This window comes from Canis aureus, chromosome X, assembly GCF_053574225.1.
Source record: "Canis aureus isolate CA01 chromosome X, VMU_Caureus_v.1.0, whole genome shotgun sequence".
Classification (NCBI taxonomy): Eukaryota; Metazoa; Chordata; class Mammalia; order Carnivora; family Canidae; genus Canis; species Canis aureus.
The window spans coordinates 35400832-35689189 of NC_135649.1; the positions used below are offsets into that span (position 1 = coordinate 35400832).

The window sequence follows — 288358 nt, forward strand, 5'->3', positions numbered from 1 at the left end:
CTCCATGTAGGGAGCCTGATGTGGGACTTGATCCCGGGACTCCAGGATCGTGCCCTGGGCTGAAGGCAGGAGCTAAAATGCTGAGCCACCCAGGGATCCCCCTCTCATAATCATTATAATAACCATTTTTATTACTACCACGATCATTTTCAAAGTTCTCATGACCATTAGCTTTACCATTGTCATTACCATCATCGCCATTATGAACATCATCATCATTTCTACCATCTTTATCTTCTTCATCATAGTCATCATTTTCATTATATTATCTTTACCATTGAAACCACTATCATCATCATCTTTATCATGAACATGTCATCATCATTCACATTCTTCATCAGTACCTTTATTTCTAGTATCTTCTTCATCACCATCATTATCTACATTATTATCATCACCATTATCACCACAATCATCATCACCATCTCATGACCATTATAATTGTTATTACAGTTATCATCCACTATCTACATCACTACTGTTATCACATCATCTTCTTCACAGTATCATCTTCATTCTCATCACTGTTCTCATTTTCATCACTACCATTGACTTCAGGCAGCTTTGTATTCATCATCATCATCATCATCATCATTCTTAATATTCTCTACATCATCACCATCATGATTGTCACCATCATCTTAATTATTTCTATCATCATGATCATCATTTTTTTAAAGATTTTATTTATTTATTCATGAGAGATAGAGAGAGAGGGAGAGAGAGAGAGAGAGAGAGGCAGAGACACAGGCAGAGGGAGAAGCAGGCTCCACGCAGGGAGCCCGATGTGGGATTCGATCTCAGGTCTCCAGGATCAAGCCCTGGGCTGAAGTCAGCGTTAAATCACTGAGCCACCAAGCTGCCCTCATCATCATTATCATTATGTTATTATTCTCACCATCATTATTTTCATTATCATTGCAATTAACATTACCATCATCCTCATCTTCACCATCATCCTTCTTTTACCCTTTTCTTTACCATTATCATATCCATCATCCTCCTATATATTATCATCATCATCATCATCTTCAGTATCATATTGCCACCAGCACCACCTTTACCACAATTAGCATTATCATTGTCAACACTATCATTGTGATTATTTCCATCATTATCATATCCATTATTATCATCACCTTCATCATCACCATTATCACTCTCATCATCCTTAACAGCCTTGTCAGCATATTCATTAATATTCATTGCAGTCACCATTATTACACCAGCAGCAGCATCTTCTTCACCATTTTCATCCCATCATAATCACCATCATAATCCTCACTATAATCTTTATCATTACCAGATACGCAGAAGATAAATCAAATACAGAGGAAAACTTGGCAGACGAAGGTACCAAAGTCAGAGTAGTTGCATAGGTTAATGGAACAAATTTTTCTTAGATCTTTAAGACCTTGTACAAATCTATGTAGTTGGCAACCATCTTTATTAAATTTAATTTCCTTCTTTATTGGAAACATAGGAGTATTGCATGGTAAGTGCCTTTTGAAAGTTATCTCTTCTTTTATTCTCATTCTTTTTTTAAAAGATTTTATTTATTTATTCATGAGAGACACACAGAAAGAGGCAGAGACACAGGCAGAGGGAGAAGCAGGCTCCATGCAGGGAGCCGGATGTGGGACTTGATCCCAGGACCCTGGGATCACGCTCTGAGCCAAAGGCAGACACTCAACCACTGAGCCACCAGGTGTCCCTTATTCCAATTCTTTTATAATTATTTTATTCCTTCCAATTGAGCTCTTGACAAGGGATATTATTTTACACATGGCTATGGCTTATCCTTTTAGTAAAATATTTTTATTGGCTCTGTAGTTTGGTTATAACAAATATCATTACTCCCTAAGGACCAAAACAATGCATTGATTTGTTTCAACTTACAATGCTTTTCTACCATGTTGTAAGACTGCCACTCTACCACATATCTCCTTTCTTTTTTTTTTTTTTTTTTTTTTTATCTCCTTTCTTCTGGTGGACACATAGTAACCAATTCTGATACTGCCTTCAGAGGAGCTCCACAGACACTCCATTTGGAGTACAGATATGGCAGCCTTTAAGTTGCACAGCTGGATTCTTACCAATAGGTGTACAGAAGAATCAGGAGAAAGTAGGAAAACATTCCTCAGCCAGAGGACCTGTCAATATGGGAACATGGATGAAATGGAACAAGTAAGAAAAGGTAAAAGTGAAAAGGCTGATCCAACCTACCAACATCCTATATCTATCACCAAATGGAATATGAGAAATTCCTGAGAAAATTGCAGAATAAGTAGCACCAGTATCTCCAGTTCCCAACTCAGATTCCATAGATCTGTTCATTTTAAGTCATTTATCAATTATTCCCTAGCTTTCTGGGCTTTTCTATTTACGTAATACCTGCATCCTCTAGAATCTCTTTCTATAATCCCCCTACTAATATCCTGACTTCTGGCAATATTGACATACAGTTTCCCTTCCTCTTCTGTTCCTTTCATAGGTTGTTCAGAGTAAGGGTTATTCCCTTTAGTAAATAGTTCTAACTGAGCAAATAACACAGTAGTTTTTTTATTTTCTTCATTTTTTTCCTTTGTCTTCTCTGGAATTTACCAAAACTGAGTAGCTGCAGCTAAGATTTGAGTAAGTCTGCCCTTGCCTAACTATAGCATTTTCCCCAATATGAATTTAGAGAATAGCAAAGAGCCAAGACAAAGGTGATTAGGACCAGAGGGTGAATTTGATCTGCCCTCAGATCCAGGCCTATAAACATAGAGAAAATGTCTGCAAATCCCTTTAAATCCATGGGGGACTCACCCATCTTCTTTTGCCACTACTGCAACCTCTGCTGGCTTACCTTTAATGGAAAGGCTTCATGTGCGATCATTATCAACCCTTCCCGATGGGTCTCCAAAGTCCTTAATTCTTTCATACTTGTGGGGTGACAATAAACATCTTCCCTTGTCACCATTAACACTGGATGCGATCTTCCAGACTCCAAAGTGTTTACTAGAGCACATGAACAGCCTTCAGATAGCAAGATTCCATGCAACTACCAATTGCAGAATTCAAGGAAGTAGACAGTGCACAACACCATGCACATAGTTGTAAACTGAAAACACTCTAATTCTGGGTTCCGGGGAAAAGATGACATGAGCAAGAAAGGAATGTGCATTACCTGGGTGGGTAGCTTCTCAATGACATTACCTTTGCTACTGATCCAACTAGGAAGGCATGGGTTTTTTTTTTTAATTTTAGGTTTATTCATTTATTTGAGAGACTCTGTGTGAGCAGGAGGAGAGGCAGAGAAGGAGGGAGAGGGACAAGTAAACTCCACGCTGAGCACAGAGCCCAACACAGGGCTCAATCCCACAATATTGGGATCACAATTTCAGCTGAAATCAAGTCAGACACTTAACTGACTAAGCCATCCAGGTGCCCCAAGCCTGGGTTTTTTTTTTTTCACATTGACAAGAAAAATGTAAACTATATAGAACTCTGGTCTGCTTTCCTGTGTTGACATTCATCAGCTTAACACCTTCTTTGTTTGCCTTTTTCCAAGTAACCAGTAAAACTACTGTTCATATTTATCCAAGTTCTCAATTACTCTTAGATCATGTCCCTTTTATCATATCTGCTTTTCTAACTGCATGGATGATAAGGGACTTTCTGAGGTGTAATCTGGGACAAGACATAATGTGGACATAGGGCCAAGCCTTGAGGCACACAAACATTTATCTTCAAATATCCACTGCTGTACAGAAAACTACAGTACAAAGTCAGCAGATTTCATCACTGATGAAGCCAACAGCTGGCACAGACACCACAGATATCCTGAAGATATTTTGCCACCTTTTTTTCCCAGATGCCTGTCATCCAAGACCCTCCCCCAAAACGCTCCAGGCTATGCACCTGTGTATGTCCAGCCCCGAGTACTAGCCTCCCCTGTTCTATGCATGCCCAGGGAAAGTGTGTAGCAATAGGAGCGCATGCCAAAAGCCAGGGTCTCCACAGCTGCCAGTGAGCTCATAGTTGGCCATGGCTACCGCTGCCTGCCCTCAGCCCCATTACCACATGGGTGTCTGCAACTGGACCCTGCCACTACACAGGCATTTGCAGCTGGCCCCTGCAGCTGAATGTGCACATGCCATTGGCTCCAGCCACCACTGCTGCCTGTTCTGGTCCCTGGCCACCAGAAATGGAGGTGCTGCTGAAGACAACAGCCCTTGCGGCCACTGCAGGCCCCGTGGTGCTTGCAAAGGACCATTCAGTTGTTGATGCTATATTCCACAGCATCCTGAGCTAAAGAGACATCATACTTGATTAGACCTGGTGCTGCCACATGCCCCTGCACTAGGTGCCCCACACCACTAGACCAGGGGTCACAGTATATTCCAGCATATCCCATCCAAAGGCAAAAGGCTTCACTTATAGAAGTCAGTCCATAAAGTCTGGAAGAGGTAACTGCTTACTCAAATGCACAGACACCTATACAAAGCCACAGGGATGACAAAGGATCAGGGAAACATGTCTCCACCAAAGGAACACAGTAAACCTCCAGTAACTAAACCCACCCCCCAACAACTGGAGATCCAGTAATTGCCCTGTAAAAAATTCAAAATAATTGTTCTAAAGATGCTCAAAGATGTATAAGAGAACACAAACAAACAACTTAGTGATATCAGGAAAACAGTACAGGAATAAAATAAGAAGTTCAACAAAGAGAAAACATAAAAAGGAAACACATTTATGAACTGAAGAATACAATAGCTAGACTGAAGAATTCAAAAGAGAGCGTCAACAACAGACTAGAATGAGCAGAAGAATCATTGAACTAGAAGACAAATTAATTGAATTCATCCAATTAGAGGAGCAAAAATAAGAAAGAATGAAAACACGAGAAGGAAGGCTATGGAACTTATAGAATACCATATACAGAAATATTTTTTTCATATACATAAATATTATACACATCACTGGAGGCCCCAGAAGGAGAAGAGAGGGGGAAAGGGATAGAAAGCTTATTTAAAGAAATAATGGCTGGGGCATCTGGGTGACTCAGTTGGTTAAGCATCTGCCTTCAGCTCAGGTCATGATCTCAGGGTCCTGGGATCAAGCCCCGTCTCAGGCTCCCTGCTCAGCAGGGGTCTGATTCTCTCCCTCTCCCTCTCGCTCTCCCTCTCCCTCTGCCGCTCCCCCCATTAGTGCGTTTTCTCTCTTTCTCTCTCTCTCTCTCAAATAAATAAATAAAATATTCAAGAAAAGAAAGAATGGCTGATATACCCAACATAAGAGCACTTAAATATTTAAAACAAATATTAAAAAAAAACAAATATTAACAGACCTAAAGGGAGAAATAGAGAGCAATATAACCATAGTAGGGGACTTTAATACTCTTTCATCAATGGATAGATCATCCAGACAGAAAATCAATGAGGAAGCAGTGGCTTTGAATGACACATTAGGTCAGATGGACTTGACATATATAGACAATCCATCCTAAAGCAACAGAATACACAATATGCATTCTTCTCAAGCAGACATGGAACATGCCCCAGGATAGATTATATGTTAGGCCACAAAACAAGTCTTAATAAATATAAGAAGATTGAAATTATATCAAGCATGTTTTGTGGGATGCCTGGGTGGCTCAGCGGTTGAGTGTCTGCCTTTTGCTTGGGGCGTGATCCCGGGGTCCTGTGATGGAGTCCTGCATCAGACTCCTTGTGGGGGGTCTGCTTCTCCCTCTGCCTATGTCTCTGCCTCTCTCTGTGTGTCTCTCATGAATAAATAAGTAAAATCTATTTTTTAAAAAAAGCATGTTCTGTGACTACAACAGTATGGAACTAGAAATCAATTAAAAGAAGAAAACTGGAAAATACACAAATACATGGAGATTAAACCACATGCTATTGAACAACTAATAGGTCAAAGAAGAAATCAAGAGAAATCAAAAATATCTTGAGACAAATGAAAATGGAAATAAAACATACCAAAACTTATTGGATGAGGCAAAAGTGGTTCTAAGAGAACGAACTAGGGGTGGTAGAAGGGGAGGAGGGCGGGGGGTGGGAGTGAATGGGTGACGGGCACTGGGTGTTATTCTGTATGTTAGTAAATTGAACACCAATAAAAAATAAATTAAAAAAAAAAAAAAGAAAAGTTCATAGGAATAAATGCCTACATCAAAAACAAGAAATATCTAAAGTAAACAATCTAACTTTATACCTCAAGACCTAGAAAAAGAAAAGTGAATGAAGCCCAAAGTTAGTAAATAGAAGGAAATAAGATCAGAGTGGAAATAAATGATATAGAGACTAAAAGTACAACAGAATAGATCAATGAAACAAAGAGCTGCTGTTTTTGTTTTGTTTTTACATAATGTGAATATCATCTTCTATCACATTCTATCATCTATTATATGTATCATCTTAACTCCTCTCCTGGAATGTAAGCTTCATGAATATTGATATCTTTGTTTTACTTACTTGTGTATCCCAAGCCCCCAAATTGGTGCCTGGCACAGAGGAGACATGCAATACATATTTGTAGAACAAATGAATGGAAGTTCCAAAGAAGGGACACTCCCCCTGCCCATCAACCTAACTTGGAGTTCTGCATATTTCTTTGTTTAACTGGGAAAAGCTGTAACTGTACTGGATAAAGAGCTCAAGAATTTCATTTTTTCCAGTTAGTCTGCTTGGCTCGTGGCATGCGTGCTAGGGATCCTGAATGTCATTCCACCAACAGCTCTGGGGGCTGGTAATACAGGAGCCCTGAGCAGTTAAAAATTCACAGCTTGTCTGGGACAATCTGCAGTGTGGGCAGCAGCTGGTTTGTCCCACAGGCAAATCCTTCAGGACAGGACAGTTGCAGCCCACATCATTTTCAGAGGACTTCTGATTTGGTGAGAAAACCTGACAAGAGGTTGCCCTTTGCAGCCTGTTTGTATTCCCTTTCAAGAGAGGAAAAGCAGGCACTTTTGCGGCTAAACTTGTGCTGTAACAAAAATCTACGTGCCATTCTGAGCTAAAATGAATGATAAAGTAGCAAAAGGGAGCATTTCTATCTCCTGGGCAGGTAAGAGGAGATAGGGCACTATGCACAAGACAAGGGATGTCTTTTGTGGGTATCACAGTGTGTCCCTATGTGATCATTGGAAGGAGGGAGGTATGAAAGTGATACAGCCACAGGAAGGAGGTAGGTGTGTCAGTGGGAAGATAAGGCGAAAAGATATGAGTCATTGTCTTGGAAAGTAGAAAAGTGAGTTCACAGTGAAGCCCAGGAGGTGTGCCCTACTGGGTTCAAGGTCGATGCTGGTGTGAAGTCCTCTGTGTAAAGTGTCTATTACAGCAACTTTGTTTAAAAACAAAGAAATACAGTAATGCCTAGAAAAGAAAATAAAGATGCTAATGGCTTAAAACATAGTCTTAATAAAAATAGTCTGCCCACCAATATTTAAAAGAAAGAAACAAAGAGCTGGTTTTTTAAAAGATAAACAAAATTGACAAACCTTTAGCCAAACTCACCAAGTACAAAAGAAAAGACTCAAATAAAATCAGAAATGAAAGAGATGTTACAACTGATACCGCAGAAGTACAAAAGACCATAGAAGAGGGATCCCTGGGTGGCGCAGCGGTTTGGCGCCTGCCTTTGGCCCGGGGCCTGATTCTGGAGACCTGGGATCGAGTCCCACATCGGGCTCCCGGTGCATGGAGCCTGCTTCTCCCTCTGCCTATGTCTCTGCCTCTCTCTCTCTCTGTGTGTGACTATCATAAATAAATAAAAATTAAAAAAAAAAAAGACCATAGAAGATGACAATGGAAAATTAAATACCAACAAATTGGATAACCTAGAAAAAATGGATGAATTCATAGAAACATACAATCTACCAAGAGTAAATCACGACGAAATAAAAAATCTGAACATACTGATGACTAATGAGGAAATTGAATCAGTAATCAAAAACCTTCCAAAAAACAAAAGTCCGGGATCAGATGGCTCCACAGGTGAAATCTACTAAACATTTAAAGAGTTAATACCAATTCTTCTCAAACTCTTCCAAATAACGATAGAGGAGGGAACATTTTTAAACTCGTTTTACACGCCGGGACACCTGCACCCCGATGTTTATAGCAGCAATGTCCACAATAGCCAAACTGTGGAAGGAGCCACAGTGTCCATCGACAGATAAATGAATAAGGAAGATGTGGTCTATGTATACAATGGAATATTACTCAGCCATTAGAAACGACAAATACCCACCATTGGCTTTGACGTGGATGGACCTGGAGAGTATTATGCTGAGTGAAGTCAGTCAGTCAGAAAAGGACAAACATTATATGGTCTCATTCATTTGGGGAATATAAAAAATAGTGAAAGGGATCAAGGGGGAAAGGAGAGAAAATGAGTGAAAAGAAAATATTAGTGAGGGGGACAAAACATGAGAGACACCTAACTCTGGGAAATGAACAAGGGGTAGTGGAAAGGGAGGTGGGCAGGGGCTTGGGGTGACTGGGTGATAGGCACTGAGGGGGGCCCTTGGCGGGATGAGCACTGGGTGTTATGCTAAATGTTGGCAAATTGAACTCCAATAAAAAAAAAAAAAACTAATAAAATAAATAAATAAATAAATAAATAAATAAATAAATAAACTCGTTTTACAAAGCCAACATTATCCCGATAACAAAACCAGACAAGGACACCACAAGCAAAGAAAATTACAGGCCAATATCCCTGATGTAAAAATCCTCAACATGTAAAAATCCTCAACAAAATATTAGCAAACCAAATTCAACAATATGCTGAAAGGATCATATACCATGAACAAGTGAAAGGAGGACAATGAGGACTCTGAGGTGCTTGGTCTTGGCCAGGCAGCTGCCTTTTGGCATTTCAGGTCAACACAGGATATCTTACAAAAGCCAAGCCTTCAACTGGGGGAGAGATTAATGCTGGGCCATAACTTCAATTAAACCTCCTTAATCCCTAGATCTAAGTATTATGACTATAGACCAGAGTGTAGTTAATTGGGACCAGTGATTCCACCTATCATAGGCATTGCCACAATTGTTTTCATTTCTGACTTACTCAAGCCTGCTTCCCTATGGCATGACATCATATCAGATGTTTTGATCACCTGTAATTTATTATTTGCCTCACATTTGCTTTCCCATCCCCTTTCATACATACCTTCCATTGCTGCCTCTTTTACCAAGGAAGGCTTTCTTCATATGCAGGTCAACACCTTGTTTATTTACCATGTCTGTCAGTTTATTCCTAAACATAGTGTTCATTACCCTGTGTTTTCCCATGTGCACTCACCACTGTGTACAGGTGAACAGAGGAATACTTTATCTTCTGCTTTTATATGGTTCATATCTTTGACCATTATCCCATGACCCAAGGACTGACTTCAGCAGTCTTTCAAAACAAAGGTAATTACTGATAAAAGACTTTCTCTCCTTGACCAAACAGGCTGCCCTGAGCCCTCTCTCTACTAGGCCTTGACCTTGGCCCCAGTCCTACCTTTGGCCTGCCTAGTCCAATTTTAAAAGAATCCTGCTAAAACAGCTGAGATAAAATCCCCCACCCTGATCAACTTCATCATCCTCTACCTTTGATATATAAGTCCTTGGCCTGCCTTTAACAGTTCTACTCTGGGGGCACCTGGCTGCTTCAATGGGTAGAGTATGTGATTCCTGATCTTGGGGTTGTAAGTTCAAGCCCCACATTGGGTATAGAGACTACTTAAAAACAAAATCTTAAAAAAATAAAAAGAGTTCTCCTACCCTTGATACCTCTTCTTTGAATTTTCCCCCTACTGATCCCTACTGATCCCCTTCCACTTGCAATATTGCAATAAGGAAGGCTTCTTTGGGATGACATTTGAATAGAAGATGCTTGATCAGACAGAGCAATTCACTTGTGCTATGTTAATAGTATTTTTTCACTTGAGATTTTTCTGGTTCTTTGTACGACAAGTCATTTATGATTGTATCCTGGACATGTGGGTATTATGTTCTAAGTATCTGGATCATACTTACATCTTCTACTTTAGCAAGCAGTTTAGATTTACCCCTCAGGTAGGTGATGGTGTACCTTTGTGGTCTGTTTTGAATAACAATTTGGTTTTCAGAGGCCTTGAGAAGCTATTCTGCGCTGCTTTATTTATGTGCTACTCACAGGCCAACCCAAAAATCTAGGCAGGATTTCAATTTCTTATACAGGTTATTTGGGGGGTTTTGCCCAGGATGTGATATGTATTTAAAAATTCCTTTCTCCAACTCCTTCCTTGACTTTCTAGTTTGGAGGAGGAGAAACATCACCTCATCAAGCTTGCCCAGCTCTCTCTCCTAAATATCACCTCATTAATGGAAGGGGAATGATGCCTCCCAACTACCAACCGGGGCAAGGTATACTAGTAATTTTTAAATGCCAAGGAATTTAATGTTGAAAAACTTTCACTCTCTGTGATTCTCTAGTAGGAAAAAGACACAGATATTCATTCAGCATCTTAGCAAAAAAACACGAAAAAATCCAGATAAGATAGATTTATTGAGTGGAATCTGAGCAGGAAGGCAGAAATGTGTAAGTAAGGAGAATATCCTGAGATCTATGCTTTATTAGAACAGAGACCAGAAAGGCTATGTACAGAACCAAAACCAATGAAGAATGATGGCAAGGAAAAGGAATCTGTTCCTACTTCTGATTATACAATAAAGTTAAATAAACTGAGCCATCAGAATATGTGACATTCATTCACAAGATCTACTTTTTGCTGAGTAAATATTCAATAAATAAACTAAATTAAAAAAATAATGACATGATTTTTTTATACACATAGATGAGTTATTTTCCCATATAGTGCTCTGGGTAAGTGCATTTTCATTAGAAACTTCATTCTTGGGGCACCTGGGTGGCTCAGTTGATAAGCATCTGCCTTCAGCTTAGGACATGATCTCAGGGTCCTGAGATCAAGCCCCGTCTCAGGCTCCACACTCAGTGGGAAGTCTGCTTGTCCCTCTGCCTCTGCCCTTTCCCCTGCTCATTCTCTCTCTCTCTCAAATAAATAAATGCTTTTAAAAAATGAAAATTTGTTCCTAATTCATGGGTGTTGTGTAATTTTTGTTTTTTTTAAAGATTTTATTTATTTATTCATGAGAGACACAGAGAGAGAGAGGCACAGACACAGGCAGAGGGAGAAGCAGGGGCCATGCAGGGAGTCCAACGCGGGACTCAATCTGGGGTCTCCAGGACCACACCCTGGGCTGAAGGCGGTGCTAAACCGCTGAGCCACCTGGGCTGCCCTAATTTTTGTGATACACTTTTTATTTATTTTTATTTATTTTTTTGGATTTTACTTATTTATTTGAGAGACGGAGAGAGCATGAGCAGGGGGATGGGCAGAAGGAGAAGTAGGCTCTCCGCCAAGCCCTGGGATCATGACCTGAGCCAAAGGCAGACACTTAACTGAGCCACCCAGGTACACCATGTGATGTTTTTTAAAAAATACATTGTTTGGGGGCACCTGGGTGGCTCAGTCAGTTTAGCACCTGCCTTCAGCTCAGGTAACAATCCCAGGGTCCTAGGATGGAGCCCCCACATCTGGCTCCCTGCTCAGCCTGCTTCTCCCTCTCCCTCTGCTTGCTACTCCCCCTGCTTGTGCTCTCTATCAAATAAATAAAATCTTTAAGATAAATACATTGTTTGATGATGATTAAACAAAACAATAGTCAGGAAAAAGGCACTTTCCTATAACACACACACACACACACACACACACAAATGAGGTTATTATCACCACTGAATGTTGCTACCTATAACACATGATAAAAAAAATTTAAATCTCAATAGAAAACATTGTCTTAACAAAAATAACTAAGATAACCTGGGTCAATATTTTTTTAAAATATTTTATTTATTTATTCATGAGAGACACACAGACAGAGAGAGAGGCAGAGACACAGGCAGAGGGAGAAGCAGGCTCCATGCAGGGAGCCCGATGTGGGACTCGATCCCGATCCCGGGTCTCCAGGATAATGCCCTGGGCTGAAGACGGCGCTAAACCGCTGAGCCACCCAGGCTGCCCAGGTCAATAATATTTTAAAAGCACTTATGTTTATATTTAGGAGAGTTATCATACTTAAAGATGATAAAAGATTCAAAATTGCTTTTCATTTAAGGATGTGTTTCCTAGGGACGCCTGGGTGGCTCAGTGGTTGAGCATATGCCTTTGGCTCAGAGTGTGATCCTGGGATCGAGTCCTGCATCTGGCTCCCTGCATGGAGCCTGCTTCTCCCTCTGCCTATGTCTCTGCTTCTCTCTCTGTGTGTCTCTCATGAATAAATAAGTAAAATCTTTAAAAAAAGATTGTTTTATTATATTACTGTAGTGAGACAAAAACATGTGCCCATGTCATAATCCCCAGAATCTGTGACTACTTTATATAGCAAAAAATGGGATTAAGTTAAAGATCTTTTTTTATAAAGATTTTATTTATTTATTCATGAGAGACACAGAGGGAGAGAGGCAGAGACATAGGCAGATATAGAAGCAGGGTCCATGCAGGGAGCCCAATGTGGGACTCAATCCCGGGACCGGAACCCCCGGTCCCCAGGATCACGCCCTGGGCCGAAGGCAGCCGCTAAAACTGCTGAGCCACTCAGGGATCCCCTAAGTTAAAGTTCTTAAGAGGAGGTACTTATTCTGGATTATCTAGGTGAGCTCTGAATGCAATTACTTTGCGAAAGAGACACAGAAGGAGTTTACAGACACAAAGAGGGGAAGACAACATAAAAATGTAACTGAGGGAGATGCTGCTTAAGAATGCCAAATAGCCAATATTAGAAGTTGGAAGAGTCAAAGAAGAGATTGTCTCCTAGAGCCTTCAGAGGGATTGTGGCTCTGCCAACGCTTTGATTTTAGACTTTTGTACTCCAGAACTCTGAGGGAGAAGTTTTTGTTGCTTTAAGACACCTAGTTTATGGTAATTTCTTATGGTAGCCCTAGGAAACTAATACAATTATCCTTACACAACTTTGTTTTCTCCTTGCCTTCTACATGAATTTCATATTCTCTATGGAGTTTCCAATTATGGAGATACTGTCTGAAGAAGGAGCATATAATGGTGAGCTCACAAAGGAAAGCATAAGAGCCAGCAGTCTGGTTCACTAACATTGTACCTTACTCAGCTACAGCTAAGCAGTATTTGCATGTTAATGATCGCCAGTGGCTAGAAGATGCCATAAACATTAGTCAAAGTTTTGCCCTTGACCATTTGATTCTCTTCATGAAGAATTGAGTCATAGGGTTAAGAATTGATCCATGAGGGACACCTGGGTGGCTCAGCAGTTGAGCATCTGCCTTTGGCTCAGGGTATGATCCCTGAGTCCCGGGATCAAGTCCCACATCGGGCTTCCTGCATGGAGCCTGTTTCTCCCTCTGCCTATGTCTCTGCCTCTCTCTCTCTGTCTCTCATGAATAAATAAATAAAATCTATCAAAAAAAAAGAATTAATCCATGAGGTTTAGTTTTATACGTTTATTTCTGCTTCATTTTTTAAGTTAGAGCAAGTGATGATCCTAGAGCGAAAGGTCCCCCAACAAAGGTAGTGATAGAGGAGGAGGGCCTTGAACAAAAATGATTGTGGTGGTGATGATGGTTTACCATTTATTCCAGGTAAAGGAAGTGGAAGAGGAGGAACAACTCCTTTGGGTAGAGGTGGCACTGGTAGAGATGATGGTGGGCATGGCCCTCTATCTGCCAGTAGATGCAGTGGAAGAGGTCCTGAAATTTATGAGTAACTTGACGACCAGTGTTCCTGTAATATAAATAACCTAATGCTCAAATGCTTGCAGTAGACACTTGTGGGTTTTTTAGAGATTATATTGTATTTATTAATTTATCAATCTTCAAAGACTTAGTACATGCAAGAGACTTGTACAGATATTTAATAAGCACTTTTTTAACTCTACACAATGAGTGTACTTTTGCTAACACTCTAATGCTAGAAGAGTTGGCATCCTCATCAAAAACTTTGTGAAACATGGGATCCCTGGGTGGCGCAGCGGTTTGGGGCCTGCCTTTGGCCCAGGGCGCGATCCTGGAGACCCAGGATCGAATCCCACGTCAGGCTCCCGGTGCATGGAGCCTGCTTCTCCCTCTGCCTGTGTCTCTGCTTCTCTCTCTCTCTCTCTGTGACTATCATAAATAAATTAAAAAAAAAAAACTTTGTGAAACAGTACTCCAAAATATTGAAAAATTAGATTTCATGATGAACATATGCAAAGAAGTATTCTATCTGGCTTGGGCCTACTAGACTAGTTTGTTCAAATATGGATAATACAAGGTTATGGTTTGATCCCCTTGGGAGCTAATTAGCTTTACACAAAGAGTCTTAGAGTGCCAACGATCTTGCTATCTTATAATAACATAAGCAACATCTATTTGTATAGTAATATATGCTTATCAAAGTTTTTACATCTATTATCTCTTTTGAGCCTTGTTATAACCCTGTAATATAGGTAGGGCAAGTAGTTTTATCTCACTGTTTATAGATGAGACACTGAGACTCCAAAAGCTTAAGTGATTGGTCAAAGATCACAAATTTAGTGTGAAACATGATTAGGACTTAAACGTAGTTCTTCACACACCTAATTAAGTTCCTTTTCTATTATAACAGATTACCTCCTCATGCCTGCAAGTCATTTGTCATGAGCTGAAGACAGAACCTAGGCAAATGCCCTAATTTGGGGAGTGAAAAAAGGAAGAGTAACCAACCCCAAAAAAGCGAAGTAGGATAGAAAATAAAAAGTCAAATATTACAGGTACAGTAAAGCAAAGTGAGACAAAGAAAAGGCCACCAGATTGGGTCACTTGGAGTTCACTGTTGAGTTTTTTGGTAAATTTTCAGTAGAATGGTAGAAAGAGACCAATTCAAACAACAAACATCTATTGAGGATTGGCTATGTTAAGATACAATCTTTACATTCTGAATATTCCCTCCAAATAGGAGTTGTCTTGAGGAGAGTACTCAATCAGTTGTAAAGTGTAGATCACCTAATAAAGATTTTAAGTATCATGAGAATTTTCCCCAAAGATAATATAGGTGGGAATATAAAGTTGACAGATTTTGAAATGATGGTAGTCAAGATTATAGAGGTCTCCAAAAGCTTTGGAGATCGTTAAAATAATTGAAGATTTTCTTCATGAAAGGAAATGTGGTCCTGATGGTTAATGTTGTGTTATGTGTCAACATGACTGGGCAACCGGGTGCCCAGATATCTGGTTAAACATTATTCTGGATGTTTCTGTGAGGGTGTTATTAGATGAAATTGACATTTGAACTGGTAAATTGAATAACACAGATTGCCTTCCCTAATGTGAGCAGGCCTAATCTAATCAAATGAAGGCCTAAATATAACAAAAATGCTGATCTTCCAACTAGTAGGAAAGAATTCTTACTGCCTAATTGCCTTTCAACTGGGACACTGGCATTTTTCCTATATTAGAATTCAAACTCAAACATTGGCTCTTCCTAGGTTTCAATCATGCTGGCCTTCCAACCAGAACTACACCATTGGTTTTCATGATTCTAAGGCTTCTCTACTCAGACTAGATCTAAACCAATGGTTCTCCTATGCCTGCAGCTTGCCAATTCACCCTGAAGATCTTGGAAATTGCTGCTACCATGATCATATGAGCTATTTCTTTATATTATGTATATTATATTAAGTTATATATTATATATGTTAAATATAAAATATACACATACATATGAAATATATGCATATTTACATATGAATGTTACACACATATATAAAATACATACAAATGTGTATACGTGTATGTATACACACACACATAATATAAATATAAAATCCCTGTTCTGTTGGTTTTATTTCTCCAGAACCCAGAGTCATATAAAAGTGGACCCAATTCTTCAAATAAGAATGAAAATTTTCTATCAAAAATAGTTTTTGCTTGTATAATATATGCTATCACAAAATATGTAGAGAAGCATAAGAAACTAATGTTTGAATCTTTTCCACACATGGAAATGATTTGTCTTGGGAAATCAAATTTGTAGAGTTATTTAAACTAAAATTTTAATTTATGAGAAAGTCTGTTTCTGTTCATATTTTCCTTCTGTTAAACTAGATATTTTCCAAATTGGAACTCATCTTGACATGATACAATATATATGTAGTTTCATTACCTGTGTTCAATTTTGCTGGAATTCTGTTCTAAGCTCTTTGATCTTTTCTTCCGGCATCTTGTTTTGAGCTTGGGTTCAGGCTCTGAATCCTTCATTTATCTACAATGATTATCACCATAAATGCACACTTAATAATATAACTTCCAGAAAGCTTTAAACAATATTATGTATTAAAGAAGTGGAATACCCTTTACTTCTTTAATTCCAGGGTCTTCACTCATGACTATTTTCATGACAATTAAATACCCCTATGTGGGGGGTTGGGCTGGTGTTGGTGGTGGTAGTGGTGGTAATGAAGAACTATGCTCTCAAACTAAGCAAACAAAAGCATTTTTACTCCAGAAATAAAATACTATAAAAAATTCTTTAAACGTGTGAGCCACATTTTTCTTCATACATCATTTATAGCATTTTTTGTTTTGCTATTCAAAATTAGATCTTCATAATTTCATCCTAAATGGGGAAAAACTGAAAGCTTTTTTCCTCTACAGTTAGGAACAAGACAGGGGTGTTCACTCTCCCCACTTTTATTCTACATAGCACTGGAAGTCCTAGCCACGACAATCAGACAACAAAAATAATTAAAAGGCATCCAAATTGGCCAGGAAGAAGTAAAACTTTCACTATTTGTGGATGACATGATACTCTATATAGAAAACCCAAAAGATTGCCAAAAAACTGCTAGAATTGATAAGCAAATTCAGTAAAGTGACAGGATACAAAATCAACGTACAGAAATCTGTTGCACTTCTATACATCAATAACAAAGCAGCAGAAAGAGAAATTAAGAAAACAATCTCATTTACAATTGTACCAAAAACCAGGAGATTCCTAGGAATAAACCTAACCAAAGAAGTGAAAGATCTGTACTCTGGAAACTATAAAACACTGATGAAAGAAATTAAAGATGACCCAAAGAAATGGAAAGACATCCATGCTCATGGATTCAAAGAAAAAATGTTGTTAAAATGTCTATACTGCAAAGCAATTTATACATTTAATGCAATCCCCATCAAAACACCACCAGCGAAACGAACTAGGGGTGGTAGAAGGGGAGGAGGGCGGGGGGTGGGGGTGAATGGGTGACACAGGCACTGAGGGGGGCACTTGAGGGGATGAGCACTGGGTGTTATTCTGTATGGTGGCAAATTGAACACCAATAAAAAATAAATTTATTATAAAAAAATACCACCAGCGTTTTTCACAAAGATAGAACAAACAATCCTAAAATTTGTACAGAACTATAAAAGACCTCAAGTAGCCAAAGCAATCATGATAAAGAAAAGCAAAGCTGGAGGCATCACAATTGCAGACTTTAAGTTATATTATAAAGCTGTAGTAATCAAAACAGCATGGTACTAGCACAAAAACAGACACACAGATCAATAGAACAGAATAGAAAACACAGAAATGAACCCACAATTATATGGTCAAATAACCTTCAACAAAGGAGGCAAGAATATGCCATGGGAAAAGGACAGTCTCTTCAACAAATGGTGTTGGGAAAACTGGACAGCTGTGTGCAAAAGAATGAAACTGGACCAATTTCTGACACCACACACAAATATAAATTCAAATTCAAAATGGATGAAAGACCTAAATGTGAGACAGGAATCCATTGAAATCCTGGAAGAGAACACATGTAGAAAACTCTTGGATATTGGCCATAGCAACTTCTTTCTGGGTATGAGTCCTGAAGCAAGGGAAAGAAAAGCAAAAATAATTTATACTGTTTTTAAGCTGAGTTTTTAATTTATTGAAGTTTAATAAATTAGAAAATGAAGTATAAAAACAAGCTGTCAGAAGGACACCTGGGTGGCTCAGCGGTTTAGTGCCTGCCTTCAGCCCAGGGTTTGATCCTGGCATCCCGGGATCCAGTCCCACATCGGGTTCCGGCATGGAGCCTGCTTCACACTCTTGTCTGTGTCTCTGCCTCTCTCTCTCTCTCTGTGTGTGTGTGTCTGTCTCTCATGAATAACTAAATAAAATCTTTAAAAAAAACAAGCTGTCAGATAGTTCTACTTCTTAAATATATTTCATCTTGAAATGAGATCACACTTCTAGAACATTCAAGTTGATTCACATTAATACAAATAAGAATCTTTCTATTGCATCTTTAATTGCTTAGCATTCTAAGAGATGTGCTCCACTAAATCAGACAGTAGAATGATACACGTTATAAAGGCATTCTCCTTGAGACAGTAAATCAAAACACTTGTATAAAATGTTACGAGGGAATGTGAGAGGTTAAAATACAATGCTAAGCCAGACAGACCATCTAAATGGTGGACATTCTGCTGTGTCCTTGCCACAGCTCTTACCTCAGTCATGCCTCTAAACAAGACCAAACAAACCTATTTAGTGTGGATGTTGCTTGGTCCAGCTAAAGAGAGACCATATTTACATCTTATTTCACCTTTGTTGCAATGTCACTTCAAGTCATTTTAGAAGGCTATAAACAATGCTACTCTTATTTCTCAAAGTGATATATCTTCTTGTCTGGAATTGTCTTTAGCTTAAATGGAACAATAAACACTTTTACTGTTAATCAATATGCATTCTCAGAGTATATTTGACCTTTAAAAATTATAAAAGGCATTCAGATCCAAGTCTGAAGGAAGAGTGGGCGAGCATTATGGATAATAATAATGGTTAGGGTAAAACCTAAAATACTACTTAATAGTTGTTCTCTCCATTGATATCTGAGTCCTAGAAAATGTCCCACAGTAGCTAATCTAAATCTCTAGTATCTTTAAATTTCAATCCCTCCCCAAAGACATTGATCAATCAGTCATCTGATAACTCTATTTTTTAAAAGTAATCTCTATATCCAGCATGGGGCTTAAACTCTCAACCTTGAGATCAAGAGTTACATGCTCTACCAACTGAGCCAGCCAGGCCCCTGGATCTGATATCCTGTTTTGTTGAAAGATATGAGCTTGTTTGACTTCACTACTATCCATGTTAAGGTTTCTCTGAATCCAGGTATACCTGGCTGTCTCAGTCTGAAGAGCATGGGAGTTCAAGCCCTATGTTGGAGAATAGAGATTACTAAAAAAAATAAATAAATAAATAAACTTTAAGACTTTTCTGAATCCACACTCCCATACGCTCTCCTAAAATCAGCTTCTCCTTGTGTGCTTCTGAGCATGTGCCCACACAAGACAACATGCATAATTTCCTTCTGCAAATGGTTCATTACTACATTTGCAGAGAGGTATGTGATCTCTCTACTTGTAATTTAAAATTAACCACATGGGGATCCCTGGGTGGCGCAGCGGTTTGGCGCCTGCCTTTGGCCCAGGGCGCGATCCTGGAGACCCGGGATCGAATCCCACATCGGGCTCCCGGTGCATGGAGCCTGCTTCTCCCTCTGCCTATGTCTCTGCCTCTCTCTCTGTGTGTGTGACTATCATAAATAAATAAATAAAAATTTAAAAAAATTAAAAAAAATTTAACCACATGTAGAATTCAAATCACACAAGTTTAAAGTGTGTGAGCAGATAAGTGCCTTCTTAGAAGCCCACCAAAGAAGACATAGACATGGCCAACAAGCGCATGAGAAAATGCTCTGCATCACTGGCCATCAGGGAAATACAAATGAAAACCACAATGAGATACCACTTCACACCAGTGAGAATGGTGAAAATTAACAAGACAAGAAACAAATGTTGGAGAGGATGTGGAGAAGGGGAACCCTCTTGCACTGTTGGTGGGAATGTGAACTGGTACAGCCACTCTGGAAAACTGTGTGGAGGTTCCTCAAAGAGTTAAAAATAGATCTGCCCTATGACCCAGCAATTGCCCTGCTGGGGATTTACCCCAAAGATACGGATGCAGTGAAAAGCGGAGACACTTGGACCCCAATGTTTATAGCAGCACTGTCCACAATAGCCAAACTGTGGTTGTCCATCGAAAGATATGAATGGATAAAGATGTGGTCTATATATACAATGGACTATAACTCAGCCGTTAGAAACGACGAATACCCACCATTTGCTTCAACTTGGATAGAACTGGAGGGTATTATGCTGAGTGAAGTAAGTCAATTGGAGAGGGACAAACATATGGTTTCATTCATTTGGGGAATATAAAAAAATAGTGAAAGGGAATAAAGGGGAAAGGAGAGACAATGAGTGGGAAATATCAGAGATGGTGATGGAACATGAGAGACTCCTAACTCTGGGAAATGAACAAGGGGTAGTGGAAGGGGAGGTAGGCGGGGCGATGGGGTGACTGGGTGATGGGCATTGAGGGGGGCACCTGATGGGATGAACACTGGGTGTTATTCTGTATGTTGACAAATTGAACACCAAGAAAAATAAATTTATTAAAGAAAAGAAACTAAACAAAAATAACAACAAAACAATAGAATAAATTGATGAAACTAGGAGCTGGTTGTCTGAAAAAAATAGCAAAATTGATAAATCCCTAGCCAGATATATCAAAAAGAGAAAGGATCCAAGCAAATCAAATAACAAATGTTGGCAAATCGAACTCCAATAAAAAAATACAAAAAAAAAGAAAATGATAAAAAGAAAGAAAAGAAGTCCACTAATCTTATCCTCCGCTTCTAAAAATGAAGAAGCCAAGACCCAAGGAGTATGACTTACTTAAAGCTATAGCCAATTAGAAGCAAAGCTGAGATCTCATCTTATTGCTTATCATTCTACAGATGAGTTCATGGGTGTTAAAACTTACCAGATAGGGGGATCCCTGAGTGGCGCAGCGGTTTGGCGCCTGCCTTTGGCCCAGGGCGCGATCCTGGAGACCCGGGATCGAATCCCACGTCGGGCTCCCGGTGCATGGAGCCTGCTTCTCCCTCTGCCTTTGTCTCTGCCTCTCTCTCTCTCTCTGTGTGACTATCATAAATAAATAAAAAAAATTAAAAAAAAAAAAAACTTACCAGATAGGTTAAGAGTTCTAGTTTGCCAGGTGAAACTCTCATGATCATCATGATGAACCATTAGGGAGACCGAGCATACACGGCCACAGTGCTAACCAGATATATACAGAGGAAGTTCAGGGAGAGGCCTACTTTGAAAAAGGAGCCTATGGACAGAAGAGGGTAGCACAGAATCCAAGTACAACTGAGCTAACTTACCTATCAGAAGTATGAAATCAATGCCTGCTCTTTGTCTGTGCTTGAACTCTGCGTCCACACCACTGGCAAGCGCAGCATGCACCGCAGATCACATTCTTTGGTTTTCTTCTAAAACTGTGACTTGAGGGGCAGCCCCCGTGGCTCAGCAGTTTAGCACCGCCTTCAGCCCAGGGCCTGATCCTGGAGACCCAGGATTGAGTCCCACGTCGGGCTCCCTGCATGGAGTCTGCTTCTCCCTCTGCCTGTGTCTCTGCACCTGCTTCTCCCTCTGCCTGTGTCTCTGCACCTCTCTCTCTGTGTGTGTCTCTCATGAATGGATGAATAAAATCTTTAAAATAAAATTAAATTTAAAAAATAAAACTGTGACTTGAGAAGGAAAGAAAGTATTTTTTATTATCCTTGCCTTGGATACAAATCAATTTCTCTAAGATTCTGCATGAAAAAGAGAAAACTACATGTGTTTTACTAGCTCTGTAACAGAAATCCTTCCTGCCACTACATTCCCTTAGGAGAAATAAGCCTAGGCCTAAAGATGGTCTGGGCTTAATATGCTGCAAACCCATTGTGATGTAATCAACTGTGACCATTTAGTGACTTCACACTGTGATTTGCTGGGATTCAGTGGCCAAGGATACTGATCAGCCTTTCTGCTTACTTAAGCTACTGTCCCTGAGGTTAATGAAAGAAATATCCTGTTAGCTCTACATCCACGGATATAGAAATGTTCCCCACTCACTACTTAATGATTCCAATGAGGGATGAGTATCCTGGAGCTAGGTGGCAAGGGACAGTTTGGATTTTGTACAGCACTGTCACTCAAGCAGCTGTGAACAGCCTGTATAAAAGTGGACTGAGTCCCTTAAGATGCTAAGCAAGGAACAATTTATACATGTATTCAAGATCCAATTTATGGAAGCATACATGCTTAGTACACGTGGCTAGAGCCTCCATTTATTCAAAGTGGCAAAGGTCTTGAACCATACCTTGATTATGTAAACCATCAAGGTAATCCTGGCCCTAAACCTGACTGCTTGCATCCTGCCAAAGTACAACATGGCACCTGTTGCCTCAAAACTGGTGGGAAAATGACTGTCGGTCAGTGGCTGAAAAGATTTAACAGAGTAACAGTAGAAAGAGGTACAGGATATTCCCTCTTGTTGCAACTTGCACCCCCAGATCTCAATGGGGCTCTCCCCCTACTTCCTTCAGGTATTATGTCGCCTTCTCAGTCAGGCCTTCACTGTACAACCTACCGAAAGTGTAGGCCCCCCAGCCACCCCGTGACTAACTCCCATCCCCTGCCTTTGTGTGCTGCATAGGACGGATCATATATATATAATCAATCTTATTTTTTCATTCTCTCCCATTAGAATGTGAGCCCCATGTGAGCTGGAACTTTTTTCTTTGTCTCTTTCATGGCTGTGTTTCAAGCATTAAGAACAGTGTCTGGCACACAGTAGGTGATCAGCAAAAAATGAAAGTCACCTTTGGCCTAATGTTCATGCCATTCCTAGAGGTGACCCCGTATTGTATAGTGTGTATTTTTCAGGATTTTCTTCCACATATTTATATTCTCATATAAAAGCCTATTAAAAATAGATACTATTCACCTCAATTTAGCTTTGAATATTTCTACAATATATTAAACAAAAATCACTTGTTTCCACTCCTAGTCGGATACAATTACAGCTTTGTAAACATAACCAAAATTAACTTAAAATTAGCTTAAACAATATTCAACATTTTGCTAGTTACGTTTTTTTCTTTTGCTTTTGCTTCAGCATTTTATTTTTTAAATTTTGTAAAAAGATTTTTTTACTTATTCATGAGAGACACCGAGAGAGAGAGGCAGAGACACAGGCTGAGGGAGAAGCAGGCTCCCTGCAAGGAGCCCGATGTGGCACTCGATCCCGGATCCTAGGATTACGCCCTGGGCCAAAAGCAGTCCCAGGTGTCCCAGCTTCAGCATTTCAAAATAGATATATGATCTCACACATAAATCTTAAGCTGTACAATCCACACACTCTACTATAACAAACACTCTAACAGATAAGGGCTTTAAAAGACCCAAATATTATCATTGCATCTAAGAAATTATAATTATAGTCAACCCTTGAACAAAATAGGTTTGAACTGCATGGATCCACTTATACACAGATTTTTTGGGAAACAGCACAGTACGTAAATGTAGTTTTTCTTCCTTATGACTTTCTTAATATGATTTTCTTTTCCCTAACTTATTATAAGATTATAGCATATAATACATATACAAAATATGTATTTATGTTACTGGTAAGGCTTCTAGGCAACATTAGGCTATTAGTAATTAAGTTTTGGGAGAGCCAGAAGTTATACTTGGATTTTTGACTGCATGAAGGGGTCAGTACCCCTAACTCCTCTCATTGTGCAGGGTCAACTGTATTCCCTAATACCACATGATAATATCCATGTCCAATATCCCTGTTTGACCTAAATATTCTCTCAAATTTGATTTGTCCTTGTTAGGATCCAAACAAGGATCATCCACAGAATTGGCCGAATTATGATATAATACTCTTTTCATCTATACGTCCCCGTAAACCCTTTTTCTTTGCCATTTGTTTAATGAAAATACTGTATTATTTGTCCTGTAGAATTACTCATATTCTGCATTTCTCTGGACGCATCCTAACCCTGAACATACTCCATTATAATCAGAATATCTTATAGTGAGATCTATAGACTTGGTTAGATTCAGGCTAAATTACCTTAGCAAGAATGTTTTATACTCGATGCTTTGTATTCCTATTACATCATATAAGAACACACACTGCTGATACAAAGATTGATCAGTGGATCATAGTATTCTTACCTTGATTCACCCACATAACATTTCCCATCATTCTTTTACTTAACTTTTATTAAATTTATGTGTGGGCTTACCCTTTTATTATTGATATGAAATTCATACTCTATATAATTCATCATTGTAAAGTGTACAAGTAGGTGTGCTTGGGTGGCTCAGTCGGTTAAGTGCCTTCAGGTCAGGTAATGATCCCAGGGTCCTGGGATCAAGCCCCACCTTGCAGAGAGCCCCACATCAGGCTCTCCTCTCCCTCTGCCTGCAGCTCACCCTGCTTGTGCTCTATTTCTGTCAAATAAAATCTTAAAACAATAAAGTGTCATTGTTTTTTAAGTATGTCCACAAAATTGTGCACCTATCATCACAATCATTTTTAGAATATTTTTATCATACCAAAAAGAAAGTCCATACCCATTAACAGTCATTCCCTATCCCCTAGCCCCCAGCCCTTGACAACTTCTAATTCATTTTTTCCTCTATGGATTTGCCTATTCTGGACATTTATTGTAAATAGGGTCATGCAGGGGATCCCTGGGTGGCGCAGCGGTTTGGCGCCTGCCTTTGGCCCAGGGCGCGATCCTGGAGACCTGGGATCGAATCCCACATCGGGCTCCCGGTGCATGGAGCCTGCTTCTCCCTCTGCCTGTGTCTCTGCCTCTCTCTCTTTCTCTCTCTGTGAATATCATAAATAAATAAAAAAAAAAAAATAGGGTCATGCAATATGTATTCTTTTGTTTGCTTTCTTAAAAGTCCATGGTATGGATATAGCACATTTTGTTTAAATGTTCATCAGTTGAGAGACATTTGGCTGTTTCCCCTTTTTATCTTCATGAATAATGCTGTGATGAACACTCATGTACAAGTTTTTGTTTGAATATCTCTTTTCAGTTCTCTGTTATATATACCCAGGAGTGGAATTGCCAATCACGTGGTCACTCTATGTGTAACTATTGGTGGAACTGCCAAATGGCTTTCCCAGGTGTCCATACCATTTTACATTCCCACTAGCAGTGTATGTGAGATTCAATTCTTGACATCCTCATCGCAAATTGCTATTTTCCATTTTTTTAATTTATTTTTATTTTTTAAAATATTTTATTTATTCATTCATGAGAGATACAGAGAGAGAGAAGCAGAGACCCAGGCAGAGGGAGGAGCAGGCTTCATGCAGGGAGCCCGATGTGGGACTCGATCCGGGGACTCGATCCGGGGACTACAGATCACTCCCTGGGCTAAAGGCAGTCGCTAAACCGCTGAGCCACCCGGGGATCCCCTCCATTTTGTTTTTAATATAGCCGTCTTGGTAAGTAGGAAGTGGTATCTCCGAGTGGTTTTCAGTCTTATTTCCCTAATGACTAAATGATATTGGACACCTTTTCTTGTGCTTATTTGGCCATTAGCATGGAGGGACCAATAGATATGCAGCATGAGAGCCCCGTGTGTGAATACATCCTCCGCAACACTGGTTCACAATGGCAAAGCCATTTAGACCTCAGTTCCCTGGTACAATGAGTAGGTAATAGTTACTGAATCTGTGTCTGTCCAGGGAATGGGGACAGAAGAAAATGCTTTGACTTGTGCATTTGCGTGAGGAAATGGCCACCGCTCCCTAAAGTGAAGGACAAGAAACACAGGGAGGAATCCGGGGCGGCAGCTGAGATCCAGAGCCCAGGGGTAGGTCAGGTAATTCCACCAGGGGAGGAAGTGGAAGGTCTTTCACCTTCCACTCTACCTGGTGGGAAGGAGTGGCAGGGAATTAACCCCTCCCTGCACCCCCTGGGAGTGGAAAGCAGCTGAGTTTTATGAGATTTCCTGTTGACCTGAAATGCAAAAAGGCAGCTGCCCCACCAGGACAAAGACCCTCAGGGTCTTCATTGTCTTCCTTCCTTCCGCCTTAGAAATTCCCACCACTTCTGCCCCAACAACTGGGAATGGGTGAGAAAAAGGGTTTGGGAGTCAGAGCCTGAGCCAGGCTGGGAGTAGCAGGATAGCAGGTGATCTTTGAAGGGACAATACAGGTGTGGGCAGGGGTGACTTCAGTTCTCCCTTAAAGTAGGTCTGTATTCCTGTATTTGTGAAGATTTAAAAAAATAATAATAATCAAGAAAAGGCTGCATTTGTCAATTGAAATAAGAAGAGTTAACAAAAATATCTTCAGTCAACTGTTGAGTAACCAAATAGCTGGTGGTTACCCATAGGCCTAGGGAGCTCCTAAGACAATTGTTGGGTTTTTCTTATTTTAAGATTTTATTTATTTGAGAGAGAGAGAGAGAGCACGTGTGCTCAAGCGGGGGGGGGGGGTGCAAAAAAGTAGAGGAGAAGCAGGCTCCCAACTGAGCAGGGAGCCCTAGGGGGTCTTGATCTCAGAACTCTGGGATCATGAGTGAGCCCAAGGCAGATGCTTAACCCATCGTGCCATGCAGATGCCACTGTCTAGTGCATTTCTAGATGCACTAGATGCATCTAGAGAAATGCATTTCTCTCTCTCTCTCCTTAGATTAGAACTTGCTGGGAGGATACAGGACCAATTAATACCCCTCATCTCGAGTGGCAGCGTCACCTGTTAGGTTCCTTTTCCTCTCATAATCTACACGCGTCTCCATTATGGGAGCATTATTTTGCCAGACCAACATGTTCCTCTTTCAACAGTTAGGAAGAAATCGATAAATAAACTGGCCAGGCAGGAGAAACCTGCCAGTCGCTGTGATTACTTCGGACCCAGGACATCCCTATCCACCTAGGCGGTGTGCAGTAGTCATGCAAGAGCGCCGACTCCCTAGCAGGTCCTCAGCAAAGAGCGGGAGGGAGGCGATGGGGAGGAAGGAGTGCCTGCATTTTTTCGGATCCCAACACTCACCTGGGGAGGAAGCAATTAAAGTTTTGATAACTTCATGCATATGAATGATGCAAACTTGTAACAACGTTTGGAAGTGTATTTGTTTAAACTTCTTTTCCCTCTAAATAGTTTTGGGACCGTTGAACGGTAAATTTTGTTTCAGCACATTCATCATTTTGCCGGCACGGACCCTACAAGAAGGACAAATTGATTTTCCAGAGCAAATGCAAAAACGGCTTTCGGCTCTTACCTTCCCACGCCCACCTCTCTCCGCCCCTTCCAAGAGCCCGGGAACCTTCCTAAGGCTGCCCCTCCCCTCCCTCGGGCGGGGCCAACGCCGAGGAACCCGGATTCTCATCCCTCCCTCCCCCCACCCCGGACCTCCATCCCCCGCCCGCTCCGGGGAGTGGGAGCCGCCGACGCTGGGGGAGGGCTGTGGCCTGCCCCGGGGACTAGGGCGCTGCTTTACAGCAGAGGTGGCCCGGGGCCCAGTCAGACCGTGCAACCCCGCGCGAGCGTCCCAACTCCCGTGCTCTGTCCCTCCGGCGCGCGGCCTCCGCCAGGTGGGTCCTTCGGCCTCTGTCCCGCTGCTTTCCTTCCCTTCCTCGGCCGCGAGGGGCCCCGGGGCTGGGGGCCAGGCTTGGGCGGCCCTTGCGAGCCCGGGGGCCTTCCCGATCCCCCAGCGTGCTGGCAGCCTGTGCCCGGCGCGCGACCTCGGCCGGTGGCGGCGGCCGCGGGGACTGGCATTTCGGCGAGGCGGGTCGGGCGTGGGCGCCGGGAACGCACCGCCGCCTAAGTTCTAAGTTGTGCGCCCTGGCGCGGCCCGGGGAGAGCCCGGCAGCGGCTCTCCCGGACCGACGCCCCCCTCCCCCGCCCCGCCCGGCCCAGGGCCCGGGAGCGTTTCCCTGTGGCTGCTGGGGGCGGGGGGGTCCCCCGGATCCCTTCTCTCTCCCCTGTCCTTCCTCCCCATTTGCGTGGCCGCGGGAGGCTCGGCTTGGTCGGTTTGGATGGAGGGCTCCTCGGGACGTATCCTGAGAGAAGTAACTTATCGTGTTATACTCTATGTTGGCAAGTCGAACTCAGATTAAAAAAAAAACAACAACATAAAAATCGTATTAAGAAACATGCTTGGGATCCCTGGGTGGCGCAGCGGTTTGGCGCCTGCCTTTGGCCCAGGGCGCGATCCTGGAGACCCAGGATCGAATCCCACATCGGGCTCCTGGTGCATGGAGCCTGCTTCTCCCTCTGCCTGTGTCTCTGCCTCTCTCTCTCTCTGTGACTATCATAAATAAATAAAAATTAAAAAAAAAAAAGAAACATGCTGCTTCTAGGGAATGAGAGAGGAATAGATGTCCTTGTTGGCCGTATTGGGCTCAATCCTCTCTACTCATTTCTGACAAACTTTCCTGAAAATCTTGCGAGAAACCTGGTGCCAGTGACTGGCCTGGGAAACTATTGCGTCCTGTAAGTTGTTTAAATCAGGAAGGGAGACAAACTATAAGAGACTCTTATTTTTTTGAATTTTTTCATTGGAGTTCGATTTGCCAACATATAGTATAGTCATAGGAAACAAACAGGGTTGCTGGAGCGAAGGGGGATGGGATAATTGGGTGAGGTAACAAGCACTGTGTATTATGTGGTACTGATGAATCACTGACCTCTACTTCTGAAACTAAAAATATACGTTAATTAATTGAATTTAAATTAAAAAAACAAAAGTAAATAGTTTAAGTAAAACCATTAGATTCACATAATAGGTCGCAAGAGAATATGAGGAGATGTCATCCATGATGGGACTTGGTGAGACCAGAGTTAATTTTCACAAGTAGTTTGTGCTCCTCCTGATGTATAACTTAGCAGGGGGGGCTAAATTTGAAGAGGTAAAATGACCTAAGTGAAAGAATCTAGTCTCTTTTAATTTAAATTCAATTTCACTGACATAGTATATTATTAGTTTCAGAGGTGATTTTAGTGATTCTATATAACACCCAGTACTCATTCAATCACATGCCCTCCTAATGCCCATCACTCAGTTACCCTGGATCCCCACTCACCTCACCTCCAAGCAACCCTTAGTTTACTATAGTTAAGATCCTCTTATGGTTTGTCTCCCTATTTTTGTCTTCTTTTATTTTTCCTTCCCTTCCCCTATGTTTATATGTTTTTCTTAAATTCCACATATGAGTGAAATTATATGGTATTTGTCCTCCTCTGATTTATTTTGCTTAGTATACCCTCTAGTCCCATCCATGTTGCAAATGGCAAGATTTCATCCCTTTTGATGGCTGAGTAATATTCCATTTTCTTTATTCATCTGTCAAAAGACATCTGAGCTCTTTCCACAGTTTGCCTGTTGTGGGCTTTGCTGCTATAAACATTAAGGTGAGGGGCCCCTTGGAATCACTGTTTGTATCCTTTGGGTAAATACCTGGTAGTGCAATTGTTGGGTTGTAGGGTAGCACTATTTTTAACTTCTTGGGGAACCTCCATACTGTTTTCCAGAGTGGCTGCACCAGTTTGCATTCCTACCAACAGTTCAAGAAGGTTCCCCTTTCTCTGCATCCTCGCCAACATATATTGTTCCCTGTCTTGTTAATTTTAGCCATTCTGACAAATGGGAGGTGGTATCATTGTAGTTTTGTTTTGTATTTTCCTTTTTTATAAAAAAAAAATTATTTATTTATTTGACAGAGATCCAGAGAACACAAGCAAGGGGAGCCCCAGGGGGCGAAGCAGGCTCCACGCTGAGGAGGCAGCCCTGTGCAGTGCTCTATCCCAGGACCCTGGGATCATGACTTGAGCCAAAGGCAGACGTTTAATCTACTGAGCCACCCAGGCACCCGATTTGTAATTTTTGGATGATGAATGATGTTGAACATCTTCTCATGTGTCTGTTAACAATCTGGATGTTTTCTTTGGAAAAATGTCTATTCGTGTTTTCTGCCCATTTCTTAACTAGATTATTTGTTTTGGAGTGTTGTGTTTGATAACTTCTTTATAGATTTTGGATACTAACCCTTTATCTAATAAGACATTTGCAAATATCTTCTCCCATTCTGTAGTTTGCTTTTTAGTTTTGTTGATTTCTTCACTGAGCGGAAGCTTTTATTTTGGTGAAGTCCCCGTAGTTCATTTTTGCTTTGGTTTCCCTTGCCTTTGAAGATGAGTCTAGCGAGAAGTTGCTGAGGCCAAGGTCAAAGAGATTGCTGCCTGTTTTCTCTTCCAGGATTTCGATGGATTCCTGTCTCACATTTGGGTCTTTCATTTTGAGTTTATTTTTGTGTATGGTGTAAGAAATTGGTCCAGTTTCATTCTTCTGAATGTGACTGTCCAATTTTTCCAACACCAGTTGTTGAAGGGATTGTCCTTTTTCCATTGGATAGTCTTTCCTGCTTTGTCAAAGATTAGTTGACCAGAGAGTTGAGGGTCCATTTCTGGATTCTCTATTCTGTTCCATTGATCAATGTGTCTGTTCTTGGGCCAGTACCATACTGTCTTGATGATTACACCTTTGTAATATAGCTTGATGGTTTTCTTTCTTAAGATTCCTTTGGCTATTCGGGGTCTTTTGTGGTTCCATATAGATTATAGGATTGTTCCAGCTCTGTGAAAAACATTGATGGTATTTTGATAAGGATTGCATTGAATGTGTAGGTTGCTTTGGGTAGCATAGACATTTTAACAATATTTGTTCTTTGAATCCATGAGCATGGAATATTTTTCCATTTCTTTGTGTCTTCTCCGATTTCTTTCATAAGTATTCTATAGTTTTCAGAGTACAGATCCTTTACGTCTTTGGTTAGGTTTATTCCTAGGTATCTTCTGGTTTTTGGTGCAGTTGTAAATGGGATAGATTCCTTGATTTCTCTTTCTTCTGCCTCATTGTTAGTGTATAGAAATGCAACTGACTTCTGTGCATTGATTTTTATATCCTGCGACTTTGCTGAATTCCTGTATCAGTTCTAGTAATTTTTGAGTGGAATCCAGCCTCTTATATTCCTGTATATTTAAAACTTTTAATAGCTTTCTGTTCTATGACCTTACTGTATTTCATTCATTAAATGATTCCTACTCTGTAGTATCAGAACTCCCACAAATCCATTCTGTCCATGTTTATTTATGACAGATGTCACACCTTATTCAGACCTTGGTGAAATCTGAAAAACAAAAAGGTTACATAATTATATTTATAGAAATGAACGAAGGACAAAGTTTGCTTTTATACACATGTGTTTATGTGTCACATACCTATCCAGATACACATATCTTGTTAGCCATTCATGAACAAAAATAAAGCAGGTGGAAGGGCCATGCTGTTGATTGTGTTTTCTCCAAGGGAGTAGAATTTTGAGGAGGCTATTTCAGACCATTTTCTAACCATATCTCTATTCTTTTTAAGGACAAAATAGAAATTTAAGTTATGTCTTTTTTTAAGGATTTTATTTATTCATGAGACACAGAGGCAGGCAGAGACCTAGGCAGAGGGAGAAGCAGGCTCCCTGCAGTGAACCTGATGTGGGACTCGATCCCAGGACCCCGGGATCAATGACTTGAGCCAAAGGCAGATGCTCAACCACTGAGCCACCCAGGCATCCCTAAGTTATGATTTTTAAACACTATTTTTTGGAAAAGTTGATGATTATCAAACAGCACAGATGTTAATAATGAATTTTTTACCTAAAATAATAGCTATTTCCACAAATGCATTTAACCAGGCCCCCAAATTTTCAGGGGCTTTCCTCAAGCAATACGATTACTGGTGGTTTACATTTTCATCTTTTTACAGTTTTCTGTGCAATAGGAGGATCTGAAAGAAACAAGCTTCTTTTTTTAAAAAAAAGATTTTATTTATTTATTCATGAGAGGCTATATAGACTTTAAACAGGTTTATTTTTTTTTTATTTTATTTATTTATGACAGTCACACAGAGAGAGAGAGAGAGAGGGGCAGAGACACAGGCAGAGGGAGAAGCAGGCTCCATGCACCGGGAGCCCGATGTGGGACTCGATCCCGGGTCCCCAGGATCGCGCCCTGGGCCAAAGGCAGGCGCCAAACCGCTGCGCCACCCAGGGATCCCAAGAAACAAGCTTCTTAAGCAATTTCAGGTTATCAAAGATAATGAAGACTAATGGCAATACAGGTTTTTCCTATCAGAAATTAAATTCCTATGAAACTTATCTTTTTTTTTTTAAGATTTATTTATTTATTCATTCAGAGAGAGCGAAGAGAGAGGCAGAGACACAGGCAGAGGGAGAAGCAGGTTCCATGCAGGAAGCCCGATGTGGGACTCGATCCTGGGTCTCCAGGATCACACCCCAGGCTCCAGGTGGCGGTAAACCACTGCGCCACTGGGGCTGCCCCCTATGAAACTTATCTTAAGCTGAAATGGCATAAAGCTAAGAGGGTCCCACACTTTGAAAAGTTTGACAGTTACTGTTAGGCCACATCCCTTTTAAGAACAATAATAGTACCTGGTTTTGCTAATTGAAGAAAATCCAAGGTTTGTTACTTTTGCAAAGAAAGCTGTTACCGTATTGATGTTGGTCTTTCATAAAAGTGAAGTGGTGTAACTCAAACTTTTGGGAAGCAGGGGACACTCAAGAAAAAAATACGTATGAAGTGAACCAATTAGATATAGACAGAAAAGTCTAGAAGGAAAGAAAACACATTTATGTTGGATATTTCTGGATGATAGTGTGTGCTTGTGTTTCTTGTTACTGATATTGAGGCAAATGTTTGGTCTTATTTCCAAAATTTAACACCTCACATAAGTTCTGCAAAGAAGATTTGATGGCATGAAATAGCAATTGAAATTTAAGAGTTAGGGACTTTCACATAAGGGACGGCACCCATTTTAGGTATTCAAAGAGATTGACTCCACACTTTGTGTAAAAACATCATCCTGTGAAAAGGCATTTGACTCTCTGCACGTGTAGGACAAATCCTTGCAAGAAAATAACAAGTGATGACTTGAGACCATGTAAGATGAGCCAGATTTGGGTCCCCTGAGTCGCACAATCAGTTAAGCATCCAACCCTTGGTTTCAGCTGAGGTCATGATCTCGTGGTCCTGAGATTGAACCCCATGTTAGGCTCCATGCTCAGTGCAGAGTCTACTTGAGCTCTTTCCCTCTCCCCCTCCTGCTTGTGTTCTCAAATAAGTCTTTTAAAATTTATTTCAATTACTTTATTTTTAAATATTTATATACTTAAGAGAGAGAGCAAGCAAGCACAAGCCAGGGGGAGCAGCAGAGGGAGAGGGAGAAGTAGGGTCTCCGCTGAGCAGGGAGCCCAATGTAGCGGGCTTGATTCCAGGACCTTGAGATCATGACCTGAGCCAAAGGCAGATGCTTAACCAACTGAGCCACCCAGGCACCCCTAAATAAATCTTTAAAAAAAAAAAGATGAGCCAGATTCAACACAGGGACAAGAATATAGTTAATACATAAAAAGTTAATACAATAAACTGGTAATACAAGCCCCTCAGAGGGGCAGGTCACGAGTAGAAACTCTTGATGTGTAAGAAATTGTCTAACAGTGCAATTTTTGTTTGGATTTTCCTTGAGTTGGTAAGGAACCTTTTTGTATATTTAGGGTAGTTTTGTGTTTCTCTGTGGACTGTTAATATTTTACTATGGGTGGTACTGAAATTATTTCTAAAGCTTCCTCTGTTTTAGTAAGACTACCATGAGTTGGAAGTATTTTTTTCTATTTATCATTGCTTTTCTGACTTTATGAGGTTTTGTTTTAATACGGTGAATTTTATCTGTTTATATGTATCCTGTTTGATGGGTTTTGAGTGAAAGGTAGAAAGGTTTTTCCTACTGTACAGTTACAACGGAATCAGCCCATGCTTTCTTTTAATAGTTATATGATTCTCTTCATTGCACATTTAATTCTTGGATCCATGTAGAGTTTATCCTGGCTTATTGTGTGTAGAACCAAGAACTTTTTTTTTTTAAGATTTTGTTTATTTATTTATGAGAGACACAGAGAGAAGCAAAGACACATAGGCAGAGGGAGAAGAAGCAGGCTCCATGCAGGGAGCCCGACGTGGGATTCGATCCTGGGACCCCAGGATCACACCCTGAGCCAAAGGCAGACGCTGAAACGGCTGAGCCACCCAGGCGTCCCCCAAGAACCTTTTCTAGGTAGGTACTCTTTGGTCCCAAATCTGTCTTTACTTCCACTGATCTAGGAGGCTTTTGTATGCTAAATCCTCTTTTTTCCCAAGATTTTGTTTGTTTATTTATTTGAGAGAGAGAGGGCACAAGTGTGGGGGCGGGGGGGGGGGTGGAGAGGGACAAGCAGCAGCCTCCCAGCCTAGTGTGGAGTCCAATGCAGGCTTGATCCTAGGCCCTGAGATCATGACCTTAAGCTGAAGTCAGATGTTTAACCAGCTGAGCCACCCAGGTGCCCCCGTATGCTAAATTCTTTTATGCCTTTGGGTCTATTCTTTTTTTTTTTTAATTGAAGTGTCTTTGACATACAGTATTAAGTTAGTTTCAGGTGGGAATACCTTGGCTGGCTCAGTCAGAAGAGCATGTGACTCTTGATCTTGGAGTTGTGAGTTTGAGCCCTACACTGGGTGTAGAGATTACTAAAAATAAATTCTCTTTAAAAAAATAGCTTCAGCTGTGTAATATAGTGGATTCAATTACATACATTATGACATGCTCACCACAATAAGTGTAGTTGCCATCTGTACTACAGTATTATTGACTATATACCCTATGCTGTACTTTTCATTCCCATAACTTATTTATTTTATAACTATAAATTTGTACTTGTTAATTCTCTTCACCTATTTTACCCATCACCTCACCCTCCTCCATTCTGGCAGCAATATGTTTGTTATCTGTATTTCTGAGAATATTTCTGCTTTTTGTCTTGTTTGCTTTGTTTTTTTTAGATTCCACATGTAAGTGAAATCATGGTATTCATCTTCCTCTGTCTGACTTCACTTAGTTAATACCGTCTAAGTCCATTCATGTTGCTGCAAACGGCAAGATTTCATTTTTTATGGCCAATACTCCATCATGTACATATGTACCACATTTTTATCCGCTGATCTATCAGTGGCACTTCCATATGGATGCTTCCATACCTTGGATATTGTAGGTAAAGCTGCAGTAAACATAGGGTGCATGTGTTTTTCTGAATTACTGTTTTTGTTTTCTTCAGGTACTCAATAGTAGAATTATTGGATTGTATGGTATTTCTACTTATAATTTTTGGAGGAATCTCCTTGTTTTCATAGTGGCTGCACCAGTTTACATTCCCATCAGTAGTGCACGAGTTCCCCTTTTTCCACATCCTCACGAACACTTGTTATTTCTTGTCTTTTTGATACTGGCCATTCCAACTGGTGTGAGGTGATATATCTCACTGTAGTTTTAATTTGCATTTCTCTGATGTTAGGTGATGTCAGTTATCTTTTCATACGTCTGTTGGCCGTCTGTATGTCTTTGGAAAAATAGTTGTTTGGGTCCTCTGGCCATTTTTTAATGGGATTATTTTTTGTTACTGAGTTGTAGGAGTTTTTTAATATATTTTGAGTATTAACCTGTTATTGAATATATGATTAGCAAATATCTTCTGTTCAGTAGGGTGCTTTCTCGTTGTTTGATGGTCTCCTTTGCTGTGCAAAAGTTTTTTTAGTTTGCCATTGTGCCAATTGTTTATTTTTGCTTTTGTTGCCCTTGCCTTGGGATACATATCCAGAAAAATATTGCCCGGGCTGATGTCTTAAGAGTTTACTGCCTCTGTGTATGTGTGTTTTAGGAGTTTTAAGGTTTCAGTTCTTACATTTAGGTCTTTAATCCATTTTGAATTTATTTTTGTGTATGGTGTAAGAAAGTAGCCCATTTTGGTGTCTATTCTTGGCCTTTTTGTTCTATATCTATATGGTAGAGCTAGTCATCCCACCACATGGCTATTCATTATCAGAACTCTCCTGATATTCCTGTCTGTTTATTTTGTTGTCCCTTATGAATAATGGAAAACAACAGGACCTTCTAAAGCCTTTTGGATTTTTCTTGGGATTAGAATAGATTAATTAACTGATGATGAACATACTTAAGGGGTTGAATCTTTTTATTCAAGAATATAATACATTTTTACTCTTGTTTAAGTGTGCTTTTCTGTCTTTCAGGACACTCATGTTTATCTCATGTAAGTTTTTCATGTTTTTGTTAGATTATTCCTAGGTATATGATCTTTAATTGTTGGTAATATAAATCTGTTTAGTAATGGAATATTTGTCCATGGAATCAGGCTGAAAAAAAAAAAGGTAGGGTCCTTGATTGTTAAGAATTTTGTTAACCTCAGTGAAGGTTATAAATATTTTCCATACTTGTTCTTACCATCTCTAGGAAAGGTGAAAAAAATTTAAAGCATAGCTTCTGAGTTTTGGATTTTCCAGCACTGGGGGGGTAAAAGTTGTGTGAAAAGTTACAAATCAATTCTCTGAAATATTTTGTTTTCTCTCTTAAGTGTAGTATTGCAAACAGAATTCAAATGTTACTGCTTTTTTAAAATATCTCATTGGAGGGTGCTAAAACCTTTGGATTTCTCCTTTAACACATTTGCTGAAAATCCAAAGATTTTGGAAGTTCATGTTATGTGGGGAAGATGCTGACTGAGACCTTATTTGCTGAGCACAGGCCAAGACCCAAACAAACAGCCTCATGTGGTCTCTACCCCAGTACTGTGAGCATGGTGATCTCAGTGTACCCTTTTGACAAGGGTTCATGCTGACTTGAAGATAGAGTGAACCTCTTACTTGAAGTCTCAGGTATATTTCCAAACAAGAGGATCTTGGTAATCTTACTGGAAGCCAAGGAGCACAGGCTGGCTAGACCATTGCAGATAAGAAGCATGGGCAACAGACATTAATCCAGTGATTCCAGAAGATGATATAGCTCTCAATTGATTAATTTGAAAAGGGTATTGACACCCTACTGTACCTAACAAGATAGGCTAAGTTTAGAGTACTGTGCAGCCTATAAATCAGGTTTTTAAAACGAATTTATTTACTTATTTGTTTGTTTGTTTATTTATAATAAGAGAATGAGAGAGAGAGAGAGAATGAGCAGGGGAAGGGGCAGAGGGAGAGAGAGAAGCAGACTCCCCACTGAACAGCCCAGATGCAGGGCTCCATCCTAGATCATGACCTGAGCCAAAGGCAGGTGCTTAACCCACTGAACCACCCAGGTACCCCCGTAAACCAGAATTTAAGAGGATCAGAATAAAACAGTTCTAAATATTGCATTGTTTTCTTTTCAAGGCCTAGTTAAATATGGCATACAGTGGTTCCCTTCAAACATATGGAATACACAATGCTTAGTCATGTTCTTCTTTAGGATCTTCCATTGTTCCTATTTGTGCTTTGAATGTACTTAGGTCCTTATTTGCTGATGAGAGCTAAAGGAAAATATCTGAAAATTGGAGAATCTAGTTCAAAGCATGGCATGAAAGGGGGCTTTCCAAAACTGGTTGATGCCCAAGCGTCCATGAAGCCTTAGACTGTAAGTTAGACTCCATCTCAGTGTAAACCTACTTTAGTCAAGGAGACATAAGGAAACACATGGAGTGGAGGCAGGTATTTGCATATTCATCAGGATATACCTTTTACCTTTTATATTGACCTCAGTGAAGACGACTAGTCAGTTCCATTAGAATTGGAACATCTAATACTGGGCAGGATATATTTAGGTACTCCTCTTGGAAAACCATTTGGCAACATTGATCGAAAAATGAAAGTATATGAGAATTTTGGTTCATTCTGTTGCTTCTCTGAAAATAGGGGAGAATTATATTTACATATAAATGAGCAGAGGAGTGCATCCAAGAGAGTGTCTTTCACCCAGGATTTGTAGAATTGAGAAGTAGAAAGGGACCAAAAGGAGGACCCTCTGGAGGTAGAGTGGGATGTCCTGTTATTCAGCCATGAGGGAATATACACTGCCTACCATAAAAAGAATGAGAATGTGGTCCTTGTGGGCCTGAATCCTTGGGAGAAGTGTGTTCTCTCTTGAGGGGAGAAAAGCAGAAAGGTTCCTGCAGGGTCAAAGTTTGGTGAGTCTCCTTTAATATAAAACCAGAAAAAAATACCTGGGTGGAGACGGGTAAACCTCTGTGTCAGTGCACGTGTAGACTGACATAAAAACAGACTTCTTACCTTCCACCTAAACCGTTGTTTGCTATCCTGCATGGGACAATCTTTTGAGGATGAAAAGGATACCCTAAGATTGTGACTTGCCTTTCTTTGGGGGTCTATGGCATGCAGCAGAGGCTCTTTAAAATTTTGCTTGATTTTCTCAATTGATTTAAAAGATTTCTAACAGCCTTCAGTCGCATCAGGCCTCTGGAGCAATACATTAATTTGTAGACCAAGAGAACTCCCCCCCCGCCAAAAAAAAGGAAACATGATTTGGCTGGATATACCTAGCCAAAATGAATATAGGCCAGATACAAGGACAGGTGTCTTTAGAATACCACATAGCTCTTGGGTTGAGAGACATCGCCCTCCACCCATATCCTCCACAGATCAAGCATGCCTCTCTAAGATAGGAACAAGGCACATACTGCTGGGCACACAGCAATTCATTTTAGACTTCAGCTGTTCTGATAGCCTGCTTCCAGAAGAACCTCTGGGGTAGCTCATGCTCTTTGCCTAGCTTTTACCTGCTTCTGGGAGCAAGTTTCCATGTTCAACTCTTCCCTCCACACACGCTCCTTGATTTCACCCCTCCTGGAAGAGTGTGGAAACCCACTCCCTGCCCCTTCATTTTATACTTCTGGCCTAATGTAAGCATAGCCTATTGGGGTTGAACAGTCTTTTGCTGAGTTCCCAGGGCTGGGTTCTGACTGACATGGTTTGACTGGTTCCTAGACCAGGATGGTCTCAGTGCACCCCTCTGGCCATGTATAGAACATGGACCCTTACAAGAAATCCCAGGAGAGTCCCCAAACAAGAGGACCCAGGTCACATGCCCATACACTAAAAGGGAGGTTGAGGAATAGGTTGCATTTGAGCTGTGACGTTTCCAACAAGTAGTGCAAAAAACAGACCTGGATCCCTTCATTCTGTAGGATGATGTTCCTTTCAGTACACTGATCCTGTTCTGTTTCATCCCATACCTACAACCTTTCTCATATGGGACAAGGAGGGCTTTCTGGGATACTTTGGGGCCTAAGACCCAGATTCTCTTTGTAGAGGGAGCCAAAGTAATCAAAACACAGCTCTAACTCAAACCTGCAGTGTACCTGCCTTACTCTTCCTTGTCTGGGTCTAGTACCAAATAATCAGGAAATTTTCCATCCTGTCTGCAAGATGCTACCCCCATTGAGGGATGGCAGTTGAGCCTGGAGCCTCTGGTCCTGGGTTCCCAGGGCCCTGAAACCCTAGGGGCCTCACTGGCTGAGCTTGTTATTGCACCAAGGGTAAGGATCCACAGGCCAGATTCCCTGGAATTGGAACTTCAGCTCTTTGTTTCTTAACAAGGCAGCACGCCCCTACTGCCTGGGGAGGCCCTGCATCCCCTACTTGATGGTTGAGTCTGTCTCTATCCACCCTGTGTCATTTTGCCACTGATCCTGGGAGTGTTTTGGGTCTGGCCCAGAGAATATTGTGGGTGCCCCACTCCCACCCTTCATCCCCTTACAAACCTTCCTCAGAAGACCCTAAGGTGCTGCAGGCTTTGCTTAAAAAGTATCTGCTTGATGGCACTGTTGCTCCAGAAATGCCATCCATGCTTGCTTGTGAGGTTTCTGCCTCTGCCCTTTAAGGATCAAAAAAGGTGCCTGAGGACACTGAAGCCCCTAAATGGGGTTGACTGTCCTGTGGTGTTGTGGGAAGTGGTATCTCATATATTTGGACTTCTTGATAGCAATGAGAATATACCTATAGTAACATCTGAAGGAATACATACATCTGTGGATTCATCCCACATCTCTCTTAAGAGTTTTAAATGTGGATATCCTGGCAACTGGGACCCTCTTTTCTTGGCACACTTTTGTATGGATACCCATATGGTTCTAGGGCAGAATCCTTGCTTTCTGAGGACATTGATTCCATAACAATAGCTGACACCAGGACCTGGATTTCACGTCTTCTCCTTGAGTTATTGGCTCTTTTTTGCATTCACCCAGCTACTTCATCCAGCTTAAGGGCTCAGGAGTAGGCCATTGTGGAGGAAGTGACAGGAGCCCTGTTATGTAAGAAGACAGGGAGGTAGATTGCCCATGCTCACCTCCGGGAGCCTCAGTCACTCTACCACAGAGTGCCCCAGGTGAGTTGTGGGAATTGGGGGTAAGAGGGGTGGAGTCCATAGGACAGACGGAGTGCCCAGTGGCTTCATCCACACAGTCAGATGACCTGAGTGAGGGCCATTGTACATCAGCCCCTCCTGGGAAGTTGTCTTTGAGAGTGTCTTTATAGTCTATCCTTAAAACACCCACTCAATCATTCAGCATTCATTTTTTCATTAATAATAGACACACAGATATGTTTATGTGTCACATATGTGTGTGTGTATATATATATATATACACATTTCCCCTCTTTTTTCCCCCATAACTGCTTTGGAGATGCCACATTGGATAGAAATTTTGCCCAATCAGAGAAAAGCCCTTAGCATTGCATGGTGACGGCTCCCAAGGGGTGTCTCTGCCTTTGAACTCCCTACCTGCGGTGGCAACCACATGAAATTTTTCCTCATGTATGCTGCAGGGATTGCATGCAAATGAAAACTAACAGACACAGAGGGCATGCTACATTCTGTTCTCTGACCCCATACATCCTGCATAGTACTCTATACACTCTTTCACATTTGGCTGCTCCCAGCATATATAAGTATCCTGGTCTTGGCACATCTGTGTAGAGTAAATGTCCTGACCTACTTGATCCTCTCCATTTCTTTTCTCATAGCTACCCAGTGTAGGGTACCTCCATCTCTGCCAAGGGGCTTAGAACATAGGTCATTTTACTTGTCCCTTCTCTTTAGACAGTGGGTTTCTCTTTTCTTCCTCTCTCCTTCCATCTTCAACCAGCATACTGAGTCATGGTTACTGAAGTATGGGTGTGTGTGACCAGGATACATACTTTTGTGTCCGTATCCATGCAGAGGAAAGAGGCTGGTAAATCATAACTTGCCACATCTTTAAAAGAAAATGTCCACATCCCAGGAAAGTTAATGTGGTGAATATCTCAGTGCAGCCAGGGAGGAGATACCTGGTACCTCTGAGTCAGATGAGCTGCTTCTCAGTAGAGGGTCTGTCGCTCAATTCCAGAGAAGGTTGCAGGCCTGACAAGATACCTATTGATATACTTCCATGGTCATTCAAGGCCAGAACTGAGGGGGAAAGCTATAAGTATAAATGCCAAGGTGATGGCTGTGGCTCAGAAAAGAGATCATGGGAGATATCTTCAGGTTTCACCTGGTACATGCTACATGAGCTGCTTTCTGAAACCCCTGAATGAAAATCCTTGGAATTTTTGAAGTATGAGTGAAGTTGATGTGCACATCATGCTGTATTTAGAAGTTTTGGTTGACCCCAGAGGTGTTAGGAATACTGACCTAAAACACTCAAGGTGGCCTAAGTGGGAAGCATACAAAACCCTGTTACGCAGCACTATGGTGGTCCCATACCAAGCTCTCTCTCTCTCACTGCAGGAGAGACAGAATGAAAGGAAAGGAAGCAGTGAAAATGAAGAGGCCAGTGCTGATGTTCTGGGTGAGTGAGTGATCTTTATTTTCTTCTTTTTCCTTTAACAAGAGAGTTTATTTTACTATACGAAGAACACAGATTGTGGTATTATTTCAGAAAAGTTCAAGAAGGAAAGAATCCCTAGGCAGATCCGTAACACCAGGACTCTTGTGTACTGTACCAGAATTTCAGCTGTGGTAGAAAAGGCTCTCAAGGCAGTTCATGATTGTGGAACAGGAAAAAGGAGATGCTTGCATGCGAATCTAGAGACAATCAAAGATTAAACTAAGCCAAGGATAAGGTGGAATGCCATCTCACAAGCAGCATACAGAGCGATCCATGCTAAAATATATGTGCCACCATTGACTCCTGAATCCTAGAGAAACACCTGGGACACAGACACATACACTTTGAAACCTTCCATCCGCTGGTAACATAAGTGCAACTTATGATTGACAACATAAACACGGCCCATGGATTTGCAGAAAGCAATCACTTTTCCACAAGTCACCATGTAACCACCCTGGTCACAGGGACCTGAATGAGGGAGCCCTAGTGGAATGTGCCAGGAAGGGAAATATTCAGCTTCGGGTAACTGTGGGTAAAACCTCAAGATCAAACAAGTATATTGCCTGATTTGTCCTATACCATCGGGCAGTATTAACCAAAGAGAGGAGGTTAATGAGCCTCCATTTTACTCCCCACCATGCAATACATTCCAATCAAAAAGCAGACTCAACGTTACTAGAGGAAAGGAGGCTGAAAGTTACCACAGGGAAGGAAGAATGGCTCAACTCAGCTAATAGTAACCAAGCGCGACCCGAAAGCGAAGGCGGCCCAGGCACGGGAGCCGCCATGTTGGAGCCCCGGCGGCCAGCGCTTGGCCTTTTTTCTTCGGCAAAGGGCGGAGGGAGAGGCCCTGGGGGAAGGGCCGGTGGGCATTGCCGGTGCAACACTGCCATCAAGCGGAACGCGTTGGCGATCCCCGGAGCCGCCGCCCGCTGGCTTCCAGGGCAGGACGGGCCCGGGGGTGAAGTCCCAGCGTCCCGGCGGGACCGGGACCGAAGGGGCCGTTGGCAGTCCCATCCCGAGGCGCCTGGCGCTTCTGGCACGCGCTCCACGCTGGTCCGTTGATGACCAGCTCGGGAGCAGGCGTTGGCTTTGGGATGCAGGGGCGGGAGTCACCCAGCCGTTCCTCGACTGTGCTTGCCCTGAGGGCTGTGGTGGGACGTTGGAGAAGGTGGCCCAGAAAGGGGAACGGGGCGAGCTGAGAGGCCTGGCTGGCCCGGGGCCCGGGGCCCGGGGCCCGGGGCGCGGGGCGGAGGGGGAGTGATGGCGGCGGCTTGGCCTCGACTTGGCTGAGGGAAGAGGGAAATCGGGGCACTGGGACCAGGCCTCCGCCAGAGAGGGGAAAGCCGCGGGACGTGGCAGTGCCGCTGCCCGGTGTCCCCGTCCCCCACCCCCACCCCACCCCCGTGTCAGGCAACAGCCTCTTGGTGGGCACGGGCCGGGTTTTGGGCGGGGGGCGCGGGGCGCGGGGCCCGGTTGAGGAGAAGGAGGAGGAGGAGGAGGAGGAGGAGGAGGAGGAGGAGGAGGAGGAGGAGGCGGCGGCGGCTGGCTGGTGCTGCTGCTGCTCCCACCGGGGGCCTGTCCGACCCGGACTCTCTGCTCCTCCTGGTGAGCTCCGCCACCGCCTCCTCCCCAGCCCCTACCCCTCCGCCTCCCAAGACCCCCTCACGCTCAAGGCCCCCCCTTTGACACCGGGTGGCCCGGCTCCACACCCGTTCCCCTTCCCGGGATCCGGGATCCGGACACGGGCACAGCAGGGTCCCCGCCCCCGTCCGCACCAGCAGTGGCGGCAGCCCTCCAGGTTCCCGTGCGGGTCGTTGGCGGGGCTGCAGGGGGCACGCGGCCAAAGGGCCAAAGGCCGCACGGATCCTGCTCTAGCTCCCGGGGGAAGGGGCACGCGGCCAAAGGCCCGGCGCCTCCTGGCCCGGCCCGCGTGGCTGTGTCACCCCGCTCCAGTCCCGCCCAGACGTGGCGGCCACCAGGGAGGGGCCCGAGCCGAGCCGTGGCTTGGGGCTTCCCGGGCCCGACCGGCCAGGCCCCCAGGCTCCCGGACCCCGGACCCCGGACCTCCGTGGCGCTCCATCCCGTCCGTCCCCGTCCGTCTCCCCCCGCACTCCCACGTCACCCCCGGGGCCCCTCCACGCGGGAGAGAGAGCACGGCGCTGGGCTCCCGGATCCGCCGAGGACTTTCCGCTTGATGGCAGTATTGCACCGCGAATGCCAGCCGGCCCTTCCCCCAGGGCCTCAGCCTCCGCCCTCTGCCAGAGGAAAAAAAGGCCAGGCCAGAAAACTCGGAAGCCCAGCCGGTGTCCGCCGTCCCTCGCCCCAACATGGCGGCTCTCATGTCAAGGGCCCGGCCACTGGGCCACTGGGGGCGAGGGTGGAGGGGTGGCGGGGGGCGAGCGAGCAAGCAAGCACGCACCCCTCGCTTCTGAGGCGAGGCTCCCGGGAGCGGAGCCCCGTCCCCTGGGCTGGGGGGCCCAGCTCCGTCTGCCCCCGTGGACCAATAGTCAGGCACGCGTCTGCCGGTCCAGTGCCCCGGAGGAGGCTCCCGCTCTGGATCACGCGGACCGACCTCCGTGGAGGCCCCGGCTGTCCCGGTAGCCCACACACACGGGTGGAAGAAGGTCCGGGATGGGTCGTGCCTTCCCGTCCGCACGCGTCCACGAGCAGTCCCCGAGCGTCCTCGGGTGTCGCCCCACCACCAGCACCCCCGCCCCGGCGCCGTCGCCCCTTCTCCTCACACACGTCAGGTTCCCGGAAGGCCCCTTAGTTGGGGGGGGGGGGGCGCGGGGGGGGGCACAAGGGCTGTGCACGCTGTCCCCTTCCTTGGTCAAACCTGGCCCCGGGGCACCGAGGAGGCGGCCTGCATCTCCTGTCCCCGGTCTCCCTCCGACCCCCCACCCCCCCCCACCTGAGATCCAGGCGGTGTCCACGCGTCCTTTGGGTCCCGGCACCCGCGGAGCTCGGGCACCTGCCCAGGGGCGAGGAACCGGGTCTCCCTGGCCCCGAGACCGAGACCGAGACCGAGGAGCAGGGAGGACTTGGCTCACTGGCCTGCTCTTGCTTGACAAGCCGGGTGGGCAAGGTGGGCGGAGACGCGCTGACTCTGCGGGATGAGAGGTCCCGCAGGGCTGAGCGGTCCCCCGGGCAGGGTACCCCCGCAGCAGCCTCTGTCACCGGTCCCGCCCTGGGGTGCCGTGGGGCCCGTGCCCGGACTCTGATGGGCGAGCCGGGCGCGAAGCCCGGCCCCGCGCCCGCCGCCGAGCTAGGGGACGCCCGCGTGGCCCTCCCTTGGCGCGGCCCCGTGCCCCGCCATCGACCGCCAGGGCGGTCGACTTGTGTGGGAGCCGGACCCTTCCTTGCCCGGGCGGCGCGTGGCCCCTTGGTGGTCCTGGGTGGCTCCCGCCTGCTGGTGGAGGGCGTTCGGACCTGGGCTTCATGGTCAGAAGGGAAGCCCCGGGGAGGCCGGTAGGCCTCGTGGAGCGGACACTCGGTGGGGGTGGGGGTGGGGGGTGGGGGGTGGCGTGCGGACTGGCAGCCGGCTCGGAGGCCCCGGGCAGTCGAGGGCGTCCGCGATGGCCCTTTGGAGCTGAGGCCGGCCGGGGCCTTCCTTGCAGGGGTCAGGAGAGGCTAGCGGCCGGCGGCGGGCGGGGGGGGGGGGGCGAAGGCGACCCGAGACGGGCGGTGGAGGCTCGTCACCGTCACCCTCAGGCCGACCGCCCGCCGCTTCTGGCTCCCTTCCCGTGGGCCCGGGAGGCGGGCGGGCCTTCGAGAGTCGCTTGGACCCGTGCTTCGGCCTTGAGTGGGATTTGTGTCCAACAGGGTGTCCGTCGTTCAGCCAGGCTTCCTAGAACTGAAACGGGGGAAGCCCGACCAGGAGGACCCTCTGGAGGTGTTGGGGGGTGGGGGTGGGGGTGGGGGTGGGGGTGGGAGGGGCGTTGTATGCCACAGATGGGACCGGGGCATCCCTCCCTGCCCTAGGAAGCAGGAGGTCCTGGGCCTCTCCCGTTTGCCAAAGGGCAGAAAGCAAAACTGTTCCCCGAGGGTTGTTGACGTTGGAGGAGCCTCGAGCCGTTCGGGAGCGTGGAGAGGGTTCAGAGTGCATGACGGGAGCACCGTTACACCCTTGGGCACGGGAATCGGGGTCGAAACGGACCCCCGTCACCCACGCATACGGGTGCTTGCTGTGGGGTGTGTGGGCCACCTCCTGAGGTTTTGAGAAGGGTGACGTCCAAGTGTGGTCTCCCAGTGTTTCGGTTTTGGCGGGGGGTGCGGGGAGAGGGAGTGTATCTGCCTGGAATATGTGTGTTCGCGTGAATGAGCGTGAGCGTGAGTGAGTGAGAGACCCTGTGACCGGCGCGGGGGGGGGGGGGGGTGGTGGTGGTGGTGGTGGTGGTGGTGGTGGTGGTGGTGGCGGCGGCGCGGGCGGCGGGGACAGGGCGTATGTGGTTCTTCTGGCTTCTACTGGGGCCCCGGCACAAGAGGCGGGTTGTCAGGGTGCACCTGTGATAGGGCCCGAAGGTGTTATTCGTAGGATCTGGGCCCATCGATGGGCAAGAAGGGCCAAGAGCAGCAGCGTCCGGCGTGTGCTGGCCTGAGCCCGCTAGGCCGTGTGGGGCACGGGTCCCCGGGAGCCCGGGCACACGTGGGTGTGTTCCCCCCTCGCCGGGCTTCCTTCCGTCCCTTGGGAGCTGTCCAGAGGGGGCGCCTGCACCGGGGGGCACGGGGCCGCTTTGGCGTCGGTGCCGCGGCTCCGGGCTGCCCTCCACACTGACCCGAGTGGGCCCGGATCCACGCCTTCATTCCCGTGGCGGTTGGGGCCGGGGAGGGGCCGTCACGGGCCAAGGGCCGAGGTCCTCGGGACCCCTCCGGCCCCTGGCCGCGGGACGTGGCCCTCGCTGTTGACCCCACGGCCGGCGCCGACCTTTGCGACCCGCCGCTGGAGGCCTGAGGGGTCAGGCTGGCCTGAGGGGAGTCCTGATCCCGGGATCGGGCGCCCGCTCGCTGGGCCGGGGCCGGGTCCGGGTCCACCACCAGACCGGTGTGTCTCCCGAGGGCTCCCGGCGGCCTGCGGGGGTCCTGAGGGCGCCTGGCGCCTCGCCTCGCAGGGGTCCGTGGCCGCCGCCGAGGGAGGCCCACGGCGGGCCCGGCCGGGCCCCGCCCGACCGTTGTGATCCCCGAAGCCGGCCGAGGGGAGGCCGAGGGCACCGAGGCTCCGCCGGGCTCCGCTCCAGCGGGCCTCAAGATGAAGCCTCCGAAGCCTCCGAAGCCTCCGAAGCCTCCGAAGCCGGAGCGCTCCCCGAAAGCGAAAGCGGCCCAGGCACGGGAGCCGCCATGTTGGAGCCCCGGCGGCCAGCGCTTGGCCTTTTTTCTTCGGCAAAGGGCGGAGGGAGAGGCCCTGGGGGAAGGGCCGGTGGGCATTGCCGGTGCAACACTGCCATCAAGCGGAACGCGTTGGCGATCCCCGGAGCCGCCGCCCGCTGGCTTCCAGGGCAGGACGGGCCCGGGGGTGAAGTCCCAGCGTCCCGGCGGGACCGGGACCGAAGGGGCCGTTGGCAGTCCCATCCCGAGGCGCCTGGCGCTTCTGGCACGCGCTCCACGCTGGTCCGTTGATGACCAGCTCGGGAGCAGGCGTTGGCTTTGGGATGCAGGGGCGGGAGTCACCCAGCCGTTCCTCGACTGTGCTTGCCCTGAGGGCTGTGGTGGGACGTTGGAGAAGGTGGCCCAGAAAGGGGAACGGGGCGAGCTGAGAGGCCTGGCTGGCCCGGGGCCCGGGGCCCGGGGCCCGGGGCGCGGGGCGGAGGGGGAGTGATGGCGGCGGCTTGGCCTCGACTTGGCTGAGGGAAGAGGGAAATGGGGGCACTGGGACCAGGCCTCCGCCAGAGAGGGGAAAGCCGCGGGACGTGGCAGTGCCGCTGCCCGGTGTCCCCGTCCCCCACCCCCACCCCACCCCCGTGTCAGGCAACAGCCTCTTGGTGGGCACGGGCCGGGTTTTGGGCGGGGGGCGCGGGGCGCGGGGCCCGGTTGAGGAGAAGGAGGAGGAGGAGGAGGAGGAGGAGGAGGAGGAGGAGGAGGAGGAGGCGGCGGCGGCTGGCTGGTGCTGCTGCTGCTCCCACCGGGGGCCTGTCCGACCCGGACTCTCTGCTCCTCCTGGTGAGCTCCGCCACCGCCTCCTCCCCAGCCCCTACCCCTCCGCCTCCCAAGACCCCCTCACGCTCAAGGCCCCCCCTTTGACACCGGGTGGCCCGGCTCCACACCCGTTCCCCTTCCCGGGATCCGGGATCCGGACACGGGCACAGCAGGGTCCCCGCCCCCGTCCGCACCAGCAGTGGCGGCAGCCCTCCAGGTTCCCGTGCGGGTCGTTGGCGGGGCTGCAGGGGGCACGCGGCCAAAGGGCCAAAGGCCGCACGGATCCTGCTCTAGCTCCCGGGGGAAGGGGCACGCGGCCAAAGGCCCGGCGCCTCCTGGCCCGGCCCGCGTGGCTGTGTCACCCCGCTCCAGTCCCGCCCAGACGTGGCGGCCACCAGGGAGGGGCCCGAGCCGAGCCGTGGCTTGGGGCTTCCCGGGCCCGACCGGCCAGGCCCCCAGGCTCCCGGACCCCGGACCCCGGACCTCCGTGGCGCTCCATCCCGTCCGTCCCCGTCCGTCTCCCCCCGCACTCCCACGTCACCCCCGGGGCCCCTCCACGCGGGAGAGAGAGCACGGCGCTGGGCTCCCGGATCCGCCGAGGACTTTCCGCTTGATGGCAGTATTGCACCGCGAATGCCAGCCGGCCCTTCCCCCAGGGCCTCAGCCTCCGCCCTCTGCCAGAGGAAAAAAAGGCCAGGCCAGAAAACTCGGAAGCCCAGCCGGTGTCCGCCGTCCCTCGCCCCAACATGGCGGCTCTCATGTCAAGGGCCCGGCCACTGGGCCACTGGGGGCGAGGGTGGAGGGGTGGCGGGGGGCGAGCGAGCAAGCAAGCACGCACCCCTCGCTTCTGAGGCGAGGCTCCCGGGAGCGGAGCCCCGTCCCCTGGGCTGGGGGGCCCAGCTCCGTCTGCCCCCGTGGACCAATAGTCAGGCACGCGTCTGCCGGTCCAGTGCCCCGGAGGAGGCTCCCGCTCTGGATCACGCGGACCGACCTCCGTGGAGGCCCCGGCTGTCCCGGTAGCCCACACACACGGGTGGAAGAAGGTCCGGGATGGGTCGTGCCTTCCCGTCCGCACGCGTCCACGAGCAGTCCCCGAGCGTCCTCGGGTGTCGCCCCACCACCAGCACCCCCGCCCCGGCGCCGTCGCCCCTTCTCCTCACACACGTCAGGTTCCCGGAAGGCCCCTTAGTTGGGGGGGGGGGGGCGCGGGGGGGGGCACAAGGGCTGTGCACGCTGTCCCCTTCCTTGGTCAAACCTGGCCCCGGGGCACCGAGGAGGCGGCCTGCATCTCCTGTCCCCGGTCTCCCTCCGACCCCCCACCCCCCCCCACCTGAGATCCAGGCGGTGTCCACGCGTCCTTTGGGTCCCGGCACCCGCGGAGCTCGGGCACCTGCCCAGGGGCGAGGAACCGGGTCTCCCTGGCCCCGAGACCGAGACCGAGACCGAGGAGCAGGGAGGACTTGGCTCACTGGCCTGCTCTTGCTTGACAAGCCGGGTGGGCAAGGTGGGCGGAGACGCGCTGACTCTGCGGGATGAGAGGTCCCGCAGGGCTGAGCGGTCCCCCGGGCAGGGTACCCCCGCAGCAGCCTCTGTCACCGGTCCCGCCCTGGGGTGCCGTGGGGCCCGTGCCCGGACTCTGATGGGCGAGCCGGGCGCGAAGCCCGGCCCCGCGCCCGCCGCCGAGCTAGGGGACGCCCGCGTGGCCCTCCCTTGGCGCGGCCCCGTGCCCCGCCATCGACCGCCAGGGCGGTCGACTTGTGTGGGAGCCGGACCCTTCCTTGCCCGGGCGGCGCGTGGCCCCTTGGTGGTCCTGGGTGGCTCCCGCCTGCTGGTGGAGGGCGTTCGGACCTGGGCTTCATGGTCAGAAGGGAAGCCCCGGGGAGGCCGGTAGGCCTCGTGGAGCGGACACTCGGTGGGGGTGGGGGTGGGGGGTGGGGGGTGGCGTGCGGACTGGCAGCCGGCTCGGAGGCCCCGGGCAGTCGAGGGCGTCCGCGATGGCCCTTTGGAGCTGAGGCCGGCCGGGGCCTTCCTTGCAGGGGTCAGGAGAGGCTAGCGGCCGGCGGCGGGCGGGGGGGGGGGGGCGAAGGCGACCCGAGACGGGCGGTGGAGGCTCGTCACCGTCACCCTCAGGCCGACCGCCCGCCGCTTCTGGCTCCCTTCCCGTGGGCCCGGGAGGCGGGCGGGCCTTCGAGAGTCGCTTGGACCCGTGCTTCGGCCTTGAGTGGGATTTGTGTCCAACAGGGTGTCCGTCGTTCAGCCAGGCTTCCTAGAACTGAAACGGGGGAAGCCCGACCAGGAGGACCCTCTGGAGGTGTTGGGGGGTGGGGGTGGGGGTGGGGGTGGGGGTGGGAGGGGCGTTGTATGCCACAGATGGGACCGGGGCATCCCTCCCTGCCCTAGGAAGCAGGAGGTCCTGGGCCTCTCCCGTTTGCCAAAGGGCAGAAAGCAAAACTGTTCCCCGAGGGTTGTTGACGTTGGAGGAGCCTCGAGCCGTTCGGGAGCGTGGAGAGGGTTCAGAGTGCATGACGGGAGCACCGTTACACCCTTGGGCACGGGAATCGGGGTCGAAACGGACCCCCGTCACCCACGCATACGGGTGCTTGCTGTGGGGTGTGTGGGCCACCTCCTGAGGTTTTGAGAAGGGTGACGTCCAAGTGTGGTCTCCCAGTGTTTCGGTTTTGGCGGGGGGTGCGGGGAGAGGGAGTGTATCTGCCTGGAATATGTGTGTTCGCGTGAATGAGCGTGAGCGTGAGTGAGTGAGAGACCCTGTGACCGGCGCGGGGGGGGGGGGGGGGTGGTGGTGGTGGTGGTGGTGGTGGTGGTGGTGGTGGCGGCGGCGCGGGCGGCGGGGACAGGGCGTATGTGGTTCTTCTGGCTTCTACTGGGGCCCCGGCACAAGAGGCGGGTTGTCAGGGTGCACCTGTGATAGGGCCCGAAGGTGTTATTCGTAGGATCTGGGCCCATCGATGGGCAAGAAGGGCCAAGAGCAGCAGCGTCCGGCGTGTGCTGGCCTGAGCCCGCTAGGCCGTGTGGGGCACGGGTCCCCGGGAGCCCGGGCACACGTGGGTGTGTTCCCCCCTCGCCGGGCTTCCTTCCGTCCCTTGGGAGCTGTCCAGAGGGGGCGCCTGCACCGGGGGGCACGGGGCCGCTTTGGCGTCGGTGCCGCGGCTCCGGGCTGCCCTCCACACTGACCCGAGTGGGCCCGGATCCACGCCTTCATTCCCGTGGCGGTTGGGGCCGGGGAGGGGCCGTCACGGGCCAAGGGCCGAGGTCCTCGGGACCCCTCCGGCCCCTGGCCGCGGGACGTGGCCCTCGCTGTTGACCCCACGGCCGGCGCCGACCTTTGCGACCCGCCGCTGGAGGCCTGAGGGGTCAGGCTGGCCTGAGGGGAGTCCTGATCCCGGGATCGGGCGCCCGCTCGCTGGGCCGGGGCCGGGTCCGGGTCCACCACCAGACCGGTGTGTCTCCCGAGGGCTCCCGGCGGCCTGCGGGGGTCCTGAGGGCGCCTGGCGCCTCGCCTCGCAGGGGTCCGTGGCCGCCGCCGAGGGAGGCCCACGGCGGGCCCGGCCGGGCCCCGCCCGACCGTTGTGATCCCCGAAGCCGGCCGAGGGGAGGCCGAGGGCACCGAGGCTCCGCCGGGCTCCGCTCCAGCGGGCCTCAAGATGAAGCCTCCGAAGCCTCCGAAGCCTCCGAAGCCTCCGAAGCCGGAGCGCTCCCCGAAAGCGAAAGCGGCCCAGGCACGGGAGCCGCCATGTTGGAGCCCCGGCGGCCAGCGCTTGGCCTTTTTTCTTCGGCAAAGGGCGGAGGGAGAGGCCCTGGGGGAAGGGCCGGTGGGCATTGCCGGTGCAACACTGCCATCAAGCGGAACGCGTTGGCGATCCCCGGAGCCGCCGCCCGCTGGCTTCCAGGGCAGGACGGGCCCGGGGGTGAAGTCCCAGCGTCCCGGCGGGACCGGGACCGAAGGGGCCGTTGGCAGTCCCATCCCGAGGCGCCTGGCGCTTCTGGCACGCGCTCCACGCTGGTCCGTTGATGACCAGCTCGGGAGCAGGCGTTGGCTTTGGGATGCAGGGGCGGGAGTCACCCAGCCGTTCCTCGACTGTGCTTGCCCTGAGGGCTGTGGTGGGACGTTGGAGAAGGTGGCCCAGAAAGGGGAACGGGGCGAGCTGAGAGGCCTGGCTGGCCCGGGGCCCGGGGCCCGGGGCCCGGGGCGCGGGGCGGAGGGGGAGTGATGGCGGCGGCTTGGCCTCGACTTGGCTGAGGGAAGAGGGAAATGGGGGCACTGGGACCAGGCCTCCGCCAGAGAGGGGAAAGCCGCGGGACGTGGCAGTGCCGCTGCCCGGTGTCCCCGTCCCCCACCCCCACCCCACCCCCGTGTCAGGCAACAGCCTCTTGGTGGGCACGGGCCGGGTTTTGGGCGGGGGGCGCGGGGCGCGGGGCCCGGTTGAGGAGAAGGAGGAGGAGGAGGAGGAGGAGGAGGAGGAGGAGGCGGCGGCGGCTGGCTGGTGCTGCTGCTGCTCCCACCGGGGGCCTGTCCGACCCGGACTCTCTGCTCCTCCTGGTGAGCTCCGCCACCGCCTCCTCCCCAGCCCCTACCCCTCCGCCTCCCAAGACCCCCTCACGCTCAAGGCCCCCCCTTTGACACCGGGTGGCCCGGCTCCACACCCGTTCCCCTTCCCGGGATCCGGGATCCGGACACGGGCACAGCAGGGTCCCCGCCCCCGTCCGCACCAGCAGTGGCGGCAGCCCTCCAGGTTCCCGTGCGGGTCGTTGGCGGGGCTGCAGGGGGCACGCGGCCAAAGGGCCAAAGGCCGCACGGATCCTGCTCTAGCTCCCGGGGGAAGGGGCACGCGGCCAAAGGCCCGGCGCCTCCTGGCCCGGCCCGCGTGGCTGTGTCACCCCGCTCCAGTCCCGCCCAGACGTGGCGGCCACCAGGGAGGGGCCCGAGCCGAGCCGTGGCTTGGGGCTTCCCGGGCCCGACCGGCCAGGCCCCCAGGCTCCCGGACCCCGGACCCCGGACCTCCGTGGCGCTCCATCCCGTCCGTCCCCGTCCGTCTCCCCCCGCACTCCCACGTCACCCCCGGGGCCCCTCCACGCGGGAGAGAGAGCACGGCGCTGGGCTCCCGGATCCGCCGAGGACTTTCCGCTTGATGGCAGTATTGCACCGCGAATGCCAGCCGGCCCTTCCCCCAGGGCCTCAGCCTCCGCCCTCTGCCAGAGGAAAAAATGCCAGAGGAAAAAAAGGCCAGGCCAGAAAACTCGGAAGCCCAGCCGGTGTCCGCCGTCCCTCGCCCCAACATGGCGGCTCTCATGTCAAGGGCCCGGCCACTGGGCCACTGGGGGCGAGGGTGGAGGGGTGGCGGGGGGCGAGCGAGCAAGCAAGCACGCACCCCTCGCTTCTGAGGCGAGGCTCCCGGGAGCGGAGCCCCGTCCCCTGGGCTGGGGGGCCCAGCTCCGTCTGCCCCCGTGGACCAATAGTCAGGCACGCGTCTGCCGGTCCAGTGCCCCGGAGGAGGCTCCCGCTCTGGATCACGCGGACCGACCTCCGTGGAGGCCCCGGCTGTCCCGGTAGCCCACACACACGGGTGGAAGAAGGTCCGGGATGGGTCGTGCCTTCCCGTCCGCACGCGTCCTCGGGTGTTGCCCCCCGCCCCGGCGCCGTCGCCATTGCCCCTTCTCCTCACCAGTCAGCTCCTTGTATCTCTGAGTCTACTGTCCCTGGCTTTCTTTCTCATTATCTGGCTTTTTTTTTTTTTTCCTTTTAATTAATGCATGATTTTTGTGTTTTTTGTTTTTTTTCTTTTTTGTTTTTTCCCAGTAGGCTTTATTGTCCTTAATTTTAGAATTGCTTGAATATTCGTGTTTTTCTGGTTTCGCGGTCTGGAATTGGTGTAATTTTCACTTCCTTCTGGCTCTGAATTTTATTTTTTGTTTTTGTAGTATGACCCTTTCTTAGGTGCACAGCATTTTGGCCTGTAGTTTTCAGGGCGCTTCTAACGTTATTTCTGTTCATTGTAGAATGTTTGTAGATATTGGCTGGGTTCTCCAACTAGTTTGTTGTAGTAAGAAAAACTTATTTCCTTAGAATCATATGTGTCCTTTATTCTTTCCTCATACTTCAATTTCTTTTCTCTGTGTCTAGAGTGTTCACTTTGCCCAGGCATGGCGTCAATTATTCAAGTTTATTAGTACTCCTTTTTGTATTCCAGACTACTCGTGTGTGCCGTTATCTATGTCTGAACCTTGGAGGCCTCATGAGACTCTTGGCATGTCTTTCTGGTCGTTCGTCTTCTTCACAGGGTTGTTGGACTTCTTGTTTGTCCTCCTCTTTCCATTAGTCCCCAAAGTACTTGTGCCTGCTTTTTTGAGGCTTTGTGATCAGAGTCGCCTTTCAGTGACCTCTTATAATTTCCCTTGTTCATAGTCCTCTACTAGGTTTGGTGGTAACTACAATACTGTGCTTACAGCCACTTGAGGTCTTAGGAAACCTAGAATGTAAAGATTTTTCTGTAGTTCGGTTCTTCTAGATTTCCACGGTGTCTCAATGGGGAGTAATTGCATTTTTTTCATGAAGGGAGGCTAGGTTTTTTTTTTTTTTTTCTTAGTTATAGGTAGAGTGAGAGGTCTTTGAGTGGAGAGATAATTTGGCATTTCTGTTGCAATACTGCTCCCAATAGAAAGAATTGGATATCATAATAACCTTTCTCCTGGGGAGCAGTGATAAGAATAAAGTGTGGGCCAACGGAGAGAATCCCCAGGATGCTAATATCTCTACTAGGCACTGGGGAAAGTGAAATCAAGGCAATGGGAACTCCTGAGACCAGCACAATCAAGATCACAGAGCGTGAGTTCTTGGCTACCATTACATGGGAGGCTTCAGGACCCTTGGTGCAGCCATGTTTATGCCAGTCTAGAGGAATTCTCTCAGACGGAGCCCTGGCCAGCATCTTTGGTCACATTCACCTTTCCGTCAGTGCAAAAGCAACTTTGGCCTGTGTGGGCACAGTGTGTTGGATGTCTCTCTTGGCACTTGAAAGCCAAGCCAAAATGTACAGAGTGCTGTAGAGTGGGACTTCCGTTGCCAGTGTAGAGACAGGCCAATTGACAAACATTTTTTGAACTCAGGATTAGATATGGAGCCTAACTACCCAGTGCCAAAGGGACCTGATACAGAATGAGAGCCCTCAGAGGCCAGAAGAAAACTTCCTTCAGGAGTAAGGATTCAGGGTTGAAGGCGTCCTTCTGCTGAGCCTAAAATGGAATCAACACTGATATACCATCACCTGGGGTTTCCAAACATTCTAGTATAGGCCTGGCTCCAGGGTCCTGGAACGACCTCCCTAGGAGCAGAGAACAGGAAAGGAGCAGAGTAATGAGGACACCCTGGCTGGTCATTTGCATTCTTTGCTTTTCTTAGCCACCTTCCCCAAGAAGTCCTTAGTCTCACTTGTGGAATGAGAAAAAATGGCCCTGGCTTCCATTCATCCTGGCTCTCCAGGTCTAAACCCTATGCTTGCCCTCACAGCTGGAGAATCAACAAGAGGTCCTAAGACACTGCCTAAAACTCAGAGCTATTGGATTGAGAGAACCCAATCCTCCTCTCCCCGCAGTGGGCCACAGATCAAGCATGTCTGCCCAGGACACAATCGAGGCTCATACTCCCAGGCACACAGCCTTTTCTTCTAAACCCTGATTGTCCTTACAGCCACTTCGGGAAGAAACTCTGAGGTGGTTCATGCCCTTTACTTTTAGCTCTTACCTGTTGGATGTCAGTAGGGGAGCAAGTCTCCAGGTACTACTTCTCCTTCCACACACACCCCTTGTTTTCACCCCTGCTGGAAGTGTGCTGAAACCTCCTTGCCTCTTCATTTTATGCTTGCAAGTCAGTTGAATGTTTGTCTAGTTGCCCTTATGTGGGCTTGTGCTTTTGGAATCAACCTTCTTTGCCATGCCTTGCGTCTACGCCTCAGCTTTTGATCTGATTGGTCCCCAATTTAAAGTGGTCTTGGGGAGCCTGGCTAGGTCAGTCAGTAGATTATGCAACCCTTGATTTCAGGGTTGTGATTTTGAGCCCCACCTTGGGTGTAGAGCTTAGGGCCAGGGGCGGGGGTAGGAAAATGGCCTTAGTGAGCTCCACTGGACAGGGCCAATGGCTGCACCCACAAAACGTGGACCATGTGTGGGAAGTCTCAGGAGTCTTTTCAAGGAAGAGGACCTGAGTCATATACCCATACTCTGGGAGGGAGGCCAAGGAATAGGGTGTTTCTGGGCTATAGCATTTCTGACAACTAGTGCAGAAAAGAAATCTGGATCCACCCAGTCAAGGAAATGATATACTAAAACTTGTCCCATCTACTCCTCAACCATTCCATCATATCCTGAGTGAGTATCTACACCCTGTGTCACATATGACAAGTTAGGCATTCTCAGATACTATGGAGCATGGCACCCAGGCTATTTTAAATCAGGAGACAAAAGACAAAAAATATAACTCTAGCTCTAACCTGCAATCTGAATTGCTCTTCCTTGTCTGGTTCTAATACCAAATAATAAACTTTTCCATCTGGCCTGCAAAATGCTGCCCCTGAAAGGGTGGCCACCTGCTACCCTTTCCCCAGTTAATGTGTTTTTTGAGCCTGAAGCTTCCAGTCCTAGGTTTCCCATGGCCCTGAGACCCCACACTGACGGTGCTCACCTCTGCATCAAAGGCAAGGCTCCACAGGCTACATGTCCTGAAGTAGGAGCCTCAACTCTTTGTTCTCTTAACATGGCAGCTCTTGAGGCCACGCCCCCACTGCCTGGGGAAGACTAGAGGCCTGAGGTAGACAGCCTGGAGCACTGGGGCTCCTAGTTAGGTGAGCCCAGCTCCATCTACCCTGTGTTGCTTCACCACCAATTCTGGAGGTGTGCCCATTCCTATGTCCAGCCCAGAATCTTGTGGGTGCCCCAGACCTATCCTTCCTCCCTTCACAGGCCTTTCTGAGCAGAAACATAGACCGATGCTGCAAGCTTTGCTCAAAAAGATTCCACTTGATGGCACTGTTGCTCCAGAAATTCCATCTCTGGTTGCTTTGGGGCCTTCCCTCCCCTCTTTAAATTCACAAAAAGGGTTCACGGAAACCCAAAAGCCATCTAACCCTAAATATGGTTGCTATACCGGGATGTTGGAAGGTGGTATCTTTTCCTTTGGGGCTTTTTGGTAGTAGGAATGTACCTATAATGATGTCCAGAGGAATTCGCGTTGTGTGTAGATCCAGTTCCACATCTCTCTAGTTTTATATGCACGTTTCCTGGGAGCAGGGGCTTGGGGCTTGTTTTTCTCAGTACGCTTGCAGATGGACATGTAAATGGATGAATGTAGACAGAATCCCCACTTTCCAAGGACATTGATTTAGAGCAGTAGGGACCTGGATGGTCCCTTGTTCTCCTTGAGGTATTGCCTCTTTTCTGGTGCTTATCCAGGTACTGCATCCAGCTTAAGGGCTCAGGAGCAGGCCCTAGAGGGAGGAGGCCATTGTCGCAACAAGAGGAACTGACAGAGTCCAGGTCTGGTTGGAAGAAGGGAGGTGGATTGCACAGACTTACCTCCAGGAGCCTTGGGCAGTCACCCTGGCATTGTGTACGCCAGGATGGTTGTGGGCAGGTGCCGGGTATTGGGGTCCATGAAACAGGTGGAAAGCCCAGTGACTCCATCCACATAGTCAGATAACCTGGATGAGAGGGGCATTTTTCAGTAGACCCTGCTGGGAAACCATCCTTGGTAGTGGGTGTTTCACTCTCAGTATTCATACTCACCATTCATTCATTAATATATACATATATATGTATACATTTGACCCTTGAAGAACCTGAGTTTGAACTGCATTGAAACTGAATTGTAGGGCCCCACTTAAATATACAGATTGTTTTAAATAAATACAGTCCAGTACTGTATATGTGTTTTCCCTATGATTTTTTTAAACATTAATTCCAGGGATCCCTGGGTGGCGCAGCGGTTTAGTGCCTGCCTTTGGCCCAGAGCGCGATCCTGGAGACCTGGGATCGAATCCCACATCGGGCTCCCGGTGCATAGAGCCTGCTTCTCTCTCTGCCTCCTTTTCTCTCTCTCTCTCTCTCTCTCTGTGACTATCATAAATAAAAAAAACTTTAAAAAAAAAAAGAAAAAAAAACATTAATTCCAGTTTAATTAACATAGAGCATATATTAGTCTTAGGTGTGCAGCAGGGTGATTGGACAATTCTATATATTACTCAGTAATATAAATGATAAGTGTGCTTTTAATCCCCTCCACTTATTTTACCCATCCCTCCATCTACTTCCCTTCTGGTAACCATCAGTTGTCTATAGTTAAGTGTCTAGGGTTTTTTTTCTTTGTTTTGTTTCCTAAATTTCACAGATGAGTAAGATCATATTATCTTTCACTAATATATTTTACTTAGCACTGTACCTTCTAGATCCATCCATGATGTTGCATATGGCAAGATTTCATTCTTTTTTATGGCTGAGTAATATTTCAGGGTGTGTGTGTGTGTGCGCACGTGCGCGCACAGGCACCACCTCTTCTTTATCTATTCATTTTATCAGTGGACACTTGGGCTGCTTCTGTAATTTGTCTATTGTAAATAATGCTGCAGTAAACATAGGGGTGCACATATCTGTTCGAATTCGTGGTTTTCTCTATTTTGGGCAAATACCTAGCAGTAGAATTACCAGATCATATGGTAAATTCTATTTGTAAATTATTAGGAGCCTCCACATTGTCTTCCACAGTGGCTGCACCTCTTTGCATTCCCACCAGCCGCACTTGAGGGTTCCTTTTCCTCCACATCCTCACTTTTCTCCCCCCTGTATTTTTGTTTTTAGCCATTCTTACGTGTGCAAGGTGATACCTCATTGTGGTTTTGATTTGCATTTCCCTGATGATGAGTGATGTTGAGCATCTTTTCATCTACCTGTTGGACATCTGTATGTCTTTTTTTGAGAAATGTCTGATCATGTCTTCTGGCCATTTTTAAGTTGGATTATTTAGGGGTTTTATGTTGTATAAGTTTTTTATATTTTTAAAACACTAACGCTTTATCAGGTGTGTCATTTGCAAGTATCTTCTCACATTCAGTAGGTTGTCTTTTAGTTTTATTGACTGCTTTGCTGTGCAGAAGCTTTTTATTTTGATGTGGTCTCATTAATTTTGCTTTTGTTTCCCTTGCCTCTGGAGACATATAAAAAAAAATGTTGCTACAGTGGATATTGGAGAGATTACTGCCTGTGCTATCTTCTAAGATTTTTATGGTTTCAGGTCTCACATTTAGGTTGTTAATCTACTTTGAGTTTATTTTTGTGTATGGTGTAAGATGGTGGTCCAATTTTCCCAACACCATTTGTTGAAGAGACTTACTGTCTTTTTCCCACTGCATATTCTTGCTTCTATTGTCAAAGATAAATTGACCATATAATCATTTATTTCTGTGCTCTCTATTCTGTTCTAGGGATCTATGTGTATATTTTTGTGCTAGTACCATACTTTTATTGTTGTTGTTTTTGTTTGCTTTAGAGAGGAGGAAGGGGAAGAGAGAATCTTAAGCAGGCTCCTGGCCCCAGTGTGGAGCCTGATGCAGGGCTCAATCTCCCAATCCTTTTTATGACCTCAGCCATTTAACCAACTGAGCCACCCAGGCACCTCAGTACCACACTGGATTACTGCAGCTTTTTGTAGTATATCTTAAAACCTGGGATTTTGATATCTCCAGTTTTGTTCAATTTTTTTCAAGATTACTTTGGCTATTTGAGGTCTTTTGTGGTTCACAAATTTTAGGATTATTTGTTAGCTCTGTGTAAAATGCTGTTGGGGGATACCTGGGTGGCTCAGTGGTATAGCACCTGCCTTTTGCCCAGGGCGTGGTCTTGGAGTCCCGGGATCAAGTCCCACGTCAGGCTCCCTGCATGGAGCCTGCTTCTCCCTCTGCCTGGGTCTCTGCCTCTCTCTCTCTCTCTCTCTCTCTCTCTCGTGTCTCTCATGAATAAATAAATAAAATCTTTAAAATAATTTTTTAATGCTGTTGATATTTTGATAGGGATTATATTAAATTTGTAGAATGTTTTGGGTAGTATGGACATTTTAATAATATTTCCCATTCTGTGAGATGGAATATCTTTCCATTTGTTTCAATACCTTATGATTTTCTTAAAACATTTTTTCCAAAAAAAATAATTTTTCTAGTCTATTGTAAGTAACACATGTACAGAATATGTGTTAACTTATTGTTTATGTAATTGGAGAGATTTCTAGTCAACAATTGTTGTTAGTAAGGTTTTTAAGGAAGTAAAAAGTCATATCTGGAGTTTCAACTCCAGCGATGCGGAGATGGGTCTGTGCCCCTAACCCTGAAGTTATTCAACGTCAAGTATATATAAAATTTTCGTTCTGTCTTATACACTCTAATCGCTTTGGAAATACCACTGTGGAAGGAAATTTCTCCCAGTCAAACCAGAAGCCCTTACCATTGAATGATGACCACTTTCAACTTGTCTCTCTGCCTTCCAAATTCCTCTGCACAGTGGGAACCACATGTAATATTTGTCGTGTGGTTTTGGGGTTGAATACAAATGAAATCTAACAAATGTACATGGCATTCTCCATTTCCCCTGCTCTGATCCCATAAGGCTCCTGTTGTAGTAACACTCTTCTGCATTTGGTTGCTCTCACAGCCCCGTAAATTCCCTGGCTTTAACACATTTGTACAGAGTAAATATTCTGTTTCATCTTCTCCTTTTTTCTCTTGACAAGTACCCAGTGTGGGCACCCTGGTTTCCTCCTGGGGGCACAGGCCTCCATTATTTCACTTGTCCCTTCTCTTTGGAGACTAGGTTCTCTTCTACTCAACTTGGAATTTTGACATCTGTGATAGAAGGCTTGGGTACCCTCCCATCTCCCATGTATACCACTGTCTACACCTGAACTGGGGTCTACCACTTGAGAAGAGCTAGATCCTCAGGTTCTATATATCATCTGTCTCAGGGTAGGTGACTCACCTCCTCTTGACTCCATTGCCAATGCCACTGGTCTGCCACAGACCTTTGTGTCTGCCTGCTTGAGGTTTCCGCATTCAGAGTTACCTCTCCAGTGACGGGGAAGAGTGTCCAGGAAACATAGACCCTGCTGGGCGCAGGTGGGAAATGGATCTGCCTCTGCACACATGCTCAGTGTTTCCCAAAGTCTAAGGCAATCATGGAGTGCTAAGGATGTAGCTATGGATACTTTCAGGTCCTCTGCTAGGGTGCTTAGATGCGCAGTCACTGCTTTTTGGTCACAAAGACAGGCTAAGAAGATGGTAGACACCAGGCTCTGCTGGATGGAGCACCTGACTTTGAAGTGTGACTCCAATCCCATGTGGTCAAGATGCTAAACTACCTCTGTGAGCCAGGTTAGACAAAGATTGGTGGTTTTTCTTTAGGAGAGTGTGGAGGGATGGAGGAGTAGGTTGACATTTCTGGTGCAATACTGCCATCAAGATGGAATACTTTACAGATTCCACGAACTGTGTATCATCACTTCCTGGGGAAGAGTGAGTAGACAGAGTATTCCAGGGAGGTCAGGAGATTGACTAGTCACAGAGGTAAGCATGGCATAAGGCTGAGTAGGGCCTTGTGGAAGTTCCAGAGACAGGCACTAATTCAAGGATCATGGTCTAAGAGCCTAGTGGGTCTATCACAGGAAGCCAGGGTTTGGAACTCTGGTGGCCACCATGTTTGAGCAGGGCTAGAGGAATTTACTATAAAAGATCCTAGGCCAAAAAAAAAAAAAATCCTAGGCCAGGAGGCTATGGGCATTTGGCCACATGTCCCAATGACTCCTAGAAAAATCAGGTTTGATCTGCTTGAGCCCAGGGTCCTGGAAGCCTTATTGGGCATGGTGACACACAACCACAGCCCACCACTGGAGTCCTGCTGCCATTGGCAGCCATAGAGACTGGTTGAATGACAGTCTTCTGACCAGCTTAGAAATAGGATGTGGAATCTGGCTGCCCAGTGACAGCACACAGATTCCAGAAGGGAACTGCCCTCACTGGGACAATGGTGTGAGGGTTGAAAAAGGCCTTCTCCAGAGCCTAAGATGAAACCAGCTATGGGGCTATCTCCTGGGGTCCCAAAGGACTCAGGCACAGGCCTGTCTCCAGGGCTTCTGAACCTACCTCACCAGCAGCAGAGAGGAACATTGCTGAGCAGAACAATGCAGACACCCTGGCCATTCATTTGCATACTTCAACTTTCTTGGCCACTTTCCCCAAGAGTCCCTGAAACGGACTTCTGTAATGGGAAGGAATGGCCCTGGCTTCCATTCAAGCCTAGTGCTACAGATTGCAACCCCATGCCTGCCTCCACAGCCAGAAAATCAACAAGAGGTCTAAAGACACTGCCTAAAACACAGAGCTGTTGGTTTGAAGGAACCTAACCCTTCTCTCCCCCAAAATGGTCAAAAATCAAGCATGTCTGCCAAGGACAGATTGGGGTGCATTCTTCCAGGCACACATTCTTCCTTTTCTTCTAGACTCTGAATGTCCCTTTTAGCCCACTTCTGGAAGATCCTCTGGGGTGGCTTGTGCCCGTTGCCTAGTTCTTACCTGTTGGCCATCAACGGGGTAACAAGTCTCTAGGCTCAGCTTCTCTCTCCACATACACCCTTTGCTTTCACCCCTCTTGGAAGCTTGCTGAAACCTGTTCCCTGCCCCTTAATTACAGACTTGTGAGTTGCCCGAAAGTTTATCAAGTAGGCTCACCCGTTGTGGTCAGCTGTCCTTTCCAGGCCCAGTGTTCAGGTCCCAGGTCCCAACTTTCATAATCTCGTTAGTCTCCATTTTTAAGGTGGTCAAGGTTTGTGCTTGTGGCCAGAGCCAAAGGCTGCACCCATAGACCATGGATCCTGTGGGGGAAATCGAAAAGGATCCAAGTCCTACACCTCTATACTGGGAGGGTGGCCAAGGAATAGCATTTCTGGGCTGCTGCAACATACCTGACAAGTAGTGAGGAAAGCTGACCTGTATCTCCTCCATCTGGAAGATGATATCCATTTCAACATACTGATCCTTGTTCCATCTTCTGTCCTATCCTGAGTGGGTAACCATACCCTCTGTCATATAGGACTTGTAGAGTTTTTGTTTTGTTTTGTTTTGTTTTGTTTTGTTTAGGGCACTCTGGGACCTGGCATCCAGGCTCTTTTAAGTGGGAGCCAAAGTGCAAAAAAACATAACTCGCTCTAACCTGCATTGCACCTGAATTGCTCTTCCATGTCTGGGTCTAGTACCACATAATCAGGAAACTCTCCATCTTGCCTGAAAAATGGCTCTGAGAGGGTGGCCACCACCTCCCCTTTCCCATTTCTTTGGTGGCTCGGCTCCTTGGAGCCTGTGGTTCTGGGTTCCTAGTGGCCCTAAGACCCCAGCAACCCCACTGACCAAACTTGCCTCTGCACCAAGGGCAAGGATCCACAGTTATGAAGGCCCCTGAAGTTGGGGCCTCAGCAACCTCTGCAGCCTAGAAAGGCCTGCATCCTGGCAGCCTACTGTTACTGGTTGGTGGAAACCATTTCCATCCACCCTGTGTCACTTTACTGCCAATTCTGGAGGTTTGCCTATTCCCTATGTTCAGCCCAGAATCTTGTGGGTGCCTCAGATAGGCACTGCAGGCTTTCCTAATAGAAGTTTCTTTTGATGGCACTGTTTTGGGCTCCAGAAATGCCAGCCATGCTTGCTTTGGGGGCCTTCCCTCAGCTCCTGTGGATCAAAAAAGGCTTATGAAGGCCCAAGAGCCATCTAAGCCCCCAAGTGCAGTTGGCTCTTCTGGGGTATTGGGGGAGGTGGTATTTCTTCCTTTTGAGCTACTTGTTGGCAGTAGCTCATGCTACTTCATCCAGCTTAAGGGCTCAAAGTAGGCTCTAGAGGTTACAGGCCATTGTGGCAGCAGGAAGAAATGACAGGGTCCAGGTCTGGTTAGAAGGGAGGTGGGTTGCCCAGGCTCACCTTAGGCAGTCACTCTCCTGTTGTGTGCCCCAGGATGGTTGTGGGCCAGTGCAGGGTGTTGGGGTCCACAGGACAGGTGGAAGAGCCCAGTGACTCCATCCACACAGATGACCTGGGTGAAGGCCAGGAGGCCCTGCTGAGAAGCCATCCTTTGGAGTGTGTCTGTATTCCACTCACAAAACCCACATTCATTTACCCTTCATTTGTTCATTCATAAATACATACATCCACACAGAAGTGTGTGTGTGTTACAACTGTATATAGTTGATCATTGAAGAACATGGCTTTGAACTACATTGATCTGAATTGTGTAAGACACTTAAGTATGCAGATATGTTTCAACAAATGCAATACAGCACTGTAAATGTGCTTTCCGTGGGCTTTTCTTAAAATGTTTCTTTCCAGCTTACTTTATTCTAACAATCCATAAGTGACACAGATTGCTACAAAATAAGGCTTAATTGTTTATGTAATTGGAAAGACTTCTGGTCAACCATTGTTATGAAAAGTTGTACATGGATTTTCAACTAAGCAGGGGGCTTGTTGGCTTCCAACCCCCGTGTTATTCAGCGGTCAACTGCATTTAAAATTTCCCTTCTGTACTTTTCCTTCTGTCTTGGAGATGCTAGTGTGGAAAGAAATTTCTCCAATCAAAGCAAAAATCCTTATCTATGTGTGAGGACCACCCCCAAGTTGTCTCTCTTTCATCCTCCTTCCCACAGTGGGGACCACATGTAATTCTTTTCATGAATTTTTTTGGGTTCAATGACAATAAAACCCAGCGGACTCAGAGGGCATTCTCCATTTCCTCTGCTCTGACACCATAAGGCTCCTGTAGTAATAACACTCTTTTACATCTGACTGCTCTCACAGCCCATAAGTCCCCTGGCCTTGGCATATCCATACACAGTAAATGTCCTGTTATGCTTGATCCTTTATATTTCTTATATAATAATACCCAGTCTCAGGTGCCTTGGATTCTTCCTAGGGGCAGAGGCAGAGGCTATTTCGGTTGTCCTTTCTCTTTGGATGCTAGATTCTCTTTTCTTTCTTCTCTCTTCAGCCTGGAGCTTTGGCCTCTGTGGTACAGGGTCAAGCTGCCCTCCCATCTGATCTGCATTTGTCACCGTCCACTCCAGAACCTGGAGGGCATCACTGGAGAAGAGCTAGGTCCTTAGGCCTTGCCCATCGTCTCTCTTGACTCCACTGATAGTGGGTTTTGTGTCTGGCTGCTAGGTGTCCCCCATTTAGACTGCCTTCTCAGTGACTGGAGAGAATGTCCTGAAAGTATATGCTCTGTTAGGCAGTGGCTGTGCCTCTCTTCCTACCCTCATTGTGTTTCCAGATGTCGGAGACAAACACGGAGTGCTAAGGAAATAGCCATGGATACCTTTCAGATCTACTGCTAGGGTGCCTAGGTGGGGAGTCACTACTTTTATGTCATGAAGACAGTCTGGGAGGATGCTTGAGGGAGCAAGCCTTGCAGGATGGAGTGCTGGACTTTGAAGCTTGTGCCCCTTTACCCCAAAATGGGCAAGATGGTGAGCCACCTTGTGTTAGGCTGAACACATGTTGCCAGTTTTTCTGTTAGCAAAGGGCAGAGGGAGGGGACTGGGATTGGAGGGGTAGGTCCACATTTCTGGTGCAATACCGCCATCAAGAAGAAATGCTTTTGTAAATCTTGCAAACCTTGTACCATCACTTCCTGGAGAGGAGTGACAAAGGAGTGAAGTGTGGGAGAACAGTGTCCCAGGGAAGTTAAGACGCCCACTAGGCACAGGGGTAAGCATGACACAAAGCTGAGTCGGGCCACGGAAGCATCGGAGACAGGCACAAATACAGGATCTTGGTCTCCAAGCCTGGAGGTCTGACACTGAGAGTGAAGGTTTTTAGGACCCTGGTGGCTGCCATGTCTGGACAGGGCTAGAAAAATTGGCTCTAAAAAAGCCCAGGCCAGGGGGCTGGGGGTATTTGGTCACTTGGCCACATGTCCCTTCTATTAGATGAGAGGGCACATTTGGCCTAGGTAGGCCTGGGGGATTGAACTTTTTGTACTCAACCTTTTCTCCTCACCTTGGGGCCAGAGCCTAACTAATCTATTAGTTAGTTAGTCTGATTTCTCCCTAGCTTAAAGTGGTCTCCATCTGGGGCACCTGGGTGGCTCAGTCAGTTAAGCATCCAACTCTTGATTTCGGCTCAGGTCACAATCTTGGGGTTGTGCATCAAGCCCCGCATTGGGCTCTGTGCTGGGTGTGGAGCCAGCTTAAGATTCTCTCCCTCTGCCCCCTCTCCCACCCCATTCCTGTTCTTTCTCTCATGCTCTCTCTAAAAAAAATTTGTTTTTAGATTTATTTATTCATGAAAGACACACAGAGAGAGGCAGAGACACAGGCAGAGGGAGAAGCAGGCTCCTCACAGGGAGCCTGATATGGGACTCGATCCTGGACCCTGGGATCATGCCCAAAGGCAGACACTCAACCGCTGAGCCACCCAGGTGTCCCTCTAAAAAATAAATTTTTTAAAGATTCTCTGCTCCTGTGGCAGGCCAATGGCTACACCACAGAACATATACCTCATATGGAAAATCCCAGGAGTCTTCACAAAGAAAAGAATCCAGTTCATACACCCATATATTGGGAGGTTGCCATGGAATACCATGTTCCTGGGCTGCAAAGTTTCTGAGGTATGTGAGGAAAATAGCTTGGATTCTTTCACTCTGGGGGACAGTGTCCACCTTAAGGTACTAATCCTGGTCATGTCTGCTCCCATTCCCTCCCATCCTCAGTATGTATTCACACCCCTTGTCATGAGACAGGTAGAGATGTCTGGGATATTGTGGGCCCTGGGACTTAGATTCTTTTTAGCATGAACCAAAGTAAACAAAACAACCCCTACTCTAACTTGTGGTGCACCAGCAGTACTTTTCCTCATTTGGATCTAGTACCAAATAATCAGGAAATTCTTTACCCCGTCTGCAAAATGCTGCTCTGACAAGGTGGCCGTCGCCTCCCTTTTCTCCTACTCCTGTGGTGGCTTGGCCTGGACACTCCAGTCCTGGGTTCCTTGTTGCCCAGAGACCCTAGGAACTCCACTGGCTGAACCTACTTGGACTGAAGGTAGGACCCTTGGCTCCCAACACAGATGCTACTGGGACCATGCCCCACAGCCTGGGGAAGTTAGCATTCTTGCAGTCACAGCTGGGCTCCATCCATCCTGTGTTGTTTCTTCACTGATACTGGAGGTTGCCAGGCTGCTGGATCTGGTCCAGAATATTCTGGTTGCCCTAGTCCCTCCTCCTTCTCATCAGGGGATCCACAGACAGCTTCTGCAGACTTTGCTTTAAAAACTATCCACTTGATGGCATTGTTGCTCCAGAAATGCCAACACAGGCTTCCAAGTGTGGTCTCAGTCTTGGGAGGTCTCAGAGGTTTGAGTCATCCATGCTCTTCGAGTGGGGTTGATTCTATTGGGCTGTTGGGGCATGGTTTTTTCTTTTGGGTTTCTTGCTGGCAGTAGGAATGTACATATAGACACCCAAGGAATACATCCATCACCACATCTCAGTTTTAAGTCTGCATTTCCTGGCAACAGGGACCCTGTTGTCTCTGCATTCTTGTGGAATTACATATGGGTCTTCTAGGGCAGAATCCTAGTTTTCCAAAGATTGATTTATAGCATTGGGTGTCACAATGAACTGGATGGTACCCTGTTCTTCTTGAGGTATTGCCTTTGTTATGTGCTCGGCCAGGTACGACGTCTACCTTAATTGAGGGCTCAGAAGCCGGCCCTAGAGGGAGTAGGCAATTATGACAGCAAGAGGAACTGATAGAATCCAGGTCTGGTTAGAAGGGAAGTGGATTGCCCAGGCTCACCTCTGGGAGTTTCAGGCAGTCTCTGCTATTGTGTGCCCCAGGATGGTTGTGGGTGGGTGGGGAGTGCTGAAGTCCATGAGACAGTGGCCCCATGGCTCCATCTACACAGTTGACCTTGATGAGGAGCATTTGTTCAGCAGCCTTTTCTAAGAAGCTGTTCTTCAGAGAACGTCTGTATTCTACCCTCAGATAGACCCCCAGTCATTCATTCATTTGTACATATGTACGTTCAAGTACTAATACTTGTGTCCTGTGTATATGGAAATAGATATTTCCGAATTCCTATACTTCTCTGTAACTGCCTTGGAGATGCTACTGTGGGTAGAAATTTCTCCCAATGAAAGCAAAAGCTCTCACCATTGCTCAGTGATTGCTCCAGTTTGTCCATCTATCTTCTAATCCCTTTATTGCATTGGGAACCTGTTTTGGTTTTTCATTGTGCATTGGTTAGTGTTGAATGCAAACAACGATTGAAAGCAGTGCGACCCAGAGGGCCATCTACATTTTACCTACCTTTGTCCCCACAGTGCTCACAGAATAATAAACATTCTTTTGTCTTTGGCTGCTTTCCCAGCCTAATAGGTGGCCTTGGCACATCTGTACCAGCCAGAGTAAATGTCCTGTCCTGCTTAAAATTGTCTGTTTCTTTTCTTCCTACTACCCTGGGTAGGGTGCCTGTGTCTCTGCCTGACAGAGGGAAGGAACATAGATTATTTCATGTGTCTCTTCTCTTTGGACATTAGATTTCTCTTTTCCGCTTCTGTGACAGGAGTGGCTCTGAGGCGGTGTATACATTTCTATTTACCAGAGTTCGAGGGTGTATAACGGGAATACATTTTCCAGTGTCAGTGTCCATGTAGAGGAAATCAGTTGGTCAAACTGTAACTCAGCCACATCAGAGTAAACGCCTTTATCACCAGAAAGTCAGTGTGGTGGTTCTGTTTGGAGCCAAAGTTGGTGCCCACTTACCCACGTGTCACATGAGCTGCTGGTGGGTTGAGGATATGTCACTCCATTTGTAGAGGAGGATCCCTAAGGATACACCATTGATAGGGGGGTAGGGGGGTAGGTCTTGTTTTGTTTCTCTGCCTAGCTTACTTAAGCTTGTAGACTGGTACCTAAAAAAGATAAGCCTTCAGCTGAGATGGAGCTTGCAAGCTGGTTCCAAAGGAAATGGCCCTCATCATTACGAGCCAGTGTTTGGTGCTTGAAATGTCCATGTCGTTTGTGATAAAATTGGGTTGGTAGGAAACCGGAAAAACTTGGTAATGAGTTTTGGAGAGGGGCGAGGCATTTCTTTCTGTCATGATGAAAATGTTCTAAAATTGATTTTGCTGATGTCTACACAACTCTGAATATGCTAGAAACCATTGAATTTTTCACTTTAAAGAAGTGAATTATATGGTATATACTTAGTGAAAACAGCACTCAGAGGGAATTGTAATTGCATTAACATGTATTTTTAAAAAGAGGAGACCTTAAATCAACCTAATTGTTGATTTCTAACCTTAGAAATCAGAAGATCAGCAAACTAACACAAAACAAAAGCAGAAAGGAAATAATTAAGGCAGGGATAAAGGAAATACAAAATAGAAGAAAACTAATAAGAGTTCTTTAAAAAGATCAATTAGACTGAATAGAGAAAATAGAAATAACTGAAGTTAAAAATATAAGGCAAGGCAAAAAAAATATAAGGCAGGAAGACATTATGAACTATTTGAGAAATGAGATGGGTGATTGAATTGTTATGAACAACTATACCCAACAATTAAACAATAAAGTAAAATTATTAGAAACACACAAGTTACCAAAGATGACTCAAGAAGATATAGATGATCTTTTTTTAAGATTTTATTTATTTATTCATGAGAGACACACAGAGAAAGAAGCAGGCTCCATGCAGGAAGCCCAATATGGGACTCGATCCTGGGACTCCAGGATTACACCTTGGGCCGAAGGCAGGTGCTCAACCACTGAGCCACCCAGGCGTCCCCAGATAGAGATGACCTTAACAGACCTGTAGTAATTACAAGTTTTGATTAAGTAATTAAAATCTAGCACATACAATTCCAGGACGAGATATCATCATTGGTAAATTTTACCACTTAAAGAAGAATTGGCACTAATCCTCAAATCTTTACTAATAAATTGGGAACACATCTGTATTAGGGTTCCCCAGAGAAAGGAACTATATACAGAGGAGGAAATACTTGTTTTATGAAATTAGCTCATGTGATAGTTGAGGCTGAGAAGTACAAACTCTACATGGTAGGCTGGCATGCTTGAGATCCATGAGATGGAGTGTTACAGCAGTGTGGAGATAGAAGTCCCTCTTCCTTGTGGGACTTCTATCATTTTTCTCATATGGCCTTGAACAGATTGGATTAAGCCTACCTGTCTTGTAGATAGTAATCTGATTTAATTGTTGAAATGTTAATTTCATCTAAAAATGCCTTCACTTAAACATTTAGACTGGTGTTTGACCAAACGTCTAGGTGCCATGGCTTAGCCATGTTGACACACATAAGATTAACTGTCATAACATCCTATGTCATTCCTTGAGACCAGCATTATTCTGATACCAAATTGGCCAGGCAAAAGTAACACAAAATTACAGACCAATATCTTATACGACTATACACATTAAAACCCCCAGCAAGATACTAGCAAACATAATCCAAGCATATATTTTAAAATTATACACCAGGAACAAATGAATTTTACTCCAGGGATGCAACGGGGGATAAACCTAAGGAAACTGACCAATGTAATATTCACATAAATAGAATGAAGGTGAAAAACTACATGATCATCTCAATTGGTGCAGAAAAACCACTTGACAAACCCTTTTATGATAACAATAAGATATGAATTTCCTCAGCATGATAAAGGACATATGTAGGGCAGCCCCGGTGGCTCAGCAGTTTAGCACCGCCTTCAGCCCAGGGCGTGATCCTGGAGACCCAAGATCGAGTCCCACGTCAGGCTCCCTCCATGGAGCCTGCTTCTCCCTGTCTGTGTCTCTGCCTCTCTCTCTCTCTGTCTCTAATAAATAAATAAGATCTTTTTTTTTAAAAAAAGGACATATATGAAAACCCCACAGCCAATGTCATACTTAATGGTGAAGACTGAAATCTTTCCCATGAGGAACAGAAAGATGCCCATTATTAGCACTTCAAAATTTTACTGGAAATTTTAGCCATAGCAAAATTAGGTGAGAAAAAAAAAAAAAGCCATCCAAATTGGAAAGTCTTTTTGCAGATGACATGATTCTAAGAACATAGAGTATCCCAAGAATACACACACATAAACTAGAGCTAAAAAATGAATTTGAAAAAATAAATAAATAAATAAATAAATAAATAAATAAATAAATAAATAAATAAATAAAAAATGAATTTGGCAAAGGTGCAAAGCGTAAGATCAATATGCAAACATCAGTTGTGCCGGCCATAAATGCAACCACTTATATCTACTTGTGGCAGAGGGAAGTTTACACGCAGACACTAGGAAAAGAAGGCAATGCAAAGACAGAACAGAGATATGTGGCAATGAACCAAGAGATGCCAAAAGTTCTGGAAGGTGCAGAAGAAATTGTCTCCTATAGCCTCTAGGGAGTGTGGCCCTAACAACTCCTTGATTGTGGACTTCTGCCCTCTGGAACTGTGAGAAATTTTTATTATTACAAACCACTCAGTTTGTGGTAATTTGTTATGGCAGCCTTAAAGAACTAATACAATTATCCTTACATCACTTTAATTCCCTTTTACCTTCTCTGTCAATTTCATAATCTTTGTGGAGTTTCCAATTATTTAGATACTGTACTGAAATAGAAACATAAAATGGTGAGTTCACAAAGGAAAGGGAAAGAGTCAGCAATCGTATTCTCTAATATAATACCGTACTTGTACAGAGTTATGCAGTTATTTGCACATTAATGACTACCAGTGGCTAGAAGATGCCAGAAACCCATAGTTAGGGTTTCTGCCTTGGATTATTTGACTTTCTGTGGAGAATGTAGTACTGCTATTCAGGAACCAATATGTAGGCTCAGGTTTATACATTTATTTCTGCTTCATTTCATAATTTAGAGCAGATAATATGATTATGGAGCAGGAGATCCTCAAACAAAGTTAATGGTGGATATAGGATACCATTTAGTAGAGGTCAAGTAGTTGGAGGAAGAGGAGCAATTCCTATGGGTAGAGCTGGTGCTGGGGATGGCCCTCTATCTGCCTATGGATGTGGTGGAGCAGTCCTGGAATTTATGAGCAACCTGCAAGTCCAAGTCCATGTTCCCATAATATAAATACAGAATATGCAGCTCAGAATGCATAGCAATAGACACTTGTGACTTTTTATAGATTATATACTGCTTATTTATCAGTGTTCAGTGATGGAACAGTATGTGCAAAGGACTTGATTAGATATTTGATGAGCACTTTAAACAGTATACAATGACTATTTCTGCTAACACTCAGATACTAGGAGACTGGGCATCCTTATTAGAGACCTTGTGAAATAGTAGTCCAAAATAATGAAAACCTAGATTTCATGATAAACCTATGCAAAGGAGATTCCTCTATCTAGATTGGACCCTTAGACTAGTTGGTTCCATATGGATAATACAAGGTCATGGGTTGATCCCTAAGGGAGACGAGCACCAAGATTCTGGGTCCACCAAGCAGCAGAGTCTGAACTGTTTTCCAATACCAATAACTAATAATAAGTGATATCCATTTACATAAGAACAGTGCTTATCGAAAATTTTTCCTCACTTTTGATTCTCATTAGAAACCCACAATATGGTCAGGGTAAGGTACTTTCGTCTCACTACTTACACAAGAGTTACCAGACTCCAGAAATTTAAGTGACTGATAAAATGTCTTGGACTTAATCAGTTCTAAAGCTTAGAGCTTCTAATAAAGATTTTAAGTGTAATGGGATCTTTTGGCATAGATAACTTCACAGATCCACCTATCTTTTCTTTTTTGAAATGATGGTAGTCAAGATTTAAAGAGGTGTAAAAAGCTTCTGGAATTATTAAAATTATTGAAGAATTCCTTTTTGTAAGGAAATACCATGGACCCAATTTTTCAAATCATCAAAATTTCCTCTCAGCAGTTTTGCTTCTGTAACATATTCTGTTACAACATCTAGAGCAATTTAATGAGCTTTTTCCCCACCTGAAAAAGATATGTTGTTTTGAAAAATCTTATTTGTAGATTTATTGTCCGTAAAATGTGTAATTGCTACTAAGTCTGTTTGTGGTCACATTTTCCTTCCATCTGACAAGATCTTTTTCTTTAAAGATTTATTTTTAATTTTTTTTAAATTTATTTATGATAGTCACAGAGAGAGAGAGAGGCAGAGACACAGGCAGAGGGAGAAGCAGGCTCCATGCACCGGGAGCCCGACGTGGGACTCAATCCCGGGTCTCCAGGATCGCGCCCTGGGCCAAAGGCAGGCGCCAAACCGCTGTGCCACCCAGGGATCCCTAAAGATTTATTTTTAGAGTGAGAGAGAGCACATGGGTGCACAAGAATCTCAGACTCCATGCTGAGTACATAGCCCCTACTAGGGATTCCATCTCAATGACCCTGAGATCATGACCAAAGCCGAAACCAAGTCAGATGCTTAACCTACTGAGCCACCCAGGTGCCCATAGATTATTTTCTACCCTTGAACTCAATGTGACAGGACAAAAAAATCTATGTAGCTTCATTACCTTGGTCTGGTGATGCTGGAATTCTGTTCTAACGTCTTTGAATTTTTATTCCTTGAAGCTCATCTTGAACTTGTGACCAGGTTCTGAATTCTTCATTTCTCTGCAAAAATCACTACTATGAATGTACACATAGTTTCAGGAAAGCGTCAGATAATATTATATATTAAATAAGTGTAGGATTTTTTTTGCTTGCTGAATTCTCAACACTCAGAAGTTCAGAATTCTTGATTATTTTTGTAACAGTTAAGTTCTCTGTGGAGACAGTGGTAACATGACGAAATATGCCCCTGACCTAAGGTAAAAAAAAAATACTTCTCACTTCTGGAAAATAAAAACAAAAAAATGAAAGGACAGTAGTTTTTCTTAATATATCACAAACACATTTTTTGTTTTGCTGTTGAAAGTTAAGTCTTAGAAGTACAATCAATTAGAAACTGAATCCTCCTAATAACCCATTAACGCCAAATCACAGCAGGAACTCTCATTCATTCTCAGGGGCAATGCAAAATGTCACTTTAGGAGATAGTTTAGCACTTTCATACAAAAGTAAACATACTGTTAACATAAGATTCAGCAGTTGCCCTTGTTGGTATTTACCAAAGTGAGTTGAAAACATGTTCGTACACATGAATGTTTACAGCAGCTTCATTTGTGATTGCCAAAACATGGTAGCAACCAAAATGTCTCAGTAGATGAATGGATAAATGAATGGTGGTACCTCCAGACAATGGAATGTTTGGAATAAAAGAAATGAATCGTCAAGCTACAAAAAGACATGGAAAACCCTTACATGCATGTTGTTAAGTGAAAGAAGCCGGTGTTAAAAAAAAAATGCATATTGTAGGATTCCAACTATATGCCATTGGCAAGTAGGCAAAAACTGTGTGGATAGTAAAAAAAAAAAAAAAAAAATCAGTAGTTTCCAGGGATTCCACAGAAGGGATGAGATGAATAGGTGGAACACAGGTGATTTTTTTTTTTTTTTTTAGGGCAGTAATACTGTATGGTAATGTAATGGTGGATACATATCTTTATGTATTTGTGATGTGAAACCCACAGAAATACAATACAATGTTGAACTTAAATGTAAGCTATAGACCTCATTACCAATTGTAACAAGTGTACCACAGTAATGCAAAGTGTTAGTAATAGAAAAAAGGAGGGAGTAGGCAAGAGATTATATATGAACTTGGTACTTTCTAGTCATTTCTTTGTAAACCTAAAATTACTCAGAAAATAGTCCATTATTTTTTTAAAAAGCTATCAAGCAGTTCAATTTCTTAACTGTATAGCTTTGAAAAGAGATTGTACTGATAAAATGCTTAAATGAATGGGCATTAATCCAAAAACAGGTGCTTCTTAGTGTAAAATAATGTCTTCTCAGATGGCTAAGGCAAACCACTTGAATAAAATGTTATAAGAATAAAGGTAGAAGGTTAAAGTATAATACTATAATACTAAGCCAGAGAGACCATGTGATGGGAGTGACTGATTCCAGAATATACCACGCCAAAGTATGCCTCTTTGGAAGAGGGACTATTTTAAGCTAAAGGCCATTGTGAACCAGCCAACATAAGAAAGTTTTCAAAACAGCACGAGCTTGAGCTTTCCTTCTTAAAGGAAATTTCCATTGGTTAAAAAGTGTCTCTCAAGGGGGCAGCCCAGGTGGCCCAGCGGTTTAGCACTGCCTTCAGCCCAGGGCCTGATCCTGGAGACCGGACCGGGGATCGAGTCCCACATCAAGCTCCCTGCATGGAGCCTGCTTTTTCCTCTGCCTGTGTCTCTGCCTCTCTCTCTCTCTCCTCTCTCTCTCTCTCTCTCTGTCATAAATAAATAAATAAATAAATAAATAAATAAATAAATAAATAAATAACCAGTCAATCAATCTCTCTTTCCCTTTCCAGGAAGAGGAGGGCTATTACTATATTTTTCCCCAGCTTTATTGAGATACAATTGACATTTAACATGGTGTAACTTTAAGGTGTACCACGTGATTTAATATACATATATCAAAGATAAATGTAACATCTCATGAAATGATTACCACAGGTTAGTTAACACATCAGTCACCACCATGTAGTTAGCTTTTTTGTGTGTGGTGAGAACTTTTTTTTTTTTAAGATTTTATCTATTTATTCATAGAGACACACAGAGAGAGAGGCAGAGACACAGGCAGAGGGAGAAGCAGGCTCCACGCAGAGAGCCTGACGGACTCGATCCAGGGTCTCCAGGATCACACCCTGGGCTGCAGGCGGCGCTAAACCGCTGTGCCACGGGGGCTGCCCTGAATTAGTTTTTTAGAATTCACATATAAGAAAGGTCATATGGTATTTGTCTTTCTCGGACTTATTTCATTTAGCAAAATGCCTTCAAACTTCATCCGTGTTTTAAGTGGTCACATTTTGTTCTTTTCTAGGATTGAATAATATTCTATTGTGGGTATAGTATACATATATATCACATTTTACGCTAAGAAGCACCTCTTTGGATATTAGAAAATGAAGGCTATAGAAGATTCTAATTTTCATTAATGTCCATTCATTTGAGTATTCTATCAGTACCATCCAGTTGTGATATCCAGATCACATTTTCTTTATCGATTCCTCTACATTGGACACCTAAGTTGTTCCCATGCTTTGGCTATTGCGAATAATCTCTTCAAGATAGTGATTTTATTTTCTTCAGATAAATACCCAGTAGGAGCACTGAATCAGATGGTAGCTTTATTATTTAATTTTTTGAGGAACTTCCGTACTGTTTTCCCTAGTGCTGTACCAATTTACGTTCCCACCAACAACATGTAAGGGGTCTCTTTTCTCTACATCCTTGCCAACACTTAATAGACATCTTTTATCAGCTTTTATCAATGCAGACAGCATGACTTCAATCTATATTAACAAACTTTACTAAACAACCCTTGTTTACCATACTTTTCCTGGTTACCTACCCATACCTTGCCTCCACTCCTTTGCCCCTCACCAGAAACTCAAAATTCCTTTTCCTTGTTTAGCCTAGGGTGGTTTATAAGCCCAAATTTGAACCACCCCTTTGGGTTACTCATTGCTGGGTATTCCCAATATGCACTTATGTTATTACATGTTACACATGCAATGAACATGTTAACAAAGTTCTATTTGTTTTTGTCTTAAGATTTTCCTCCACGAGGGACATTGATCTGTTGCATCCTATCCCGACCCTTCCTCATCAGGCTTCTGAATCGGTTCAAAGAAGCCTGAAAACTTAGAGTGAACACACCCTAAGCCTGGCTATATAAATAGAATTCTTCCATCTTTTTCCCCTTTGTGTTAGACGTCACCCTGGGTCATTTTGGAAGGCTATACACACATGCCAGTGATGTGATTTCTGTTTCTAAAAGTGATACATCTTTGTAGGTTGAATTGTCTGTAGAGTCTGTAATTATAAAAAGTCATTGAGATCCAACTCTAAAGAAAGATTGGGTGAGCAATATGGATAATAATAATGGTTGGGAGTCAAACCTAAAATATAATTGTTTCATCCATTCATATTTGAGTCCCTGGAAAATATCCCACTTTGGTTTATCCAAATCTTCTCTAGTATATTTAAATTTCAAGCACTCTGAGGTCTTCATGGTCAGTGAAGAAGATGTGAGCTTGTTCAGCAGCTTCAGTTATCTGTATTAAGATTTCTCTAAATCCATATCATATTCCCATCTCCCCTCCTAAAATTAGCTTCTCCTGTGCTTTTTGAGCGTAGTGCCCACACAAGAATACTGTCCACAATTTCCTTCTGTAAATGGTTTATTTGCAGGGAGGTGTATAATCTACTTGCAATTTAAAATTAATCACACAGTCAGATTCGAGGTATGTGAGAAGAGGTCTTCTTTTAAAAGTCCACCAGTCTTATCCCCTCTTCTTAATGAAGCTAAGATCCAAGAAATATAAGTGACTTTTAAAACCACAACCAAATTGGTGGCTCAGATCTTACAATGAATTCCCATCATTTTATGACTTCTTTTTTACTAGTTTAGATTGCCTCTTAAAAGGACTCAGAATAAGAGAAGGAATACAGATGGTCACTAGAAGAACCAGAAGTTCTTCCATTTGATAAGAGAAAATAAAATACAGTAAACATTGCTAAGAAGATTATTTAAAATGGAGCCAGGAGGACAATGAAAAAGTGGGACTTAATGTTTCCTGTCTCAAATTCCCAGAATTATTGCTGACCTCAGCTAAAAGCCAAGGCATCTGCTGCATGTTAGAATTGAACATAAATGGGGGTGTCTGGATGCCTCAATCGTTAAGTGTCTCTTGATTTCAGCTCAGGTCATGATCTCAGGGTTCTAAGATTGAGCCCTGCCCTCAACAGGGAGTCTACTTAAGAATCTCTCTTCCTTGGGCAGCCCTGGTGGCTCAGTGGTTTAGCTCTGCCTTCAAGCCCAGGGCATGATCCTGGAGACCCAGGATCGAGTCCCACGTCAGGCTGCATGGAGCCTGCTTCTCCCTCTGCCTGTGTCTCTGCCTCTCTCTCTGTCTCTCTCATAAATAAATAAATAAAATCTTTGGGAAAAAAAAGATGTTCTGTTCATGGATACCCCAGTGTGAGTAACCATGGAAGTTGCCATTTATATAGAGTTTACTAGATGCCAGGAACGGGACTAGATGCTCTTCATCCTCAGCCTTGCCCTTTCAGATAGGTACTATTATGCCATTCTCTCTCTCTTTCTCTCTCTCTCTCTCTCTCTGAATAAATAAATAAAATCTTTAAAAAAAAATCTCTCTTCCTCTAACTCCACCCCCATCCCTACACACAGGTGTACACACACTCTATAAAATAAATGAATAAATAAAATCTTTTTAAGAAGAATTTAACATAAATGGACTTTCCACCTGGCACTACTAGCAACCAATCACATTTCATTCAAAACAACTTATGTAAATGCCCTTTGTCTCTCCAGAGCACACCTGATATTAGTGACTCTATGTCTCCCAGATTGCAAACCCTAAGACCCCCAATAAATGTACAAATTTTATTTTACAGATTGCAGTTCTGCCTTTCAATATTACATGGTATCAGGAGTGGGATCCAAAGTGACCAGCAGTCATCTCCAGCACTTGCTGCCATCTCCAGCACTGCCATGGATTTGAGTAAGGTATTGCAAGACTGGCTTTGGGTCATGGCAGTTAAGTCCTCTCGGCCTATAGTTGGGTGTTCTGTCTTGCTGGCTTCTGTCCTCACATTCAAGGAGAGGATTCTGTCTTCATGTTTCCTAGTGGAAGATTCTAGTTTTAGTAGCCTTCTGAGTACTAATTCTTGGGAAACTCTGCTTCTAAGAAGGGTTCTTATGTGCCAACATCTTCTGGGACTCCTACAGTTTTCTGTTTAAAGAATATGGTCCTTCCTGCTGTAAATTTTTGCCCTGTTGGACTCCTATTACCTGGGATGAATGAAAACTCCACTGGCTATGATGGGGCAAAAATCAGTTCACTTCTGTGCACAATTGGAAAAAAGGCTGTAAAACCAAACAAAGCCAGTGGAAAGCTTCTTTTAATCGGTATCTTAGAGGCCTCAAAAAAAAAAAAAAAAAAACTGAGAAGTTTGCTTACCTTTAGCCAGTTAGCTTCCAAAAGTTTTGAGTTAGGGACGCCTGGGTGGCTCAGTGGTTGAGTGCCTGCCTTTGGCTCAGGGCAGGATCCTAGGGTCCAGGATTGAGTCCCACATCGGGCTCCCTGTGGGGAGCCTGCTTCTCCCTCTGCCTGTGTCTCTGCTCTCTCTCTCTCATGAATAAAAAAATCTTTAAAAAAGAAAAAAACAAAAGTTTAGAGTTAATTCAGATCTTTCCAAGAGGCTTTCAGAATTAGAAAACTAGGCCAAACAAAAGCAGACACATAGATCAATGGAACAAAATAGAGAATCCAGAAGTGGACCCTCAACTTTATGGTCAACTAATATTTGACAAAGGAGGAAAGACTATCCACTGGAAAAAAGACAGTCTCTTCAATAAATGGTGCTGGGAAAATTGGACATCCACATGCAGAATAATGAAACTAGACCACTCTCTTGCACCATACACAAAGATAAACTCAAAATGTGAGACAAGATTCCATCAAAATCCTAGAGGAGAACACAGGCAACACCCTTTTTGAACTCGGCCACAGTAACTTCTTGCAAGATACATCCATGAAGGCAAGAGAAACAAAAGCAAAAATGAACTATTGGGACTTCATCAAGATATGAAGCTTCTGCACAGCAAAAGATACAGTCAACAAAACTAAAAGACAACCTACAGAATGGGAGAAGATATTTGCAAATGACGTATCAGATAAAGGGCTAGTTTCCAAGATCTATAAAGAACCTATTAAACTCAACAGCAAAGAAACAAACAATCCAATCATGAAATGGGCAAAAGACATGAAGAGAAATCTCACAGTGGAAGACATAGACACGGCCAACATGCCCATGAGAAAATGCTCCGCATCACTTGCCATCAGGGAAATACAAATCAAAACCACGATGAGATACCACCTCACACCAGTGAGAATGGGGAAAATTAACAAGGCAGGAAACCACAAATGTTGGAGAGGATGCGGAGAAAGGGGAACCCTCTTACACTGTTGGTGGGAATGTGAACTGGTGCAGCCACTCTGGAAAACTGTGTGGAGGTTCCTCAAAGAGTTAAAAATAGATCTGCCCTATGACCCAGCAATTGCACTGGGGATTTACCCCAAAGATACAGATGCAATGAAACACCGGGACACCTGCACCCCAGTGTTTATAGCAGCAATGTCCACAATAGCCAAACTGTGGAAGGAGCCTCAGTGTCCATCAAAAGATGAATGGATAAAGAAGATGTGGTCTATGAATACAATGGAATATTACTCAGCCATTAGAAATGACAAATACCCCCCATTTGCTTCGACCGGAATGGAACTGGAGGGTATTATGCTGAGTGAAATAAGTCAATCGGAGAAGGACAAACATTATATGGTCTCATTCATTTGGGGAATATAAAAAATAGTGAAAGGGAATAAAGGGGAAAGGAGAAAAAATGAGTGGGAAATATCAGAAAGGGAGACAGAACACGAGAGACTCCTAACTCTGGGAAACAAACTAGGGGTGGTGGAAGGGAAGGTGGGCGGGGGGTGGGGGTGAGTGGGTGATGGGCACTGAGGGGAGGCACTTGATGGGATAAGCACTGAGTGTTCTTCTATATGTTGGCAAATTGAACACCAATAAAAAATAAATTTATATAAAATAAAATAAAACTTATGATAGACTATCAAAGAAAAAAAACTAGGCCAAATCTTCATAACCCCTTCCTTCACACTCACCCCACTACTCCATCTCCTTTTCCTCTATATCCATCCTTAGCTCAGCTCTCCTCCTATGCTGCAGACCCTCAACCCTCTTCAGATCCTACAGGACCTAAAGCTCCCTTAACCTTCAGTGGGACAAGAAGGTGGGGAGGGTTAAGCCTGGGGAAGCAAGAGTTGCCTAGACTTCCTTCACTCCCTGGTCAAAGGCTGAATTACACCCCATAGCTAAAGAATTCCCTAAAGCCACTGAAGACCTTCATAAATTATATGCTGAGGAATTTGCCATTGTGATCCAAACATATGAGCCTGTTTTTTTTTTTTCTGGTTTATATCAACCAATTATAATGGTAGTTGATAGAGGACAAGCTAGGAACTACATGCATCTAGCCCATTGGGATAATACTAGATGAATTCTCCAAATGGAGAGCTACTGCAGAACTAATGTCCTTAAACTGAGAAAGAGACTCAAACTATTCCTAAGACTTTCCCAAAATCCATAGATGGACTACATTGTTGATTTCCCAAAATCCATAGATGGACTACATTGTTGAATTTTTTTCCCAAAAAACCCTCAAGAATCTGTTCTCAATTATTGTAACTAGTACAACTAGAGACAATCTTTGCCAAAAACTCTGCCCTTTCTGCTATTGCCATTTTTAATTCCATCTTTATCGATGGCTTAGTTGAAGAACTATCATTACTCATAAAGAGAACTCATTTAAAATTGGCAGGCTATGCTGATCTCTTTAATCTGCTAGTCCACTAGCTTGAACTTAATCAAAGTCTAATAAAAAGAAAGCCACCTAGATTATGAACCTTCAAAAGTTAAGAGCTAACCAATCCCCATTTCAGGTTTATGGCACTATTCCAAGAGGTACCTGTCATTACTATAAAAAACTGGGACATTTAAAAAAGATTGCCTAAAACTGAGAAGATTGACCCAAGACAAGGGTTAAGTCAACCTTCCCAGTCTCCATTTCAAGTACCCCAGTGAAAGGATTCTTTCACCCATCTCAACAGTAGAGCTGCTCTGAAGGCTTATAGAGGCAACTTCATTTCCACCCTCTATGATTTGATCAGTTTCCCCCAAAGTATTGGTTCGGAGGAAAGAAAAAATCTCATGTGTCTCTGTTCAGGCTTTGCTTATCAATTTTAGACCCAACCAGTGTCTTCTGTCCCCTTTTCCTCAAAATACTTGAAATGTATAATAACAATCACCCTATTACTCTTGTATTTTTTTGTATATATTTTTTATTGGAGTTCAATTTGCCAACATATAGCATAACACCCAGTGCTCATCCGTTAAGTACCCCCCTCAGTGACCATCACCCAGTCACCCCAACCCCCTGCTCACCTCCGTTTCCACCACCCCTTGTTCGTTTCCCAGAGTTAGGAGTCTCTCCTGTTCTGTCACCCTCACTGATATTTCCCACTCATTTTTTCTCCTTTCCCCTTTATTCCCTTTCACTATTTTTTATATTCCCCAAATGAATGAGACCATATGTTTGTCCTTCTCAGACTGATTTATTTCACTCAGCATAATACCCTCTAGTTCCATCCATGTCGAAGCAAATGGTGGGTATTTGTCGTTCCTTTTTATATATATACAGATTTTTTAATTTATTTATTCATGAGAGACACGGGGGGGGGGCAGAGACACAGGCAGAGGGAGAAGCAGACTCCATGCAGGGAGCCTGACGTGAGACTCAATCCCGGGTCTCCAGGTTCACGCTCTGGGCCGAAGGCGGCCCCAAACTGCTGAGCCACCCAGGCTGCCCATATTTGTCGTTTCTTTTTTTTTTTTTACTTTTTTTTTTACTTTTCTTTTTACTTTTCTTTTTTATATAAATTTATTTTTTATTGGTGTTCAATTTGCCAACATATAGAATAACACCCAGTGCTCATCCCATCAAGTGCCTCCCCTCAGTGCCCATCACCCAGTCACCCCCACCCCCCGCCCTCGTCCCCTTCCACCACCCCTAGTTCGTTTCCCAGAGTTAGGAGTCTCATGTTCTATCTCCCTTTCTGATATTATATTTGTCATTTCTAATGGCTGAGTAATATTCCATTATATATATAGACCACATCTTCTTTATCCATGCATCTTTCGATTGACACTGAGGCTCCTTCCACAGTTTGGCTATTGTGGACATGACTGCTATAAACATTGGGGTGCAGGTATTTAAGTTTTCTTTTTTTTTTTTAAAGATTTTTATTTTATTTATTCATAGAGACAGAGAGAGAGAGAGAGAGAGAGAGAGAGGCAGAGACACAGGCAGAGGGAGAAGCAGGCACCACACAGAGAGCCTGACGTGGGACTCGATCCTGGGTCTCCAGGATCACGCCCTGGGCTGCAGGCGGCGCTAAACCGCTGCGCCACCGGGGCTGCCCGGTATTTAAGTTTTCACTGCAACTGTATCTTTGGGGTAAATCCCCAGTAGTGCAATTGCTGGGTTGTAGGGTAGTTATATTTTTAACTCTGAGGGACCTCCACACAGTTTTCCAGAGTGGCTGTACTACTAGATCTTAGATTCACTCCCAATGGGAGATACTCTCGCCCTTTGATATAATAACTGGAAGACCAATGAGATTAGATCAAGGTGCATACGAACCCAGCTTTTAAAGGTAAGGTGATGACTTGTTGTAAGGGATTGATATAGATCCTTCAGAGAAATGAGAAATTGGTAGAACAGTCTTTTCACACTGTGCTCCTAGGAGATAAAGACCTCAAACATCATGGCCTTCAACCTGGAGACATGGTTGATTGGAAAAGACCTCCAGAAAGATTCCTTCCAGCCTTGCTAGAGGGGAGCATGCCAGATATTATTGACCAGTCATGGTGCTGCTAAATTAGAAGGCATGTACTCATTGATTCATATTTCTCAGTTTAAAAAGGCTTCAGCATCTAACTGGACCACCAAACCGACCAGAGACCTCAAACTAACCCTTTCTTGGAAAAGGAAGCAGATGACATCTGTGTACACTACCTCACAAGATTCAGGGTCAGGTCACTATTATGTTCATAAGATACTTCACATCAATTCTTATGAGGCTTATTTCTCTTCCCTTTCATTTTCACTTTTGATTGGGAAAACAATGCTGTAATTTAATTATCAGAGTCCCTTGCTACTTTTGGAAACCTTTCTATTGGATTTGTCATCATACTCCTACTGGGTTATTGATAATAATGACCCCATAATGTTACCTATATACAATTTCTCCATGGTCCCAAATATTTCCATTAGTTATAGCAAAACACCTTCCTCCATCACTATTCATGTCAAGATATTCTTGCCTTAAGAAAACCTTCGATGTTTTATGCTCACTCCCCCTAAATTAAAGACCACCTCCTGGGTCAACGGAACTTTGATTAGCAAAAAATGGAAATCCACTCCTTCCCTTCCTATGATTTCCTCTATACAAGTTGTGTATCTCCCACCTGTTCTAACATAGAAATCTTTTCACCTGTCCATCTCCATTATGCCAAGTCTTTTGGATATCACTACTTGAATGTAACAACGCATCATCCATCAAACCTGATACTATCTTTCAAAAACTCAGTGGTGCTCTTTTAACCAAACAACTGGACATTCAAAGCTCTCTGATCCCTGCTTAGATGCTATCCCCCTTCTCCTTTATAAAACTGAGAGCTTGGCATTCCATGCACCCCCACAGTATATATCTTTGTGCATATACCAGTACTCTTTGGACACTTGTTTAGATAGCTGGAGAATTAGTAGCCAAGGCCTTTTGGGCCACCTTATTTCCCCCCTTAAAATTCTCAGATCCCATCTGATCTCCCATCACATGAAGAAAAGGGACTTATCCATAATAGATTATCTGATGAAGATCCTTCTGATTATGAAGATAATAGCTGCCCTGCAGGGTTTTCTGTCAATTATCAGTGACTACTGTCTCTCCTTTGAAGTTTCTTTTTCTGGCTGGGGCTTGGTATTTTCCAACATAAGATCACATTGTAGAATTTAACTAGAATAAGTCTATAAATTGTATTATTGTTATTTTAATTTGTACCCTACTTATTATTTTCAAATTATGTCATACATTTCCCAGTGTTGTTCTACTCAAAATGTCAACATAATAGTTGCTAAAAGATTTGAAAATATTCATCAGGCCTACTCACTGACAGTGACAAGTGAAACTTCAGTTGACATAGCCTAAGATCCACTTCCTTAAACCTCCTTGTTGCTCAGATGTAGCCTTAAGACTCTCACACAAAGATCTACCAACCAGGAGACTCTCTCCACTCTCACTGCCCTGCCCCCCCCCCCACCCCGGGACTTGATGCACCTGGAGGAGGCTGTTGGCCACTCAGGCATCACATTGGGACTACAAAGCTAAGGTTGATTATAGAGAAAGATCTTGATTAGAAAGGGGGAATGATAATGAAGAGAATAAATTAGGAGCAAGCATTGATAAGAGGGTTATTTAATAATGGAACCAGGAAGACATTGAGGAAGTAGGATTTACGTCTCCGGTCTCAAATTCTCAGAATTGTTGCTGTCCTCAGCTAAAAGCCAAGGTATCCACAACATGGTAGAATGGTCATAAGGGGACTTTCTGCCTAGCACTAGTTCTAACAACCAATCAGAATACATTCTAACTGTAGCTATACCAGCACCAGTCACATTTTGTTTGTTTAAAACAACTTTAAAACTTTCTTGCTTTAAGAACCTTGACCTCCTGGGTCTCTCCAGAGCACACTCTTGATTTCAGTTGACTCTGTCTCTCCCAAATTGGGATCCCCAAGACCCCCAAATAGAACAGACACATCTTCTTTTGTAGACTGTGGTTTTGCCCTTCACTGATCAACACATTCTAAATGTTGGTGAGGAGGGTACTGAAATGTCTTTATTATTTTTAAAAGTGTTGCTTTTGCCAAAATATGTTTATAGAAAGCTTTGGTGGATAGATACATACAAGTGGATCAAATTGTGATTATCTGGTGAAAATGCCAGCCCAAAATTAAGTGGATTCTGGGATCCCTGGGTGGCACAATGGTTTGGCGCCTACCTTTGGCCCAGGGCGCGATCCTGGAGACCCGGGATCGAATCCCACGTCGGGCTCCCGGTGCATGGAGCCTGCTTCTCTGCCTCTCTCTCTCTCTGTGTGTGTGACTATCATAAATAAAAAAAAAAAGCTTAAGTGGATTCTGAATTCTCAAAGGAAATTTTGAATGTGCTACTGCTTACAACAAGAACATTAGATACACATTTTTTCCACCAATGAAAGTGACAGCTTCCCACAAACATTTTATGTTCAAGGTCTTAAAATCTATTCCAGTAACAGGAAGAGCTAAGACATTTCTATAGAAGCCCTGAAGTAATTTCTGTGATGCTCTGTAATGTAAGAAGTGACATAGGAAAGGTGATTATCTCATCTCCATGAAAAATCCATTTTGGGGATCCCTGGGTGGTGCAGCGGTTTGGCGCCTGCCTTTGGCCCAGGGCGCGATCCTGGAGATCCGGGATCGAATCCCACGTCAGGCTCCCGGTGCATGGAGCCTGCTTCTCCCTCTGCCTGTGTCTCTGCCTCTCTCTCTCACTGTGTGTCTATCATGAATAAATAAAAATTAAAAAAAAAAAAAAAGAACAAACTCAAGTGGAGTTTGGTTTAAAAAAAAAAAAAAGAAGAAAAATCCATTTTGAAGAGATAGTACTTGAACTTCCTGTATGTAAGTATGTAAGTACTTTATCTTCCTTCCTGTCATAAGACTAAAAAAAACTAGAGTTTTGATTTCTGCTTCAATCCTTCATCCCTCCCACCAACAGAAAAGAAATAACTATACCAAAGTGTTATAGAATATACAATGCAAAAGAATGAAACTTACCTAATTGCAGCTTATGTGAAACAAGCAAGCGACAATATAAATGTAAGTAACATTAAGATACTCATAAAGCTGGCATTTCCTCAAAGCCGTTTACCTAAGACATTAACACAGTATGCAAAGTCAATCTCATGTTTCACCAAGCCTCTATGAAGGAGGAGTATCATTTTTTAAAAGTGAGGTAGAAAATTCAAAGAAACTAATTAAAGCTCACTCTAGGCAGAGAACGTGTGTGATTGCTACTTGGTTTTTGTTGCTATCAAGAAGACTGACTTTAGAGACCATAAAGCATAGAACTAAACCAGCCATCCCATGCCCTGTTACCAGGAAGTGAAGGCTGAAGAAAGGCAGTGGGGATTTACTGAAGTTCATTGCTTCTAGCCAGATCCCTCCTGCAACCTAATTTCATTAGTGGGCCAGTGTTTTTCTTCCATATGTATTAGAGGTGATGAGGAAGGAATGGTAGATTATTATAGTAAGCTTATTATAATAGAAACAATATTTTAAAAATTTTGCAAAAGAGAAAGAGGATATGTGATTAAAGCTATTTTATCTGACATTTAATAAGCCTTGTCACTCTTGAAATTCCAACTGCTAAAAAAAAAAAAAAGAAATTCCAACTGCTACTATTGCTTGCTTACTTTACCTTTTGCCTAGTCCACACAAGAATTGATCTAAATTAAACAAAAGTGATTACAATCACATCAGATTCCATGCATTAGGTAGCCTCCATCCCTGTGATTCTGCTATGCAGGATATTACTTTATTGTAATACAGTATACTGATGGAGTTTAAAACAAAACATGTTACCCCAAAATATGGAATCCTGGCATGTTGAATATTTGAGGCTGAAAGAGTTTGAGAAAATGGCAGAAACAGGTTGGTCTCTGACCTCCCCTACATCCCTTGCCTTACTTCCCTGAAACATGTTGTAAAACTGCCATGTGATTGATAGGTGCCCTCCCACTAGCTGGAAGAGAAAAGCATCCTTAACTCTAAATAAGAAGGGATGCCGAAAAGAATCTGAACAAACAGGCCTTGCTAAAATTACCCCTGTTTATTACAAATAACTCATGCTCTTTGACCTGTAATATCATATTTTTGATAAACCCAGCATAAAAATACACAGCTCTAAAAAATATATACACAGCTCTAACCATTTATTCACGTCTTTATTTCCTTACAGAAGGCTCCTGTGTCCTGGATGTACTCCTTATTTTGATTGTAGTGATCATTTCTTGAGTGTAATGTCAGTATTTCTCAATTGTACATGTAAATGGAGCAGTTTCAGGCAGCCTGGGTAGCTCAGCAGTTTAGCACCACCTTCAGCCCAGGGCGTGATCCTGGAGACCCGGGATTGAGTCCCACATCGGGCTCCCCACATGGAGCCTGCTTCTCCCTCTGCCTGTGTCTCTGCCTCTCTCTGTTTCTCATGAATAAATAAATAAAATATTTTTTAAAAATTAAATAAATGGAGCAGTTTATGTTTTGTAAATGATATGCCTTTTGATAATATTTAAAATAAAATCCCAAAACCTATGTGTCTGGGGCAGAGCAACCAACTAGCAAGTGATCAGGGCAAAGACAAATTAAAAAAAAACAATTATGGCTTACTTTCTGTGCCCCAGCACTACAAGGGCTGGTGTGGATTTGTGGACTGTGGGCTCACTGAGGTCACAAGTTCCCCATCAGCCAGATCCTGTTCATTGCTGTCTATGCTTAGGTGTTACTGTTACTCTAATTTCAGTGGGAAATTGTTGCAGAGTTTCAGACAGGGACCTATATGATTTGAGTGATGGAAGACATGAGAGTCACATGTATGTAAAATTGGAAGAGCAATCAAGCACACTAAGTACAAGTGCTCTAGAAATGTCCAAGATGCAAAGGATGAGCTCACTTCATCCCATGACAAATTGGGATAACAGAAGATATGTGAGAACAACCTGAAGACTGGCACAACAGATCTTCCACAGTCAATCATAGGAGCCCACATCAAAACAGGGTAGGAGGGCAGAGACATAGGAACCAGAGCACTGGTAAGACTGACCACAAATGAGAGGGACACCATGAGCACAGAAGAGTGAGGATGGGACCCCACACAAGTGCCCCAGGCATGACAGACCCATGCTGGGAAAACAAGTCCTTATAACATTGGGCTTTGAAAATCAGGGGGCCTTAACCTATTTTAATCCATGTGTTTTAATTATCGGGCTTAGCTCCTAGAGAGCCAGAGGGCGAAAGGAAACAGTCCCTTCCTTCAAAGAGCCACCTTTAACAACACGACCAAGACATACATTGAAGCAGGAGTTCGAAAAGCACTTGGAGAGGTGGCTCAGTTGGTTAAGCATCTGCCTTCAGCTCAGATCATGATCTCAGAGTCCTGGAATCGAGCACCGTGTCAGGCTTCCTGCTCAGCAGGGAGTCCGTTTCTCCCTCTCCCTCTGCCTTTCCCCCTACTCATGCTTGCTCACTTGCTTTCAAATAAATACATAAAATCTTTTAAAATACACTTGGAGTATACCTGTTGAATATTTATTTACTAAAATGTGCTAGAAAAAGAAAATAAAATGTGCTAGAGGGACAGGAATCTTCAGGAGACTTCTCCAAGAACAAAACTTCTGGCAGGCACTATTTCTCTTCCCTTACCCCATCCTAGATAGCTGGATTCTTTCAAACCAGCACAAACACTCTACCTATCTTAGGACTACACACCCTGTCCCCATGTTCCCTTGCGGACCAGCCCCATTAAAATCCACCCAAATTCTCAAGCATCTTTCCAAATAGGCTTCTGCTCGGGGACACCCTGCATGCAGCTTCTGCAGGAACTAATGCCACTCCAAAAGTGACTCCTGTCCTGGGTAAGGGGGAAAGATAACCACACAAACCAGCAGGCCTTGAGTTCCAACAGCCAAGTCTTAGCTGACAGCACAAGGAGAGTGTCCTGCTTTTAGGTGCAACTACAGCCCTAGCAAAAGGACTGGGGTAAGTTACCTGGTCTGTTGGCCACGCCCACCAACGGAAGCTGCTTAGGGGGAGTACACTGCATTTCAGTGTGCATTCAACTGTAGCACAAGGATTTAAGTGCAGAGAGCTAACATGAATGCTGACACTGCCAAATCACAAGCCTGTGGTGGCCTCAGGCCCCTCAACAGCACGGGACAACCCTGCCAGGTGCACCCATAGTGTGCAAAGCAGGCCATTGCAGCCAGCTCCACAAACCGCAAACATGGCTCAGCCACAACAATAGGGCACACTCAACCCATATAAGAGACCCCAATGGAGCACCTGGCTCTGGTGACCATGGGCAATGTGCTACAGGGCACCACAGGACCACTTCTTCATAAGGTTGCTACTCTCAAGATCAGGAGACAGCAGATATTCCTAATATATAGAAACAAAAACATACAAAATAAGGAGACAGAAGAATATGTCCCAAATGAAAGAGGGAGACAGAATCACAGCACAACTAAATTCTGAAATGGAGATAAGCAGTGTGCCTAATAAAGAATTCCAAGTGTAAGGGTCATAAACATACTGGACTTGAGCGTGGAGGATCTCAGTGAGACCTTAAACAAAGAGACATAAAACATACTCTACCCCTCCGCCTTAAAAGCCCAGACAGGAACAGGGTCCAGATGCCGTAACAGGAAGATCTAGTACAGTGATTTTGTGAGCTTGGCAAGTCTTGGTTCATAAGCCAAACACCAGTCCCAGTGACACTGGGACACACATGCAAAAAAGCTACAATTTTTAAAAGGCCTGAAAAAGGGGTGCCTGGGTGGCTCACTTGGTTAAGGGTCTACCTTCAGCTCAGGTCGTGATCCCAGGACCTGGGATTAAGCCTATTCTCCTCTCTCTCCTTGCTCCTCCCTCTGCTTGTGATCTCTCTTGGACAAATAAATAAAAACTTAAAAATAAATAAAAGGCCTGAAGAGCTGCAGGAACACTTTCTTCCCCTCTACCTTAAAACCGGAGACCAGAACAGGACCTGGCTGGCAAGGAGCTTGCGACCTCAGTGAGTCCACAGTCCACAAGCCCACACTAGCCCCCATAGTGCTGGGGTACTGAAAGTAAGCCACAGTTTTTTTTAATTTCTCATTTTCATTTCTCTTCTTATTTTTTGTCTTTACTCTTTTTTCATTTTTTTCTCAAATTGTATTTTTATTATAATTACTTTCAGTAAGAAGCTGTGGTTTAGAACAACTAGCATATATAGCCACAATTCCAGTCAGCCAGCAAAATTCACCAGGCAGTGTCCATTCGAGACTATTCCTTCAGGGACACTTGGGTGGCTCAGTGGTTGGTTGAGTGTCTGCCTTGGGCTCAGGTCATGATCCCGGTGTCCTGGGATCGAGTCCCGCATCGAGCTCCCAATGGGGAGCCTGCTTCTCCCTCTGTGTATGTCTTCCTCTCTCTCTCTCTCATAAATAAATAAAATCTTAAAAAAAAAAGACCATTCCTTCAATTTTAGGAGAAGTAGCTGTTCCATGTAATCTGTACAAATACATAAAGTCAAGCAAAATGGGGAGACAGAGGAATATGCTCTAAAAAAAGAAAAATCTCAGAAAAGAACTAAATGAAGCAGAGATAAGTAATATACCTGATAAAAAGAATTTAAAGTAGGGACACCTGGGTGGCTCAGTGGTTGAGCATCTGCCTTTGGCTCAGGGCGCTATCCCGGAGTCCCAAGATCTAGTCCTGCATCAGGCTCCATGCATGGAGCCTGTTCTCCCTCTGCCTCTGTCTCTATGTCTCTCACGAATAAATAAAAAAAAATCTTTAAAAAAAGTAATGATTGTAAAGATACTGGACTGGAGAAAAGAGTGGAGGAACTAAGTGAGACCCTCAAAATAGGTAGAAAATACAAAAATGCACCAGTCAGGGTTTAAGCATAGAAAAACAAAAAAAAACACTGGAAAGAATCAATAACAGATTAGCTACTGCAGAAGAATGTATCAGCCATTTGGAAGGTAGGCAATGGAAAGCACACTAGTTCAACAGCAAAGAGGAAAACAAATTTTTAAATGAGGATAGGTTAAGAGATCTCTTGGACACCATAAAACAAACTGCATTATAGGTGTCCCACAAGAAGAGAGGAAGGTGTAAAAAATGTATTTCAAGAAATAACTGAAAACCTCCGTAACCCAGGGGAAGTCAGTAGACATCCAAATCCAAGAAGCACAGATAGTTCCAAACAAAATGAGTCTAAAGAGGTCCACATCATGGCACATAAAATGACAAAAAGTAATGATAGAGAATTTTAAAAGCAGCAAAAGAAAACAAATTACATACAAAAGAAATCCCAGAATCCTGCCAGCTGATTTTTCACCAGAAACTTTGCAGACCAGAAGGCAGTAGCAAGATATATTCAAAGTACTAAAAGGAAAAGAACTACAACCAGAAATACTCTACAAGCAAGGTAATCATTTAGATTTAAAAGAGAGATAATGTTTCCCAGACTAAAGATAAACACCACTAAACCAGCTTTAGGGATGTTAAAGGGACTTCTTTTTTGGTATTTTTAAATTTAAATTCAATTAAATCAACATACAGTGTATTATTAGTCTCAGAGGTAGGATTTAGTGATTCATCAGTTGCATATAACACCCAGTGCTCATTCTATCAAATACCCTCCTTAATGCCCATTACACAATTATCCCTTCCCCAAACCCACTTCCCCTCCAGCAACCCTCAATTTGTTTCCTGTAGTTAAGAGTATCTTATGGTTTCTCTCCCCCTCTGATTTCATCTAAATTTATTTTTCTAAAGGGACTTCTTTAAGTGGAAAATAAATAGCCATAATTAGACACAAGAAAATGATGAATAAAAATATAAAATATTATAACATGTACATAAAATGTGAAGGAAGGAGTAAAAACAAGAGGAAGGGGAAAAATAAAAGATTCTTTGGTTTTAAGAATTTTTTTAAAGACCTATTTATTCATGAGAGACACAAAGAGAGAGAGAGAGAGAGAGAGAAGCAGAGACACAGGCAGAGGGAGAAGCAGGCTCCATGCAGGGAGCCCGACATGGGACTCGATCCCGGGTTTCCAGGATCACGCCCTGGGTTGAAGGCAGCGCTAAACCGCTGAGCCACCCGGGCTGCCCCAAGAATGTTTTTATTTTTTTTTTATTTTTTTAAAGATTTTATTTATTTATTAATGAGAGATACAGAGAGTGAGAGTGCAGCAGAGACACAGGCAGAGGAAGAAGCAAGCTCCATGCAGGGAGACCTACGTGGGACTCGATCCCGGGTTTCCAGGATCAGGCCCTGGGCTGAAGGCTGCGCTAAACCACTGAGCCACCCGAGCTGCTCCAACTAAGAATGTTTTTAAATGACCTTCAAATTAATATGGACTCCAGTGTGCTTATGATGTTATATAGGAGCCTCATGGTAACCACAAACCAAATTCTGTAATAGAAACACACACAAAAAAAGCCAAACAACACTATAGAACCCATCAATCACGAAGAGAACAAAGAAGAACTACAGCCAGAAAACAAGTAACAAAATGGCAATAAGTACATAACTAACTTTAAGTGAAATTACCTAAATACTCCAATCAAAAGACAAAGGATGGTATGAATGGAAGAAAAAACATGACCCATCTATATACAGCCTACAGGAGGCTCACCTCAGACCTAAAGATGCATACAGACTGAAATTCAAGAGATGGAAAAATATTCATCATGCAAATGGAAACAAAAAGCTGGGTAGCAATGCTTGTATCAGACAAAATGTACTTTAAAACAAATTCCGTAACAGGAGACAAAGAAGGGCATTACATAATGATAAAAGGATCAACCCAACATGAGGATATAACAGTTATCTATACACTCAACAGAACATTTAAATACCTAATCACCTAATAGACATAAAGAAATTGATGGTAATACAATGTAACACTACACTTACATCACTAGATAAATCATTCGGCAGAAAATCAATAATCAATGTCTATTAAGGACACCTTGGTCAACAGACATACGGAACATTCCATCCAAAAACAACAGAATACACTTTCTTTCCAAGTGCACATGATCCAGAATAGATAAAGTATGAGGCCACAAAACAATCCTCAGTAAAGTTAAAAAGATTGAAATCATACCATGCATTTTTTTCTGATCACAGCAGTATTAAAACAAGAAATTACAAGGAAAAAATTGTAAGAAATAAACATATGGAGACTAAATAACATGAAAGTAAATAACCAAAAGACCAGTGATGCAATCAAAGAAATTTTAAAAAACACAGGGGCAGCCCAGGTGGCTCAGCGGTTTAGCGCACCCTTCAGCCCAAGGCGTGATCCTGGAGACCCAGGATCGAGTCCCATGTTGGTCTCCCTGCATGGAGCCTGCCTCTCCCTCTGCCTGTGTCTCTGCCTCTCTGTCTGTCTGTCTCTCTGTCTCTCATGAATAAATAAATAAAATCTTCAGAACCACTCAGGGATCCCCCAATAAAATCTTTAAAAAAAAAGCCTTAACAAAAAATAAAAGCCCAGGATCACATTGATTCACAAATGAATTCTTCCATACATTTATTTTTTTTTTAAATTTTTATTTATTTATGATAGTCACAGAGAGAGAGAGAGGCAGAGACACAGGCAGAGGGAGAAGCAGGCTCCATGCACCGGGAGCCCGACGTGGGATTCAATCCTGGGTCTCCAGGATCGCGCCCTGGGCCAAAGGCAGGCGCCAAACCGCTGCGCCACCCAGGGATCCCTCTTCCATACATTTATTTATTTATTTATTTATTTATTTATTTATTATTTTGTTTTGTTTTGTTTTTGTTTTTTTTTCTTTTTTTTTGTTTTTTTTTCTTTCTTCTTCCATACATTTAAAGAAGAGTTAACACCTCTTCTTTGTAAACAATTTCATAAGTGAAAATAGGAAAGAAAGCTTCCAAATTCATTTTACAAGGCCAGCATTGCTGTGATACTAAAAGCATAGACAGACACTACAAAAAAGAAAACTATAGGCCAATATCTCTGATGAACATAGATGGAAAAATGGTCTATTAGCAAATTGCCTATACTACATTAAAAGGATCATTCACCACAATCAATTAGGATTTATTTCAGGAATGCACAGATGGTTCAATATTCACAAGTCAATCAACACGATACATCAATAAAATGAAGACTAAAAATCATCAATAGATGCAGAAAAGCACTTGACAAAGTTCATCATCCATTCATAATAAAACTCAACAAAGTGGGGCTAGAGGGAACATAACATGATAAAGGCTATATATGAAAAACTCACAGCTAACATCATACTCAACAGAGAAAAACAGATTTTCCACTAATATCAGGAATAAGACAAGGATGTCCACCTAGCTACTTTTATTCAACATAGTACTAGCTGAAGAAATCAGACAAAAAGAAGTAGGCATCCATACTGGTAAAACAAACCAAAAAAAGTGCCACTATTTGCAAACAACATGATAATATACACAGAAAATCCTAAAGACTCACCCAAAAAACTACTAGAAGTAATAATCCAGTAAATTTGCTGGATTAAAAAAAATGAATACCCAGAAAATGGTAGGATTTCTATATGCTAAAAATGAAGCAGCAGAAAGAAAAACAAAATATGCTGATCCCTCTCCCTCTGTCCCTCCCCTTGCTGGTGCTCTATCTCAAATAAATTCTTCAGAATTCAGCAGAAAGAAAAATTGAGAAAATAATCCCACTTATAGTTGTACTACAAAGAATGAAATACCTAGGAGCAAACTTAAGAGGAGAAAATCCTGTACTTCGAAAACTATATCAAAGAAAGGAATTGAAGACGACTGAAACAAACATAAAGGTATACCATGCTTGTGGATTTTAAGAACCAATATTGTCGAAATGTCCATCCTACCCAAAGGAATCTACAGATTTAATGCAATTGCTATCAAATTACCAACAGCATTTTCCACAGAACTATTACAAATAATACGAAAGTTTGTACGGAACAACAAAAGACCTTGAATAGCCAACACAATCTTAATGAGGCATAAAGCTAAGGATATCAACATCCCAGATTTCAAGATTTATTACAAAGCTTTGCTAGCCAAAACACTATGGTACTGGCACAAAAACAGACACATAGACCAATGGAACATAATAGAGAGCTCAGAAATAAACCCATGCATATGTGGCCAAATAACCTAATAAAGGAGGCAAAATGTACAATGGTTGCCACAGAGCCAGGATAGTTGGAGGCCACGATATGAAGAAAGACTGGAATCTCACTGAATTTTAATATAGGGGACAGGGGGGCAGGGCTGGGACTTGGTCTCAGTCTCATTGGCTGTCTCACTCAGCTTTTATTAAGAGAGCTAGCAGATTGGCTATAGGAATAATTAACTTTGGGAGGCAGAGAAAAACATGTTTACTTCAAAGGTAAAAGAATAGGCTATTAACTCAAGGAAGGGAAGCAGAGGAGCTGTATCTGGAGAACAATGTGGTCAAGAGTCCATCTGCCGACTCAGGACCTCACATATCCCCAGTGTGCCAAGGAATCAGATTCAGTTCTCAGATAAGCTCCACAGCTGGTTCCCCACAAATGGTGAAAAGATAGTCTCTTCAAACTAATGCTGTTGAGAAAACTGGACAGCTATGTGCTAAAGAATGAAACTTTACCACTTTCTTAACAGCATAAAAATAAACTCAAACTGGATTAAAGACCTAAATTTTAAACCTGAAACCATAAAACTCCTAGAAGAAAATATAGTCAGTAATTTCTTTAACATCAGAGGTAGAAACATTTTTCCAGGTATATCTCCTAAGACAAGGAAAATAAGCAAAAATAAACTCTTGGGACTAGACTTAAGACAAACAAAAAAACTTTTGCATGACCAAGGAGACCATCAACAAAATGAAAAGACGACCTACAGACTGGGAGGAGATATTTGCAAATGACTTTTCTGATAAAGGGTTAATATCTAAAATATATAAAGAACTAACAGCACCAAAAAACCCCCCACAAGGGATCCCTGGGTGGCGCAGCGGTTTGGCGCCTGCCTTTGGCCCAGGGCGCGATCCTGGAGACCCGGGATCGAATCCCACATCGGGCTCCCGGTGCATGGAGCCTGCTTCTCCCTCTGCCTGTGTCTCTGCGCCTCTCTCTCTCTGTGACTATCATAAATAAATAAAAATTAAAAAAAAAACCCACAAGTAATCCAATTAAAAAATGGGCAGAAGCTCTGAAAAGACATTTTTCCAAAGAAGACATACAAATAGCCAACAGACACATAAAAAGATGCTCACCATCACTTATCAGGGAAAGGCAAATCAAAATCACAATGAAATAACACCCTACACTTGTCAGAATGCCTACGATCAAAAACACAACAAATGACAAAGTACTGTCGAGGCTATAGAGAAAAAGAATCCTTTTGCACTATCGATGAGAATGCAAATTGGTGTACCTACGGTGGAAAACAGTATGGAGTTTTCTCAAAAAATTAAAAATACAAATACCATAGGATCCAATAATACCACTACTGGGTATTTACCCAGAGAAAACAAAAACAGTAATTTGAAAAGATATATACACTGCTATGTTTATTGCAGCATTATTTGTAGTAGCCACAATATGGAAACAAACCAAGTGTCCATATATAGATGAAAGGATAAAGATGTGGTGTATGTATATATACATACATGAATTATTATACAGCCATTATAAAATGGGATCAATCCATTTGTAGCAACATTGATGGACCTAGAGGGTATTATGCTGAGATAAGACAAAGACAAATACCATATGACTTTTAATCATATGTATAATTTAAGAAACAACAAATGAAAAAAGAAAAAACAGACTCTTAAGAGAAAAAAAACTGGTGATTGCAATAAGGGAGTTGAGTGGGGGTGGGAGAAACAGATAAGGGGGATTGAGAGGGATAAACTTCTAAATAACTAAGTCACAGCAATGAAAGTACAGCATAGAGGATGTAATCACTAAGAGTTAAATAATAATTGGTGAAGATGGTGACTTCATTATGCTGAGCACTGAGTAATGTATAAAATTGTTGAATCACTATATTGTGTACCTGAGGTTAATACAACACTGTATTTTAATTATACAATAAAAATTTCTTAAAAAGATTTAGAGTTTTCTGTATACTTCCTGTGGTATCTACTAAATTCTGCACTGTTCATTTTTAAAAACTAATTTCCGGGCAGCCCAGGTGGCTCAGCGGTTTAGTGTCGCCTTCAGCCCAGGGCCTGATCCTGGAGACCCGGGATCCAGTCCCACGTCGGGCTCCTGCATGGAGCCTGCTTCTCCCTCTGCCTGTGTCTCTGCCTCTCTCTCTCCCTCTCTGTGTCTCGAATGAATAAATAAATAAATAAAAATCTTTTAAAAATAAATAAATAAATACAAATAAAAATTAATTTCCACACTATACATCACCTTCTTGAAAATGTCCTTGACCAGGCATTTTAAAGAAATTTTCACTTAACTGACCCACGTATTAGTTGAAGATCAAAACCTAAAGAAGAAAAGAGATCTGTTCAAAATCAGATAGCAGGTTGATGAGATCACAGGGGTGTTTTGGTACTGCCTACCCTCTCTACCTGCTCTCCTCTTTCCCTGCTCTAACCACTGATTCACAGAACTTAGGAGCTGGCATGCAGTGCACAAAGCCAGTATCTCCTGAACCTTGGCGCACTAACCATATCAACAGGAGGGAGTGTGCCAAGGATATGGTCCATAAGAGGCAATAAGCCAGTATAACCATTAGAAAAGAGTCTCTTAGGACTCCTTCATCAAACCTGTATAACAAGGGGTACCTTGGTGACTCAGTTAGTTAAGCATTTGCCTTTGCCAGAGGTCACAATCCCAGGGTCCCAGGATGGAGTGGGTTCTCTACTCAGCAGGGAGCCTGCTGATCCCTCTCCCTCTGTCCCTCCCCTTGCTGGTGCTCTATCTCAAATAAATTCTTCAAAACAAAAAGTTGTAAAACACTTATGTGTGTTACTGTTAAAATCATAAAAGAATACATCATCAAAATAAGCTATTCGTCTTTCACTATTATTCTAAGCCTGCCCTGTGCCACAGACCAAAAGAATAACGTAGAACTGGCATTTGACAAGTGTAGTTTTCGTCTTAGAAAGAAATGACAAGCAACTTCATGCTTGATCCTCCCCAACAGAGATTCTGATTATGTATAAACAAAACGGCTAAGTAGAAGGCCCTCTAGCAGACTACATTTCACAAGGGAAGTTTCAGCATTATCCTTTAGATCCAACATACAGTAACAAGTTCTGTTCCTCAGCAGTCTAGGGAGACCAACAGGATCACCTCAAATCTTTCCTAGTTCTCAGGTTAATCAAACGAGCAGGCTACTCTGACGGCTTTAAAAGGTCTCAAGTTACTGAAATAATACTGCCTTTCTTTGCTCAGTCTTGAGCACTGAAAATCTAGCTATACTATTACTGGAAGTCTAATGTACACGTGATTTCTAGGAAACCTCCACGGCACCAGTATAAACTGGATTAAAACATTGCAGAAAGTCATGCATGTAAATATCACGGGATAAAACACAAGGTGCAACTTACATTGCACACCTATCAGACGCATGAAATCAACTCTAGTCAAATCATGGCCTTTTCTGGGCTTTGAGTTTGAAATTACCAGAAGGGATCATACTATTTCCAATCCCCGAGGCGGAGCTCTCATGATCATCATGATGAACCATTAGGGAGACCGAGCATACACGGCCACAGTGCTAACCAGATATATACAGAGGAAGCTCAGGGAGAGGCCTACTTTGTTTTTTTTTTTTTTTTTTAAAGATTTTATTTATTTATTCATGATAGTCACACAGGGAGAGACAGAGAGGCAGAGACACAGGCAGAGGGAGAAGCAGGCTCCATGCTGGGAGCCCGACGTGGGATTCGATCCTGGGTCTCCAGGATCGCGCCCCGGGCCAAAGGCAGGCGCCAAACCGCTGCGCCACCCAGGGATCCCGAGAGGCCTACTTTGAAAAAGGAGCCTATGGACAGAAGAGGGTAGCACAGAATCCGAGTACAACTGAGCTAACTTACCTATCAGAAGTATGAAATCACTGCCTGCCCTTTGTCTGTGCTTGAACTCTGCGTCCACACCCCTGGCAAGCGCAGCATGCTCCGTAGACCACACTCTTCGGCTTTCTTCTAAAACTGTGGGCTGAGAAGGAAAGAGCATTTTTTATTACCCTTGCTGCGGATACAAATCAATTTCTCTAAGCAAGGATTCTGCATGAAAAAGAGAAAACTGGCCAGTCTCCGCCGAGAGTCGGCGCGGTTTCCTGCTTCAATGGTGCTTCGACGCAACCGGCGCTCGCCCCCCCCCCCCCCCCCCCCCCCCCCCCCCCCCCCCGGCTGCCATCCCCACGCAGCGCTCTCGGACCGTTCCAGCCGCCCTGACGACCGCGTCCCCCTCGCAGGTGCGCCCCAACTACCACCAGGACTCAGAGGCCGCCATCCACCGCCAGATCAACCCGGAGCTCTATGCGTCCTACGTCTACTTGTCCATGTCTTATTACTTTGATCGCGATGATGTGGCTTTGAAGAACTTTGCCAAATATTTTCTTCACCAGTCTCATGAGGAGAGGGAACATGCTGAGAAACTGATGAAGCTGCAGAACCGACGAGGTGGTGGAATCTTCCTTCAGGATATTAAGAAACCAGGCCATGACGATTGGGAGAACGGGCTGAATGCAATGGAGTGTGCGTTATATTTGGAAAAGAGCGTGAATCAGTCACTACTGGAACTGCACAAACTGGCCACTGATAAAAAGGATCCCCACTTGTGTGACTTCATTGAGACTCATTCATTACCTGAACGAGCAGGTGAAATCCATCAAAGCGTTGGGTGACCATGTAACCAACCTGCGCAAGATGGGGGCTCCCGAATCTGGCATGGCAGAGATCTCTTTGAAGCACACCTTGGGAAACAGTGATAGTGAGAGCTAAGCCTTAGGCTGTCTTCCCATAGCCACAAGGGGGACTTCCCTGGTCACCGAGGCAGTGCCTACATGTTGGGGTTACCTTTACCTTTTCTATAAGTTGTACCAAAACATCTACTTCTTTCATTTGTATCATTCCTTCAAATAAAGTAATTTGGTACTCAAAAAGAAAGAGAGAGAGAGAGAAAACTACATGTTTTACTAGCTCCGTAACAGAAATCCTTCCTGCCACCACACACCGTTAGGAGAAATAAGCCTAGGCCTACAGATGGTCTGGGCTTTATATGCTGCAAACCCATTGTGATGTAATCAACTGTGACCATTTAGTGACTTCACACTAATTTGGTAGGATTCAGGCTTATGGACAAACATACTGATCAACCATTTTTGCTTACTTAAACTACTGTCCCTGCATTGAATTGAATCACTTACTAGCCCTATATCCATGAATGTAGAAATGTTTTTCCACTTGTAGCTTAATAATTCTGATGAGAGATGAGTATCCTAGCACTAGGTGGCAAGGGACACTTTGGATTTTGTACAAGCACTGTGACTCAGGTAACACCTTACAAAAGTGGACTGAGCCTCTTTTTTTTTTTTTTTTTTTTGAGCCTCTTAAGATGGTAAGCAAGGTTGGGGGGCACCTGGCTGGCTCAGTCAGTAGAGCATGTGACTCAATATCAGGGTCGTGAGTTCAAGGCCTGCATTGCTCCTAGAACTTACTTTAAAAAAAAAAAAGCCACAGATGTTAAAAAAAGGAACAATTTTTACATGTATTCCAAAGTGATCCATTTTATAGAAGCATACACACTTAGTGTCTGTCACTAAAGCCTCAAATTATTAAAAGTGGAAAAGGGGGGATCCCTGGGTGGCTCAGCGGTTTAGCGCCTGCCTTTGGCCCAGGGTGCGGTCCTGGAGTCCCGGGATCGAGTCCTGCGTCGGGCTCCCGGCATGGAGCCTGCTTCTCCCTCCTGCGTCTCTGCCTCTCTCTCTCTCCCTCTCTATCATAAATAAATAAATAAATCTTTAAAAAAATAAAATAAAATAAAATAAAAGTGGAAAAGGTCTTCAACCATATCCTAATGATGTAGTCAATCCTGGCCCTAAACCTGACCACTTGCATCTTACCAAAGTATAACATAGGACCTGTTGCATCAGAAATGGAGGGAAAATGACTGTCGGTCAGTGGCTAAAAGATTTGACAGAGTAACAACAGGAAGAGGCACAGGATATTCCCTCTTGATGCAACTTTCATCCCCAGATCTCCATGGGGCTCTCCCCCTACTTCCTTCAGGTATTATGTCACCTTCTCAGTGAGGCCTTCACTGTACAACCTACCGAAAGTGCAGGTCCCCAAGCCTCCCTGTGGCTGACTCCAGTCCCCTGCCTTTATGTGCTGCATAGGACGGATCATTATCCATTATGGTATATACCTGTCTCATCAATCTTATTTTTTCAATTTCCCCCACCAGAAAGTGAGCCCCATGTGAGCAGAGATAATTTTTGTATCTTTAAAGGCTGTGTTTCCATTATTAAGAACAGTGTCGGGCAGCCCCAGTGGCTTAGCGGTTTAGCGCCTTCAGCCCGGGGTGTGATCCTGGAGATCCTGGATCGAGTCCCACATCAGGCTCCCTGCATGGAGCCTGCTTCTCCCTCTGCCTGTCTCTCTCTCTCTCTCTCTCTCTCTCTCTAATAAATAAATAAATCTTTTAAAAAAAAAGTGTCTGGCACACATTAGATTAGCAAATGAGGATTCACTTATGACCCTGAGTCCTAAACTTCCTGCCATTCCCAGAGTTGACCCTGTTAATTGTGTAGTCTACACCTTTCAGGATATCCTACCCTATATTTGCAATCTCCTACAAAAAGTCCATTAAATATAGATACATTCACTTTAATTAAGATTTTGAATATTTCTTGGTTGCCTGGGTGGCTCAATCAGTTAAGCATCTGCCTTAGGCTCAGGTCATATCCCACAGTTCTGAGATCCTCAGCAGGGAGTCTGCTTCTCCCTCTGTCCCTCTCCCTGTTCATTCTCTCTCTCTCTCTCTCTCTCTCTCTCTCAAATAAAGTCTTAAAAAAGATTCTGAATGTCTTCAACATGTTATACAAATAATTACCTGCTTCCAGTTCTAACTAAAGATAGAAGCAACTACAGCTTTATAAATCTAACTATAATCAACTCTTGGTTTTTGTATTTTCTCCCGTATTTCTCAGATAAATACTCAATCATGATTTCTTTGGTCAATTTTGGTTGGGAATCTCAATCAAGATGGTAGAGTAGGAAGATCCTGCACTTACTTCTTCCTGTGGATACACCACCAAGGCTACAAGTATATATAGGGTATCTCTCTGAGAACAACCTGAATACTAGCAGAACTATTCAGACCTAAATATATATAGAAGAAGCCACATCAAGAAGGGTGGGAGAGGTGAAATGCAGTCTTTTCAGGAACTACGCTCCTTATCACTGAGTGGGAAATAACTGATGCACATGATCTTCCCTGAGGAACAAGGGTATTAAGGTCCACATCAGACATGCCCCCAACCCTGGGGACCTGCACCAAAAAGATGAAGCCCCATAATGTCTGTCTTTGAAATCAGCTGTGCTTCAGTCCAGGCATGGGACTTCACTCTGGGAGAGCCAGGGGGCGATAGGAAACCGAGAGTCTGCATGCATGCATTTATTTATTTATTTATTTATTTATTTATTTATTTATTTATTCATCGAGACACAGAGAGAGAGGCAGAGACACAGGCAGAGGAGAAGCAGGCTCCATGCAGTGAGCCTGATGTGGGACTCGATCCTGGGTCTCCAAGATCGCGCCCTGGTCTGCAGGCGGCGCTAAACCGCTTCGCCACCGGGGCTGCCCCGAGAGTGCTTTTAAAAGGCAGATGCACAAACTCACTTGCTCTGAGACCCCAGCAGTTTGTTTTTTGTTGTTGTTGTTGTTTTTGTTTTTGTTTTTATGACAGTCAGAGAGAGAGAGAGAGAGAGGCAGAGACACAGGCAGAGGGAGAAGCAGGCTCCATGCAGGGAGCCGGATGTGGGACTCAATGGCAGGTCTCCAAGATCATGCCCTGGGTCAAAGGCAGGCACTAAACCGCTGAGCCACCCAGGGAACCCCCAGCTCATTTGTTTTCTTAAATTACATGAGTAAAATCATGTGGTATTTGTCTTCTCTGTTGATTTATTTCATTTAGCATAACACTCTCTAGCTCCATCCATGTCATTGCAAATGGAAAGATTTCATTAGTTTTTATGGCTGAGTAATATTCCATGATGTATATATACCACATATTCTTTATTCACTCATCAGTCAGTGGACACTTGGGCTGTTTCCGTAATTTGGCTCTTGTAGGTAATGCTGCTATAAATATTAAAATGTGTGTATACCTTTGAATTAGTATTTTTTTATTCGTTGGGTAAATACCTAGTAGTGCAACTGCTGGATCATAGGGTATTTCTATTTTTAACTTTTTGAGGAACCTCCATACTGTTTTCCAGAGTGGCTGCACCAGTTTGCAATCCTACCAACAGTGCAAGAGGGATCTCCTTTCTCCATATCCTTGCCAACACCTGTTGTTTCTTTTTTTTTTTTTTTAAAGATTTTATTTATTCATGAGAGACATAGAGAGGCAGACACAGGCAGAGAGAGAAGCAGGCTCCATGCAGGGAGCCTGATGCGGGACTCGATCCTGGGTCTCCAGGATCACGCCCTGGGCTCAAGGCGGCACTAAACTGCTGAGCCACCTGGGCTGTCCCTGTTGTTTCTTATGCTGTTGATTTTAGCCATTCTGACAGGTGTGAGGTGATACCTTATTGTTGTATTGATTTGTATTTCCCAGATGAGTGATGTTTACCATCTTTCTAGGTGTCTTTTGGCCATCGGTCTTTGGAAAATGTCTATTCATGTCTTCTGCCCATTTTTGAATTGGATTATTCATTTTCTGTGTGTTGAGTTTTTAAGTTCTTTTTTTTTAATTTTTATTTATTTATGATAGTCACAGAGGGAGAGAGAGAGGCAGAGACATAGGCAGAGGGAGAAGCAGGCTCCATGCACCGGGAGCCCGACGTGGGATTCGATCCCGAGTCTCCAGGATCGCGCCCTGGGCCAAAGGCAGGCACTAAACCGCTGCACCACCCAGGGATACCTTAAGTTCTTTATATATTTTGGAACCTAACCTAATCAGATAGGTCATTTACAAATATCAACTCCCCTTGCTTTTGGTGCAATTGTAAATGACATTCATTACTTAATTGCTTTTGCTGCTGCTTCATTGTTGGTGTATAGAAATGCAACAGATTCTGTACATTGATTTGTATCCTGCAAATTTACTGAATTCGTTTATAAGTTCTAGCAGTTTCTTGGTGAGAGGTTGGATTTTTCTGTATATAATATCATGACATATGCAAATAGCTAAAGGTTTATTTTGTCCTTGTCCGTTTGGATGCCTTTTTTCTTTTTGTTGTGTGACTGCCATTGCTAGGACTTCCTTTACTATGTTGAATAAAAGTGGTGAGGGTGGATACCCATTACCTTACTCCTGACCATAAAAGAAATGCTGTTTTTCCCCATTTAGGATGATGTTACCAGTGGGTTTTTCATATATGGCCTTTATTACGTTGAAGTATGTTTCCTCCAAACCTACTTTCTTGAGGGTTTTTATCACAAATGAATGTTGTACTTTGGAAATACTATTTCTACATCTATTGAAATGATCATATGGTTCTTGTCCTTTCTCTTATTTGTGTATCTGTTACATTGATTGATTTGCAAATATTTTTTAAAAGATTTTACTTATTTGAGAGAGAGAGAGCATGTGCACGTGTGTGCATGCGTGTGCATAGGGAGGGCTGGGACAGAGAGTAGCAGACTCTGCTTAGCAGGGAGCCCAACATGGCCCTTGATCCCAGGACCATAGAATCAGGACCTAAGCCAGACACTTAATGACTGAGACACCCAGGCATCCCTGATTTGCAAATATTGAGGCACTCGTGCAATCAAGGAGTAAATCCCATTTGATAATGAATTTTTTTAAATGTGTTGTTACATTTGGTTTCCTAGTATTTTATTGAGAACATTTGCATCTATGTTCACCAGAGCTGTTGGCCTGTAGTTCTCTTTTTTGTGGTGTCTATCTTTGGGATCAGGGTTAACAGATAAAATGAATTTGGAAGTTTTCCTTCCTTTTTTATTTTTTGGAATAGTTTGAGAAAAATAGGTACTAACTCTTCTTTGTTTTTTTAAAGACTTTATTTATTCATGAGAGACAGAGAGAGAGAGAGAGAGAGGCAGAGACCCAGGCAGAGGGAGAAGCAGGCTCCTGCAGGGAGCCCGATGCAGGATTGGATCCCAGGTCTCCAGGATCATGCCCTGGGCTGAAGGCGATGCTAAACCACTGAGCCACCCAGGCTGCCCAGTATTAACTCTTCTTTAAATGTTTCGTAGAATTTGCCTGTGAAGCCATCTGGCTCAGATTTTGATTTGTGGGGAGATTTTGATTACTGATTCAATTTCTTTGCTGGTTCTCAGTCTGTTTACATTTTCTACTGCTTCCTGTTTCAGTTTTGGTGATTTTTGTATTTCTAGGAATTTATCCATTTCTTTTAGGTGGTCCAATTTGTTGTCATACAGCTTTTCATAATATTCTCTTAGAATTTTGTGTTTGTTTTTATTTTATTTTTCAAAATTGTATTTTTTCAAAGAACCAGCTCCTGGTTTCATTGATCTGTTCCTATTTTTTTAAATTTCTGTATCATTTATTTCTGCTCTAATCTTTATTGTACATCCTTCCTTCTACGGGCTTTAGGCTTCATTTGTTCTTTTTCTAGGTGTACAATCAGGTTGTTTGAGATTTTTCTTGCTTCTTGACGGAAGGCTTGTACTACCATATACTCTCCTCTTAGGACGGCTTTTCCTGCATCTCCATGGTTTTGGTCCATTATGCTTTCATTTTCACTTATTTCTATGTGTTTCATAATTTTTTTTTTCTTTGATTTCCTGGTTGACCAATTCATGGTTTAGTAGCATGTTGCTTAACCTGCATGTATTTTTGGTCTTTCCAGATTTTTTGTGGTTGATTTCTAGTTTCATAGTGTTGTGGTCAGAAAAGGTGCATGGAATGATTTCAGTCTTTTTGTATTTGTTGAGACCTGTTTTGTGACCTAATATGTGATCTATCCTAGTGAATGTTCCATGTACACTTAAAAAGAATGTGTATTCTGATGTTTTAGGATATAATGGTCTAAATATATCTGTTAAGTCCATCTGATCCAGTGTGTTACTCAAAGGCATCGTTTCCTTGTAGATTTTCTGCTTAGATGATCTGTACATTGATGTAAGTGGGGTAGTAAAGTCCTCTACTATTATGGTATTATCACTGAGTTCTAAGTTCTTTTATGTTTATTATTGTTTTATGTTTACAATTGCTGTATTTTCTAAGTGGACCGCCCCCTCTTATTATATAATGCCCTACCTTGTCTCTTGCTACGGTCTTTGTTTTATTTTATTTTATTTTATTTTTTTCAGTCTTTGTTTTAAAGTCTAGCTTGTCCCATGTAAGCATTGCTACTCTGGTTTTTTTTTTTTTTTTTTTTGACATTTATTTGCATGACTCATGTTTCTCCATCCATCCCCTTTCAATCTACAAGTGTCTTTAGTTCTAAAATGAGTCTCTTGTAGGCAGCATATAGATGGGTCTTGTTTATCTATTCTGACACTCGTTGTCTTTTCACCCATTGTCTTTGATTGGAGTGTTTAATCCATTTGCATTCAATATAATTATTGATATATATGTATTTATTGCCATTTTATTACTAGTTGTTTCTGAGTATTTTCTCTGATCCTTTTTTGTGTTTTCTCTCTTTTGCTGATCTTCTGTAGTAATCTATTTGGATTTTTTTCTCTATTCTTTGCATGTCTTTTGGTAGTTTTTGGTATATGGTTAACATTAGGTTTGTATATAATCTTTTCTGCATATGGTAATCTATTAAGTTGATGATGGTTTAAGTTTGAACCCATTCTTTTCTCCTCTTCCCCATGTTTTAGGTATAAGTTTTATTTTATATCCTTTTTTGTGAGTTCCTTGACTTTTTACAGAAATTTTCATTTTTTACTGAATTTGTATTTCTTACATTTATACGGTCATATTTGGTCTCCTTTCCACTCAAAGAGTACCCTTTAAAATTTCTTGCAGGGCTAGCTTAGGGATCACAAACTCCTTTAGTTTTTGTTTATCTGGGAAACTGTCCTTTTATTCTCAATGATAGCTTTGCTGACGTAGTATTCTTAGCTGCAGATTTTTCCCATTCAGCACTTTGAATATGTCATGGCACTGCTTTGTGGCTTGCAAAATTTGTTTTAAAAATCTCCTAATTGGGAACTGTCTTGCACTGTTGGTGGGAATGTGAACAGCCACTCTGGAAAACTGTGTGGAGGTTTCTCAAAGAGTTAAAAATAGAACTACCCTACGACCCAGCAATCGCACTACTGGGGATTTACCCCAAAGATACAGATGCAGTGAAAAACCAAAATACCTGCATCCCAATGTTTATAGCAGCAATGCCCACAATAGCCAAACTGTGGAAGGAGCCTTGGTGCCCATCGAAAGATGAATGGATAAAGAAGATATGGCCTATGTATACAATGGAATATTACTCAGCCTTTAGAAACAATGAATACCCACCACTGGCTTCAACGTGGATGGAACTGGAAGGGTATTAAGCTGAGTGAGGTAAGTCAATCAGAGAAGGCCAAACATTATATGGTTTGATCCACTCGGGGAATATAAAAAATTAGTGAAAGGGATTAAAGGGGAGAGGATAGAAAAGGAGTGGGAAAAATCAGAGTTTGACAGAACATGAGAGACTCCACTGGGAAATGAACAAGGGGTAGTAGAAGGAGAGGTGGGCAGGGGGACGGGGTGATGGGGTGACTGGGTGACGGGCACTGAGGAGGCCACTTGACAGGATGAGCACTGGGTGTTACACTATCTGTTGGCAAATTGAACTCCAATAAAAAAATGTACAAAAAACCAAAAACAAAATCTGCTAACCTTATGGGTTTTCCCTTGTAAGTTACGGACTTATTTCATCTTCCTACTTTAATTTTTTTTTATTTTTTTTCTTTATTAAAAAATATTTCTGTATCATTATATTTTGTGAATTTAATTACAATGTCTTGCTGTGGGCCTGCTCTTGTGGATTTTGATGGGAATTCTCTGTGCCTCCTGGATCTGAATGTCTGTTTCCTTCTCCAGGTTAGGGAAGTTTTCAGCTATTATTTCTTCAAATAAATTTTTTTAAAGATTTTATTTATTTATTCATGAGAGACACAGAGAGAGAGAGGCAGAAACACAGGCAGAGGGAGAAGCAGGCTTCATGCAGGGAGCCCGATGTGGGACTTGATCCCCGGTCTCCAGGATCACACCCCGGGCTGCAGGTGGCGGCTAAACCCACTGTGCCACCGGGGCTGCCCTCTTCAAATAAATTTTCTCCCTTCTTTTCTCTTTCTTCTGGGACTCCTACAATACAAATGTTTTTATGTTTGATGCAGTCACTGAGTTCCCTAAGTCTATTTTCATTTTGCATAATGCTTTTTTTTCCTCTTTTCTCCAGCTTCATTGCTTTCCCTTACATTGTCTTCTAGGTCATTGACCTGTTCATTGCATCAAGCCTGTTTCTTTCTTTTTTTTAAATAAATCAATTTTTTTTGGTGTTCAATTTGCCAACATATAGAATAACACCCAGTGCTCATCCCATCAAGTGCCCTCCTCAGTGCCCATCACCCAGTCACCCCCACCCCCTGCCCACCTCCCCTTCCACCACCCCTAGTTCGTTTCCCAGAGTTAGGAGTCTCTCATGTTGTCTCCCTTTCTGATATTTCCCACTCATCTTTTCTCCTTTCCCCTTTATTCCCTTTCACTATCCTTTATATTCCCCAAATGAATGAGACCATACAATGTTTATCCTTCTCTTATGGATTTATTTCACACAGCATAATACCCTCCAGTTCCATTCCCGTCGAAGCAAATGGTGGGTATTTGTCATTTTCAAGCCTGTTTCTTTTTTTTTTTTTTAAGATTATTTATTTATTTATGATAGAGATAGAGACACACAGAGAGAGGCAGAGACACAGGAGGCAGAAGCAGGCTCCATGCCGGGAGCCCGATGTGGGACTCGATCCCGGGACTCCAGGATCGCGCCCTGGGCCAATGGCTGGCGCTAAACCACTGAGCCACCCAGGGATCCCCTCAAGCCTGTTTCTAATCTTGTTTACTGCACTCTTCATCTGTGACTGATTCTTAACTCCTTTGTCTGTGGTAATGTCTTCCATTCTTTTCTCAAGTTCCTTATGATCATTATTTTAAATTCTCCATGAGGAATGTTACTTGTATGTTTTGCTCAGATCTCTGGCCATGGCCTTATCTTGTTCTTTCATTTGGGATAAATACTTCTCTCTCTCTCTCTCTCTAAGTCTCTGCTTCCTTTCTCTGTGTTAGAAAAGCCAGTCATGTTTTCTGCTTCTGAAAGTAATGGCCTTATAAAGAAGAGGTCATGTAGTGCCTGGGGCCTGGTGCTTCAGGTAGTGTTTCCAGTATGTTTTGCATGTGCTCTGCTTTTGTGATTGTTTTTTTTTTTTAAGATTTTATTTATTTATTCATGAGAGACACAGAGAGAGGCAGAGACACAGGCAGAGGGAGAAGTAGGCTCCCTGCAAGGGAGCCGGATATGGGACTCAATCCTGAGACTCCAGGATCATGTCCTGAGGCAAAGGCAGATTCTCAAATACTGAGCCACCCAGGCTTCCCTGCTTTTGTGTTCAGGCTGCTCTATTCTTCATGCCAGTCATCTGCTGGTGCTTTCCTTGCCTGGTGGGGGCAGTTTTTGGTCCCTGACCTAAATGTGTCAAGTTTTAGCTAGATGTGCTCTGGTCTGCTTGTGAAATGAGGCCTGTCACTACCCCCGCCAGAACTGAGGCCCTGCAAAACTCTGGTTGGGAGACATTGTGTGGGCAGTGGCCTGTTCTGGTTTTCTGAGAGAAGAACCTGCCATGCTGGGTAAGCATGTCTGAGAGGGACAGTCCTGCCAGACTGCAGGAAGGTAGAGCTTAGTGTAAGCCTGTTAGGCAGCCACTGTCCTGTTGCACTGCTTCCCACTTGAGGCTCTGTGTTTATGCTAAGAGAGAGAGGAAGGAAATGGCACTAGCCAGCTTCTTTGTTCCAGGAGAGGTGTCTTTGTGAACACTATCAGGGACAGGCTCAGAGAAGAGGAAATAATCTCCCCACTGTGTGCCCCAGACACTCCTCAGATCACTGTTTCCACACTGTGTGCCCCTGGGTTGTTTGCCTGCCTTCTCTCAAAGAGCAGCATACTGCATTCTGGGCTCTAACCTAGCCGACCCCCCTGACCTTTATAACAACAAGCTTTAAGTCATACTGGTTTCAAGAACTCACAAAGTTCAGTCTCCTTTATTTTCCAAGCCAAAGGCTTTGGGGTATCGTTCTCCTTGTGCATTCCGTGTGTTCCTCTCTCTTGCCCTTTTCCACAACCACAGCTCCCTCCTCTCCACAGCAGCCAGGATCTATTTCTTCCCCTAAAACCATGTCTTTGTACTTCCTACCTTCTTCAACGTGGCCTCTTCTCTCCCTTCAGTTGCAGTTTGTTCTGTCAGTCTTCAGGTTGTTTTCTGGTTTTTTTTTTATATTTTTTTATATTTTTATTTTTTTATTTATTTATGATAGTCACAGAGAGAGAGAGAGAGAGGCAGAGACACAGGCAGAGGGAGAAGCAGGCTCCATGCACCGGGAGCCCGATGTGGGACTCCATCCCGGGTCTCCAGGATCGCGCCCTGGGCCAAAGGCAGGCGCCAAACCGCTGCGCCACCCAGGGATCCCCGTTTTCTGGGTTATTTAGGATGATTTGGTAGTTATCTATGTGTTCATGGGATAAGGCAAGCCTAGGGTCCTCCTACTCTGTGTCCATCTATCTCTTTTAATCCCTTTTTTCTATTTCACCCATCCCCCCACTCAACCCCTTGGCAACCACCTGTTTGATGTCTATGTTTAAAGTCTGTTTTTTTGTTTTCACTTTTTTTTTCTTTTTTTTTTTTAAAGATTTTATTTTTATTTATTTACTCATGAGAGAGAGACTCAGAGAGGCAGAGACACAGGCTGAGAGAGAAGCAGGCTCCATGCAATGAGCCCGATGTGGGACTCGATCATAGGTCTCTAGGATCATGCCCTGGGCCAAAGGCAGATACTCAACCGCTGAGCCATCCAGGTGTCCCTCACTTTTTTTTTCATTTGTTTCTTAAATACCACATTACATACTACATGAATGAAATCATATGGTATTTCTCTTTCTCTAACTTATTTCACTTAATATTGTATCCTCTAGGCCTATCCATTTTGGTCCAAATTGCAAGATCTCATTTTTTATGACTAATATTACATTGTATATATATCCCACATTTTCTGTATTCATTTGTCTGTGGATGGACATGTGGGTTGCTTCCATATCATGGCTTTTATAAGTAATGCTGCAATAAATATAGCATTGTACATATATTTTCAAGTTAGTGTTTTTGTTTCCTCTAGATAAATACACAGTAGTGGTGTTATTGGATCATATAGAATTTCTAGATTTAATTTTTTAAGCACACTCCACAGTGGGTACACCAGTTTGCATTCCCACCAAGGGTGCAACAGGGTTCCTTTTTCTCCATATCCTCAACAGCACTTGTCATTTGTTGTGTTTTTAACTGTAGCCATTCTTACAGGTTTATGGTGATATTTCATTGTGATTTTGATTTGCATTTCCCTGATGATGAGTAATGTTCATCATCGTTTCATGGGTCTATAGGCCATTTATATGTCTTCTTTGGAAAAATATCTAGTCAGGTCTTAATTATTAATCAGATTATTTGTGTTTTTGGTGTTGTTGTGGAAGTTCTTTATACATTTTAGATATTAATGCTTTATCAGATATATCATTTGAAAATATCTTCTCCCATTCAGTATGTTGCCATGGCATTTTGTTGGTTTCTTTGATTTTTAAGTAAACTCTACCCCAACGTTGGGCTCAAATTCATGACCCTGAGATCAAGAGTTTTATGCTCTACCAGCCCAGTGCCCCAGAAGCTTTTTTTTTTTTCCAAGTACAGTCTCAAGATTTTATTTGTGCTTATTTCTCTTGCCTAAGGAAACATATCTAGGAAAATGTTTCTACCACAAATGTCAAAGAAATTACTGCCTATGTTTTCTTCTAGGAGTTTTATGGGGTCAGAGTTCACATTTAGATCCTTAATTCATTTACAGTTTATATTTGTTTTTCGTGTAAAATTGGTCTATCCCAACGTCATCTATTGAAGAGATGGTCTTTTCCCCACTGTATATTCTTGCCTCGGTGGTCATAGGCTAATGGACTATATAAGCATGGATTTATCTCTGGGCTCTCTATTCTGTTCCACTGATCTATCTATTTTTATGCCAGTACCATAAATAAAATAAGAGCTTTGTATCATAGCTTCAAATATGGGACTGTGATACCTCCAGCTTTGTTTTCAATAATTCTTTCCTTCTTAGCTATGGATTACTTTGGAAAGAATATCTTTATTTTTTAAAAAATTTATTTATTTATTTGAGAGAGAGAGAGAGAGGAGGGAGAGCACAGGCAGGGTGAGGGGCAGAGGGAGAAGCAGACCCCTCACTGAGCGGGGGAGCCCAATGTGGGGCTTGATCCTGGGACACCAGGATCATGACCCGAGCCAAAGGCAGATGCTTAACCCAGGCACCTGAAAGAGTATCTTTTAAAATTTCTCTATGGATTCCTTTTAAAGAGTTTATTTTAGGGACACCAGGGTGGCTCAGCAGTTAAGCATCTGCCTTCGGCTCACGGCGTGATCCTGGAGACCCGGGATTGAGTCCCACATCAGGCTCCCTGCATGGAGCCTGCTTCTTCCTCTGCCTGTGTCTCTGCCTCTCTCTGTGTGTGTCTCTCATAAATAAATAAATAAATAAAATCTGTAAAAAAAAAAAAAAAGTTTATTTTAAGGATAATTACACTGGGAGTGGATATGGCAGGGGTTACTTTAGTTTTCCCTTGAAACATTTCAGTATTTGTGAGGATTTTTTTTCTTAAAAATAATGAAGTAAGGATTACACTTATCAATAGAATTAAAACAAACCTATCTTCACAGTCAATTGTTTAGTTACAATAGCTGGAAGTTACCCATGAACCTAGGAAGCTCCTTAAGCTATTGTTTTCATTTTTTAATTTTTAAAAAGATTTATTTATTTGAGAGAGAAAGAAACAAAGAGTGAGGAGGAGGGGCAGAGAAAGAATCAAAGCAAACTCCTTATGTAGGGCTCTATCTCAGGACCGGGAGTTCACCAGGTAAACTGAAACCAAGGGTCAGGATGCTTACTGATCTGCACTATGCCACCCAGGTACCCTAAGACTGTTGTTTTTAAAGGATCTTATTTGCATCTCTTTTAGGGAACAAAATGCATGAAGAACACATAACCCAAATTAACACTCTTCATCTCTGAGTGATGGCATAAGTGGTTGTCTTCCTTTCCTCTCTATACTACATTGCCTGTTTATGCACACCTTACTTTATAAAAACATGTTCTTTTTCTTCCTAAATAAAGAAATATTTTAAATAAATTCACTGTGACTCAGCACATCCCCACTCACCTAGGCATTATGGATGCCACTTGCAGCAGCCCCAGGAAAGCCCTGGAAGAAGCACTGGTGCCGGAGCAGGTCCTTAGCAAAGTGCACAAGGTGATGTAGTTCAAGAAGTACCTGTTCTTGGAAACCTCTGTTCTCTCATCTGGGAAGGGAGCAACTAAGGCTATCATAACTTCACGCTTATGAATGATGCACACTTAATATTTTTGACACTATTTGTTTAAACAATTCGTTCAATTGTAAAAAGTTTTGTAAATTGCCAATATTAAATTTCCCACTTTATTGTTCCATGACAGACATTATTTGCCCACTATAAGGAAGGAAAATAATTTTCTTCTCACTGTTCTAAGTTCTTGCAAGGGCCACTGTACAAAAGACTGATTTTTTTAAAAGATTTTATTTATTTACTCATGACAGACACAGAGAGAGAGAGGCAGAGACACAGGCAGAGGGAAGAGCAGGCTCCCAAGGTGGAGCCCGATGCGGGACATGATCCCGGGTCTCCAGGATCACACCCTGGGCTGAAGGCGGTGCTAAACCACTGGGCCACTGGGACTGCCCACAAAAGACTGATTAACAGGACTAAACAGAAGTTAATTAACCTGTGTATCTTCGCTATGACACAGTAAGCAACACAAAAGTTTGGTTTCAACTTTAGTTTATGTAGTATTTTAGCAGCGGAACAGTAAACTTTTAGAATAACTACATGACAAAAGAAAAACACCTTGAGTCTCCAGGGCAATAAATTGTGAGGAGGCAAATATATGGGAAACTAATGGTAGATTCGGGTTAGCTAGTAAAATGTGTTATGTAGATCTCTCTAGTACCCTCTTCCAGGTTAGGGGACTAATGTTTTCTCCAGGGAATACCTTTTTCTCCTGATAAAGCTGGGAGCTTGCATGTTCTGCTGCCCTTGACTACAAATCCATTCTGTGTATATTTGGTTCTGTATGAGAAATTCCATGTTCACTTCAAACCCTGAACAAATCTGAAGAAAATACAGGTTACATCATTACATTTGTATGAATAAACAAAGGACCAAAGTCTACTATATATGCATATATTTGTTTCCTACATGTATACCTGATACCTGTGTTCTGTTGTTCATTTACACATGATTTAAAAAAGCTTAACTGAAGAGACTGCATTATGACTACTGCTGGACAATGGGATTTTGAGGAAGCTCTTGCAATCATCTCTGTACTGGAATACTTTTTTTGGTAGACAAATGGAGAATTTCAAACATGACTTTCAAATGTAGTATTGTTTTTTTTTTTTTTTTAATTTATTTTTTATTGGTGTTCAATTTACTAACATACAGAATAACCCCCAGTGCCCGTCACCCTCAAATGTAGTATTGTTTCAAAAAATTGATGGTTGCCTAATACCGTATAGCACAGAAATGAATATTTGATTAAAAATAATTATAGGGGCACCTGGGTGGCTCAGTGGTTGAGTGTCCACCTTTGGCTCAGGTCGTAATCCCGGGTCCTGGGATCCAGTTCAGCATCAGGCCACCTGCAGGGAACCTGCTTCCCCCTCTGCCTTGTCTCTGCATCTCTCATGAATAAATAAATAAAATATTTTTTTAAAAAAACAGAAAAAAATTATTATAGCGAGGTACCTGTGTGGCTCAGTGGATTAAGCATCAGACTTCGGCTCAGGTCATGATCCTGGGGTCCTGGAATCAAGCACCAAGTTGGGTTCCCTGCTCAGTGGAGACCCTGCTTCTCCCTCTGTTCCTCCCCTGCTTGTGCTGTCTCTCAAATAAATAAATAAAAATCTTTTAAAAATAAAATAATAATAATAGCTTCCTTCCCATGTGTAGCAATAACATATGAAAACCTTTGAATTCTCTGGGTCTTTCCACAAATAACGACAATAATAGTGGTTTATGTTTTCATATTTTACAGCTCTATGAAATAGGAGGATCTGAAATGAGGATGCCCTTTATAAATTAATGAAACAGTGAAGCTTGCTAAAGAAATTAAACGTTAAGCTAAAGAATCTATGAAGGAAATTATGAAGAGAAGTCTATGTACAATACAATGAAAATGAATAAAATACTGATGAATAAACCTAACCAAGGAAGTGAAAACGCATAAGCCAAAAACTAGAAAATATTGATGAAAACCAGCAAAGAATATACAGATGTATGGAAAGACATACCGTGGTAAGATGTCAGCAGTACCCAAAGCTATCTTCAGATTCAGTGCAAACCCTATTAAAATACCAATGATGTTTCTTGCAGAAGTAGAAAACATCATCCTAAAACTCAAAGGAATTTCAAAGTCCACCAAAAACTCAGAACAATCTGCAAAACAACAAAAGTGGAGAACTCACACCCTGATTTCAAAATTTGCTAGAAAATTGCTGCACACTCATCAGAACACATGGTATCACCATGAAGACAGATACATATGCCAGTGGAGAAGACTAGAGAGCCAGAAACAAATTATCATGTATATGATGATCAAGTTATTTTCAACAAGGATGCCAATACCTCCCAATGGTGAAACATACTCTCGTCAACAAAGTGTTTGGCCAACTGGATATCCACATACAAAAGGAAGAAGTTGGACAGTTATATTACACCATATACAAAAATTAACACAAATGATGTTTAAGACCTAGATGCAAAATGCAAAACTATAAAATAGCTAGAAGAAAACATAGTTAAAATATTTTTGACACTGGATTTCGCAGTGATTTCTTGGATATGACATGAAAACAAAAGGCAAAAAACAAAAATAAACAAGTGAGACTACAACCTAAAAACCGTTTTGGGGATCCCTGGGTGGCGCAGCGGTTTAGCGCCTGCCTTTGGCCCAGGGCGCGATCCTGGAGACCCGGGATCGAATCCCACGTCGGGCTCCTGGTGCATGGAGCCTGCTTCTCCCTCTGCCTGTGTCTCTGCCTCTCTTTCTCTCTCACTGTGTGCCTATCATAAATAAAATAAAATAAAATAAAATAAAGTAAATTAAAAAAATAAAATAAAAACCGTTTTGAGTCAAAGGATATAAACAAGAGTGAAGATACAATGTACAGAATGGCAGAAAATACTTGCAGAAAAAATACTTGATAAGGTGATAATACCTAAAATATGTAAAGAACTCCTACATCAAAACAACAAAAAACATGTGGTTTATGTATACAATGGAATATTACTCAGCTATTAGAAATGACAAATACCCACCATTTGCTTCAACGTGGATGGAACTGGAGGGTATTATGCTGAGTGAAGTAAGTCAGTCGGAGAAGGACAAACATTATATGTTCTTATTCATTTGGGGAATATAAATAATAGTGAAAGGGAATATAAGGGAAGGGAGAAGAAATGTGTGGGAAATATCAGAAAGGGAGACAGAACGTAAAGACTGCTAACTCTGGGAAACGAACTAGGGGTGGTAGAAGGGGAGGAGGGCGGGGGGTGGGAGTGAATGGGTGACGGGCACTGGGTGTTATTCTGTATGTTAGTAAATTGAACACCAATAAAAAATAAATTAAAAAACAACAACAAAAAACAACCTGATGAACAAAGGAGTAAAATTTTCAAAGTACATTTCTCTCAAGATGACATACAAATAAATGGCCAACCAAAATATAAAAAGATGGTTAACATCACTAAACTTTAGAGAATAAATCAAGGAATGGGATGCCCTGGTGGCTCAGAGGTTGAGCGTCTGCCTTTGGGTCACCGTGTGATCCTGGAGTCCCAGGATCGAGTCCCACATCAGGCTCCCTGCATGGGGCCTGCTTCTCCCTCTGCCTGTGTCTCTGCCTCTCTCTATCTGTGTCTCTCATGAATAAATAAATAACATCTTTAAAAAAAGAGAATAAATCAAAACCAAACTCAGATACTACCTTATACACATTAACATAGTTATTCTTAAAAATAAACAAAAACAAAATCATGCTGATTCCATATGTATATGGCAAATTAAAGTGGTTAAATTCACACACACACACAAAAAAAGCAGAATGGCAAATGGACATGGGAGAGGAGAGAAAACAGAGACATGTTGTAGGTAAACTAATTAGAATTCAGAAAAAGAGGGGCAGCCCCGGTGGCGCAGCGGCTTAGCGCCCCCTGCAGCCCAGGGCATGATCCTGGAGACTCTGGATCGAGTCCCACATCAGGCTCTCTGCATGAAGCCTGCTTCTCCCTCTGCCTCCCTCTGCCTGCCTCTGCCTCCCTCTCTCTCTCTCTCTCTCTCTCTCTGTGTGTGTCTGTCGTGAATAAATAAATAAAATCTTAAAAAAAAAGAATTTAGATAAAGAAACTCCAGAGAGAAAAAAAAAAAACAAACCCAATAATGATACTTAATGATAAGATTAAGGTTGTGTGGGTACAAGAATAATCCCTTTTTGTCTGAATTCACTGATGAAAAGTTTCATTTTTTCCCTAAAATTTAAAATTCAACTATCATTTTCTGTAGTGAAGATTTGATGGCATGTTCACCCAATGAAGTTATGAGTCTTATAAATTCTCAGGAAGCAAAACCAGCTATACTTACAGTATAATAGAAATCATTTTAGGGTGCCGAAGTGGCCCATACTTGGGGCAGGAAGCAAGAATAAATGATGAAGACTGAGTCTGGAGACCATCAAAGTAGGGAAGACATGTAGGCTACTAAACTGTAACAAATACAAGCATGTGTTAAGAATGCATGGGACCAGGAGAGAAGATGAGTGGGAAATATCAGAGAGGATGACAGAACATGAGAGACACCTAATTCTGGGAAACAAACAAGGGGTAGTGGAAGGGAAGGTGGGTGGGGGATGGGGTGACTGGGTGACGGGCACTGAGGGGGGCACTTGACGGACTGAGCACTGGGTGATACGCTATATGTTGGCAAATCGAATTCCAATTAAAAAAATTAAAAAATTAAAAAAAAGAATGGATGGGACCCTGGGGAAGAGTGATGGCACATGGTTCACCAGACTCTCCTGATGCTGACAGACTACCCTGAACCAAGCTGTGTGTGTTACTTCATAGCCACCACAGAAGACTGGCCTGAATGAGGTGCACCACCCCCAGACATGAACCCCAGAAACTTTTACTATTTTTGTGACCTCATGGTTCAGCTGTTACACAAACTGAGTGTTGAAGCAGCTACTGGCCTCAAGAACATTTGAAGGAAATTAAAAATCAAGTGTGAGATAACATCCCATTTCAATTAATAAAAATTAACCCTTCTTTTTCATTCCCAGTGATGTGTGAGAATTGGTGCCCAGAAATGACCCTATTGTTTTTGTGATACGACCACATGACAAAGACAACGCGGACAATTCACAAAAGATGGTGTCCATGATCCATGAATAACCAATATCTCCCATTATGTGTGAGAGCTGACAAGGCCATTTAAACTATAGATGGTAATTTAACACCAGAACCTTGTTCTGAAACACACACTATTCACAGGGCACAACTTCAATTGCTTGACAAATCACTGCTGGAAAATGACATTATTGCAATAAGACTATCAGGTATTCAGGAAGAAATGCAGGAAATATCCTATTTCCTAATCCTATAAATGATGTCACAACAACACAAAATTTTTGAACTTTAAAGACCAAAAATACAAAAACCTTAGTTTTTTGAAAACGGATTAGTATATGCGACCAAGCTACAGAAAACTGTTCAATAAAACTACCCGCACCCTGCACCCCTCCCATACACGCGACCCAGAGACGCGAGGAGGCCAGCGAAGCCCTTCTGTTCCTCGGCCTCGGGGCCAGGGTGACCCGGTTCCAACCCTCTGGGCAGGCACTGGAGACGGCAAGAGGGGCTGTCCACGGTACCGGGGGCCGGAAGGGCGCGAGGACACCGCCTGGCTCTCGGGAAACGGGTGAGCGGACAAAGATCCCGGCGGTCAACACTTCAGTGATCAGGGCGAGGCAGGGGTAGGGGGTGGGATGGGGTTGGCCAAGAAGGAAGTGAGGGAGCTCAGGCGTCTTGCTCCACGACCCACGGACCCACCAACCTGACACAACGCCCCGCCCGGGCTCCTCCCCAATGGGATCACAGGATTCCCACAGAGCTTTCTGGAGGCTGACTTCATGTGAGGACAAGGGGCAACTGGCTACCTTCAGCACTGGGATGGGGCCGTAGGTAGTGGTGTGTGTGGGGGTGGCAGAGGAGGGGAGGAGGGTGGAAATGAGGGGCGGGAGCCTGGACGCACATGCACGTGCGGGGAGGGGAAGGCTCGACCCAACGCGGACCTTCTTCCACCCGGGTGTGGGCTACTGGAACAGCCGGGGCCTCCACACTAAAGCGGGTCCCAGTGAGCCAGAACCTGAGCCTCCTTCGGGGCATCAGCACCCGGATGCATGACTTGGGTACATGGGGCCCAAGGGCGCTGGCCACGCTGCCCAGGGACCAGAACCCATCGGTTGCCTGACCCTTCTGGCAGACTCTCCACACTAGTCTGTTGATGACCAGCTCCAAAGCAGCCGAGACATTGGGACCCAGAGCCAAGGGCCATTCCTTGTCATTGCCCTGAACACACTGTTGGGATGTTAGAGAAGGTGCCGCAGAAAGTCAAGTGTGCAAACACACAGGCCGCAGTGGAGGGACGACTCTGCCTACTAGACTTGTGTGGGGGCGAACTGGGGCCACGTCTCCGCCAGAAAGGGGGAAGCCCCCGTGAGATTGCACCGTGATGCCATTGCCTGCCCTGTTTTGTGTCAGGCCACCGCTTCTTAGGCGGATCCCTGGTTGTGATGGTGGTAATAGGGTGGGGGGTGAGGGTGAGCAGCCTGGGGAGCACGGAAGCAACAGGAGGAGCAGGAGAAGGAGGCACAGGTGGCTGCTGCTACTGATGCTTCCACTTTGGCTCGTCCCAGGAGGGCACTGTCCCTTCTGTACTTGGCTCTGCACCCAGGAACGAGCCGCACCGGCCCACCCCGCCCCTCCCATCCTCCCAAGACAACCTAAGGGCCCCTTGACCGGGTGGCCAAGGTGCGCACCGGACAGAGGGACATCATCGGGGTACCCCGTCAGACCCCCCACAAAGGCAGCAGCCGTCCCTCCGTGTGCCGCAGTCCCCACCTGCGCCAGTCTTCGTCCAGCTTCCAGGGCCCTGATTGGGACCAGCCCAGGCCTCCCATGCTGCTCTAGCTCCTACAGGAAGGAGCCCCAGGCCAAATGCCCAAGGGCCAGATGCACGAGGCCTTCCAGAGCTCTACTCTCAACAAGACAAGGCACACGCCAGGGGGCGAGGCCTGGGCTTCCAGTCCCAAGCTGCAGGGCAACCGAGAAGAGTCGCAATCGGTCCCCGTAGCGGTTTCTGGAGTCTCCCAGCTTTCCTGGAAGAGCTCCAAGCCTAGGGGAACTTGAGGGGATCCAACTGCGGTCAGCCTTGGTCTCCCAAAGCCTATTACCAGTGACAGCACACCGCGAGGCTCTGGTGGCCGCCACGTCGGGGCGGGACTGGAGCGGGGTGACACAGCCACACGGGCCGGGCCAGGGGGCGCCGGGCCAGGGGGCGCCGGGCCTTTGGCCGCGTGCCCCTTCCCCCGGGAGCTAGAGCAGGATCCGTGCGGCCTTTGGCCCTTTGGCCGCGTGCCCCCCGCAGCCCCGCCAACGACCCGCACGGGAACCTGGAGGGACCCGCGCGGGAACCTGGAGGGCTGCCGCCACTGCTGGTGCGGACGGGGGCGGGGACCCTGCTGTGCCCGTGTCCGGATCCCGGATCCCGGATCCCGGGAACGGGTGTGGAGCCGGGCCACCCGGTGTCAAAGGGGGGGCCTTGAGCGTGAGGGGGTCTTGGGAGGCGGAGGGGTAGGGGCTGGGGAGGAGGCGGTGGCGGAGCTCACCAGGAGGAGCAGAGAGTCCGGGTCGGACAGGCCCCCGGTGGGAGCAGCAGCAGCACCAGCCAGCCGCCGCCGCCGCCTCCTCCTCCTCCTCCTCCTCCTCCTCCTCCTCCTCCTCCTCCTCCTCAGCCGGGCCCCGCGCCCCGCGCCCCGCGCCCCGCGCCCCGCGCCCCCCGCCCAAAACCCGGCCCGTGCCCACCAAGAGGCTGTTGCCTGACACGGGGGTGGGGTGGGGGTGGGGGACGGGGACACCGGGCAGCGGCACTGCCACGTCCCGCGGCTTTCCCCTCTCTGGCGGAGGCCTGGTCCCAGTGCCCCGATTTCCCTCTTCCCTCAGCCAAGTCGAGGCCAAGCCGCCGCCATCACTCCCCCTCCGCCCCGCGCCCCGGGCCCCGGGCCAGCCAGGCCTCTCAGCTCGCCCCGTTCCCCTTTCTGGGCCACCTTCTCCAACGTCCCACCACAGCCCTCAGGGCAAGCACAGTCGAGGAACGGCTGGGTGACTCCCGCCCCTGCATCCCAAAGCCAACGCCTGCTCCCGAGCTGGTCATCAACGGACCAGCGTGGAGCGCGTGCCAGAAGCGCCAGGCGCCTCGGGATGGGACTGCCAACGGCCCCTTCGGTCCCGGTCCCGCCGGGACGCTGGGACTTCACCCCCGGGCCCGTCCTGCCCTGGAAGCCAGCGGGCGGCGGCTCCGGGGATCGCCAACGCGTTCCGCTTGATGGCAGTGTTGCACCGGCAATGCCCACCGGCCCTTCCCCCAGGGCCTCTCCCTCCGCCCTTTGCCGAAGAAAAAAGGCCAAGCGCTGGCCGCCGGGGCTCCAACATGGCGGCTCCCGTGCCTGGGCCGCTTTCGCTTTCGGGGAGCGCTCCGGCTTCGGAGGCTTCGGAGGCTTCGGAGGCTTCGGAGGCTTCATCTTGAGGCCCGCTGGAGCGGAGCCCGGCGGAGCCTCGGTGCCCTCGGCCTCCCCTCGGCCGGCTTCGGGGATCACAACGGTCGGGCGGGGCCCGGCCGGGCCCGCCGTGGGCCTCCCTCGGCGGCGGCCACGGACCCCTGCGAGGCGAGGCGCCAGGCGCCCTCAGGACCCCCGCAGGCCGCCGGGAGCCCTCGGGAGACACACCGGTCTGGTGGTGGACCCGGCCCCGGCCCCGGCCCAGCGAGCGGGCGCCCGATCCCGGGATCAGGACTCCCCTCAGGCCAGCCTGACCCCTCAGGCCTCCAGCGGCGGGTCGCAAAGGTCGGCGCCGGCCGTGGGGTCAACAGCGAGGGCCACGTCCCGCGGCCAGGGGCCGGAGGGGTCCCGAGGACCTCGGCCCTTGGCCCGTGACGGCCCCTCCCCGGCCCCAACCGCCACGGGAATGAAGGCGTGGATCCGGGCCCACTCGGGTCAGTGTGGAGGGCAGCCCGGAGCCGCGGCACCGACGCCAAAGCGGCCCCGTGCCCCCCGGTGCAGGCGCCCCCTCTGGACAGCTCCCAAGGGACGGAAGGAAGCCCGGCGAGGGGGGAACACACCCACGTGTGCCCGGGCTCCCGGGGACCCGTGCCCCACACGGCCTAGCGGGCTCAGGCCAGCACACGCCGGACGCTGCTGCTCTTGGCCCTTCTTGCCCATCGATGGGCCCAGATCCTACGAATAACACCTTCGGGCCCTATCACAGGTGCACCCTGACAACCCGCCTCTTGTGCCGGGGCCCCAGTAGAAGCCAGAAGAACCACATACGCCCTGTCCCCGCCGCCCGCGCCGCCGCCACCACCACCACCACCACCACCACCACCACCACCACCCCCCCCCCCCCCCCGCGCCGGTCACAGGGTCTCTCACTCACTCACGCTCACGCTCATTCACGCGAACACACATATTCCAGGCAGATACACTCCCTCTCCCCGCACCCCCCGCCAAAACCGAAACACTGGGAGACCACACTTGGACGTCACCCTTCTCAAAACCTCAGGAGGTGGCCCACACACCCCACAGCAAGCACCCGTATGCGTGGGTGACGGGGGTCCGTTTCGACCCCGATTCCCGTGCCCAAGGGTGTAACGGTGCTCCCGTCATGCACTCTGAACCCTCTCCACGCTCCCGAACGGCTCGAGGCTCCTCCAACGTCAACAACCCTCGGGGAACAGTTTTGCTTTCTGCCCTTTGGCAAACGGGAGAGGCCCAGGACCTCCTGCTTCCTAGGGCAGGGAGGGATGCCCCGGTCCCATCTGTGGCATACAACGCCCCTCCCACCCCCACCCCCACCCCCACCCCCACCCCCCAACACCTCCAGAGGGTCCTCCTGGTCGGGCTTCCCCCGTTTCAGTTCTAGGAAGCCTGGCTGAACGACGGACACCCTGTTGGACACAAATCCCACTCAAGGCCGAAGCACGGGTCCAAGCGACTCTCGAAGGCCCGCCCGCCTCCCGGGCCCACGGGAAGGGAGCCAGAAGCGGCGGGCGGTCGGCCTGAGGGTGACGGTGACGAGCCTCCACCGCCCGTCTCGGGTCGCCTTCGCCCCCCCCCCCCCCCGCCCGCCGCCGGCCGCTAGCCTCTCCTGACCCCTGCAAGGAAGGCCCCGGCCGGCCTCAGCTCCAAAGGGCCATCGCGGACGCCCTCGACTGCCCGGGGCCTCCGAGCCGGCTGCCAGTCCGCACGCCACCCCCCACCCCCACCCCCACCGAGTGTCCGCTCCACGAGGCCTACCGGCCTCCCCGGGGCTTCCCTTCTGACCATGAAGCCCAGGTCCGAACGCCCTCCACCAGCAGGCGGGAGCCACCCAGGACCACCAAGGGGCCACGCGCCGCCCGGGCAAGGAAGGGTCCGGCTCCCACACAAGTCGACCGCCCTGGCGGTCGATGGCGGGGCACGGGGCCGCGCCAAGGGAGGGCCACGCGGGCGTCCCCTAGCTCGGCGGCGGGCGCGGGGCCGGGCTTCGCGCCCGGCTCGCCCATCAGAGTCCGGGCACGGGCCCCACGGCACCCCAGGGCGGGACCGGTGACAGAGGCTGCTGCGGGGGTACCCTGCCCGGGGGACCGCTCAGCCCTGCGGGACCTCTCATCCCGCAGAGTCAGCGCGTCTCCGCCCACCTTGCCCACCCGGCTTGTCAAGCAAGAGCAGGCCAGTGAGCCAAGTCCTCCCTGCTCCTCGGTCTCGGTCTCGGTCTCGGGGCCAGGGAGACCCGGTTCCTCGCCCCTGGGCAGGTGCCCGAGCTCCGCGGGTGCCGGGACCCAAAGGACGCGTGGACACCGCCTGGATCTCAGGTGGGGGGGGGTGGGGGGTCGGAGGGAGACCGGGGACAGGAGATGCAGGCCGCCTCCTCGGTGCCCCGGGGCCAGGTTTGACCAAGGAAGGGGACAGCGTGCACAGCCCTTGTGCCCCCCCCCGCGCCCCCCCCCCCAACTAAGGGGCCTTCCGGGAACCTGACGTGTGTGAGGAGAAGGGGCGACGGCGCCGGGGCGGGGGTGCTGGTGGTGGGGCGACACCCGAGGACGCTCGGGGACTGCTCGTGGACGCGTGCGGACGGGAAGGCACGACCCATCCCGGACCTTCTTCCACCCGTGTGTGTGGGCTACCGGGACAGCCGGGGCCTCCACGGAGGTCGGTCCGCGTGATCCAGAGCGGGAGCCTCCTCCGGGGCACTGGACCGGCAGACGCGTGCCTGACTATTGGTCCACGGGGGCAGACGGAGCTGGGCCCCCCAGCCCAGGGGACGGGGCTCCGCTCCCGGGAGCCTCGCCTCAGAAGCGAGGGGTGCGTGCTTGCTTGCTTGCTCGCCCCCCGCCACCCCTCCACCCTCGCCCCCAGTGGCCCAGTGGCCGGGCCCTTGACATGAGAGCCGCCATGTTGGGGCGAGGGACGGCGGACACCGGCTGGGCTTCCGAGTTTTCTGGCCTGGCCTTTTTTTCCTCTGGCAGAGGGCGGAGGCTGAGGCCCTGGGGGAAGGGCCGGCTGGCATTCGCGGTGCAATACTGCCATCAAGCGGAAAGTCCTCGGCGGATCCGGGAGCCCAGCGCCGTGCTCTCTCTCCCGCGTGGAGGGGCCCCGGGGGTGACGTGGGAGTGCGGGGGGAGACGGACGGGGACGGACGGGATGGAGCGCCACGGAGGTCCGGGGTCCGGGGTCCGGGAGCCTGGGGGCCTGGCCGGTCGGGCCCGGGAAGCCCCAAGCCACGGCTCGGCTCGGGCCCCTCCCTGGTGGCCGCCACGTCTGGGCGGGACTGGAGCGGGGTGACACAGCCACGCGGGCCGGGCCAGGAGGCGCCGGGCCTTTGGCCGCGTGCCCCTTCCCCCGGGAGCTAGAGCAGGATCCGTGCGGCCTTTGGCCCTTTGGCCGCGTGCCCCCTGCAGCCCCGCCAACGACCCGCACGGGAACCTGGAGGGCTGCCGCCACTGCTGGTGCGGACGGGGGCGGGGACCCTGCTGTGCCCGTGTCCGGATCCCGGATCCCGGGAAGGGGAACGGGTGTGGAGCCGGGCCACCCGGTGTCAAAGGGGGGGCCTTGAGCGTGAGGGGGTCTTGGGAGGCGGAGGGGTAGGGGCTGGGGAGGAGGCGGTGGCGGAGCTCACCAGGAGGAGCAGAGAGTCCGGGTCGGACAGGCCCCCGGTGGGAGCAGCAGCAGCACCAGCCAGCCGCCGCCGCCTCCTCCTCCTCCTCCTCCACCTCCTCCTCCTCCTCCTCCTCCTCCTTCTCCTCAACCGGGCCCCGCGCCCCGCGCCCCCCGCCCAAAACCCGGCCCGTGCCCACCAAGAGGCTGTTGCCTGACACGGGGGTGGGGTGGGGGTGGGGGACGGGGACACCGGGCAGCGGCACTGCCACGTCCCGCGGCTTTCCCCTCTCTGGCGGAGGCCTGGTCCCAGTGCCCCGATTTCCCTCTTCCCTCAGCCAAGTCGAGGCCAAGCCGCCGCCATCACTCCCCCTCCGCCCCGCGCCCCGGGCCCCGGGCCCCGGGCCCCGGGCCAGCCAGGCCTCTCAGCTCGCCCCGTTCCCCTTTCTGGGCCACCTTCTCCAACGTCCCACCACAGCCCTCAGGGCAAGCACAGTCGAGGAACGGCTGGGTGACTCCCGCCCCTGCATCCCAAAGCCAACGCCTGCTCCCGAGCTGGTCATCAACGGACCAGCGTGGAGCGCGTGCCAGAAGCGCCAGGCGCCTCGGGATGGGACTGCCAACGGCCCCTTCGGTCCCGGTCCCGCCGGGACGCTGGGACTTCACCCCCGGGCCCGTCCTGCCCTGGAAGCCAGCGGGCGGCGGCTCCGGGGATCGCCAACGCGTTCCGCTTGATGGCAGTGTTGCACCGGCAATGCCCACCGGCCCTTCCCCCAGGGCCTCTCCCTCCGCCCTTTGCCGAAGAAAAAAGGCCAAGCGCTGGCCGCCGGGGCTCCAACATGGCGGCTCCCGTGCCTGGGCCGCTTTCGCTTTCGGGGAGCGCTCCGGCTTCGGAGGCTTCGGAGGCTTCGGAGGCTTCATCTGAGGCCCGCTGGAGCGGAGCCCGGCGGAGCCTCGGTGCCCTCGGCCTCCCCTCGGCCGGCTTCGGGGATCACAACGGTCGGGCGGGGCCTCCGGCAGCCCTGGGGAGACACACCGGCGTGGTTTCTGGCACACTGCTGCAGCCGCTCCCAGTGGATCATTGCTTGGCCTAGGTTTTCACAACCAGGGAGAATTTTCTGTCCTTGTCCATGAAACTATTATGCGTCTATCTTCATATAGAAGTTCTGGCGGAGCCGTCAACTGTCACATTTGGTGAGGGTGATTGAGCTATTTCTGATTCTCTGTACTGTTGTTGAATCTTCTTAAAGGCTTTGCAAAGTTACCAATGGTCATTTTCAGTTTGTATGGATAGTTCTATCAGGAATCATTTATTTATCTGAGATATAATTGATTTTGCTGAGTTAACGTTCATTGTGCATTCTTCATTTTACCCAAGGTTAGGTTTAATATATGCACCTCATTTCAGTACTCAAGAGCCTATTTTTGGCCATATTAAAACTGCCGGTCTCCTTTAAAGATATAGATACATAGATTTATATACATATAAATAGAAATATATACGTTACAATATTCTTCAAGTATTTATTTTTAATACTAGTTAAATGTTTATCATCATACTGTCAATAATACCATTTGAAAACAATAGAATATTTAGTAGTAGTTTCCTTTTTTTTAGTAGTTTCCTTTTTATAATAGAGAATACTTGCCTTTAATTAGTCCATGAATTATAATCATAATTGCAGTGTAGTAAGTTTTTTTTTTTTTTAACATTTTATTTATTTATTCATGACAGACACACAGAGAGAGAGAGAGGCAGAGATGCAGACAGAGGGAGAAGCAGGCCCCATGCAGGGAGCCTAATGTGGGACTGGATCCCGGGTCTCCAGGATCAGGCCCTGGGCTGAAAGCTCACAAAACCGTTGAGCTACCCGGGCTGCCCGTAAGGCTCGTTTTTAATGATCACCTTTAGTAATGTGTAGATTATACATTCCATTTTTCAATGGGTCTTTTTATGTCAATAAGGGGAGCCACATCCTTTCATTTTTTTCTTTTTTTTTTTCATTCTTTCAATTTGAATTGATATATTTATCTTCTGCAGTCTTTGAATCGAAGTCTTTCACCATGTTTCTTTGTCAAGAATATTCTATTTAGCGCCTCTTTCCGTGGTTCCAATCTGTTTCAAATTCCTCCTGTTTAGAATTTACCTGGGAACTTGAGTATCTGGTCTACATTGTCTATCTTCATCATACTCTTAATTTTGGTGAAAGGCCATATTGACAATATCTTGCTCACTGAGTTAGGTAGATATTATGAGTTCATTTGCTTCAAGATTTATTTGAGAGAGGGATCCCTGGGTTTGCTCAGTGGTTTAGCGCCTGCCTTTTGCCCAGGGCGTGGTCCTGGAGACCACATGGAATCCCACATCTGGCTCCCTGCATGGAGCCTACTTTTCCCTCTGCCTGTGTCTCTGTCTGTCTCTCGGTCTTTCATGAATAAATAAGTAAAATCTCTTATAAAAAGATTTATTTGAGAGAGAGACACACTGAGTGCAAGTGCAGGAGGAGGGTGGAGGGAGAGCGAAGTGGAGTCTTCACTGAGCAGGGAGCCTGATGAAAGACTAGATCCCAGGACTCTGGGATCAAGAAATGAGCCAAAGGCCCTGATGAAAGGAACACAGATTCTTAACTGATTGAGTTACCCAGGTGCCCCTGGATCAGGAATTTATTGCTCACTTAATAAATAAGGTCGTAGCATCCTTCTCTACTTATCTTTCAAAATTTTTACTTTCACAGAAGGATGTAAAAACCAATATATTCAGAGTTTTCAGTACACATCCAATGAGGTATTAATAATGTAGTGATATTTCAACTACACAATAATGAATAGTATAAGACCAAACATTTAAGACCTTGATTTATGACTTCTTTTCGCCCACTTTACCCATTCAATGCTCAAAAATCTGATAATCAGAGAGGTATGCTTCAAAATGTTTTAACCTTTTCAAGAGTTGATTATATTATGGAGAATACACCATTCACTGATATTGAGAAATTTAACCATTATCTTGGTAAGCAATGGATTTACTAATTTTATTTTATTTTTATTTTTTTTATTCATGAGAGATACAGAGAGAGGCAGAGACACAGGCAGAGGGAGAAGCAGGCTCCATGCAGGGAGCCCGACGTGGGACTCGATCCTAGGTCTCCAGGATCACGCCCTGGGCTGAAGGCAGCGCTAAACCGCTGCGCCACCGTCTCTGCCCTTTTTTTTTTTTTTTTTTTTTTTTTACTAATTTCTAAAAGCCACTTCCATAAATAAATGTCGTTAAAAATAAAATGGACAGGATTTTAATGTACCAATAATCAAAGATTACATGCTTAGGCATAAACTAAAAGTTACATGAAAATCTACTCAAGGGCAACCTTAAAATTCCTGACTGAGAGAAAAGTAGACTTTAAGTAAATTTGTATTTTATTTTTGAATAAATAGCTTTTACCTGATGAACATTTCCATTCTTCATCAGGTAGTTATCAATCTATTCTAATCCTAAGGAAAATGCAAAAGAGTTTTGAATGCTTTGTTGTTATTTTCCATTGTTTGTAAGGGAAAATAAACAGGCAGGAATATTTGGGAGAGTTAGGACGACTAACAGTCATGTTGTGTGAGAACTGGTCTTACTACATGTGAATATATATAATAGAACACAAAATCCATGAATAGACATGAAGTCTCACGAGAATTTAGTATACAATGAGGGGGATCCCTGGGTGGCTCAGCAGTTTAGAGCCTGCCTTTGGCCCAAGGCGTGATCCTGGGGTCCCGGGATCCAGTCCGGTATCAGGCTTTTCTGCATGGAGCCTGCTTCTCCCTCTGCCTGTGTCTCTGCCTCTCTCTGTTTCTCATGAATAAATAAATAAAAATCTAAAAAAAAAAAAAAAAAAGAAAAGAAAAGCACTGATAGACAGGAAACATTTTCCATTCACATTAGTAGTCTATCTAATATTTAGTGTAAGCTTCTAGCTATCGTTTAAGAGAATGATTAGCAACTAAGCAAATTGAAAGACGTTAACAGTTCACTGAAAGACAGGGCTCCTAAATATACAAAACGATTCTTCAGGCACTCATATAAAGGAAATACAAGCAAAAACTACAATTCTGTATAATTTCTTACATATTATGAGTTCCCAGCCGAGACCTGCCCATCTGAGGGGGCTGTATTACCTGCCATTTCCTGACCTCCCATGGGTCTGCATGGTTTCAAGTGGTCCCAAAGTCCCTTTTACCCAAGAAATTGTTATAATCCCCATGTAAACAAAGCAGTGTCCTTTGTATGCTCTGACCTTCCCATCTCGATTGCCTTGTCTTGCCGTCACAATTTCTCTGCAGGAGGTATCTGAATTTTTCAGTTTTGGAAATAAAGACAATCCTCTGCCTCACTATCACCAACAAGAAACAAGTGTGTGCCCATGCACATACACACACATACCCCCCAACCGTATTAGGGCGGTCTAAATCTTTTTTTTTTTTAACTTTTATTTATTTATGATAGTCGCACACATAGAGAGAGAGAGAGGCAGAGACGCAGGCAGAGGGAGAAGCAGGCTCCATACACCGGGAGCCCGACGTGGGATTCGATCCCGTGTCTCCAAGATCGCGCCCTGGGCCAAAGGCAGGCGCTAAACCACTGCGCCACCCAGGGATCCCTATCAGGGCGTCTAAAAGTAGGTTGATTGTTTAGCTTTTGGACTTTTAAAATCCACATGTAGGGATCCCTGGGTGGCGCAGCGGCTTGGCGCCTGCCTTTGTTGGCCCAGGGCGCGATCCTGGAGACCCGGGATCGAATCCCACGTCGGGCTCCCGGTGCATGGAGCCTGCTTCTCCCTCTGCCTGTGTTTCTGCCTCATTCTCTCTCTCTCTCCCTGTGACTATCACAAATAAAAATAAAAATTTAAAAAAAAATAAAATAAAATCCACATGTAATTTCTTTGCCTTACTCAGAATTTATATATTACAATTACCCTTTATTATCTCTACTAACATGAAACTATTTCTTTATAAAGCTTCACTATTTCCTTAATAGAAGGCATCCTCCTTTCAGATAACCTCTACTTCTCGAAACTGTAACTGGATGAAGAAACTCCCGGATTTCTATCACTTGGGGAGAATTCCTGAAAACTTGAGCTTTTTTCTTCCAAGTGGTTAAATGCACACGTGGGAATAGAGCTGCATTTTCTTTTAGGTCAAAAACTCATTCAAGGAAATGTTACTTCTCTCAGGATACGTCCCGAGGAGCCCTCCATCCAAACCGACCAAGCCGAGCCTCCCGCGGCCACGCAAATGGGGAGGAAGGACAGGGGAGAGAGAAGGGGTCCGGGGGACCCCCCCGCCCCCAGCAGCCACAGGGAAACGCTCCCGGGCCCTGGGCCGGGCGGGGCGGGGGAGGGGGGCGTCGGTCCGGGAGAGCCGCTGCCGGGCTCTCCCCGGGCCGCGCCAGGGCGCACAACTTAGAACTTAGGCGGCGGTGCGTTCCCGGCGCCCACGCCCGACCCGCCTCGCCGAAATGCCAGTCCCCGCGGCCGCCGCCACCGGCCGAGGTCGCGCGCCGGGCACAGGCTGCCAGCACGCTGGGGGATCGGGAAGGCCCCCGGGCTCGCAAGGGCCGCCCAAGCCTGGCCCCCAGCCCCGGGGCCCCTCGCGGCCGAGGAAGGGAAGGAAAGGCAGCGGGACAGAGGCCGAAGGACCCACCTGGCGGAGGCCGCGCGCCGGAGGGACAGACCCAGTCACCCTCCATCGTGCAGTCTTGGGGCACCTCGGGGCCGCCGCGGCACCTCACATCCGGAATAGGCAGCCACCACTTGCCTTCAAGCCCGAGCTTCACCTCATTGTTCCTGGGGGGTGGGGGGGAGTTGAAACAATCTGGCTGCAGGAGTAAGACAAATCTAGTGTCCACACTGCCGGCCCCGCCCAAGGGAGAGGTGGGGCCTCCTGAGAAGGTCCCCGTAGGAGAAGGAGCGGGGAGAGGCAGGGGAGAAAGAGGGGAAACCTGCCTAAATGCCATTTGCAAAGGAGTACCGGTTTTGTCCCCCTTGTAGTATCCCTGCCAGCAGGACAGTAAGTGATGAATGCGCTGGTACCATAAAACCGAAAATTTAGGACAGCCCTGGTGGCTCAGCGGTTTAGCGCCGCCTTCGGCCAAGGGCGTGACCCTGGAGACCTGGGATCGAGTCCCATGTCGGGCTCCCTGCATGGAGCCTGGTTCTCCCTCTGCCTGTGTCTCTTTCTCTCTCTGTCTCTCATGAATAAATAAATAAAATCTTAAAAAAAAAAAAACCACCTGAAAATTTACCATCCAACAGTAACAAAACTATTGGTGGGGGGAGTTTAAATAAATACACTTAAAAATGAGGTTAGAAGTTTGCATCATTAATGTGCCTGAGGTTATAAAGACTTTAATTGCTCCCTCCCCAGGTGCGAGTCAGGATCCAAAAAGCAGGAACTCCTGGTGCCCCATCACCTCGCTCAGGCTCTTTGCCAAGGACCTGCCAGGGAACCAGCGCTCCTTGCATGGCCTTTACGGGGCTGCTGCAGGTGATGTCCACACCGCTTGGGTGGATGGGGATGTGCTGGGTCCAAAGGAATCTCACAGAGCCTGGCAGGTTGCTCCTGCCTGACCGATGTCTTGATTTATTTCTTGCTAACTATTGAAAGAGGAACACATCGCTCTTGCAAAACGAATGCTCCCACAATGGAGACACGGGTAGATCACCAGAAGAAAACGAACCTAACAGGTGATGCAGCCACTCAGAGATGACGGGTGTTAATTTGGTGTGTGTATCCTCCAAGAGTAATCTAAGGAGACAGAAAGATCCATGCAAATACAGATCTTTTAAGTCTTCTAAGTGGGGACGCCCAGATGGCTCAGGGCGTCATTTTGGGGTCCTGGGATGGAGTCCCACGTAGGGCTCAGTAGAGGGAGCCTGCTTCTCCCTCTGCCTATGTCTCTGCCTCTCTCTGTGTGTCTCTCAAAATAAATTAATAAAATCTTTAAAAAAAAAAAAAATAGGGCAGCCCCAGTGGCGCAGCGGTTTGGCGCCGCCTGCAGTCTGGGATGTGATCCTGGAGACCGGGGATCTAGTCCCACATGGGGCTCCCTGCATGGAGCCTGCTTCTCCCTCTGCCTGTGTCTCTGCTTCTGTGTGTGTGTGTGTCTATAAATAAATAAATAAATAAAATCTTTTTAAAAAATAAATAAATAAATAAATAAAAGTCTTCTAAGGAGCTCCCTAAGTTCATGGGTAACCTTAACTATTTGGTGACTAAACAATGAAATTTGTGGACTCTTGTTTCCATTGACAAATGCAATCTTTGCTTTTATTATATATTTTTTAAGTATCTTCATGAATACAATTTCAGCGGCGAACTGAAGTCACCCCTGCCCACACCTGTATTGTCCCCTCAAAGATCACCTGCTGTCCTGCTAATCCCAGCCTGGCTCAGGCTCTGACTCCCAGACCCTTTTTCTCACTCATTTCCTGGTTGTTGGGACAGAAGTGGTGGGAATTTCTAAGGCGGAAGGAAGACAATGAGGACCCTGAGGGTCTTTGTCCTGGTGGGGCAGCTGCCTTTTTGCATTTCAGGTCAACAGGAAATCTCACAAAACCCAGCTGCCTTCCACTCCCAGGGGGTGCAGGGAGGGGTAAATTCCCTGCCACTTCTTCCCCACCAGGTAGAGTGGAACGTGAAAGCTTCCACTTCCTCTGGTGGAATTACCTGACCTGGGCTCTGGATCTCAGCTGCCCCTCCGCATTCCTCCCGGTGTTTCTTGTTCTTCACTTTACGGAGCGGTGGCCATTTCCTCACGCAGATGCACAAGTCAAAGCATTTTCTTCTGTCCCCATTCCCTGGATAGACACAGATTCAGTAACTATTACCTACTCATTGTATCAGGGAACCAAGGTCTAAATGGCTTTGCCATCGTGAACAAGGGTTGCACAGGACGATTCACACACACACGGGGCTCTCATGTTGCAAAATCCATTGCTCTCTCCTTGCAAATGGCCAAAACACATATAAAAAAGATTCTCAGAAAAAAAAAAAAAAGATTCTCAGCATCATTAGGGAAATCAAAATCATAGGCGGTATCACTTCACACCTACCAGGACAACTATAATGAAAAACTGGAAGATAACAAGGGAAATAAAGATGTGGAGAAATCAGGACCCTCATACACTGCTGGTGAGAATATAAAACTGTACAGAGACTGAAAAGCACCTCCACCAAAAGTTACATGTGGAGTGACCACATGATCAGCAATTCCACTCCTAGTTATATGTAACAGGGAACTGAAAACAGATATTCAAACAAAAACTTGTACACGAACGTTTATGGCTACATTTTTCATAAAGCCAAGAGGGAAACAACCCAAATGTCCATCAACTGATGAATGTTTAAACAAAATGTGCTATATCCATATGGGTTTTTTTTTAAAGATTATTTATTTATTTATTTATTTGAGAGTAGGGAGGGGGAAAGCAGGAGCAGAGGGAGAGGGAGAAGCTGACTCCTCACTGAACAGGTGGCCCGATTTGGGGTTCATCCCAGGACCTCAGGATCATGACCTGAGCCAAAGGCAGATGCTTAACCCACTGATCCACCCGGGTATCCCCATACCATGCATTTTTGTTTAGCCATAATATGAAATGAAGTACTGATACATGCTAAAACATAGATGAACCTTGAAAACATTATGATACATGAAAAAAGATAGACATCAAAGAATATTATACATTGTAAGATCTCATTTCATTCACTAGAAATGTCTAGAACAGGCATATCTAGAGATAGAAAGTCATTATTGGTTGCCAAGGGCTAATGGGAGGGAGATGTTGGAAGAAAAACTTTTCTTCTACCATTTTAGCTCAGTAACGGGGGCCTGCAAATTAACAGTAAATGAACAAGAGAAACGTTGGGAGAAGAGAGATGGAAGAGTTCCAGTGAAATCACTCATGTTTCTCTTTGAAGGTCAGAGAATTGCTGATAACCACACTCCAAAGGAACTGGGAAGGGAGGAAGAAGACGTTATTGAAGTTTGTCAGGAACAAACAGGGGGCCATTCAACGATTTAGATATTCTTTTTATTTTTTTCTTTACCCTCAATCCTTTTTTATTTTTAAAAATAGTTGTTTTGTAATGTAGTGTTCAAAACAGAATTGAAAACTGGCACCCCATCTCTTTAAAACATCTGGTAGGGCAGCCCCGGTGGCTCAGCAGTTTAGCACCACCTTCGGTCCAGGGCCTGACCCTGGAGACCCGGGATCGAGTCCCACATCGGGCTCCCTGCATGGAGCCTGCTTCTCCCTCTGCCTGTGTGTGTCTCTGCCTCTGTGTGTGTGTGTGTCTCTATGAATAAATAAATAAAATCTTTAAAAAAATAAAAATAAATAAAACATCTGGTAATTTGAATTCTAGTGCCCATTATTCATTATCACTTGTTTTTATTGTGTTGATTTTTGGTGATCAAACCTCAGCCCCCTTCATATTGCCCTTTCCTTTTTAAAAATTGCATATGTGCACAGAGAGGCCACCTTTTCCAGGACTGTGCATTTTCAGGCTTGTGATAAATAAGATCGACCAATACAAGTGTTCATGATGACTTTCCAATTAGCCCTGAAGTATTAGCAGTGATTGCTTCACTCCTGGACTATGACTTTCTGTGGGAGATGGAAGTTTTTCAGAGAACAGAACTATGGAAAAATGACCTTTCCTTAACTTGAAGCTTCTTTTAAAATTTGAGCATCTGGACCAAAAGAAGAGAAATATCAGGCTGGAGTCGAGAAGACAGAGATGGTGAGAGTAAATGACTAACTCCAAAGATGGCTTCACTGAAGAGAAAGCATTTTAAGATAAAACTCTTGTCAGAAGCTCCCAGAAAAGTTCTAATTTTCATTAGCAGTTAATAAAGTTATTCATGCAGAAGTGAATTCAACAGAACACTGCTCTTTTTTTTTTTACTTTGTACTTTTTGGCCTGGGATATTTTTTTTTTTTTTTAATTTACTTATGATAGTCATACAGAGAGAGGGAGGCAGAGACATAGGCAGAGGGAGAAGCAGGCTCCATGCACCGAGAGGCCGACGTGGGATTTGATCCTGGGTCTCGAGGATCGCGCCCTGGGCCAAAGGCAGGCGCCAAACCGCGGCGCCACCCAGGGATCCCAGGGATGTGGGTTTTAAATGGATGTTGTCTGTACCAGCTTCATTTAAATAAACTGTGGGCGACCACGAACTAGCTGGAGTAACTGAACCAAACCAGACCCGGACTTGCATCCCTCATTCACTCAAAAGGCTCGGGAGCCTAAAGGGTGAATAGTTGGTAGACGCTTGAGAAAGGGCTTGAGCAATGGTTCTCAGGGCTCGCTTGTATGTGATCGCCCACATAACACAATAGATACAACTTATTCTGACGTGGTCATAAATGTAAATAAGGGTCTGTCTGTCCTTGCCGGTCTGTTTACCATACCTAATATTCCTTTGAAGTATGCACATCTGGAGCAACAAGCTTATCTATTTACCAAGGTCTTCTGGCACCCGTGAGTCTGTCTTGCATGCTGAGTAAGGGGAACTTTGGAAAGTTTCACAAACCTGCTAAAAATAAACACCTTCTTGGCTTTGTTTTGCTCATGCTATAAAATGTTGTAAAACCTTGAATAAAGCTGGCACTGCTTGGACATCATCCACTGTGTCCCTCCTGTCCCCATCTCTTTACTTTTCTTTTATTTTCCTCATCCCCTTATCCTCAGGACCCTGATCGTGTTGCCGCAGTGCATGCAACAATAAACAAAATATTTGTAAAAACTGTAAAAAAAAAAAAAAAAAAAAAAAAAAGAAACGTTTATTGGAGATCCCTGGGTGGCTCAGTGGTTTAGCGCCTGCCTTCGGCCCAGGGCGTGATCCTGGAGTCCAGGGATCGAGTCCCACGTAGGGCTCCCTGCATGGAGCCTGCTTCTCCCTCTTTTAAATATTTAAATAAAATATTAAAAAAAAGAAACGTTTATTTACTATGTGGGAGCTTTTAGATGAAGAGACTCCCTAAAGAATTTGAGATAAGGGTTTATATACCAACTTCACAAGGGAGGGGTGCACTTCAAAGGATGGAAATTTCTTATGAGGTTTGCTTATGCAATCTTTTGGAAGGTTTTAATGCTCAAGATCAGGCCTCCCTAATTAGAGAACCCCATGAATGGGGGAGGGGAGGTTGTGGCAGCTATCCCTTATAAAACTCTGCTTTAACCAGATAAGATGGATTTATTTTTTTTTCAGATAAGAGGAATTTTTTAAGATTATTTATGCATGAGAGACAGAGAGAGAGGGGCAGAGACACAGGCAGAGGGAGAAGCAGGCTCCATGCAGGGAGCCCAGTGTGGGACTTGATCCTGGGTCTCCAGGGTCAGGTCCTAGGCTGAAGGCGGCGCTAAACCGCTGAGCCACCCAGGCTGCCCAGGTAAGAGGAATTTAGATAAGGCTTCTGCAACTCTTGTATCTCAGATGTTTTCACTTTGAAGCTATCTTTATACCATTCAGGTGGGTTATCAGTCCCATCAAGAGAATGAGGAATGACTGCTACTAAGTATGGACTTTCCTTTTGGGGTGATGAAAATGTCCTAAAATTTATTATGATGATTGCTGCACAATTTTCTGTGTATTCTAAAAAACAGTGACTGGTACACTTTAATGTGGCAAATTACATGTTATGCAAATGGCATATCAATAAAAAAAATGTAAACCAGGGGATCCCTGGGTGGCTCAGTGGTTGAGCATCTGCCTTTGGACCAGGGTGTGATCCTGGAGTTTCAGGATCGAGTCCCACATCGGGCTCACTGCATGGAGCCTGCTTCTCCCTCTGCCTGAGTCTCTGCCTCTCTCTGTGTGTCTCTCATGAATAAATAAATAAAATATTTTTAAAAAAATGTAAACCAGCACATAAACTCAATAAGATATATGTGAAAGATTGGTGGAAAATTTTACAGTGTTGATGAATTAAGATAAGAATACTGCAATCCACTGATCAGTGTTCACATCACCAAAAATGTGAGCAACAGATATCATGTGTGTTGTGATATAATGTTGTAGTAGTACAAAGTGTTGACTATAATAAAATGTTCTTGCTAAAGTAATTGAGCCTAAATCTAACCAAGTTCATAGATGTCACTACAGGAAATTCTATTTCTCATGGAAAATGGCCAGCACAAAATGTATACAGAAAAATCTAGAATATGAGTAATTCTATAGGACAAATAATTCAGTCTTTTCATCAAGCGCATGGCAAGAAAACAAAGGGGTGGGGGTGGTTATCCATTTAAAAAGAGGATTAAACCATATTTCAGCTAATGCCATGTATGACCGTTGTTTGCATCCCAGTAAGAACAAATCAAATTTAAAAGACACATTCAGGTCCAACGGGTTCATTGCAGATGGATGTTTTCATGTAGTATCAGAGAGTAACTGTAATTTTTGTTAGATATAATGATGGTATTTTGGTTATGTTTTTTTAAAGCCCTATTTGTTAGAGTTTGTGGTCAGAGGAAATACCTTCCTTGAATTTATGCATGAAGACATATGAATCTGGAATATGCTTTAAAATATGTGAGCAAAAAATTAAATAAAACATAATTGGCAAAATATTGGTGTTTGTTGAAGCTGGTTGGTACATACAGTATTTGTTATATTGTTATATCTGCTTTGTTTGAAATGATCCTTTTTTTCTTAAAGATTTTATTTATTTGGGGGACGCCTGGATGGCTCAGTTATTGAGTGTCTGCCTTCAGCTCAGGGCCTGATCCCAGGGTCCCAGGATGGAGTCCCCGCAACGGGATCCCTGCATAGAGCCTGCTTCTCCCTCTGCCTGTGTCTCTTCCTCTCTCTCTGTGTCTCTCATGAATAAATAAATAAAATATTAAAAAATAAAGCTAAAAAGGTATACAAAAACAACTATACCAACCAAAACTGCTGAATCATCATATTTTGAGTATGTTATTGAGATATATGGATAAAATACTGAAATGAAAGTGTTGATTATGGTTATATTTACAGATCTGTAATTGGTTACATTTCTAGTTAGGACTGAAGACAGGTGATTTTTTTTTTTAATTTGTTTTTAAATTTTAAGTAAACTCCACTCTACACATGGGACTTGAACTCACAACCTCAAGATCAAGAGTCACATGGTGCACTGAGCCAGTCAGGCACCCCCAGATGATTTTAAGTACAGTAGTCCCTTATTATCAACAATTTCATTTTCCACAGTTTGTTATCCACAGACAATTGTAGTTCAGAAGCAGATGTTCCTTCTGACATAGTGTAAGAAGATCAATAGTAGCCTAACGCTATGTCACAATGCCTACTGTCATTCCTCACCATCTTATCAGGTAGGTATTTTATCATCTCACAACATCATAGGAAGAGGAAGAATGAGTATAGTACCATAAGGTATTTTGAGAGAGACCACATTCACATAACTTTTATTACAGTACATTTTTACAATGATTCTATTTCATTCTTTTTTGTTTTGTTTTGCTTTTTTTTGTTCTATTTAATTCTTATTGTTAATCATCTCCTACTGTAACTAGTTTATAAATTAAACTTTCTCATAGATATGTATGTCCGGGAAAAAAACATGGCATATACAGGATTTGGTACTATCCATGGTTTCAAGCATAGACTGGGGGTCGTGGATCATGTCTCCTGCAGATAAGGGTGGGGGGGACTACTCTATTATGGAAATATTCAAGGGCTTAATTGAGGTGAATGGTATCTAATGGGCCCTTGTATTAAAATGTAAATATATAGAAGGAAATTCTGAAGAACACACACTATATTGTTAACAGTTCACCACTAGGAATGGTATGAACATTAGGGCAGAAGGTCAAGATGACTCATTTTTGCTGAGCATATACTATGTGCCAGACACTGTTCTTAATGCTTGAAATACAGCCATGAAAGAGACAAAGAAAAAAAGTTCCAGCTCACATGGGGCTCACATTCTAGTGGGAGAGAATGAAAAAATAAGATTGATTATATATGATCCGTCCTATGCAGCACACAAAGGCAGGGGACGGAGTCAGCCACGGGGAGGCTTGGGGACCTGCACTTTCGGTAGGTTGTACAGTGAAGGCCTCACTGAGAAGGTGACATAATACCTGAAGGAAATAGGGGGAGAGCCCCATGGAGATCTGGGGATGAAAGTTGCAACAAGAGGGAATATCCTGTACCTCTTTCTACTGTTACTCTGTTAAATCTTTTCAGCCACTGACCGACAGTCATTTTCCCACCAGTTTTGAGGCAACAGGTGCCATGTTGTACTTTGGCAGGATGCAAGCAGTCAGGTTTAGGGCCAGGATTACCTTGATGGTTTACATAATCAAGGTATGGTTCAAGACCTTTGCCACTTTGAATAAATGGAGGCTCTAGCCACGTGTACTAGGCATGTATGCTTCCATAAATTGGATCTTTCTTGAATACATGTATAAATTGTTCCTTGCTTAGCATCTTAAGGGACTCAGTCCACTTTTATACAGGCTGTTCACAGCTGCTTGAGTGACAGTGCTGTACAAAATCCAAACTGTCCCTTGCCACCTAGCTCCAGGATACTCATCCCTCATTGGAATCATTAAGTAGTGAGTGGGGAACATTTCTATATCCGTGGATGTAGAGCTAACAGGATATTTCTTTCATTAACCTCAGGGACAGTAGCTTAAGTAAGCAGAAAGGCTGATCAGTATCCTTGGTCACTGAATCCCAGCAAATCACAGTGTGAAGTCACTAAATGGTCACAGTTGATTACATCACAATGGGTTTGCAGCATATAAAGCCCAGACCATCTTTAGGCCTAGGTTTATTTCTCCTAAGGGTATGTAGTGGCAGGAAGGATTTCTGTTACGGAGCAGCTAGTCAACACTGGTATAGTTTTCTCTCTCTCTCTCTCTTTTTTTTTTTTTTTATGATATACATAGAGAGAGAGAGAGAGGGAGAGGCAGAGACACAGGCAGAGGGACAAGCAGGCTCCATGCAGGGAACCCCATGCGGGACTCGATCCCAGGACTCCAGGATCACGCCCTGGGCCAAAGGCAGGCACCAAACCGCTGAGCCACCAAGGGATCCCAGTTTTCTCTTTTTCCTGCAGAATCTTTACTTAGAGAAATTGATTTGTATCCGCAGCAAGGGTAATAAAAAATGCTTTCTTTCCTTCTCAGCCCACAGTTTTAGAAGAAAGCCGAAGAGTGTGGTCTACGGAGCATGCTGCGCTTGCCAGGGGTGTGGACGCAGAGTTCAAGCACAGACAAAGGGCAGGCAGTGATTTCATACTTCTGATAGGTAAGTTAGCTCAGTTGTACTCGGATTCTGTGCTACCCTCTTCTGTCCATAGGCTCCTTTTTCAAAGTAGGCCTCTCCCTGAGCTTCCTCTGTATATATCTGGTTAGCACTGTGGCCGTGTATGCTCGGTCTCCCTAATGGTTCATCATGATGATCATGAGAGCTCCGCCTCGGGGATTGGAAATAGTATGATCCCTTCTGGTAATTTCAAACTCAAAGCCCAGAAAAGGCCATGATTTGACTAGAGTTGATTTCATGCGTCTGATAGGTGTGCAATGTAAGTTGCACCTTGTGTTTTATCCCGTGATATTTACATGCATGACTTTCTGCAATGTTTTAATCCAGTTTATACTGGTGCCGTGGAGGTTTTCTAGAAATCACGTGTACATTAGACTTCCAGTAATAGTATAGCTAAGTTTTCAGTGCTCAAGACTGAGCAAAGAAAGGCAGTATTATTTCAGTAACTTGAGACCTTTTAAAGCCGTCAGAGTAGCCTGCTCGTTTGATTAACCTGAGAACTAGGAAAGATTTGAGGTGATCCTGTTGGTCTCCCTAGACTGCTGAGGAACAGAACTTGTTGCTGTATGTTGGATCTAAAGGATAATGCTGAAACTTCCCTTGTGAAATGTAGTCTGCTAGAGGGCCTTCTACTTAGCCGTTTTGTTTATACATAATCAGAATCTCTGTTGGGGAGGATCAAGCATGAAGTTGCTTGTCATTTCTTTCTAAGACGAAAACTACACTTGTCAAATGCCAGTTCTACGTTATTCTTTTGGTCTGTGGCACAGGGCAGGCTTAGAATAATAGTGAAAGACGAATAGCTTATTTTGATGATGTATTCTTTTGTGATTTTAAAAAAATAAGATTTTATTAATTCGGGGCACCTGGGTGGCTCAGTGATTGAGCCCCTGCCTTTGGCTCAGGTCCCACATCAGGCTCCCCAGAGGGATCCTGCCTCTCCCTCTGCCTCTCTCTTTTATTTATTTATTTGAGAGAAAGGGAAAGCATGAGTAGGGGGAGAAGAATAGGGAGAAATAGACTCCCCACCGAGTGAGGAACCTGATCCAGGGGGATCAAGATTATTCATTTTTCTGTGTTGAGTTGTATAAGTTCTTTATATATTTTGGATATAAAGCCCTTATTGGCTATTTTATTTATAAATGTCTTCTCTCACTCAGTAGGTTGCTTTTTTGTTTTGTTGATGGGTTCTTTTACTGTGCAATAGCTTTTTATTTTGATGTAGCAGTGCTAATCATGAGAGAAATGCAAATCAAAACTGCAATGAGATATGGCCTCATGCCTATCAGAATGACTAAAGAGACAACAAATAACAAGTGTTGGCAAGGATGTAGAGAAAAGGGACCCCTTGTACTGTTGGTTGGATCATAAATTGATAGCAAAAACTATGGAAAACAGTATAGAGGTTCCTCAAAAACTTAAAAAATAGAAATACCATATGATCCAATCACTCCACTACTGAGTATTTACCCCCAAAAATGGAAACCCTAATTCAAAAAAGATATATGGGGATCCCTGGGTGGCTCAGTGGTTTAGTGCCTCCTTCGGCCCAGGGCCTGATCCTGGAGACCCGGGATCGAGTCCCACATCGGGCTCCCTGCATGGAGCCTGCTTCTCCCTCTGCCTGTGTCTCTGCTTCTCTCTCTCTCTCTCTCTCTCTCTGTGTGTGTGTGTGTCTCTCATGAATAAATAAATAAAATCTTAAAAAAAAAAGATACATGCACCCCTATGTTTATTTCAGACTTATTTACAACAGCCAGGATTTGGAAGCAACCCAATTATCCATCAATAGATGAATGGATAAAGAATATGTGGTGTCTGTGTGTGTACACACACAAACACTGGAATATTACTCTTAAAAAATAATGAGATCTTGTCATTTGCAACAACTTGGACGGACCTAGAAGGTATTGTGCTAAGTGAAATTAGTGGGGAAAGATAAATACCATATGATTTTACTTATATGTGGAATCCGGGGGAAAAAATGAATAAACAGAAAGATAGACTTACATACAGAGACAAACTGGTGGTTGCCAGAGGGGAGGTGGTTGATGGAATAGGCAAAATAGAAGGAGATGAAAAGCTGCAGACTTCCAGTTACTAAATAAATAAGGCACAGTGATAAAAAGTACAGCATAGAAAGTGTAGTCAATAATATCATATTAAGGGACGCCTGGGTGGCTCGGCGGTTGGGAGCCTGCCTTCGGCTCAGGTCATGATCCCCGGATCCGGGATTGAGTCCCACATTGGGTTCCCTGCGTGGGACCTGCTTCTCCCTCTGCTTGTGTCTCTGCCTCTCTCTCTGTGTGTCTCATGAATAAATAATCTTTTAAAAAATAATATTGTATTAATGTTGTATAGTGACAGTAACTAATCATCACGAGCACTGAGTAACGTATAGAATTGTCCAATCAATATATTGTACACCAGAAACTAATATATCATATGTCAATTATACTTTAATAAAAAATTAAAATACACATGTACATATACATACACAAATTAGTTGGGGCACCTAGGTGGCCCAGTCCATTAAGCATCTGCCTTCTGCTCAGGTCATGATCTCAGGGTCCTGGGATCCAGCCCCTGTCAGGCTCCCTGCTCAGTGGGAAATCTGCTTCTCACTCTCCCTCTGCCTGCTGCTCCCCCTGCTCATTTTCTCTCTCTGTGTGTCAAATAAATAAAATCTTTAAAAGAAAAAAAGCAAATTAGCAGATATTTCAGGAACTTTAAGGAAACCTTTGACATTTTTTTTTAAAGATTTTATTTATTTATTCACGAGAGACACACACAGAGAGAGGCAGAGACACAGGCAGAGGGAGAAGCAGGCTCCATGCAGGGAGCCCTACGTGGGACTCGATCCTGGGTCTACAGGATCAGGCCCTGGGCTGAAGGCAGCGCTAAACCATTGAGCCACCCGGGCTGCCCAAACTTTGACATTCTTTTTTTTTTTTTTAATTTTTTATTTATTTATTTATGATAGTCATACAGAGAGAGAGAGAGAGAGAGAGAGAGGCAGAGACACAGGCAGAGGGAGAAGCAGGCTCCATGCACCGGAGCCCAACGTGGGACTCGATCCCTGGTCTCCAGGATCGCGCCCTGGGCCAAAGGCAGGCGCCAAACCGCTGCGCCACCCAGGGATCCCAACCTTTGACATTCTTAAGAGCACCTGGACTTAGGGAGTTCCTGCATGGCTCAGTCCTTTAAGTGTCTGCCTTCAGCCCAGGTCATGATTCTGGAGTCCTGGGATCCAGTCTGGCTCCCTGCTCAGCTGGGAGTCTGCTTGTCCCTCCCCCTGCTTGTGCTCTCACTCCCAAATGAATAGATTAAATCTTTAAAAAACACCGACACATAACCACAGATACTGATTTTTTTTTTTTTTGGTAGCATGATAGTGAAGCACTGTAAATAAGTAAAATACCTGTCAACTGACAAGTGATTAAAGAAATATATGATTCAATCTTCTCAACCATGAAGTATGAAGTTATTTGTACATAGCTTTATAATTAGAAATTATAAATAATAAATCATGAAAATAACATATATACTTTAATGAATTTTGATGTATATGCATATCTGTGATAACATGACCAAAGCAACATAAGGAACATAGTCACTATCCTCCAAAATTACCTTTTCCCCTTTGTCATCTTTCCCTCACACACCTCTGTGCCTACCATCTCCTAAAAGTCATTGATCTGCTGTATATCACCATACAAAATTTTACACTTTCTGGAGTTTTATAGAAATGAAATCATGGAGTATATACTCTTTTTTTTCTTTTCTTGGCCTTTTAAACTCAGAATAGTTGTTGTGAGATTCATCCCTACTCTTTGTATCAATGGTTCATTCTTTTTGTTGCTGAATTGCAGGGGGTTCCATTGTATGGATATTCCATAGTATGTCCACTCATCTGTTGATGGTCATTTGGAGTGTTTCCAGCTTTTGACCATTATAAATAAAGTTAGGTACCTATGTATGTAGGTCTCTGTGTGAACTTTCATTTCATATGCCTTCGTTGAGGCATATGAAATGAGGCATAAATGAGGCATATTGAGGCATAATTTACTTATTGTAAAATTCACTTTCAAATTGTATAAAATTGTACAAGTTTTGACAGAGGTATATAACCATGTACCCACTATCACAGTCAAGATATGAAATACTTCTATGACTCCAGAAAGTTTTCTCAGGTTCCTTTGTAATCTGTGATATCATTTTACTTCCAGTCCTTGGCAACTACTGATCTAATTTCTGTCCATATAGTTCTGTCTTCTTTTAAAGTCATATACATGGAACCATAGAGCAATAATCCTTTTGTTTCTGGCTTCTTTCACATAGCACAACGCTTTCCAGATTCATCCATGGTGTATTCTCATCAATGAATTCATTCATTTTTATCATTGAGTATTTCATCATGTGGATATATTTTATTTATTCACCTGTTGCTGGACATTCAAATTGTTTCCAGAATTTAGAGTTTCTGAAAAGCCTTATGGGAGAACTTTTAGAACTTTTAGAACATGTGTGTTTGAGTTACAGTCTAGAATCTTTTTATTTCAGCCTAAAGGATTTCTTTTTGTATTTCTTGCAGGGCAGATTTAGTGGTAGTGAATTCCTATCAGCTTTTATTTATCTGAATTTCTCATTCCATTTAGCTCTTTTACTATGATTCTGTCCTTTTATTTGGGACATACTCATCTGTCTCCTCATTTTGTCTGTTTCTATGTATGAGGAAAATCAGCTACATCTCCTGATCTTGAAAGTAATGGCCTTGTGAAGTAGAGGTCCTGTAATACCTTATAGGGCAATGTCCTTGTTCACCAGAAGAAGGGCACTCCAGGGGTGTCGCCTATGTGTGTTATGTGTGCCTTGCTGTTGAGGCTAAGCTGCATTGCATTCCTGCAGGTTTCACTTCCTTTCAATAGGTGGTTCTTTATAGAACTATAAGATAGTATGGGACACCTGGGTGGCTCAGTGGTTGAGCATCTGCCTTTGGCCCAGGGTGTGATCCTGGGATCTGGGATGGAGTCCCACATCTAGCTCCTGGCATGGATCCTGCTTCTCCCTCGGCCTGTCTCTGCCTCTCTCTCTGTGTCTCTCATGAATAAATAAATAAAATCTTAAAAAGTATATTTAGGGACTCTGGGTGGCTCCATTGGTTAAGCAACTGACTCTTGATTTTGGCTCACATCATGATGTTGGGGTCCTGAGATCAAGCCCTGTGTCTGGCTCCACACTTGACATTCTCCCTCTCTCCTCCTCCTTCCCTTGCTCACATTCTCTCTCTTTACATAAATAACTAAATAAAATCTTTTTTAAAAAACTCCTTTTTAGGAGTGCCTGGGTGGCTCAGTCAGTTAAGCATCTGCCTTCGGCTTAGGTCATGACCCCAGAATCCTGGGATCGGAGCCCCACTTCAGGCTCTCTGCTCACCCAGGAGCCTGCTTCTCCCTTTCCCTCTGCCTGCCACTCCCCTTGCTTGTACTCTGTCTCTCAAATAAATAAAATAAAACATCTTGATTTTCAGTTGATTAAGAGTCTGCCTTTGGCTCAGGTCATGATCTTGGGGTCCTAGGATCCAGTCCTGTGTCCTCTCTGCTCAGCAGGGAGTCTGCTTCTGCCTTTCCCCCTGCTCGTGCTTTCTCTTAAATAAATAAATAAAATCTTCAGGCAAAAAAGATTTCATTTCTTTTTCTCCTAGATCCTATGAAACTTCAGTATAGTATTTCTCTCTTGCTGGTCTAAGAAAGGAGCAAGGTATAAAAGGTTTGTAGTTTTCAGCCTCTAATAGCAACATAAAGGGCTGCCCGGGATTCCAATTTTATGTGTGGTTCCAGATTGTTTGGCCAATTTATATTACCAGCAGAGGGGCACCTGAGTGGTTCAGTTGGTTAAAAGGCTGCCTTCCACTAGGGTCATGATCTGGGGGTCCTAGGATCCAGCCATTAGCCTCTCCACTCAGTGGGGACCCTGCTTCTCCCTCTCCTTCTGCCCCTCCCCCAGCTGTGCTCTCTCTTTCTCTCTCTCTCTCTCAAATAAATTAATTAATCTTAAAAAATAATAAATTGGGCAGCCCGGGTGGCTCAGCGGTTTAGCACCGCCTTCAGCCCAGGGCCTGCTCCTGGAGACCTGGGATGGAGTCCCATGTCGGGCTCCCTGCATGGAGCCTGCTTCTCCCTCTGCCTGTGTCTCTGCCTCTCTCTCTCTCTCATTAATAAATAAATAAGTCTTTAAAAAAAGACTAGTTTTAAAAAATAATAATTAAAAAATAATAAATAATAAATAACAGGACACCTGGTTGCTCAGCAGTTGAGCATCTGCTTTGGCTCAGGGCTGATCCTGGTCCGGTGATCAAGTTCCATATCAGATGCCCTGTGAGGAGCCTGCTTCTCCCTCTGCCTGTGTCTGTCTCTGCCTCTCTCTATGCATCTCTCATGAATAAATAAATAAAATCTTTAAAATAATAGTAATAATAAGTTATAAGCAGAAAGATTCAGTGCCTTTCTGAAAATGTACAAATGAATCATTTACATAAAAAAGGAAATTTTGTGGACAGTGTGTGTGTGTATAGGCACCAAGCTAGGGGGGGAAAGAAACACAGGGTGGGGAGAAGATAACTTCTGAGGGGGGGATGAGAGTGTGGATTCAGAGAAATCTTATTTTTCTTTGTAGATTTTTTTATTGGAGTTCGATTTGCCAACATGTAACACCCAGTGCTCATCCTGTCAAGTGCCCCCCTCAGTGCCTATCACCCAGTTACCCCATCCCCCCGCCCACCTCCCTTTCCACTACCCCTTGTTCGTTTCCCAGAGTTAGGAGTCTCTCATGTTTTGTCATCCTCTCTGATTTTCAGAGAAATCCTACTGGAAGTCCTCCACCTTCTGAGAAGTTCATTTCCTGTCCATGAAGGCCCTTGGGTGGGTTTGAAATTTAAATAGACTAGAAAAGTTTTGAATCAGCCAGTGTGGGACATTTTCCAGGACTCAGGTAGGGATGAATAATACAATTAAAACAGTAAAGATATCCATGATAAATCATGCAAAACTCCTTTTCTTTTCCAGAAGTGAAAATGAGTTTGTTTGCCTTTACTTGGAGATCTCTTTCTTTATCACTTCCACTACAGGCACCAGGAGCAGCAGCACTAGCCACATCCCCACATTGGTCCTTAATGTCGTGAAAATAATCCTGACTAATGATCTGAAATGTAATGCTGTATTTCACACATAATATTATTTGAAACTATATTATCAAGTGGACATTTATGCTGGGTATCATTGCAGGTAAATGAAGAATTCAGAGCCTAAACCCAAGTTTAAGACAAGATGCAAAAAAAAGGAAAAAAAAATCAAAGAGCTTGGAACAGAATTCTGGCAGCAGTGAACCTGGGTAATAAAAGTAGATAATATTGTGTCATGTCAGTGAGTTCTAAGGCAGGCGATTATTTTGTTAGGTGAAAGGAACATGTGACCAGAAGCAGACTTTCTGGTGAATTAACATTTTCATTTATATAACTATACAGGTTTGATTTTCTAAGAACCATGTTCATGCGTGGAAAAGACTCAGGTATCAGTTTCTTAAACCACACTAAATGTTTTGTGACAATATATTACACAAGCAAAACTGCTTTCGGGAGGAAATTTTCATGATGACTTGAATAACTGGGTCTACAAGAAACCCTGCAAAAGGAAAATCCACAATTTAATGATTACCCAAGCCCTCTTTAGACCTCTTGACCATCATTTATTAATAACCCATGGACTTATCTACCCACCTTGACAAAAGCTTCCATGTACTTAACATCTTCCTAAGAGTGTCTAAACTCCTAAGCTCACTAGGTGTTTGTTTTTTATTTTTATTTTATTTTTTTAAACATTTTTAAGACTTTATTTATTTATTCATGAGAGACACAGAGAGAGAGAGGCAGAGACACAGACAGAGGGAGAAGCAGGCTCCACTCAGGGAACCCGACGTGGGACTCGATCCCGGGTCCCCAGGATCACACCCTGGGCTGTAGGCAGCACCAAACCGCTACACCACCAGGGCTGCCCAGTGTTTGTTTTTTTTTAATTTGTCTCTTGTTACCATTCTACTAAAAAGTTATGTCAAAAGTTGCCAGTGAACTCCAAATGACCCAGTCTAGTGGCCTTTTCCCAGCTCTATCCTGTTTCATTGTAATATTTTATAATTCTCCACTACATTTATTTTTCCTATCCCTCTTCTTCCTTTTTCACATCTCTGAGAAGTCAGTTACTCTCTCTTTTTTCACCCCAAGGGGGCTGTTCCCCAGGGTTCTGTCCTCAGCTCCTGACAAATGACACGCATTCATAGGAGATAATCTGCTACTGTACTAGGAAGGGAGCTGACAGGCACCTAGGTTGCTCAGTCAGTTAAGCCTTCAAATCTTGCTTTGGGCTCAGCTAGTGATCTCATGGGTCATGAGATTGAGCCCAGGTCAGGCTCTGCACCTTAGCGGGGAGTCTGCTTGAGATCCTCTCCCTCTCTGCCCCTTCCCCTCCATTCTCTCTCTCAGATAAATAAATAAAGTCTTTATTATAAAGATTTTATTTAATAAGATTTTATTTATTTATTCATGAGAGACAGAGAGAGGCAGAGAGAGAAGCCAGCTCCCTATGGGGAGCCTAATGCAGGACTCCATCCCAGGATCATGACCTGAGCCTAAGGCAGACGCTCAACCACTGAGCTACCCAGGGCCCCGGTAAATAAATCTTTAAAAAAAAAAAAAAGAAAGAGAGCTAAATTAGGCATGTGAAAACCTGCACTCAAGTCCTAATCATGTGTCATAGTAACAGCATGAACATTGTTCAGTCACTTAAATCTTGGGAGTCTCAGTTACTGCATCCAGAAGAAGTGAGAGGAAACTTGCCCTACCTATGGTACAAAGTTATAATGAGGATCAAGAGGGATAATAGATGTAAAAAGTTTGATAAGCATAGTACTATGCAAATGGATATTACTTGCATTATTAGAAGACAGCTAGGGCAGCCCGGGTGGCTCAGCAGTTTAGTGCTGCCTTTAGCCCAGAGCATGATCCTGGATCAAGTCCCACATCAGGCTTCCTGCATGGAGCCTGCTTCTCCCTCTGCCTGTGTCTCTGCCTCTCTCTCTCTGTGTCTCTCATGAATAAATAAATAAAATCTTAAAAAAAAGAAGAAGAAGACAGCTAGGTCATTGGCACTGTGAGACAGACTCTGTTTGAAGCTAATTGGCTCCCAAGGGGATCAAACCATGACCTTATATGAATCACCTATATTTTGAGACCCTATATTAATTATCCATATATTTTTAAAAGATTTTATTTATTTATTCATAAGAGATACAGAGGGAGAGGCAGGCTCCCTGCAGGAAGCTTGATGCAAGACTCGATCCCAGGACCCCAGGATCACCACCTAAGCCAAAGGCAGACGCTTAACCACTGAGCCACCTAGGTGCCCCTAATAATCCATATTTGAACCAACTAGCCTAACAGGCCCAGGCTGTGTAAGTTAATTCTTCTGTATATTCATTCATCATGAAATCTAAGTTTGCATTATTTGGGAGTACTGCTTCATAGAGCATTAGTGTTAGCAGAAGCAGTCATTGTGCAGAGCTTAAAATGCTGATCAAATATCTGTAAAGTCTTGTGCATATTCTAAATCCTTGACTGGTGGTAAATACCAAAAAACATGATAAAATGCTTTAATCACCTTGAATGTATAAGAAAATATAAATGTCTACTGTTATGAATTATTTGCTACATTTTATATTGCCAGCATTTAAACACTGGATTCTTTATATTACAGGAACATGAGCCCACAGGTTGCCCTTAAATTTCAGGAGCTCTTTCAACGCATTCACAGGCAGATGGAGGGCCATGCCCACCACCATCTCTACCCACATCCTCTCTACTCAGAGGAGTTGCTCCTCCTTCTCCAACTTCTTTACCTAGAATAAGTGGCAAACCATCACCACCACTATCACCTTTGTGGGAGGACCTCCTTCTCCAAAATCACCACTTGCTTTCTCTTATGGAATAAAGCAGAAATAAATGTATCCAATAATTAATTCTTTTTTAAAAAGATTTTATTTATTCATTCATGAGAGACAGAGAGAGAGAGAGAGGCAGAGACACAGGCAGAGGGAGAAGCAGGCTCCACGCAGGGAGCCCGATGTGGGACTCGATCCTGGGACCACAGGATCATGACCTGAGCCAAAGGCACACACTCAACTGCTGAGACACCCAGGCATCCCCCATGTATTAATTCTTGAACTGCATGACTTGACTCTTCTTTGTAAGAATCAACTCATCAAAGGGAAAACTTTGACTACAGAATGTTCTTGAGCATCTTCTGGTCAACAATGTATGAAAACTGTGTACCTGTGGGTATTATATAAGATTAGAGAATAAGACTACTGACTCTTGCTATCCCTCCTGAGCTCATCATCTTATATTTCTCCATCAGACAGTATCTCAGTTGGAAACTCTAACTCCATAGAGATATAAAATTCATATAGAAAGGAAAGGAGAGGGCAGCCCGAGTGGCTCAGCAGTTTAACACTGCCTTCAGCCCAGGATGTGATCCTGGAGACCCGGGATCGAGTCCCACATCCGGCTCCCTGCATGGAGCCTGCTTCTCCCTCTGCCTGTGTCTCTGCCTCTCTCTCTCTCTGTGTCTCTCATGAATAAATAAATTTTAAAAAAAGAAAGAAAGGAAAGGAGAATTAATAAAGTGGTATAAGCATAAATGCATTAATTTCCTAAGGCAGCCATAATAAATACCTACAAACAGGATAGCTTCTTCTTTTTAATATGTGTCTCTCATGAATAAATAAATTTAAAAATCTATATATATAAAAAAAAGAAACGACAAATACCCACCATTTGCTTCGACGTGGATGGAACTGGAGGGTATTATGCTGAGTGAAATAAATCAGTCTGAGAAGGACAAACATTATATGGTCTCATTCATTTGGGGAATATAAAAAATAGTGAAAGGGAATAAAGGGAAAAGGAGAAAAAATGAGTGAGAAATATCAGAAAGGGAGACAGAACATGAGAGACTCCTAACTCTGGGAAATGAACTAGGGGGAGGTGGAAGGGGAGGTGGGCCGGGGGTGGGGGTGACTGGGTGACGGGCACTGAGGGGGGCACTTGATGGAATGAGCACTGGGTGTTATTCTATATGTTGACAAATTGAACACCAATAAAAAATAAATTAAAAAGAAAAAAGAAACCCAGCTGTAACCCACTTCGGGGTCCAAGCCCCTGCTCCACTGTGTCAGTATACTTGGACCCAAGATCAAGCTTGTAAATAAACCCTCGTGTGTTTGCATCAGTGTCGGCTCCTTGGTGGTTTCTCGGATTCACAATCTTGGGCACAACATCTAGGGGCTTGTCTGGGATCCAAGAAACCTCCAGGACCCCATCTGGAGGGTCCCACGTGTGGTGAGTGCACTCAACTTTTTCCATCTTTTGCACGCATATTCTTTGAGAGCTCTAAACTGTACTTTTACCTGTAGGAATTCCAATCTGGATTGGGTCGACATTGGCTTAGGTGGACGCGCTGGTGGGCCATCAATCAGGGTTCTCAAGGAGACATCCCTTGTCCCCGCCTGGAGGACAGGGTCCTCATCTGTAAGGAGGGCCCGCTGCCAGCCCTTCAGGTTACTTTCTGTTTTGTCTCTGTGGCTGCACTGGAATGTTTGTCTGTGTTACTGTGTTCACTGTTAACTGTTTTGTGTTTGACCGTGTTCTTTGTTAACTGTCATAACTGTCTGTGCCTTGGTGTGGACGGGGGACATAATGGGGCAAACACAAACCACCCCCCATCCATTATGCTCTCCCACTTCTCGAACATTAAGGAAAGAGCTCACAATCTGAGCACAGACATATGGAAAGGGAAATTTCAGACTTACTGCATGTCAGAATGGCCAACCTTTGGCGTGGGATGGCCCCGAGAAGGAACTTTCCACCTACCTATTATCTTACAGGTTAAGGCCGTGATCTTCAGGGACAAACCGGATGGCCACATGACCAGGTGCCCTACATCCTGGCCTGGCAGGACATGATCAAGAATCCCCCTCCTTGGCTAAAACCATTTTTACCCCCCAAAGCAGGACCTACAAAGATTCTAACCCTGTGGAAAGGCTGAGAAGGAGACTGACTGTAAGACAAAAGCGCCTCTTTATCCAGTTTTCAGGATTCCTCTCCAGAGGACCTGATACTCCCGCGGCCCTACTGGGCACCCACTTGCCCTTCCGCCCCTCCATTGGAGGCACCGGGGGCTGCAGAAGGGGCGCCACCCCTCCCTGACGAGGGAGTCCCTGTGCGTGGGCCAGCGGCGGGGATGTGCTGAGGGACCCACCAGGCGGCCTCACGCCCTACCGCGGGGCTGTGGACTCCACCGCCCCTCCCCTCCAGGCCATGGGACCCCCCCCCCCCACGAGACTGGCAGATAGCTAATGTTGTACTGGTCGTTCTCCACCAGTGATTTCTATAATTGGAAAACCCAAAATGCAAAGTTCTCTGATAACCCGAGAGATCTAATCGGGCTTTTAGATACTGTTCTCTTTACCCACCAGCCTACTTGGGATGACTGCCGACAGCTCTTGCAGGTTCTCTTCACCACCGAAGAGAGAGAACGAATGCACGTGGAAGCCCAGAAGTCTGTCCTGGGAGAGGACAGACAGCCGACTCAAAACCCAGACCTCATAAATGCTGCCTTCCCCTTATTCCACCCCACCTGGGACCACAACTCGGCTGAAGGTAAGGAGAGACTCCGGGTCCACCGCCAGACTCTAGGGGCAGGTCTCCAGGCTGCCGCAGGCAAGCCTCCCAATCTGGCCAAGGTCTATGGTGTAAGACAGGGTAAAGATGAGAGTCCAGCGGCCTTCTTAGAATCATGGGGGCTTCTAGGCAGTACACCCTATGAACCCAGAAGCCCCGGAAACAAAGGCTGCAATTATCATGGCTTTTGTTCATCAGGCTGCTCTGAACATTAAAAAGAAATTGCAAAAAAATAAAAATAAAAAAATAAAAGAAATTGCAAAGAGTAGAGAGACTAGGAGAGAAGAGCTTGCAGGACTTAGTAATAGTAGCAGAAAGAGTCTATAGTAATAGAGAAAGTCTGGAAGAGCAGGAAACCAAACAAAGTAACCAGCAGACCTAAAACCTGGCCAAGATCCTGCTGGCCACAACCATGGATGACCCACAGCTAAAAACGGAGGCACCTCAAGAAGCAGGGACAGGTAAGGAGGATGGCCCTGGTCCGGGTCGGGAGTGCCCTAAACTGAACAAAAACCAATGTGCCCATTGCAAGGAAGAGGGCCACTGGGTGAAAGACTGTCTTAACAAAAGACCTAAGGCCCCTGCCAAGATCTTGGAGATGGAAGACCTGGACTACTAGGGGAGTTGGGGTTTGGCACCCCTCCCCGAGCCCAGGGTATCTCTCAGAGTGGAGGGGCAACCTGTTGAATTCCTAGTGGACATTGGGGCACAACACTCGGTTCTATTACAGACCCAAGGGAAATTGGCAAGCAAGACTTCATGGGTGCAAGGAGCCACGGGTACCAGACAGTACTCATGGACTACCCGAAGAACTGTGGATCTCGGCATGGGCTGGGTATCCCATTCCTTCACGGTCATCCCTGAGTGCCCCTACCCGTTGTTAGGTCGGGACTTGCTCACCAAGATGGGGGCACAAATTCGCTTCCACCCCGAAGGGGCAAAAATCTTAAACAAGGAGGGGCACCCAATTCAGGTGCTTGTCCTGAGTTTAGAAGACGAATAGCAAGAAGACCACCAATTACTTAACACTGCCCCCTCCAGATTCCCCCACCAGTGTCTCAGATAAAAATTGACGATGGGGAGCAAATTGATTGACTTTAAATGGATCCAGATGGGACATAGCAAATAGGTCTTGAAAATTATCACTACTAAGCCTGAAACTTTTATTCTATTGAGGTTTCCTGAAGGTCATGTAAGTTCTGTTATCTTTTTGCAATTTGTTAGTAAAAAATTGGCTAAATTGATGGTTAATTGTCTGTTTCCAAGTTTTCGTAAGTAATTACTAAGATACCTTTCAAAGTCCTTGGTAACCTGAAATCTTAGTTACACTTTGATGATAAATGGAATTAAATTCATCGGACATCTAGGTATTTTCCAAACGGGAAAAAGTGCTGAAACGTTGATTTGAATCTGTTGGTGAACATGCTTTGTACTTAACTGTTTCGTAAATTTGCCGTCTAGAATCTTGGGGGAGGAGCAGATGGCGGAAGAGTAGGGTCCCCAAATCACCTGTCTCCACCAAACTACCTAGAAAACCTTCAAATTATCCTGAAAATCTATGAATTCGGCCTGAGATTTAAAGAGAGACCAGCTGGAATGCTACAGTGAGAAGAGTTCGCGCATCTATCAAGGTAGGAAGACGGGGAAAAGAAATAAACAAAAGGCATCCAGGGGGGAGGGGCCCGCGAGGAGCTGGGCTGAGGCCGGGGCGAGTGTCCCCAGGAGAGGAGAGCCCCGTCCCGGAGGAGCAGGAGCTGCACCAACCTTCCCGGGCAGAAAGGCGCCCGCAAGGAGTTAGAGGAGGACCCCAGGAGGGCGGGGATGCCCTCGGGCTCCCCGGGACAGTAACAGACACCTGCGCGCCCAGGAGAGTGCGCCGAGCTCCCTAAGGGCTGCAGCGCACACGGCGGACCCGGAGCAGCTCGGAGGGGCTCGGGCAGAGGAAGAGGCTCCGTGCAGAGGGACCTGCGCGGTTCCAGGAGCAGCTCGGAGGGGCTTGGGCGGCAGCTCCGCGGAGGGGGCTGCGCAGCCCGGGAGCGCGAATCCAACAGCGCAGGCTCCGGAGCACAGGGCGCCGGGACACAGCCCAGGATCCGGCCTCCCCCGGGACAGGCAGAGGCCGGGAGGGCCCAGGACAGCGAGGACGCTCCTGCCCCAGCTGAGCAGATCAGCGGCCCCGCCCCGGAGCCTCCAGGCCCTGCAGACGGAGTTCCTGCCGGAGCTGAATCCAGGTTTCCAGAGCTGCCCCGCCACTGGGGCTGTTCCTCCTGCGGCCTCACGGGGTAAACAACCCCCACTGAGCCCTGCACCAGGCAGGGGCACAGCAGCTCCCCCAACTGCTAACACCTGAAAATCAGCACAACAGGCCCCTCCCCCAGAAGACCAGCTAGACGGACAACTTCCAGGAGAAGCCAAGGGACTTAAAGAACACAGAATCAGAAGATACTCCCCTGTGGTTCTTTTTTGTTTGTTTGTTTGTTTGTTTGTTTTTGTTTTTGTTTTGTTTTGCTTTTTGATTTGTTTCCTTCCCCCACCCCCTTTTTTTCTCCTTTATCTTTCTCTTTTTCTTCTTTTTTTTCGTTTTTTTTCTTCCCTTTTTTTTCTCTTTCTCTTTTCTTTCCTTCTTTCTCTCCTCTCTTTTTCTCTTTTTCCCAATACAACTTGCTTTTGGCCACTCTGCACTGAGCAAAATGACTAGAAGGAAAACCTCACCTCAAAAAGAAAGAATCAGAAACAGTCCTCTCTCCCACAGAGTTACAAAATCTGGATTACAATTCAATGTCAGAAAGCCAATTCAGAAGCACTATTATACAGCTACTGGTGGCTCTAGAAAAAAGTATAAAGGACTCAAGAGACTTCATGACTGCAGAATTTAGAGCTAATCAGGCAGAAATTAAAAATCAATTGAATGAGATGCAATCCAAACTAGAAGTCCTAACGACGAGGGTTAATGAGGTGGAAGAACGAGTGAGTGACATAGAAGACAAGTTGATAGCAAAGAGGGAAACTGAGGAAAAAAGAGACAAACAATTAAAAGACCATGAAGATAGATTAAGGGAAATAAACGACAGCCTGAGGAAGAAAAACCTACGTTTAATTGGGGTTCCCGAGGGCGCCAAAAGGGACAGAGGGCCAGAATATGTATTTGAACAAATTCTAGCTGAAAACTTTCCTAATCTGGGAAGGGAAACAGGCATTCAGATCCAGGAAATAGAGAGATCCCCCCCTAAAATCAATAAAAACCGTTCAACACCTCGACATTTAATTGTGAAGCTTGCAAATTCCAAAGATAAGGAGAAGATCCTTAAAGCAGCAAGAGACAAGAAATCCCTGACTTTTATGGGGAGGAGTATTAGGGTAACAGCAGACCTCTCCACAGAGACCTGGCAGGCCAGAAAGGGCTGGCAGGATATATTCAGGGTCCTAAATGAGAAGAACATGCAACCAAGAATACTTTATCCAGCAAGGCTCTCATTCAAAATGGAAGGAGAGATAAAGAGCTTCCAAGACAGGCAGCAACTGAAAGAATATGTGACCTCCAAACCAGCTCTGCAAGAAATTTTGAGGGGGCCTCTTAAAATTCCCCTTTAAGAAGAAGTTCAGTGGAACAGTCCACAAAAACAAAGACTGAATAGATATCATGATGACACTAAACTCCTATCTCTCAATAGTAACTCTGAATGTGAACGGGCTTAATGACCCCATCAAAAGGCGCAGGGTTTCAGACTGGATAAAAAAGCAGGACCCATCTATTTGCTGTCTACAAGAGACTCATTTTAGACAGAAGGACACCTACAGCCTGAAAATAAAAGGTTGGAGAACCATTTACCATTCGAATGGTCCTCAAAAGAAAGCAGGGGTAGCCATCCTTATATCAGATAAACTAAAATTTACCCCAAAGACTGTAGTGAGAGATGAAGAGGGACACTATATCATACTTAAAGGATCTATTCAACAAGAGGACTTAACAATCCTCAATATATATGCTCCGAATGTGGGAGCTGCCAAATATATCAATCAATTAATAACCAAAGTGAAGAAATACTTAGATAATAATACACTTATACTTGGTGACTTCAATCTAGCTCTTTCTATACTCGATAGGTCTTCTAAGCACAACATCTCCAAAGAAACGAGAGCTTTAAATGATACACTGGACCAGATGGATTTCACAGATATCTACAGAACTTTACATCCAAACTCAACTGAATACACATTCTTCTCAAGCGCACATGGAACTTTCTCCAGAATAGACCACATATTGGGTCACAAATCGGGTCTGAACCGATACCAAAAGATTGGGATGGTCCCCTGCATATTCTCAGACCATAATGCCTTGAAATTAGAACTAAATCACAACAAGAAGTTTGGAAGGACCTCAAACACGTGGAGGTTAAGGACCATCCTGCTAAAAGATAAAAGGGTCAACCAGGAAATTAAGGAAGAATTCAAAAGATTCATGGAAACTAATGAGAATGAAGATACAACCGTTCAAAATCTTTGGGATGCAGCAAAAGCAGTCCTAAGGGGGAAATACATCGCAATACAAGCATCCATTCAAAAACTGGAAAGAACTCAAATACAAAAGCTAACCTTACACACAAAGGAGCTAGAGAAAAAACAGCAAATAGATCCTACACCCAAGAGAAGAAGGGAGTTAATAAAGATTCGAGCAGAACTCAACGAAATCGAGACCAGAAGAACTGTGGAACAGATCAACAGAACCAGGAGTTGGTTCTTTGAAAGAATTAATAAGATAGATAAACCATTAGCCAGCCTTATTAAAAAGAAGAGAGAGAAGACTCAAATTAATAAAATCATGAATGAGGGATCCCTGGGTGGCGCAGCGGTTTGGCGCCTGCCTTTGGCCCAGGGCGCAATCCTGGAGACCCGAGATCGAATCCCACGTCAGGCTCCCGGTGCATGGAGCCTGCTTCTCCCTCTGCCTATCTGCTTCTCTCTCTCTCTCTCTGTGCGACTATCATAAATAAAATAAAAATTAAAAAAAAAAGTTTTAAAATCATGAATGAGAAAGGAGAGATCACTACCAACACCAAGGAAATACAAACGATTTTAAAAACATATTATGAACAGCTATACGCCAATAAATTAGGCAATCTAGAAGAAATGGACGCATTCCTGGAAAGCCACAAACTACCAAAACTGGAACAGGAAGAAATAGAAAACCTGAACAGGCCAATAACCAGGGAGGAAATTGAAGCAGTCATCAAAAACCTCCCAAGACACAAGAGTCCAGGGCCAGATGGCTTCCCAGGGGAATTCTATCAAACGTTTAAAGAAGAAACCATACCTATTCTCCTAAAGCTGTTTGGAAAGATAGAAAGAGATGGAGTACTTCCAAATTCGTTCTATGAAGCCAGCATCACCTTAATTCCAAAGCCAGACAAAGACCCCACCAAAAAGGAGAATTACAGACCAATATCCCTGATGAACATGGATGCAAAAATTCTCAACAAGATACTGGCCAATAGGATCCAACAGTACATTAAAAAAATTATTCACCATGACCAAGTAGGATTTATCCCTGGGACACAAGGCTGGTTCAACACCCGTAAAACAATCAATGTGATTCATCATATCAGCAAGAGAAAAACCAAGAACCATATGATCCTCTCATTGGATGCAGAGAAAGCATTTGACAAAATACAGCATCCATTCCTGATCAAAACTCTTCAGAGTGTAGGGATAGAGGGAACATTCCTCAGCATCTTAAAAGCCATCTACGAAAAGCCCACAGCAAATATCATTCTCAATGGGGAAGCACTAGGAGCTTTTCCCCTAAGATCAGGAACAAGACAGGGATGTCCACTCTCACCACTGCTGTTCAACATAGTACTGGAAGTCCTAGCCTCAGCAATCAGACAACAAAAAGACATTAAAGGCATTCAACTTGGCAAAGAAGAAGTCAAACTCTCCCTCTTCGCCGATGACATGATACTCTACGTAGAAAACCCAAAAGTCTCCACCCCAAGATTGCTAGAACTCATACAGCAATTCGGTAGCGTGGCAGGATACAAAATCAATGCCCAGAAGTCAGTGGCATTTCTATACACTAACAATGAGACTGAAGAAAGAGAAATTAAGGAGTCAATCCCATTTACAATTGCACCCAAAAGCATAAGATACCTAGGAATAAACCTAACCAAAGATGTAAAGGATCTATACCCTCAAAACTATAGAACACTTCTGAAAGAAATTGAGGAAGACACAAAGAGATGGAAAAATATTCCATGCTCATGGATTGGCAGAATTAATATTGTGAAAATGTCAATGTTACCCAGGGCAATATACACGTTTAATGCAATCACTATCAAAATACCATGGACTTTCTTCAGAGAGTTAGAACAAATTATTTTAAGATTTGTGTGGAATCAGAAAAGACCCCGAAAAGCGAGGGGAATTTTAAAAAAGAAAACCATATCTGGGGGCATCACAATGCCAGATTTCAGGTTGTACTACAAAGCTGTGGTCATCAAGACAGTGTGGTACTGGCACAAAAACAGACACATAGATCAGTGGAACAGAATAGAGAATCCAGAAGTGGACCCTCAACTTTATGGGCAACTAATATTCGATAAAGGAGGAAAGACTATCCATTGGAAGAAAGACAGTCTCTTCAATAAATGGTGCTGGGAAAATTGGACATCCACATGCAGAAGAATGAAACTAGACCACTCTCTTTCACCATACACAAAGATAAACTCAAAATGGATGAAAGATCTAAATGTGAGACAAGATTCCATCCAAATCCTAGAGAAGAACACAGGCAACACCCTTTTTGAACTCGGCCATAGTAACTTCTTGCAAGATACATCCACGAAGGCAAAAGAAACAAAAGCAAAAATGAACTATTGGGACTTCATCAAGATAAGAAGCTTTTGCACAGCAAAGGATACAGTCAACAAAACTCAAAGACAACCTACAGAATGGGAAGATATTTGCAAATGACATATCAGATAAAGGGCTAGTTTCCAAGATCTATAAAGAACTTATTAAACTCAACACCAAAGAAACAAACAATCCAATCATGAAATGGGCAAAAGACATGAACAGAAATCTCACAGAGGAAGACATAGACATGGCCAACATGCATATGAGAAAATGCTCTGTATCACTTGCCATCAGGGAAATACAAATCAAAACTACAATGAGATACCACCTCACACCAGTGAGAATGGGGAAATTAACAAGGCAGGAAACAACAAATGTTGGAGAGGATGCGGAGAAAAGGGAACCCTCTTACACTGTTGGTGGGACTGTGAACTGGTGCAGCCACTCTGGAAAACTGTGTGGAGGTTCCTCAAACAGTTAAAAATGGACATGACCTGACCCAGCAATTGCACTGTTGGGGATTTACCCCAAAGATACAAATGCAATGAAACGCCGGGACACCTGCACCCCGATGTTTCTAGCAGCAATGGCCACGATAGCCAAACTGTGGAAGGAGCCTCGGTGTCCAACGAAAGATGAATGGATAAAGAAGATGTGGTTTATGTATACAATGGAATATTACTCAGCTATTAGAAATGACAAATACCCACCATTTGCTTCAACGTGGATGGAACTGGAGGGTATTATGCTGAGTGAAGTAAGTCAGTCGGAGAAGGACAAACATTATATGTTCTCATTCATTTGGGGAATGTAAATAATAGTGAAAGGGAATATAAGGGAAGGGAGAAGAAATGTGTGGGAAATATCAGAAAGGGAGACAGAACGTAAAGACTGCTAACTCTGGGAAACGAACTAGGGGTGGTGGAAGGGGAGGAGGGCGGGGGGTGGGAGTGAATGGGTGACGGGCACTGGGGGTTATTCTGTATGTTAGTAAATTGAACACCAATAAAAAATAAATTAAAAAAAATAAATTTGCCGTCTAAAGAGTTCTGGTGTTCAAAAATCGGTTACTCCTTAGTTTTCACTGGAGACTGAGGTTCCTAAGAATGGAAAAACTCTGCTAAAATAAGACTGATGACTGATAAAGAAAGCAACTCTGTATGTAGAAGAGGAGATATGTAAGAAAACTGTAAGGACTGGGAATATATTTTTGTTCAAGGTAAAAGAAAGTAATTTTGTCCCAAAGGAGACTGACTGGAAAGCAATGGCTTGGGACAAATTCCGAATGCAGAGGAAGGTGTAAAAGGGTTTTGAAGGGAAATCCTTGGAAAGGAATTTTAGATGTGGTCAGGACAGACTAAGATCAAAGTAAATGGATTTTAAAGTACAAGAGTATAAAATTAAAAGTTTACTTTCTGTTCAAAAGTTTCCCTGATTTGTTGGTCTGCCCTTGATAAGAGCAGCAGTTTTGTCCGAGAGAGAAGGGGTCAGGTAGGCGGGGGCAGCCGTAACCACGGAGCCGGAGGCCGTCGGGGCAGGGCCACTGGCAGCCGGAGCGTCGGCTCAACGGGCAGAGCGAGGCCCGGGCCAAGGCGCTGACCACGGGGGAAGGTGAACGGATCAACAGCTACGCCGACGCAGGTCCGCCTCCGCCTCCGCCTCCGCCAGCGCTCACCCCCCCCCCCCCCCCCCGGAGCCCTTGCGGAGAGAGGGCTTCTGGCAGCGGAGGGAAAGACTGTTAAGCGCCGAGCAGCTCCTCCAACTCCCGAGGGCCCCCCGGCTGCCCGCGGCCCCGGCCGTCATCCGCTGTCCGGACCCGCCAGGAGCCGCCAGGAGCCGGGGCACCGGGAGCCGACTCAGAAGCTCAGGAGGCGGCCCTTACGGTGACCCAGGTTTTAACAACCACGCGGCCTGATCCTCATCCGGGGGCTCCCACCCGGCCGACACCCCCAACTGTCCTGACACTGGCTTACGCCGGGTCAAACGCTTGCCTCTGACCCAGGGCTCGCGTGGCTGGGGGAGGGCCGCAGACTCCAGCATCATCCGGCCAGAGGAACCGGGACGGCGGGGCCTGTCCAAAATGCGTCGGAGCGCTCCCGTGGGGACAAGGGAGATGGGAGGCCTCGTACGACATGCAAAGATCACTACTAAAGACTCTCGAGCAGAGATGGAGCGGATTGTGGCAGAGGCGGCCACGCATGCCACTTAACTAACGCCACCGCCCATGGATCTAACCGGGCACCGGCTCCGGGGGGACCGCCCAGGAGCCTACTGGGAAGTGCACTTCACTGAGGTGAAACCTGGAAAATACGGCACAAGTATTTACTAGTGTCTGTAGATACCTTGTCAGGATGGACGGAGGCATTTCCCACCAAACATGAAGCAGCACAGACCGTGACCAAGAAACTGCTGGAAGACCTCTTACCGAGGTATGGTTTTCCTGTTAAGATTGGATCAGACAATGGACCAGGATTCGTCTCTAAGGTAACACGGGGAGTGGCACTAGTACTTGGGGCAGATTGGAAATTACATTGTGCATGTAGGCCCCAGAGCTCAGGACAGGTAGACAGGATGAACAGAACATTAAAGGAGACCTTGACTAAATTAGCCCTGGAGCCTGGCGGGGACTGGGTGACTCTCCTCCCCTTCGCCCTATATAGGGTGAGGACCTCCCCATATGAGATGGGCCTGACCCCCTACGAGATCAGGTTCGGTCTTCCTCCACCTGTTATCCCCAATTTAAAACCTGAGGTGCTTGCTGAATTTGATGATCACCAACTCCTTTTCTCCCTCCAAATGTTACAACGAACCCATGAGCAGGTGTGGCCTAAGCTGAGGGCCCTCTATGAGACTGGGCCACCCCCAGAGTCCTATTGATACCAGCCAGGTGACTGGATGTACGTGTGGAGATACCAACACCAGACACTTCAGCCTCGCTGGAAAGGACCCTACCTCGTGATCCTGACCACTCCCACCACTCTCAAGGTGGACGGGATTACTCCTGGGTCCACTACACACAGGTCCGGCCAGCTGACCCACACGCCGTTCTCAGAGATTTTGTTCCAGAATGGAAAGGCCAACCAGACAAGGACAATCCCCTAAAGCTAAGACTGCGTCGTTCTCACTTACCCCACTAATGTTGCTTATGCTCTGTCCTCTTCGTGCCAGAACCAATCCCCATTAGCCATCTAAAAATGTGCACCTAGGGACACCTGGGTGGCTCAGTGGTTGGGCATCTGCCTTTGGCTCAGGGCATTACCCTGGAGTCTGGGGATCGAGTCCCATATCATGATCCTCACAGGGAGCCTGCTTCTCCCTCTGCCTGTGTCTCTGCCTCTCTGTCTCTCATGAATAAATAAAATTTTTAAAAAAATGTGCACCTAAAAAAAAAAGTGCACCGAATTCAGCCTTGCTTTTATTTTTTATTTTTTATTTTTTTAAAGATTTTATTTATTTATTCATGATAGTCACACAGAGAGAGACAGAGAGGCAGAGACACAGGCAGAGGGAGAAGCAGGCTCTATGCTGGGAGCCCGATGTGGGATTTGATCCCGGGTCTCCAGGATCGCGCCCTGGGCCAAAGGCAGGCGCCAAACCGCTGCGCCACCCAGGGATCCCCAGCCTTGCTTTTAAAGTCTTTTAAGGTTTAAAAAGATAGGAGCAAAAAAAAAGAAAAAAAAAAAAAAAGGGATCCCTGGGTGGCACAGAGGTTTAGTGCCTGCCTTTGGCCCAGGGTGTGATTCTGGAGACCCGGGATCAAATCCCATGACGGGCTCCCGGTACATGGAGCCTGCTTCTCCCTCTGCCTATGTCTCTGCCTCTCTCTCTCTCTGTGTGTGACTATCATAAATAAATAAAAATTAAAAAAAAAAAAGCAAAAAAAAGAAAAAATAAAAAGATAGGAGCATCTTAACTGTAGAGAGGCTTTTGCAAGCAAGGGGGGTTATGCCTGCCCCAAATGAGGAGTGTTGCTTCTTTACTGAACACTCAGGAATAGTCCCGGAATCTATGGCAAAAGTCAGAAAAGGTTTGGCTAGACGTAAATGGGAGCGAGAATAGCAACAAGGTTGGTTTGAATCATGATTTAATCATCCCCACTGGCTCACTCTGAGACCAGCCTGGACCCATGATTGGGTCCTTCCTTAGGTTCCTCTGAGAGGAGGAAATGTGGAGGCTGAGAAAATTAAGGCCATTCCACCTCAAGTTCAGCATTAGCACAAGTACAGCCATCTTAGGCCCCTGGCAATAAGAGCTGAACTTTATGGGAAAAACTGCAGATTGTCCTAGGCAGGGAATCCCGTAAGGGATTCAGAATGCCCTCGGCAGAGAATCTCATATCAGATCTTAAGAAACTCCCCCACCCTTTCCCCCATATTGGAATGGAAAAATTCCTCCACCCTTTTGAAGATCCCCTAGACCAGCCCATAAGAAACCCAGCTGTAACCCACTTCAGGGTCCAAACCCCTGCCCTGCTGTGTGGAGTATACTTGGACCCAAGCTCGAGCTTGTAAATAAACCCTCGTGTACTTGCATCAGTGTCGGCTCCTTGGTGGTTTCTCGGATTCACAATCTTGGGCATAGTCAGGACCATCCTGACCTGGTGCTGATTTGCTCCTGTTTGCTCCGGTTTTGCCTCTGCTCTGGTCCCTAAGGATTCATTAACTTGGGTGCCCCGGCTCCTGGTTTGTGTGATGAGGACAAGAAAGGCAAGAGAAATGCAGCTAAATATAAATCCCCTTGCAACTTGCAACCTCCGGACAAACACCTGAGATGTGAGTCCTCGGGATAGGATTCCCCAGGGAACTCATGGCTGCCTGTAGAGACCTTTTTTTTTTTTTTTTAAGATTTTATTTATTCACGAGAAATACACAGAGGCAGAGACATAAGCAGAGGGAGAGGAGAAACGAACAAGGGGTGGTGGAAAGGGAGACGGGCGGGGAGTTGGAGTGACTGGGTGATGGGCACTGAGGGGGGCACTTGATGGGATGAGCACTGGGTGTTATGCTATATGTTGGCAAATCGAACTCCAATAAAAAATTAAAAAATAATAATAAAAATTCAAAAAAAAAAAATCAGCAGAGGGAGAAGCAGGCTCCATGCAGAAAGCCCGATGCGAGACTCCATCCCCGGACCTGTGGTCATGCCCTGAGCCAAAGGCAGACGCTCAACCGCTGAGCCACCCAGGCATCCCATGTCCTTTCTTTAAATCTTGCAGTCCAGGGATGCCTGGATGGCTCAGCGGTTGAGCGTCTGCCTTCAGCTCAGGTCATGATCTCGGGGTCTTGGGATCGAGCCCGACATGGGGCTCCATGCTCAGTGGGGAGCCTGCTTCTCCCCCTCCCTCTGTTCTCTCTCTCAAATAAAATCTTTAAAAAACTTTTTTGTCTCAAAGTTTTCATGGGTAATTGTTAAAAAAAATACAAGTATGTTGAATAAATAAAACAGTTGAATGGATTTTTTTTAATTTAATTTTATTTTTTTTAATTTATTTTTTATTGGTGTTCAATTTACTAACATACAGAATAACCCCCAGTGCCCGTCACCCATTCACTCCCACCCCCCGCCCTCCTCCCCTTCTACCACCCCTAGTTCGTTTCCCAGAGTTAGCAGTCTTTACGTTCTGTCTCCCTTTCTGATATTTCCCACACATTTCTTCTCCCTTCCATTCTATTCCCTTTCACTATTATTTATATTCCCCAAATGAATGAGAACATATAATGTTTGTCCTTCTCCGACTGACTTACTTCACTCAGCATAATACCCTCCAGTTCCATCCACGTTGAAGCAAATGGTGGGTATTTGTCATTTCTAATAGCTGAGTAATATTCCATTGTATACATAAACCACATCTTCTTTATCCACTCATCTTCCGTTGGACACCGAGGCTCCTTCCACAGTTTGGCTATCGTGGCCATTGCTGCTATAAACATCGGGGTGCAGGTGTCCCGGCGTTTCATTGCATTTGTATCTTTGGGGTAAATCCCCAACAGTGCAATTGCTGGGTTGCAGGGCAGGTCTATTTTTAACTGTTTGAGGAACCTCCACACAGTTTTCCAGAGTGGCTGCACCAGTTCACATTCCCACCACCAGTGCAAGAGGGTTCCCTTTTCTCCGCATCCTCTCCAACATTTGTTGTTTCCTGCCTTGTTAATTTTCCCCATTGAATGGATTTTTAAAGTACACTGGTATAAAATTCAACTTCTGCATTTCTTTCTGTTAAAAAGACAAGGTTGTCTTGGGTTGTTGGTCTGCTCTTGATAAGAAAATGTAAATAAAGGGTCTTTTTTTCCCCCTCTTTTATCTGCCCAAGAAAACCAAGCATCTCTGTTTTGTCTTTATCAGGTCTTTGATTACTTGAGAAAGTTAAAACTTCTCAATGTTAAAGGAGCTAAGTTTTCCTAACAACTATATAGATTCCTGTAGAATCCCTTATTGCCACCTTGGTAAATGTAAATATTCATAATAATCTGTAATCCTATTTAGGCATGTGCTTTAAAACTTTCTGAGGGGGGCAGCCCTGGTGGCTCAGCGGTTTAGCGCTGCCTTCAGCCCAGCGCCTGATCCTGGAGACCCAGGATCGAGTCCCATGTCTGGCTCCCTGCATGAGGCCTGCTTCTCCCTCTGTGTCTCTGCACCTCTCTCTGTCTCTCATGAATAAATAAATAAAACCTTTAAAAAATTTAAAAAAAAAACTTTCTGAGGGTTTTGAGAAACTTCCCTGAGAGATGAATTATAAATAAAATCTTTTTGGACTCATTAGGCATGTTTATTTGGTACGTTAGGTTACTCTGGAAGCACTGTCAAACAACTAATGATAACCCTTACATTGTGTTTTTTGGATAAATGCTATAACTATTCTAGAAATTATATAATATTCCTAAAGTTTATTTTGTTATTTCAATTTTTTTCAATTTCATTTTATTTTAAGATTTTATTTGTTTAATTCATGAGAGACAGAGAGAGGGGCAGAGACATAGGCAGAGGGAGAAGCAGGCTCCATGCGGGGAGCCCCATGTGGGATCTGATCCCAGGGGGATCATGGAGACGCTCAACCAGTGAGCAGCCCAGTCATCCCCCTAAATTTTTTTTTAAGATTTTATTTTTAAGTAATCTCTACATCCAACATGGGGCTTGAACTCACAACCCGGAGATCAAGAGTTGCATGCTCCACCCACTGAGCCAGTCAGGAGCACCAAAATTCCTAAAGTTTTTGTATGTTTTGGTATAACGTTGTTACCTGACATTCTAATTACTGAAGTGTCATGTGTCACATAAATAACCAGATTTCCTTGTTGGCTATATTATATTGAACTCAGATTTTTTTAAAAAAAGATTTTATTTATTTGAGAGAGAGAGAGTGGTGGGGTGGAGCAGAGGGAGAGGAAGAAGCAGGCTCCCCACTGAACAGGGAGCCTGATGTGGGGCTCGATCCTGGGACCCTGAGATCATGACCTGAGCAGAAGGCAGATGCTTAACCAACTGAGCCACCCAGGTGCCCCTCATATTAGATTTTTAACTGTGACCACTTTAAAAAGAATCTTTGGTCATTTCTAGTTATTGTTCTGCTGCCCTTGCAAAATGTGTTTTGTCCTCAAGGAGAGTCATGAAAAGGACTTTTGACAAATACAAGTTTATGTTCTTTTTTTTTTTTTTTCTTTTAAAGATTTTATTTATTTATTCATGAGAGAGAGAGACAGAGACACAGGCAGAGGGAGAAGCAGGTTCCATGCAGAGAGCCTGACCCGGGTCCCCAGGATCACGCCCTGGGCCAAAGGAGGCGCTAAACCGCTGAGTCACCCGGGCTGCCCTTTGCTGGAACTTGTAAAAAGAAATCTCTAGGGCAGCCCGGGTGGCTCAGCGGTTTAGCGCCTCCTTTGGCCCAGGGCGTGATCCTGGAGACCCTGGATCTACTCCCACATCAGACTCCCTACAGGGCCTGCTTCTGCCTGTGTCTCTGCCTCTCTTTCTGTGTCTCTTAGGAATAAATAACAAACAAATGAAGCAATTAAAAAAATAAATAAAAGTTCCAGCAAAGCTGATTTTAAGAGATCTGGCTGGGGCAGCCCCGGTAGCTTAGCGGTTTAGCACCAACTTCGGCCCAGGGCGTGATCCTGGAGTCCTGGGATCGAGTCCCACCTCGGGCTCCCTGCATGGAGCCTGCTTCTCCCTCTGTCTGTCTGTCTGTCTCTCTCTCTCCCTGTGTCTCTTGTGAATAAATGAATAAAATCTTAAAAAAAAAAAAAAAGATCTAGCTGGCCAATCACTATTGTTGCTGAGTTTCTATATATAATTAGGCCAAGTTTGTTAAAGCTGGACCTGATTCATGAACAAACGAGTCTTGGTTCAGCTATCATTGATGAAAATGAGAGCAGTTACAGAGGGACAATGTGTTTTGGTAACACATCTTTGTAGATAATAGATTTTAATGCTATTTATTATACACCAGACTAGATTCTGAATTCTCCTGGCTCCCTCAAATATCTGGTCATGGTCTCCAAACTCAGGTTTCCAGTCTTCTTCCATTCTCTAGACTTAAAGCCATTAAAAACTAAAACTGCTCCTTTCTCTAAAGCCCTGAAAACTAATGCCAGACAGCTGGAGGTCAGCTTCTGATAAATTGCCATAAAACTCCTGTATAGACTGTTGCTCTATGGGCCATTCAGAAGGATCACCAGAGGGAGACATTTGAATTACAAACCAGACAAATCCATCTGATTCCAGCTGCTTGTTCCCACTCCATCTGAGGATGCTTCAAGGCCTGACATCTAAAAAAATCTTCTCACTGGCAGGACTCGAGAATCAGGCACAGGGTTTGTAGTTTGCTCCAAACATTAACCTGTATTTTTCTTTTGTTTCCATGAAAGTGCTTCTGATTGCTACCTGAGTGCTCGCTCAACAAAATAGAGTCTATATGATGGTGTTTAGCACCAATTTTTAAAAATCATAATCATAAAAATGTAACAGGATTGCTAAAAGATATGAATGCTCAAATTGGTGCTAAACTGTCTTTCCCTCTCAATGATCAGGACTGGAGGAGGATTTTGGTGAACTGTCGAGAATCTTTCTACTGGGCTTCTTTTTCTTATAATAATATTAATCTTATTTTGTTGTGTCTGATGCCTCTATGCCTGCTGTGGAGACTCCTTCACTGCCATAACTTCAAGCCAACAGACGATCCATTCTACTCCAGGAGATTCACATACATTATCTACCTTGGACTCGGCTGCCTCTGCCTCTCATAAATGTTGACCCACATGGAGGGACATTTCTACACCTCTATTCAGCAGAAAGAAGTTATACAAGATAAGACCTTCCACTGTCGGCAACCTTAAAGACTAAAGGGTCAAAATTGTTCAGGGGGGAAAATGATGAGAACAAAAGCAAGAGAAACATAGCTTAAATCTCCTTACAACTTGCAGCTCACTGATAAATACCTGAGACATTCAGAGAGTGAATGGAACTCATATCTGCCTTAATGTTGATTTTTTAAAAGTTTTTAAAAAGATTTTATTTAGAGATAGGGAGAGGGAGAGAAGAGAGAGAGCGCTCATGAGCAAGTAGGGGGGAGGAGCAGAGGGAAGAGGTATAAGCCGACTCTGCACTGAGGACAGACCCCAACTGGGGGGCTTGATCTAACAACCCTAAGATCCTGACCTGAGCCGAAATCAAGAGCAGGATGATTAACTGAGCCACCCAAGCGTCCTATGTTGAGGTTTTATTAGAGACTAAAACAACCGTATCTTGGGGCGCCTGGGTGGCTCAGTGGTTCAGTGTTGCCTTTGGCTCAGGGCATGATCCTGGGGTCGAGACCCATATTGGCCTCCCTGCAGGCAGTCTGCTTCTCCCTCTGCTTATGTCTCTGCCTCTCTGTGTCTCTTATGAATAAATAAAATCTTAAAACCGCAACCATATCTTAATAGCCCAATCTCCAAGGTTCTGTACACCTCTTGTTCAACATAGAGAAATTCCTTAGAAATTAATATTACTTCTAACCCCCTCCCTCCACACACTTAAAAGTATACAGTCACTCCTTGCAATCACAGGGCAGCTCTTTCTGCCCATGGGCCCTGTCCCCGTGCTATAATAAAAGCACCTTTTTGTACCATAAAACATCTCAAGAATTTTTCTTGACCATTGCACTTGGTAACCCTGCACCATGTGGACAGATTTTGGTTTTCAAATTCAATACTCAGTGTGCCAAGCTCACTTCCCCGGCCCCTGCATCCCCTTTAACTTCACAATTCTGTCTGGCCTTCTGGGATACAGATCCTGCACCCCACTCCTTGGCTGCACCCTTGGGGTGGGTAGGAGAGGCTAGTGTGGCAGACTGTGCCTGAAATCTGCATGCCCACCTATTGTGCTTTCAGAATTCGGTTGCCTAAATGTATCCCATTGTGATTTCAGGACAAATACCCACACATATAGTCATGCATGATTGGGGTCAAAGGAATCTCAGCCTCAAGGTCAAATCACAATTTTTCCCAGATGAAGACTTTTGTTTTCCCATTACAGGCAGACTATTTCTAAAATTTTATCTATTTTTTTAAAGATTTTATTTATTCATTCATGAGAGACACACACACAGAGAAAGAGAGAGGCAGAGATACAGGCAGAGGGAGAAGCAGGCTCCATGTAGGGAGCCTGATGTGGGACTCAATCCTGGGACTCCAGGATCACGCCCTGGGCCGAAGGCAGGTGCTAAACCACTGAGCCACCCAGGGATCCCCTATTTCCAAAATTTTAAAGTGTTCATTGCATCTTGAAGTAGAGGAGGCTTTGTTGTTATTTCATCCAAGCACCATGAGTATGGTGAACTTGGTGGGCTCTGTGAAACGATCTGTTCAATTTTAGATAAGCAAGTAGCACCGTGCAATTTGGCCACTAGATGGCAGGAGTGTTCAATATGAGCATAACAAGAAACTGGCTCAGAACACCCCCAAGTGGTCGCTCTGGCGAGTCCCAGGCCAAGCAAGAGGAATTTACCTAGGTTTAGTGAAAGGAATTCTTCATGTATGGGTCCTCCCACGTCTATCCTTACCTTGATAATGGCGTTAGCAGGTGTAATTCTGATCCAGATGGTTCCCACACTGGTAAGTCTACCCTGTCTACATCCTATCTCCACATTTAAGAACCTCCTCTAAGGAAAACCACTTTAATTAGCAAAGGAAATCGCAGATTTTTTTTTTTAATGGAAACATAAGGCAAAGACAGAAACTCCACTTTTGTGGAAAAATGTTTTTCAAAAGAAGTCTCTAGGAATCCTCAAGCAAATTTCCTGAGCTCATGTGATTTCAAACATGAAGAACTGATCCAAAGTTTATTCACAGCAATTATGCACGGTTGTTTTTAAATCAGAGAACCTATTCTCAATCATTCATTCATGTAATCTCCACACCCAACATGGGCTCAAAGTCACAACCCCAAGATCAAAAGTCACGTGCTCTGCTGACTGAGGCAGCCTGGAAAGATTTCTTTGCAGTGGCAGATGTCCTATGGCTTTTCTAGACTAACTGTGCCTGCTGAGATTTTGATGTGCCTTTGGTCAAAACAGTCTGAATTTCTTGCCCAAATTCATTTCCTCAAGTCCCCCAGCAGTTTATGCTGTGGACTTACCTCAAGGCTTTGTGAATCCCCTAATGGTTGCCATCTTGCTCTTAGATTGAGGGATACGTATTGTTTTCCCTTGTTGAAATAATCTTTCTTATTTCAATCAGACTTAACTGTTTCTGGACACTGTGCACAATTCCTGAGACTCATAAGGACCTTCCAAAGCTCCTTACTTTGAGGATGAGCTCAGCCACAAACTCAAATGTTGTGGCCCACAAAGTCTCACCTGGGAAATATCTGGAGTCTCTCATACACCCAATTTTTCATACCCTGTGAAACATCTGGAGTCTCTCACACCCCAATCTTCCACCGAGCAGGATGAGGACAAACTAGAGGAGCTCAGAATGCAGAATAAGCAGAGCTTCATTTGAGAGAAGCTTACCAGAGATCCCAGAGTCAGCAAACTGAAAGGGCTCCATGGGTACCTTCACTGGCATCTAGGAGCCTTCCCTGGAATCTTCAGCAGCTGTCCTCAGGTGCCACCTCATTGCCAAAACCGTCGAATGACAAAACTAAAACAATTTAGCAATGAGTCTGAAGTTCTTTATTCAAGAGAAAAGGGTGCATGGTTTGGGGGGTGCGGTGCTCCAAGGTAGACTAGCACTCCTTCTGAGGATTTTGGGCAAGAGTAAATCTATATAGAGCGTTAAAAGAGGCAACCCTCCAACCCAGGATATGATTGGGTAGGAGGTGGGGGATGTCCTTATAAAGGCCAGCAGGTCCTGTTTTCTAGGGTAAGGTAAAGTAGCTAAAGCTGAGTTGGAGGATTGCGATGGGAGTGTGTTGGGTTTCCTTGACAGGTGTTTCCCATTAGTGCAGGCTGACTTAGATTTAAATTTGTGATGGGGGCCAGACCACTGGGGCAGCCTTCATTTTGTGGGTGCTGATGTACAAATTAACCTTATCAGTGGGTAGAGCAAGGAGTGTTTGCTATAGCATAAATCCCCCCTTGACTAGTTAAGAGGTAATCGAGGACTACTACGTCTGTGGTTGCCCATAACAATCCTAACCAATGAATTTAGACTAATTGTCTTTCAGAGTTGAAGTTGTGCTACTTACAGTTTTGGTTAGGGTCGAGGCAAGTTTTGGGCCATGTTTGCCAGTGATACTGTCCCTAATGGGGGCGAACTGCCACTTACACAGTGTGTATAAAACCAGTCAGTTATGCCTTCTGGGAGTTTTTTTTTTTTTTTTTTTTTTGAGTAATCTTATGGGGCATCTGGGTGGCACAGTTGGTTAAGCGTCAGACTCTTGGTTTTGGCTCAGGTCATAATCTCAGGGACTTGAGATCGAACCCCAAAGTAGGCCCCCACACTCAGCAGGGAGTCTGCTCAAGATTCTCTCTCCCTCTCCCTCAACCCCTCCCACCCATGCTCTTTCTCTCTCTAATGTAAATAGAAATCTTAAAACATAAAATAAGCTCATGTGTTTGGAAGTTTCCGGGAGTATGTTTTCCAGAGAAACATTATCCACTGGAGGGATGGCATGGTTCAATATCCAAAAGTACACAATTATCTGAAAGTACACAGAGTATCTAATATCACAATTACCCTGAATACATAGGATAAATTAGTGTACGCCAGACCAGTAAAAGCCTCCCCACATAAAATGTCGTAGCCTAATTGTGGGTAAGCTGTATTGGGAATATAAGTATCATTTATCGCAACAGGAGTAAGGCAGTTTGGTGTCCCTAGTGGTAAATTTCTTGAGTGAAGCTAAAAATTCAGCAAAGCAGGGAATTATGTGTTTTCTGAAGATGAGCTGATTATCGTGGTCAGGAGAGCCTCATTAATATTGTGTACTACTGATTGGCTTGGTTTTGCTGATAGTATTAGAATAGCCTTAGCAGCATTCTGATAATGTGAGGTCAAGGTCTATTTTTTTTTTAAGACCAAAGGTCAGGGGATCCCTGGGTGGCGCAGCGGTTTGGCGCCTGCCTTTGGCCCAGGGCGCGATCCTGGAGACCCGGGATCGAATCCCACGTCGGGCTCCCGGGGCATGGAGCCTGCTTCTCTCTCTGCCTGTGTCTCTGCCTCTCTCTCTGTGTGTGTGACTATCATAAAAAAAAAAAAAAAAAAAAAAAAAAAAAAAGGTTAAAAAAAAAAAAAGGTTAAAAAAAAAAAAAAAGACCAAAGGTCAGGATTAATGATATGAGGGAAGTTTATTAAGTACCAGAAGGAGCCTATACTATAAAAGGGAATCTGGGGCTGCCTGGGTGGCTCAGCAGTTGAGCGTCTGCCTTCTGCTCAGGATGTGATCCCGATCTGGAGATGGAGCCTGCTTCTCCCGCTGCCTATGTCTCTGTCTCTCTCTTGTGTCTCTCATGAATGAATAAATGAAAAAAAATTAAAAACGGTAATCTGCCTTCTGAGATGTTTAAAGGGATTGATATTAAATTACTGTCAGCAGGTGCTGGTGGAGGATGTTGGATAGCCATTAGTTAAATTCAGAGCAGTTGCTATGGCCTGGGAAGAAAATGTATAGAATATTTTTTTCCCCTCAAGTTCCAGAAGACCATAGAGGGGGGCACCTGGGTGGCTCAGTCCTTTAAGCTACCAACTTTTGATTTTGGGTCAGGTCATGATCTTGGGGTCCTGGGATTGAGCCCTGTGTTGGGCTCTGGGTTCAGTGGGGTCTGCTGGAGGTTGTCTCCCTCTCCCTCTACCCCCCCACCCCGTCCCCACTCATGCATGCTCTCTCTCAAACAAATAAATAAAAGAGAGAGCACAAGCAGTGGAGAGGGGCCATGGGAGAGGGAGAAGCAGACTCCCCACGTAGTGGGGAGCCCAACATGGACTCCATCCCAGGACCCGGAGATTATGATATGAGCCAAATGTAGGTGTTTAACTGATTGAGCCACCCAGGTGCCCTGGAAGTTTTATTTCTGTTGCCTGTTTCAGAATACCAAATCTCCAGCTGGCAGATCATGCAGGGAATATCTAGGTGTGTATTTTGAAAATGTATCTTATATCCAATGGTCAGAAAGCTGGAGATGTTTTGTGAGTCTCTAGGAATATTCAGTCACATTAGCTGTAATGGAGTAGAATCTGGGATTGGAAGTACAATTCCCAAATGCATGAGGCAGCTTTTTATTAACATATTGGGAGATAACATGGATCCCTGAGAGGTTTGATTTTATTGCTGTCAAGGCCTACTGGCAATACTCTGGGTCTGGGAAGTTCGAGGGTTTTTAGAGCTTTGCTTATGATAATTTTAGAATTCTATTAGTTTTCTTCATTTTTTTGAATTAGAATGTGATAAACACAGAGGGATTTCTGAGTACAATGCACTTTATTTTTTTATTTTTTAAAAAAGATTTTATTTATTTATTCATGAGAGGTGCAGAGAGAGGGGGTGGTGGCAGAGACACAGGCAGAGGGAGAAGCAGGCTCCATGCAGGGAGTCTGATGTGGGACTCAATCCCAGGTCTCCAGGATCACACCCTGGGCTGAAGGTGGCGCTAAAGCGCTGAGCCACCCAGGGATCCCCCAGTGCACTACTTTAAAGGATTTTAGGGGCACCTGGTGGCTCAGTGGTTGAGCATCTGCCTTTGGCTCAGGTTGTAATTGAGTCCTACATCGGGCTCCCCATAGGGAGCCTGCTTCTCCTCTGCCTATGTCTCTGCCTGTGTCTCTCATGAATAAATAGAATTAAAAACATATTTAATATTTTAAAATGTCAATACCAGCAAAATGTGTGTGTGTCTCTGTCAACAGAGTGTTGTGGCCAAATCATCTCTGCCATTGAGGATGATCTCATGGAGCATTTTTGGTAAAATCCATTTTTATCATGGTTATCTTCTTAGACAATGGCAACACATCTCAAGGTCTTTTAACTCACCAGGTTCCTGGAGAGGTCAGGACATTTCTTTCTAAGCCATCATGGACTAACCTGAAATCACCTACTTACTATTGATGTAAAATATCCTCTTTTATTTATTTTTTAAAGATTTAATTTAATTATTCATGAGAGACACAGAGAGAGGCAGAGGGAGAAGCAGGCTCCCTGCAGGGAGCCTGATGCAAAACTTGATCCCAAGACCCCAGGATCACAACCTGAGCCAAAGGCAGATGCCCAACCACTGAGCCACTGAGGCATCCCAATATCCTGTTTTATATTTTGTCAGATGGTAAGTGCAGGCAAGGGCTGCATTTAGCCATCTGAACCGATTTAAGTTCCACGAGAAGCTTATATTTGAAGGAGAAATTTAAGTCTCTGATCACATATCCTGTTTAGCAATTCTTAGTTTTCCCTTTTGTGTTTGAACAATTAACAAACAGAACTACAGCAGAGTTATTTGCGAGTCTTTAGAAGGCCCGTCCAGAGCACGGGTGATTTCCTAAAAGAGATAAGCAATCAAGGGGTTTTCCTGTTTCAGGTAAAGGAAAAAGCATAACTGGGTTTGGAGCATTGCTAGCATTGATGGTGTTGTGCCAAGTAGAAGGCAGTGGCATTTCTAAGGGGGCCAGGTGACTAGCCGAAAGCTAGTGAGCACTTTTCTTCCATTGAGGTTGTTATACAGCACCAAGAAGTATTACATTTAGTGAAGATTTTAGAAGCTTACTAAAGTTTGACATATTTTGCTATTGCTGTCATAGTTGACAAAGTGGCTACGTCCTGGTGGCTGGATCTAAGCAATAGGCCCCTGGTGAGTCCTGTGTACCTGAATCCATACCCACAATGCCTCTCTATGCATATTTGGAGCAAAAAAGAAGAGCTGATTTTGAATCCAGGATCCTGGAAACATTTTTGGCAGACAGTCACCGCATCAGTCTTTGTGCTGAAACCGAGTATGTTTTAACTTGAAATGTATTTGGTCAGTGAAAGATAGAACCACCATATTCTAGGGGCGCCTGGGTGGTTCAGTGGGTTAAGCGTCTGCCTTCAGCTCAGGTCATGATCCTGGGGTCCTGGGATTGAGTTGCGCTTGGGGCCCCCTGCTCAGTGGGGAGCCTGCTTCTCCCTCTCCCTCTGCCCCTGCCCCTGTTCTTGCTCTGCTTCTCTCAAATACAATCTTTGAAGTAAAAAGAACTGTCATATTCTATTTATGCATAACTCACAGAGGACGTGAAACTCTTTTGTCACATTTATCATCATCATTACGACATTTGACAGGAAAAAGCTCTTACAGCGGTTTTGACTTAATTAAAAGTCAGAAAAATGTACTCTTATTGTCCTTTTTTTTTTTTTTTAAAGATTTCATTTATTTATTTATGAGAGACACACACAGAGAGAGGCAGAGACAGAGGGAGAAGCAGGCTCCATGCAGGGAGCCTGATGCGGGACTCGATCCCGGGACTCCAGGGTCACACCGCGGGCCCAAGGCGGCGCTCACCGCTGAGCCACCAGGGCTGCACACAAAGGACATCTTAAAAATCTATAATGTATTCTGAATCTGGAGCCCGGATTTGGGAAAGGCGAAATCAAGAATCGCTGTTGGAGACAAGGTTCAAGTATCTAAAGACAGGAAATGTTTCGCCCAACCCTGCGAAACCGTCCTAGAGGAGAGCGAGGTGGAAAGCGGCAGGGGCGAAAGCAGCGGCAGCGTCGCATGTTCGCCAGGAGAGGGAGACGTTCGTTCACTTCAGGATGCGGCCCGCGGTCCAGCGCCCCCCCCCCCCATGCTGGCGGCCCACGCGTTGGGCTATTTCCGTTTTTCATCAGTGATACTGGACTGAGAAGACTTATAAGTCTAAGCTGCCAAGCCTTACAAGGGGCCCCTTCCATGAAATCTAATGAACACAGCAGTTTTTTATTTTTTAAGATTTTTATTTATTTGAGAGAGAGAGGGCAAGCGTGCAGAAGTAGGGGGGAGAGGGAGAAGCATATTCCCCACTGAGCAGGGAGCCCCATGTGGGGCTCAATCCCAGGGCCCCGGGATCATGGCCTGAGCTGAAGGCGGACGCTTAACAAACTGAGCCACCCAGGTGCCCCCGCTGCACAGTTTTGAAATGGGACTTTGAAACCAGGAAATAAGGATGGGTCACATCTGGACCTCAAAAAGGAATACACAGGATTTTTTTTTTTTTTTAACACCTACCTGGCTCTTTTATCTCCAAACTTGTCAGAAACTAATCATCATTTCACATTGGGGATATTATTTATTTATTTATTTATTTATTATTCATTCTTTTATTTATTTATTCATTCATTCATTCATTCATTCATTCATGAGAGACACCGTGAGAGAGGCAGACACAGGCAGAGGGAGAAGCAGGCTCCATGCAGGGAGCTCGGCGCAGGACTCAATCCCGGGACTCCAAGATCAGACCCTGGGCTGAAGGTGGTGCTAAACCACTGGGCCACCTGGGCTGTCCAAGATCTACCCTCTTAATAAATTTTTAGATTGGAAGAAAACATTTGCAGATGACATACGTGATTGTAGAAAATCCCAAAGAATTTACCAAAAACCCCACTCCAAATCAAAGGAAATACTTAGGTATAAACTTTAAGTGTATGGACTTGGGGTGCCTGGGTGGCTCAGGGGTTGAGCATCTTCCTTCAGCCCAGGGCATGATTCTGGGGTTCTGGGATTGAGTCCCACATCGGGCTCCCCACGGGAAGCCTGCTTCTCCGTCTGCTTGTCCTGTGTCTCTGCCTCTCTCTCTGTGTAGAGACACAGAGAATAAATGAATAATCTTTAAAAGACAAGAAAAGCAGTTCTTGGTTTCAATTGCATAACCCTCGTTAATTTGAGAATCAGCATTCCCTTTTAATGTTCATTGGCTAATCAGTTTTTGAATTGGATAATCAATTCTTTTGCCCATTTTTCTTTTTAATATTTTATTTTTAAGTAATCTTGACACCCAGAGTGGGGCTCAAACTCACAACCCAAGATCGACGGGATCCCTGGGTGGCTCAGGGGTTGAGCGTCTGCCTTCAGCTCAGGATGTGATCCTGGAGTTTCAGGATCGAGTCCCACGTCAGGCTCCCTCCATGGAGCCTGCTTCTCCCTCTGCCTGTGTCTCTGCCTCTCTCTCTGTGTCTCTCATGAATAAATAAATAAAATCTTAAAAAAAAATAAAGAAAAAACCCAACCCAAGATCGAAAGTTGCACACTCTACTGACTGAGCCAGCCAGGCACCCCTACCCATTTTCTAATTAAATCTTTTCTTTAGCAGAAGACAGGTCTTAAGCCGGGTTTATCCTTACCAGGTACTCTGGTATATGTTTGCAGAAGACTTGCCGTTTATTTATTCATTAAAGCTGTTTTTATATTAAGAAAATTAACCTATCATATGGGTAGTATGGACCAAATGTTTGTCTCCCCCAAATCTTATCTCCCAGGTGATAGTATTAGGAGGTGGGGCCCTTAGGAGGTGCTTAGGTCATGAGAGTGCAGCCCTCGTGAATGGATTAGTGCCCTTCTTAAAGACCCCACAGAGCTCTCTCACCAACCCCATGTGACATTACAGCTAGAAGATGCCTTCTATGAACCAGGAGACAGGCCCTTACACACTGCCAATCTGCTGGCACCTCAATCTTTACCTTCCCAGATTGCACAACTGTGAGAAATAAATTTGTTGTCTATAGGCTATCTAGTCTGTATTTTGTTTTAGTAGCCCAAAGGGACTAAGGCAATGGGACTAAACTGGCCCCCTCCACCTGGTCATCTATAGTTTGACTGTACTTATTGTATTTATTTGTACAAGTTTTTTTTTTTTTTTTTGCAAAAGCAGAATTGTCACATTTTTATTTTTTAAAAAATATTTTATTTATTCATGAGATTCAGAGAGAGAGAGAGGCAGAGACACAGGCAGAGGGAGAAGCAGGCTCCATGCAGGGAGCCCGACGCGGGACTCGATCCCGGGACTCCAGGATCATGCCCTGGGCCAAAGGCAGGCGCTCAACCGCTGAGCCACCCAGGTGTCCCACATTTTTTATTCTTTTATGTCTTTGGAGTTTGTATTATACTCAGAAAAATCTTTCTTACTTGAGCTATACAGTATTTTACACTATCACCATGCAGTTCATCAAAGGACTGTATTACACATTACTCATTTACACAAATCCTTAAAATGGTACCATGAACCACTTGCTGTCAACTAGGGGTGATTCTGCCCCACAGGGGACATTTGGCCACGTCTAGAGACATATTTGTTCCACATACTGGGGCTGTGCTACTGACACCTAAGGGGTAGAGGCCACGGAGCCCAGCTAAACCACCTGCAATACACAGGACAGCCCCTTCCGGCTCCAGCAAGGAATGATCTAGCTCCAAATGGTGATGGCGAGAAGGTTAAGAAAACCTGCCATAAACAATCTCCCCTCACTGGTTATTTGGATCCCTCATTGTTTAGGTCTTCTGTATATCACAGAACAGTGAAAAGATTGAGTGAGATGGGAAAGAAGGAAAAAGGGAGGAACGGATAAGGAAATTCTGGTAAATTGGAGAAAACCCTCTGAAGCCCACTGGGACTCTCCTTAATTCGGTCCCTGTAATTCAGCTCCAAAAGCCTAAATTGAACAACCGTCACTTTGTACAGTACACCAGAAAAAGAGAATACTGGGCGGGGGTGGGGTGGGGGGGAGGAATCTGGCAGACATTACTGGCAAACCACGAAGGGGTAGAAACATGCAGAGACTAATGATTATGTAAATGCCTTTATTTGAACTAATGCATTGCTACCAGATTACATCACTTTTCAGAGTTAGCGTAACATTATGATCTCAGAAAGTACAGCAAACAGCTTGACAAAGCAAGAGTACATTAAGTCTTACATATGTATTTTTATTTTTTAGTGACCTCATCTCCTTGTTTTAGGTGTAAAATTAGAAAATTTATGGTATGCTTAGCATGCTTGGCCTACTGTATCCTGTCCACGTTCTGAGCACACTCTCTCCTCAAAAGTGTCATATTCAACAGCATTTTCAATCTAAAGAGAGAGTTTGATGATACAAGTTTTAAAACAAATAAGCATATATTGAACCAAGTCTTTTAAGACAAAATATGTCAACTGTTTACAGCTTGGGTGTGAGAGGGTAGATGCAAAATCAAGGAACACTTTTCCTCTACCTATAATGTATGGTTTTTACGTACTTGAAGACCCCTTAAAAAAAGTAGCAAAATCAGCAGTCTTATTTAATGTAATCAAAATATCCTTAAATGTACAAAAAAGATCACGTAGAAAGAATACTGTAAAAAGATACTGATTTTAAGAATAAAAGAATACGAAAAGCTTCTATTACATTCTGCACAGCCAGTTACTTCTGCCAATTTTCAGTACTACAAAGATAAGCGAAGGATACTCCTGTCCAAATATCCTCTGGCCACAGCTCTCAAACAAGAACTAGCATCCTGGATGGAAAGCAAACTTATGGTCTAATGATATTCATATCGAATCATCTAAGCAAGTCCCAAGAGGTGGACATTCTAAGGGGTGGGGGGAAGATACACAGAAACGACAATACAGCAATGGGAAAAGTCAAGGCTAGCGATGTAGGAGGTGGGAGTAAATGATTTGGCCATGAGTGCATTTCAGGTGTGCCTGACAAATCCGACTTTGACTCCAGGAAAGAGGAGGTGTTTCCATTAAAACTCTTTCCCCTGTGAGTTCTCAAGATGAGGAGTCTTGTGAATCACAACTAGGAGTCCTTTGAATGACCAACGGTTCCTTAAGCCATGAGCACTGCACCTGGGAAGAGCTGACCTGCTAATCATACACCTGGGAGCAAGGTTGTTTTTTATTCCCACGGGTGATTTTTACACCCTCTTCATCCCCCTGCCCATCAAGCATGCAAACACGGTCATGACCATCTTGGGCTTTACTTCCACAAGGTCTTCGGGGAGAGCGTACACCCTGGCTCCAATTCTTCTAGCCATGGACACGGCGTACCTATTGGCAACAAAAATCAAGATGAACCCCTTACTAGCCAAGGACAGGAGATGAGACATCTGTTTCCTCTTATAAAAGCATTTGGCTGGGATGTGAAACTTTCACATTGAAACTTCAAATTGGGATGGCTTTACGTTTTGTTGGTTTCTGTTTTGTTTTGGCGGTCACTCTTGAGTGACATCCCATTTCTAAGCTCTGATGTTTGGGACTGATTTTATTCACCCCTCTTCTGCAAGGAGAATTACTTTTGGAGCACTGACATGATATGAAGATGAGAAAAAATATATATAATTATCCAGATCGGCTGTACGGTCAGTGTTGATATGTTCATTGAGCACATAACAGGATAATGGATGCTCTCATGTGATCTTAAAGATGAGGGGTGGAAGACTATGTCACATGTCTGATTCCAAGCTGCTCTGGGAGATGCAGTGCAATCTTCCACACAGTCAAAGGAGGGGAGAGAATTTGGAAGGTATGTGGACAGAGTGGTCAGAACAAAGAAGACAAAAGGTCCACAAAATAAGGGAGGAAAGAACTTTTGTGTCCAGCTCAGGAAATCGGCAGGAGCATACTACAATTAATACACAAGACATTTCTAGGGGTTTTGTAACACAAATTTGTAAAGATGATCAAGTTTCTGAAAAAGGAAGTTTTTCAGTGGGCTGATCTTCAATGTATGCTAATCAAGCTTTCATGGGTTGCCTAGAAAACCAGGTCTCACAGTCTAGGTCTTTGGTGAAGAAGGGAAGTGACAGGTGGAAAGGCCCTTCTCCATATTGCTGAAATGCAGACAACTTCCAAAGCACAGTGTCAGTGGCAGGTTAAGCATCCTGCTCATTTAGGGAGCAAGATAATAAACTCAACATATGTAGGAAAGGTGATCTGTGCATGGTAAAAAAAAAAAAAAAAAAAGGACAGCCGTAAATAATGTGTTTCAAAAGAAAGCGTGAGGCAGAAGAATATTCTTAGCTAATTTTCTCCTTGTTGGAAGTTTGTGTAGCTGAGCTGCATTAAAACACAAACTAGTATTTCGGTAATTCCCTAAAGCAACAGCTGATTGAGCCCCTACTATGTCAGACGCGATGCTAGGCTCTTAGATATTTAATTCATTGCCAAATCTCTCAGCTAAGTATTACTGCTCACATCTTTACTGATGACGAGTCTGGGGCTCCAAGAGGTTTCCCTCAGGTGATACCGTTCTTACATGGTAGGACCTGAGCGAGAACGCAGACCTGCCTGGCTACAAAGCCTGTGCTCTTGCCAGGACATTGTCAGTATCATCGGTGTCTCTTACTTGGCATTATTGTGCTTGTCATCCTCTGTCAGGTTGCCGCTCTTAACAAGGTCATAGTTTATGCAGCCCGGCTGGATGGCGTCAATTAAGTCCACAACTGCCAAACTGGAGCTGATCGTCTTGTCCTAGTGTCAAAGGACAATACATCCGAGAGTTTCAGTTTGTACAGACTGGCGCGGGGTTACTCATATAAAGTTGCCATACACCCCGCCCGTGAGTGACAGGGGTCTTGCCATCAGCACAATGCAAATTCACGCCGACAAACCAACCAAAGGCTCTCCTTCCAAATGACTGACACTTCCTAGCAACCATAATGGTTAAGAGTCAAATGTGCAACTCTTACCTTGAAACTCTGAATGGAAGTTGATTTTCCAGCTTCAGCCAATGTTCTGTTCACCCAGCTTACGATGATGTCATCATTAGCTTTCTGCCCATCCCCAAGGTCTTCCAGAACATTGAGGGTGTATCTAAACAAAGAAAGGGAAGATGAGGTTTGAATCTACTTCATGAGAAAAGAAATGCGAACAATAGAAAGGTGCTTTCCCTTCAATTTCTTTTCTTCCATCCTCAGGTTTGAAAGACTAAAGATTTCAGGAGAAGAAATTCATTCTCTCTCTCTCATATATATATATTATATATAAATTTAAAAAAAATATATAAAATCATTCAAGTAGCAGTGGCTCACCACTGATTGGCCCTTTGCAGGTGGTGCTGGTGGGGGGGTTTCAGAGCTTTCCCGAGCGAGCTCAGCAGTCTAGCAGGTACCTTCTCTGTACTAGTCCAACAGTGGCAATGACTGCAAAGCAGCCGTGCTTTGGCTGGTCCTCGACCATAATGAATGCTTTTCGGCATTCCAGTTGAGAGATCTTTTTCAAATGGATACATGGGCTGTTCAGAATTTTTTGCTGTATTTTTATTGGCTGACACTAAACGGGGCTCACGTTTACGGGCCAGGCTTCCTATTAAAGTCAGGAAATGGGCAGCCCGGGTGGCTCAGCGATTTAGCGCTGCCTTCAGCCCAGGGCGTGATCCTGGAGACCCAGGATCGAGTTCCACGTGGGGCTCCCTGCATGGAGCCTGCTTCACCCTCTGCCTGTGTCTCTGCCTCTCTCTCTCTCTATGTCTATCATGAATAAATAAAAAAGATAATAATAAAAAAAAAAGCCAGGAAACGTTCACGGCTCTGCGGCCTGACTTTCCAGGAGGCACCCCCCCCCGCATCCCCGCGAACATCCAGCATCTCTCCAACTGCAAACCTCTCGTGGTCTCCGACACGCCTGCCAGACACTAACACAGACTGAGTCATAGACTGTTAGGCCCGTGGGGCTTCAGCAGGTCCTGCTGTGCACCTACCTTCTCATCAGCTGCCAGACTAAAGCTAACGTCAGCGTTTGGTTTCCATCATTCAGGTCTTGCCCTCCGATCCCAACCAGGGAGAATTTGGCAGGATGCTTCCCCAGTTCAACAGCGTAGTTGCAGTTTTCTAGCTGGAAACCCACAGAGAGTAAACCGGTGAGGATTTTTTGTGTGTTTCAGCTGCACGCGCAGGCGGTGCCCTGAGCTTGACCCATCAAAATCAGTAAGAGATGGTTCCTATTCTCCAGAAGCTCAGATTCACGAGTTTTTCCGACAAAAGAAACAAACGGAGCATAAAAACGGCCTGTAACAAATGTATGCAGCAACTTAACGATCTACCTTTTTCATGTTGGCTCCGAGTTTTGGGTATGGAGGCTTATTAACCTTACTCCAGTCGACAGGAACTTTAATTCGTTCATACAACTGTAAGATTACCAGGGCATCCTGCAGGTCACTAAAGATTTAAAAATCATTTAATCAGTGTTTTCAGACAGCTGGGCCTTTGTTTCCTTAAAAACAATAACAGTATGCCAACTAAAACATAAAATCACAGATAATACCCAAGGCTCATATTTTCTAACAGTTTGTCCTAAAGATAGAGCTAACACAATCTCATTCGCTTAAAATACTTATTGAGGGCTTCTGGTTGGCAAGGTACTATTCTAGAAGCTGGGCACACAGGACAAAAATCCCTGGCCTTACACTAGAGTCAGACACAGAGAGAGACAATAAACAAGTATATGGATAAATAGATAATTTGATTCGGGGGTATATATAACTGCTATGAAGATAACAAGAACCAGGGTTAGGGTGGCAGAGTGTTAGGTGGTGGTCAGGGTCTGAATTAGTGGCTTGAATATAGTAAGGGAGTAAGGCATTAAAGGCAGAAAAGAATATTCCAGGCTGAGAGAACAGTTGAGTACAACGGCCTCAAGACATCATGGATGGTCTACTTAAGGCATTCCCAGTCTCTGTTTAAAGATAAGAAGGATCTGTTCTGTAGGGGGCTAGAAAGACATTCATACATTCTTTCACTTAACGATCATGTAAAGAAAGAAGCTGGGCTTCTGTGTATTTGGAAAATGATAATGGATGTCACCATTCAGCACTTCCAGTCAAAGTAACCAGTGTAAACTGACATCTGGAAAATGTTCAGAGCCTTAGTTCTTTCTGGGACATCCATTCACAATGTTCCTGACTGCTTAAGATAATAGTATAAAAGGCTTACGCATAGAGATGGTTTACATGGGGATTAACTCCAAGAGAATTCATCCAGTTACGGAAGGTTCTTTCTTCACGAGTTTCTCCTATTAAGAATATTCACAAAATTTATATATTAATTAAACACCTTGTATATGTGCATATAATATCAATTCGTGGGTAAGATTATTTCATTTCCTTTGGTACAGATCTAGAGGTTTTCTCCAGTATGAATCTCTAAACATTCTCTCTAAATATGTTCTCTCTAGATACAGGCTTATTTTTAAAATATTTTTTGAATTTATTTTAAAATCGAAGAATACATTATAACCAGCTACACAATTTAGAGGTCTATGAATTTTTAAAAAATTTATTTATTCATGGGAGACACAGAAAGAGAGACAGAGAGAGGCAGAGACACAGGCAGAGGGAGAAGCAGGCTCCATGCAGGGAGCCCGACGTGGGACTCAATCTTGGGTCTCCAGGATCAGGCCCTGGGCTAAAGGCGGCACTAAACTGTTGAGCCACCCGGGCTGCTCCGGTTTATGAATTTTTTATGATCTCTTCCCCCTTCTAATGCTTCCCCAATATTTCCCCAAATCCTTATACCTCAAAAGCAACTGATGTTATCAGTTTTACATTAAAAAATTTTTTGGGGAGGGGTGGTCATATGAACTCTCTATACTCATGAATTTACTTATGTCTTCCCTCTACACATTTATAAATTCTAAGCTACACATGAGTACTCCTTTTCCATGCCTATATTAAAGCAACAAATTGCATGAAACCTGAAAGCATAACATTTAAAGATTTTATAGTACTGCCAGGGATGCCAAGGAATGACTGTTATATTTGTTCATTTTGAACCTTCTACTTCATGCATATATAATCATACTGGTATCATCCCTTTCTGTCAGCTGCCACTTTTTACTCAGCCCTTGGGTCTACTTCCAGCAGATATTTGCTAAAGGAAAGTGGAGAAGGAAACTTATTCAGTCAAAATCCTGGAATCACCACGTCCTCTGTATTTCTAGTCTGTAGACCCGCACATTAGAATGTGAGAAACCTTCAATTACCTTCCAGTAGAGTCCAGTCAATATCCTGGTTCTCCGGCTTGGTTAGTGCCGGGTATTTATTAAACAGGTTAGCCACAAAGGCTAAGTTCAGTTTGGGGTTTCCACTGACCACATCAGCAGGGGTAACAAACTGTCTGCAACCTAACTTGTCAGCCTGTTGAAGCATACTCTCGGCTCTCTTCAAATCATCTGTTTCCTGTTGAAGTAAAATAAGAAGGCATCTTTTAAAAGGCTATACTAAAAATATAGAAATGTTTCCCTACAATGATAGGCTGGATATACAATTCGACTTTCTCTTAGCCAACATATGGTGCTTATTATAAAATTGTTTTGAATGCAACAGCAAAAAAAGTTGGCCGAATTTGACTGCAGTACCTCAAAAACACCCTAGGTGGCACCAGATCGCTTAGCTCAGTATAAAACCTTTCATTGAATTGGGATTATTACGTCGCTCTTGCAATAACTCCTCAAAAAGCTAAAACTGTTTAACGTTTCAATTGGACCCTAAAGAGGGTGGGAGACAGAAAAAGAGAAACTGTGAGAAAATATTTTAAAAATAAAAATCAAGAATAGCAGTTTCCAAGAATTTAATTTCAGGTTTAAAATGCATATTTCAAATAGTAGTTTTCCTTTGCAAAGAATTTTTGTTTTTCTGGTCACTGTTTGTTTGTCAGCGAAGGATACTAAATGTTATACATTGAAATATTCTTTATTTTTAAAGATTTTGTTTATTCATTCATGAAAGACACAGAGAGAGAAGCAGAGACATAGGCAGAGGAGAAGCAGGCTCTGGGAGCCTGATGTGGGACTCAATACCCAGGACTCCAGGATCACACCCAGAGCCAAAGGCAGATACTCAACCACTGAGCCACTGAGGCGTCCCTGGTCACTGTTTAACTTTTCCACCCAGGCAGATGCAGAGTTGCTCATTTCTGTAAAGAATACTTACCTCCAACTAATTCCTATGACTCCTCACTTGTAACCTTCTCTATCCTTACCCCATTCTATTTTCTCCCCTCTGGAAAGTCAAGTGCCCAGTTCTGGATTTTTCTTTTTAAAGGTTTTATTTATTCATGAGAGACCCAGAGAGAGGCAGAGAGACGCAGGCAGAGGGAGAGGCAGGCTCCCCATGGGGAGCCCCATGTGGGACTCGATCCCAGGACCCCGGGATCATGACCTGAGCAAAAGGCAGATGCTCGACCACTGAGCCATCGGGGTGTCCCTACCCCACCTCCCACTCTGGATTAACAGGGGTTGGTGAAGAATTTAAATTATCTAATCATTTCAGCCCAATGTCAAAAACACAGTTTCTCAGGCACCCACTACTCCCACCTCCCAAGGCTACAAGTGAAAAATCTGGAGCCGCAGGAAGAACAGTGGCTTTTGGATCTTCTGTTTCTGGTGACCTACACTTATAAAAGAACAGAGTGGCACACTGGGACGTTACTACATCTACACGCTACAGTTTTGCCCCAGGACAAACATAAGCACTTCTGTGGAACAGTGTCACACGAGAAAGGGGTTTATAATCTTGTGGGGAAAGGAGAAATAAAGGTAAATGAAGCTTGAGGAATGTTACATTTATTTATTTATTATTTATTTTTAAAGATTTTATTTATTTGAGAGAGAGATAATGAGAGAGATAGCAAGAGAGCTCACAAGCAGGGAGGAGAGGGAGAAGCAAGCTTCCTGCTGAGCAAGGAGCCTGATGTGGGGCTTGATCCCAGGACCCCAGAACCATGAACTGAGCTGGAAGCAGAGGCTTAACCGACTGAGCCACCCAGGCGCCTCTGAATGTTACTTTTAAATTAAACCTGTCCAGCATGTACAATTTGACAGTCTTAACTTTGTCTTCAATGGGTGATGCTATCTTCAATCAGTTTAAGAACACCCCCCGCCATTTAAAAAAAGATTATATTTATTTAAGAGAGAGAGAGAGTGCGAGAGCTCAAGCAGGGGGAGGGGCAGAGAGAGAGGGAGAAGCCGACTCCCCCCTGAGCAAGGAGCCTGATGTGGGCTCCATCCCAGGACCCTGAGATCACGACTCTTAGCTAAAGGGAGATGCTTAACCAACTAAGCCACCCAGGCGCCCCTTTAATTACGTTTTTTAACCTCCAGTGAGGTGCCTTGGTTGTAGAGGACTCCAGAACAATGTGTATTTATTGTGCTATGCTTGTTACCATCTGCAGAACAATCCATAAGCCTCCAGCAGCTGGGCAATTGAGTTGTATTCAACCCTTTCTTCAGGGTTCTCTCTGAGCACAGTGATTTCCTCTCATAGAGCCTATTTTATTTCTTGTAACCTGTCCGTTATTACTTTCATATTGTTTGCTTTATGCTATTTGCCAGCTTATTTTAAAATCCTTTCTTTAGGGCAGGCCGGGTGGCTCAGTGGTTCAGCGCTGCCTTCAGTCCAGGGCCTGTTCCTGCGGATCCGGGATCGAGTCCCACTTCGGGCTCCCTGCATGGAGCCTGCTGCTCCCTCTGCCTGTGTCTCTGCCTCTCTCTCTCTCTCTCTCTCTCATGAATAAATAAATAAAATCTTAAAAAAAAAAAATCCTTTCTTTATTGATCATCTTGGCATTCCTAACAAAGCATGGGTAATACTGGAATATAAGGAAGCTTTAAAATAGGAATAAAAATATTTTAAATAGTCAAATATAAAATAGTGAAATAAAAAATAATCAAATCAAAAATATGTATATGCCAAAAGAACTTCAGCCCCTACCCCACACCACATTTGAAGTTAACCCCAAACATACTATATTTCTAAATGTAAAGCCTCTAACTATAAAACCTCTAGGAAAAAACGTAGGAAGAAATATTTGTGACCTTTTTAGGCTAAAATTTCTTAGACACAAGATCAAAGCATGATCCATAAAAGAAAAAAAATGACTAAATCTGACTTGGCTAAAATTAAGAACGTCTGTTCTTTGAAAAACATTTGAGAGAAAATATTTGCAAGTCACATATCCAATCAAGGACTCATGTCAAAAATATGTAAAAACACTCAAAACTTGCTAATAAGAAAACAAATAATGCAATTAAAAGTGGGCAAAATGTTTGAACAGCAACAAAACATAGATGGCAAATAACCACATAAAAAATGTTCAATATCACATGTCATCATGGAAATACAAATTAAAACCACAATGCCAGATCATTCCGCACCTGATAGAATGATTCAAGTTAAAAGGACTAACCATACTACAGTGTTAGTGAGGGTGTGGATGGACTGGGACTTTTACATACTGCCGATAGCAACATAAAGTGGTGCAACCACTTTGGAAAGTGAATTGGCCACTTCCTAAAAAAGTTAAACATACACATACCTTACTACTCAGCCATTTCACTCTTGGGTATTTACCAAGGAGAAACAAATGCATATATTTATACATAGAGTTCTATTTGAATGTTCATAGCAGCTATATTTGTAATAGCCCCAAACTGTAAACAATCCAAATGTTCATCAACACGTGTATGTGTAAACAAATTGTGGTATATCCATTCACCAGAATAGAATTCACAAATGAAAAAGGAAAGCATTTTATGATACATGTGACAACATGAATTAATCTCAAAATAATTATGCTGAGTGAAAGAAGCTAGATGCAAAAGGAATACATACTGTAGGGGTCTGTTTACATAAAACTCGCAAAAATTCAAACTAATGTAAGGGGAAAGAAAGCAAATCAATGGTTGCTTGGGATGGGGGAGTATGGGATGGGGGCAGGAAGGCATTACAAAGGACCATGAGAAAACCTGACGTGATACTGGATATATAAAAATCAATCATCAATCAGGCCCTAAGGAAGGTAATAAGGCTGAAAAAGATGAAGGACACTGACCAATAAGGAAAAAGTCCGAAAAAAAGGTCCCTGCTGAGCAGAGAGCCCAATGTGAGGCTCGTCTCAGAATTCCAGGATCATGGCCTGAGCCGAAGGCAGATGACTGAATCACCAGGTGCTCCGAGACAGACAAAATTAACCATCATTTTTTGCCTCAACAAGAATGTTTCATGATCAACCAGGGAAGACTGAATGAAGAAGAGGCGTATCAAAATCAGAATCAGTTAGTATACTGGTGCCATTTACGCGGGCATGAGGTCACCCGGCTAGCCTTCCCAGACAGCTCCTGAGTGCACAGGATGGCTCCTCATCCATACCAAGTGACCCAAACAAAGAGTTCAGTTCTGGTAAGGGCAGTGTAAGTGGTTTAGCCAGTGTAATCTACTCAATCTGACTGCATAATAGTCTAGAAATATGGATTTTCTAAATTAGTACAGTGCATTCTGTAACTAACGGGTCCAAAGAACAAACCAGTGGATCCTAGAAACCTGAGACTAGATTGTCTAGTCCAACTCCTTACTTTATGGATGAGCAGAGTGAGATCCAATTTGGGGAAGAAATCTGTCCAAGGTCACTGAACAAATGAATGATGTGACCAGGGAACATGGTCCATGAGTGAGTCCCCAAATTGGATTTCAGGGATCAGCAGTTTGTAAACACATATTCACGTTACTCTCAACACAGGAACATTAGAGATGCATATATGCATATCTAGTCATTAAATCTTTCACTGTGATTATAATCCAAACACTTGGAAAAGGTTAGTTCTCACCACTTATTTCCCCACCCTTGCTTTGAATATTCTATGCAATCAATAGAAGCCAACAGAGCCATTATTATAGAACTCACTAATAAACTATCAAACCAAAGCTAATCTTTCTGCCTTTGATTTATACCCACAACAATAAATTTTAAAATAATGCTCAAAATTTTCAACACCATTACGTGCAATTACAAAAATTCTTGTTATTTAGAAGAAATTGGCACTATTTTTGCAAGACTGTAGAATTCAAGTGAACACCTATACTTACGTTGAAACCTGACATGTTAATATCTATCCGCGGTTCACCTTCCTTTTGTCCTTTTGGTGCAATTTGATTGAGAAGATGGAAATAGGCTTTGGAATCCTACAAATGAATTGAAAATCTCAGTGAGATCACATTGACAAAGAATGAATATATCCCATTGTCCTATGTGTGGAAGGATATTTGCATTAGATTTTGTGAGAATATATACATGGCACAAATCTCTGTCTTCTAATCTAACAGATCTTCCCCCCAGAAAAGTCCATCTATCTGGCCTAATGTCTGCCTCAAATACAGATAACTGGATTTTATCATGACTCTACAATTGATTAACATTACCAATACAATGATGCTCGTAAACAGGTAACTAGTTCTGTACCTTCACTGAATTACTGAAGTCAATAAGCTTGGTAGATAAAACAGGCAAGAAAAGAAAGTAGGAGCAGAAATCCAGGAAGCATAGGGAAAGAGAAAATAAACAGGTTATGTCATTACAAAACACGGTATATACCACAACCTATGGAGAAGAGATTAGTTATCTTAAAGATGTATTTAATTGTAATTTTTTTTAAATTTATTTATTGGTGTTCAATTTACCAACATACAGAATAACCCCCAGTGCCCGTCACCCATTCACTCCCACCCCCTGCCCTCCTCCCCTTCTACCACCCCTAATTCGTTTCCCAGAGTTAGGAGTCTACGTTCTGTCTCCCTTTCTGATATTTCCCACACATTTCTTCTCCCTTCCCTTATATTCCCTTTCACTATTATTTATATTCCCCAAATGAATGAGAACATATAATGTTTGTCCTTCTCCTACTGACTTACTTCACTCAGCTAATTGTAAATTTAAATAACATTTTTAAAATGAGTAACACTTGAGCTGGTGAGATAACATTTAACTCTGTATAACCTGAATATAGTTAACCAAACAAGTTTGGTTGTCTGCTCAGCATGGAGTCCCAGGTGGGGCTCAATCTCATGACCCTGAGATCAAGACCTGAGCTAAGATCAAGAGTTGGACGCTTAACTGACTGAGCCACCCAGGCACCCCTGAAGATTTTTTAAGCTCCTGAACTCATTCATTGTTTGAATGTTTTTACTTGGGATCCCAATACCTAGAAGTGGTGCTACTCATATGGGGGTAGGCTGGGTGAATTCAGGCTGTGTGGACACTCGACTGCACCAGTGCAAACACTTAAGAAGAGTCTTCAACACACATGTCAAGTAAGCTTCTGCCTTTAGGGGGCTGAAACTGGAGGCTTTGACTCCTTAATCCTGTTATATTGGAAGATGACCTTCCTAGCGGCAGTCCGTTTCTATTACTGAACCTTGGCAGTCCAGATGGGCTATAAAGGAATGTTCCTCCTAGTAAGCTCTGTAGATTATGTGCATGTCCCAATCCCCTGGGGGAAGTCGTTCAATATGCACACCACCCGGTCCAGCCCCAAACCTATCAAATATGAATCTCTGGGAGATGCATCTTATATAAGCTTTCTGAGTGAGTTTGATACATAATGCCAGAAATGATTCTAAGAACGGGGAAAAGCAGGTGAGTGAAATTCACTTCAGAGCAATTCATGAAATGCAAACCCAGATCCCATCATTGGCCAGCACAGGATCTGCCTCCCTATAATGGGGCATTACCATCGAGAAAATGCTTTCGCTTATGATCTCTTCCTAATGGTACATAAGCAACTCATAATCAAATCCTATGCACTTGAGAAGGATGGGTAAAGAGCAGACCCAGCAGTGTCTTTACTACCCTGAAAAGGGCTTCAGAGGTGAAATTGAACTTGAAGCATAGATAAATTGGAAGCCTTTTTTTCAAATTACTGTACAATCGTTTGCTTTTTAAAAAGATTCAAGACAGGCTCCATTTTTTTTTAAACAATTATTTTCTTTTGTACATTCCAAATAGGTTCCAGAACTGAAAATCCATTTAAGACTGGCTTTCAAGAACACATCTAGTGCATAAAGCAGAAACATACCTGGCCAAGCATATTGTGTAGGTTAAAAGATGGGGTGGGTGGGGACCTACTGGTCTCATAATTTGGGAGCTATCCTTAATTTTCCCTGAGGAAATCAGTAATGCAAATATCCCACGACTTCCTCTCACTGCTGAACACATTGATAGGATCATGGACTGCTGTTTCCATAGCCCTGTGGGTCAGTGACATCCGGTGAAGATCCTTCAATTTGCTCCCTGTGTCCCAACACTTTTGGATTTTGGAGAGAGTCCCAACACTTTTGGATTTTGGAGAGAGTCGAGTCAGTTAATGAGAACTCTGTGAGGTTTTTGCTATGATAATTTCGGCCCCCTCTCTCTGGGAAGTTAGAGCAACCTGTGGCAAAGGAATGTTGCCAACGCCTCCTTCCTCTGCTCGTTTTTTCCTTATTGCTCGTGTGCAGTAAATGTAACACAAGAAATATCTGCAGGTCTTTGATGTGACAGGTATTGTGGCTAGAGGGGGGCTTTAGTAGGAGGGCACTAGGGCCGGGGCTGAGGTAGGAGAAGCAGCCATGTGTATATAAGAGCTCATCGCCACCCTCATGAACTCAATGTCTAAAGGTGGGAGCAAACAATAGAAGCAAAGCCAAATAAGAAAGGGGAAGGGGAATCTTGGGGCCCTTTCTTGGTCTTCTAGGATTTACTAACAGGTACCCTGAGGTCTGGGAAAGGAAGGCAAGTAGGAAGGGAACGGCCGTGGCCCACCCTTAGATACTCCATGGTTAACAGGTGACAGAATAAAGTGTTAGGACTGTAATACTTTGCTCCCTTCCCCCAGAAGGAAAGCTAGGCTTGGTGCTCGTATTCCTAAGGTTTCATCTCTCCTGAAAATCTACATCAGGGCCGAGGGCCAGCAAGGCCTGGTGATAAACTGGCAGGATGTTCCCTCTGTCAGCGGGGAGGAAGTCACCCACGGCATCCACCATACCCCACCCCCGAAAGCTTGATGGTTCCTTGCCCTGTTACCTTGATGTCAGCACTAAAGTTGTTGATTTTTTGCCAGCCCGAGTTTTCCAAGTGAAAGTTTGCCCATCTGAGCAGAAGCTCTTCCGGAGACAATTTCATAAGCTCCTCCAAAGTCTCACCATCTCGAAGTAAGGCAGCTAAGGCTATAAGAAAAAAAACAACCACCATAATATATGACAATGGTCATTACAAGTTCATTCGGTCTTTTGACATTCTGTTAGGTAACAGAGGTGCAGTAACACGTATGACCTAGTTCCTCGTTTTTAGGTGCTGATAGTCTAACAACAGACATATATTAGTAGATAATCATACAATGATTTGATAAAGACACTATGTCATGAGAATGCACAGCAAATATTATCACACTATAATTTATTTCTTTATTGGTCTTCACGTTCCAAATGGTAATTAAGTCACAGTTTTTAGGGACGCCCGGGTGGCTCAGCGGTTGAGTGTCTGCCTTCATTCAGCTCAGGGCATGATCCCGGGTCCAGGGATCAAGTCCCACATCGAGTCCTGCATCAGGCTCCCTACTAGAAGCCTGCTTTTCCCTCTACCTCCTCTACCTATGTCTCAGTCTGTTTCTCATGAATAAATAAATAAAATCTTTAAAAAAGAATTACAGTTTTTAAACATTTTATGTCACATGTTTACCTAAATTGTCTTTTTTTTTAAAGATTTTATTTATTTGAGAGAGAGAGAGTAAGCAGGGGGAAGAGTAGAGGGAGAGGGACAAGTGGACTCCCCACTGAGTGCAAAGCCTGTCTTGAGGCTTAGTCCCATGACCCTGAGATCATGACCTGAGCTGAAATCCAGTCGGATGCTCAACCGACTGAGCCATCCAGGTGCCCCCTAAATTGTCCTTTTTAAATCATATTAAAATCAGAGATTTGGGAGAGAATGTTTAAAATGGTAGAGCCTTTATACCTCACTTTTTGACTAAAGGAATATAGAGACACTACGGTAATATTTAAGTATAATTAATTGACTCGAAGGGGTAAATCTATTTTTTAAAGTATTTTTATTTTTTTTTAAAGATTTTATTTATTTATTCATAGACACACACACACACACAGAGAGAGAGAGAGAGAGAGAGAGAGGCAGAGACACAGAGGGAGAAGCAGGCTCCATGCAGGGAGCCCAATGTGGGACTCCATCTCAGGTCTCCAGGATCACACCCCAGGCTGCAGGCCGCGCCAAATCCCTGCGCCACTGGGGCTGCCCAGTATTTTTATTTTTTAATCTCTCCTCCAACGTGGGGCTCAAACTCTCAACCCTGAGATCAACAGTCCCACATTCCACTGACTGAGCCAGCCAGGTGTCCTGGGTTAAATCTCTTTTTTAAAGGGATATAATTTTACTTTACAGTTTCTTTTTTATTTTTTTAAAGATTTATTTATTTATTCATGAGAGACACACAGAGAAAAGCAGAGACATAGGCAGAGGGAGAAGCAGGCTCCCTGTGGGGAGTGCGATGTGGGACTCGATCCCAGGACCCCAGGATCAAGACCTGAGCCAAAGGCAGATGCTCAACCACTGAGCCACCAGGTGCCCCTACTTTACATTTTCTATAGCACCTAACATGTAAAAGCTGCTCAATTATGCTGAATTGAATGTGTAGGAGTAGCCAAGCATTTCAGGTAAGTTATTCCCTCAGGTAATAGGTAGAAGTGGAGGTGCCTGCATAGCTAACTATCTAAATTTTAGCACTGTTTCAGGAATGAGTTGTGTGGTCCTGATGCTATAATTACCTCCTGTGAAATAAAAGGAGGTCTAGATTGAATGAGAACACTGACACTGTCTGATTTCTGAAGAGGTCTAACACCTTCAGGGCAGCCCAGGTGGCTCAGCAGTTTAGCGCCACCTTCAGTCCAGGGCCTGATCCTGGAGACTGGAGATCGAGTCCCATGTCGGGCTCCCTGCATGGAGCCTGCTTCTCCCTCTGCCTGTGTTTCTGCCTTTCTCTGTGTCTCTCACGAATAAATAAATAAAATCTTAAAAACAAAAACAACAAAAAAAAACCCTAACACCTTCATCAGGCAAATTTCATCTTTCGCAGACTCTGCCTTACGCCACATCATTTTGACCCTGAGGGATTTAAGTGAGGGCAGGGCCAGCAGGTCGCTTGTCCAGGACCCTTCCTTTTGCTCCCCATCTCCACCAAGTCAAAGGCTAGAAAGGATCGAATAGCCTGACATCTATGTATCTGAGACCTTGTCAAAGACAAGCCATTTGATGTATTACACAAGCCAATGTAATGTCATTTTGCTGTCCCCTTTTCCTCTTTGAACAGACTTCAAGTTCTTTAACAAGACAAACACCACCGTGAAGAAGGATAGCAATGAGAGTCACAGTATTTGTCCAAACAGGTACCTGTGAGCAGACGCAAAGAGCAAGAGTGATAGTCTCAAAAGTGCATAAAAGTCTTATCATGGATAAATGTGCAAAATAAGACTGCTGACGGACATTCTGGGGCCTTGGGAGTCCTGAGAACCCCAAATAGATGTTCCCCAGAGGTAACTAGGATTGAGAGAGTGATTTCTGGAATAAAATAGGAATATCTGGAGCAGTGTTTACTGTTTTTAAGCTTTATAGGCAGAGGATCATGTAGTAGCACCTAGGACACACAACAATCATACTGTGTATTGCTATACATTCTACAAATCCATGATGTGATATAAAACCCCATGCTGTAAGAAGTTGAGGAAATCTTGTGACCATCAAGGGTGGGTTAGAATAGTTTGAAGAGGTTTCAATCTGTGATAGAATATAAAAGATATTCAAAATAATAGGAGATGGTGCACATTGGTAGAGCTGGGGGGGGAGGATGGGGTGGGAGTTGTGGAGGCAGATTAGGAAAGAACAGATACCCAGTCTGGGGGCCTCGAGAATGTTCCACAAACTCTCTGCGTGTGCTTTTGTGTCTTTATTGTAAAACGAATTCTAAAGTACCAGGCAAATGTGAATTACTACTAAAGAAGAAAAGTCATAATTAGACTGTTTTCCAGGATAACACTATAGCATTACCTTCTTTTAATTCTAGTTATCATCTAATCACCTCAATTAAGTGAAAGCATGACAGCCTGCATGACCAGGAAAAAATAACCAATAAACATCTTTCAGGATGACTGTGTTCCATTACCTTCATTCCTGCTTAATTCAATGTCGGCAAACAAACCGATCTTAATGATCTGCCAGAGGAGTCCCAGAACCAGATGGGGTTTCCCAGCCCGCAAATCTTCTGCACCGATGTTCACAACGTGACACCCAATGGCAGAAGCGGAGTTCAGGGCCAAGTTCAAGTTTTCCTGCAAGACAGCCAATGTACACATTTGCTTCTTGACCTTTCCATTTTTTTTAGGAGTCGACTCCTTTTACTGAAAATAATGCTCAATGAGGAAATTAATTTCAGCCATACATGATCCACAGAAAACAAATTCCAGACAACAAACTCCAGACTTTGGTGTCAAAAGCATAGTTAAAACAAGTCTCAGCCTTATTATTGTTACTGTCTTTTCCAGAATTCCGTGGGAATTAAACTGGTATTTTTATGTGGTTTCTTTTGAAGTACACTGACACTGTCATGAAAAGAAAAGGCTGAGAGTGACTCGAGTCAGGATATCCATGTGGGTTAAGTGTTGTAGTTCTTTTTTTCTTTTTAAAGATTTTACTTTTAAGCAATCTCTATACCCCACATGGGACTTGTACTTACAACCCTGAAATCAAGAGTCACATGCTTTACTGACTGAGCCAACCGGGTGCCCCAAGAGTCATATTTCTTAAAATGCCTAAATGAGAGGTCTATTCCACATGTCCAAAAAATTTCTAGAAGTTGCAATCTCCACATCGTAAGAGGTGCTCTTGCCCGAGGGAAGTTTGCTATCTCAGAGTATAATATTCGCTTGATGGAAAAGAAAAATGCTCCACTGCTTAAGCATGCTAATTAGTTAAGAGCTTAAATAGTTTTGCTCATTTCTGCATGCTTGAACACAGTGTGTAATGAAAAGAACATAGGGCTTTGGAGCTAGACCTGGATTTGAACTTCATTTCCACTGCTAACCTTGGGCAAGCTCAGGAGCCTTTCTGAGTTCCAGTTCTCCTCTGTCAAATCTGGATAATAGTTCTAAACTCAACAACTTAAGAGTTGTTGTAAGAATTAAATGGGAAGCTAATGAAGGGCAGAACTGATGGTCTACGGAATAGGCACTCACTAGGCAATTTCCCGGGAAAGTGCAAGATCACTGTATGCGTACCTGAATGATGAAGGGTGTAAGTTTCTTCTTGTTGATTGCTCTTTCATCAATTGTGTCGGGGACTGAAAGGTTGATCATTTTACTGAAACAATAATTAAACAAGGAGCTGGTTTACTTTTAAAGAGCCTGCGAGTATTCACAAATATTTGAAGGCTCATGACATGTCTAATGTAATCTGAAAACTCAATGCAATATATGACTTTTATCATGCTGATCACAAAAAAACTATATGCATGAAAAATGCAAATAAAAAGACAAAAATGTTTGCAGTAGTTGGGTATTTCTGAGTTGTGGGTTGGGGCAATACTTCCTAGTTTTAATTTTTGGTATTTTCTCATTATTTTATAAGAAGCAATAATTTGGATAATGAAAAAAACCTCACGAATAAATTTTAAAAACAAAAAAAAAATCCCACACTGAAATTGTATCTCTTCTCGATTATACAATTTGCAAGTAAGAATGACCATTTATTTACAAGGAGGTGAATTCATTGAGTGTGAGATTCTTTCATTCATCATATTTATTGAGAGCCTAAATGATGAGCTAGGCATGATATTTGGTGCTGCTAATTCAGTGGTAAGAGGAAGAAAGGTTCTAGTAATTAAACTAGAATCTGTGATTTATTTGGAAGAATCTCATTTGGTAAAATTTGGACTTAGATGGTAACATTTTAGGTGTTTATAATACTGCCCCCCAAATATGGGATTCTGCACAGGGAAAACCATGCTTCTTTCCATGTCAAAATTTTTTTTTTAAAGATTTTATTTATTTATTCATGAGAGACACAGAGAGAGGCAGAGACACAGGCAGAGGGAGAAGCAGGCTCCATGCAGGGAGCCCGACATGGGACTTGATCCCAGGACTCCAGGATCACGCCCTGGGCCAAAGGCCAGCGCCAAACCACTGAGCCACTCAGGGATCCCCCCCCCCAGGTCAAATTTAAATATCAAATCAGTAGCATCATGTGATTATCTCTCTGTATTAAAACACGGGGGGAATTCTTTAGTGTCTATACATGGACAAAATGGGATAGCTTATGCTTTTTAACAGGGATCACAGTAGATGGAAAATGAAATGCAAAGGGGTTGGAATATCCTGACTGTTCATCTGATAGAGTTTCTGAGTGACAGAGGCTGAAGACAAATCCAGGCAGACTGATGATGGAGCATGCTCTTGGCCATCGTGTTACACTGCCTCAACAGATAGCCCATCAACTGACAAAGTGTTGATGATCTTACATCTTTTCTGCCAAGATACTGTTAGCTCTGGGGCAGTAGCAAGGACAAACACATTTTTCAGAAATAATTGGAGGGTGAGAACTGAAGAGGAGAGTCTTCATATTTTGAAGCTATGGTGCTTTAGAAATAAGGAGACACTGACATATGTTATGTCCAACATAGTTGTCATGTTCTGCTTGCTCAAGGGATGAGAAGAAATTGGAAGCTCTCAGTGTCCTTATAAAGCAGTCCCCAGTGTAAATGACTGAGTTTTAGATTTGTATTTGGTGGTACTTTCTCAGACACAATCAGATGACTTTTTTTTTTCTTTTTTTTTTTTCAGATGACTTTCAATTCTAATTATTTCCCCAGCTGAAGCTGTCAAGCACTCAGAAACCAATATATCAATTATGTAGAAGGCTGTTTTGGAAGCCTGGACACAAAATCAACCAACGTCTTACCAAAGCACAATTCCATCACCAACAGCTTTGAACAGGTCATCGGTATTTGGGTTCATGGGTATAACATGTCTGCAGTCAGGATCATTTTCCAAAGCCTTGTTTATCCAGTTAACGAAAGCATATTTTTCTTCCTCTAAAGTCATGTTGAATAACAAGAAATTAGTTCACACTCTAGATTGACTCTAAAGCCTAAAATAATTTGTACAGTAGTGCTGAAAGTTAATGTGTCACAAACATGGGGTTCTCCTCTTTGGAAACCCAGACACTTAAATACAACATGGCTATTATGAAGTACAAAAGTAATAACAAGAAAACAGACCAAAGGTTAACTGATCCTTAGAGAAGTTACTGAATTCTTTCAAAAATTATTACTTACATTATTGTAGAGCTCTATTACAACAAAGTCTATCTTTGTACATACTGTATAATATCTCTTGCAAGCTAACAAAACCATACAATAAATACTTCTAATGCTATTATGTCAAGTATTAGGCCCAAGTCTAAATACTCCGCAATGAGCTTCTAACTGTATTCTTAACTAGGAAGCAGTATTTTTCTAGTGCCCCTCCTTGACATTATAGCAGGCACTCTAATTAGGTCATTGTGTTAACATACGTGAAACTCTTACTATTACCTGAGTAAGAATGCTGTGTTCCTTCACTGGACAGCTCTGAAGTGCCTCCCAGAGCACAAATCCCTTCTTTCCTGTTGATTGCTTTGCGGAAGGTTTTGGCAATGTCACTGCTTTTTACCTCTTGGAAAATCTATTAATGAAAATACATTGTTTTTTTTTTTTTTTTTTTTTTTGAAAATACATTGTTAATTCACGTTTCATTTTACATCAGGCGCAAGGATAAGCCCTTCTATCTTCTTTTATACTCCACTCACCTACATTTCCCCACATGGGTGGTGAGTGTTAAAGGAGATGGAAAACTGGGCTCGAGTTTTTAAGATGCTAACTAAGTACTACAATATTGCTACTGAAAATGAAGCCAGACAGTCAATTGCACACACTTGTCAAAAACGTTAAGTGCCACATGCATCAAATCTGCTTTAAGCTGAAAACTAGTGTGGTCCAAAGGCATAGGTAAATCTGCTAATTTTTTGCCAACAAGTAAGGCTTTGTTCCCTGGAGAGAAAAGGCTAAAGGATCCTCCTTCTTTAACCACAATTCTTAGCACAAAGAAAGATGAAAATTTATGACTCAATCAAAAAAAAACCTTTTTGAAGGAGTACAATGGTTAAGAGTTTGTTTAATCAAAATTTACAGAATAATAAGGTGAAAAATGGATTAAGTTGGCAAAGAAAGAAAACTATGGAGAATAAACACAAAGAAGAGATTTTTCAGTGATTGACTTGTTTGTTTATGAAATCCAGCTTCTCTTCACACTGAAGAACATGGCTAACAAAATTAACATGTACATTCTAATTGTTCAAGAGCAGGTGGTAACAAAGCAAATTTAATATCCTACCCTAACTGCCTGGTTGAATGAATGGACATTCTAAAGTACTAGCTATCTCTCTGTATTTTTTAAAGATTTTTTAGAGAGAGAGAATGCACAGGTTGGGAGGGGTAGAGGGAGGGGGAGAGAGAGAGAGAGAGAGAGAGAGAGAGAGAGAGAGAGAGAGAATCCTCAAGTAGACTGCCCACTGAGCACAGAGCCCAAGGTGGGGCTGGATCCCAGGACCCTGAGATCATGAGCTGAGCTGAAATCCAGAGTCCGACGCCTAACTGACTGAGCTACCCAGGTGCCCCAGGACTATCTATATATTTTTATTTATTAAAGATTTTAAAAATTTATTCATGAGAGACAGAGGGGGTGGGCAGGCAGACACAGGCAGAGGGAGAAGCAGGCTCCATGCAGGGAGCCCGACGTGGGACTCGATCTCAGATCTCCAGGATCAGGCCCTGGGCCAAAGGCAGGTGCTAAACCGCTGAGCCACACAGGGATCCCCCCTATATATTTTTAAATACTGGAAATGATCTAAGCCCAAACTTGTTTCTGATCTAAAGTAGCTACCTCCAGTAAAATAAAAGCAAGATGTAGCATCTTCATAAAAAAATTTCTCTAAAAGTTACACCTGGGTGGCTCAGTCGGTTAAGTGCCTGATTCTTGATTTAGGCTCAGGTCATGACCTCAGGGTATTGAGATTGAGCCGCACGCTGGGCTCTGTGCTCAGCACAGAGTCTGCTTGGGATTCTGTCTCCCTCTCCCTCTGCCCATAGCCCCCCAACTCACACGTGCACAAATAAGTGCTTGCTCTCTCTCAAATAAATAAAATCTTTTTTAAAAAGGTGCTTAAAACACATAAGTGGGCTTACAGAAGGAAACGTATGACCCTAATGGAAGAGTTGCTAACAAACAGAAAGGAGTCAAAGGCTTTTGGCATTATTGACAGGTACACACACACAGACATCTCAGGAGGTGCAGCCTATGTTTGAAGTTCATAGACCAGGGTCACAATACCTAGCAGTTCAGGTTGTATATGCGAGACCAGAGACCCGGCACAGAGAAGCTTGAAATTCAGCCCCATGTGCCATTAACCCAGCCCTGGATTCTGCATTAAGACCAGATCAGGCCAAAAGCAGAGATGGCCTTTTGATATTTAGATTTCACAGAAGAGAACCTTTTTGTCATTAATCCACTTTGTAACTGTAGGTGTTGCTGGTAGCCTCTCCTGAAGTCATGGTTTCCTCTTACCTTTCTAAAATTTTGACTTTCCTAGGACTTAGAGATCCAATTTTATTTCGGAAAATAGCAGTTAAGTTCCACAAAATCAAGCTTACTCAATTTCTACAGCTGTGATTTTTCTCTGCTCTCACTGTAATTTCAGAGGTAGAATTTTAGAATGGGTGTGCATGTGTCTATGTCTGTATACGTATATATTTGCATACACACAGACTACTCTAAATATTGCACATGACCAACGAAAGGACTTTTTCTCCTTTATGGCCATTATACTGACTCCAGTCAAGTATCAAATGGTGTAGAGCTGACTACTCATGTACTCTGGGTAATTTCTGAATTATCGACATTATTTTTACATACACTGATTTTTAAAGTCCAATTCTGATTTCATTTAATTTACTTTAACTTCTGAGCCAAGATCATACAACAAAATGGCAACCAGCAAATATAGCAGTCTTCACTGGGATGGATTTTTGTCACCATAGCTCTCCCTTCGATAACTATATCTCTGCTCAGTAAAAATGCAATATTCACTATTCTACCTCATTTGGAACTCCATTTAGTAAGACATTGTCTAGTAAATTAAAATCTGAAATGTGTGTTTTCCCTCATGACTGGAATACATAAATCACTGGCATGGTATACATTAAAAAAAAAAGGCATCCAAAATGTTACTGCTTCAGAAATGACCTATGAAAAGTCATTTTTTTTTTTTTATTAGGACTTTTTTGCCTCATGATCTTTTCCTTCTAAAAATTAGGTTGGGGTCAGCCCAGGTGGCTCAGCGGTTTAGCGCCGCCTTCGGCCCAGGGCCTGATCCTGGGGACCCGGGATTGGGTCCCACGTCGGGCTCCCTGCATGGAGCCTGCTTCTCCCTCTGCCCGTGTCTCTGCCTCTTTCTCTGTCTCTCTCATGAATGAATAAATAAAATCTTTAAAAAAATAAAAAATACAAAATTAGGTTGGTTTCTACAATCACAACTGCAGGTGAAAAATAAATGCAAATTTATATACAGCATGGAAAAGAGGAATAATACAAATAATAAGTAAAAATTTAAAAAAGTAATGTCTGCTGTATAATATCCTAATACAGTGACTTCTGTCGTTCTAGTTAAGCTCATTCCTGGGAACGAAAGCAGAGTTGCAATTAAATTAGTTTATTTTTAATTGTGTTACAAAGGTTATATGATCTTCATTTTCTCTTTTTAAAGATTTTATTCATTTATTCATGAGATCCAGAGAGAGAGAGAGAGAGAGACAGGGACACAGGCAGAGGGAGAAGCAGGCTCCATGCAAGGAGCTGGACGTGGGACTCGATCCCAGGTCTCCAGGATCATGCCCTAGGCCGAAGGCAGGTGCCAAACCGCTGAGCCACTTAGGGATCCCCGATCTTCATTTTCTAAATATTTTTATTATTTTTAAAAAGATTTTATTTATTTATTTGAGAGAGAGAGTGAGTGAGAGAGAAAGAGCTGGGGGAAGGTCAGAAGCAGACTCCCCACTGAGCAGGGGGCCTGTGCGGGCTGGATCCCAGGATGCAGGGATCACGACCTGAGCAGAAGGCAGTCAGCTTAACCAACTGAGCCACCCAGGCTCCCCTCTAAATATTTTTAAATAAATTATTCCAGCTCAAGTTTTCAGGTTCATGGTATTTTCCTCTGTTCTTTAGATTAAAAAAAAAAAAAAGAAATAACTGAAGATTTATGTATCTTCAATAGATTCACTGAAGGAAAATTTGCATTTTATTTTCTACTTTGGAGCAGAAATTGCAACAGTGGATGATAAAGCTATTTGAGTAGAAGCCCTGGCTTAACAAGCATCTCTGAAATCAGAGATAACACAAGGCCAACCGCCGTGCTGAAGTCTTCTCAATGAATCTTTTCAGAGCTGCCCGTTGTGATACTAATGAGCTCACTGTTTCATGCTGTTTTCCCTCGATGAGGAAGGGCTGGCTTTGTCATGCGCGAACAAATTCCTGGCATACACTGCTCACTCTGGCTCTCTATCGACATCTTTTCTGGTCTCTTATGGAATATATACACATATACATATACATGTTTCTTTTTCTTTTTTAAAGCTTCATCAACTTTCCAGCTCAGTACAGGACTAGTGGCCAGATGAAAGCAATCTGGAGGCATAATGACTTAAGAGGAAGGAAAGATTTCAGAAAGAATTGCAAAATATTGACTGGCTTCCAGGGTTTGAGGCTTGCTTTCCAAAGTGTTTCCAAAGTAGTACTTTTCGAATTTTTCCTTTTTTTTTTAATCTGTTGTAGGCCTGAGCTTATTAATAATAGGAAAAGAACACTACTTAAACAAACAAACAAACAAACAAACAGAAATTACTACCCCCAACAACATCCACATAGCATTTGCTATATGCCTGGCACTGTTCTAAGCACTTTACTTATGTGAAGTTATTTAATCTGATGACATCGGTGCTACTAGCAAAAGTCCTCAAACAGGTCAACAACTTAGAACCATCGTGCAAGAGCAAATTTCTCACTGTGAAAGTTAAGACTTTAATGCAGATATCTCTGCTGAACGAAAGTGCCATACCAGTCTTTTTAAAGATGCAGGAAAACACCCCACTATTACATTGTAGGAAAAAAAGTCCAGTCATTTCATTTTGAAATACTTAGAAGAAACAAAATCAGGGTATTACATTTAACTTTAACGTTTGAAGTTTACATTTAATTTAGGGACTCCTTTCTGCCCTATACATATTTTTCTCAATAATTAACATAAACTGATTTTGTCTGTAGGCTGCTTTGCAATTAACACCTCTTATGAAGCAATTTAAATAAATAAAAAAAAAAACAACAAAAAACCCAAGATGCAAGAGCAGGTTTATTTCTACTTCCTGTTAATACCTGGTAGGACTTACAAATCAAAACCACAATGAGATACCACCTCACACCAGTGAGAATGGGGAAAATTAACAAGGCAGGAAACAACAAATGTTGGAGAGGATGCGGAGAAAAGGGAACCCTCATACACTGTTGGTGGGAATGTGAACTGGTGCAGCCACTCTGGAAAACTGTGTGGAGGTTCCTCAAACAGTTAAAAATAGACCTGCCCTACGACCCAGCAATTGCACTGTTGGGGATTTACCCCAAAGATACAAATGCAATGAAACGCAGGGACACCTGCACCCCTATGTTTCTAGCAGCAATGGCCACGATAGCCAAACTGTGGAAGGAGCCTCGGTGTCCAACGAAAGATGAATGGATAAAGAAGATGTGGTCTGTGTATACAATGGAATATTACTCAGCTATTAGAAATGACAAATACCCACCATTTGCTTCAACGTGGATGGAACTGGAGGGTATTATGCTGAGTGAAGTAAGTCAGTCGGAGAAGGACAAACATTATATGTTCTCATTCATTTGGGGAATATAAATAATAGTGAAAGGGAATATAAGGGAAGGGAGAAGAAATGTGTGGGAAATATCAGAAAGGGAGACAGAACGTAAAGACTGCTAACTCTGGGAAACGAACTAGGGGTGGTGGAAGGGGAGGAGGGCGGGGGGTGGGAGTGAATGGGTGACGGGCACTGGGGGTTATTCTGTATGTTAGTAAATTGAACACCAATAAAAAAAAAAATACCTGGTAGGACTAACTCCCTTCCTTTCTCACAGATAACTCAGACCTACTCATATTTTGACTATTTTTAAGATGTCTCACTGGTGACAAAGCAGACAGAAGTGGACAGACATTTGGTCAGACACCCATCTTTCTATTTGGTCATGGTGGTATCATTCTGGAACCTCAGACAGGTTATTTTACTGTCCTTCATATCTCCTTTTTTTTTTTTTTACCTTAAATTTTATTTATTTATTCATGAGAGACACAGAGAGAGGCAGAGACACAGGCAGAGGGTGAAGCAGGCTCCCTGCGGGGACCCCATGTGGTATTCCATCCCGGGTCCCCAGGATCACGACTGAGGCTGAAGGCAGATGCTCAACCACTGGGCCACACAGGCATTCCTGTCCTTCATATATAACATTTCTTGAATAGAAGGGAGCTAACTGGAAAAAGGCACTAGTCCCCTGTGTAATGTCAGGGAGACTACTTCCTTTTTTTAGGAATCCAGGATTTTATTTTCAATTGGAAAAATGAAAGAGTACAAACATATCGATTCCTTTCAATCTTAAAATGTACATTTTAACCTAAAACATCTTCCTTAATATTTTTTAAAGATTCCTAGTGATGCCAAAATGATGAGGCATGTCATTTACTTTTTAAGAATATACTAAAGTAATCAAACCTTCTCACTTAAAAGCCTCAAAGGACTCTGAAGATTCTGCGACATTTCAAGATCTACAAAATGAAATATTTCCCAAGATCATTTTTCTCAAAGACACTCTCATAATTTTGTCCTTAATAATACTGGCAACACTGCAAAATCATAATGATTTAGGCCCATTCTTTCTAGCAGATTAAAATTCTGGGCAGTAAATTATATCAAAAATAACCAATCATAGTTAAACTTCCTCTCTAAGCTGCTTTATATTCACAATTCAACATGCACTTACAAGGGGAACACATCATACATCAGAGGACATGCAAGTGCTCATATTGCAAGTCAATTGCAACTTACTATTGAACACAGAATTCAAAACAAAAGGCTTTGCCAATAACTGAAGACAAAAACAGTGGGGAGGAAATCAGTATTTCAAAAGAAGCCAGCAGGAATGACACCATTACAATTATGACACATGTCTACATTTTTAAAACAGTAGCCCTCCCCGCTCCTGTTCCCTCTCCCGCCAACGCCACCAAATGCTCTCAGCTCACTAGACATCATTATTTAGTCCATTTGTTTCTGCAATTCTTAACAGTGTTCTAAAGGAGTTAAAACTGTAATGGGAGAGAACATTCCAGAATTTCCCTGGCTATAGTGAGAGCTTCAGTTACCATGGAAAAGGAGGGTAAGAGTGCTAGGAAGTTTGTGATAAAGACAAGCTACTAATTACCTGTTTGTAATACAGTAAAAGGAATGCTTAATCAGATCTAGTCAAACTCAGTCTTCAATTAATAGATAAAACCACTACAATCGTAAGGGTGTTGTCAACTGAGGGAAGAGGCAATGGCTACTCCTTAACATACATCTCAAATACTCCATCAGTGACTATGGGCTGAAATGGGGCAGGTCACCCCAGCTTAGTAGAGGGGAAAGAATCAGGTTTTGGTAAGGAGTGCTAGGCCTCTGCTCTGCAGGCACCGAGTGTGCTATGAACCCGGTGCCTGAAAGTGGTAGAATGAAGTCAGCCCTGGGCCTCGAGGAGTGTTTGATGATACTAGGGAGGAAGATGAAAATTTTAAATGCCTCTTCAAATGGACTACAAAGATGTGTTTCTACCTTTTAATTATCAAAATTATCATTCTAGGGGAAATGGTCGAGTTAAATAATACGACCGCGAGAGTCATAACATCTTTTTAATCAGAAAGTTCAACTGGGGAAGCTTCCAAAGCCGTGAGTAAGGGTGCAGCACTAAAATCTGGGAGCACCCTAATCACCAAGGGACAGGGAAAGAGCACCTCAAGCATGGCACTTAGCACCTTGAAAAAAATGCCCCTGAATGAAGCCCCGGGGGAAATGGTTCACCTTTCAACACAGGTAGTGGGTTCTAGTGTATTCTAGTTTTGATTGGGGCAGTGTTCTCTTCCTCAGTCCGTTTGCCAAGATACTCTAATGGCTAAAAGAACTAACTGCATTCGGTGGGATGAGAGAAATTTTATTAGTTGTAACAGTATTAATATGATACATTTAGGAACTTAATAGGACTTGTTACTGTAAGATCCTACTAGACAAAGGAACCACCCTGACTCCTAATAACGGTGGAGTTTCAATACTTACATAGACAAATTCATCGAAACTTATCTTCCCATCTTTATTCCTGTCACCATCCAGCATGAGTTTTTGAATGATTTCTCTCACTTTATATCCTGGTAATGGCATATTGGCTTCCTTGAAAAGCTCATGAAGTTCATAGTCACAGATGAATCCATTGCTGTTGAGATCTTTGTACAAAAGGAGAACAGGCAAAAAAGGAAAAAGTTTAGGTGAAATCAGTTAACCTCTTAGAGTATTTTTTTTTAATTTTTTTTTTTTTAAATTTATGATAGTCACACAGAGAGAGAGAGGCAGAGACACAGGCAGAGGGAGAAGCAGGCTCCATGCACCGGGAGCCTGACGTGGGATTCGATCCCGGGTCTCCAGGATCGCGCCCTGGGCCAAAGGCAGGCGCTAAACCACTGAGCCACCAGGGATCCCCCCCTTAGAGTATTTTTATAATGGGAGCATTTTTCTTCATTTGAGACTCCATTCCTAAAGCCTGCCTGAATACAGCATTTGCTCTTCTTCTTTTTTTTAAATTAAGATTTTAGTTTATTCATGAAAGACGTGGAGAGAAGCAGAGGGAGCGGCAGAGGGGGAAGCAGGCTCTCTGTGGGGAGCCCGACGTGGGATTCAATCCCAGGACCCTGGGGTCATGACCTGAGCCGAGGCAGATGCTCAACCACTGAGCCACCTTGGCGCCCCACCATTTGTTCTTCTTACTATCTGGGATCTAAGGTTGTTGTTTTTTTTTCTCCTAAGGTTGTTTAAAAGGGAAACACAAATTTTAACTTAAAGAGCATGCTTTTACATCACGTTTCCTGTATTTTAAACAGTGTATAAGTAGCTTCCCTTAAAATAGCATTCCTAATACTAACAGAGTTGTCTAATAAATTATTTTTAAATCACAAAGCTGACAGGTCTTTTAAAAAATGTTTAATAGACTATATACCAATAAAACACTGCCATGGTATAAAACAATTTCTACCGTATCTATTTAGGAGTTTTATGTCCCTCATCCTTCCATTAGTCTAGTAGAATATTTTATGAATTGATGCTGATTATATTACAAAGCACACCTGAGATTAAGCTACCATCTTCAGTGCCATTTTTTAAAGAGCTAATGTAAATAAACATTAATCTAAGACAAATACAGAGTTCATAAAAGTAAATGCAGCCCTGAGTAATATAAATGTTTACTATGACTCTATAAATAACCTTTTTATTTTTGTGCTAGGACAGTTCTAATGGAGCATATATCTTAAGTGTTGATGATGCTTAGTCTGAAACTGTTAAAGACAGGAAAAAAACAATCGGTAACCAAAAGTTAATTTACTGGAAAAGAGGGTTAATGTCCTGAGGGATGTAGTCACTTGGGCATATTTTTTTAAATAAAGAAAACTGGACTTTCACCAGCAATTTCAAATACCTACTGTTCAACAATGCTTTTTACTCCTTAGGCCCCCACTGAATTTCCCACATAAATTGAATTCTTATGATAAAAGGATGCAATCTCTTTTTTTTTTAAGTTTTTTTTTTTTTTTTTTTAAATTCATGAGAGACACAGAGAGAGAGAAGCAGAGACACAGGCAGAGGGAGAAGCAGGCTCCATCCAGGGAGCCCAATGTGGGACTAGATCCCGGGTCTCCAGGATTAGGCCCTGGGCTGACGGCAGGCGCTAAACCGCTGAGCTACTCAGGGATCCCCAAAAGGATGCAATCTCAATAGAGAAATGACTCGAGAGGACCACAGCACTACTCAAGAAAATGTACTGTGAAATTAATCTATTTGATATGTTCCTTTAAAACCATACTGGGTACTGTTCTGGGAATTGGGGATGCTGCCACCAACAAAAGAAAAGTCCTGGTGTCCCAGAGTTCACATTCTAATAACAACTACTAAGCAAATAACATATACAGTGAGACAGGGACGCCTGGGTGGCTCAGCGGTTTAGCGCCTGCGTTCAGCCCAGGGCATGATCCTGGAGTCCCCGGATCGAGTCCTGCATCGGGCTCCCTGCATGGAGCCTGCTTCTCTCTCTGTCTACATCTCTGCCTCTCTCTGTGTCTCTCATGAATAAATAAATAAAAATCTTAAAAAAAAAAAACACAAAAAAAACCCATATACGGTGAGACAGGACTATAAAATATATATATAATGCAATATAACATAAGTGATGTGTTGAAAGGCAGGGAAAGGAATCATACTGGGGGATGTTTTGCCCCCCTCCCCTAGGGAACGTTCAGAAATGTCTGGAGACATTTTTGGTTGCCACAACTGCAGGCTAGGGTGAGGGCTGGTGTGAGGGAGGATGCTCCTGGCATCCCGTGTGCAGAGCTGCCAAATACCCTATAACACATATGACCTCCTTCCACAATACAGAATTATGAAGCTCAAAATGTCAGTGTGGTCAAGGATGGTTGCTTTGACGAAGTTGTATTTGAATGAAGACTTATTGGAGGTGAGGGAGCAAATCATGTAGTAGATATCTGGGAGAAGAGATTTCAAGTAGAGGAAAGAGCAAATGCAAAGTCTGTGATATGGAAGAGTGTCTGGTATGTTTTGAGAAGAGCAAAAATCCAGTATGAATTGAGTGGCGTGAACAATGGAGAAGGTGAGGGATGAGGTCAGGGAGCTGATCATGTACACGCAGACAGGCCATGGAAAGTACTTTGGACCTTATTCTCAGTGTGATCTAAGTGTCATTCATAGTAGTCAATTTTTGTCAACCATTTTTTTTTTAGAATTAATTAATTAATTCATTAATTCATTAATTCATTCATTCATGAGAGACACACAGAAAGAGAGAGAGGCAGAGACACAGGCAGAGGGAGAAGCAGGCTCCATTCAGGGAGCCCAAAATGGGACTTGATCCCCGAACCCCGGGATCACGCCCTGGGCTGAAAGTGGCGCTAAACCGCTGAGCCACCCGGACGGCCCTGTCCACTATTCTAATATTAAATATCCTATGTGAAACCATTTCCCCAATACTTTGACGGCTGATGAAATTCCAGGTTTAATTTTAATGAAGTACACTTCTAGAGTCAAACAAATACTCTGAAACCTAACCGGTACGTTTAAATCTATCAGAGTATCTGTACTTCTAAAACATCATCCTCAAACTACCTCAAACTTCTGAAAATCACGAATATTTCCTTCGACAAAGAGCACTTAATCTCCCTAGGGCACATCTTTACTTTCTTTGTTTGAATTAATAAAAGGCCATATATCAAACACTTTACTAAGTGTTTATGTAGAAATCAATCTAGCAACAACATCTGCAGTTGCTATAAAGAACAAAGTAATCCACATGATACTATGGCAGGATTTTAGCAACTTTTGATGAATGAAATTCTTGAGTTTAAATACACTATTTTTCCCCATGCATAAACCAATTTGTTTCTCCCATTTTATTTTTTTAAAAAGATTTAATTTATTTATTCATGAGAGAGAGAGAGAGTGAGAGAGAGAGGCAGAGACACAGGCAGAGGGAGAAGCAGGCTCCATGCAGGGAGCCTGATGTGGGACTCGATCCTGGGACTCCGGGATCACACCCTGAGCCAAAGGCTCAACCGCTGAGCCACTCAGGCATCCCACTTCCATTTTCTTTAAAAAGTTAAAATTAGAGGGGTGCCTGGGTGGCTCAGTTGATTGAGTGACTGACTGACTCTTGGTTTTGGCTCAGGTCATGATCTTGGGATCTTGAGCCCGTGATGGGCTCCATGCTGGGTGTGTTTAAGCCTGTTTAAGATTCTCTTCCTCCCCCACCTCCCCCCCAATAAAATAATATAAATTAAAAAGTTAAAATAGACCTCGGTACTAGGGTGTAAATGTGACATAGTGAAAGATACACAGCATAGTTGAAGGGATTCAAGTGTGAGTAATGGGACATAGGATTTGCATAAGTCACCTCTCTAGGCCTTCATTTTCCCATCTGTAAAAGGAGTCCTTTGGATCAAATGGCCTCCAAGTTCCCTTTTTTGACTCTAACACACTCTGATTCTAAATTTGAGTAGCCAAGACTTCACAAACCACACATATACACACATTCTTTCCAAAAATATGAGGTAAAATCATAATAGATATTAAAAAAAAAACAGATATACAGTACTAACATTCTGATCACTATTATATCACATCATCTCAATAGAACAGTCCTTCGTGTTTCTAACTTTTAGGGAAAGCTAGCTTATTCCTTGCCACTGTCAAAACTTTGTCCATTTGGCAATTTCCGATCAAAAGATATTTTTAAGATATTTTGACTTTGGCTTGGGTCATGATCTCAGGGTCCTGAGATTGAGCCCTGTCAGGCTCTGTGCTCAGTGGGGAGTCTACTTGAGGATTCTCTCCCTCTTCCTCTCCCGCTCATGCACTCTAACTTAAATAAATTGATCTTTAAAAAAATTTCACAATGTATTCTATTTTACACCTGAAATGACTTATCTGAGGATAATTTAATCTGTGATTGGCTCCAGTTTTGTTTTTTTTTTTTTTTAAGATCTTATTTATTCCTGAGAGACAGAGAGAGGCAGAGACACAGACAGAGAAGCAGGCTCCCTGCGAGGAGCCCGATGCAGGGCTTGATCTCAAGACACCGAGATCACGACCTGAGATCACAACCTGAGCCGAAGGCAGATGCTCAACCACTGAGCCACCCAGGCATCCCTGATTGGCTCCAGTTTTGACTGAGCATATAACAGGTGGTTAATTGTTCCTTTTATATTTTCAGTGATATAACAGAAGCAGAAGGCAGAGATGTTTTAAAATAAATATCGGAGAACTGTGAATTCAAAACTGCATGAAACTGACCAAGGTTCCCCTCCAGACTAGACTTCCCAGAGTCTAGTCCATTTGGCAGTTTCTTAGCCTGAGGGTAGAACGGAGGTGTTCAAGGGGGGGTGGGGGGGAGGGTGAGAATCAGCATTTGCGTGAGCCCTCTCTGAAATAACCTCTGTTGGCCATTAATTAGAAGACAGTTCACTGATGTGACTAAAAGATGTCAGGAAGTACCCACCCTAAAATGTAAGTAATATAAAATAACCACATGTGGAAACTCCATTCTGAAGTAAGAGTAGTAATAAACAGATGCTGTTAGTGACAGGAACATTTTAAAGGGGCTTGCTGGAGTAAGACTTTGTCATAACACAGCCATCTACTTTATTAGGTTGCAAATTTCTTAACAGAGACGCTTCTAAATCTTTTTATCTCTACCTCAATCCACTGCACAGTACCTTGCATATAACAAGCAATGGGAAAAAAATTTTTGGGAAAAAAATTCTGCTTCTCAACTATTAACCAGGAAAAGAATGCTCTAATCTAATGAGCATTTTAGAAACAGAATTAAACAAACAATAAGAAAAAAAAAAAACACAGAAATAGCACTAAGAGACCGAATGGCAATTCACCAGGAAACCATAATGACAGAAATATCCCTTAAATAACATTCAATCTCATTCCCTTTGTTCTAATCCTGTCCCCACCCGGCAGCCTTCAGATCTGTAATTTGGTTTTCTAAGTGAACACACCCACTAAGGAGTACCCAAGTAGACAACCCATGCTGGTTGTCAGGTCAGGACTTCTCCTGTCCTAAATGTAGAGACCTGCTCTGACTGTATTAAGAAATACCGTGTGCACTTGTTTGGCATAAGTGAGCCTCCAGACCAAGCAGGGTACCTACTCTGTGGCAGGCAGAGTTAGATACCAAAGAGAGAGAAATTAATCAGAGCGACTCTCTCTGGTTCTTACTTGAAACTGTGGCTTTAAAATCCTTGTGAAAATAGGTTCTTCCTTGAAACTGTGGCTTTATTTTTTTTTTATAAAGATTTTATTTATTTATTCATGAGAGACACAGAGAAAGGGAAGCAGAGACACAGGCAGAGGGAGAAGCAGGCTCCATGCAGGGAGTCCGACGTGGGACTCGATCCAAGGTCTCCAGAATCAGGCCTTGGACTGAAGGTGGCACCAAACCACTGAGCCACCGGGGCTGCCCGAAACTGTGGCTTTAAAATCTTTGTGAAAATAGGAGACACTTGGAATATCTAGCTATCCTCTATCCTTCCCAAGATGGGAAAAGAATCATCGATTATATACATCTAGTTTTACATATTTTAGAAGTTTTACCTACTCTGCAATTCTCCCATATTTTATCGGCAGATCTAGCTCGTACTACCTCCTGTCATCAAAGACATTTTAGTGTTAAGTACTAGTAAATTATAGCAAGCCTTTCTTAGAACTCCTAAATCATATCTTTTTGAAGACAACAATTTCAATTTCAATAAAAAGGCAGAGGGAGCCTAAAAAGGCAGCTTGCAATTAATTTTACAAAATCTCCCAGCTGGAAAAGTACTTGAAAGACAAAATAGGGTGCAATTATTTTTAAAGAGTTTTATGCTAATTTTATTTCCTATCCCCCGCCAAAACACACACGCGTGTGCATGTGCGCGCGCGCACACACGCACACACACATCCTTAAACTATTATCAGAGATCTATTATGCTGTGCTTTGGAAAGCCAGAAAATGAGATAGCACAATGGCATTTTAGAAAGCTTCCATCTTATTGGTGACATTATTGTTTTTTAAAGATTTCATTTATTTATTCATGAGAGAGAGAGAGAGAGACAGGCAGAGGGAGAAAGAAGCAGGCTCCCTGTGAGGAGCCCGATGCAGGACTTGATCCCATGACCCCAGGATCACAACCTGAGCCGAAGGCAGACGCTCAACCACTGAGCCACCCAGGCGCCCCTACTGGCGACATTATTAACCAGGAGCCCAAAACTGTTTGGTGGTGATCTTTTTCTATTCTGAGTTTTGACACAAACATGAGAATCTAATAACAAACTGACCCAAAAAACATAGACCTAGATTGAAAACAGTTTTAACAACTGGAAACTAACATCACAACCTTCGGCATAGTGGCAGCCCTGTATTTTCTCATAAAAGCTGCCAATAATCTGGAACCTCCTTCTGGCTCGTTTGCCACGTCTTCTTTAACTACACATTGGCATGGGGTCGAACGGGTTTTGCCATTTCGAAGACGCCTCTGTTTCAGCATCCTGTTTTCAACTGCCTGATAAGGTAGATACTATCACAGCCTGTATTATCTAGAGCGTCCTTAATCTTTCTGGGCAAGCAGGTCTCAACCTTTGGGTTCAGAAAATATAGTGGGTAGGAGTCGACATTAATGAACGGCAGGAAAAAAGAAACTGCACACCTCTCCACTGAACAAAGTTCCCGCAGAAAGTAAACAGCCAAAATTTCAGTCAATTGACCAAGTGTTCTTATTTTTAAAGAGAAATCACTACACTTAAAAAAAAAAAAAATCACTAACAGGCTCCCAGTGTTGCACCAGAGAAGCCTGTCTTTCGTATTGGCTGCTGGATTCATCAGAAAGGAACCGACCATTTGTAACAACAGATTCTCTCTGTCTGTCGCTCTGTCTCTGTGTGTGTGTCTCTCTGATGACACATGTAGCTTCACATCTGCATTCTGTCTTAAAAGAAACCCCATCATGCTCTTGTACCAAGTATTATTTTAAATGCCAGTTAACTCTCAACACCCTCCCCCAAGTAACCTCAAAGTAAATAAACTTATTATACAGCCATGTTCCTGCAGAAGTTTGAATCACACCAAGAATGCATATCCTTAAAAGGAAATGTTTTCCCTCCCCTTGCATCCTGTTATTTAAGCTATTTTAAGTAGTCGTCTGGGGAAAGCTGAGCCAGAATTCAAGTGGTTTTGATTTTAGCTGCTGTTTTACACTGCCCATGTCCAGGTGGTATGTGGCGCAATCCATTACTTCAAATGCATCTTTTGGGGTGCTGCTTCATCTTACCAACCTGACTGTAAGAAAAACCGGGATTTCCTTTGACTCCCAGGTTGTGGGTATGTCTGTGTTGCTTTAACCATCTTTGAATCTGTCTAAATCTAGAAGAGGTTGCATATGTGTGCCCTCATCTGTAACACACATGCAACCTCTTTACTAACCCATCACGGACAGTGCTCATTAGAACCTAAAGAAGAAATCCAATCAAGTACAGATGCACATCCTTTCGAAAAGCTGGGATCTAAAAAGTTCCATTTAGTTCAACCAATATATTCCACAAAATTTTCGCACTAAAAAAGAAAGGGCAAAAAGAATTTAGGTGTCTAATAGTAATGGATCTACACACGTGTGGTATGCACATACGCGATCCTGAATGCCCTTACATAATGACTTAGGAGACTCAGCCAAAAGACTTGTGCAGAAGAATTTAGGTTATATTCCATCCTAAGATCTAAGCAGCAAAGTCGAGCTTTCATTAGGCATTAAAACTTTAGAAAAGGCAGCTGCTAAACTATCTCCAGATGCTTAACTAAGCATGAGTTTTGCCTTTCACAGCTTATACCTTTTGAGGTAGCTCATTCCAGCAAATAAAGAGAAGTATAATGAGTCCCAGTTAAGGGTAGAAGAGAGGTCACTACTTCCACTAATGGTGGATCCTCAAAGGTGGAGGTCAAGTGGAGCTGAAGGCTGGGCAAGATTGGAAGGCTGAACGCAGGCGATCATACATGTTGTCTATCTATCCTTTCCCAACTCAAAATTTCCAGCAGTTTGGCCATCAGTTCCCACCTGCTGCCACTCTCCGACTTAAAAAATACACACACGCGTCCACACAAACTGACATGAGCACGTTCACACACACACACACACACACACACACACACACACAAACACGTGTGCTCTTGCTCTGAAGCCTACCCATCCACATATTAGTTCTCCTATCTTCCACACCATCAAAACATGGTTTCCCTGCCATCCCAAGACTTCATCTATAGTATTCCACTGATGATTAAGTAGATGGCTCAGTGAAATAGCACTGGTTAGTTATCTTTTTGGTTGGCCTATAGGTCTTATTTTTCAAGTCATAATTAAACAAATATGCACTGGTGTAGTTTTATTGAATACTAAAAGTAAATTAAACCACTGTGCTTCTTGTGGCATCATCCTGATGTGGTTTTTATGTACTAAAGAATATCAAGTAATTTGAAACAACTCAACTTCCTGAGAGGAGAAAATCACCATAACCAGAATTTTTTGACTTCGTTTGGTGGGCAGCCACAAAGGAATATACCCGTGGTATTCCTAGCCATTTACAAAACCCCGTTATTCTTTTATTTCAAAAGTGCTGAATTTGTGTCTTTGTTTTTTTAAAGCTCAGTAGCAATTGCTTAGGAGAGGAAAAAGATGTCAGTGTTTGCAGGAGTAAGGTCAATCTGAAAAGATTTACATTACATGAATTTATCTTTATGACAAGTAATCATCCAAATGACTTCTAGCTTCTATAACAAGATTAAATTCTCAGAAGGTAAAAGACATTTTCTAGTTGGAAAAATATTTACTTCTTAAGTGTTCTGAAAGTTTTATTTATTCTTCTGTAGAAAGAACTTACGCATTTAAGCTAAAACGGAAACATTATGGGGGGGGGGCGGGGGACAGAGCCAAGGCTTCTACTATCCCAGTGGGAAACACTGGAAACAAATGTTGAGAAAATTAAAATAATTAAATGAAAATATACTGCTTGGAGCTTAACACTAAGCAGGTGCAGAAAGTGAGCGAAAGAAGAACTTTAAATCTTAATACTGGATTTACTGCTAGTAAAGAGAATTTCAAAGCACTATTAATTGATTGGACAAAACCTATAGTTAGTGGTAATTACAGAGATTTTCCTCACACACTATGATTTTGCTGAATTTCTAAAGAGATAATCAAGGCTATTATTGTTAATAGATGGGAAAAATCACATAATGATTTCCATATTTTGTCACAACTAAACAGAGACAAAGTGGTCCTCCCTGTCCTCCCCCCACCAATAAGAAAGAATTGTCCTTGACAGGAAAATAAGTTCTAGAGCTTGTTTTTCAAATCAGGTTTCCCTGAATGAAAAAAAAAAAAAAGGAAAAAAAGATTTCCATAACACCTTTGACAGTTGCCTGAGGGCTCCATAAGAAAGAACTACAAACTACAAAAATTTTAAAGGAAAATAAAAAGATTCAGCCGGGTCTTTAAACACTTTTCTAAAAGGCAGACTACACACAAGCCTTTATTATGCCGAAAAAAAATTTTTTTATGTGCTACAATGTCATGGCCAAAACCTCTAGCAATAAATTCCACCATGATGAAAATCTTCATAACAGAGGCCCTTTTAGTTTACAGTTGATAATGACAAAGTCTCAGAACATGTAAATAGTACGTGTAATTCCTTGGGATTCAGTCAATTAAATACTGATTGAGAACCTAGTATGCGTGCAACACTGAGCTAGATGCTGAGCAGGGGATACAAAAGAATAATATGCAGAGCAGGTAGAATAATGGAATCCAGGATTTTGATTTACGGCATATACAACAATAAGAGTCTGCATCTCTCAGGAATGAACATGTGCCTGTTAGGGACATCAGTAAGATGTATGGTCCAATCTTGTGCCTTTGGGAATCTCTTTGTCTACCCTAACCCCTCCAAGATGTAGGATTTATTTTATTTTTATTTTTTAAAGATTTTATTTATTTGTTCATGGAAGACACACAGAGAGAGAGGCAGAAACATAGGCAAAGGGAGAAGTAGGCTCCCCGCAAGGAATCCGATTTGGGGCTCGATCCTGGGTCTCCAGTATCACACCCCGGGCTGAAGGTGGCGCTAGACCGCTGAGCCACCCAGGTTGCCCAGATGTAGGATTTAAAATAAGACAGTAGTTCTATGATGACCCTCTCTTGCAGTCTAAGCTCTAACTGATCCCTCACTTCCTGCAATTTAACCCTGGTTCCTCCATGGAGACAACTGGTCAACCCTCTTCATTTCATTAAAGCTTTGAAGGAGTAATGAAACTCCTTTACTGATAACAGTATTCCAGTTCCATCAAGTCAATCATACATGAATAGCTTTAAATTTTAAATTTTTTTTAAATTTTTATTTATTTATGATAGTCACACACAGAGAGAGAGAGAGAGAGAGAGAGAGGCAGCAGAGACATAGGCAGAGGGAGAAGCAGGCTCCAAGCACCGGGAGCCCGACGTGGGATTCGATCCCAGGTCTCCAGGATCGCGCCCTGGGCCAAAGGCAGGCGCTAAACCACTGCGCTACCCAGGGATCCCCTGTTTTAAATTTTAAAAAAGGTATTGCACACAATTATGGCCAAGATGCTTCACATGAGAACAAGGTCTGTATTCAACAATAGACTTTTTTTTATTTTTTTATTTTATTTCATTTTTTTTAGGAAGCAAGGCCTTGGAGATTCAATAATGGTAATAATAAGTCCTGGTCCTTACTCCAAACTTCTAGTCATAAAGAGATAAATTAGGCTGTCCCTAACACTGAAAGAGGAGTAGAAGGAAAAAAGAAGGTTCAAAGGATATGCAACCCTAAAACAATTATAAGGCTATTTCTACAGAGTAATGAGATTTTAAAAGCCTTGCAGCTAGGAATTCATCTGCTGTTTTCTTGTAATCAATCTCGTATCAGACTGGGTAGTACTCTTCTTACAGCAAGTAGTATCTATGGCCAGCCAACAGACTGCTTTTTTTGTTTTTCATACACACAGAAAATGTGTTAAATTCAGGCCTAACCATTTTTTCTACTTAGAATTCTGATGAGATTATGAATAGTCACTTTGGTGGGGAGGCGGTCATTATCCTTCCCAAGGCATGCTTACTAAATGCCTTCACAGAAAATTCTGGTCATGAATGTATGGGAATAGATAGAGACGTATACTTCCTTACTTTTCATTAATGAGATTTGCAACACAGGTCAAAGAATCAAGCCTGATTTAAATGACAAATCATTATGATCTGACTTTATACCCCTTCATCAAGGAAATACCCAATAGTAGTAGTTTACCTCTCTAAGCCCAAGTTGACTCGTGTGAGTGCATACATCAATAATCAGTTCTTACCCTGTTTTCCCACTATCTTCTACTGATTTGACCTGAGCACTAAAATTTGGACTGTAAATACTATAAACTGCTTCCATACCTGCTAAATTCTAAGACATGTTCTATGAGGCTTAAGGAAAAACCAAATGGCATGCTAGGTCTTCCCACCTTCTACTGATACTAAATGTAACGTGAGAAGGCACAATGGGCTGCATTATCCAAAGGCACAGAAGAGCCATGAAAAAAGGCACTAAAGCCAAGCAAATGAGGCAAAGGTAAAACATCATCTAATGTTTTCGGGGGTCATACATCCCTCTGAGAATATGGTGAAAGCTCCAAATCCTCACCTCACAAAAATATGATACTAAGATTCACGATCAACCATTCATATAATTTTTTAGAGAATTAACCTTCACTAGGGCCAAATAAAGATGGCTTTGCTACAACTAAAGCTATAAAAAATACTTACCAACTTTTGCAAAGGCCTCTTTGAGTTCATCAAGCTCATCTTTGGAAATCTGAGTAGTAGCCATCTCCTCCATTTAAAGATCTAAAGAGAAACAAAAAAAGTTTAAGACTGAAAGATTGTTATGATGAATATAAGCATTCCCATGAAATTTTCATCTTAGAGACAACTTAAACTGCAAACTGCTAAAACTATCCTAATACATACCCATATTTATAGGTAAAGCCACAGTAAAGAAAAACCACATGAGAAGTCATTATTTACTAAAAGTTATTCAGGAAAAAAAAATTATGTGGCCAAAAATTCAGGGAATATGTAATTGATTTATTAAGCCCTTATCTCTCTCTCTTTCTTCCTGGCTACTTCCATTTTTTCCTGCTTTATTGAGATATAATTGACATGTAATATTGTGTGAGTTTAAGGTGTATACCATGATGATTTGATATACTAATACATTATGAAATGATTACTACAATAAGGTTAGTTAGCACATCCATCACCTCACATTGCAACCATTTTTTCCCATTAAGTCACTTAAAAAATCATTCAATGTGGGCAGCCCTGGTGGCACAGCGGTTTGGCGCCGCTTGCAGCCCAGGGCGTGATCCTGGAGACCTGGGATCGAGTCCCGCGTCGGGCTCCCTGCGTGGAGCCTGCTTCTCCCTCTGCCTGTGTCTCTGCCTCTCTCTCTCTCTCTCTCTCTGTGTCTCTCATGAATAAATAAAAAAAATCATTCAATGTGAAAACACTGATTTTCTTTTTTTTTTAACATATTCAAATGAAGAATGCTTTTAATTACTTAATGCTGATACAGTTATCTTTTTAATTAAAAAATGAGACAATTCTTTTGTACCTTTCAAAGCCTCCTTAAATGGCATGCCTACATAATCAAACAGAGTATTTTGAACAAAATTGTGTAAATAAGGACAAGCTGTAAAGCTGCACCTCTGGACCCCCCAGGGAAGGCCATTCTCGGTTCTTGAAAACACTGATTTTCAAATAGTATACTAACACCCATCAATCACTCCTATTAAAGGAGTCAACTAAAGCAAATTGAATTTCACTTTGATAAAGAAATACACACAAATGTGTGCTAATAAACCCATTCTTGTTCATATAACTTCTTTTATTTGGGTTTACACCCTTTCCGATTTGGCCCTATTTTATCTATTTATCTGACAGAGCTGAGGTTGGCAAATTATGGCCTGTGGGACAAATCTGGACCACTGCTTATTTCTGTATGGCCCCCCAGCTAAGTATGGTGTTTAAAAATAAACACTTGCAGCTGATTCTGTAGATTTTTTTTTAAGAATTTACTTATTGGGATCCCTGGGTGGCGCAGCGGTTTAGCGCCTGCCTTTGGCCCAGGGCGTGATCCTGGAGACCCGGGATTGAATCCCACGTCGGGCTCCCGGTGCATGGAGCCTGCTTCTCCCTCTGCCTGTGTCTCTGCCTCTCTCTCTCTCTCACTGTGTGCCTATCATAAATAAATAAAAAAATTAAAAAAAAAAAGAATTTACTTATTTATTCATGAGAGACACAGAGAAGCAGGCTCCCTGCATGGAGCCTCATGAAGGACTCAATCCCAGGACCCTGGGATTACAACCCGAACTGAAGGCATATACTCAACCACTGAGCCACTCAGGCATCCCTGCAGCCGATTTTGACATGGCATGTTAACTCTGAACCCCAATTAAGGGAAAGGCTGTCCCCCTCCCAAGAAAGAATTCCATTTTTCTCACCAGTAGATCTGTGTTCCAAAAAAATGTACTCTATTGTTATATTTTGAATGTTGTTAGCAAAAATTCATGGAAATATTGTTATTATATCCTTGATATTAAGTATGTAATTTTTTTTAAAGATTTTATTTATTTATTCATAGAGACAGAGAGAGAGAGAGAGAGAGAGGGAGGCAGACACAGGCAGAGGGAGAAGCAGATTCCATGCACAGAGTCAGACGTGGGACTCGATCCAGGGTCTCCAGGATCACGGCCTGGGCTGCAAGCGGCGCTAAACCACTGCGCCACTGGGGCTGCCCAAGAATGTAATTAAAAAAAAAAAAAAAAAAAAGATTTTATTTATTTATTCATGAGAGACACACAGAGAGAGGCAGAGACACAGGCAGAGGGAGAAGCAGGCTCCCTGCAGGGAGCCCAGGACTCCAGGTTCACGCCTGGGCTGAAGGCAGACACTTAACCAAAGGCAGACGCTCAACGGCTGGGCTACTCAGGCATCCCAAGAATGTAATATTCTTGATTTTGCCTCTTGGCCCACAACATTTATGATCTGGCCCTTTATAGACAAACTTTACTAAGCCCTGTAAATAGAGAAAGGAGGTCTGTTTCACAATGGGTAATCCCCAAATACAAACTTACCAACAACTTTTAGACAGAAAGGCATGAAGTGCTCACTTTGGCAGCACTTATACTAAGACAGAAAGGCATGAAAATGATTATGTGTTGCTCTGGGTTTGGTTTTTTTTTGTTGTTGTTGTTGTTGTTTCTTTTTTTTCCTCAGTCTTTTTTAAGGACTTTACTTTTATAAGACACTTTTAGGTTCACAGCAAAACAGCCAGATGTACAGATTTCAGTCCTCATCCACCCCCTGCCTTCGCCTGCACAGTCAATCCTGTTATCAACATCCACCCCCCAGATGGCTCTTTCCCTACAATCAATGAGCCTACACTGACTCATCATACTCACCAAAGTCCATGGTTTATCTTAGAACCTTAGAGTTCATTCTTGCTCTATACCTTCTCTGGGCTTGGACAAATACATAATGACATGTATCCCCCATTACAGTATCAAACAAAATAGTTTCATGGCCCTAAAGATGTTACCCTTTCAAAAAAGTATATGTTAGGGGCACCTGGGTGGCTCAGTGGTTGAGCATCCTTTGGCTCGGGTTGTGATCCCAGGGTCCCTGAAGCAGAGGCAGGCTCCCTGTTAAGAAAGGAGCCCGATGTGGGGCTGTATCCCAGGACCCTGAGATCATGACCTGAGCAGAAGGCAGCCACTTAACCAATTGAGCCACCCAGCCACCCCATTTTTGTTAACAATTAAACTACTCCCCAACTCATTGGGACGCCTGGGTAGCTCAGCGGTTGAGCCTCTACCTTTGGCTCAAGGCGTGATCCCAGGATCTGGGATTGAGTCCCCACATCGGGCTCCCTGCATGGAGCCTGCTTCTCCCTCTGCCTGTGTCTCTGCCTCTCTCATTCTCTCTCTCTGTTTCTCATGAATAAATGAATAAAATCTTAAAAAAATAGAAACAGACTTTTATTTACTTATTTATTTTAAACCATTTTATTATTTTTTTTTTATTAAGCAAACTCTACCCTCAATATGGGGCTCGAACTCATGACCCTGAGATCAAGAGTCATATGCTCCACTGGCAGAGCTAGCCAGGTGCCCTAAAAACAGACTTTTTATTTATTTTATTTTTTAAAAAGATTTTATTTATTTGAGAGAGAGAGAGAGCGCAAGTGAGCATGAGGGGGTGGGGAGAGGAAGAAAGAGAGGGAGAAGCAGACTCCCCTCGGAGCAGGGAGCTGGATGCCACTTGATGCCAGAACCCTGAGATCATGACCTGAGCATAAGGCAGATGCCTGACAATCGAGCCACCCAGGTGCCCCCCATAACCATACTTTTAAAAAACAGAAAACAAAACTTACTTCTGCATGAACTTTTCTTACCTATGATGTTAAAATGTCACTGAAGAGGGACAAACTTCTCAGTAGATAAATTAGGTAAATCACCTTCCAGAGTAGTCTGAGGCTCTAGAAAGTAAAGATCTTCAGTTAGATATGAAGTAGGCATTTTAAAAAATAAGAGTAAAAAGCTATTTTTTCATATGTTAAACTGTAATCTAATGGTAGTACTTGTATCCTTTATTTTACTATTATGGTGTTAATACTCTGATTACAAAAATACTATATAGGATTTACTCCAATTTTCTTTATGCAAGTTTTAAGTAGTCATGTTTTCAATACAAAATTATTAACCATCTCCATGAACTATATACCATGTAGAACAATGGCCCACAAAGTTTGAAAGTGAGACCATCTCAGAAAATCTAAAATATGTGGCCTCTCCGTTGTCTCTAAAGGTCCTTTACAGTTTGGGCAGTTTGTACATCAGTAATGATCTAAACTATGTGAGTTAAAAAAAAAGACAAATGATTTTATTCTCATACTACCATATCCCTTCTTTATGAAAAAGCACATTAGACAGAGATGGTTGTAGACACAGCTACCCCTCCTGTCTGACTCTTCAACCCTGACTAAACCCTTCTTCCCGTTGCAGGCAGCAAGGCTGACCAGGGCAGAAATCTCTTTCCCTCTTCTTCATATTCATCCCCAACACAGACACAAGGCCTCCATCCTCACACCATTTTACCAATATTTTAGGCATCTGTTGTATGCCTAGTTCCTGCCCTCAAGGAATTTACAATCTGGGGAAGGTAACACATAAATAATTATAATTTGACACAAAGGGAATTAGTGGCTGCAATAAGGGTATAGAAGGGAAAAGGCTCTGGAGACTTTCAGATTATTAATTTCTTTTCAGATGGACCAGGACATAAGTACTTTTGTCCTTCCTACAAAATTAGGAAATAGTTAGATCTCACGGAAATGATTTCAAGGCAACATTTAAAAAAATTAATGCAGATGGTAACTACACTTATGGTGGTGAGTACTGAGCAATGTATAGCGTTGTTGACTCACTATGCTGTATAGCTGAAAATAATCATTGTATGTCAACTATACTTCAAAAGTGTAAATTTAAATATAACACAGCATTAATAAAATATACTTTCAAGTTTTCTCATTTCTTATTTCTAATTGTCTTTTTTTAGATTTGAGAGGAAGTGCACATTTATGTGCACATGAGGAGGGCAGAGGGAAATGGATAAGCAGACTCCCCACTGAGTGGGGAGCCCAATGCAATGCAATGGAGGGGCGGTGTGCTGCAATGAATGCGGGGGGGGGGGGGGGGGGGGGGGGGGGGACTCGATCCCACAACCCTAGAGTCATGACCTGAAGTCAGATGCTTAAGAGACTGAGCCACCCAGGCATCCTCCCGTCTTAACGAAAGCCTAAAGTGACTACTTTTACACTGAAGGGGAGCAAAATATACCATCCCGAAATATGTCTCCTTGACATATTGATTATTTTAACCTGGTTAGTTTTAAGAAATAGCAAACAGCAGTGAAGCTCTGAAAAGAAGTTAACCTTTTGTATGAAATATTTATATTCATACAGGAAATCTCCATTTGTCAGAGCGTCTCCCTGTTCTACAGGAAGAGAATATCTAAATCTCTAGAAACTCTTACTAGTGGGGGAAGGCGTAGTCTTAAATCTGCATAACAAGCTTACTGTTGTTTACCATGCTTTTCCTGGTCACCTCCCGTAACTGACTCTCCACCCCCAGCATTTTCTTTTGTCTTTAGCTGAAAGTGGTATTTAAGATGGTGACTTCAGCCATTTTAGGGAGTTACTCAGTTTTCCTGGGTCTCTCCCTTGGATACAGGAGGTATGCAGGTCATTAAACTGTTGTTTTTCTCTTGTTAATCTGTCTTATGTCAATATCATTAGATCAGCCAAAGAACCTAGAAGGGCAGAATAAAAATTGTTTTCTTCCCCCAAAACACCTATGATTCACAGGAGACTTCAGGAGGCACATTGGAACATGAATAAAAAGAACTGGAATATGCATTTATCCCCAAAACATTTCCAGGCAAGTTGGTCCAGGATAACAGAATAGTTGAATTTAGGACTCTCTCACTTAAATAAACCCAATTTCATTTATTTATAATTATATGAAATAAATGCTACCCTGAAGCACCAGAGCTAAAACCAGGAAATACAAAATCAATTTTTAAAAAGATTTTATTTATTTGACAGAGAGAGAGAGCACAAGCAGGGGGAGCGAGAGAAGGAGAAGCAAGCTCCTTGCTGAGCAGGGAGTCTGATGCAGGGCTTCTTCCCAGGACGCTGGGATCATGTCCTAAGCGGAAGGTAGACACTTAATGGACTGTGCCACCCAGGTGCCCCCAAAGTCAAATTTAAAAGGCTCACAAAAAAAAATAAATAAAAATAAAAAAATAAAAGGCTCACAATAGATGCTTTAGTGATAAAAGTCACAATAAAATTTTTTTATTTTTTAAAGATTTTATTTATTTATTCATGAGAGACAGAGAGAGAGAGAGAGAGAGAGAGGCAGAGACACAGGCAGAAGGAGAAGCAGGCTCCATGCAGGGAGCTTGATGTGGAACTCGATCCCAGGACTCCAGGATCACGCCCTGGGCTGAAGGGGGCGCCAAACTGCTGGGCCACCTGGGCTGCCCAACAAAAAAATTTTTAATTTATTTGAGAGAGAGAGAAAGCGGGAGAGCAGAGCAGAGCAGAGGCTCAGTGGGAGAGGAAAGAAGCAGGCTCCCCCCTGAGCAGAGAGACTGATGCTGGGGCTCCATGACCCTGGGATCATGACCAGAGCAGAAGTCAGATGCTTAAGCTTAACCGACTGAGCCATCCAGGTATCCCAAAGTCAGTTTTTAAAGTAATTTATGTAATGCAGGCCTTTTCCCATGATGGATTAAAAAGAAGTTTTTTTCCTCAAGACTACTTATAGGTATTTGATGTTATCTTTAAGGAAATGAAGCCATTAAGTCCTATCTTGGGAGAAAAACAGCACATTTAAATAATTCAGGAAAGCTTGTCGGGTAGGTTTTTAAAATGAAGATTTTAGATATTTATTTATTCATGAGACACACAGAGAGAGGCAGAGACACAGGCAGAGGGAGAGAAGCAGGCTTCACGCAGGGAGCCCGATGCAGGACTCAATCCCAGGGCCCCAGGATCATGACCTGAGCCAAAGGCAGATGCTCAACCACCCAGGTGCCCCTACAATTAAGATTTTAAAAATGAAAATCTTACACATTCAAATTACAGAAACTCTATTCCTTTTCACTGCACTTTAGGGTCTTTTTCTCTCAAAGTGACTAAAACATCCTAGGCTGGGGCTTATGAAGCAAAACCGGGGATTTAACCTCATTATTGCCCTAAACACCGTGATAGTCGTTCCCACCCGGGGTCGTAGAGTGTTATAACAGAAAGATAGAACGACTTGGAATGTGGAATCAGTAAACACCAAGTGGGAGCACAGTTCTGCTCTTTCCTAGCAGGGTGTCTAAGAGCGAGTTTGTCTGGCTCCCAGTCTCCCCATTTGAAAATAGCAATAAATACCTCCTTCCCCAGGGTCCTCATGCAGATTAAGGATGGCATATGTGAAATTACCCTGTAAAAAAAATATTAATACAGTAACTGCAAATCCTTGGTGAAAGAAAATGGTGGAATAAGTGAATGTCGAAGTAGTGAGAGGCTTTATAAAAATAGACATAAGTCCTAGTAAGACCTTTTTAAATGGGGTCTGTGAAAAGTTTTTCCACTTGCCCTATAATTATTGACTACGGAGTATAAAGATGTCCTTCATACATAAAAATTAGAAGCCTTTAGTCAAAGTAATTTAAGAAGGATGGGCCCCATGAAACCTGTCAGCCACTCTTCACCCATGACTCAATTTGGCTCCTTCATCAAGGCTAGTTTCTAACTCCAACTTGAAGAGTGTCCAGGAGATATATTTGAAAATGCAGATTTGACTTTCAACATTTCAGGACCACTTAAAAAAATCCCTATCTGGGCAGCCCGGGTGGCTCAGCGGTTTAGCACCAATTTCAGCTCAGGGCATGATCCAGGAGTCCCAGGATCAAGTCCCACGTCGGGCTCCTTGCGTGGATCCTGCTCCTCTCTGCCTGTATCTCTGCCTCTCTGTCTCTCTCATGAATAAATAAATAAAATCTTTAAAAAAAAATCCCTATCAGCTTGTCAATAGTGTCCTATTCCTCCCAGTCTGCACAGTTTTTTTTCTATCAGTGATGAAAAGTAACAGGTAAAGAGGTGAAACGTAAATTCACCTGCTGAAGAAAAAGTTTAACCTCAGGTTCACAGTATGTGATTGGCAGGCCAAAAGAAAAGTCTGACTTTTATTTATTTATTTTTATTTTTTAGTCCCCAGCCTGTCTTCCCACAGAAGTGATTTTTTTCTTACACGGGAGAGAGGTGGGTGGGGGTGGGGTGGGGTGGAAGTGTGCACGCTGATATTCAAGAAAATAGAAATATTTTCCTTTCATTTCAATGTAGCCAAATGAAATACTAATCAAAAGTAAAAGTTCCCAGGGTCCCTGCATTTTTCTGAATTCTCATCTGCAAAGCACTTTGATCTGTCCCAAATTCTGTTTCCTCCCTAGGTCTTCTGCTGGCTGCCTCTATAAAGGGAAAGCTGCAGAAAACAAACCAATAAAACCCCCCAAAACAAAAAACAACAAAACCAACACAGATCCTCTCCCTAAACATCTGAGACAAAGGAAAACAGATTTTCAAAAAAAGCAGAAACAAAAACCCTTGTTTTGTCGGTTTCTTCATAAAAGGATATGGTGTATGACAGACCGACTGGGTCTGAATTCAGGGCGTCACCCATAGAGAAATCTTAGGCCAGTGAAGTCATCCCTAATTACAGAGTTTGACTAACAATGCAGCAATTATGAAACCACTCCACCGGCTCATTTAACTACACTCAGATCCTGAACACAAATCTTTTGCTGAGGAAGGTGTACCTACAACTAACTACCTGAAACTATTAGTCAAGTTCTGAAAGGTATTTGATGGAGGGGAGGAGGGGTGCCAGTTTTCACCCCCTACAGCGATTCACTGGAGGAATGCAGCCACTGAATGACCTATTTGCTAATCTTTGTGTTCAGCAGCAGCACTGGGGCGGGAGGCAGGGCCCACACTCTGGGAATCCCATCAGTGGATAATCGGGAGTTGGTGACGAACTCTGCATTCCTTTTTCTGGCCACTGAAAGGGAGCTAGGAGACAAAGGCAGGGGGCCATTCAACCAGAGACCTGGTCCAGCCACTAACTAGCAGGCCAGGTAAATAATGATTGGGAAAGCGAGGCAGGTTACTTAAATCAGAGATTTGCAACACATATTTAAGCTCGCATCACGAAGGAGAGAGCAACAAAAGGTGGGCAAAACGTGGAAAACCACATTCTTTCACAATGAAGAAAAAAAAAAAACAGCCAAAAACACCAGTGCCACCGCTGTGTGAATAATTCAACAGAGGTCAACAGAAAGAGGTGTATGTGTCACCCTCCTTTGTCCAAACCGGGCAGCGCTTTGGAACACCCACACTTCACATACTCACCTGCACCAACAGAAACTGCCGCCCTGTCTCCTCCCTAGTTAGGGAAGATAACAGCACCAGCCCCGGGTCACATGGGTGCTCAACACTGAGCTGAAGCTCACCTACTCTTGCCATGATTATTCAAGCTCCTGACCTGTATTTCCAAAAGACTTTCTAGATGATTTCAACTTGACTGTCTACCGTATTCACTCTCTTATTCGTTTATATCTGGTCCATAACTGAAGGCTCCCCAGGCACCAGGCACTGTGTTGGGTGCTGTGCTCTATGGGGAATTAGGACCCCAAGTCCCCTTCTCTCCAAGAGCTTACCATCTAGTGGGGAAACAGAGAAACCGAGACATAATAGTAGCGCTGTCACACGCTCCGAGTCCTATCTCCCGAGTGGTGGGGTGAGAGCAGTGGCGGGGGTCATGGGAGGTTAGCCCAGAAGGACTTTTGAACCTTCTCTTGGAACGTTAGTAGGAATTCCTCAGACATACATCACTGGTAAAGGCATTCTAGACACAGAGATGTGAAGAGAAGATTCTATTCTGGAGGCGGAGACACGCAGGGTGGTTGGAGCACTGTGCCTCGGGTTTAGGACCCACACAACGGGGAGCCAAAGGTCACGATCCACTTTCGAAGGGCTACACTCAGAATCTGGACTTGACCCTCTGGCCAAGGGAGAAGGAAGCTCAGCGAGGAGGCTTCTGGTCAGGAAAGTGGCAGCGTCTCGTCTATACTAAACTTCCTGCTGCATTAGTTCCCCTTTTCAGCTATCTCCCCGGCCAAATCAGGTTTCCCTTTCATGTTCTGCAGGTTTACAAATTTGCAACTGAAGCCTGGCCACAACAAACACAGGGAGGGGTGAAGTAAACAAGCAGTCTGGATTCTTCCATCATGCCCCTGATCACTTCATGTCTGGCCTATTCCGAAAGCCTTTTAGCTGGTCTAGCTCCAGTCTGGTGTCCCTCCAATGTAATCTCTACCCTGCCAGCTCTCTGAAGAGATCTACAATCGATTCTGCAAAACACAAAATCCCACCTTTCACGCGTGACACTCAAGGCCCTACATGTTTCTGTATTGATACTTGTGTAAATTTCCAATGTCACTTCCCATCACATGCTTGCCACCCTTGACTCACACTCAAGAAAAAGTCCATTTCCCAAGCAGGCCACCGTTTCTTACCCCTCCCCTATTCCTTCTCTCCTGTGCTTTTTCTGTAGTGGAATGCTCTCCACAATCTCCTATCTGCTCTTCCTTTTTTTTTTTTTTTTTTTTTTTTTTAAGATTTTATTTATTTATTCATGAGAGACACAGAGAGGCAGAGACATAGGCAGAGGGAGAAGAAGGCTCCCCACAGGGAGCCCGATGTGGGACTTGATCCCTGGACGGGGAATCACGTGCTGAGCCAAAGGCAGCCTCTCAACCGCTGAGCCACCCAGTTGTCCCTCCTTTCTGCTCTTCAAACACATCTTTGAGGATGTCTCTTCAGATTGAACCCACCTGAGATGACAATCCTCTGCCCAGTACTGGCTATGTTTTCTTCTATAACAGCCAGCGCAGGATTTTTTTCAGACAGCTCCAATTTTAAATACCTTGTCAGAGCCTAGGTACACCAATGTTTGAATGGGAAAATGCAGTCACCACAAGGATAGCATTTATAACAAAGCTCTTTGATGGAAGGGACCATATCCCATTCATCTTCATACTCCCAGCCCTGATCACAGTGCCTACAGAGTAGATAATAATAATAATTAAGATAATATAATAATATATTATTGTAAGTTTACATTACAGCTGACATTTACAGAGGACTTATTATGTAGGTGCATTCTGCTAAATGCTTTATATGCATTATGAAAGTTACGTCTCAGAAGAAACTCTATAAACCGGGTGATACTGTTATTCTCATTTTACAAAAGAGCAAACGAGCTCAGAGAGGTTGAGTCACTTTCCCAAAGTCACACAGCTCTTGAGAGGTAGAGCCAGGTCTCAAACCTAGGTCTGCTTGCCACTAAAGCGGTAAGCAGCAAAATGGTATTCTCAACCATTTTGCTATGCAGCCTACTGAATAACAGCTTTTTGAATGAATTTATTTCCCCAAAAAGACTATAACCTTATTAGAGTGAAGATACGGCTTACTTATCTCTGTATTCACCATGGCACTTAGAAAAATGCATAAACACAGTGCATTTTCTTTCTCTTTTTTTAGAGAGAGAGCATCCAAGTGGAGGGGGTGGGCAGAGGGAGAGGGAGAGAATTTCAAGTAGGCTACATGCCCAGCATGGAGCCTGACGTGGGGCTTGATCTCATGACCCTGAGATCGTGACCTAAGCTGAAATCAAGGGTCAGACTCTTAACCGACTGAGCCACCCAGGTGCCTCCACAGCGCATTTTCAATAAATATCTTCTGAATAAAAATATGTCCCACAGCTAGTGCCCACAATCATTTTGATCATGCCTGTCCCCTTCTAGGAAGCTATAATTGCTTATGTTTAAAAGAGCTTGTCTAGGGTAGCCTGGGTGGCTCAGCGGTTTAGCACCGCCTTCAGCCCAGGGCATGATCCTGGAGACCCGGGTTCGAGTCCCACGTCGGGCTCCCTGCATGGAGCCTGCTTCACCCTCTGCCTGTGTCTCTGCCTCTCTCTGTGTCTCTCATGAATAAATAAATAAAATCTTTAAAAAAAAATAAAAGAGCTTGTCTAATCTCTGCCTGATATTCAGGTCCTCTGGAATGGTCCTACCGGACATACCTCACCAGGTTTACATTTCAGCAACACTCAGTTAGCTTTTTGATCAAAACTATCCTCCTGAATGTGTCCTGTTAACTCCTACATCAGTACCTTTTGTTTTATCCTGCCCCTTCCTCTTTCCCTCTCTCCCACTAAGGCTCTCTTCTGTGTCCACCTCTCACACTTAGAATGCCCTCGTCACTTTCCTCCTCTCCCTATCCAAATCGTACTCAGCCTTCATAGTTTAGCAGAAGCCTCACCCTCTTCCAGAGCATGTTTCCCAGTGACTCTGCCCTCTGTAGCCCTTCCTCTTCAAATCCTACAGGCTTTCAAATCTTATAGCAAAATCTGGCAATTTCATTACAGCCTTCCTCCCTTAGTTACAAAAGTGCATATGAGGCCCATCTGGCTGGGACATCTGTCATCTTAGTTGATTCATTTCACCTGCCCCCTCCTCCATATAGCTCCTCCAACTCGCTTCGAGAATATTCTTCCCCAATAAAAGGGATTCCTTCTTTCGATAAAAGCACACAAATACTTGTCTAACTACTTGCTCTGCTAGTCTCATTTCAAAGATTGTTTATATCTCAAGAACAGAGTCTTAATTCCATCTTCCTCTTCCATACTCCCACCATAATGATCCACTGTCGGATCCTGAGTAGAGGCGTGGCTCAAAAAAAATATTTCAACTGACTGCAGGGTTTTGAGGGTAGTGAGGATTCCCAGCATGCTCAATATCCAACCACTACTGAAACCGTCTTAAGAAAGCAGAGCCTAGGGTAGTTACATGATTTTACCCAAGATGCAAAGCTGTACCACAAGTGTAAAATTAGAAGAGTGTGTGTGAGTGAAGGTAACGAAGTACTCTTACTGTAAAAGCAAAAACAAAGGGGCTACACACTGCTTTTGAAAAGAAGGCTCATGCCCTTATAGTGGCTACCCAAGATCACCGAAAGTTTCTTAACAAATGTGACCATGGTAGTGAAAAATATGCAGTTACCAGAAAACGTAGACAATGACTCCCTAGCCAATACTAACTTGTTTTCGTTAAAGGGTAACTTTGAATTCAATTCAACTTGAATTGAAATCACTAAAACCTATTATGGAAACATACAGAATACAGACAGGACACAGGTTCAGTAAACACTATATACTATGGAATTCTACAAGTTCTTTCTTCAAAACATTCATGTTAAATGGGTACCGACAATAAAACACACCATACTTTTGGGGATCCCTGGGTGGCTCAGAGGTTTGGCGCCTGCCTTTGGCCCAGGGCGCGATCTTGGAGTCCCGGGATCGAGTCCCGCGTCGGGCTCCCGGCATGGAGCCTGCTTCTCCCTCTGCCTGTGTCTCTGCCTTTCTCTCTCCCTGTGTCTATCATGAATAAATAAATCTTAAAAACAAAAACAAACAAACAAAAAAACAAAACCACACCATACTTTTAAGAAGTAAGGACACCAATGCTTACTTTCTCTTGTGGCCCATTCATTCCTCTATAAGATAGGCTCATGCTTCACTGGATTTAATACTTCATTTCACCCTCTTAAATGCTAAGTACTGTGAACAACCACTCCCACTGTATCAGTGCTAATAACTTAGTACAAACATAACCAAAGACTCAAGTATCTACGGGATTTACTTTTTATTTTAAGGATCTTTTTTTATATGTAAGTCATCACTACGGCACCCATAGTCGGTTTCTTTGTTTTGTGTGATTTGTTCTTAAACTGAACAATTGATTTTTCTCAAGGGGCAAGCAGTTTGGAGTTTTGTGTGCTTTCTTTTAGAAAATTTCAGCAGAGAGGCGCCAAGGTAGTTCAGTCGGTTAAGCATCTACCTGCAGCTCAGGTCATGATCCGATCTGGGGGTTTGTGGATTGACCCCCACATCTCTAGGCTACCTGCTCAGCAGGGAGTCTGCTTCACTTTTTCCCTCTGCACCCCCCCACCTCCTCCCCACACTTCTACTTTTTCCTCTCTCAAATAAAATCTTTTTTTTTTTTTTTAAAGATTTTATTTATTTATTCACGACAGACCCACAGAGAGAGGCAGAGACACAGGCAGAGAGAGAATCAGGCTCCATGCAGGGAAGCCCGACATGGGACTCGATCCTGGGTCTCCAGGATCAGGCCCTGGGCTGAAGGCAGAGCTAAACTGCTGAGCCACCTGGGCTGCCCCAAAATCCTTTTTAAAAAAGAAAATTTCGGTGGAATCTTGGTATAGGAATAATTAATTGTGAGAGCTTAAGTGGTTACGTGCATCTTTCTCAGTTTAATGATTTGTTGCTCTGAAAGTCAAAACAAGGGAGTTGAACTCTAAATGCCCTCCCCCATCACAGGGTCCTAGTCCTGAGAGTTTGGGAAAGGTCAGAGCAGAAAGAAAGTGGTGACAGATTTTACTGTCGATTGTCCCAGCACCTCAGCATTATGACAAATTGCTTCCGATAGCCGATGTGGAGAGCAAAGTTCTACGAAAGCAACATTCAACAAGTACAGCATACTTGATTCAGTGAGGTTGTTTGTCAGGCCTAGATCTGCTGCTAATTCTACTTGATATTTCTGCCACAAACTGGTCAAACTGAACAGAGGACACGGCTAGATGACCCCAAATAAAACTGACAGCATTTTCCCATGAGGCAGTGTTGTAGATGGTATTAGGTCATACAGGATTGAGGACTCCAGACTAAAGCAACTGGCTGATGGAACATAAATCTGGCTATATTTAGAAACTATGCTTCTATAATTCATTTAGATTAAAATAACATGAACACAACAATATATTACTTCGGGTAACAAAGTAGATCATTTCAGGAACATTTGTGAAGTGACCTGAAAAACCTTACCTACTACTTCCATGACACAACGGGTTTCAAACTCCAAATCGATGGAGAAATGAACTTTAGAAGCCTCATCAGTGACCAGAGGCTAACTCTACCCCACCCCACATAGTGGCCCACCTACACAAGTGCAACTCTGCCTTGGATGTACCCTTGAATGTTTAAGGACTTAAACATTAGCTTACTATTTAATGTGAGGAAGAGATTGCTATCTCCTGCAGGTACGCTGCTCCAACAACCCTTGAGATGTAGGAGAGAAGTATAAAGGCTTTATTAAGAAGTGCAAGGAAGCAGAGATGGCTCTCTGTCTCTCATGAATGAATACATAAAATCTTTTTTTTTTTTTTTATGATAGTCACACAGAGAGAGAGGCAGAGACACAGACAGAGGGAGAAGCAGGCTCCATGCACTGGGAGCCCGACGTGGGATTCGATCCCGGGTCTCCAGGATCGCGCCCTGGGCCAAAGGCAGGCGCTAAACCGCTGCACCACCCAGGGATCCCTAAACAAAATCTTAAAAAAAAAAAAAAAAAAAAAAATTCTATTTATTTATTTAGAGTGCACACGTGTGAGGCGGGGGTGGGGCAGAGGGAGGAGAGATTCTCCACTGAGCAGGGGGTGGGGGGTTCCATTCCAGGACTCCAGAATGACCTGAACTGAGTAGAAGGCAGACTATACTAAACCCACTGAGCCACCCAGGAGCCTCTTCTTTCCATCGTTTTAAAAGAGATGCACCACAGAGCCCTAGTTGCTAACCACTAACTCCCCCACCCCAATTCCTGTAGCCCCGTCCCCTCTCACTATAGGATGACCACTTACTTCTCTATTTCTTCCGCCAGTCTGGGAGCTCCTTGAAAGCAAGGCTGGTATCTTATTTGACTTTGTATCTTGTATATCTTTGTATCTTTATATATCTTTATATCTGTATCTTGTATCTTGTAATAAGCCCCTACTAAAAAATGTGTGTTGAATAAATGAACTCCGATGGAGGCAAGAAGGGAAAGCAAGCATACTTAAACATAAAGTAGGCTAAATAGTTGTCTCCTTGGTTTTAAAAATGCATAATCTATTAGAGAAAGCTGTGAACAAAATAGTCAAGACAAAATAATGTTCCCATATTCTTCACATGCAATTAGCCTATTAGCATGCTTTAGCTATTTACTCTTGTTTACTGCTTCAAGATACTACAAAACTACTCAAGATGTTTGCAGCCTGTCCTTTGAATTTAGCTGGAAGTCAAACAGAAAGGTTTTTCTCTTTTTTTCCCAGGAACAGTTTTTACTTGCTACAATTTTGACAACCAAGCAGCACATTTCACCTTTCTAATAATACATACCGGGCACCAATCATGCTTTGACAAATCCATAAGTCATAGGTAAAAGTAATGTTTGGAAATAAACGTAAATAAAGCTATACTTGAATGTTCTTTTTTTTTTTTTAATTTTATTTATTCATTCATAGAGACAGAGAGAGAGAAGCAGAGACACAGGCAGAGGGAGAAGCAGGCTCCATGCAGGGAGCCCGATGTGGGACTCGATCCGGTGACCCCAGGATCACGCCCTAGACTGCAGGCGGTGCTAAACCGCTGCGCCACCAGGGCTGCCCACTTGAATGTTCTATTATGAAAATTTTCCATATACACAAAAGGGAAAATAGTACTATAAACACTCATAAACCCTCACCCAGACTGTACATTGATCAAGATTTCCCCGCACCCTGCTTCACCCCTTCTCCTCTTCCCCTCCCACCCCCTTCCCTTTTCTGTCTCTTTCTCTCTTGAATTATTTTAAAGCAAACCCCAGACATCTCATGGTTTTGCCCTACATAGCTCTCTTAAGAAATGAGTTCATTTTCTGGAAATACCTCTATTGTATTCTAGAATCCGGCATAAGCTAGATTCTAATTGATCTTTTTTTTTTCCAAGTACCAATATTTATGAGTCACTTAAACCCTAAAGGGTGCCCAATCCTGTGTCATTTCCTGGAGGAATATCAAATACTTCCATTTAAAGTAAATGTTTTTTCTTTTGTGTACTTAATAAAAAAAGAGAGAGAGATAAGACCTTAAAGTAGTGGCTATTTAAAAATAAGTTGGTTACTTTTCCAATAATGGAAACATTCAATTCAATCTAGTCAGATTGAAGACATTCTTTACATTCTTACCAGTCAAGAGTTTACAGATATTTAAGGTATGTCCTCATCATATTCTAAAAGCCCCTCTTGATGTGATGAAGAATACTATAACAAAGCCAAAGATCAAACAACAAAGTAGCCCCTCTCCTCCTCCCACCTTTACAAAGCTAAGCTTGTATTAATTCCTTGGACTGAATCAGCACCCTCTTGGGGTACCTGGGTGGCTAAGTGGCTGAGCATCTGCCTTCAGCTCAAGTCCTGATCCCGGGGTCCTGGGATCGAGTACCCTCATCGGGTTCACCACAGGAAGCCTGCTTCTCTCTCTGCCTCTGTGTCCTCTCATGAATAAATAAAATCTTAAAAAAAAAAAAAACAACACAGCACATTCTCCTTTGCAAAAATCTAAGCTTGTCTATATTGCCTAAGTGAACACTGACACTTTCTTCAGATATCTGAGTTAACTCATGAAAAAATACATTTGCTGCTAATGAAATTAATTAAGCTTCACATCCGAGGGGTATTTCCATTGTCCTTTCCTTTTTTAAAAAAATATATTTTATTTATTTATTCATGAGAGACACACAGAGAGAAAGAGAGGCAGAGACACAGGCAGAGGGAGAAGCAGGCTCCATGCAGGGAGCCTGACGTGGGACTCGATCCTGGGTCTCTAGGATCACACCCTGGGCTGAAGGCAGTGCTAAACCACTGAGCCACCTGGGCTGCCCTCCATTGTCCTTTCCTATGAAAATTAACATGGAAGTCAAGGACAACCTTCAGGGGCTTCTGTGCATACACACACACACACATATATATACACACATACACACACATCACAAGACAAGGTCAGACTAGTTACCATGCTTCAATTCAAACCAAAATATTATGATGTACAACTCAGAAGTCACTAGAGATACAATTTTAGCTTAGGCTTTGAGCTACGCTGAAAAACTGAAAACGTACTCAAAGTGCCTCCTACAGTGTTGCATACCCTGCTTATATGTTCTGAGATATAGTACTTGTTAACGGAGAAAACACTTCTTACTTCATACGCCTATCAGAGGCAGATAGCTAGCTCTGCTGAAATAAGGAGAAATATATGATAACCAATGGGTGGAAATCCCAAAGGACTTTTTGTGGGCATTGGAATGCACTATCACCACCGCGTTACAATAACAGCACCAAAATTTCATCACTGATTTTCATGTATCTTGTAAAATATAAATAGTAACACAACATTTGTCATAAGTCATTTTATATGAGCAGAATACTGGCCTAATCATAACCTATTCTATCATGACAGCTACCTCATCTTTTCCACAGAATTTTGAAAAACCATTTATGGATCAAAGGCATCAAATGCATTTGAAATTCCACTCCCCTCCACCCTGACAAGATATAAAGTAATAGCTTCTGTCATTTAAACCTCGGGCCTCTCATTTGATAGATACAGGTATATAATTAAGATTTCAAAACCAATTTTTAGAAAGTACAAAGTTCCTAGAATATTCCTCAAATAATAAAAAAAGGTAGAATATAAAGACAAAATTTTAGATTCTAAAACTTCAAAACTTTTCTCTCTTATTTGGTTCTCTTTGAATAAGGTTTAGAATGCATCTCCAAATGTTTAACTACCCAAACACACAGTAAGAATTTCAAGGTTTTTAAATAAATTTCTGCTTAAATATTCAGTCACCTAGAAGCTAGAGCCTAACAAAATAATAAAAAAATAGTTACCCTTCTGCGACGAGAGCAAACCTGTTTCTTTCTCTCTCCCAGCACTAATAGAAGGAACCTCCCACGCCCAGAAAGCCAATCTGGAAACCCAACATTCTTCTTACAATTGCAACTTTAGAGAGCAAGTCATAACACTTCCTGCTAGAAAAAGAGAACACCCTGACAAAGGAATGATACAATACTTATGAATCCTCTTCCTGACAGCCTTACGGTATTTTGCCAAATATTAATAAATTCTAATTTTACAAGATTCAGTGAAAAGTTAATTTTTAAAGATTCCGGCTCCACTGAAATCCTGCGAGACCACAAGGGAATTTAAAAGTTGGTTCAGGTCAAATAGCTACAACCCACATACCTATTTAGAGCTTGAACATTAGCCAAGTAACCTGCTTATTTTAGAACACATGGAACCAGCTTCTCCCAAGTGCCCAAGTCACTCGTCCATAGGAAAGTACATTACTTAGAAAGGCAAATAAAGTGTCTCAGACCACTTACGTTTCTCTATTGTTCAATTCAATTTATACCTATTCATACATTTATGCTCCCTATGCTAGGCGTTATGTAGCATTTATCACTGAGGATCTAGGTCTTGTTCTCTTTGGAAAAGTCAGCTGTTAAGTGTGGGAATTATATTTTCTACAGGCACAGCGCATAGGAACTAAGCCAATACTTGGCTGAACTGAATAATCTTCTACTCAGAGGCAGTATCGCAGAGTAGTTCAGGGCTGTGTGAGTCCTTGGGCGAGAGTTGCCTCAGCTCCTGTGCCTCTACATAACTTGAGATCATATCCCGGCCAGTGGCAGGCGTTAGATACGCGGATCACTGGAATTCTTCCTATTGAAATTTGCTTTTAAACCAATCAAGCAATTCTAACCAGTCAATTGCTAAATGAAGCAACTGGTTCTCTGTGGGGTGCCTTTTAGGAGAGAGAACAGAAAATTCATAGAGGTACTGTGCTAGGCTTAAGAGACCACTTCTTTAGATTTTATTTATTTGACAAAGAGAGCACAAGTGGGTGGAGGGATAGAGAGAGAGGGAGAGGGAGAAGCAGACTCCCCGCTGAGTAGGGAGCCCAATGCGGGGCTTGATCCCAGGACATTGAGCTCATGACCTGAGCCAAAGGCAGGCGCTTAACCGACTGAGCCACCCAGGCGCACCTTAAGAGATCATTTCCAATACTGACATGGGGCAAGTCGATCATTTGAAAGGAAATGGAGCATGGTGCAAGCATTAGGGTCTTAGGAGTCTGCCAGACTTGAATTGTTTGACTTCGAACAACTACTTAGCTTCTCTGAGCCCTAGGTTTGTATCTGTAAAATCGAGCTAACTCCACATACTTCACTGGGTTACTATAATGATTAAAGGAGATGACAGAAATACATAAGAGTGTTTGGCTCCAGCAAGGTGCTAAGCGGCAGACCTTATTATAATCTTTCTGGGATACAACATGCCTACTACCATCTGCCCTATCTACCTAATATGAATGAAAGTGAGAGAAGAGAAACTCCAGTCCCTTGTAAATAATAGAAAGCAAACCGAGGCATGTTCTGACAACATATTGAATTCTTAAAATAAGGAGGCAACTCTTACTGCACTCGCTTGTAAAAGGGTTCAGGATGGTCCACGTCATGAGACAGAGTGTTCTCCTGTCCTCATCACTAACCACCATTAGTATACTCTGCATAACATTTTGTCTCCTTAATGGAAGCACTTTATTTCATTAATCACAAAAACTGCATGAAATATCAAAAGGCAACAAATCCGGAACAGAAAGAATATAGCGGCAGGAGCCAGACGATGTGTTTTTCCATCTGTCTCTGTTGCTGACTCACTCTGTGAAGCCCCTTCAACTTTCCAGAGTCTCAATTTCACTGTTTGTAAAAATAAGTACAGCACTATGTGCCTGTGGCCTGCCAGGGAATATATGACAGTAAGTACTTTCCGAACACTTTAAGCTAACTGGAAAGAAGGAGATACTCGTATATGTTATCGTGCATCATACAGATAGGAGGAAATAAGGGTGCAGACTATCGCCTCAGTAAGAGGACAGGATCACTATTAGACCAGAAATGTTGGCTTTTGGGGCACCTGGGTGGTTCAGTGGTTGAGCTTCTCCCTTTGGCTCAGGTCATGATCCTGGGGTCCTGGGATCGAGTCCTGCATCGGGCTCCCCCATAGGGAGCCTGCTTCTCCCCCTTTCTCTGTGTTTCTCATGAATAAATAAATAAAATCTTAAAAAAGAAAAAAGTGTTGGGTTTTCCCAGCCTTACCTTTTCTGCGCCATCCTTGTCACTTCCAACCACTTAGAAGGGTCTGCCTCAAGTGCTATTAATCTCTTCAATAATGGTACCTGGAATCAGCTTCTCTTGACCTTCCCTTCAGAAGCTATCAGATGGAGTGCATCTCCTTGCTAGCTTCGTGAACTCCACGACTAATCTTTGATCACAGGGAAATCCCATCAACAGCTGGTCATTATTTTTTTTTTTTTAAAGATTTTATTCATTTATTCATGAGAGACACAGAGAGAGGCAGAGACACAGGCAGGGAAGAAGCAGAAATCCACGCTGGGAGCCCGATGTGGGACTCGATCTCAGGACTCCAGGATCATGCCCTGGGCTGAAGGCGAGGCTCAACCGAAGGCAGACGCTTCCAGGCGCCCCGGTCATTGGTTTTAAAGTCCACTCACAGCATAATAGAACTTTGTAAACTGCGAAACCTCGTGAGGTTGTGAAAGTGCCAGGAATGGATGGCTACTCCCTTCAAAAATGCACATCTTCTCCTTAGGAGATACGAGGCCATTTTCTAAAAGACTGCTCTACCGCATCAGTCGTTGAACCAGTTTTAGTCTGCGGCCCATTTTGTAACCTACATGTCTCCTCATCTGAGTATGTGTGGGTGTGCAGGTTGCTGTGAGCGCCTCTGTGTGACGCCGCGTGGGAACAGAACCTGCTGAAAGTTGGTGTGGGAACAGGACATGGTGGCAGGAGTTGTGGAAGACAGGTCATGTCTTTTCTCAGCAGGTCACAGGATGAAAACCTACTCTGCTGCTGTATTCCAAAATTCATCATGATGAATGTTCAGGTGGTACAAACAAATCTGTAAAGTAAAAGTTCACACACACGCACCTCTGAACACACACACACACACACACACACCCCTAAGAGTGGAAAGGAAGGAAAGAGGCACACCCGAAGTTTCCTGAGAGTTTCACCAATGTATCAGGGTGACTCTCATTGAAACACTGTGCTCCCCACCGCACCCATACCGGGTATATTCTTTCCATGTGTGACATATACACCAGGGCCCCTCCCACTGTGCCCCTCCCACACCTCGGTAACACTGACCTATTGTCCTCTAATGAAACAGGATTTCTACCCACCTGCGTGACTTATAAAGCAAACAAATAAATAACAACTTCCACAGTGAGTGAAGCATCACAGCAAGGGGATCGTCCAGAAATTAACATATAGGCAACTGCTACTGTCTTTTGGACTATATTTCAAAGTTTAGGATATTTATACCAGGAGTAGTAGTAGGTGCATGGTCTTCCTGCAGCATGGATATGTCCGTTTTAACAATCAAGCGTGTCTGGTTTATGTTATCATTCTTTTCATATTTGAGGCAGAAATAACCCACAAATATATCTTAATTCCAAGGGATGTCTCCTCAATAGTAAGGATTTATTAGCTCAGTGTTTGTGTAACAAAGTAATCAGAATCTTAAAATAGAATGTCCTATTATACATTATATACCTTGTCCTAATGCACTAAAACAAAAAGGTTGACATAAATAGAAGGTAGTTTGAAGCATTCGAGTCCTCCAGAAATAGTTGAACTACAGACAGGGCAAGGAACAGATTTAAAAGACAGCTGTCGGGACTACAGTTAATACTGAATAGTGTATGTGAAGTTTGCTAAGAGAGTAAATCCTAAAAGTTCTCATCATAAGAAATGAGGTGTTGGAGGTTAACTAGTCTTTTTATTGTGATCAGTTTACAATATATACATATATCGAGTCATTATGTGGTACCCCTGAAACTAATGCAATGTTAATGTCAATTACATCTCAATAACACTGGGGAAAAAAAGCCATCTGTGTTCTGTTCACAGCTAGTAAAACCATACAAAGGAACAACTCAGATCCTCTACGCTTTTCTATCCTGAGGGTCTCTCATTCAAAAAAAGAAGGAAAGAGGAAAGAAAAGGAAATGGGAGAGGAAAAAGGAAAGGACTAGAAACAAGAAAAATTCAACTCAGCAATTCCTCAATTTTTGGCCTCAGGACCTGAAGACACCAAAGAGCTTTTTGATATGAGGGTAGATCTACGAATGCATTTATCATGTTAGAAACTACAACTGGGAAAATTTTAAGGCATTTATTTAAAGTAACAATAAACCATTACATGCTAACATAAGTAACATTTTTAATGAAAATCACTAAATTTTCCCCCCAAAATGGGCAGTGTATTGTTTATATTTTTGCAAACAGCTTTATCATTTAACTTAATAGAAAGACAGGTGGATTTTCATGTCTGCCTCTGCATTCAATGTTGTTTTAGGTTCAAGCGTCTTCAGAAAATATGGCCTTGCAGATACACTGTTGAAAGAAGTATTTTAAGAGCCCTTTCAGATAATTATGGATATTCTTCCTTATAATGCTACAGCAAAACTTGAGAATTAGTAGCTTCTTAAATGTTGGTTGCAGTGTGGAATCTGGTATCATACAGATGAATTTTTCCTACCCTGTTACATTAAAACTCCCTGGACTACCTTGCACATCAAATGTAACAATCAAGCATTGGTCACCTGGAACAATATTGTTTGACTAATACAGATCTTCCAAATGTCCCACTTCGTTTTACAATATCTAACAAATAACTTTTTAAAAACAGATTTTATTTATTCATGAGACACACAGAGAGAGAGGCAGAGGCATAGGCAGAGGGAGAAGCAGGCTCCCCGTGGGATCCCGCCCTGAACTGAAGGCAGATGCTCAACCACTGAGCCACCAAGGCGTCCCTAACAAATCACTTTCACTAAAAACACCACCAATCTCAGAAAAATCTAAGTATTGACACTTAATGGCTGATGCAAGTTTTCAAGATTTTGAATTTTTGCCTGAAAGCTCCAATTTTATCATTGGCAACAAATACTCTCAGTGGTTGCCTTGTAGTAACAGGAACACTTGGTTCGTTTTTAGAAGTTTTAAAGTAATCTCTACATCCAACATGGGTTTGAACTCACGACATCAAGATCAAGAGTCACATGTTCTCCTGACCGAGCCAGTGAGGCTCACTTGGTTCATTTTTGATGACATATCTCCCAAATACTCAGGTCTGGATAATCAGGTAACATGTCATTCAATCTTTGAAGTAAAGACAGTTTTTTTTTTTTTTTTTAAGATTTTATTTATTTATTCAGAGACACAGAGTGAGAAAGAGGCAGAGACACAGGCAGAGGGAGAAGCAGGCTCCACGCAGAGAGCCCGACGCAGGACTCGATCCAGGGTCTCCAGGATCACGCCCCGGGCTGCAGGCGGCGCTAAACCGCTGCGCCACCGGGGCTGCCCTAAAGACAGTTTTCTATTTTTAAAAAATGCGGCTAATTTAGCTTGCAACTCAAACAACTGCACATGTACTTTTCCTCAGGATAACCTGTGTACATGTATATACAGTAGAAAAGCTTTATGTATGTTTCCCATCTCATCATACAGAATATTAAAAGATGTGTGCCCAAGACTTCAGACTTAATAAAATTATTTTTTCCTGCTTCATTAAGGACACTCATAAATGAAACACACATTGTAGGTTTTTATCTAACTGTAAGGGTATGTGGGGTTGCATACAATGACTACTAATACAGGGTGGTGGTGGTGCTGCCTTGCTTCTTGCTAAGAAGCACCAGTAGTTTTACTACCATTGCTTTGGCACCACTGGTACAAATGTCAACACAGATAAAAAAGCAAATAACATCCTAGTGTCAGTATCCAAGTCATTTTGATCCCCAAAGGCTTATAGGTCAACATTTTTTTTGAGAACTGGTGCTTTATTTATTAACATTTATCATGGAGTCATCGAATTTCTGAGAGATAAAACACATAAGGTGTGTAGGTTTTGTTTTGTTTTTAAAGATTTATTTATTTATTTATTTATTTTAGAGAACATGAGTGGGAGGAGCAAGCAGAGAGAGAGAGGGAGGGAGAGAGAATTTGAAGCAGACTCCGTGCAGAGCATGGAGCCCAACACGGGGCTCCATCTTACGACCCTGAGATCACGACCTGAGCTGAAACCAAAAGTCAGACTCTCAACTGACTGTGCCACCCCAGGTGCCCCAGGTATGTAGGTTTTGACAAGAAATTTCAAAACTGAGAATACAATTACCAGAATTGCATAGGTAGGTTTTCATGGGAGTTCTGTGGCTATTGAATTATGAAAAGAAAACTTAATGCATTGATATCAATTCTGAGAGGACCATTATACAGCTTATCCATTCCAAGGCACATTTTGCAGAATCAGGTTCATGTCTGAAAGACATAAATTTATGATAGTGTAGTTCAGAAACTTTTAATAAATTTTTTTAAAAGATTAATGGCAGGGACACCTGGGTGGCTCAGCGGTTTAGCACCTGCCTTTGGCCCAGGGCATGATCCTGGAGACCCGATGTTGAGTCCCACATCAGGCTCCCTGCATGGAGCCTGCTTCTCCCTCTGCCTGTGTCTCTGCCTCTCTCTTTGTGTGTCTCTCATGAATAAATAACATTTTTTAAAAAATAAAAAGATTAATGGCAATATATTTGTTAAAAACTGTTTCAAAATATCCAGCTCATGGGTAGCAAATCAGATTAACAGTGTTTCTCAGATATAAACTAAAATAGAAAGGGTTTGAAAGTTAAAAAAGTCTGTGTGAAGTGCAGACATTATTACTATTTTAAAATATTAAAAACTAGGGGCACCTGGCTGGCTCAGTCAGTGGAGCATGTGACTCTTGATCTCAAGATCGCGAGTTCAAGCCCCACAATGGACCTAGAGTTTACTTTAAAAAAATACAAATAAAAAAATAAAATATTAAAAACTAAGTGTGGGGACACTTGAGTGGCTCAGTGGTTGAGTGTCTGCTTTCCGCTCAGCACATGCTCCCAGAGTCCTGGGATTGAGTACCATATTGGGCTCCCTCCGGGAAGTCTGCCTATGTCTCTACTGGTCTGTGTCTCTCATGAATAAAATCTTGAAAAAAACCAAAGACAACTAGGTGTGCTATGGGGCACCGGGTGGCTCAGTCAGCTAAGTTTCAACTCTTGATTTCAGCTCAGGTTGTGACCTCGTGGGTGGGGATCAAGCCCCCATGCTGGCTCCAGGCTCAAAGGGAAGTCTACTTGAGGATTCATTCTCTCCTGTCCCTCCCCTCACTCGCATGTGTGCATACTGTCTCTCTGTAACATAAATTAATAAAAACAAAAACTGGGTGTGCTATAGTACTTATGGGTAATATACGGCATATTTTAAAGCAAATCCCAAACAACAAATAAAAAGGGGAGAAAAAAGATAAAATAAGAATATCAAATATTGGGGCAGCCTGGGTGGCTCAGCGGTTTAGTGCCACCTTTGGTCCAGGGTGTGATCCTGGAGGCCCGGGATCGAGTCCCACGCCGGGCTCCCTGCATGGAGCCTGCTTCTCCCTCTGCCTGTGTCTCTGCCTCTTTGTCTCTCATGAATGAATAAATTAAAAAGAAATTACTATAAAAAAAAGAACATCAAATATTGATAATTGTTGAAGCCGGGGGAGGGGGGGTTTCACTATCCTATTTTACTTCATATGTTTGAGAATTTCCATGAAAATAAGTTTTAAAAAACTCCATGTGCTTATAAGAGAGTATTTAGTACACTGGCAAGCAAAAATAAATTCCTGGCTTCTACTAATTCACTTAGACAAATACCGAATGAGCATCCACTCTGTAAAAGGCACTGTCCTAGATGGCATCAGGAAATACAAAGGTTATGAAACATGCCTATCACACCCAAAGGGCTCAGAGTGTCTGTGCCCATATATGTCATGAATTCCCTAAAATGGGTATAATGCCTCTGCCACGACCATCCTCAGGGGTACTTACACTATTGCAAAGCACACACTGGGCCAACTGAATTGCCAGTCATCACAATGCAATTTTCAGAAAAGAGAAAGGACAAACGGCAGAAAAAGAAAATACAAAAAAGAAACCAAGAAACTAAGAAACGAGAAAGTCTCTCTGATGTTCCTCTCTAAAAGGAAACGAACAAGGGATGTGAACGAATATGGGCATGACCACATCATGTTTCCACCACAAGCCATCATCTTATTTCACTGCAGGACAGGAACCATCATGTCATATCCTTTGAGTCAGCTCTTGTACTACTCACATAGGCAAAAATAACTGAGTGATACATTCATTTTCCATGGTGAACACTAAGAATTCTAGAATCCTTCAAATGACTGAAGGCAACATTTATAAATGCCATACGTTAGCATACGTTAATTTCTAGGGCTACTGTGTCTTTTTCACCACCTCCCTCCACACAAACTAAGCCCATCCTGAAGAACAAATCCACATGTTCGACTGGTAACAGTCCTCAGTTACTAAAGTGTTCTGATTATAACATTAATAAATGAAAAATAAAAGCGATAACCAAAAAATCAATTATTTACTTATCAGGTTCCAGCTTAGTGCCATATATTCCAAACAAATTGTCAATTTTTCCCTATTCAAACTTCAGATAAAATGTATAAGAGTTCTCAAAGCTCATGCAATGAAAGTCTTTAAAAGCTGAGAGTGGGGATCCCTGGGTGGCTCAGCAGTTGAGCACCTGCCTTTGGCTCAGTGCATGATCCCAGAGTCCAGGGATTGAGTTCCACATCAGGCTTCCTGCATGGAGCCTGCTTCTCCCTCTGCCTGTCTCTGTCTCTGTCTCTGTCTCTCTCTATCTATCTTTCATGAATAAATAAACAAAATCTTAAAAAAAAAAAGCTGAGAGCATTAAATGATTTAAAATTGCTCAACTGCTTCAATATTTAATATTAGCTAATGTCTATGAAGGCAGTGGTTGGTCTGCTTTGTTTACCGATCTATCTCAAGCATCTAGAACAGTGCCTGGCACACATAATATATGATAATGACATTGCATCCAAAGGGAATTAAACTCATTTGCTATAGTGGGTTATTACGTAACCAAGGGCAAACTTTTAGTGCTTGTAATACGTACCAAATAAATATAAACACAAAAGGTGTCTTTTCTTATCACACTGGGTAACTCTACAAAATAAGAGGATTCCTTTTTTTTTTTTTTTTTTAAAGATTTATTTATTTATTTATGATAGAGAGAGAGAGGGAGGCGGAGACACAGGCAGAGGGAGAAGCAGGCTCCATGTCGGGAGCCCGACGTGGGACTCGATCCCGGGTCTCCAGGATTACGCCCTGGGCCAAAGGCAGGCGCCAAACCACTGAGCCACTCAGGGATCCCAAATAAGAGGATTCCTGAGAGCCAATCTAGCAACACAAATCGTAGGTTACATCTTCCTAGTGGCACTGAATCTATGATCACATTTGAGTGAAATATGAAGGGAAGGATTCTTAAAATTCTCCACTTTGAGAAAATCAAGGCACTTCAGAGAAAAGAAGTAAAATGGAAAGTATAAAGAACTCTGAATTTTATTTTTTCCCTCAAATTTACCACACAAAGAGAGAAAGAAAAATCTCACTTAGCTGTCAAGATACCACTGCTTCTAGTTCTCTAAACTTTAAAACGAGTACATTTCGACCTCACAAGGAATACTGAAATCTTCAAAAGAAAGAGCGGCTTTAGCATTTCCTGCCTGCCTGCCCTAGAACAAGATTAACCTTGTCAGTTCTTAGGAAGACATATAAAACCCCTTTAAATGACTAATTCAGATGAAGTGGTAACATGAACCTCTAGTTTATAAGACGCTGGTTTCTACTTGTTACCAGATGTTGCCATCACTTCAAAGTGTTAAATGCATTCATGAAGAGGTTCAGATATATTTGCATGTGAAATAATTTCTGACTTCCGCTATTACTGTGGAGACACATTCCCAGAGAAAAAAAAATTGTTGCCTCATTGTCTAACAAAACGTCTTTAAGACTGCCAATATTTCCTATAAGAACCACCAGGTACTCTAGGTAAATCTAATTCTCCCATGTAATTCTTGCAAGCACATATATACATTTTCGAAATACAACACAAATTACTTTCGGTTCACTGGGAGTTTGTCATGAACAGCCAGCTTGAAGGTCTAAGCTTAAAAATTTTTCTGTATATATACCTTTGGAACTTTTTAGATAAGTAAACAGCCCCCAGCTTAGAGTTCCTTTACTAGGTATCATTCAACAATTGCACGAGGTTTTCTGCTTCTATCCATTCTTTTATGATTAATTTCTTTGGTTATGTTGTCATTAATTTTTAGTAGCTTAATTAAAAGATTTTTTGATCTTCAGAGAGAGTTGTTTTTTTAAGATTTTATTTATTTATTCATGAGAGACACACACACAGAGAGAGAGAGAGAGGAGAGAGAAAGAGAGAGGGAGGCAGAGACACAGGCAGAGGGAGAAACAAGCTCAATGCAGGGAGCGGGACGTGGGACTCGATCCCCGGTCCCCCAGGATCAGGCCCTGGGCTGAAGGTAGCGCTAAACCGCTGAGCCACAAAGGCTGCCCTCCAGAGAGAGTTTAGTTCAACAACAATGGTTGCTATTTTCCACACATAATGGTCATTTGTTAAATTTAGCCCAATACAGAATCCTGAACACAATGTAGGGTTATCCTTAAGATTGGGTGCAAAAATACTGTGGGCTCATAAAGTGTTATCTGCCCATACTGCTCAAACATGTGGGAGATGCCCCATAAATGTTATTAATTATAGTTTTGCTGAGATGCCCCAATTTTATTTCTTTGAAAATGAAGTTGAATCTGTAAACATTACACTACACTGGCTCCGGTTTTTAGAGCCTGAATTCTAACTGACCAGTGTTGCTTGCTCAGTATTTTATTTGGCAATCTGTTACCTGGTTAAACTAAAAAGTCTCATTATAATTCTGCCACAAAGCAAATGGCTTGTGTGGCTTTCACTTGCTAAAAATCGTATTGTTAGCAAAAAGTCACCCACACCAGAGTAACTTCCTCCTTCTCTGAGTTTATCCCTCTCCCTGGTACTATGTTACCTTAGAGGTTGGCTAAAGCCATTAGCAGTGTTCTTTTGATGGGGTAGACTGTCATAGGCTTAATGATTCTGAGAATTCACTGCTTTAAAGAAGGTACTTTTAAGTCTCTCATTAGACCAAATAAATAAAAACAAATGCAGATAACCTACATGTGAAAATAAGAAATTGGAATATCTGTTTATGATAAGCACTATTTTATTGCATTCTTCCTTAAATTACACTTTTTTCCCCAATTATAGGGAAGATTATGGGGTAGCTTGACCATTACCTAAACAAAGTTAGTTATAGGTGAGGCGGGGGGAGAAACAATGGGTGAAATCAGTGGTAGTAAATTTCACTATGATGATTATACTAAAACTGAGCCATAGGCTCTAACTTAGGGAAGTTTTCATTATTGGGAAATTAATTCTGCTAACTGTACTTATCAAGGTAGTATCCTTGGACTGTGATTTTCAAGTTCCTGTCTAAGCCTAACTACTTAATACCACATACATAATGTTATAGGCCACCAGTGATACATTCTGTTAAAGCAATAAAAGCCAATCTAGAATATAAACAGGATAGGAAAGATAGCCAGAGGTTTTTTGGTGCCTCCACCCTCATTAAGCAGAAAGAAGAGTGGAAAAATTTTATCTTGAGAAAGCAAGACAGAAATGAGAGCATGATCTCATTCACTTTCCCTTACCCAAAAGCAACAAGGTGACATTTTCTCTTCCATTCTTCTTCAGCCCTAATCAATTTAACAGTCCTCTTTTTTTTTTTTTACACCTAAGAATAAGTTTCCAAGTGTCCTATTTAAACTAAGAAGTTTACCAGGTTCTTTTTGTAATTTTTAAGATTTTATTTTGCAGAATCAAAAATCAAAACATGAGAATGACCAAAAGTTTTAAAACTTGGTTTACTATTTGTGAATAACAAGCACATTCCAAACTTCAATACCCTAAATCCCATTGCTTTAGTGGCATATTCTGTTTTGCTATTTGAGGAAACGCATTTGTTTAAAACAACAGGAAAGGTAAACCATAATCTCCTTAAGGTAGAACGATAGGTTTAGGAAACTTGTACACAAAAATCTAATGTGGGGGGGGGGGGGGTTTAAAAATTCTGGAAGGGCAGCCCCAGTAGCCCAGGGGTTTAGTGCCGCCTTCAGCATGGGGTGTGATCCTGGAGACCCGAGATGGTGTCCCACATTTGGCTCTCTGCATGGAGCCTGCTTCTCCCTCTGCCTGTGTCTCTGCCTCTCTGTGTCTGTCATGAATAAATTAAAAAATCTTAAAAAAAAAAATCTGGAAGTAAGCCTTCAAAAAAGTTTTAAACTGAAAACTAGATCAATGATTTAGAACCTGAAAGTTATATATCTAAATCAAGATATATCAATGTGACATTCATTTGAAAAAAAAGGAAACTTCTAACTTTGGCAATCAAAAAAAGGCATCTAAGTTATGTCTGGAAAGAAATGACCAACTAATATTCTTTCAATGATTTAAAAATCATAGCAGTTGGGGTGCCTAGCTAGCTCAGTCCGTGGAGTATGTGGCTCTTGATCTCAGTGTCGTGAGTTTGAACCCCACATTGGGTGTGGAGATTGCTTAAATGAATAAATAAATCTGTAAAAAAGATAAAAAATTAAAATCATAAAAATTGGGACCACTGTAGAAAGTAAGACCTAGCATGAGACCACGGAAAAAATTAAATTGCCTTCCTTATTGGAATTACAATTTTTAACTTAACATTACGTATGCAATCTCAAAATTCTAATTCATTAATGCAATTTCTATCAATATCCTAGCATAGTTTTATGTAGTCACAGACCAACTTAGTCTAAAAACTTATGTGGAAACAAGCAGGTCTTGCCACAGGTAAAATATATTGAAAAATAAAGTGGGTCTGTCTGGTGTCAAATCCTATCTTGTGGCTGCAGGAATCAAAACAATGTGGGGTTGGCAGAGCAACAGACACAGAACAATGGAACAGGTCAAGGAACCCAGAAGGAGACCTACACGAGTATACTCAACCAATTTGTGACAAGGGTGTAGAAGTGCATCAGTGAAGTAGTGGTGCTGGGGCAATTGGACAACCATTAAAAAAAAAAAAAAAAAGAACTTCAATCTAAACCTCACACTTTTACACAAAAATTAACTCAAAATGGGTCACAGACTTAAATGTGAAACATAACACCATACAACTTTAGAAAACAACTTAGAAAAACTCTTTCAGAACCATGTTTAGTGAAGGGGTGTTAGACATGACATGACATCAAAAAGCCAATTCATAAAAAGAAATAGTGACAAATTTGGCTTCGTCAAAATAAATACCTTTGTTCTCTGAACGCCTTTGGTTCAGAGGATGGAAAGACAAGTTACAGACTAAGAGAAAATAGCTGTATACCACATATTGGACAAAGGATTACTATCTAGAATATAAAAGACCTTTTACAACTCAACATTTAAAAAAGTCCCATTAAGAAAAATAGGCAAAAGACATGAACAGATATTACACCCAAGAGGATACATGGATAGGAAAGAAGCACATAAAAAGATGTTCAACATCATTAACCACTGGGAGATGTAAAATAAAACCACAATGAGAAATCACTACACACCTATCAGAATGGCTTTAAAAAAAAAAAAGTGACAACACCAAATGCTGGCAGAGATGTGGAAAAACTGTACCACTCATACACTGCTGGTGGGAGATTAAATGGCACAGTCACTCTGGAAAAATGTTTTGGCAGTGTCTTACAAAACTAAATATGCAACTCTCCTACAACTCAGAAATTGCACTTTTTGGGCACGAATCCTAAAGAAATAAAAACTTAACATTCACACAAAAACCTGTATACACATGTTTACAGCAGCTTTATTTGTAATAGCCAAAACTAGAAATGGCTCAGAAGTTCTCCAGTGGGTGAATGGTTCACAAAACTGTAGTACATCTACACCACTGAACACTACTCAGCAATAAAAAGGAAGTGTTGATATAGACAGCTTGGGTGAATCTCCAGAAACTTATGCTGAGTGAAAAAAAATCCCAAGATTTTACAAATTCTGTGATTTCATTAATTTTTTAAAAAGATTTATTAATTTGAGAGAGAGATTAAGAGTGAGCACAAGCAAGAGGTGCAGAAGGAGAGGGAGAAAGAATCTCAAGCAGACTCCACACTGAGCAGAGCCTGATGCAGGGCTCGATCTCACAACCCTGAGATCATGACCTGTGCCGAAACCAAGCTAGTTGCTCAACCAACTGCGCCACCCAGGTGCCCTTGTGATTTCATTTATATAGTACTTTTGAAATGACAAAATTATAGAAATGCAGAACAGATGAATGGTTTCCAGGGGTAGAGACAGGGGCAGGGGTAAGGAGGTATGTGTTGTTCTAAAAGGTTAACAAAAGGGATTCTAGCACTGATGGAACTTCACTTTGATTCTGCACTATGGTCTTACAAGAGGTTCCCATTGGGGGAAACTGGGTAAAGGGTATACAAGATCTTTCCAAGTGCTTTCATTTTTTTTTTAAAGATTATATTTATTTATTCATGAGAGATACACACAGAGAGAGGCAGAGACACCGGCAGAGGGAGAAGCAGGCTCCCTGCAGGGAGCCCAATGTGGGACTTGATCCGGGACCTCCAGGATCACGCCCTGGGTGGAAGGCAGATGCTCAACCACTGAGCCATCCAGGCATCCCTCCAGGTTCTTTCTTACAGGTACAGTCTATGATTATGGCAAAGTAAACATTTTTAAAAAATCGAATTCAGACAAACACAGAATATAGTATAATTAAATTGATAAGGAAAAGAGAATAAAATCTACTAGCAATAATACCATATTCCGTTTTCAACATTATTCCCACTAATCTTTCCAAAACATTATTGACATAACTATTAACAGCTTTACCATAGACAGTCAATTCATGACTCTATTAGAGTATCTGATCTGGGTAAAAGATACTTTTTCTGTTCAATACCAAAATAAGAAGCTGAAATAAAGGAGAATTTCAGGGCTGAAACCCATCAGTATATGATAATTTAGGTACCCTTTATTGGAATTATTATTTTTTTTTAGTTTTTTAAAATTTTTATTTATTTATGATAGTCACACATACACACACACAGAGAGAGAGAGAGAGAGAGAGAGAGGCAGAGACATAGGCAGAGGGAGAAGCAGGCTCCATGCACCGGGAGCCCGACGTGGGATTCGATCCCGGGTCTCCAGGATCACGCCCTGGGCCAAAGGCAGGCGCTAAACCGCTGCGCCACCCAGGGATCCCCCGTTATTGGAATTATTTAGTTAACTGGCACTTCGCCCCAGATCAGGAACTGATCATGGCTCCTTCCTTGATCTCCTTCATGTCCTGCCCCACATATCTTCCTGTCAGTGAAGCCTCTGTGACCACCTGACTTGGAGATAGCAATGCCCCTCTTCCCACTCCCTGGATCTTTTTTTTTTTTTTTTTTTTTTTAATTGGAGTTCAATTTGCCAACATAGAGCATAACACCCAGTGCTTATCCCATCAAGTGCCCCCCCTCAGTGCCCATCACCACTCCCTGGATCTTTAATCCTGCTGCAATTTTCTTCACAACACACTACCAACAAATACACTATATTATCGTTTATTTTCTATCTTTCCCTAGTAGGATGTAAGCCTCATAAGGATGGTAACCTTTGTTTGTTTCATTCAAAGTTATCATTGCCAGTGTCCTAGGACATCCCCTGACCTATAGAAGGCACTCAGTAAATATTTGTATAAATGAATGAAATGGAATTGTTTGTGTGTGTGTGTGTGTGTGTGTGTGTGTGTAATAAGACAAAGAGGAAATACCAGCTCTCAGAGAGTGACAAAAACCACTTCAAAAGAAATCAAGAGTGATCAATCTCATAATGTATATCCAATATATTGACACTAGAGTTTTCAAAATCTTTTGGATACATCACAATATAGGAAACTCTCTTAAGATCAGTAATCAGGACTGCAGTTTTGTTAGTGTAAGAGTAGTCTGGACTAAATGTATGACCTAGAAAAATAATCCACCACTGTAAAGCCATTTCTAATGAATTTCCATTAGTGACAAAGCGCTGGCCGAGTTAAACCAAGCTGCTTAAGTTATAGGTGAAGTGTATCTCAGTTCCTGTCAAGTTGAATGATTTGGCATCTGCCATTTTCTTAACACTTGAAGGAAAACGCCCTTTAGTATAAGCTAATTCAGAGAGGAAGAGGCTTTCCTAGTAAACAAAGTTGGATTCTGGATGTGGTGTTTGAATTCATGGTGAGAAACGTGATGAATTAGGTAACAGGCAACTCTACATTCTACATTCCATCCCTGTCCTCGACCACTGGATGCTGGGGCAAGTCAAAATCAACTAAACCTGTCACCTCATCTGTAAAAATCAGTGGCCAGATTAGACTCTGAGCTCTTCAAACAATGTGCCATTGTTTGATTTCTCTTGGTGATACCAGTGCCTGGCACACTGTTGATAATTAATAAAGGCCTGTTAAATGAATTAAGTAATTATCTAGCAAGTTCTAAATGGCTCTCCCGGAAATTATAGCTTTTCTTAGCTGAACTACAACCCTCCTCCCTCAGGGAGGGCTATCCTTATGTTAGGTATACACCATCCATAAGACTAAGGAGACTGGGCGGGGGGCGGGGGCTACATGGCTCGGTTGATTAAACGTCTGACTCTTTTTTTTTTTTTTTTTAAACGTCTGACTCTTGATTTCAGCTCAGGTCTTGATCTCAGGGTTGTGAGTTCAAGCCCCACACTGGGCTCCACGTTGGGCCTGCAGCCTACTTAAAAGAAAAAAAAAAAAAAGGGATGCCTGGATGGCTCAGTGGTTGAGTGTCTGCCTTCAGCTCAGGTCGTGATCCCGGGATCCTGGGATCGACTCCCGCATCAGGCTCCCCCTGGGGAGCCTGCTTCTCCTTCTGCCTGCCTGTATCTCTGCCTGTGTCTCTTGTGAATAAATAAAATGTTTAAAAAAAAAAAAAAAAGACTAAGGAGACTGGGTCTAGAAACGTCTCTATGGGTTGAATCCAGAACACAATGGCAGAAGTCAGTTCTAGTATCATTAGCTATTTTGACCTGATACCATGCAGGTGAATTGGAGGTGGTCAAGGGTGCTTGAAAGAAAAACGGATCTGAAACTAAAGGCGATTCTTTTAATCATTCTTTGATAATCTCTCATTCTCATATTTAAGGCAGAAAGTAAAGAATTCCTCAACCTTAACATCAGTTCCAAATGTGGAACACCATGCTCTTCCGAAAACATCAAGCGTTAAGTGTACTCAATATTATTTCTGGATGGATACACAAGGAACTAGGTTCTAATGGTCAGCTCTTGGAAAGGGAAATGGAGGCTCAGGTCTGGAGCAGAAGGCTCATTTTCTTTTATGTCCTTTTATAGCTTTTGAATTTTGTTCTGTGAATGTTTCATATTTGAAAAATAAATTAAAGAAATATATTAGATGTGTTCAATAATGCTTTAGATCAGCTGAAACCACTGTGCTCAATACTTAATAGGTGTTCAATAAATGTGTATAAACAAGAAATTCTGTATAGATCTATTATACAGTGAGTTTTATTTATTTTACAGTGAGTTTTAGAAAAGGTGATTATACAACTTGCACAGGCTTTCAATTATTCGAGTGAAAATATTACTAAAGAAAAAGGAATTGGCAACAAGGTGATAATACGCAACTAAACATTAGGAAACCAAAATTCAGCTACCTTGAGACGTAAAAATCAGTACTGCTGAGAGTCAATCAAAGCAAAGATTTACAGTAATAGAGTAGTGAGAAGTGAAACGGCATCTTGTCAGTACCACTTCTACATCATTAGCTGACCTGTGGTTAGTCATTTAATATCAGCATTGTCCATTATTCCTAATAGCCAAAAAGTGGAAACAACCCAAATGTCTATCAAATGGATACATGGACAAACAAAAGGTGGTACATCCATACAATGGAATATTTTTCAGCCATAAAACGGAATGAAGTACTGGTACATGCTACAGTGTGACTAAACCTTGAAAACACTATACCAAGTGAAAGAAGCCAGTCACAAAAGACCATGTGGCTCTATGTTCCATTCGTATGAAAGTCAGAATGTGGATACTGATGGAGACAGAAAGTAGATTAGCGGTTGCTGAAGAATAAGGAGGGGGAAGCTAGGGACGTAGAGGGCGGGGGAGAGTAATAACTCAAGAGCATGAAGTTTCTTTCTGAGGGGAGGAAAATGTTTAAGAATTGACCATGGTGATGATTATCCGTATCTCTGAATATGCCAAAATCCGCTGAAGCTGTACACTTTACTCAATAAAACCACTTCAAAATGTAAAAAATAAAATAAAATAAAAAATTAGTATGTCCCATTTTCTTCTTTGAGTCAAAAATTAAGCAGTTATCACAATGCAAATGCCAGCCATAACATTAACTCCTATTTGTTTAAAACAACTGAATGAGAAAGAAAACCAAGGAAACCATTGGCTTAGTCTTCTTGTAGGTTCACATGATTATGTATTTTATTTGGTGTGTTTCCTAAGTTACAAATTATGCTGGTTAGGTTTTCAAATTTAATCTTCATCTGTAAAGGTCATTCATAGCCATTTCTTTTTTGTTTTTTTAAAAAAAGATTTATTTATTCATGAGAGAGAGCGGAGCAGAGGGAGAAGCAGGCTCCCTGCAAGGAGCCTGATGCGGGACTCAATCCCAGGACCCTGGGATCACGCCCTGGGCTGAAGGCAGATGCTCAACCGCTGAGCCACCCAGGCATCCCATCTTTTTTGTCCTTTTAAATGTTATGTATGTATGGAGATCTGCCTTGTGCTAGGTACAGTGAAAGAACTAGAAGAATGGGGCTTCCCCTCAGAGTTCCTCTTCCTTTCTCTCTAGAAACACAGTTCTTTCCATGGTACACCCAGACATAGTCCACAGAGCATCTGATGCTCTCCCACCAAAATGAAATGATGATGAGATTTGGAATTCGGGCTTTTCCTGCTCATTGTAAAGTCTGTGACAATCAAGAAGTTCAAGGAAGGAAATTAAGGTGTAGGTACTCACTACTCTTCTGGAGTCAGATAAAACTTAACAGAATACTGTACTACAGAAAGCCCAAGAACTGCAGGTACAACTAACGGCTTATCAATGTTTCTCGGGGCTTCTGCACACATGGCTGTTTCCACAGCTGTGGCTCCAACGACAGCAGAGCTCCATGCTGTGCACAACATCTACAATTTAGTAAAGCTGGAAAGAATTTTATTTTTGTAAAAACTAAATGGGGTGTGGCTCATTTTCTTGCCAAAGGGCTATTTTATTCCAAGACACTGCTGTCTGCTGACCTTCATTTATAGGCTGAGCAATGTTCTATTTAAGTAAAATTAACTCATAGTGGGCACTGTTTTTTAGGATGCAATAATTATTGCAAAGAAATAACAATGTTTAAATTTGATTTGTTCTTAGTTTAGATTTGATTATATTGGGTTATAAATGAATGTCTTTGTTCACACAAGGTTTAAATTTAGAAATTATTTTATGTTGAGAGAAAGGGCCATATTTAAGTTCATTTTCTACATGGAAGAATATTTTTAGCTTTCATGAAATCCAATATTTTGTATTTTTTGCTTCTACTAGGCTGCAGGTGTATCTTACCCACCTTTACAGTGATGGCATCTAAAAGTCTTTGTTACATATTTTTGTTGTTGTTGAATGATGAAACCATCCCACAAACTCAGTAATTAAGGCATCATCTATGTTACTATCCCTGGTTAACTAGTACTTCATCTGGAGTTTATACTATTCTCAATATATATTTGGGAACTATGGGCACATTTTAAAGTTTTCCTGAGTTTACATCTATTTATAAATGGCCTAGGGGGCGCTTGGGTGGCTCAGTGGGTTAAGCGTGTGTCTTGGGCTTAGGTCATGATCTCAGGGTCCTGGGATCAAGCCCCACATCAGGCTCTCTGCTCAGCAGGGAGTCCGCTTCTCCCCCCCCACCCCTCCCCTCAGCTCGTGCTCTCTCTCTCTCGTCAAATATATAAATAACATCTTTGAAAAATAACAAATAACTGGCCTAGAGGCCTTCTTTTATGTAATTCTTAGATATCTTGAGGGACTTGACAAATCCTCCTTCCCTTCCTCTTTACACAAATCTCTGGTTAGGGAAGTTTCCCATCTTTGGCTTGCACCTATGAATAGATTCTAGTTTGCCTTTTCTTTCTTTTTTTCTCCCCCCCCCTCCCCCCAGAGGGCCAACAAATGCTGGAACGCTTTGATTTAGGATCAGACACCAAATGTGTGGGCTGGCTTATATTTTTAAACATGTAAATCTGTCAGTATTACTTTTTGGTGATCTATATACACTAACTAATTTGGTTATATTTGTTTTTTAATCATAAGATATAAATTTGAATTATTCATGGTCACATGTAAAAATGATTCCAACTGTAGCTTTAAACTGGAGACCCACAAAGTGCTCAAAATATTTGTTGAATGCGTCAGTGTCCTTCATCATTTCCTGGTTTTTGCTTTTGAAAACTTCCACTAGAGGAAACAAGGGGCATCATAAATTTAAGATTAACATGTTTTGGATTCACCCATTTTCCAAAGGCTACATGTCATCTTGGAAAGATGCTGATTTCGTTTATAACCCTTTGCCTCTCTGCATTCCCCAACACTAAGTTTTCACTATTTTCTTGTCTCCTATTTTTACAAAGGTAAACTTCCCAACATTCACATTTCTATTCCTCCTACTGCAGAAGCACTGAAGACGCTGAAGCTTTTTTCCCTCCCCACCTCCCCATCAAGCATCAACATTACCTATCATTACCTTTCACTCTGATCTAAGCTGTATTTTTTTAAAAAGATTTTATTTGAGAGACAGAGATAGTGACAGAGCACAAGCAGGAAGGAGGGGGAGAAGCAGGCTCCCAGCCCCATGCGGGGCTTGATCCCAGGACCCCGGGATCAAGACCCTCTGAACCAAAGGCAGACGCTTAACCAACTGGGCAACCCAGGCACCCCTAAGCTGTATTTGTTAGCCACAATGGGCTTAATAATGGTTTCTGTAATGTATGTATAGAGTCACATTTCCAATTTTCCTTTGAAGGCGAATTTTTTAAACTGTTAGGTGGCAATATTGTCACAAAAGAATAAATTAAATGGTAAGCAGGTTTCCTAGCTAAGTCAAGAATCTTTTTCAACCTGGAACATTGTTAAAATCTTACCTATCCACAATAAAAAGCAATGGAAGGCAATATTTTCACAACACCATTAAATAAAGCAGAAAAAAATAAACTATCTGGTTTATCTAGAATAGTGATACTTAAAGAAAAAGTGTCTGAATCAGAGGAAAATGAACAGGTGGATAAAGATATCTGACAAGGTCATCTAAGGGGAAACATTCACCTGTAAAAGGGAAGTATTTATTGAGTACCTACTACTGGCTAGCTTCATTGTTAATGTTCTCATTTCATTTTACGGACAACACTGAAAACAAGGGGTATTAGCCCCATTTTACAGATGGTGAAACTGAGGTTTGAAGCAGTTACAGAACTTCTCTAATGTCACAGAGACATAAAATAGCAAAGCCCTTGGAACCCATATTTTATGCTAACATCCATTCTGACTATGAAGTATAGTTGTAGATGATCTCTCTGAAAAGAAAAAATAATGGAGATGGTAGGAATGAGTTGTCAGGTCAGACAAAAATTTTTTTTTAAGATTTATTAAAGAGAGAGAAAGAGCATTCACGTGTGAGTAGAGGTAGGGGTAGAAGGAGAGGGGGGAGAGAATCTCACGCAGGCTCCCCACTGAGGGCAGAGCCTGGCGTGGGGCTAAATCTAAGGACCCTGAAATCATGACCTGAGCCGAGACCAAGAGTCGGATGCTCAACTGACTGAGCCACCCAGGCACCCCCAGGTCAGTCAAATTTTCTCTATCACTTCTGGGTCATCTTGCTACACCCAGACCAATATGGTCCCTAGTGAGACTGGCGACCTGGGGGAAGGAGAAAAACATTAGGGAAGGGTCTGTGAAACAGCACGGGACAAGTTTTGAGAGGTACATGCAGTGTACAATGACCCATTCAAATATACGAATTATTTCTTAAATCAAGTGTTTGTAATCTGGGGAGTCACCATATACTAGAACAAATTAAGTAGTAGCATCAGTTTCCACCACTATTGAAATCTCTGCAGAGTTATCTAAGCAATGTGAATGAAATACAAAACTTCGAATTTATTGAGTGATCTCAAGGTAATTTAAGGGACAGCCAGCCTGAGACGGAGAAAAGCCTATCAACAAATATACTTAACCAACTCCAGGATTACAAGTTCCTTTACAGGGATGCCCAGGTGGCTCAGTGGTTGAGCATCTGCCTTCGGCTTGCACCAGGCACCCCATGGGGAGCCTCTGCCTATGTCTCTGCCTCTCTCTCTGGGTCTCTCATGAATAAATAAATAAAATCTTAAGAAAATAAAAAAAATAAAAGTTCCTTTACGATACTGAAGGTTTATGGTCACAAATAAGCTCTGGATACTTGAACTGAGTTTTATAGCAACCTGAAATCTAAGGGCAAGTTAAAAACAAACCTGTCTCCCTTCCCCCATTAACAGTTCCGTTTTAAAAATAGACTTCCTATGATTGTATGCCCCACACGATTCTCCTTTATCCTGCTTTGCACCTGTTAAGTAGATCAGAGGAAACCAAAATATTTCCAAGACATATACTTTACCTAAATCAGCTTCAGTTTAGAGTCAAATACCATACACTATATAAAGAACAGTCCTTTTTTTGTGTTGGAATACCACTGTTTGAAATCAAGGCCTCTTTTTGCTTAAGCCAATGTTTAAATTTCAGCGATTGGCAGAGGACTTTAAAGAGAAAAATCTTTGCAATTTCTCCTCTCAATATTTATCTCAAGGAAATAATCAGAGTTGCAAAACGGTTTTTGCTCAAGGATGTTCAGTGAAGCATTATCTACAAAATATGGGAACACCATAAACTTGCAACAACCTGGAATTAGTGAAAGTTATGAAATACCCATTATATGGAATATCATAGTAATTTTAAAAATTTTCAAAAATATTTGATTACACGGGTGCCTGGGTGGCTCAGTCCATTAAGTGTCTGCCTTCAGCTCAGGTCATGATCTCAGGATCCTGTGATCCAGCCCAGCTTCTGGCTCCATACTCAGCATAGAGTTTGCTTGACCCTCTCCCTCTCCCTCCTCTGCCCCTCCCCCTGCTTGTGCTCTCCCTCTCTCAAATAAATAAAAATCTCTAAAAAAAAAAATACTTGATTACAAGAAAACATAGTAAGTAAGTGAAAAGAATGGAATACAAACTATATATACAGGATGATTCCAATTTTTAAAATATATAACTTTCTATACTGGAAATAGATTAAAAATATGAACAGGTGGTACAATTATGAGTAATTTTTATTTTCTTCATTATAAATCCTTTTATATTTTCCTCTAAAATTTTTATGATTACTTTGAACTTTTTAACCCAAAGTGGTTAAAAATATTTTAAGTATTCACTACTTAAGATAGGTTTCTAGTAGATTAACTAAATCATACATATTGACTATTGTAGCATTTCCTATCGTGATCACTTCTAGAAAACACTATGCAGTCTATAATGCTAATTCTCTCTGACCTGAAATACAAGCCCCAAAATATCAAAAAAGAATAAGAAAGGACAAAACCAGAAATACACAACAAGCTAGTTAAATACAGGAAAAAAGCTTACAAATTACATTAGTTTATGAAAGATAGTGTATTATTCAGTGTCAATAGCAGAAATGTCAATCTGAGTGCAACACTATGTAATTAGAGCATATAATAAATATTCAAAGCTATTACACTGACCTCACAAATTTTATTGTAGAGAAAAATATGTATTCTATGCAAATTATTATACACACACATAATATAAGCAGCTTAAAAGATCTGAGTTAGATTTTCAATAAATGGCTTACAAAAATAACTTGCTATTGAATCTTTTAAACCAAAGATAGTAGAAACAAGAGATCAGACTTTATAAAAGAAATTGACCACCATGAACAAAAAGAATCCACTCTTCAGAACCAGTCACATGATACCAGGTTATTTCAAAAGCCCTTTAACTCAGAGGTTTCTGCTTATTTCATTTTAATTCAGTACTATCACTTTACCAATGATATTTGAACAAATAATATCAAATACCCTATGATTTCACTCATGTGTGGAATTTAAGAAAATTTAAGAAACAAGTGAACAAAGAAAAAAGAGAAAAACGAAAAAGAAGTCTCTTAAATATAGACAACAACCTGGTGGGGGGGGCGGAATAGGTGAAGGGGGTTAAAAGTACATTGATGGTGATGAGCACTGAGCAACTGCTGGATCACTATATTGTACAGCCAAAACTAGTGTAACACTGTATGTTAAACATACTGGAATTCAGAAGTAAAACCGACGAAATAAAAATGCATGGTAGCTCAAAGAATGACAGAGTTAACACTGTCTTGTAATTGGCAAGATGACAATAAACACTGAAAATTAATTCAAGGTTAATGGTTTTGAGGGTGGGCATTAACTCTGACCCCTCAGCAGCCGGCTATCCAACGGGCTTCTCAAATGCAGATCTACATTAACGTCCCTTTCCGTGTTCATGAGGGCTTACCAGGAACATACCACAGATTATCTCCTCCATTAGAAGCTTTTGCAAACCTGCACTCCTCTAAAGGGCAATTTAAGGAGAAGCATTGGCTTTTTCGGGAGCAGCTGGGGCCCCTCCATTATGGGCAGTCACAAAACTATGAAGTTGGATAAGCCATTGGATTCCGTAAGATTACCAACAAACACTACGATACTGCTCAGTAGTTACTTGAGAAGGAGAAGAAAAAAAAAACCAAGCAAACAAAAAAAACGATCACAGTAATTGCTTCCAGCATTACATATAGGTTTTGGTTCTCTTGTTATCTGCCGTTTCTCCTTATTTTTTATTTTATTTTTTTTTCTTATTTTGCATTAGATTATGCCTGGCTCTATTTCTCCTATGCTCGTAAAACTGGATGGCCGGAGAACATTTGCCGGCAAGCAAAAATGGGGCGGAGACTGAAGTGAGGAGGAGTCTACCATTTCCGTAGACTCTTGTTAAAAGTTTTAGCGTGCCTGTGACCTACTACTACAGTACTTTGATTTTATATAGCACCTGTCTGCTGAAGAGCCAAGGCTCACTTATCCATAGCTCACTTATCCTTTCAGCATGGCTGTGACAGATTGGAAACAGATGGCTTTAATAAAGTAAAATCCAAATATGAACACAGAGAATGTGTGTGATTTACCTACAATGGCCTTTATGTCCAAACTGTAGAGGACTAAGAGCCCTTGGGTTCCATGCTCACTGCCTTTGCCAATAAACGACACCACCTCCTTTCCTCAAACAGTAAGAAAAATTAAGCTTTCTCGTAATACAAAATCAGTAGGGTTTAATGTGCCAAAATCCTTGCTCAGAATGATGTTAACAGTACCTCTATATTTTAAAGAGCTAACACGAGTCATAGAATGGGCCACTGGTGACCATCTTCCTGAATAGCTACCAAAGTGCCAACGAGGTAGTTAGTTTGGTTCTGTATGGGGGCATTAAAACTTGAAAAATCAACTAATAAAACTGAAATAAGCCAGACTACAACTATTTGGGGGGGAAAAATCCCCGGCAAACCCAAAACCTTGAGCCATGCCCACAATTGTATAAATGAGAAGATATATAATGTACTCGATGTGCATTATCAATACAGTAATATTTTAAAGATTATTTATTCATTTGAGATAGAACACCAGCTAGGAGGGAGGGTCAGAGGGAGAGGGAGGAGCAGACTCCCCACTGAGCAGAGAGCCCCATGGGGGGCGCGGGTAGGGGCTTGAGATCCCAGAACTCTGTGATCACCACCTGAGCTGAAGGCAGCCACTTAACCAACTGAGCCACCCATGCACCCCTCAATATAGTAATTTTAAGTAACTTTCCCCAGGTCAAACTAGGAGTCAGTCAGTAGCTGAGACGTATAAAATTGAGCTCTTCTGAAGGTAGATATATTTTTCCCTTAGTATTTCAATTTTCACTTAAAAGCATGTTTTTTTTTTCATCCCTAAAACATCAAATACTGACATTTGTCTTTCAAGTGCCAAGATTTTTTTTTCAAGTGCCAAGATTAAGGCAAATTAGGTATTATTAAACATACTGAATTTTTTTGACAGTGCCTTACCTTCATAACTACAGTAAGTTGGCCCAAGAGTTATGACCTTCTGAGCCTGACATTTCATGATTAGACAGTTTTTTGTATTTCTAAGCCATAACTGTAACCAAAGCTGTATAACAAAAAACAGCTAGTCCTGACCATTGGTGTCTGAGAACTTCCAACAGTGTAATGTATCCAAAAAGCTTTTGAAACCTCCCAACACACTGAATGTACATATATATGGCAGATCACTTTCTAGAATACTTACACAGACTCAAAACACGATCTGTTTTCATCCAAACTGTGTTTTATTAGTTTCACAGATCAAATTTTTCCCTCCCTGGATTACCTTCAACCAAAAGAAAAACGATCACGTGAGCAAATATGAAACAATTTTAAAAAGAGATACCTGAATTGTATATTGATAGATGATGGTTTTTAATTTTATACCAGCTACTTTTGGAATCTGTACTGACCAGCAAAAAGTTTAGTGTTCGCATTTTGCCTAGGCTGAGCTCCATGAAACAGAAGAGCGGATTCCTGAATTTATCATATGTGGTAAAAATATCATATCAGTAAATTTCTTGGAAAGGCAAGGAGAAATGATGCCTAAAGCCAATGGAAAGCGGACTTTCTTCCTTTTCACCCCTGTCGGTTTCACCAAAAAGAATCACTTTAGTTCTCGAGTACCATGGCCAAGCTACCCTCTTCTTTTTAGTAACAGTCATGCGGTTTGCCTAGGAGCAAAATTTCAGTTGGTTTCTGATAGTGCCCTGGATACTGACAGTCTGCCAGTATAAATAGTCAAGTCTAATGTGCATGTAACCATTTGTAGAAGAGATGTAATCTCAACCAAAATATTACTCACCAGTTATAATTAATCCTTCTACCCCAAATGCCATAAGCCCAGACGTTTTTAGCTATGGAATCTAAATGATGGCATCAGACTGGAGACCCTTCAACTTCAGCGCTGTCTGCACTAAGTCAAGGCAGAGCATAATTTGTTTGGCTTCCCCACCCCGGGGAAAGAGAGTGGTTGATAAATTGCTAGATCTAACAGTAGACATTAAGAATTAGACTCACAACCTCCTAATCTTAAGAAAAACCTGAGTTCATTAAATGATACCCCCCCCCCCCCACATTAAGTCAGTAACAGAGTCAGTGGTTTTAAATGAGTGTACATTTGAAGACAATGAAATGAAATGCTTGGTCGACTGAGAGCCTAGCGATGATACTATTTTGATGTGTTAATATTTTAAAAAGAGCTTATGTCCCCATCACTTTAACCTGGTTGGATAATTGTATTCTCTCTTTGAGGTTAAGATACGTATTAGGAGTTCAATCTAAAATATATGATCACCTCACTTCCACTAGGGGGGTCTATCTACCAGTGTAGTTAACTCCAACAACTCAGGTGTGGCTTAATCCCACTTTGAGCAAATCTGTGCCACAAGGCTAGCCCTGCTTTAAGTAGTTCTAGTTTTTAGGCTCAGAAACCCAGGCACAGCACAAAAATGGAGTGCTCCAGTCATTCCGAGGTTGCTGCAGTAGACAGAGGGTTTTTTTTGGCTAATGCCTACAAAGCCAAAAAATCTCTTAAATGTTCCCACTTTCATTTATAGCTGCCCTAGTTTCAAGGCTGAATATGTATCAACTGGATCCACTTTTGTAAATAAGTTTTTAAACTCCTAACCTCAGAGACTCCTCTGCCCATTTTTCTCTCCCCCACCCCGCCCTGCCCATTTCTATACTCAGCACAATATAATCTGAATATCAGAACTGCCACGTTTTTCCAACAGCAATCTTAACTTGGGCCACATGGGCGAGTACTGGTCGTCACCCGAGTTGTTTCAGGGGCTTCTCATCATTCCATCTAGATACTGACAGGCAAAAACCCAACCAACTCGATTTATCAGATTTAGAATCCACTGTTTTTGTAGCTGATTTCTGATCCAATTAATTCCAAACTACAAATTACTGGTGGTTAATTTTAGTCAAGAAATGAACCACCACCTTCACGTAGATGCCTATTAAAGAGAACAGTTCAATTAGAATATAGGCCAGAACCAGGAATATGGGTAAATCCTAATTTTTTGTGACACTATCTTACGGAATATGGCTTCAAAACTATCATTTAGGGATGAAGTGGGTGTGAACTAATGGACGACTTCCCTACCAAATAATTAGTAAGATTTTTTTTAATTTAGGAGAGCCACTGGGGAGATATATATCCCAGCACAAACATATTTCAAATAGTTATTTTAAAAACAGCTCCCGTTTTTACTTCGGATAAAATCGGAGCACCAAATTCCCTTTCTGTTCCCCTCCTCCAAATCCAAGTAGAATTCCCTGGAGGAGAGGCTAGTTCACACTCCCCCTCTCCTTTTTTGTCGTGGTAGTTTTTGGAAAATGGGCTTCAGCCATTACATTCCAGTTTTCAAGGCAAAAGAAGTCATGTGACCATTACCCTAGGGGCATCAGAGACTTGGGGCACGTGATGCCAATCAGCAAGTGTGGGACTTCGGCCACTTCGCTGGAATTCACTGTAAATCGCGTCTCCAGGATCAAGTTGAGGCTCCCAAGACACATTGTGACATCAATAAAGTGGCGCTAAGTGCTTCTCTCTCAGGAGTCTGTCATTTCACTTGACGTTTTCAACCTACGTCGAGGCCAGCCAGGCGCTCGGCCCCATCCCCCCGCCCCCGCCAGCATCCCGTCCGTCGGATCCTAAAAGGCGAGGCTCGCCAACAGTTCTAGGCTCAGCCTGCGCCCCTGCGGGTGGGGTGCAGATCCGGGGAGCGGCAAGAAGCACCGCGTCGGGCAAGTGTCAGACAGCAGTGACCCCACTCCCCCCCGCCGCCCCCCGCCTGGGACCAGCCGCTGTCCCGGAGCCGAGCGGTTGGAGCCGCCCGCGCGCTAGAGCGGTAGCAGCGGCGGCAGCTCTGGGACTGGCGAGAAGCCAGGGCGGGGGTGCTCAGCGTCCCCCCGCCTCGTATTAGCGCGCTTAAGTGCTGCGGCGGAGGAAAGTAAACAGCGGCAAGTGCAGCTGGGGGGCGGGGGAGGGGAGATCACCCCCCTCGGGCTCCGCCCGACGCTCAGCCTCCCCAGGAGCCGCGGGAGGTCCCGGCTGCCGCCGCCCGGGCCGCGCGCGCTCGCGGCTGCAGAACCGGAGGAGCCGGGCAAGGAGCGCACGGGAGGCGCGGGGTCCGGGGAGAGGAGGACCGAGGGGTTCGGCCCCCACGGCCCGCGGAGCTTGTGCTACTGAAGAGAAAAAAGTGCTTACTCATAGGAGACGCGGCGCGGTAGCGGCGCTCTCGCCAGTGGCCAGGGAAGCGAGCGGGCGGCCGGCAGTCGGAACCCGGCTCCTTCCCTGGGCCAAGGCAGCCGCTCGGGGACCCGGAACTGGCTTGAGCCCGGAGGTCACCCGGGGCGGGCGAGCGGGGGCCGGAGGCGTCGCAGGCTGCGGGCTCCGGGATTTCCCGAGGCCCGGGCGGGGGGGGGCAGGGGCAGGGGCCGGGGGAGGACGGCGAAGGGAAGTTAGCCGCCCCGTTCCCACTTCGGGGCCGCCGCCACGGCGGGGAGAAGGGCAAGGGTGGGCGTCAAGGACCGCGGCCCCAGGTAGGCAACAAGTTGGGAGCAACTAGCGAAACACCACCACCCCGATCGTTAAGAGCAGAAAACGTGTTTGCGGCGGGCGGTCGTGGGAACGCTGTCACTCCCACCCATCCTGGGTGCGAGGACCGCTTCGGCGCCCAAGGTCCAGGACGGAAATGTCCGCAGCCCCCTCTCCGCCCCGCGTCCCCCCGCGCTGGGCACGTTCCAGCCCAAGTTCCGGGAGATGCTCTCCCCTGGACGCACGCCTGCCCGCGCCCCGGGCGCCCGCTCCCGCCGGGCCCTGCGTGCCCCCAGAGCACTTACGAGGAGTCGCAGAGTCCCGGCCCCGGCACGGCAGCCTCCGACCGACGCGCTCAGACAACTTCTGCCTCTTGGAATCTTGGCGGCGGCGGCTCTAAAGGCAGCGCTCCCTCCCCCCGCCTGCCCCCTCCGCCCCTCGGCCGCCGCCATTGGCTCGGGTGGTGCTAACAGTCGGCCTGGGAACCTGGAAGGGGATTGGGCCACGAGCCTGTCACATCAACTGGGTGGGGAGCCGGGAGAAGGCTCCCCGGGATGGGCACCCTGGCGGGATGGGGACTCTAACCCCGCGGCCGGAGCGGAGAGTGGTCCCTCGCGCCGCAGCTCCCTCTCCCCGGCTACCAAGGCATTAGAAGCCCACGGTGCCTGGCTCAGTCATATGCAAAAAAAGTAAAAATTAAAATTAAAAAAAAGTGGAAGAGATAAATGGGAATGTTGGGAATGGGAGATTGAGAGTCACCAAGCCCCTATTTAAGCCCGAGGGAACCGTTCCCCCCACCCCTGGAACGGCGAAGATAAGCCCGGCGCAAGGAGGGACGTTACTCGTAGTTTCGTCCGCGCGGATGAGCCCAGGTGTGAGACCTTAGCGATCTTCCCTTTTCCCTTCCGGGGTCCAGGGATCAGAATATGGACCAGGACAAGGCTCTCAAGTCTGGTTTCGTGCCAAGTAAATTAGTCGTGGAGCAAGACCACCTGTCTGGTAGGTTTGTCCATGCGGAAAGGGGTGAGAGGTCGCGGTGGTTCGGAATGGTGGAAGTAACGTCCTTCCACTCGTTCGACTGGAAATGGATGTCAATTCTCATCAATCTCTTTCCACCAGAGAAAGCTTGCAGACGTGCTACTACTTCCCAGAGTACCTCTTCTGTTTGCCAGAGTAGCTTTTCTTCTTTGCCCATGAGATTGCCTCCAGGTCAGAGCTGGCTTCTTCCATTAATACACTGGGAGGTTTCCCTCCGTATCTGCATTCCGATCCTATGGCTCACTCCAGATCCAAAATCAGCTCGGAGGGCCGGAATCTGAGGGCACTCTCCAGGGTCAGGTCAAGTGATTGGCTTGTGGGACAGCTGTCGAAAGGAAAGTTTTAGCCCTTTCCCGTTCGAGTGGCAACCATCTGGTTCCAGAACTGTGTCCTTGATTTTTTTTTTTTTTTACAAACAAAATTGGTTCAGTTCCATCCCATTTTCCATGTGTTTTAGGAAAAATGCTAAATTAAGAGTGGCCTGAAAGATTGAATGCTCTTGTAAAGAGACCCCCATTTGATCTGCTATTATGAATTCCCTTGGAGAAATTAATCTGTAGTGGGTGCCAGGACTTCTTAAATGGGAAGGTGTAGGGGAGTCCAGAGACTGCCCAAAAGGTAGATAAGCAGAGAAGGACTTGGCACTGGGGAAAAAAAGACTTGTTAAATATTTATTAATGATTAACCAACCAGAAGGACTTATGAAAGGCACAGGAAGGTGAAAAAGAAATGAGAGGGCAATCATGCTTTCAGAAACATTACATTTCTGTTATAAGATTTCATACTGGGTCAGGTTGGGGTCACCACAAAAATATGGATTTCAACGCATTGCTGTTAGGGTGACTGGGCAGCCGTGCACTGCCACACACATTTACAATAGGCTCCAGAAGGAGATCTCTGGCTTCCAGTAGTTGTCCCGCGTTTTGGTATGGTTTCTGGAATGCTTTGCACAGAATTTCTAGACACGCTAAATATGGTACTTTGGTTTTCTACCTTTTGCCTGTAAGTCACCCCGGAAAAGCTTCCACCTGCTTTCCGACTTAAACTGACAGACTTAGCAATAGTGTGAAGGAACTCGGCAAGCTAAGTTTTCGAGGATAGATATATTTGTCTCAGTTAATTTTCGACTTCAGTTTATTTTTCAAGTTTTGGAATTTAGAGGATGTCAAAATATTAAGAATCCTATGCATAGGCTATTTTTGCTTTCTTTTTTAATCAGAAAAGCTTATGTTGAAAGTTTAATAAAAGTCTTTGTTCACCACTAACAGTGAGGATGTAGAATTCTGAGTTTGTTGGTGAGAAGTGTCACTTTAATGGAAGCGCAGTGGTCTATAGTTTCAAAGCTGCAGGGTGCCCAAGTGGTGGCACTACTCATGGCCTCAAGAGTCTCCAACAGAAAAAATATACCTTAAACATGGAACCACCTATTTGGATCTAGTTGAGATTCCCCCTACTTTTTTTTTTTTTTTTTTTAAGATTTATTTATTTGTTAGAACACAGAGGCAGAGGGAGACACAGACTCCCCAATGAGCATGGAGCCAGATGCAGGGGCTCTATCCCAGGACTCTGGGATCATGACCTGAGCCAAAGGCAGACAGTTAACCAACTCAGCCACCCAGGAACCTGCTAGTTGAGATTCCTATGTAACAAACTCAACAGTATAATCCAGGTAGAACTGCATTTTGATGGATATTATTAAAATAGGCATTTTGATGTAACTAAGCTACCTTTGTGTTGCCCCAAATCTAAAAGGTCTCTTCACTGTCTAAATGTGTAATTGTGTACCAATCTATTTTAATTAATTGCTTTATGATTTATCAGTTAATTTCCAGGAACCAATATATTTTGCTTTCATCTTAGGTTTTAGTATAATTCTATTTCATGTTATGATATTTTTATGTTCTTGGATTGATCCTTGATTCCTTTTTTTTATTCAACATGTTATATGTGGTTAAAAATATAGCTTATATGATAATATCCATAGCAAATAGTGACATACAACTTTTCAATTGTGATTTAAAAAAATGTGATTTTAAAGATTTCTCTTATCCTTAAACATTAAAGCATGAGGGTGATCTTGGTAGACCTGGAAACTTCTTAAAAATTTTTGACCCAGAATATAATAATTGCAAAGTTATTTCCATTGTTTACTAAGTGAAGGTGGTTTTCAAGTTGCCAACTCAAAATGTATGCATGTATAACACATGAATGTTAACTCTTTGGATAGGCGTGTTAAAATATTTCTCAAGTCTTAGCAGTTACTATCAATTTGAATGACTGCTAAAACCTGCCGATTATCTTTTTTTTTTTAAAGATTTTATTTATTTATTCCTGAGAGACACAGAGGGAGAGGCAGAAACATAGGCAGAGGGAGAAGCAGGCTCCCCATGGGGAGCCCGATGTGGGACTTGATCCCAGGACCCTGGGATCACAACCTGAGCCAAAGGCAGATGCTCAACCCCTGAGCCACCCAGGTGCCCTTGCCAATGATCTTATAAGCATATTTTCATAAAGAAATTATTGTGACATGTCCAAGAGTGTTTTCACATTTTCATTTTTTTAAAATAAATTTTTATTTATTTATGATAGTCACACAGAGAGAGAGAGAGAGAGAGAAAGAGAGGCAGAGAGAGAAGCAGGCTCCATGCACCGGGAGCCCGACGTGGGATTCGATCCCGGGTCTCCAGGATCGCACCCTGGGCCAAAGGCAGGCGCCAAACCGCTGCGCCACCCAGGGATTACCTCATTTTTAAAAAAATTTATTTATTCATGAAAAACACACACAGAGAGGCAGGCTCCATGCAGGGAGCCCGATATGGGACTTGATCCCGGGTCTCCAGGATCAGGGCCTGAGCTGAAGGCAGAAGCTCAACGGCTGAGCCACCCAGGTGCCCCACATATTTTCATTTGTTAAAAAGAAAAAAGGCCAAAAAAAGTCCAATGAAATGTCTTTACTAGGATTAGGATATATTTGATCAACAGTAAACTTCTATTATGTAGATCCAATGAAGGTCACTATTCCATCACAGGAAATGCTCAGAATTAAACTGTTACCCTCAGGTTTCCTGTCAAATCATTAATGGACAATATTCTTTTAAGCGCCTATTATGTTTTGGGCATTGAATTAAATAATACGGCACGCTGGGGTTAAGCATCTGACTCTTGATTTTTGGCTCAGGTTGTGATCTCAGGGTTGTGGGATGTTGGACTCTGGTCAGTCTGCTTGAGTTTCTCTCTTCCTCTCCCTCTGCCCCTCCTCCCTCAAATAAATCATCTTTTAAAAATCAATTATATGCAACGTAGAAAAAGTATGGTCTCAACACACATGGAATTAATAGTTGAATAATTCAATAGCAAAACCAATGTAGGTGAAATACTGAGACAACAAGATAGAATATACAAGGGATGCTATAGTAACTCTGGATGCTCTGGAATGGGAATGATTAGGCTGAAGCAGTCAGAGAAGGCATCTTTTGTGCAATGGTACTTGAGTTAGGCTTTAAAAGATGCATAAAACGTGATAAGGCTAAGTGGAAATGAAAGGCATTCCATTTCAAGGAGGAAAGCAAAAGAAATTTGGGTGAGTTTCTGGGATTGGACTTCCTTTACAGGCTTCCACTTCCCTATCTGCAAAACAAAAGCTTTGAATTTGCCCATTATAAAGGTCCAGTGATAACATCAATCAGAAAGTGGCTTGACATCTATTTAATCCACTTCGAAGATAAAATATCTGTTATACTTCCTGTTCTAGAGATAGAACAGACTTCTGAACCTTGTTTTACAGTGATTAAATTGCAAATTACAGGAGGTCTTGCTTTTGGTTACAGCAATTTTGACAGTTGCTTTAGATACTGCTATGTTAGTCCCTCCCATGAAGTTTACATAACTAATTAGCACATGTCACATTTTGGTTTGGGAGGAAAAACACGCCTGTAAATTACAGGGCAGGTAGGTGAGTGCTCTAGCTCCCATGCATATCTTGGCTTCACTATTTTGTGTGTCTGGGTTATAAGAGCATTCTTTTGGATGGAATATTCAATCTGCATCAGAATATAATTCCAAACACTGAAAGTTTCCTATGAGAAGGGTCTTTTAGAGATATACTAGAGAGCTTTCAGAATAAATTGTAGAGCATATTTCAAAATTCATAAGGATTATCCATAATTTTCCACACCACTAATCAGGTTCCTAAAAGAAACAGTCATGTCTAGCCTATTATGTTTGGTTGTTTGATGCTCAAATGTTAGGCTAGATTTTGGTGAATTTAGGAGTGTGTGAGTGCATGTGTGCATGTGTTTGTGTGTCTGGTTGTGTGTGTGTGTGTGTAGAGAATATAATCAGATTTTAAAATGCTATAAATATTTGGGTGTCTACTAAATATGCAAAATGTGGCTTTGAAAAGTAATTGACAGTATTGCAAGATGAACGAACTTTGAAAACATGCTAAATGAAAGAATCCGGACATTTATGTGATTCCATTTATATGAAATGCACAAGAAAGGAACATCCGTAGAGACATCCATGGAGGAAAATGGGGGAGGTTCCTGCTAACAGGGGTCCTTCTTGGGGTCATGAAAATGTTCTAAAATAGATTGCAATAATGGTTGCACAACTCTAAATATACTAAAAACCACTGATCGGTATTATTTAAGCAGGTGACTTGAATAATGACTGTGAATTATATCTCAGTAAAGCTGTATTAAAAGAGAGATTGACACAGGCTGTTTAAACACAGGAAACTCATACTAATGAGGATATGACATGCGATGGCAGAAAAAAGTTGTTATAAGGATCTGTATTGGAAGAGACAAACTACCCTCAGAAATCAAAAGGGTTTTGGACCATAAAGGATTCTATGTCCTGGTCAAGCGTGAGCCCTTGTTTGCCACTTTCATAGAAAAAGGACAAAGTACTTTGTCAATATACCACAAAAGAGAGTTACATGTTGCAAAAAACATTTTAAACAAGCCAGAAACAGAACCCAGATAGCAAAAGATGATATATACCTTTTCTGATACTTTTAGAAAAGTTTAAAGTACATGACTATATTGCTTTAAAGATTTAAACCGTGACAAGGTTTTAATAACTAATTGCAGTTAGAAGATCTGGTCTAAATAACCAAAGGGTTCCTTAGAAAGTGTCACAGAAGTTTCATTTTGAATCAACAAACATTTCTTGGATAATTCAGGACCAAGAATGCTTTCACCTGTGTGTTTCTTTATCAATGCCATAGGGTCGTATAAACAACATCTCATTTAGTAGATGGAATGAAGTAGGCATCTAACTAAACTAAGCTTTTTAAAAAGGTTTAAATATTTGGGAGTCCTTTGGAAAGAACATTATGTGAAATGAGATCAGACTCTTAAGGACTATTCTGGCTCAGGTGTCAGCAAACATTATCTTAAAAGGGCCAGATAGTAAATATTTTTGGCATACAGATCATACAGTCTTTGTTGCAAATACTCAACTCTGCTGTTGTAGTACAAGAGGAACCACAGACACTAAATAAACAGGCATGGTGGTGTGCCAGTAAAACTTTATTTTTAAGAATAAGCAGCAATAGATTAGGTTTGCTGCTGTAGTTTGCCAATGGACCCCTGGCTAGTTTCCTGTGTTTGCTTCAATAGGGATTTGGCATCTGGGTGTATTTGTGTTCTTAAAGGGGTATTTAAGTAAGAGTTAGTTGATGGAGCACCTGGATGGCTCATAGGTTGAGCGTCTGACTCTTGGTTTCTGCTTCAGTCATGATCTCAGGTTTGTGGGATTGAGCCCTGTTTTGGGCTCTGTGCTCAGTGCAGAGTCCGCTTGTTCTTTTCCCTCTTCTCTTCCACTTGTGCTCTCTCTCTCTCAAATAAATACATACATAAATAAAATCTGTAAAAAAAAAAAAAAAACCCAGTTGGTTCACAGCTGGAGATACGAAACAAGTTAAAACGGAAATTAGCACCCTTCCCTCAGCACAATCTTAGGTCTTCACAATCTTAATACTAAGCAATAGACAGATGGTTATATCCTACTGTCATTTCTTTTCCACTTTTCAAATTCGAATGTAAACACAATGACAAAATTTCACCAAGGGGAAAAATGACAATATCTACAGTTACCCCTTATTAAGTTCTTCAACGTGGCGGGATTTGTACTAGGAACTTTACGTATATTGCCTCATTTAATGCTAATAACTTCCACAAATGGGCATATATCCCCATTTTAAGATGAGAAAGCTAAGGCTTACAGAATAAGTAAACTTTTACGCAGGTCACCTGGCTTGTAATGCAGGAGTGGGGTGCAGGTGTGAGAGTAGGCAGGAGAGTGTTCTATCTTTGCAGCCTGTGATCAGAACCACAGTGTTACAGGCAATGTTCCCTGCTTTATCCCAAGAAATAAAGCACAGGAGCACTACTGAGTATTTCACCCTTCTTCTCATTTCTATGGAAAAGTGGCTAGCCCAGTAGGAGTAAATCTCACAGGTAAGCAGGCATGTTTATTACAGTAATGCCTAATCTAATGTTAGGTGTGTATAATAGCATGCATTTATTTTCATAATTCTATACAAGGTGTTTTCTTTCCACCAAATGGCACTGTCAAGTTTAAAGAGTAGGTCAGTGGATCCATGTAATAGCAATGTATGCCGATGGCAGCAGGAAGAATATAATCCTATCTTCGTCTTTTGTAATATTTGTAGGTGATGTCTAGGACTAATAATAAATATTTTTATGGGGCACCTGGGTGGCTCCGTGGGTTAAGCTTCTGCCTTTGGCTCAGATCATGATCCCAGGGTCATGGGATCGGGCCCTGTATCGGACTCCCAGCTCAGCAGAGTCTGCTTCTCTCTCTGCCCCTGCCCCTGCTCATGCTTTCTCTCTCTCTCTCAAATAAATAAAAAAAATTTTTAAAAAGATGTTTTAATATTATGAAGACTGGAAGCAAAGGGTGTTTTGAGTCTATATTCTACAGGGTTTTAAAATCTAGGGTAATTTTAGTGAAAAGTTTATCAAACTAGTTTGTTACAAACACAAAACAACAGCAGATTTTCAGTTTATCTGCTAGGCAGGATAAAGACAGAGGCATAATTTATCAAATTTTCCCCCAAATACACTATTTTTTTTTAATTTTTATTAATTTATGATAGTCACACACACACACAGAGAGAGAGGCAGAGACACAGGTAGAGGGAGAAGCAGGCTCCATGCACCGGGAGCCTGACGTGGGATTCGATCCTGACGTGGGATTGGATCGAGCCCTGGGCCAAAGGCAGGCCCCAAACCGCTGCGCCACCCAGGGATCCCCCAAATACACTATTAACAGCCCAAGTTGTCTTACCTTATGAACTCTGAACTACAGGTCACACAAATCATTGTGTTTATGGGGGGTAGTTTTAAGCAGCTGAAGCATATTCTAAGATAAGTGTTGATAAAAAAAAAACACCCATCGCATAAGAGCACCTTGGTGGCAGAGCTCATTAAGCATCCGACTCTTGGTTTCAGCTCAGGTCGTGATTTCAGGGTCATGAGATCGCCTGGCTTCACTCTCAGTGTGGAATCTGCTTGGGTTTCTCTCCCCTCTCTACCTCTCACCTTCTTGTGTGCATGTGCTCTCTCTCTTTCTCTAAAATAAATAAATCTTAAAAAAAAAAAATCTCCCATAGCATAGAGCTGACATTTTATTTAACATAGGGCCTCTTGAAGTATCACATTTAAGTACCAAAATAATTTGATCATTAATATAGAATTTTTGTATTAGAAGAAACATTATATTTTATTTATTTTTATTTTTTAAGATTTTATTTATTTATTCATGAGAGACACACACAGAGAAAGAGGCACAGACACAGGCAGAGGGAGAAGCAGGCTCCATGCAGGCAATCTGACGTGGGACTCGATCCCAGGTCTTCAGGATCAGGCCCTAGGCTGAAGTCAGCACTAAACCGTTGAGCCACCTGGGCTGCCCAGAAGAAATATTATAGACCATCTCCCTCACTTTACAGATTAGGAAAACTGAGGTCCACAGAAGCAAAATGACTGGCCCTAAGTTTTGGTTCTTTCAAAGTTCTTTTATAAAGTTCCCTTAGGGCGGCACTTTTCTTTTTAGAAGAGAAAAGCACTTGTTGGCATTTAATGAACCTCCCTCTCCTTGGCTTCAAGCTACCAGGACACAGGCACCCCCACCTCCCACATGCTTAATCTTCTCAATGTGTCTACTGAAGGAAGAACGTGGCTTTCACCATGACAGGCTGTTCTGGGAGCTTCTCTTTCCAAAACTTTGTAGTAGCCCGTCGCACCACATCAATGGGAAGAGCAGCTCCAGTCCTGTTTTTGGCAACATTTACCTGTGTCTGCTCACTGACCGAGGTCCACAGTTTATCAAGGTTGACAGTTGGGCAGAAGCTCTGGTTCCTCTTTAAGTGGTCATGCCTCATACCGACTTTTCCACAGTAGCCTGGGTGATGTTTGTCAATGTTGATCCCGTGGTGATGCATGCCACCAACATTACCTTGGCCCTCTGGGGGCTTCTGGTGCTTGCCTGTGAGGCAGTGCCATGGCTCCCGTGGCCCCAATGGTTCTGGGCCTTCCTTAGTTTGGATGGCATGTCGGCAACCCAGACGAAAGAGCTAGGGTGGCTTTTTGAGGATTATACTTTTCTTTCTATGTAACTCAACTTCAAGTGTGGATTTGCAAATATGCTAAATAAAGATGCATTGCAGTGACAGTGCCATCACTTGGGCCATGTAGCAGGGTGAGGTCCTTTCCAGCTATTCGTTTCCTGGAGAAAGGAAGTCAACAAGAGGGTACTGGCTGAAGTCAAACAGCATGCAGGCTGTAAGTGGGTCTCCAAAGCCTTGCACCTTGCAGAGCAAACCTAGAGCCAGGACTGACCAAGGCCAGGCACTCAGTTAACCAAAACAAATGCAAAATCCAAGCGTTAAGGACCTAATAATCTTTTTTTTTTTTATGATAGTCACAGAGAGAGAGAGGCAGAGACACAGGCAGAGGGAGAAGCAGGCTCCATGCACCGGGAGCCCGATGTGGGACTCCATCCCAGGTCTCCAGGATCGCGCCCTGGGCCAAAGGCAGGCGCCAAACCGCTGCGCCACCCAGGGATCCCAGGACCTAATAATCTGAGTGCTTGACGAGAAGGCTGGGTAAAGGTAAAGAAAACCTGAGTTGTAACTAAGCAGAGAGATAGTTTGGACTGATATTTGTGTCCTCTAGTTAATTACCCTGATTTGAGAGGCATGGAAGGAAGTACATTATTCCTTGGGAAGCTGGAGGAAAGTATTTATATCATTAGCAGCAAGTCCGTGTCTGCAAAGAGGTCACTGGTCAGGTCATTCTGCCACACAATGGAGGGACTTCATCTAGTTGGCTTCCTTCATTCTCTTCTCTCCCCTACCTTATTGTTGGCTCTCTAAGACTCTCTTCTGTAAAAGGACAATGAAGCCCTGTGTCTTCATTAAACCTGAAAAAGAGATTCTTCATTCTTTCCAATTTATTTTTTTTACCTTGATGGAAGCATGTACTGCTCATGAAAACGGACTCATCATTCTGTCTCATTGTAGGGTACAACTTCAGCGGAGCAGAAAATCCCAAGGAGCGAGGTATAGGTAACAGATTGAAAAAAAAAAAAAAAAAAAGAAAGAATTGGAAAGATGAAACCCAAATATGAATACCAGCCTCTCCAACCTGCCAGCAACATATGACTATGTGTTGGAGCTCCCCAGATGCACAGAATGGATGTGCAGGACTAGAATTGCTTGTTGGGGATTCTTCTTTAAAATTTGTCTTGGAATATTTAAAAATAGTAAGTAATATACATCATTCTTTTTACCAGAAATGATTCAGAACATTAAGGTCTTTCCTATGCCTAATTTTCCATTTTGAATTAAATGTAAAATTTTCAAAAATGAATCAATACTGCCATTAATATTTATATCAACCCAGTTTTTGAGTATGTGGAGGAAAGAAAATCCTCTGAAGGATGGAACAGCTCAGCTTTCAACGTGCAGGTCAGAAAATTGGGTTAATTGAATGCTTATCAGTAATAGTATAATTTTTCCCAAATGTCTCATAGCATTTTATAAATAAGTAGAAATACAAATTCAATTTCTAAAAAGGAAATTGGTGCATAATTTATAACAATGTGTATGACACATATGAAAGCATGAAATATTATATAAATTCAAGAAATGCATAACCATTAGTAGGATTTTTTCAATTACTTTATCTAAAATGAAAGTGCAGTGCTGGGAGCTAATTCCTCTGTTTTCCGTTATTCCTATTAAGAGCCCTTAAATTAATGATAATGCTTTGGTGCACCACAGAAGTGATATATTTGCTTAAACATTAATGTCTACAAACTTAAAGCCAACATCTTAAGCCTCAGTGCTGGGTACAATTCTTTACCATGACCACTAAGATCGGTCATTTCAATGATTGCTCTGAAGGCAAAACAGAAGTCTCATGAAGTGACTATAGGTTTGCACTACTCAGCAACTCAATCTTTTAAAAAAAATTTATTTAAAATCAACTAAAAGGGTATCCCTGGATGGCTCAGTGGTTTGGTGCCTCCTTCGGCTCAGGGCGTGATCCTGGAGTCCTGGGATGGAGTCCCACATTGGGCTCCCTGCATGGAGCCTGCTTCTCCCTCTGCCTGTGTCTCTCTGCCTCTCTCTCTGTGTCTCTCATGAATAAATAAAATCTTTTAAAAAAATAAAATCAACTAATGAACATATAGTATTTTATCAGCAACTCAATTTTTATTGCCATTTTCTTTGGTAGCACCACTTAACATAATTTTAGATTGTGTAATGAGATTTCATTTTGTGAGAAACAAGTTTTCAAGGTATATGCAGATCTTGACAATGTTTTTGGGATATGTAAACATGCAACTACATAAACACAATACAGTGATGACACAATGTCAAGGTTGCCATTTTTATTTGGTACTTTTCTCCGTATGTGCTTTAGATAGCTATTCCCTTATCATTGCTTGGGTTCTGGCATATTGTCTGGAAAGCTGAGTGATAGATATTCATGTTATTTTAAAGTAATTGCAAGTAAAAAATGGTTGCATTAAGAATCAATTTTAATTCCTTCTTGTTTTTTTTTTCCATCTCCACATTATGGGGTCATAAGTTTCTAAAAACTTTAAAAAGCTATTATTGTACCTGTTCCAGGACCTTCTTGGAAAGGCATAAAAAAAAGAACGATTTCCCTTTTTCTAAAATCAAATGCAAATGATCAGATATGTAAACCTTAACATGCAAATTAGTGAAACATTCCACAAATTTTCTGCTGCCACTTCCCACCCCTCCCCACATTCTCTTTTATTCTAGCCAAACCAGAAATTTCATCATTTCCCAAATATGCCTGTATACCTATACAATCCAGTTTTGGGGGTGGAATGGAAAACATGTGTGTTTAGGAGAGAGTCAGAACTTGGTTTGAATCTGCCTCTTCTTATCTGTGTGGCTTTGGAAAAATCACTTAGTCTCTGTATGCCTTTGTATCCTCTTATGAAAATTCAGAGAATTAGTACTTCTGCACAGTGTTTGGTATATAGCATGCGCTCAGATCACTGTTACTGAATGAAGGATCAACTATAATGTTTACAATAGTATCGGTAGATAGTACCTCTTACCATTTCTCTTCTGTCCCCCCGTGAGTTCTGCTGTCATGTTCCTTTGTAAACTAGCAAATCCCTAACCATTCTTCAAGTCCCCCATCAAATGATGTGTCTTTGGAGATGATTTCTCCCGCCCCTCCAGGCAGACTGAATGGTTCTATCTTGGCATTTCCATAGCATCTTACACCTACTTCTCAGAGCTTGTGTTGCCATTGTAATCTGTCCATTTCCTCAACTAGGTGTCCATTCCCTTAGGGCCATGATTCCACCTTATTGGGCTTTGTGTCTCTGTTTTCTAACAGAGTTTCAGGTATATGATAGAGCGACTGACTAAATGTTTGTTGAAAGATGAAGAGACTGAGTTGTCTAACAGAGCTTTGTTAGAACATAGGATTGGACTTTTTTTATTTTAAGGAATCTCTACACCCAATGGCGGGGCTTGAACTCAAGATCAAGAGTTGCATGCTCTACCAACCAAGCCAGCCAGGCACCCCTTGACTATACTTTTTAATTCACATATTTACCCCCCTAGACCATGAAATCTAAGGGAAGGACTCTTTCCTTTTATTTGTAACACTGAAATGGGGCCTGACTCAATAAACGTCTGTTGCATTAATGCAGGGAAAATCTGCCTTTAGGGCTCTTTCACGGATTCTTGATTTGAATAACTCTCCTCCCACCTTGCAGGATCCTTAAAATATCTGTCTCTTCATGTTTGTTCTCAGTTTCTGCTTTCTTTTGCTAAGTACCAAAAGATAGGTCTGAATTAGGTAAACTCATCTCTGCTAAGTTTCGTTAGCTAACTCCTTGCTCTCTCTTCCCAATCGGTGCCTCAATCCAGCTCTAATGTAAATGTCCCAGCAAATGATGGTATATCTGGCTTCAGGACAGCCTGTTTGGGAGGAAGCAGAAATTTGGATGCATAATCCTTAAAATATCTTTCAAATTACATTGCATATGGTGACTATCCAGTGTGTTAGTTGGCCTGTCTAGCCCTGGGCAGAGAGGTGTGGTGAGTTAGAGATAGTGCACCGACCTGTGAAATCTCTCGGTTTTGAACTTGTCCTTTTAAATATAGAGAATTAACCTCATCAAGTCTAATTGCCTGCTCTGAGCTCGGGAATGCTCGAGTAATAATCTCCTATGGAGCGAGGAGAAAAATCTTGGTCCTACCTTCCTTTCAGATTACCTAAGGTGACCCCCACTTTGTTTTTGTTCGCCCAGCAACCAAGAAGGGATCATTTTACACACTGATTTTAATATGAAGAAGTTTGTGTTCTAGATGGGTATTTAGCTAGCAAATAGTGTCCCAGAATTATCTGTTTTAGCAGTCTGTCAATCTGATCCATACAAAATTGACCAGTGACCAATACAAAATTAAGATGGATGCCTAAGATTCCTCAGTATTGTCTCCTGCAAAGCTGGTGTTTGATTGGGTCAGGTATCCTAGCATGTGTCATCAAGAAAGGAGTAAGACATTTCTCTTATGATTACAATTTTCAATTCTTGAAGGAGAGCCTTTTCTGTTAAAAAAAAAACCCTCATAAATATTAATGGTGTTATGATGTATCAGATTGTACAAAGAGAAAGGTTTTAGTCTGAGTCCAAATGAGAATGTAGTTAGACTAAGGATTGTTAGTAAAATTTGCCTTTTACTTTATCCCAATACTTGTTTTATCTCCCTTCGGACATCTGTTCCCAGAGACTGTCGTCTCTACTCCATATCCGCGCGTCTTTCAATTAGGGAGACAGATAAGCAGTTGTCTTGAGAATATAAGGTCACTGGCATTCCATAAGTGGATTCCAGCGCCTGCCACAGAAACAAGTGGTGAGTGTTCTCTGTCACTTGCAAACTATAAATTAATTAAGTTGACAACTTTTCCTTCTTTATGTTATGCTTTCAGAGGAACTTTGGAAATACCATTTGTTGCAGTTTCTGATTGTAATAGTAATGTGATCATTACAGAGAATTGACAGTACAGAAAAGTACTAAGAGGGAAATAAAAATCTCAACACCTAGAGATAACAGCTATTAGCATTTTGTTGTATTTATTTACAGCTTTCTTTTTTTATTATTTTATTTTTATTTTTTTATGTTTTTTACTTACAGCTTTCTAATGTGCTTATGAAATATTTTTATTGGCATTATATTATATATAAAAATGCTATATCTTGGGTTTTCAAAGTGTCCTTATATCTGAAACATTTTCAAGTACCGTTAAGTATTTGAAAGCATTTTAAATTGCTATGTAACATTTTGTCACATGACTATACCATGTGTTGTTTATTAAAAAGAACATCCTTTTATTGTTGGACGTTTGGTATGATTCCAATTGTTCCATCTTAAAAATAATTCTGTGCTTAATCTTTGTCTGAATATCTGTTTCATTAGACTAGAATCCTACAAAGGGATTTACTAGGTCTAAGTGTCTGATTTTTTTTTTTCAAAAAACACTCAAGAGGGGCACCTGTTTGGCTCAGTGGGCAGAGCATACAGCTCTTGATCTTGGAGTCATAATATTGAGCCCCTCATCTGGGGTAGAGTTTACTTAAAAAAATACACTCATGATAATAATTTTTAAATTATTTAAAGAAAGTTTCTATTAATTTACCTGCCCACCAGCAGTATTTGAATGTGCCTGTCCATTTCACTGAATTCTCTCCCAAATGATCATTTAAGTGCTCGCTTCAGCAGCACGTAAACTAAAATTGGAACGATACAGAGAGGATTAGCATGACCCCTACGCAAGGATGACACCCAAATGATCATTTAAAAGTTCTTAATTTAATGGACAAAAATGGTATTTATCACTGGTATGTTATTTTAAGTATGCTCTATGCTCAACACAAGGCTCCAACTCACGACCCTGCACGTCCCATGTTCTACCGACTGACCCAGCCAGGCATCCTTATCACTGGTATTTTAAAATATTGAACATTTTTTTAAAAGATTTTATTTATTTATTCATGAGAGACACAGGGAGAGGCAGAGAGAGAGGCAGAGGGAGAAGCAGGCTCCATGCGGGGAGCCCGATGTGGGATTCCATCCTGGGACTCCGGGATCAGGCCCTGAGCCCAAGGCAGACGCTCAACCACTGAACCACCCAGGCGTCCCTAAAATATTGAACATTTAAAAAATATATTCACTAGGTTCTTGAACTTGTATCGTTTGTGTTTATCTCTGTTCCTGTTCTTTAGGATTTTCCATTTTGATTTTTGTGAGCTTTTTAATATTTCAAATCTATCATTTCTTTTTAGTGTCTATTGCAACTATTTTTCCTAGCCTGTGGCTGGTCTTTTAGGTTTTCTTATTTAGTAATGGCTTTTGAGCTTCAATTTTTTTCCATTTTCGTGTAGTCCAAATCTATTGATTTTTCCATTTGCGGTTTCTTCCACTGCTTATATGCTTAAAAATTCCACTCTTATGCAGTAGATTTTTTTGGTTAGCTTTAATTAGTCAGATTTATAATTTTGAAGGCAATGGATTTGTTCTACACGACTGCAAATATAGCTCTTGCTGCTCTTTGTTCTTTTTAAATATTTTCTACATAGACTTGGAAGTGTTAGTTACAAAAGTAGGAGCAGCTGTAATTCCTTTTAAACATGACCCTGTGTGGAGAGAGGGATTCTTAAGAAGTCTTTTGGAAAAAAAAAGATCTGAAATGTTGACATTTTATGGCAGTGAACAATTGTGTTGATTGAATGTTCCACATTATTCACTTCACATTGTGTAAGAACTCTGTAACTCAAGGCAACACAACACTTAAACTGAAGAATCCCCCAGCAATTTTCACTTTGAGGATTCTCTTATTTCAGAATACCTACAACAGCATTTCTCAAAGGGTGATCTTTGGACTCCCTGCATCACAATCACTTATATTCCTTTTCAAAATGGAGATTCTGTCCTCCCTCCAAACATCCTAAATCTGATCCATTGGGGAGTGGTAGTGTCTGAGGTCTCAGAATCTGCATTTTAACAAGCATCCCAGGTGATTCTTGTGAACTCTAAACTTTGAGAATCTCTGGGCTAGGAAGGAGCATTCCTTTAAGAAGTGGATGGGGGGGGCAGCGCCTGAGTGGCTCAGTGGTTGAGAGTCTACCTTCAGCTCAGGTCGTGATCCTGGGGTCCTGGGACCGAGTCCCGCATTGGTCTCCCTGGGGGAAGCCTTCTTCTCCCTCTGCCTGTGTCTCTGCCTCTCTCTCTCTCTCTCTCTGTCTCTCATGAATAAATAAGTAAAATCTTAAAAAAAATAGAAGTGGATCTGTGGAGGCAAAGAATAAAATGCAAGCATGTGAGACCTTAAAGTCACAGATCTCAAGCCC

The 288358-nt window shown here is 43.4% G+C and overlaps 1 protein-coding gene, 5 long non-coding RNA genes, 1 other non-coding gene and 1 pseudogene across 15 annotated transcripts in view; 5 read left to right on the forward strand and 3 right to left on the reverse strand.

Moving 5' to 3' along the window:
• Positions 1–13518: 13518 nt before the first annotated feature.
• On the reverse strand, positions 13519–21868 carry LOC144307532 (uncharacterized). Of its 2 annotated transcripts, XR_013374372.1 has the most exons (4): positions 21571–21868; positions 21315–21540; positions 16211–16309; positions 13519–13813 (listed from the first exon to the last, which is right to left on the reverse strand). It is a non-coding gene; the product is annotated as an uncharacterized LOC144307532 (long non-coding RNA). The 2 variants fall into 2 exon arrangements; XR_013374371.1 differs by having other exon boundaries at positions 21315–21857.
• A 5469-nt stretch (positions 21869–27337) lies between these two features.
• LOC144308705 (uncharacterized) lies at positions 27338–117273 on the forward strand. 3 transcript variants are annotated; one of them, XR_013375059.1, is made up of 7 exons: positions 27338–27555; positions 29684–29839; positions 33979–34142; positions 40147–40286; positions 41670–41730; positions 78534–78645; positions 116212–117273. It is a non-coding gene; the product is annotated as an uncharacterized LOC144308705 (long non-coding RNA). The 3 variants fall into 3 exon arrangements; XR_013375058.1 differs by having other exon boundaries at positions 29684–34142; XR_013375061.1 differs by lacking the exon at positions 40147–40286 and having other exon boundaries at positions 29684–34142.
• On the reverse strand, positions 78720–132530 carry LOC144308706 (uncharacterized). The gene is made up of 4 exons (XR_013375062.1): positions 132329–132530; positions 99698–99818; positions 79100–79287; positions 78720–78762 (listed from the first exon to the last, which is right to left on the reverse strand). It is a non-coding gene; the product is annotated as an uncharacterized LOC144308706 (long non-coding RNA).
• Positions 99891–100765, forward strand: LOC144308227 (ferritin heavy chain pseudogene; annotated as a pseudogene).
• An 8889-nt stretch (positions 132531–141419) lies between the features above and the next one.
• On the forward strand, positions 141420–152033 carry LOC144308000 (uncharacterized). Its single transcript, XR_013374650.1, has 4 exons — positions 141420–141536; positions 141830–141950; positions 149252–149357; positions 151772–152033. It is a non-coding gene; the product is annotated as an uncharacterized LOC144308000 (long non-coding RNA).
• Positions 152034–181802: 29769 nt separating this feature from the next.
• Positions 181803–271835, reverse strand: PLS3 (plastin 3). 6 transcript variants are annotated; one of them, XM_077889301.1, is made up of 19 exons: positions 271681–271759; positions 268031–268111; positions 226353–226436; positions 222662–222742; positions 210312–210475; positions 202395–202524; positions 201761–201893; positions 200083–200164; positions 198972–199137; positions 195830–195972; positions 193232–193258; positions 192859–192954; positions 187980–188175; positions 186932–187010; positions 186043–186157; positions 185701–185834; positions 184691–184814; positions 184348–184472; positions 181803–183050 (listed from the first exon to the last, which is right to left on the reverse strand). In XM_077889301.1, exons 4-19 carry the CDS (start codon positions 222732–222734, stop codon positions 182918–182920), a joined length of 1920 nt encoding a protein of 639 aa, XP_077745427.1. In that variant the 5' UTR covers positions 222735–222742; positions 226353–226436; positions 268031–268111; positions 271681–271759; the 3' UTR covers positions 181803–182917. The 6 variants fall into 6 exon arrangements, with proteins under 6 accessions (XP_077745427.1, XP_077745426.1, XP_077745429.1 ...); XM_077889300.1 differs by lacking the exon at positions 268031–268111 and having other exon boundaries at positions 271681–271835; XM_077889303.1 differs by lacking the exon at positions 268031–268111 and having other exon boundaries at positions 226332–226436; positions 271681–271835.
• The window catches only part of LOC144308582 (uncharacterized), a 34568-nt gene continuing 18044 nt past the window's right edge, over positions 271835–288358 (forward strand). Inside the window, exon 1 of the long non-coding RNA XR_013375012.1 lies at positions 271835–272374. This is a non-coding gene — a long non-coding RNA (uncharacterized LOC144308582). The remainder of the gene's footprint in view (positions 272375–288358) is intronic.
• On the forward strand, positions 286715–286817 carry LOC144309246 (U6 spliceosomal RNA). The gene has a single exon (XR_013375306.1). It is a non-coding gene; the product is annotated as a U6 spliceosomal RNA (small nuclear RNA).

Excerpts from the sequence above, each read along its gene's own strand:
- PLS3 (XM_077889300.1), bottom strand. The coding sequence starts at position 222,734 with ATGGAGGAGATGGCTACTACTCAGATTTCCAAAGATGAGCTTGATGAA. Across the intron at positions 210,476-222,661 it reads AGAGGCCTTTGCAAAAGTTG|ATCTCAACAGCAATGGATTC; the intron begins GTAAGTATTTTT and ends TTTTGTACAAAG. Across the intron at positions 200,165-201,760 it reads GGTGATGGAATTGTGCTTTG|TAAAATGATCAACCTTTCAG; the intron begins GTAAGACGTTGG and ends TTATTGTTTCAG.